Source organism: Sorex fumeus, unplaced genomic scaffold (assembly GCF_029834395.1).
Source record: "Sorex fumeus unplaced genomic scaffold, SorFum_2.1 ptg000026l, whole genome shotgun sequence".
Classification (NCBI taxonomy): Eukaryota; Metazoa; Chordata; class Mammalia; order Eulipotyphla; family Soricidae; genus Sorex; species Sorex fumeus.
The window spans coordinates 2,717,724-3,006,081 of NW_026606083.1; the positions used below are offsets into that span (position 1 = coordinate 2,717,724).

General features: G+C 41.0%; 3 protein-coding genes and 1 pseudogene across 5 annotated transcripts; 3 read left to right on the forward strand and 1 right to left on the reverse strand.

Annotated features, from left to right (window-relative positions):
* Window positions 1-77,628: 77,628 nt before the first annotated feature.
* On the forward strand, window positions 77,629-151,364 carry FOLH1 (folate hydrolase 1). Of its 3 annotated transcripts, none has more exons than XM_056114601.1 (19): window positions 77,629-77,725; window positions 81,291-81,399; window positions 82,604-82,790; window positions 83,782-83,883; window positions 91,054-91,179; window positions 92,259-92,445; window positions 95,184-95,277; window positions 99,162-99,260; window positions 100,017-100,102; window positions 101,801-101,920; window positions 116,769-116,851; window positions 136,084-136,147; window positions 143,062-143,129; window positions 145,298-145,389; window positions 146,557-146,647; window positions 146,885-147,149; window positions 147,403-147,484; window positions 150,085-150,177; window positions 151,168-151,364. In XM_056114601.1, the coding sequence occupies exons 1-19, from the start codon at window positions 77,629-77,631 to the stop codon at window positions 151,355-151,357; spliced, it is 2,235 nt and encodes a 744-aa protein (XP_055970576.1). In that variant the 3' UTR covers window positions 151,358-151,364. The 3 variants fall into 3 exon arrangements, with proteins under 3 accessions (XP_055970576.1, XP_055970577.1, XP_055970578.1); XM_056114602.1 differs by having other exon boundaries at window positions 146,996-147,149; XM_056114603.1 differs by lacking the exons at window positions 136,084-136,147; window positions 143,062-143,129.
* A 33,226-nt stretch (window positions 151,365-184,590) lies between these two features.
* On the forward strand, window positions 184,591-185,649 carry UBTFL1 (upstream binding transcription factor like 1). Its single transcript, XM_056114568.1, has one exon. The coding sequence runs from the start codon at window positions 184,591-184,593 to the stop codon at window positions 185,647-185,649; it is 1,059 nt and encodes a 352-aa protein (XP_055970543.1).
* A 21,855-nt stretch (window positions 185,650-207,504) lies between these two features.
* LOC130024061 (mitochondrial import receptor subunit TOM20 homolog) lies at window positions 207,505-207,988 on the reverse strand (annotated as a pseudogene).
* A 35,997-nt stretch (window positions 207,989-243,985) lies between these two features.
* TRIM77 (tripartite motif containing 77) lies at window positions 243,986-274,192 on the forward strand. Its single transcript, XM_056114570.1, has 6 exons — window positions 243,986-244,213; window positions 246,424-246,519; window positions 260,193-260,423; window positions 260,966-260,988; window positions 262,178-262,275; window positions 273,699-274,192. Exons 1-6 carry the CDS (start codon window positions 243,986-243,988, stop codon window positions 274,190-274,192), a joined length of 1,170 nt encoding a protein of 389 aa, XP_055970545.1.
* The last annotated feature ends 14,166 nt before the right edge of the window (window positions 274,193-288,358 follow it).

A 288,358-nucleotide genomic window follows, 5' to 3' on the forward strand; every position in this document is an offset into this window, starting at 1 on the left:
GGTCCATGTTAAAAAAAAAACACAAAAACAAGGGCTGGAGCAATAGTACAGTGATACAGCGGGGCAGGTAGGGTAATTGCCATGCATGTGGCTGACCTGAGTCTGATCCCTGGAAACATATATGCTCCCTAAGCCCTGCCAGGAGTGATCCCTAAGTGCAGAGCCGGGAGTAAGCCATGAACACCACTGGGTGTGGCCCTAAGACAAAACAAAACATCATAACTGACATTTTGTTTGTAAATTTGTGAAATGGAGTTCATATTTTACCAATTTAAAGTATCCCGTTGTATCACAGGTTGGAAAACGGATTCTAAGAAGCAGAAGAGTTTTCAAAATATTTACTAAGTATCCTTGAGAAGCATCTGGGAACTGAGAGCAAGAAGCAGGATGCCACCGCCAGATACTGGTCTGCAAGGGCAGGTCTGCAGTGATCTCAGCAACCCTGAGGGGAGCTCTGCAGTTAGAAGGGTGCTTTGGCGTTTCCTGACCTCAGCCAAGATGGCCAGGCCTCTATATAGTATAAGTGTTTGCTTCATTGAGCCATGCCAGGGCAATATGGTTGAATAGCTGTGACAATCTCTCAAGACACTGAAAGCTGTGCATTGACAGCAACTTCAGATATCTAGTCACTGAGTCCTTCCCTGAGAGAATATGCAAAACACATCAATCTGCAAACAACACCCCGAGAAGTGTGTGTGTCCAAGACACATGTGATCAAGGGGAGAAGGGATCTTTGAGAATATTTGAGACCAGGGTCCAGAGAGCTAGCTGAAACAGAAGAGAGTGCGCTCAGCCAAGTACTATCCCTGTGCACAGAGCAGGAAATAGACACTCAATAAGTAACATGTCACGAATCACCACCATCCTGTTATTCGTTGATTGCCTCGAGCAGGCCCCAGTAACATCTCCTTCATCCTAGCCCTGAGATTTTTAAGAAAGTGCTTTTTAAGAAAGTAACATGTAAATTATTTTAATTTTTAAAAGAATACTTGAGGTATAGTTCTCAAAATTAAGAGTTCATGGGATTAGAGTGATAGTGAACAGGTAAAGCTCTTGTCTGAATGCTACCAATTTGGATTTGATCCTGTACATCACATATGGTCTCCCATGTCTCGCCTGAGTGATCCTTGAACACTGAACCTGTAAGCACAGCAATTTAAAGCAACATAAACTGCTATCAGTTCTCTAGGCTCAAAACTCTGATGAGATTGGACGATTTCTACACTTCTGGTCTTACAGGCAGAAATCACTGTGTCAGAGAGCTTGTATTTTGTTCTGGAGATCCTAGGTAAGAATCCATTTGCTTGCTCATTCAAGCAAATTCAGGTTTCTGCAGATGCAATTGAGGTCTCCATTTCTTTGCAGATTGACAACAGAGGGCACTTCTTTTTTAAAATTTTTAAAATTTTTATTATTTATTTATTTATTTATTTATGTAGGAGTACTGCTATTTATTCAGCCACTGATTAGCTGATTGAACTGGGCATGAACTCCACCTTACTTTCTATTTTTTATAGTTTTATTTATTGAATCACCATGAGAGCAGTTACAAAGCTTTCTTTTTTTTAAGTCTCACTCATACAATGAAACACCCATACCTTCACCAAGTGTCCATTCTTCACCACCAAAAACCCCTGTACACCCCAATCCCACACCCTCCCCCTATCTGTGGGGAAAATGATTTCCACATTACTCTCTTTCTACTTTGATCACATTAAATATTTTGACACAAGACCCACCATTATTATTTGAGATTTTACCCCAACACTCAGATCTGCTGAAGAGGCAACAGTAGACAATTTGTTTCCTTTTGCTGGTTATGAATAACATATGATGTCGCGTGGCTTCAGTAGTGGCTGCACTATTTTGAAATTCCGAAATTTTAACACTTAAATCTGGAGGGATTTCTGACAGAACCTGCTAGATTCCAAGATTTGTTCCTGAGTATCTGGAATCATAGCCGTTAAGCAGCTTGATCAGGATCCAGAAAGGCCGTTCATGGGCAGAGACTTGGGGTCTCATTGGGACGAGGAGGAAAGGGCCGGCTCCACCCCCATCCCGTGAGGTCCTGTGTGTCTCATCACTGAAGGCCCAAACCTGACTGTCCAGTGGCCTCTGGAGGATGGCGGCCACCAAGCCACCTAGGGGGACCAGGTGGAAGGACAACACCCTTTCCCATCTGGGGTGGCTCGGTGACAGTGACCTAATGCAGGGTACAGACACATTTGTGCCAAAGCCACTGGGTTCTGAGATTTGTTTCTGAGTCTCTTGGATCATGGCCGTTAAGCAGCTTGATCAGGACCCAGAGAGGCCGTTTGTGGCTGATGACTTAGGGTCTCGTTGGGGTGGGAGGAAAGGGCCGGCTCCACCTACATCCCGTGAGGACCCATGTGTCTCGTCACTGAGTGCCCAAACCTGACTGTCCAATGGCCTCTGGAAGATGATGGCCACTGGGCCGCCAGGGGTAACAGGCCAAGGCACAAAACCTATTTCCACCTGGGTTGGCCCAGTGCCGGTAACCTATTGCGGGGGACCAGATGCATTTCTGCCAAAATCTGCTGAGTTTCGAGATTTGTTTCTGAGTCTCTGGGATCATGGCCGTTAAACAGCCTGATTAGGAGACAGAGAGGCTGTTCGTGGGCGACGACTTGGGGTCTCATTGGGGTGGGGAGGAAAGGGCCGGCTCTACCCCATCCCGTGAGGCCCCATGTGTCTCGTCACTGGGCCCAAACCTGACTGTCCAATGGCCTAACAGAGGGCACTTCTAAGAGGCCACATTTATTCTTTGACTTGTGAATCACTCCAATGATCTTCAAAGTGACAACAATTCATGTCCTTTCATGTGTTGGTTTTCTCCAGCAGTCTTCATCCCCACCCTGGAAGTTAGAAGGGATGGAGAATTGCCACACCCAACAGTGCTCCAGAGCTATTCCTAGCTCTGTGTACAAAAGTGATCACTGATGGTTCTGGGGGTAAATCTAGAGTTGGCCACATTATAAGACAAGTATCTTAAACGCTAAGAGAGAGACAAGATAGAGAATATATTATCTCTCTGGGTCTCCAGCATTTTCTTCTGTACCGTCTCTGACCAAGTTTTCTTTCTTCCTCTTCTGCTTTTAAGGCAAATGCGATTAGATCAGATCTACCTAAGCACTACAAAATAAATATCATATTTTAATTATTACCTGAACTTAATTTTTGAAATTTCCGTTTTCTAGCTTTTTAAAATATTCCTTGGAGTAGGGCCAGAGATGGTACATGGGATGAGGCTCCTGCTTGCCTGTGGCCAACCTCAGTTAATCTCCAGCACTGTCTATGGTCCCCTGATCACCAACAGGAGTGTCGCCTGATCACAGAGCAAAACTGGTAGATGTGCACTGCCAAAAGGTTCTTACTCTCAAAAAAAATCAAGAAATTAGAGTGTGTAAAGCTTCACATCACAATTCTGCCTATCACAACCATTTACTCTATCATGTGGGAAGATAATGTGACATGTCTGTACTTCTGACACAGAATAAATCCTTGATAAACAAAGTCCATGGCAAGAACGTGGGAAAGAGACTGATGACTCATTATCACTGTTCTCAGTAAAGGATCCAAAGAAAAGGATTGGAGCCAGAAGGATAGGAAGCGATAAAGGAGGCTTTCATGTCATGAGAATAGTTTAAAGGTAAATGCAGTAAGTTCTAATAGTGAGATGTATGTATTTGAAACAAACAAACCTGAATTTTAAACAATCTAATAAATATCTTAAGGCATTATTTCTCTTTTTATCTGTGTGGGTGATGTTGGGAATTGAATGAGATTATCATTCAGTTTCACTAAGTTTTGGTAAAACTACAATTGTTTTCCCAACCACATTTTTCAGCTATTTCAGGATTCTAGGGAAATCCATCTCTGATTTTCTTGTGTTACTTAAAAGCACCAACAACAATCATTCCTCGAGGTTGAAAAATATCAAAAGGACAGCGGTAATGTCCCTTCCAGACTTCTTTGATTCTTCAATCCATCTATGAAAATCTTATAAAATATACTTCCAAAAATGGAAAAGTAAATATATATGCATAGATGTTAGCCTACAAAAATTAATGTCAATTACCATAAATTAAAATTTAATTGTAAAGAAAATTATTAACAGGATCAGAAAGGTGTTCCTACTACCAATTATTAACAGGACCAGAAAGGTGTTCCTGCCACCAACCTGTCACGCCTTCCCCACTGTGAGTATTTCCAGATGCATCAAGCACTGCTATGGTGGTCCTCATAAAAATTATTATTAGGGTAGAAGATATTGTACAACAAGTATGACAGTTGCTTTGCTCTCAGACAAACTGAATTTGATTCCCAGAATCATATATGGAACCCAACCGTCGCTGGGATTGATTCTTGAGCACAGAGCCAGGACTAATCCCTGAGCCCAGTCAGTGTGGCCTCTTAGACAAATAAATAAATAAATAAAAAATAAAATTAAAAATAAATTAAAAATATTCTTATAAAAGTGTTAAAATATTTATTTTATATTAAAACTGATTTCATTACCTATTCCCTAAAGTGATTTATTTTGTATCAAGCTCTCCTTAGTTCAGAGACTATAATGTTCTCATTCTAAAACACCTGCCCCTGTGTCATCTGCAGTGCTCCTAGCCAGAGAAATCACCCTTTCTTTATGACTTGCTCAAAGAATTTGAGCCAATGTGTATGTTTGGTCTTACATCATAATGTTAGACTGAAATGCATGAAGTACATAGCTAAAAAGAACTTTTTCAAACAGTCGAAAACAAGGAAGAGTTCTGCGAAACATGTTCAGGAACCAAAAAAAAAAAAAAAACAAATGTAAAGTGCATAAGGGCAATCTTATCTGACTAAAGTGAGTGGTTCCCAGTCCCTGAAATTGCCAGTGGCCTGGCTACCACAGGAAAATGAGTCTTTGGGAACTCCTTTATTCTTGGGAGAATATTCTGGTACCTCAAGCGTGGTTTAAACAAAAAATACGATATTTTGTTTCCATTGCTTTGTATTCCTCTTTGGTGTCTCTCTGCCTCTAACTACTCAAAGGGTTAGATGCTTCTACATACATCCCTAAACAAGCCATTACCCTTCTCTAGTTTCAAAATTTCAAGTTGTCTTATTCATGTCTTCCCTCTCCAGGATAGTGCTAGTGTATATTATGAGATTTTGTTGAAAAACTGAGAGAAATTAGAGAAATTTAGAATCTTCTTTAATGGACCATTGAGGATCTTTTCCAGAAACTTCACAGGACTTTAGAGAGATGATCTTTTCCTGGTTTGAACAAATATACTCCCAAGTGGGAAGAATGAAAAGGACCCGTAGTCTTATTAACCTATAATACAGCCTTGGGATGAAGAGATACCCACATTATTTTCTCACATATCTTCATGTTTGGAACAACAACAAAAAAGTTGTAGCAGTGTACAATATTTACTTAACTTATTCACAAAGCACATTGAATGAACAAACTTGTAGGTGCTATTTTTAAATGGAAGATTGAGAATCAGATCATAAATATGTTCACTCGGAACTTTTTCTCTTGTAGGCTAAGATAGTTGATGACTTGCCGAGAATGCCTTGAGCGGAGGATGCCTGGAGAAGCCTCCAGGAGGGAGCTCCATGTACTACTAGGATCAGCTCCTAACACATTAAAAAAAAAAAAGCAAGACTCTCTTTTTTGTTATATAACTTACTTTGGGTACTAAAGCGGAGGAACGGTAAAATTAATTTTTTTTATGAATACATGACTCTTAAAGTAAGATGTGTAGGGAAAGGGGATTGTGTATGAAGTTGAAATAATTTGGATTCCAGAGACAGTGGAGAGGTTGGGTTCCCTAACCCTTGTCACTCCACACACCACACTGTCTCCCCAACATGGCCTGGTATGGCCCTTGAGGGCCCTGTAACCATGAGCCTAGTGGCCCATGGCACTCCAGAGCCCTAGCAAGCAATTGAATGGTCTGACTGGGCTCAAGAGCTGTCAGGAGTGACCCAGGCTCCCTGTGTGGCTCAAGAGGCCCCTCCCATCTCCCCCCATCCAGAACAGTAAGAAGAGGAAGACAGAAAAGGGATTTTAGTTTGTTTCTGGTGCAAAATTCCTGTGTGTTTTTTGGCAAGCACTTAGGTCTGGTATTTCCTTAGCTATAAAATAAAGGGATTAAGTAATAGAAACTCAGTATTTCTCTTGAGCTGGAATTCTTAGAAGTTTGAAGAAATTCCTTCTTTTTTTTCTCTTTACAAATCACTGTTTTTATATGTACTTGTGTTATTAATCAAGATAGGTTCATATTAATCTATTGTTATATGAGCTAATCTCAATCTTCTTCAGAGAAAACATATGTTCAAATTAGTTAAAATTAATTTGGTATAAAAAGATCAACATTGGATAATACACTTTATTTTTTCAAAAACACACAGTGAGTGCTGAGGAGACAGTATAGAGTAGATAGTACAGAGTACATAGAAGATAAATACCTACTGCCTTGCACTGCCTTTGGGTTATAGTTTCCAGTACTATAACCCAAAGCATCATCAGTGCATCACTGAAGATTCCCAGCACCTCAGTGAATGCACAGAATCATATTCTCCAGCCCAGGATTTAATTTTCCATTGGTGACTCAGCAGAGCACACATGGCTGGGAACACCCTGCCTCCTCTGCCCAGTCAAGAGTTTATTCAGAACTGCAGGGAATGGTCCAAGAGCTTCCTAAATTTTGCTGGGAACTTCCCACATCCGACATACCATAATGATTGAAATTAAGTGTTTCTCTGGAGTATGCCGTGAAATAAGAGAAATGAGAGATATGAAAACAAGGAAACCAAGTTTGCTGTCTTGTTTATACCTCAAGGAAGTTCCCGCATGTGACAAATAGAGAACTACTCCTTAACGTTCACTCTGATGGATAGAGGCAGCAGTACTGAAAATCTAAAAACAGTTATGTGAAATTACTCTAAACATACACCTGTTGCAGGAAGCTAACCTTGTCTTGTGTCCCATGCATTGACAATATAGCAAATTTTAAAACTAATTCAGGAGACACAGAAATTACCTAGTTTCATGTTTTAAGTACATCATAGTTATCATCATGACCCTAAACAGAGATAAAACTTGAAGCTGGAAAACTCATTTCTAGTAACCTGCTCTGAATTTTTCAAAACATAAAAAACCTTAAGACTCCAAACGAGCCTGACAGGTGTCCAGTTACACCTGCCGCTTTGGTTTATGTCCTCCAGAAATTCGCTAGACAGACACAGCTCCCTACACAAAGACCTGTAATGCTGTTTTCAGAACACTAAGATTATGCTAGTAGATAACTTCTGAGCTAGCTCAGGGGTCTGGAAACCTTGATATTTAAAATGGCACCTATTATAAAAATGAGATTGTTTAGTATTTTGTATAAAATGTCTAAAGCAATGGTGCCAAGTAAGTGCAATAGATGGAATTCTCTATTGTACGGACGAGAAATCAATAATAATTATCAATATTATTTATCAAACATTTTTCTAAGTCAAAGCATCTTACAGAACTCCTTCTATATTCCATTATGTTTAATCAATGCAATGTACCAGAAACAATGATATATCGAGCAAGAAAATGAAAGTTGGTGATGGATGAGATGCAGCTAGTCACGTAGGTGAGATGGTCACGTAGCTACCAAGCAGGGGAGCCAGAATCCACATTCATGTCTGCCTGACTTCAGTTTCTATGAATTTCTATTCTGTATAGTTTAGTGTTTCTGGCAGTTTCATTTTGGAAACTGCCTTCAAATGGTTTTTCTTGAGCCAAAACTCAGTTTAACTTAAACATTTCAAGGTGGCATATCAAAAGAACCTGCACTGTTGCTTTTCAGAGACCCTTTATATATGTAATATTAAAACATGATACTATATATTGTAAAGGTAAAGGTAAAGGCCCTCCCGTTGTTCATCGATTTGCTTGAGCGGGCCCAGTAACGTCCCCATTGGAGACTTTGTTGTTACTGTGTCTGGCATATCGAATACATCATGGGGAGCTTGCCAGGCTCTGCTGTGCGGACGAGATACTCTCGGTAGCTTGCCGGGCTCTCCGAGAGGGGCGGAGGAATCGAACTCGGGTCTGCCATGTTGGCTGCGTGCAAGGCAAACGCCCTACCGCTGGGCTGGAGTGATAGCACAGTGGTAGGGTGTTTGCCTTGCACTATATATTGTAATCTGTACTTTATAGTTTTTGATTGCATGCCATATTTGAAAAAGGACCATCAGTTTTCTTTTTTCTACCTTATAGAACACACTTCCTAGAAGCTATGCATTTTGTTTCAATTCTCAGGAGAATTTTTCCCTGTATTAAGGCAATTATTCTGTTTGTGCAACTCTCACTGCTCAGTAGTGCTGCTAATTATGAATTATTTCTTTCAGAACCTAGTATGCTCTTGAAGAATATTAACTCCAACTTTTACTGTCAAATTCGTTCTATCATTTCTTTTTCTCTCTGCCCTACTTCTTTTATTCTTCCCAATGTTTTCCTCTTTCCTTCCTTTCTTATTCATCTTTCTTTTATATTCAATTTTAAGTATGACCCTTGGAATTCACAGCCAATCTGACGCAACAGATATTTGTATTAAATCAACTAATATAAAAGTAAAGAACAATAATATGTCACAGATGATACATATGTATATTTTATGTAAATTATCAAAAATCATAATAATAGTTCCCTTTCTACATAATAATAGTTACCGTTCTACAAGGAAGTGATCATCCATGTCAAGAGGGGTTCAGCAGGGTGATATACCATTTCACTGAAACTCTTCAGTGCCACCCGCGAGAATGTCATGCAATGACTGGAATGGAAAAAAATGGGAGTGAAGATAGATGGTTGGCAACTACACCATCACCGCTTCACTGATGACATCATTCTCATAACACCAAACATTAGCCAAGCAGCACGAATACTGGCCGACTTCGACCGTGAGTGTGGAAAGGTCAGACTACAGCTGAATCTCACGAAGACAATGTTTATGAGAAATGGTCTTGTTTCTGACTTTCCATTTGCTCTCAAAGAAATGAACATCTCCAAGTGCAACAGTTATGTGTACCTAGGTTGAGAACTCAACATGATAAATGACCTGGCACCTGAGTTGTGCAGGAGGAAGAGAACAGAGTGGAACGCCTTCAAGAGTGTTGAAGAAGTTGTTAAGAGGATGAAGAGCCTCTGGCTCCGGGCACATCTCTTCGACTCCACCATTCTTCCTGCATTAACATGTGCCTCAGAGACCTGGGCCCTATGAAAACAGGATGAGAATGCTATTTGGGTCTCCCAGCGAGGAATAGAAACAGCTATGCTTGGAGTACCATGCTTCACTCAAGTGAGAGAAGAAATCTGGAGTTCTGACCTCCGTTGATGATTGAGAATCAGGGATGCTGTCTTGTTTGCCAAGGAGTCGAAAATCAGTTGGGCTGGACACATAATGTGATTAGGAGATGACCACTGGACTAGGGCCGTTACCGACTGGATTCCATGGGATGTCAAAAGATCATGTGGCTGCCCACCTACGAGACACTTCATCATCAGACTTCTTCATCAAGACCCTGAACAATCAATTTGAGGCTCTTCATGTTCCTGGAGCGAGCAGATGACAATGGGATACACTAGCATGTGACAGGGACAAATGGAGCCATCACTGGAGCCCACTCAAGCAAATCGATGAGTAAGGGGATGTCAATGATCAAGTGATCAAATGAATAGTTTACTAAGAAATACCTAAAAATTGCCATTGAATATCAGAACCAAATTAATTTTTTTAAAGGAAGATTATTTTGCTCAAAGAGAAATCAATAGGAAATTTAGGTTCGTCTCATATCTCTCACTCACTAACCTCTGAGTGCAGATGGTGTACAGACACTTTTCCAGTTGAAATAGAGTGTGATTTCTTTGCCTCTGCTGCCCCCTCTGCCTGGAATAGTCTCCCAATCTTCTTCCTCTGAAATCTCACTTTCCCTCAAAGTCAGCTCAAGGGTAAATCTGCAACCTCCTCTGCCAGGCCTTCTTCTGCTACAAACAAGATCAATGAGCCAGATTCCCAAATCATGTTGCACATAACTAAGTTAACACCTCTCACTTTGTTGTGTGAATTTCTGCTTATGCCATCTTTGTGCAAGCATTAAATGTTATCTACTTATTGTCTAAATCTCAAAACACTGACAAGGTACAGTCCAAAGGAAACACTCAAAATGTCCTCCAGGCCTTAACTATATTTTTTTAAAGGCGCTTGTTAACTTGGTCCTTAGAGTTTGTGAATTAAGGGCCTTTGAAGCTACGGGCTCTGTAAAATTCAGGTTAGTCTCAAAATTGCTGAATCTGTGGGTTGGCCATGAATTAAATAACAATATACATGAATTGTTTGATAATGTTAGAATTGTCTCAGAAAGAGATAAATGAAGCATTTATATAATTATAATATCTGAGTACACTACAAGTTTATGTTGCAGGTCACCAGGGACACCATGAGTAAAAAATATTAGCCTGCATATATTTTATAATATGAATGGGATATGCTGTGCCTAGAATTTGATAACAAAGGAAACCTCTCAGATTAGGTATTTAAAAAATACAGAAAAGTATCAAATCTGAAAGGGAAGACCCAAACATGAATTTTCCTGAAAACGGTATCACTGTATCACTGTGATCCTGTTGTTCATTGATTTCCTTGAGCAGGCACCAGTAACATCTCCTTCGTCATAGCCCTGAGATTTTAGACAGTGCTACATTCGAGGCTCTTTCAGGGTCAGGAGAATGAGATCCATTATTTTTCCTGTTTTTTTGGCATGTTGAATACACCACGGGGAGTTTGCCAGACTCTGCCATGTGGGCAGGATACTTTTGGTGGCCTGCCAATTTCTCCAGAGTAAGAATTAGATAATAAGATATCTGGGAACTGGGTTTTATAGTCTCTGGGTCTTAGCCATTGATGGGATTACATGGTGCCGGGGCAATTGGTGGGTGTAAGGCCTACACACTGGAAGATGGGGATCTGGGTGGATAAGGCCCCGTCCCAATCTGAGCAGGCTTGGAGATCTATGTCCTGGGTCCCACAGGCCTGGGTTCCTCTGCCGGTTCCTTCATGCGTGAGGCTTGTTGGAATGTGTGGAGAGTGGTCTTAAGCACGGCTGTGGCTGAAACCAGAGGTCTTCAGCTGCCGGGGTTCTGATCTGGGTGGGAAGGAAAACTCAACCCACCCTCTTCCAAGGGGCCCTGGTGAGGACAGCCAGGCGCAGAGGCAGGAGACTGCACTGTTCTCTTCCAGGAGCTGGGTTTTATAGTCTCTGGGTCTTGGCCATTGATGGGATTACACGGTGGACGAGCTTCACACATGAAGAAACTGGCAGAGGAACCCAGGTGTGCAGAACTCGGGGCGTAGATCTCCAAGCCTCGAAACCCAGCTCCCGGAAGAGAACAGTGCAGTCTCCTGCCTCTACATCTGGCTACCCTCACCGGGGCCCCTTGGAGGAGGGTGGGTTGAGTTTCCCTCCCCACCCTGAGCAGAGCCCTGGCTGAAGACCTTCGGTTCCAGCCACAGCCATGCTAAGACCACTCTCCACATGTTCCTAAAAACAGCAAAATATAAACAACTATGACCATGTGAAACTAAAAATCTTCACAGCAAAAGCAATTAAGAAAATAAAATTGAAACCTAAAAATGGAAAATCATTTTAAAGCATAATTTTTTAAACAAATGTCAGGTAATGTTAGCGTTATGAAAATGGAGTATCTCTAAAATGGAAAATAATGTCTCATAACATCAACCACTATCTATGAGACGGTCTGGAAGTTAAAAAGAGCTTATGGGCATTCCAGCTTGAAAGTAGGTTAAAATCCAGGGAACTCCATGTTTCAAGTGAAAGTGTGTGAAGTGTCCAGAATTGTCATGTGAGCTTATTTCCTATTCATTCCCCAGTGGAGGTGCATAGTCTCTTCTATTTAAGGAGTTAGCAAGGGGATAGAGGGAATTGGAATCACAGGCTTCAACCTTCTTCTGCAACCCTAATTTTCTGAAAAGGACCTCTTTTAAAGTACAGAAAGTGAAGAAATGGACCAGGAAAGTAAAAAGCCTAAAAATTTCCAAGTTGGATCTAAAATCTAAAATTTCTGATTCTCTAGTGCTTTTAGTTCTATTCTAAAAAAAAGTCAGTCATATTGAAATTAATTATTATAATTGATAAGCTTACCATTCTAAATAGTTTCTAATGGAACACAGAAATTTTGTTCCATGATTCAATGCAACTCTTTGTCTCTTTGTTTACAGAAAGAATAATATGGACCACAGTCTCCTAGTGACATCTAGTGTCTATATCAGAATGTACAAAATGTAAGAATAAAATTAAAAATAAATTACCTTTTCCTTTTATTTACACTTTTCCAAAATCTGAAGCATGGAGGGAATGCTCCAATTTTTAAAGATGTTGTATCATGGTTTTATACTGCTGTCTTAGTACGTTAAAAAATAGGAAATAACAAATAAAGAACAAAACCATAAATAAAGTGAAATTTATTTTGTCAGTAATTTTGAGCACCAGCCATCTTGAAAGTTCTAGTAATAGAGCTGACTAAAATGGAATCCCTGCCCTTAAAAAATTGGCACTCAGATCAGGGGAAACGGCTGTGGCATTACAAAATTACATGCTTTCAAGCCCAGTTTGTTGCTGGTTTTGCCCCCTGAATATCACAAAGTGAAGCCATGAAGACCCTCAGCCTTCACCATGATGTTCAGTACAGCAGGGGCAGGCAGTGTCTGGCCCAGCTGGCCACGAGTCACAGGGATGTACGGGGGCTTCTGGGCCCACCAAGTCTATTGTAGGAGACAACAGCCACAAAATCCTGACTTTCAAATAACACAACTGAAAAGATATCCCAGTGAAAATTTTATCAACAGCACTATATCAGAAAATTATGAGAACTATATGAAAATAAAAGAGTAAGAGGCATTGGAAACAAAGATGTTTATCATGGAAATATGGTAAAGAAAAGCTTTATTTAAAACAAACTATTGGTACTAACATTGTAAAAAACAGAATCTCAGTTTTTTAAATGAATAAAGGGATAGAACAAATAAGCATTTCTTTTTGTCCCAGTATTGCATATTAATGTATTCAACAAAAACTAATGAGAACCTACGATGTGACATAAAACATTCCAGTTACTGGCATCAGAAAACAGATTTTATTTATTATTTTTTCAAGCTTTTCCACATTTTTCAATAGTAAATTTATTGAGGTAAAAATTCAGCAAAGTAAAACAAATCCCTTTCTCTCATTTTTTAAAAATTAAATAACAGTGGTTTACAAAGTTATTGATATCTGAGTTTTAGGCATACAATATTTCAACATCAATCCCATTACCAGTGTCAACCAGTGTTCCCACATTCCCTCTCCACCCCAACCACCATGCAATTCCTGCCTAGCAACTTGAAAAGAACATTAAAATTTCAGTGGTTGCATCTTAGATCATATATTTTTAGTTTTGTTTAGTTTGTGTTTTGGATATATGGCTATAACACTCATATCAGCATATAACACTCGTATCATATAACACCCATATTAGTAGTATAACTGAAGCCTTGATGCCATTACTTCCAATCTTTCCCCATGTTGATTTCTTTCTGTCTCTGTCCTTCTCCTCACTAAACACTGGGGTTAAGGGTATCTAGGCATCCCTCTTTTACTACATTTCCTCATCCAGTATTCTAGATACCACAGGTACCTAAGACCATCCTATATTTATCTTTCTTCCTCTGGCTTACTTCACTCCATGTGTTATCTTCTAATTACAACCACATTGCAGCAAATTGCATGATTTCATTATTCCTTATAGCTTCATGTATTCCATTGTGAATAACAAACTCTGTCCTCCCATTGTTCATCGATTTGCTCGAGTGGGCCCAGTAACGTCTTCATTTTGAGACTTGTTGTTACTGTGTTTGGCATATTGAGTATGTCACGGGCAGCTTGTCAGGCTTTGCCGTGCAGGCGAGATACTCTCAGTAGCTTGCCTGGCTCTCTGAGAGGGGCAGAGGAATCAAACCCAACTCGACCAGGCTGGCTGCGATCAAGGCAAACGCCCTACCGCTGTGCTATCTTTATATACCACATATTCATAACTTATTCATCTGGTTTTGGACACCTATTTGACACCTTTTAATTTCATAGCTTAGATACTATACTGAGTACAACAATGAATAATCATGTACATATATCCTTTTGAGAGAATATTTTTATGTTCTGGGGGTATATGCCCAAAAGTCATATTGTGGCGTCATATGGTAGTTCAATTCTAAGTTTACTGAGAACTCTCCATATTGTTTTCCAGACAGCACTCCTACCAGGAGTGGATGAGAGTTCCTTTCTCACTATATCCCTGCCAACACAGATTATTTCTACTATTTTGGTATGTGCTATCCTCCCTGTTGTGAGAGGGCATCTCATCATCATCTTGAGATGGATATCTTGATTGATAAGCGCCTGCTGGTCATCTGCGTATCTTTCTCTAAGAAGAGTCTATTCATATTCTCTCCCCAATTTTAATCAGGTTTTTTTTATTGTTGTTGTTAATCTTTGTGAGTACTTTATATATCCTTGAGCTAATGCATTTTAGCCCATATTTCTTTTGCCATGCAGAAGCTATTGAATTTTATGTAGTTCTGTTTGTTTATTTTTTTATTGTGTTGCCTTTGCCAGTGATATCAAATCACTAAAAATCCTTTGAGATTCAAATATTAAAAGGTTCTGCCTGTATTTTACTCATTGTACTTCATAGTTTTTGGTCAAATCTCAAGAATTTTAATCCATTTTTGAATTGACTTGTATATTAGCTGTAAGATATGGGTCCAACTTAAATTTCTTACACGAGGAATTACATCCTACTTGCAAAGTGGATAAGGAGGACGGAATAGCTGATGAGACACAATGCCTTGTCTCTGCCCAGTCAAAGCCATCATTGTGAGAAGTTCCCAGAGCTGAAGAGCACGTGTACCAAGATCCAGGAGGCCTGAAGGGTACCAGATAAATAAAATCCAAATAAAACTACCCCAAGACACATCCTCATCAAAATGACAAAAAACATGGTGATAGAATACTGAAAGTAGCAAGATGGTAATTACACAAAGGAGTATCCTTAAGATTTGTAGCAGATTTATCAGATAAAACCCTCTGGGTCCAAAAGACAGTAGTAGGATACAGAAAAAAAAACTCAATGAAATGAATGCCACATCAAGAATACTTTACCCAGACAGACTCCAGACTCTCATTCAGATTTGAAGGAATTATACATAACTTCACAGAAAAACAACAACTTAGGAACTACATAGGCTGAAAACCATCGTTACAAGATAGATCTAATTTAAGATAAGACAAGCCCTACAAATACAGCTAACTCTTGTAGACAGATGGCACAAAACTCCATAACAATAATCTCTCTCAATATCAATGGGCTAAATGCACCAATCAAGAGATACAGAGTGGCAGGATGGATTAGAAAACTGTAACTAACACTCTGCTGCCCGTAAGAAACACTTTTGAACAGTTAGAGCAAACACAGATTCAAAACACAATTCTTCAAGTGAACAATTCCTTCAAAAATCCAGGGTGACCACACTAGTACCACATTACATCACATTCTTCAGGCTGAAGAAGGTTAAAAGAGACAGTGAAGGTCATTTCTTAATGATCAAGGCATTTGTACATTAGGAAGAACCCACACTTCTAAACACAAATGCACCTGAAGTACCAGCAAAATATTTAAACCAACTGCTAATATACTTGAAGAAAGAGATTGATAGTAATACATGATAGTCATAAACACAATATACAAAAGAAAAAATCAAAACCATATGTTCATATCTATAGATGCAGAGAAAGCACTTGAAAGAACCAGCACACATTCAGGATAAAAACTCTTAGCAAATTTGGAATTGAAGGAAATCTCCTCAATATAGTCAAAGCCATTTGCCATGCCCACAGCAAACTTTGTTATCACTGGGGTAAAACTAAAAGCCATCCCTCTAAGATCAGGCACAAGAAAAGGTTCCCTACTCTCACAACTTCTATTCAATATAGTAATGGAAGTATTTGCCATAGCAATTAGTCAAGAAAAATAAATCAAGGGCATCCAGCTAGGAAAGGAAGAATTCAAATTATTTTAATTTGCAGATGATCTGATACTATACTTAGAAAATCCTAGAGACTCTAAATCTTTTTCTAATGCTCCAAGAAACAAAAGATTGTATAGTAAATTGTCAGGCTCAAAATTAGTATGCAAAAGTCTATGGTTTTCCTATATTCAAATAATAAAATAGAAGAAAGAGATACTAAAAAAAAAACCTAGTTCACAATTGTGCCTCAGGAAATTGAGTATATCAAAATCAGCTAAACTAAAGAGGTGAAAGGCCTATACAAAAGAAAATTACAAAATTATACAAAGAAAATTACAAATACTACTTCAGAAAATGAAAGAGAACACGAGAAAATGGAAACATATCCACTGCTCATGAATTAGGTGGATTAATATCATCAAAATGCCAATACTCCCAAAAGCATTGTACGGATTCAATGTAAGCCCTATAAGGACACCCTTGTGATACTTTAATGAAATATATCAAACACTCCTGGAATTCATATGGAACAATAACCTCCCCACCAATAGCTAAAATATTTATTGGGGAAAAGTACATAGGAGGCATCACCTTCCCCAACTTCAATATGTACTACAAAGTCAGTCACGGTCAGTCACGGTCCTCTAGTTGTTCATCGATTTGCTAGAGCAGGCCCAGTAACGTCTCTTTCGTGATACTTGTGGTTACTGTGTTTGGCATATCGAATACGTCACGGGGAGCTTGCCAGGCTCTGCTGTGCGGGCGAGATACTCTCGGTAGCTTGCCAGGCTCTCTGAGAAGGGCGGAGGAATCGAACTCGGGTCAGCCATATTGGATGCGTGAAAGGCAAATGCCCTACCCGCTGTGCTATCGCTCCAGTACCACAAAGTAATAGTAGTTAAAGCAGTATGGTATTGGAATAAAGACAGATCATCAGATCAGTGGAATAGACTTGAATATCCTAAGACAGATCATCAGGTATTTGATAATATAATCCTCAGTAATGGAGCAAAAATATGATGTAGAGCAAGGGAAGTCTCATCACCAAGTGATGTTGGAAAAATGGTCAGCTACATGCACTTGATCACTTCATCACTTGACATCCCATTAATCATCGATTTTCTCAAGTGGGCATGAGTAACGTCTCCATCCCTGTCGGCTGCTAGTGTAGCCCAATGGCGTCTGCTCATTCTAGGAACACGAAGAGCCTCAAACTGATTGTTCAAGGTCTTGACGAAGAAGTCTCACCATCTCATGGGTGGACGGCTACGCGATCATTTGACATCCCATGGAATCCAGTCAGTAATGGCTCTAGTCCAGCAGTAGTCTCCAAATCTCATTACATGTCCAGCCCATCTGATTTTCGACGCCTTGGCAAACGAGACAGCATCCCTGATTCTTGACCATTGATGGAGGTCGGAACTCCGGATCCTTTCTCTCATTTGAGTGAAGCATGATACTCCAAGCATAGCTCTTTCGATTCCTCTTTGGGGGACCCGAATAGTGTTCTCATCCTGTTTTCATAGGGCCCAGGTCTCTAAGGCATATATTAATGGAGGAAGAACTGGGGAATCAAAGAGATGTGCCTAGAGCCCGGATGTTTTTCATCCTCTTAGCTATTTATTCGATGCTCTTGAAGGCATTCCAAGTCGCTTTCTTCCTCCTATGCATCTCAGGTGTCAGGTTGACCTCTCAACCTAAGTACACGTAACTGTTGCATTCGGAGATGTTCATTCAGTTGAGAGCGAATGGAATGTCAGAAATGAGACCGTTTCTCATAAACATTGTCTTTGTGAGATTCAACGGTAGTCCAACATTTCCATAGTCACGGTCGAAGTCAGCCAGCATTTGTGCTGCTTGGCTAATGTTTGATGTTATGACAACAATGTCATCAGCAAAGCGGTGGTGGTGTAGTTGCCTACTATCTATCTGTACTCCCATTCCTTCCTGTTCAAGTCATTGCATGATGTTCTCGAGGGTGGCAATGAAGAGTTTCAGTGTAATAGTATCACCTTGCCTAACCCCTCTCTTGACAAGGATGATCACTTCTTGTAGAATGGTGAGATCATTCAAACAGGAGTTTGAACGCCCTGTTAGGCTAGGGCTTCAATGACAGTTTCCATCTCAACAGAATTAAAGGCCTTCTTTAAATCAAAGAATATTAAACAGAGCTACATCTTGAACTCCCCGAAAAACTAAATGAGCTTGGTTATCGTGTGAATATGGTAGATCACGGTGAATCCTTTTCTGAACCTGGCTTGTTCATATGGTGGTCCTTCATCTAGTGTTCTGCCAATCCTATTCAGGATGACTCGAGTGAACAGCTTGTAGATGATAGACAATAGGCAGATTGGACAATAGCTGACAATGTCATGGATATCTCCCTTCTTGTACAGTAGTACAGTCCTGCTGGTTTTCCATTGGGATGGAAACTTACATTCAGACAGGTATCATGTGAACAGCTGAACCAGTGTATTGATGAGTACTGATGGCAGGTTCTTCAGGTGTTCAGGTCTGACCTTGTCTGGGCCAGTTGCTCTTCTCTTCTTTACCAATAAAATGGCATGTTGGACTTCAGAAAGGAAAATGTTGTGAACTACATATCCATCCTGCAGAATTTAGTATGTGGGAAGGTGGATGTGGCTATCAAAGAGATCTGAATAAAAGTCATGGATAATCGTCTCCATTGCCCTTCTGGAAGATGTGATAGATTCATCAGGATGTTGGAGGGTCTTATAGTTGGTGAAGGACAGGTGGGTGTTGCGACTGCTTTTCCTGGCGTCTGCCACATATGTGCTGCTCTTCTCTCTTTGAGGTCTTCCTTTATTGCTTCTTTGCACTGCTTTGCAAGCTCAGACATTTGCTTGAGGTTGCCTGAGGCTTGTGCCAAGCCATGTTGGCGAATAAGCTCAAGAGTTTTCAAAGACAGGTTTTTTTTTTTGTGACTGTCTCTCACTTGGCGTTCCTTGCACAATCATGGAAGTGCTGAACCAGTTGATCATATTCCTCGTCAATGTTGTCAATGATGGCATCTTCCCATGTTGCTGCAATAGTGCCAAAAAGCTCCCAGTTGTTGGTCATTCTGGGAGTTCTCTTCTTCAACTTTGCAGCCCTTTCTCCCCACTCTTTGAAGTAGAATTTTGCACAAAGGAGACGGTGGTCTGATCCTGTTTGGAATTTTGGGACAACAGTGACATTGGTCAGGCAAAACCATCGATTGAATATGATGTGGTCAATTTCATTGTGGAACTGTCCACCGGACGACTCCCATGTCCAACGTTTAGATTTGGCCTTCTGGAACTGTGAGTTTCCATGGATGGTCTTGGTTGACATGATGAACTCAGATAGTCTCTCACACTGTTTGTTCCATTCTAAGCCACTGGTCCTGATGTGAAGTTCTTTGGCTGATCTTCTTGGTCTTATCTTGGCATTAAAATCACTGACAATGATCTTGTAGAAGATGTGGTCTTCTTTATAGAACTTCTTCAGCTCCATGTAGAACTTCTCAATTTCTCCTTCATCATAATTGGATGATGGTGCGTAGACAACGAAGATAGAAACTGCCGGCAGTAAGCCACATCTATTCAAGTGTAATTGTCCGACTTGGATTGTTAGGCATTCAAATGAATCAATGCTCATGGCCAAGTTCATGTTGACAAGGACACAGACACCACTGATGCCTCTTTTGTCGAATGTTCCAAGGAACAGTTCTTCTTCAGTGTTGAAAACAGTGTGATGTGACCTTCACTACCTCCAGTACCCAGCCACTGCCATGCTCCAGGATGCTCTCCAAACATTTGGTCTGAGACTCATGCAGGTGTGAAGCCCCACAGAACCAAGTAAGTGGAACTCTGTGACTTTGGCAGGCTAAATGGAACCAGGAACAGAGATCCTCTGCCTGCTCCCACCAATCTCCAGTGACCAAGTGATTAAAGCCAGGAGCCCCACCCTACCCTGCCCTGTCTACTTCCACCAACTGCCGGTGACTCAAAGATTCCACACAGAACACCCACCCTACTGGTACCAGATAAATACCTCACTGGCAGACCTCCACTACCTCCACTATCTCGACTATCCAGCCGCCTCCACGCTCCTGGATGCTATCCGGACACGCAGGCCAAGACTCACACAGGAGTGAAGCCCCACAGAAGCAGGTAAGCAGAACTTGTGACCTTTGACTCCAGGCTTTTCAGCCGCGTACACATCATAAGACACTTAATACCCTTCTTGTGGATTGCCACACCATATTTGATGGAGTTCAAATATGGTTTGAACATGGGAACACCTGCAAGGGCGAATAAAGGCCGCTCTAAAAGCCTCTATCCCTCTCGGAGAGCCTGGCAAGTTACTGAGAATATCCTGCCCACACAGCAGAGCCTGGCAAGCTATCCGTGGCATATTCGATATGCCAAAACCAGTAAATACAATGGGTCTCATTTCCCTGACCCTGAAAGAGCCACCAATACAGCAGTGTTGAGAAGAATGAGGAAGAAGAAATCTCAAGGGCCGAACTGGGTTGCCCAAACGAAGAAAGACAAAAATAACTGTTTGCACTTTCAATGCACGTATGCTGGCATTGGATGCATCTATCGAGGACCTGATGGTACAAGCACAAAAGATCAAGTACGACATCATCGGTCTGACCAAGACAAGAAGTCAGCTACATGCAAAAATAAATAAATAAATAAATTCAAATCTCTTTCTAACACTACCACAAAAATCAAATCAAAATGAATTAAGACATTAATATTCGACCCGAATTCATAAGGTACACATAAGAAAGCATAGGCAGAACTCTCCATGATATTGAAACTAAAGGCATCATAAAGATAAAACACCACTGACCAAGCAAGTAGACCCAAAGATAAATAAATAAGATTATATTAAAGTAAGAACTTCTGCACTTCAAAGGAAATGATGACCAAGACCACCCAAAGAATGGAAAAAAGTTATTTACCCAACACTCATCTGATAAGGGGTTAATATCCAATATATGTAAGGTACTGGTAGAACTTTACAAGAGAAAATATACAACCCTATCAAAAAATGGGGAGCAGAGATTAACAAAAATTTTCTCAAAGAAGAAAAAGAAATGACAAAAAGGCGCATGATAAATTTCCTAATTATCAGAGAGATGCAAATCAAAATAACAATAAGACATTATCTCACACCATAGAGACTGGCACATATCAGAAAGAACAACCAGTGCTGACATGAATATGGAGAGAAAGGGCCTTTCATTCGCTGCTGGGTGGTATGCTGATTAGGCTAACCTCACTGGAAAACAATATGGACATTCCTCAAAACACTAGAAATTGAATTTCCATATGACCCAGCAATACAGCTCCTGGGAAAATACCAAAAAACACAATGCAGAAAAGCCATCTGCACTCCTATGTTCATTACAGAACTTGGGCACCTCGTGGATAAAGAAACTATGGTACATCTACACAGTGGAATAATACATGAATGTTAGAAAAAATGAAGTGATGAAATTTGCTTATACATGGATGGACATAGAGAGTATCATGCTGAGTGAAATTGTCAGAGGCAGACGGATAAAAATAAAATGATTTTACTTGTTTGCAGGATATGAAATGAAACTATAGTATGTGAATAACACCAAAAGGTAGTAGAAACAAGATCCATGATAGCAAGCTTGCCACCAATGGGCATGTAGAGGCAGTTAGGACAGAGGAGGAACCTCTTTGACAAGGAATATTGGAAATGGTCATTCTGGACACAGACTGCAGAAAGGAGGTAAAGTGAGTAACACCTCTTCAGTCACAGTATTGCAAACCATAGTGTCTAAAAGTAAAATAAAGGGAAGGGGAGAGAAGCGTCTGCCATAGAGACAGGCTGTGGGGCTGAGTCGGGGAGGTGGACTGTTTGGAAATTGGGGACATTGATTGTGGAAAATGTGCATTGGCGAAGGGACAGGTGTTGGAACATTGTGTGATTGAGACTCGATCACAAACAACTTTGCAACTGTGTATCTCACAGTGATTCAGTAAAATTAATAGCATACTGTATTTATTCAGTAGCTATATCATAGTTAACTGAAGAATTCTGAGCAGTGGGGGAAGCCTAAACAGATTATTTTTTATATATTGAAGAAATGATTAAAAGGAATTGTTGATTGGTCAAATATGAATAAGAGGAAAACAAGTCATTAAGAGGATGATTTCAATTTACTTGAAATATTTGAAAAAGATGAACTTTAATAAAATCAATAGGATGTTATGTTTGGAGGAGCTAAATAACAAGAATCCAACTTCAAATGTTTTAAATTTGAAATGTCTATTATCTGTGCAAATGAGAATTTCAATAGCAGTTGTATAGAATCTTAACTTCTAGGAAGTAATATTTGAACATTATCAACGTATAGATAGTACTTAAAGTCATATAGATAGTACTTAAAGTCATGAGATTGGGTAATACTACCAGTGTTATTACTATTTTATTGCATTATAATTATTAATATATTTAATTGTATATTAATATATTATTATTAACTCATGTCATTTTTAGCAGCATTTTTAGCAGCATTTTTTCGAGGCCCTTTTTTGTAAAGGATATGACTTTACCATCCCACCTTCATCCATTTTTTTATTAGGCAAAAAGCATTAAAAAATACTTTTCAGGGACTGTTAGTAGAGTGGACAGTGTGCTTTCCTTGCACTGGGCTGCTGGGGTTCAATCCCTAACACCCTGTGTGGTCTGAATCTTGCTAGGAGTGATTCTTGACTGCCTAGCCAGTAGTAACCTCTGAGAAATGTCGGGTATGACTCCAAAAACAAACAAATGAGAAAACCTTTTATAATCCTGGCTACTTCTCTCCTCCCCACCCCAAATTAAGCTGGGAAACTGAATAAAGTCTCCCCAGTTCACCCACATGACAAGATGCCTTGTCAAAGTCTTGTGTCAACCTCTGAACCTGCCCAATCTTGGAATTATGAAGTTAGCTGGAATTATGCATTTAGAAACCTGACACAATCTGAGTGAACTGTGGTCTTCGTTTCTCCACTTTGATATATTTTTTTCCTCTTGGCTTGAAGAAATGAAGCAAATCTAACAAGTTCAACTCTATCACATGTTTCTTAATTGTCACAGAACAAGAAACCATCAACCAAGGAGATTTCCCTGCTCACCATAGCACCTTACAAATGAAAATTGATGAAGAAGAGAAGCATCTAAAAATAAAATCAGTAATTCCTGAGTGCAGAGCTAGGAGTAACCCCTGTGCATCGCCGGGTGTGACCCAAAAAGAGAAAAAATAAAATAAACCTTAAAAAATAAATAAAATCATAGATAATCTTAGGGGTTACATTCACTTCAGTCCTTTATTTTTATGGTGAAAGTCTTTTGGAATAAATTCAAATGAGGATGGGTGGTGGAGAGAAAAAAAAGAATGCAAGAACTATATCAATGAAATATGTTTTGTCTGGGGAATACAACAAAAGTGCTCAGAGGCTGCTCCCAACTCTGTGCTCCTCAGTGTTCCCAGTGGACTTTGAGAGACCATGAGGTGCCAGCATCAGACCAGAGAGCCTCTGTGGGAACAGCATCCTGCTGAGCTTTTTCCAGTCAACTACGAATATGTTTGAAAGCACTCATGTCCCTGTGTCGAGCAAATTTCCAGCTTTTCTAAAGGCATATTGTTCTCACTACATAAGTTCCACTTATTTCAATGGAAAAAGTTAATTTCTCCTTTCCTTCTATGGCATTCAGTACGGAGCAGGACCTGAATGCTTCCAAATGTGAGATCTGATAAACAGTACTTTCTATTGTCTCATAATAGTGACTCAAGGGACTTAAAATTGCTTTGAGTAGAAACCAGTCATGCACCTCAGCATCAGAGCACCTAAATAAATTGGGAGATTTTTCTTTCTTTTTTGTTGGTTACATGTCACCATCCCTGTATGCCATGTTTCTCCTTCCCAGAATTACAATTTAAGGTTTGTCTCAAATTATCACATTAAACAATAAACTACGGTACTAGTTGAAACTGGAAATTTATCAAGCATCTCGGATAATTCTAATTCCATATCCCTCACCAAAATCAGCAACACTGGTTTCCTGGGTAGATTGATTCTCAAACCCGACCACGTTTGCACCCGGAGGGAGACTGGACTTACAGACCGACACTGGAGGGCACTCTTTGTGTGAGTTTCCCAGGTAGATCAACCCCCCCCCCCCCCCCACCACCACCAAGCTGAACTTCCCCAGAGAGGCTCCACTACCGTGCAATTCTTCACCACTCTGTTACTCATCCTAGACATACAAATATATCCTAATCTCGGTTTCTAACCACACAAAATACACAAAGGGAAAAGGTTACAATGGTAAAACAGCACAGAAACCCACCAGGCTTAATAAGTGAAGAAGTTAGCTTATTTGACCCAACCATTAATAATGAGCTATATAACCACACCGTAAAGCATTTAGAATGGAATTGTTAACAATGCATAAGGAGTTCAAAGAAACCATGGAATGCACCACTAATAAAATACAGGAGATATGAGAGCAGAGTTGAGGAAAATGCAAATGAAAATACAAGCAGAAATGACACCAGAAAACCATGGTAGGAGAAATGAAAAACTCAGTGGAAGGATATTCAGCAGAGTAACAGCTGCCAAGGACAGAATCAGTGAGCTCCAAGATGAGGTACAGAGAATCTCTAGACAACAGCAGTAGCTGGAAAAGACCCTCAAAAAAAAAAAAACCCAACAGATGACAAGAGAAAATCAGGACGAATGATTGGAGTACCAAAGGTGCAGGAAGAAAACCCTATGAAGAAGCAACTGTCAAAGCTTTCATTGCTGAAAAGCTCCCAAATCCAAGAGGCCCATAGGGTACCAGTTAAAAGAAATCTAATAGGAATACCTGCAGACATATCCTAATCAGAATGATAAAAAAACATAGGTAGAGAAGATACTGAAAACAGCAAGCTCAAAGAAGGAAATAGCTTATAATGGAGCATGCCTAAGATTCACTACAGACTTATCAGATGAAACTCTCTGGTCCCTAAGACAGTGGTGGGATATAGTGACAGAATCAATGAAATGAATATCACCAAGAATACATTACCTAACCAGACTCTCATTCAGATTTGAATGAACACTGGACAACTTTACAGATAAAGAACAATTCAGACACTTCGAAACAGAAACAATGTTCCCAGAATAACTAAATGGGCTACATTAAGGCAAGACAAGATAATACTCACAAGTACACCAAACTCCTTAATAAAGATGGCACAAATTCCCATCATAATAATCTCTCTCAGTGTCAGTGGACTTCATGCACCAATCAAGACACACAGGGTGGCAGGATGGATTAGAAAATTAAAACCAACATTTTGCTGCATGCAATAAACATATCTGAACAATCAAAGCAAACACATGCTCAATGTCAAAGGCTGGAAAACAATACTCCAAGCAAGCAGGGGTGGCCATACTAGTATCAGACCACATAGATTTTAGCCTGAAAAAAGTTATAAGACACAGTGAAGGTCATTTGTTCAAGATCAAGGGATTGGTATATCAGGAAGAACTCACAATCCTAATTGTATATGCACTAATCAGGGTCCAGCAAAATACTTGAAAAACCTGCTAACAGACTTGGAAAAAGACATTGATAGCAGTACAATAATAGTTGGAGACTTCAATACCACTCTGTCACCTCTTGACAGGTCAACTAGACTAAATCTCAGCAAGAAGATACTTTATTTGAGGGAAGAAATGGAAGAGAGGAGGTCAGTGCATATATATAGGACTTTTCATACCACAAAAGACTGAATCTAGATTCTTCTCCAGTGCACATGGAACAATCTTCAAGATAGACTAGATGCTGGGCCAAAAGCCATAAAATTAAGAGGCTAGAAATTATGTCAACTATCCTTTCAGATCACAATGCACTGAAAATAGAAATCAATCACACATAGAAACAGAGAATCAAATCAAATACCTGGAAATTAGGCAGCTCTCTACTGAAAACCTAGTGGGTTAGAGAGGAAATCAAAAGATTCCCGGGAACAAGTGAAAATGAAGACATGAGTCACCAGAACTTGTGGGATATAGCAAAGGCAGAACTTGTGGGATACAGCAAAGGCAGCGTTAAGAGGAAAAATTATAGCTCTGCGGCATTCATCAGGTAGGCCACATAAATAACTTAACCTCACAGCTTCAGATCTTGGAAAATGACCAATAAAAGCAGCCCAAACCAAGCATGAGGGAGGAAATAATAAAACTTAGAGCAGAAATCAATGATATGGAATCCCAGAAAACAATCCAAAAGATCAACAAAACCAAAGAGCTGGTTCTTTGATCAAATAAACAAGATCAATAAACTACTAACAAAACTCACAAAGAAACACAGAGAGAGAAAAACCTAATAAAGTGGATCAGAAATGCAAAGGGGGACATCACAATAGAAACTGAAAAAATCCATAGGAGCATCAGAAATTATTTTGAAAATCTATGGAATGAAACAAAAGAGCCTTGGAGAAATGGACAAATTTCTGGATTCTTATAACTTCCAAAGCTGAACCAAGAAGATTTAGAATACCTGAACAGACCTATTACCATCGAGGAAATTGAAATGGTAATCAAAAGTTTTACCAAAAACAAAAGTCCAGGCCCAAATGGTTTCCCTAGTAGATTATTTCATACCTTTAAAAAGGATCTATTGCAAATCCTTTTCAAGCCTTTCCAAGATACTGAAGAAACAGAAACACTCCCAAACAAATTTTATGAGGCAAATATCACTCTGATAGCCAAAGCAGAGATCGCACACACACACACACACACACACACACACACACACACACACACAAAGAAAGCAAAGAAAACTTCAGACCAATATCCCTGATGAACACAGATGAAAAGGTCCTCAACAAAATACTAGCAAATATGATTCAATGACTCATCAAAAAGATCCTACACCATAACCAAGTAGGATTCATCCTGAGATACAAGGATGATTTAACATTCGCAAATCAATCAATATAATACACCATACCAACAAAAGAAAAGATAAAAATCTCTATGATCATATCATATGCAGTAAAAGCTTTTGATAAGATCCAACACCCATTAATGTTAAAAACTCTCAACAAAACTGGATTCTAGAGGGGCAGGGGGGATGCAGTGGGAGGAAGAGGGCTATTGGGATCATTGATGGTGGAAAATGGGTACTGGTGGAAGGATTGGTACTTGATCATGATCATTGTATAACTAAAACCCAAGCATGGGAGTTTGTAAGTCTACAATCACACCTCATGGTGTTTCACTAATTAAAAAAGAAAGAAAGAAAGAAAAAGAAAAGAAAACGGCATTCTAGGGAACTTTCTTCAATATAGTCAAAGCCATCTACCAGAAATCCACAGCAAGCATTATTCTAAATGGAGAAAGACTAAAAAGCCTTTCCTTTGGGGTAGAGCAATAGCAAGTGGGTAGGGCATTTGCCTTGCACATGGCTGACCTGGGTTCAATTCCCAGCATCCCATATGGTCCCCTGAGCACCACCAGGAGCAATTTCTGAGTGCAGAGCCAGGAGTAACCCCTGTGCATAGCCAGTAATGACCCATAAAGCAAAAAATTAATAAATGAATTGGCTGGTCTTACGGTTGTGGGTTATCAGAACTTATTAATGCTAGGAAATAAATCACTGTCACTGTCCTTCCATTGTTCATTGATTTGCTCAAGCAGGCCCAGTAACTTTGTGAGACTTGTTACTGTGTTTGGCATATCGAATACATCATGGGTATCTTACCAGCTTTACCATGTGGGCCAGATACTCTCGGTAGCTTGCCGGGCTCTCTGAGAGGGGCAGAGGAATCGAACTCAGGTTGGCCATGCTGGCTGCATGCAAGGAAAATGCCCTACCCATTGTGCTATCGCTCCAGCCCAGGAAATAAATAAATAAATAAAAATAAATAAACAAAAAGCCTTCCCTCTAAGACTGGAGATTAGACAAGGTTGCCCACTTTCACCACTTATATTTAATATAGTACTAGAAGTACTCACCATAGCAATTAGGGAAGAGAAAGATATTAAGGGCATCCATATAGGAAAGGAAGAGGTCGAGCTCTCACTATTTGCTGATGGCATGATACTATACTTAGAGAACCCTAAAGTCTCTACCAAAAAAGTTCCTAGAAATAATATATTTGTATGACAAAGTGGCAGGTGAAAATATCAATGCCCCAAATCCCATGTCTTTCCTATATGCAAATATTAAAAAGAAGAAAGTGATGTTAATGAAACAATCCTGTTCACAATTGTGCCACAGATAATCAAGTACCTCAAAATAACCTTAACTAAAGAGGTAAAGGACCTATAAAGAAAACTACAAAATGCTACTTGATCACTTGATCACTTGACAACACATTACTCATCAACTTGCTTACTGAGCGGGTGTCAGTAACATCTCCATTCACCCCTGTTGCATGCTAGTGTACCTAATGGTGTCTGCTCATTCTAGGAACACGAAGAGCCTCAAACCGATCATTTAGGGTCTTGACGAAGAAGTCTGACCATCTCATTGGTGGGCGGCCATGTGATCTTTTGATGTCTGGTGGAATCCAGTAGGTAATGGCTCTAGTTCAGAGGTCTTCTCCAAAACTCATTACATGTCCAGCCCATCTGATTTTTGATGCCTTGGCAAACGAGATAGTGTCCCTGATTCTTAACTGTCGACGAAGGATGGAACTCCGGATTCTTTCTCTCACTTGAGTGAAGTGTGATATTCCAAGCATGGCTCTTTCTATTCCTCTTTGGGAGACCTGAATAGCATTCTCATCCTGTTTTCATAGGGCCCAGGTCTCTGAGGTGTATGGTAATGCAGGAAGAACAGTGGAATCAAAGAGATGTGCCTGGAGCCTGAGGTTCTTCGTCCTCTTAGCTATTTCTTTGACATTCTTGAAGGCGTTCCAAGCCACTTTCTTCCTCCTGCGCAACTCAGGTGCCAGGTCATGCATCATGTTGACTTCTTGACCTATGTACACATAACTTTTGCATTCGAAGATGGTCGTCCCGTTGAGAGTGAATGGAACGTCAGAAATGAGACCATTTCTCATAAACATTGTCTTTGTGAGATTCAGCTATAGTACGACCTTTCCACACTCACAGTTGAAGTTGACCACTTGACTGATGTTTGGTGTTAGAAGAACAATGTCATCAGTGAAGCGGAGGTGGTGCAGTTGCTGACCATCTATCTTCACTCCCATTCCTTTCCATTCCAGTCATCACATGACATTCTCGAGGGTGACACTGAAGAATTTCGGTGAAATGTTATCATCCTGCTGAACCCCTCTCTTGATGTTAATGATCATATTTCCTGTAGAATGGTAAGATTCTGGTAGTGAATCCACAATACAGCTCATGGAGGATCCAGATGTATTGCTTTTGAACACCCTGTTTGGGTAGGGCCTTGATGACCACTTCAGTCTCAACAGAATCAAAGGCCTTCTTTAAATCAAAGAACGTTAGACAGAGTGGCATCTTGAACTCCCAAGAAACCTCAATGAGCTTGTTTATTGTGTGAATATGGTCGATTGTGCTAAATCCTTTTTAGACACCAGATTTCTCACATGGTTGTCTGGGCTGCTGGGAGCAGGCAGAGTATTTCTATTCCTGGGTTCATTGAACCTGGAGTCCAAAGTCACAGAGCTCCGCTTCTCTCACTCTGTGGGGCTTCACTCATGCATGAGTCTCGGCCTGAGTGTCCAGAAAGCATCCTGGAGAATTTTGGCAGGTGGGTAGTAGAGGTAGTGGAGGTAATGGAGGTCTGCCGAGCTGCTGGGAGCAGGCAGAGGATCTCTGCTCCTGGGTCCGCTGAGCCTGGAGTCCAAGGCCACAGAGCTCCGCCTCCTCGGCCCTCCAGGGCCCCACTGTGCATGAGTTCTGGCCTGAGCATCTGGAAAGCATCCCAGAAGGTGTCCGTGGCTGGGCAGTGGAGGCAGTGGAGGCAATGGAGGTCTGCTGGGCTACCAGGAACAGGCAGAGGATCTCTGCTCCAGGGTCTGTTGATCCTGGAGTTCGAGGTCACAGAGTTCCGCATCCCTGGTATTCTGGGACCCCACCTGTGCACGAGTCCCAGCCTGAGTGTCCGGAAAGCATGCTGGAGTGTTTCGACGGCTGGATAGTGTAGGTAGTGGAGATAATGGAGGTCTGCTACAAAATGCTACATTAAGAAATAAAAGAAAGACTCTCCTTAGCCATACTGCCAGACCTCGTGCCAAGTTGTTTCATTTGGGGTACCCTAGAGAGTGGATATGTGAGGCCCTGCCCCATTCCAAGGGACTCAGCCCCAGCAGTTAAAAACCTCCAGAACTCAACCACCACCATGCTCATGGCTGCTCTCCATATGCTCGGGCTGAACCTCACCCATCAGTGAATCTACTGAAAACCCAGGTATGCAGGACTTATGATTGAAAACTCTAGGTTCAATGTAACTGGGAGTGGGTAACCTGCCCCCGACCTCCCCTGTTTCCAGCAACTCGGTAGTCACGCCCACAAGCCACCTCTGGCTGGTGCCAGATAATCTCATCCAAGTCCATGATCCAGAGAGTCCTCTGTGACTTCGGACTCTCAGAAAATAGCACAGAATTACATGCCATAGCCATGCCACCAGACCTGCACCAGGCTGTTTCATTTGGGGCACCCCAGAGAGGGTTGGATGAGGCCCCTCCCCAACCCAAGGGACCCAGCCCTGGCAGACAAAACCCTCCACAACTTAACCACCATCATTCTCATGACCGTTCTCCACACACTCAGGCCAAGCCTCGCTCATGGGTGAACTTATTCCTGGACCGTGTGACATCTTATACCTCACACTATTCATATTCCTAGAGTAGCGCACCATATTTGATGTGGTTTAAAATAGAAGGCAACCAATCTTAGAAGGAAATATATTTTTACAGATTTATATATGTATGTATGTATGTATGTACACAAGGCTCAACCTTTAACAACATGTTAGTGATCTCTTATAGAAGGGCTTAATGGTCCCTGGTGAAATACAACAATTTTCACACTCCTTCTTCTAAGTAAACATTTTTGAGCATTTTCAGTGTCTTATTCATAACAAAATACAAAATAAATTATCTTGGTTCTGCTTTGGGGCAAGAATTAGGGTTCAGAATGGAAATACCTGAAATATGGTGGTGAAAAGGTATAATGGTGGAGGATTTGAGTTTGAATATTAAATGTAATCAAATATTGTGAAGTACTTTAAAAAAATAAAATAAAATAATTTTTAAAAACAGAAACAAAAGAGGACACAAGGAAATGGAAACACATCCACTGGTCATGGATAGGGAGAATTAACATCATCATAATCAAAATCAAATTTGCAATACTTCCCAAAGCACTTCCCAAAGGTTCAATGCAGTCCCTATAAGGATACCTAGGGCATTTTTCAAAGAAACTGATCAAACACTCCTGAAATTCGTATGGAACAATAAACCACCAAGAGTAGTTAAAACAATTCTTGGGGAAAAAAAGAAGATAGATGGCATCACCTTCCCCAACTTCAAACTCTACCACAAAGTGATAGTAAATAAAACAGCATGGAATTGAGATAAAAACAGGCATGCAGACCAGTGGAATAGAGTTGAAATCATGGCACAGGCCTAAAATATATAATCACTTAATCTTTGATAAGGTAGCAAGAAATATGAAGTGGATCAAGAGAAGAGCAAGAGGTGCTGAGAAAACTAGACAGCTACTTATAAAAAAAAAAATCAACTCTGACCTCTACCTAATGCCATGCACAAAAGTCAGATAAAAATGGATTAAAGACCTCAACATCATCAGACTTGAATCCTTAAGATACATGAAAGAAAACATAGGCAAAACCCTCCATTACATTGAAGTTCAAGGTATCTTCAAAGCTGAAACCCTGCTTGCCAAGCAAGTGGAAGCTAAAATTAACAAATAGGACTAAATTAAACTAAGAAACTTCTGCACCTCACAATAAAACTGTGACCAAAAAACAAAGGCAGCTGATGGAAATGGAAAAACTATCTACCCAATACATACCTTATAAGGGATTAATATCAAAGATACACAAGACACGGTAGAACACTGGTAAAAAAAGCACCTAACCCAATCACAGCAGAGTCTGGCAAACTCCCCGTGGCATACCCAATATGCCAAATATCAGTAACAATGATGGGTCTCATTCTCCTAAAGAGCCTTTAATATAATCTCAGGACTAGGATGAAAGAGACGTTACTGGGGCCTGCTCGAGGCAATCGACGAATAACAGGATGATTTGTGATTTGTGTGATTTGTGAACCCAATAAAAAAAATGGGGAGAAGAAATGAACAGAAATTCAAAGAAGAAGAAATTCAAATGACTCAAAATGCACATAAAAAATGCTCTTCATCAATAATCATCAGAGAGATGCAGATTCAAACAACGAGATACTTTACACCACAGAGATTGGCATACATACAAATGAACAAGAACAACCAGTGCTGGTGCTGATGTGGGGAGAACAAGACCCTCATTCATTGCTGGTGGGAATGACGATTGGTCCAACCTTTTTGAAAAACAAAACAAAAAAAAACTCAAAAAAAAAAACTAGAAATTGAGCTCCCAATTGACCCAGCAATATCATTTCTGGGAATATACTCTGGGGTTTTAATGACATACAGCAAAAACACCATCTGCACTTCATGTTCATTGCAGCACCATTCACAATAGCTACAAGCTGGGAACAAACTGTATGCCCAAGAACAGACATATGGATAAAGAAACTATGGTACATCTACACAATGGAATACTATGAATCTGTTAGGAAAACTGAGGTCAGGAAATTTGCCTAGAAATGGATAGACTTAGAGAGAATCATGCTGAGTGAAATGAGTCAGAAGGAGAGGAACCAATATAGAATGACTGCTTTTACTTGTGGGATATTAAAAAAAATAGTATGAAACTAATACCCAAGGCCAGGGACAATGAGCTAGGAAGAGTGACAATTGGTTGGTCAATGGTGTGGGAGATGGAAGATAGTTAAGATAGAGGGTGACCCACTATCTTAACTAGACAATACAATTTGGAAATGATCACTTTGGACAAGAACTGATCCTTGAAATCAGGTACAAAGATATACATGTTAACCTTGCAGCATCTGTGTCACAATCCATAATTCCTAAAATGAGAGAGAGAAAGAGAAATAGTGATAGAAGAGAGGTGCCTGCCATAGAGGCAGACTAGGGTGGGGAGTGGTTTGAAGGGGTGGGAGGGAAACTGGAGACATTGGTGCTGGGAAATTACACTGGTGGAGTGATGGGTATTGGAACATTGTATGACTGAAATGAAATCATGAACAATTTTGTAATGCTCTACCTCATGGTGATTCAATTAAAAAAGTCAACGACCCTTTATAAATTGATCTGTAAGACCCAAAACTTTCAAAACTCTTCTCAGTCTCTCAAAGAATCTCCCTGATGAAATTGTTTAGTGCTTCTTTTATGCTTACGCACAGTTGATTCTTTCCTACTTGGCAACTACCACACATTTATATGCACTAAAATCACTATTACTAAAGAAGTTTGCCTTCCTGCATTGACCACAGTACAATTATTATCCTGACCAAGTCTCCAGTTAATATAGCTGACCTATCTAACACTGGTCTCCGCAAGGCCAGTAATGTAGGTCACTACAGAGCTTCACAGGAAAAGGAGAATGAGCTTATTTTGCTTTGTGGCTAAAGTTGAACTTTGTAAAATTCTCCTCCATGCCAATATTCTTGTTGGCAATTTTTTTCTCTATCCAATCAGCTAAACACGACCAGTTCACAATGATGGACTGGGACCCAGTACATGTCCTTTTCATATGCAGGAAATACCTTACCTGCAGAATCTATATTTTTGTTTATTAATATATTTTACTATAGTAAAACTTTTAAGAAATAATTATTAATTCATTCTAGTAGTGCATTTGATAAAGGTCAACACCAATTTGTGATTTAAATAATCAAAACAACTACCCATTGACCCTGCTCTTTGATTCTCTGTGTACATTGTACCGGTATATACAGATGTTGGTAGATCTGCATGGTGAGAAATAGTAAGCATACACTGTAAAAATGTTCCTTCCACCTTCCTTCTTCTCATGGTTTTATTTTATTGTTCCAAGGACTGAACCCAGAGAATCATGCAAATAAAACATATGCCCTATTTCTTTCTTTTAAATGCTAGAAAATATTATTGAAATGTTCATATGATCAAACATACATTAGATATATATGCATGTTCAATAATAAATAATTCATTATTGAAAACATAAAAACTATCTTACCAAGCTAGGAGACTTCTAAATCTAGTAGGAGAAAACCATAAGTATCATGAATGAATGCAATAGTCGATACTATATGCTGAGCTCCGCTTCCTTTAGAGGAGCTTCTTTAATGCTTCTTGAAAGACTAGTTTCAAGACTCCGGATTCAAAAACTGTTACCTGACCATGAATCTATATTGTTCCTTCAAACATGAGTGATAATATAGCTGGATAGAATATTCTTGGTGATGTTTTCATTTCACTGAGCTTTTGTACTATTACTTTCTGGCTCATAGAACTTCTCTTGATAAGACCTTTGTGAATAATATCTTAAGGACTTTTCTTTGTAAGTTTCTTGTTTGATTTTGTTGCTTTCAATGTTTTGTTTCTTCCTTGAACTTTGTCATTCTGACTACAAAATGCCTTAGAATTTTCCTGTTCGAGTCTATTTTCACTGAGACCCTTTGGACATTTTGGACCTGGGTGCCCGTATTCCTTAACTCTGAGGAATTCTTATCTATAATTTTAAAAATATTTGTTCTTCAATGAACTGCCTTCGTACTCTTCGGAAATTTCTGTCTTAGACTGTTTCTCTTGAGCTCATCCCATTGACCTCTGGTATGCTTTTTATTTATTTTCCAGCTCCCTCCACCCCCAGTGTTCGTTGCTTTATACAGTTTTTCTTCATTTCATCTTGGAATTCTTTGATTTTTTTCCCTGTTACTAATATTCTTCTGCCCCAAGCTTCTATTAAGTTTTTTTAATTATACATCGCCTTCCAACCATTTCAAAGCTGTCATTTCTGCTTGTACTTTTCTGATTTCAGCTCTCAAAGCTCTGCTGAATATCGGTGCCATCATTTATTTGAGCTCATTAAACAGTGACCTTGGTGTCACTAAAGTTATTCTCTGAGCATTTATATAGGTAGCTGGTGCTGGGTTGGTTTGAACTACCATGTAATTGCTTTTCACTCATTGCAGTTGGTGGTCTTCTATGTATATTCCTCACTGCATTTGCTGTGCTTCTTCCATGCTGAAAGTGAGTCTTTATAGTTATGCCCTCAAATCCCTGCCCATCTGAGAGTTTCTGAGGGATTTAAACTTTGAATTGCTCCTTTTCTTTCTCATTAGTCTTTACCCAGTGACAGTAAATATAAATGTGAGCAGTATGAAATTTGAATAGTGCTTAATAGAAGATCTGGAGTTGGTGCCATTGATAAGGTGGAGGTCGGTCTGGAGGCTGTCAGGAACTATCTGAATGGGAAAGGAATCCACCTCTAGTTCCAAAAGTCCTGGAAATGTCAGTCTGAAAATCAATCTCACCTGGAGGGTGGGGCACAAAAATATAATATATTTTAATCCAATTATTAAGATTTTAGAGTTTTTGCCACATTTCCTCACATATAAACACCCTAATAAGGCAAATTCCTGACATGCAGATGGCACTGATCACTGAGTCTTTATTAACGGAAAAAAATTATGAAAATTAATTATATCTATATATATTGACCTGATAGATATATAGAGATCTATATATAAATATATAATATATATATTTATAATATTATATTTATATATCACTGGGTCCGGACATGTGGAGAGAGGTCTCGGCATGGCTGTGGCTGGTTCTGGAGGTCTTTGGCTGCCGGGGCTCGTCTCGGGGCAGGGAGGGAAACTCAACCCGCCCCCCTCCAATGGGTCCGGTGAGGACAGCCAGGCATGGGGGCAGGAGACTCTGAACTGTTCTCTTCTGGAAGCTGAGTTTTATGGTCTTTGGGTCTTGGCTGTTGATGGGAACCACCTGGCGCCGGCAGCAGCTGGTGGGTCTAATGCCTACGTTATGGAAGATGGGAGATCTGGGTGGAGAAGGCCCAGTTACTATATGAACAGGCTTGGAGATCTCAGCCCCGGGACCCACATGCGGGGGTTCCTCTGCTGGTTCCTTGATGCCTGAGGCTTGTTTGGATGTGTGGAAAGTGGTATTGGCATGGCTGTGGCTGGTTCTGGGGATCTTCCGCTGCCGTGGCTCTGCTCAGGGCAGGGAGGGAAACTCAACTCGCCCCCCTCCAAGGGGCCCCGGTGAGGACAGCCAGGCTTGGGGGCAGGAGACTCTGCATGCATTAAGGAACTGGCAGAGGAACCTAGGCATGTGGATCCCGGGGCTGAGATCTCCAAGCCTGCTCGTATCGGAACTGGGCCTTCTCCATCTAGATCCCCCATCTTCCAGTAGGTAGGCGTTACACCCACAAGATGCTGCCAGTGCCAGGTGGTTTTCATCAATGGCCAAGACCCAGAGACTATAAAACCCAGCTCTGGGAAGCTCTGCATTTGTGGCCGTGTGACATCTTATCTCATTTTTACTTTGGAAAACCCAGCAGGCTACCGAAAGTATCCTGTCTGCACAGCAGAGTCTGGCAAACTTCCCCTGTCGTACTCAATATGCCAAATACCAATGACAATGATAAATGATAGGTCTCATTCTACTAGCCCTGAAAGAGCATCGAATATGACTCTTTTAAAATTTCAGGGCTAGGAAGAAGGAGACGTTACTGGTGCCTGCTCAAGGCAATCGACGAACAACAGGATGATCATGATCGTGATCGTGATCACTGGGTAAAGACTAGTGAGAAAGAAAAGGAGCAATTCAAAGTTTAAATCCCTCAGAGACTCTCAGATGGGCAGGGATTTGAGGGAATAACTATAAAGACTCGTTTTCGGCATGGAAGAAGCACAGCAAATGCAGTGGGGAATATACATAGAAGCCCACCAACTGCAATGAGTGAAAAGCAATTACATGGTAGTTCAAACCAGCCCAGCACCAGCTACCTATATAAATGCTCAGAGAATAACTTTAAATATATATATATTTAAAGTTATATATATCACCCACATGGCAAAGCCTGGCAAGCTGCCTGTGACATATTCAATATGCCAAACACAGTAACAAGTCTCACAATGGAGATGTTACTGGTGCCCGCTCGAGCAAATCAATAAACAATGGGAGGACAGTGCTTTTATCTGTCCAGTAAACTTTATCTGAAAATCAACATTACTGGGTAACACGTATGAAAGATGTCATCATGCTAACCAGAAACGCCTTATGTGACCATTTAATTTTTCTTGTATGGATGGCATGATAAGCTGTGATCAATTAAAGCGTGTAGAATTAAAAACATTATTCAAGTATCATTCTAAAGAACTTCTTGCTTTAAATTAAATCACAAAGTTTTAAGTAGCTTTGGTAATTACATTTAGTAATTATCACCTTGCCAAAATTACATTTTAAAAAATTCAGTTTAGTCACCAGAAATTACACTATTTTATTATGCATATGAAGAGCAAATAAAGAGTATGCATATTTGCAAATTAAGACAGAGATTTCTTAGAAATCCAATTAAAGGAATAATGTGATGACTATTTTGTAAAAATATCATGATTTATTCAATTTTCAAATAATCTTCTCTTCATTTCTGCTTATAAGATTCTTCTTAAATTCGCATTGACCCTTTTTGTCCTAAAAATGAGAGAAGTGTATGTATCAGAGTAGTAGAATCTCATATCTAATGAGGTCTCTAATTTTCCTATTTAATTGCAATAATATCTTGTAGAAAAATCTAGGTAATTCCAGGAGTTGGTAATGAGAATAGAAGAAAACTATCCAAGCAATGATTTTTCTTTTTTATTTCTTATTTGGCTTTTGGGTCAATCCAGGAAACTCAGGGAATGCTTCTGGCTCTGCATTCAGGAATTACTCTTGGTGGTGCTCAGGGAACCATCTGGGATGCTTGGGATTAAACCAGGTTGGCCGTTTGCAAGGCTAATGGCCTACCTGCTGTACTATCACTCTAGTCCAAACAATGATTTTTTTTTATCGTGGTTATCATAAAACATTTATAGTAATGGTGGGCAGAGGAAGGAGTCAAAAGAGGTATAGTTGTCTATCTCAAAGTGATTCAATAAAAAAGTTAAAAAATAATACTTTTTATTTTGGTGCATATTAAATTTTCTTTCTTGTAACAATAACACAAAGAAGTCCAGAAACTAAAAGGCTGAGTCAGCCTGAGAAAAAAAAAAAAAACATGCATTGGTGGAGGGATTGATGGAGGGATCATTGTATGACTGACACTCAAACATGAAAACTTTGTAACTATCTCTCACGACTGTATGCTCACACAGTAAACTGTGGGGGCTGCTACTGAGATGCACATTGTGTTCCGTGGCCCAGAGCCACCTCCCCGCTTCCCCACCTGCCCAGGGCTCCCAGAGAGACAGAGAGAAGGGAGATGGGGACCACAGTCTGATGGTGAAAACGGCCCATTTATTGCAGAGTTGCTAGCATACTTATACAGCACTTCAAATACAAACAGTGCAAGTTCAGAATTACCACAAAATTTTGGCTGACTTGGGGAACTGTGACAATGAGAGGGAAAGGTTAAAGAAAAACTTACAAGGGAAAGGTTAAAGAAAAACTTTAACTAAATTAGGGATGCTAGCAAGGGCATGTTAAACTTCTCTGAGAAAAAGAAAGGGGGCAATTCATTGATGGAGACTAAAGCACTTAGGGTCAATATCCAACACAAAGGAAAGGTTGAAGATAGACTTTAGTCAAATTAGGGATGTTAGCAAGGGATGGAGCAATAGCACAGTGGTAGGGCATTTGCCTTGCAAGCGGCCAGCCTGGGCGAACCAGGTTCGATTCCTCCACCCCTCTAGGAGAGCCTGGCAAGCTACCCATGACATATTCTATGTGCCAAACACAGTAACAACAAGTCTCACAATGGAGACGTTACTGGGCCTGCTCAAGCAAATCGATGAGCAACAGGAGGACAGTGCAGTGCAGTGCAGTGCAGTGTACTTGCAGTGCAGCAAGGGCATGGTAAACTTCTCTGGGAGGAGGAAAGGGGCAATTTACCAGTGAAGCCTTAAATGCTTAGGGTTGATATCCAACAATGGTGATTCAATTAAAAAAAAAAGAGAAAAAAGAAAGACGTATACTTTAGCACCTTGTGACAACTCTAGAATGTTGAAGTCAGCCTAGAACCTGAAGTGCAAATCACATTCATATATAGTTTAACAAGTTAAAAATAAGACTGGCTAAAGAAACTATGATACATTTACACAATGGAATATTACTCAGTCACCAGGGAAAATGAAGTCATAAAACTTGCTTATAAATGATGGACATGGAGATGCTGAATAAAATGAGTAAGAAGGAGAGGGACAGATATAGAATGATTTGATTCATTTGTTGAATATTAAAAAATAGTATATTTATGTACCCAAGGACAGTAATAATCATAATACCCAAGGACAGAAGAAACAAGGGCCAGGATGACTGGTTGGAAGCTTGCCACAAGTGTGAGGGGTAAGGCGGTGGTGGGGGAGGAGGGGAGGATGACAATTAGGATAGAGAAGGGACCACTATGACAATGATAGTCTGTTATGGTCACTCTGGCCAAGAACCGAGTGCTGAAAACTGGTAAAGCGACAAACATGATGACCTTCCAGTACCTGTATTGCAAACCATAATGCCCAAAATAAAAGAGAGAGCATAAGAGAGGGAGAGAGAAAGAGGCAGAGAGAAGGACAGAGAGAGAGAGAAGAAAACTGCCTGCCATAGAGGCAGGCTGGGGTGGGGGCAGTGACAGGAAGGAAAATGAGGGCATTTGTGGTTGGAAAGGCACAGTGGGGAAAAGGCGGGCATTGGAACATTATATGACTGAAACCCAATCATGAGCAACGACTTTGTAATTGTGTATCTCACAGTTATTCAATTTAAACTTTTTAATAAAACAAAAAACAAGACAGAGTGTCATTGCTGGACATCAGAACTATGCACAATCTAGTGATTTTAATTTTCTTTATATTTTTTAGGGCCACACCTAATAGTTTTCGGAGATCAGTCCTGGATCTGTGTTCAGGGGTCATCCCTAGACAGTGTTCCGGGGAATGTATTTGGTGCTGGGGATCCAGCCCTGCAGGTGCAAGGCAAGGGCCCTGCCTGCTCTCTCCTTTGGACTCCTAGAAGCTTCAGAGACATGCGGATCAGTGAGAAAAGTTTGAGTTTTCCTTCCTATCTCATTGTAAAGTGAACGTGAACTAGATTTGGGACTCCTGGGAAAGACATGTAAGATTAGTGCACACCAGCACTACAGGCATCTACAGCTCAAGCAGCAGCACGCACAGGAATCCCCCAGTGTGGGAGAGCAAGCTCAGCTGTCATGTATCGACCACCTCACGCCAGAAGTCTCTCTCTCTGTCTCCAGCCCCCCAAAGTAGTACGGACCAGCTGCAGTAGCCCCTTCTTTGCCACCCTCTTCTTTCATAAAGCCCGGAAGCCCCTGCTTACATAGGTTATCCTCCCCCCCCTCGCTCTTCAGTTGTTTTCCCCTTAAGCAGAAGAGGCACTTACAGAACTGATCAACCGAGGCATGATCTGGGGTTAAAAGCAGCCAACTGCGTAGCACATGTAAGGGCACAGAAACGAAGAACTGATGAGACCTTTACATGGCACCAGCACAGACCCAGGGAAAGTTGCACTTTCCCTCTGAGAGAAGCTCCAGCACCAGATGCTGAAAACTGGGGGTGGAAATATGTCACTTGGGGAAGGGCAAAGACCTTGACTAAGATGCAGAATCAAAATTCTTGAACTGCCAGTTTATTCTCTAATTTTTTCCTTCTTGTCAAGGATTTAGACGCAACTCCTTATTATAAACTCATCTATCTTCAGGCCTGAAATAATTGGATGGACCATCTCATGTTCCAAAGATGGAATTGTAAAGCACCAGACCTTTGTAGGAATATTTACTCACCAACTAAGTTTGTTTTACTTTATCCTTTTCCCTATGATTATCTTATCCTGTTTATTATAAAGTGGCTAGATCTGAGTTAGCATTACATTTATTTTGAACAATTGACAGAAGGGAAGAAAAGAACTAGCATAAAATGTAGATATAGAAAATGGATTTTTCTAGTGCTAAAGAGAGAGCAGTGGGTAGAGCATTTGCCTTGCCTGTGTCCAACCCAGGTTCGATTCCCAGCATCCCATGTGGCCCTCCAAGTAATGTCAGCGGTGACTCCTGAGTGCAGAGCCAGGAGTGACCCTGAGCATTGTTGGGTGTGACCCAAACCAAAGATAAATAAATAAATAAATAACAAATAAAACCACTGAATTATTTTCAAAAGAAAACAGATTTTTCTTTTGTTAGAATATCCAAGAAAAGTAATAAACTCTTTCTGCAAGAAACGGTTTTGACTTGCATGCTTTGACTTCTTCCTTAGGCATGTGAGGAAAAACTGATAGTGCGTATTGTAATTAGGAACAGCAAAGTTCTAGACAAAGACACTTATTCTTGTCTTACCTTCCTCTCCCCTCAAAAATCTAAGGATAGTGTTCATCATTTTGTTCTTCCATTTTAGGTTTGCAATAAAAATGAACTTTGCTTCAGGGGACCAATCCACAACAGGAATTTATTGTTAATTCTGGCACCCACTAGTCTGTCGTCCACTATTTATTTCCTGTTCTTTCCCCATAAAAATCCCTTCTTGAGCGATGCTAACAAATTGGTTACTTTGAGGACATGAACTTGTCTGCTAAAGTGTTGCCAAGAATTCCTTCTTGATCCATCACAATATTTCTTGTTAAAGTTTCCTTTGAATGATGATAGTATTAGAGTGAAAATTGGACTAGCCCCCCATAGATGTGGGTCCTTGAGAATTGTATGTAAGATTATAATAAAAAACTGAAGATATGTATGATGTCATTTATTTCACAAATCACAAATCATTCTGTTATTCATCGATTGCCTCGAGCAGGCCCTAGTAACATCTCCTTCATCCTAGCCCTGAGATTATATTCAAGGCTCTTTAGGAGAATGAGACCCATCATTGTTACTGGTATTTGGCATATTGGGTACGCCACGGGGAGTTTGCCAGGCTCTGCCGTGTGGGCAGGCTACATTCGGTAGCCTGCCAGTTTGTCCAAAGTAGGAATGAGATAATAAGATGTCATAATAAGATGTCGGTTCCTGGAGCTGGTTTTTATAGTCTCTGAGTCTTGGCCGCTGATGGGATTACATGGCGCCAGGGGGCCAGTTGGTGGGTGTGACCCCCGCCTACTGGAATTTGGAGGATCTGGGTGGAGGATGCTCAGCCCCGATCCGAGTAGGCTTGGAGATCTCGGCCCCGGAACCCGCATGGCTTTGTCCCTCTGCCAGTACCTTCATGTGTGCGGAGAGTGGTCTCAGCATGGTGGTGGCTGGTCCTGGAGGTCTTCGGCTGCCGGAGCCCTGTTCGGGGCGGGGAGGAAAGCTCAACCCGCTCCCCTCCAAAGGGCTCCGGCGAGGACAGCCAGGCGCGGGGGCAGGAGACTGCACTGTTCTCTTCCGGGAGCTGGTTTTTATAGTCTCTGAGTCATTTATTTAACAGTTTTAATAGCTTTAAGTTCATAGTTTTGGACACAGTGTCTTTTGTACAAAGTCCTGTCTAAGCACCCACATTGATACTTATGTCTGCTGAATTCAGTACTTCTTCCATGACAATATCCAAGCAACTGACTTTTCTACTTAGGGTATCCAAGGTAGGGAAGCTTGGAAATGGCTTATAAAACCAGTTTGGCAAAGGCAAGAAAAGTACATTCTATCCTGGGGTTGTACATGTTATGACAAAATTAGGGCAATGGGGTGTCAATACTCTGGTTATTTAATTAATCCTGTTAAAATTTGCCCTCTGAAGAAGTGAGAGATAATATAAATGGCTGGGGATGGAAAAAAGTAAAACGCAAAATGAGGCCCCTGCCAGGTGTTTTCATCTTCGATTCCATATTCACACCTGGACATCTGGGAGATTCCCTTTGATCCTTCACCTGTGCTAGAGTAGATGGCAGATCAACAGCACTTCTCATCCACGTGGTGGTGTTCAAAGGACTAAGGAGAGCAAAATGGACAACCACTCCCTGGTCTTCAGGCCTTCAAAGACCCAATGACAGACTACAAAGCATCAGTCACAGGTGTGAAATTAGAGAGAGAAAGAGCCAGTGAGAGACCAAGTGAAGTTCAGTGGAGAGAATCAGCAAGGTGCCAGCAAGGACAACAGACCTGGGAACCAGGAGGAAACCTGGAAGGACCAGGTGAGGCCTCAACAGAACGTCAGGTGTTCACAGTTACCTTCTTTAAGCTGTTATCAGAAAACTATTGGTTCATGAGTATCTGGAACTCTGTGTACAAATTTTATACTTGTCAAGGATCTGCATATTAAGAAAAAAAATAAGTTTTGTGGTGTTATCACAAACCCCTCTACTCTGGATCCTTTTTTATGGTTATATGGAATAAAACTTGAGCACATGAGTGAATTTTGAAGTGATCTCTTCAAGTCACCCTTTGTCAGCCTATAAAAATCCCAGCCAATCTCTAAGACAGTCCCTTGCTGAGGACGCATGTATAATAGGCCAAGTGTAGTAACTAACATAACATCAAACAGCCAAGTAAGCCAACCTTTTTCATTAATTTTACACCTTCAGACTTACACCTTAAGTGACTGTCATTCTTTTTCGCTTTCCACATATATGAGCAGTACTGTTGTTATAAGTCACTCTTCTGAAACACATATTCTGGGATAAGATGTTACCTTTTAGTTTGCATTTCCTAAAACAAAGAATGTTTCCTGCTTCAAGAAATGATCTAAAGTATCGAGAAACTTTTTTTTCTTGTTGGGATGTAAAAGCTTTTCCTCCCTTTAATTATGACTTTAATTTTAAATGTTCTTGTACTGAAATATCCCGCCTGTCCAAATGGTGGTATCTGGCCAGGTTTCACACTGGGAAATGCAGAAGCAGCTGGGCCTAACTTGATTAGTTTCGCTCTCCAAGCTACCCTAAACTTTAACCTCTAAAACATAGTTTTCTTTCCTTTCACTCAGTACTGGCATTTTATTTCAGTTAGTATAAGGATATAAGATAAAAGGTTCTGAAGGGAAACTTTTGGTTTCCATTTTATATTATTTCTTGTTACTAGTCTCTTCAAAGAGAGCCTCCCCATCATTTACCTCCTGAAGGAAAAACTATTTCCTTATTATTTTAGGAATGAGATATGAGAATAGTTCTTTTTCTTTTAATTAGTCCAGGATATGACTACATTTATCCATGAAATTTGAACTAAAAAATACTTATGGGGAAACTTTAAAGAATTGAAACAAAAAGTACCAGATAAAAATAATTATCTAAAATTATAGGCCCACAAACCTCTGCTGTCATGTAAACTTACCAACTGGCCTTGCTCCAGGGACTCTAAGTAAATCTCAAAAGAGATCCACAAGCCTCTAAATCTCTCAGACACCCGTTCCTGGCTTTGAATTCTGGGGCATACTGGAGAGGTTGGACCAGAGCCCATTCAGAATCCAGGCAGTCACTTGCTCCCACAATCCAAGGTTACCGCAAGGTCTCTGGCAGGACCTGGCCAGCTCAGGACTGAGCCGCAGAAGAAATCGCCTGCCCAGAGCACAGGTACCAGGTTTCCCAAGTCAAGACAGGCTATGCCCACCCCCTGACCCAAACCACCGCCACCACCTCCCTGTGATTCTGGAAGTCCTGAAAGTCACCTCCACACCCCAGGCTAAAATTTTAACTCCAGTTTGCAAAAGAGGCAATCACAAAAATTTGTAAGTCTACAACTGTACCTCATGATGTCTCACTAATACAAATTAAAAAAAAAATTTAACCCCAGTTGTACCACCCAGGTAAAGATTCTGGGTTTCCTGGAGCAAATTCTCGAAACTCTACAACACTGTAATCCAGTAGTAGCACTCCAGATTGGATGGCATGTAATATAGAAGCCAATTAATCTCAAATAACAAAAACATTAATACAGCAGATTAATTTGTAGCACCTTAGTAATCCTTCATACAAGGACTTAATATCTCCCTGGTGATAGCAATTTACGCTAGTTTTCTTCTAAGGAAATATTTTTTGATCATTCTATTAGGAATTCATTGGTAAGGAAAATATAAAATAAATTATTCTGGCATGCTTTGGGAATAGGTTGGAAGGGTGGTTGGAAAATTTTGAGACAATGGTGGAGGGAAGTTGAGGTGGTGGTGGGATTGGTGTTGGAATATTGAACACTGGAAACAAATAATCATGAACAACTTTATAAACCACTATTCAAATAAAGTGGAGGAGAAGGGCAAAAATTTTACATATGTAGGCCTTACCTATTTTATGTAAACTCCAAAGTATATTAGTAAAAATTTGTTTTTAAGTTTATTAATGTCAGGAAAGATATAATTATTATTATAATGAGATTCAAACATAAAATAAAATTTATATATTTTAAATTCCAGAGTTGAAAACTTACTTATATAAATGAGATTAAGCATTTTATTATATTGTATTAAATGGTTTTAATTTCCTTATTTATATAGGTGAAAATCTTACAGCAGTCACAAATTGGCTTTCACTGATTTATTTTCTGAGCATTCTAATTGCCATTTTTTTATTTTGTTCGGGTAAGCAATGTAAAGTAAATTTGTTGTGTGACTTAAGGTCAGGTTGGGATTGGTAAGGAAACTGAGGACATTGGTGGGGAAAGCCACGCTGGTGTGTTGGAATACTAAATGATTGGGACAACTGTATTATGAACAACTTTGTAAATCATGGCATTTTAATAAAGATAAAAATAAATAAAATTATATTAAATTGTACTTCATGGATCCAGAAAGACACAACAGCGAGTAAGGCACTGGCCTTGCATGCAGCCAACTTGGTTTGATCCCTGATACCAGATATGACCCCCAAGAATGACCAGAAATAATCCCTGAGCATAGAATCAGGAGTAAAAATCTGAGAACTGTCAGGTATGGCAAAAAAAAACACAAAACAACAATAGAAAAATGAGCTTTGGTTGACATAAGACTGCCAACCCCCACTTCATCCTTAATAAAAGGAATAAAAAGTAGAAGAACTAAAGCAGAAGTGATAAAGTTCTCAAAAAGAAGGTCAACAAATCTCAAAGGAATCTTCAGTGACATAATCCTGCTGGCAAAGAAAATAGAAACAGAAATAATAAAAAGGGATTATTATAAAACAAAAGGTTCTGAACTATAAAAGAAATGTGGCCTAAATAAAATTACAATACATTGATTGCAAGAGAACAGTTGAACGTCATATAGCAGAGGGATAGTATGTAAAATACGTAAAGAATTCCTGAAACTCAGCAACAACAAAGCCCAAAAAGCAACTTTACTTAAAAGATGGGAAGAGGAAATGCCTCAAAAATGCTGTAAATGGTTCTGTCGTCTCTCGCGGCCGCATCAGCAGTGCATCCCTTCGGTTGGTTCTCTTCCCGTTCCTCATACGAGGCAGCATTCCTGGCTGAGGGCTCTGAAGTTTTGAGAAGCAGAAGCAGATTCCCCTCCTCTTCCTTCCCAGTCAGCTCCGCATTCCACCATTTTCTCCTCAGGCCCACTTGCATACCTCAGACCCACAGCTTGCTCACTGTGAGGCTGGCATCCAAAATCCGTGCCAAGAACTTCACTCGTGGCTGTTTGTACCCTGACCTGTGTGGCCATGTGATGAGACATGGCCAGGCGCTGAGATGTTTCTCTTGTCTTTGAAAGATACTCCTTGGCACCGTCTGATAGATCTGTCCTGTAGATTCTACCCTGATCAGACAGTGAGAGCAGATCTCCTTCCCATATCAAACATTCGTGGTTCTCAGGGATAACGGAGTGATATGCCAAACTACAATAGCAATATCTTTGCTTTTTATTCCCCTAGTCATCACATTATAGGCAGGGTTTTGGGAAGATACAATATGTCAACTACTGGGCTGTAGTAATCTATATTGGGATGAGGATTAGCCCCACACAATAGAAACCCTGAAAATCTCAAATTCAGCACCAGGAAGTTAAATCTTGACTAGAGAGACAGCTATTTAGTCTACTTCATTAGAAACAAAAACAGTACACCAAACAATGAGGAGTTAGACGGATTGTCCATTGACATGACAGGATTTTTTGCTCTATGTGAGGAGCTCGGTTGCTTGTGCTATTCGATGTTTCCTCTCAATGTGTGACCTTTCAGTGTCTTGAACAGAGTTGTATTTGTTTCCAAATATGCGCTGAACTGTTGTTTGAGAATGTTTTTATCCCTCTTCCACTATGAGTGACAATTTTGCTGGCTTTTGTTGAGGGGGAGGCTCTTTTCATTCAATATTTTGTCCAAAAAATACTCACTGCTCTTTCATTCTTTTCTTGCTGGTAGAGTTTTTTAAGAACTCTGCTGTGAATCCATTGCTTCTTCCCTTATGCAAGGGATTTTGCTTCTGTTTTGTGGTAACTGTCTCTTTCTCTGGTCCTTGCCATTTTGACTACAGCATGTCTTTGTGTTGTTTGGGTTTCCTTTGGTTGGTACTCTTTGGATCTTTTGGATCAGTTCTCCTATCTCACTCTTTAGGTAAGGAAATTCTCAACATTTTTTCCTTCAATTAGTCTTCCTTTTCATTTTTCTCTTCTCCTTCTGAAACTCCTAGGATTCTGAAGCAGTTCCTCTTGGCATTGTCAATAATATTTCTCACATTCACTTTGTTTGCTCTGATTCCACCTTTTTTTTTCTTCCTTGCTGGAATTGTTAACGTATTGTAGTCAGAATGACAAAAACTAAAGAGACAAGAATACTGAAAACATCAAGCTCAAAGAAGGAAATTACATACAAAGAAGATTCCTTTAGAATCAAAGCAGAATTTTTACATAAAACTGTGTACAGGCCAGGGGCTGGAGAGATAGCACAGGGGGTATCTCTTGCACGCGGCCAACCCGGGTTTGATTCCCAGCATCCCATGTGGTCCCCTGAGCACCACAAGGAGTGACTCCTGAGAGAGCAGAGCCAGGACAGGAGTAACCCCTGTTCATCGCTGGGTGTGACCCAAAAAGCAAAAAAAAAAAAAAAAAAAAAAAAAAACAAAAACAAAAAACAAAACCAACACCTGTGTGGTTATAATATCAGTTTTTGAATGACTCTCAGAGGCCCAATGGTTTCCTACTTTGCAACGTAGGTACGGAGTGTTAGGAGGTGGATGCCCCGTGGAGCAATTCTGTGCAAAATGACCAGGTTGCCCGCATTTGAAGCAGGTTTTTTCTCTAGGGACGACATATTCCTTTAAGGCAGCCCCAATGATCATCCCAGTGGCATGAGAAGAGCCTAACCATGCCATAACCGAATGTAATCTGAAAGGTCGGCACCAACACGGTGGGGGAGGATGGCTGTGTGGCACGAAAGGTTAGCATTCTCAACTGCCAAGTGTTTGACAAAAGTACTTTCGTTTTTTCCGCTGCTGACCAAGCACTCAACCGCATATCAGTCAGGCGGCTGATGAAACTGCTATAGGGTTCATCTGCACCCTGCCGCAGCTTAGCAAGAGAGGTGGTCGCAGACCCCTTAGTGGGGAGGCGTTTTCATGCCTTGAGACCAGCATGCTGAATTTGGGCAAGTAGACCCGGTGGAAAACGGGCCTGGCAATCGTTAGTGTCATGTGGACTAAGGCCCAAGAGTTTATCTCTACTCCAGTTTTTAGAGGCTACATTATCCAGATTTCATTGGGCAGTTTCCCTGCAATTCTCAATGAACTCAGTCCTCCACAGGACATAGTCGCCTCTGGACAAGGTGGCCCGCACCAAAAAATACCAATCATTAGGTGTCAGCCAGCAGTCACTAAGATTATCAAGGAGTTCCAGAGTAAAGGTGATGTCGGTGGGCCCCACGGGTGACTTATATAAAGCGGGGAGGAGAAAGACGGTCACTTTCTCTCCAACCGCCCCTGCCACCAGGGACCCAGGGTTACTGGGTTCTTGTCTCACCTCACAGAAAGGAATTTCAGGAGTAGACTAGCAGTGAAATAAATAGATTATATTTGGAGGATTTTTAAGGTGTGGAGAGGAAGAGAGTGAGAGAGAAACTACTCAAGATAGAACATGGGCTTCTCCAAGGGCAGAGAGAGCCCCTACACACACCCTAGCATTAGACACAAAGCTTGAAAGTACACATCTCAAAAGGGGAGATGCGAGCAACACATGTGCTTGGACACCACATGTGGTCTGCCACATGGGCGCAAGCAGCACAAGGTCTCAGGCAGCATATGTGCACCCTTCTTTTATTCAAGGTGGCCTTTTATAGGATTTCTCCAACCTTCCCTCACGTGGGGCTTCTTCCTAGGTAAAAGTTCCTTTGCTAAAGAGGTTACCAGGGAGGTTGGGAGTGGTGATGGTCTTCCTTGGGCTGAATTACTAAAGTTAATCAGATTAAGGGAGAGGTCCTAAGGTTTGAGGAACTTCATGGGGAGGGGGCCTATATCCTCAGGGTCTGATGATGGTCTTATCAGGTCTTTGTTTTCTGTATCCACAAGGTGGATCAGTCCTTGAATTCTTCTTCCATGAAACTTTGTTAATCGAAGTTTCATTGCCAAGAGTCTTTCCCTCTCTATACCTGCCTACATCATATCGAGCTATGGGTCCATACTGGTGTTAGGGCGTGGATCGTGATCTCCCTTTAATGACAAAGAGACTCCAGAGACTGCAAACAGCAACCAAGGTTTATTGTAAGACTGGCTAGCCAGGGTCAAGCCGCCTACACAGACACGCAGGTCAGTTAGGTGAGGCAAGACCCCGAACTTCTTCAAAGGGGATCTTATATAGGCCTTCACTGGCCGTTACAGCAAAGCCCGCGCATTTCATAGCCAATAGATTTGTAACAACATATGCTTTCTTAACCAATCCAATTAAGGGTACATCACTTCTTAGCCTATAGTTTAAAGATCAGCATTTTGTGTCGGTGCTTAGGAACTGACAGGTTTTTAAGGCAGTCCTGGGTCTTGCAACATGGGTCTTATGAGAGACATCCGGTTATCTGGTCTGACCCCCACCCTTCGAGTACCTGTATCTGAATTCCTTGCTCAGGGGCAGAAAAAAAAGTTATTTTGCAGTGCAGGCTCCTATAAAGTGTATCTGAAAAAGCTTATCTAGACCTGTTCCTTTAAAAACAAGTTATTTTGCAATGCAGGTTCCTATTAAGCCAAGCTAAATTAATTCTGGTGGTAGTCCATTTTGGGCCTGTCCCTCACACTGGGTTACCACCGCTTTCAGTTCTTTAAGGTGTTTAATGCTGTGGTGATATTTTTGCCCAGGGACCTCATCCGGGTTGTACTGGTCTGGGTGATCAGAAGTTTCCTCCTTGTCAGAACCTGAGTTTTCTGAACCACCATCCTCATGCGGGTCTGGCACCTGAGCTCCAGGGCCAAATTATCCGGGGACAGGATCAGATCTCCCGGGGGTGTTAGCCTCCAAGGAGATCTTACTACGGGTGACGGAGAAGGCAAGGGCAGGTTTAGGCTTTTGGGGATGTTTTGATTGGGCTTCTTTAGGAAGGGAAAGTTTCACTAATTCTTCATCTAATGCATGAAGTTTCTTATCAAGCGGACATGCTCCTGTTTCTGTTGGAGAACAGCCCGAAGAGCGGCTGCCTCTGTACATAAATGGCTTTTAGCCCTCTGAAGTTTAGCAATCTCAGTTTTAAATCAAGAATCATCAGCGCACAAAAAGGGGAATTTTTAGCTAAAGGGGAGGGAGCAGAAGGCCTAATAGGAGCAAAATCAGGATAGGGAGGCAGGGGGAGGGAAGACCTCATCTTCTAACAATGCAAGGTCATGGGTGAAAGATCATCAGGAGGGAGAGTAAGGGAGGGATAAAGGTGATGTCGGTGGGCCCCACGGGTGACTTATGTGAAACGGGGAGGAGAAAGACAGTCACTTTCTCCCCACCCGCCTCTGCCACTTGGGACCCAGGGTTACTGGGTTCTTGTCTCGCCTCGCAGAAAGGAATTTCAGGAGTAGACAAGCAGTGAAACATATAGATTTTACTTGGAGGATTTTTAGGCATGGAGGGAGGTAGAGAGAGTGAGAGAGTAAAGTTAGACACGAAAGCATGAAAGTACACATCTCAAGAGGGGAGATGGGGGCGACACATGTGCTCGGGCACCACATGTGCTCGGCCACGTGGACACAAGCAGCACATGGGCTCAGGTAGCATATACGCGTCCTTCCTTTGTTCCAGGTGGCCTTTATAGGGTTTCTCCAACCTGCCCCCACGTGGGGCTTCTTTCCAGGTAAAAGTCTGTTGCTAAAGAGGTTACCAGGGAGGTCCAAAAAGAGGAATTTCATGGAGAGGCCTATATCCTGAGGGTCTGCGGATGGTCTTATCAGGCCTTTGTTTTCTGTATCCACAAGTTGGGTCATTCCTAGAATTCTTCTTCCATTGCAAAAGGCCTTTCCCTATCTACCTGCCTACATCAAAGGGACTTAACCTGAGGAGAATCTTTAGACTGATCATTACAAGAGGTGGATTCATTTGAATTCAAATGGGTCTTGGGCAACCTTTCACCTGAGCATTACCAGTAGCTGGGAGGCCATCTGGCATAGAAATGACAATAGAACCACAAGCTGAGGGGGAGCAGGAGAATCTCTGTAAAAGTTCTCTGCCCTGTTGAACAATGTCCCTTGCTTCAGGGGAATGATTATAAATTTTAAGGATATCATTAATGAGGTTACAGTAGGAAAAGGCTTGAACAGGGACCTTTTCAGGTCCAAAGGTGCAATAATAATCCATCAAACAGTTGCCCACTCTCCCCCAGCGTTTCTCATCAATAGTACCCTCTTGGGGGAACCAGAGGCAAACCTCAGTAATATAGATAAAAAAAATTATGCAAATCCTTTTTCTTTACCCTAATTCCTCGTTTTTTTTTCAAGGAGTCTTTAAGTCCTTTAAAAAGTAAGTCATGCTTACTCAATGTCTGCCTCATGTTAATAAAGAAGAAAACAAAAGATGCAGTTATCAACAATCTCACAGTAATCAGGGGCTAGTGGAGTGATTGAGATGAGTGCCTAATAGATGCACAGTTTTTTCTTCCGCAGGGGATGAGAATTTATCTGGGATTCGAGTGGCTCTGATCCCCTTATTCTATCACAGGAGTCTTCTATCGTGGGTGCCCTAATGGATCTTAAATGCCCAACCTGTGCCCGCGGGGGAGAGATTGTTGTTGTTTCAGGGAAAATAACACTCAAACAGACAAACAGAAACATAAATTAAGTAAACAATAAGAAATAGTATGAAAAAAGGAACTTCAAAAGAGTGCACACAAACTAAAAAAACAGATTGAAGACAGGTCATAAGTTAGTAAGTATCTCGGTCAGTGTGTCAACCTGATGCGCTGATGTTAAAACTGCTGGAGCGATAGCACAGCGGGTAGGGCGTTCGCCTTACAAGCGGCCAACATGGCCGACCCGAGTTCGATTCCTCCGCCCCTCTCGGAGAGCCCGGCAAGCTACCGAGAGTATTGGATATGCCAGACACAGTAACAACAAAGTCTCCAATGGAGACGTTACTGGGCCCGCTCGAGCAAATCGACGATCAACGGGAGGGCCTTTACCTTACCTTTACCTTACCTGTCTGAAGTCCCTGACTTCCTGTGAGCCACTTTCCAGTGGTGCTTGTTGCAGGGGTCCCTTGTGCCCCGGCCGGACGTTGGGCACTACCTGCCACGACCTGCAGGACTAGTCAATGTGGATAACCGGGAGAGGGTGTGTGAGTGGGAAAAAGAGAGAGACAGAAGAATGGGAGCAATTCAAGACTGACAAGCTCCAAATTTATTTCTCCCAAGCTAGTCTTTTGTAATTGATTACATGAGGAAGAGAGCAAAATGGGAAATTAACAAAGCATGCGGATTTTCAATAAATCATGGTGTAAGCCCTAATGGTGGGCTCATGGCAGTTATCCCGGGCACAGTTCAGAAACTTACACATGTATTTAACATTTTTCCAAGAAGAGATTAGTTCTAAAATAGCTGATCAGGCTGTACTGACATTTTGGCTCCCGGCACCTGTGTACAGGCTAGAAGAAGTAGTAGGGAAAAATTCAGTTGAATGAATACCTCAGCAAGAATACTCTATTGAAGTTATTATCATTAAAATTTGAACTATAATGAATAATAGCCCAGGAACTTTATAGCCTTGAAACTAATACTACATGAAGAATTAAAGAGATTTCTTAAAAAAATAAAACACACTCAATAAACATTTGTAATCTAAACAAAATGATGGAACAAATTCTGTCATATTAATAATATAAATTGGACTGAACTCACTAATAAAGAGACTCAGAAATACAAAATATCATGAGAAGTTACTACAAACAACTTTTTACATCACCAGTCTTGAGAAACTAAAGCTAACTGGATGAACTTTTAGAACATTACCATTCCCAAGATTGAGCAAATAGGAATTAGAAAACTTGAACAGAACAATCATGAGTAAACAAATTAAAATTGCAGCTTAAAATCTCCCCAAGAACAAAATTCCAGATCCAGATGGGTTCACTAATGAGTTCTACCAAAACTGCAAAGATTTATTTAATCCTCCCTTGTCATTCCTTGAATACTTCCTTCAAGTCCAGAAACACTTGTTTGGCATGCAAATGCTTCCTACTGCTGAATGGCTGAAAACCTGGGTGACTCTCTACTCACTTGGTATCTCCCTCCAAGAGGAGCAGGCATGTCCAGAGAACACGGGGATACGCCCCCTCTGAAGAGTAACTGCTTTTTCCGGGATATTTGGGGTTTGGAGGAGGATCCTGTGCTTCACAAAAGGGACCTTAAAAATAGCGAGCACAATGGTATCTTCAAAGATGCCATGCCACCGGCCGAGCAAGTGAAAACAGAGATAGATAAATGGGACTATCTTAAACTAAGAAGCTTCTGCACCTCCAAAGAAACAGTGACCAAAATACAAAGACAGCCTACAGAATGGGAAAGGATATTCGCCGAATACACATCTGACAAGGGGTTGATATCCAGGATATACAAAATACTGGTTAAACTCCACAAGAAGAAAACATCTAACCCCATCCAAAAATGGGGCAATGAAATGAACAGAAACTTTCACAAAGAAGAAATCCGAATAGCAAAAAAGCACATAAGAAAATGCTCTACATCATTAATCATCAGGGAGATGCAGATCAAAACCACAATGAGATACCATCTCACACCTCAGAGACTGGCCCACATTCAAAAGAACAAAAGCAACCAATGCTGGCGTGGATGTGGCGAGAAAGGGACACTCCTTCACTGTTGGTGGGAATGTCGACTGGTTCAGCCCTTTTGGAAAACAGTATGGACGACTCTCAAAAAATTAGAAATTGAGCTCCCATTTGACCCAGCAATACCACTCCTGGTAATATATCCCAGAGAGGCAAAAAAGTATCTGCACTTGTTTGTTCATTGCAGCACTCTTTACAATAGCCAGAAACTGGAAGAAACCTGAATGCCCAAGAACAGATGACTGGTTAAAGAAACTTTGGTACATCTACACAATGGAGTACTATGTAGCTGTTAGAAAGGATGAGGTCATGAAATTTACATACAAGTGGTACAACATGGAAAGTATCATGCTAAGCGAAATGAGTCAGAAAGAGAGGGATAGAAATAGAAAGATTGCATTCATCTGGGGGATATAAAGTAACAAAGAATGAGATTAATACCCAAGAATAGCTGAGATCAGCACCAGGAGAATTACTCCATAGCTTAGTGGCCAGCCGGGCATTCTAGAGGAAAGGGCAACTCAGATAGAGAAGGGAGCATCAAATAAAGGGTGTTTGGAGGATCCTCCCAGGAGGGGAGATGCATGTCGAAAGTAGACTATGGACTGAACATGTTTGCCACTCAATGCCTCTTTTGCAGACCACAACACCCAAAAGGAGAGACAGAACACAGGGGATTGCCCTGCCACAGAGACGGGGGGGATAGGGGGATGGGGGTGGGGGGATATTATCCATGGTGGTGGAAAATGGGCACTGGTGGAGGGATGGGTATCTGATCATTGTATAATCAAAACCCAAGCACAAAAATTGTAAATCTACAACTGTACCTCATGGTGTTTCACTAATAAAAAAAAAAATAGCGAGCACTAAAGTGAGAGAGAGAAAGAAAGGGAGAGAGAGGAGAGAGTGCCTGCCATAGTGGCAGGCTGGGGTGGGGTGACTTGAATGGGTGGGAGGGACACTGGTGCTAGAAAATTACACTGATGAAAGAATGGATGTTGGAACATTGCATGACTGAAACGCAATTGATGTAGGCAGGTAGATAGGGTAAGGCCCTGGACAATAAAACAGGTCAGCAAAACTTCTGGGAGAAAAATTCCAAGACTGATCCACTTTGTGGATACGGATACAGACCTCCCTCAATCTGATTAACTTTAGTGATTCGGCCCAAAGAAGATCATAACCAGTCCCAACCTCCCTGGTAACCTCCTTAGCAATGGACTTTTACATAGAAAGAAGCCCCACATGGGGGCAAGTTGGAGAAACCCTCAAAAGGCCACCTAGAACAAAGGAAAAGCATGCATATGCTGCTCGAATCCATGTGCTGCTTGTGCCCACATGACCGAGCACATGTGGCACCTGAGCACATGCGCTACCCGCATCTCCCCTCTTGAGATGTATACTTTCATCTCTCCTGTCTAATGCTAGGACGTGTGTGAGGGCTCTCTCCACCTTTGAAGAAGCCTGTGTTCTCTCTTGAGTGGTTACTCTCTCTCTCTCTCTCTCTCTCTCTCTCTCTCTCTCTCTCTCTCTCTCTCTCTCTCAAACTCTCTTCCCCTCCACACTTTAAAAACCCTCCAAGTAAAATCTATTTACTTCACTGCTTGTCTACTTCTGAAATTTCTTTCTGAAAGTGAGACAAGAATCCAGTAATCCTGGGTCCTGGGTGGCAGAGGCGGTTGGAAAAAAATTGGCCATCTTCTCCCCACTTCACATATCACCTGTGGGAGCCACCGACATCACAGTTATGAACAATTTTATAATGCTCTATTTCATGGTTATTCAATAAAAACATTATTTAAAGGTTATTTTCAAAATGACCTTTCTATCTGAATTGCATTTTGCAATTCAATAGTTCTCATACTCCTCAAACTCTTCCAAAGTATCATTGAAACAGGAACCTTCCCTAATAGCATCTATGAAGCCATTAAATTACCTTTGTACCAAAATAAATAAATAAATAAATAAATCTACTAAAAAGAAAACTATGCATTAATATTCATGATGAACAATGATGTAAAGATGCCCAGCAAAATCCTAGTGAACTTAATTCATCAATATATCAAAAGGTTTATCTGCCATAATCAAGTAGGTTTTTCTAGGAAGATAAGGATGGCACTTCAATTGGGGAAGGCATGGCAGTGTTTGCAATCTGAAGTCCAGACCCCAAGCTGAACAAACTTGGCCCACAGCTATCTCTAAGAAATTGCAAGCTGAACTCCCTGGTCATAGCTGACTAGATCATGTGAAGAGACACGAAGTTATACCCAGACACTCGAAATCTAGATCCATAGACAACCAAACCTCTAACCATAAGCTTTATTCAGTAGGTTATCAGTCAGATTTTAAAAGAAAAAAATTGAAAAAATCTTTCAGACAAATAACGCTAAAGGAATTAGTTGCCCTAAACTGACTCTGTAAGAAACACTACGTGGTTTTATAAAAGCAAAGAAAACTGCAATTGAAAGTAGTAGGATTCTTTAAACACACACACACACACACACACACACACACACACACACACACGGAAAGAAGAGTGAAAACTGGGTTCGGTTTTCCATAATGAACCTAAGACTTGTTTTAAATTTAAAAATGGAGTAAGGGGATCGGTGCTGCCAGAAGATCAACCTGTACCTGAGGGGCGAGTGCATCAGCAACCTGATGGCGCATTCAGGTTTCCTGATACCCAAAACTGCTGCTGTGCCTCTGGCCACACGCCAAAAACTTGGTACCAAGTTTCCCAAGAAATTAAATGACCAAAATTAGGCATGTGGGAGCCACACCCACAAACCACCTCCAGCTCAGCTATTCAAGCTAATTTATCAGCCTTGCTTCAGAGAGTCATAAATAAATTTCAAAAGAGGTCAAAAGACACAGTTAATCTCAGACCTGAGCGTGGCTGAACATCAGATGACACATAAGAAGGGGGCTGGCTAGCCTGGTGCCTACCCAAGGAGAAACCCTGGCAGCCACTTGCTCCCACAATCTAAAATCGACACTATGCCTCCCACTGGACTCTACCATCTCAGGATGGACCTTCCTGAGACAAAATCTGTTGAAAATTCAGGTATGCAGGTTTTGTGACAGATATTTCCAGGCTTTCTTGGGGTCAGGATGGGTTACTTCCCCCCACTTCTCTGTATTTCCTGAATCCTCAGCAGTTATGGCCACAAAACTGCCACCCAGTTTAAAAAACTACTGAAGCCTTACCTTCCTGTTAAAAAGACTGAACCCCCTGAACAAACACAACAACTTCTTAGTACCTGCATTGCAAACCATAATGCACAAAAGGAAAAAGAGAAAGAAGGAAAATGACTGCCACAGAGGAATGCCAGTAGAGGTGTGTTTTGGGGATTGGTGGGAGGAAAGTGGAGACATTGGTGGTGGGAAACTACACTGGTGGAGGGAATGCATTTTGGGTCATTGTATAATCAATCATGAACAGCTTTGTAGTGGTCTATTTCACAGATATTCAGTAAAAAATTAAAAATAAAATAAAATTAGAGTGACTAGAAAGTTTGCTCAAGGGGCTTTGATGAAGGCACAATATGGGGCCACAAACACTGCTAGAATGATCCCCTAAGTACAGAGTGAGGAATAGTACCCTGGCAAAGCCTGAGGTTAAAACTGAAAAAAAAAGTTTTTAATAGACATACTCTTAGAATTACTTATCTGAACAACATAGTAATTGCAAGGCAAACATACTTAAAAGAAACAACCGAAAAGAGTCAAATAGAAACAGATTACTATACAGAAGCTGAAATATAGTTAGAAAAAATAATAAGGCAATAGAAAGAAAGGTAAACCGCTAAATACTTCAAATCTATATTTAAAAGGCAATCAGTGGGGATGGAACTGGGCACAGCTGGTAGGGCATTTGCCTTGCGTGTGACCGACCCAGGCTCGATTCCCAGCATCCTCTATGGTCCCCTGAGCACTGCTAGTACTAATTCCTGAGTGCAAAGCCAAAAGTAACCTCTGATCATCGCTGGGTGTGACACAAAAAGAAAAAAAAAAGGAAATCAGTCCATGTATGGCAATAATTTCTCCAATTATCAATGTATTGGAAGTAGTGTCGAGAGTGGAAGTCTGCCAGTGGGGTATTTATCTGGGTAGGGTGGGTCTCCTGTGCACAATTCGATCCCTGGGTGGTTGATGGAAGCAGACAGGGCAGGGTAGGGTGGGGCTCCTGATTAGAATCCCTTTGTCACCTGTGGTGGTGGGAGCGAGCAGAGAAGCTCTGTCCCTGGGTCCGCCGAGCCTGGAGTCCAAGGTCTCAGAGAGTTCCGCTTATCTTGTTCTGTGGGTCTTCAGTTGTGCGTGGGTCTCGGCCGGAGCTGCCGCGCGGGTCCGGAAAGCGTCCTGGAGTGTGGCAACGGCTGGGTAGTGGAAGTAGTGTCGGCGGACCCAGGGACAGAGCTTCTCTGCTCGCTCCCACCACCACAGGTGACAAAGGGATTCTAATCAGGAGCCCCACCCTACCCTGCCCTGTCTGCTTCCATCAACCACCCAGGGATCGAATTGTGCACAGGAGACCCACCCTACCCAGATAAATACCCCACTGGCAGACTTCCACTCTCGACACTACTTCCACTACCCAGCCGTTGCCACACTCCAGGATGCTTTCCGGACCTGCGCGGCCGCAAGCGGCCGCGCGACACATCATAAGACACTAAATACCCATCTTCTGGAATTGTCGTACCATATTTGATAGGGTTCAAATATGGTAACACCTACAAGGGAAATTAGAGGTCACCCCAAAAGCCTCTATCCCTCTCGGAAAGACTGGCAAGCTACTGAGAGTATTCCGCCCGCACGGAAGAGCCTGGCAAGCTATCCGCTGTGTATTCGATATGCCAAAACCAGTAACTACAACTGGTCTCATTCACCTGACCCTGAAGGCTTCACCGACATGGCAGCACTGAGAAGGATGAGAAAGGAGAGGCCGACAAAATCTCAAGGCCGACCTAGGCTGCCACAACGAAGGAAGACAAAAATGATCGTCTGTACTTTCAATGCACGTACGCTAGCATCAGATGCATCCATCGAGGACCTGATGGTACAAGCGCGAATGATCAAGTACGACATCATTGGTCTGACCGAGACAAGAAGGCACGAATCTCACCATGCCGTTTTTGACACTGGAGAAGAATTGTTCCTCGGAACATGCGATAAAAGAGGTGTTGGAGGCGTCGGTGTCCTTGTCAACACAAACTTGGCCAAGAGCATTGATTCATTCGAATGCCTAACAACCCGAATCGGACGTTTACATTTGAATAGATGTGGCTCACTGCCTGCAGTTTCTATCTTCGTTGTCTACGCACCAACATCTCATTATGATGAAAGAGAAATCGAGAAGTTCTACATGGAGCTAGAGAAGTTCTATAAAGAAGACCACACCTTCTACAAGATCATTGTGGGTGACTTTAATGCCAAGATAGGACCGAGAAGATCAGCTGAAGAACTTCACATCGGGACCCATGGCCTAGAATGGAACGAACAGGGTGAGAGACTGTCAGAGTTCATCATATCGACCAAGACCATCCATGGTAACTCACAGTTCCAGAAGGCAGAATCTAAACGATGGACATGGGAGTCTCCCGGTGGACGATTCCACAACGAAATAGACCACATCATATTCAATCGACGGTTTTGCCTGACTGATGTCGCTGTTGTCCCAAAATTTCGAACGGGATCAGACCACCGTCTCCTTCGTGCAAAATTCTACTTCACAGAGCGGGGAGAAAGGGCTGCAAAGTTCAAAAAGAGAACTCCCAGAATGACCACCAACTGGGAACTCTTTGGTACTATTGCGGCAACATGGGAAGATGCCATTGTTGACAACATTGACGAGGAATACGATCGACTGGTTCAGCACCTCCATGAATGTGCGAGGAACGCCAAGAGAGAGATAGCCACAAAAAGTCGCCTATCTTCAAAAACTCTTGAGCTAATTCGCCAGCGTGGTTTGGCGCATGCCTCAGGCAACCGCAAGCTAACGTCCGAGCTTGCAAAGCAGTGCAGAGATGCGATCAAGGAAGACCTCAAAGAGAGAAGAGCAGAAGTACTGGTAGATGCGGCAGAAGCCGGGAAAGGTATTCGTAAGGCCCGCCTGTCCTTCGCCAACTATAAGAGCAAGATGACTGCCCTCCGACGTCCTGATGGATCCATCACATCCTCCAGAACGGCAATGGAGAAGATTATCCATGACTTCTACTCAAATCTCTTCGATAGCCATGTCCACTTGCCAACATACCAAATTCCACAGGATGGGTATGTTGTTCCCAACGTTCTCCCCTCCGAAATCCGACACGCCATTTCGTTGGTAAAGAAACAAACAGCACCTGGCCCAGACAAGGTCAGACCTGAACACCTGAAGAACCTGCCGTCAGTACTCATCAATACACTGGCTCGGCTCTTCACTCGCTACCTGTCTGAATGCAAGGTTCCGTCCCAATGGAAAACCAGCAGGACCGTACTACTGTTCAAGAAGGGAGACATCCATGACATTGGCAACTATCGCCCGATCTGCCTATTGTCTGTCATCTACAAGTTTTTCACTCGAGTCATCCTGAATAGGATTGGCAGAACATTAGATGAAGGACAACCATGCGAGCAAGCAGGGTTCCGCAAAGGATTCAGCACCATCGACCATATCCACACGATAACCAAGCTCATTGAGGTTTCTCGGGAGTTCAAGATGCCGCTCTGCTTAACGTTCATTGATTTAAAGAAGGCCTTTGATTCTGTTGAGACGGAAGCGGTCATTGAAGCCCTAGCCAATCAGGGCATTCAAGCCCAATACATCAGGATCCTCCGTGAGCTGTATTGCGGATTCACTACCAGGATCTCACCATTCTACAAAGAAGTGATCGTTGATGTCAAGAGAGGGGTGCGGCAGGGTGATACCATTTCACCGAAACTCTTCAGTGCCACCCTCGAGAACATCATGCGACGACTGGAATGGGAAGGAATGGGAGTGAAGATAGATGGTCGGCAATTACACCACCTCCGCTTTGCTGATGACATTGTTTTAATAACACCAAACATCAGCCAAGCGGCACAAATGCTGGCCGACTTTGACCGTGAGTGTGGAAAGGTAGGACTACAGCTGAATCTTATGAAGACAATGTTTATGAGAAACAGCCTTGTTCCTGACGCCCCATTCGCTCTCAATGGAACGACCATCTCCGAATGCAACAGCTATGTGTACCTAGGTCGAGAGGTCAACATGACAAATGACCTGGCACCCGAGCTGCGCAGGAGGAAGAGAGTGGCTTGGAACGCCTTCAAGAACGTCGAAGAAATAGCTAAGAGGACGAAGAACCTCCGGCTCCGGGCACATCTCTTTGATTCCACTGTTCTTCCTGCATTAACATATGCCTCAGAGACCTGGGCCCTACGCAAACAAGATGAGAACGCTATTCAGGTCTCCCAAAGAAGAATAGAAAGAGCTATGCTTGGAATATCACGTTTCACTCAAATGAGAGAACGAATCCGGAGTTCTGACATCCGTCGACGATCAAGGATCAGGGACGCTGTCTCATTTGCCAAGGTGTCGAAAATCAGATGGGCTGGTCACATAATGAGATTTAAAGACGACCGTTGGACTAGAGCTGTTACTGACTGGATTCCACGGGATGTCAAAAGACCGCGTGGCCGCCCACGTACCAGATGGTCAGACTTCTTCGTTAAGATCATGAACGATCGGTTTGAGGCCCTTCATGTTCCCGGAGCGAACAGATGCCATTGGGCTACACTAGCACGCGACAGGGACAAATGGAGACGTTACTGGCGCCCACTCGAGCAAATCGACGACTAACGGGAAGTTAAGTGATTTAAGTGATTAAGTGATCAATGTATTGAGATTTCCAATCAAAAAGCAGAAATTGAACAAAAGAATCAGAAAACACAGTACAACCTCCTGTTACCTACAGGAGATTACCTACATGAGATTCTGGGGTCCCAACTATATTTGGTCACTTTAGTGGGTTGTGACGGTTATTATAAACAATTATAGCACTGAGGGCATGATTTTGGCATATTCAAGTAATACAAATGATGATATAATGAGCTAGCGTTTGCTCAGAAGTGAAATCAGAACTACATTAAACTAAGATGCTTCTGAACCTCAAAAGAAACAATGACCAAGATACAAAGACAGCCCAAGGAGTGTGAAAACCTATTTATCCAATACTCATCTAATAAGGGGTTGATGACAGATATGTAAGACACTGGTAGGACTCTAAAAGAATAAAACACCCAACCCCATCAACAACTATGATGTATTATCTCACACCACAGAGACTGGTAAAGAACAAAAAGAAGAAAACAACCAGACCTGGTGTGGATATAGGAAGAAAGGGAGAAAGGGAAGTACGGGGATATGGGGATGGCGGGGGGGGGGGGGAGGGATAAAGGGTCTCTTCTTCGTTGTTGGTGGGAATGCTGACTGGTTTGGCCATTTTGGAAAACAATATGAGCATTGTTCAGAAAACTAGAAATTGAATGCTCATAGGATCCAGCAATACTATTTCTGGGAATATGCCTTAGGGGTGCAAAAACACACTCAGGAACGCCATCTGCACTCCTATGTTCACTGCAGTACAGTTCACAATGGCCAGAATCTGGAAATAAATGAGTGCCTGAGAACAGATGAATGAATAAAGAAACTATGGCAAGTCTACACAATGGAATACTGTGCAGCCAATAGGAAAAACAAAGTCATGAAATTAGCTTATAAATTGATGGACTTGGTGAGTGTCAGGCTGAGTGAAATGAGTCAGAGAAAGAGAGAAAGAGAAAGGAAGAGAAACACACAGAAAGACAGACAGACATAGAATTATTTTGCTTATTTGTGGGATATTAAAAAACACAATATGAGGCAAATGCCCAAGGTCAATTGAAACAACCAAGAGGAACTGCTCCACAGTTGGAAGCTTGCCACCAGTGGTGGGGGGTGGAAGGAAGGTAAGATGGAGAATGGACCACTGCAACAAGGATAGTTGAAAATGGTCACTCTGAACAAAAACTAAGTGCTGAAAGAAGGTAAAGGGACAAACATGATAACCTTTCATTAAACCCTAATGCCAAAAGGAAAGAGAAATTGAGAGGGTATACACATAAGAGAAAGTATGTGTGTGTGAGAGAGAGAGAGAGAAAGAGAGAGAGCAAAGAGGCATAGAAGCAGGCTGCGTTGGAGGGGTGGGAGTAGGAGGGAAACTAGGAACATCAATGCTGTGAAATGTATACTGGTGGAAGGACAGGCGTTGAAATCCAATCATGAACAACTTTGTGACTGTATATTTCATGGTGATCCACTAAAAAAATCCATTTTTTTAAAAAGAAGGCCAAGAATTAACTATATTGCTTACAAGGATCACTTCATCGCTTGATATCCTGTTACTCATCAATTTGCTCGCGCTGGCACCAGTAACGTCTCCATTCATCCCTGTTGCATGTTAGCTTAGCCCAATGGCATCTGCTCGTTCTAGGAACACAAAGAGCCTCAAACCAATCGTTCAGTGTCTTGACGAAGACATCTGACCATCTCATAGGTGGGCAGCCATGTGATCTTTTGACGTCCAGTGAAATCCAGTCAGTAATGGCTCTAGTCCAGCGGTCATCTCTAAATCTCATTACATGTTGAGCCAATCTGATTTTCGATACCTTGGCAAACGAGACAGTGTTCCTGGTTCTACAGCGTTGATGGAGGTTGGAACTCCAGATTCTTTCTCTCATTTGAGTGAAGCATGATACTCCAAGCATAGCTCTTTTGATTCCTCTTTGAGAGACCCGAATAGCGTTCTCATCCTGTTTTTGTAGGGCCCAGGTCTTTGAGGCCTATGTTAATACAGGAAGAACAGTGGAATCAAAGAGATGTGCTCCGGAGCTGGAGATTCTTCATCCTCTTAGTTATTTCTTCGAAGCTCTTGAAGGCATTCTAAGCCACTCTCTTCCTCCTGTGGAACTCAGGTGCCAGGTCATTCATCATATGGACTTCTCGAGCTAGTTATACATAACTGTTGCATTCAGAGATGGTTGTTCTGTTGAGAGTGAATGGAATGTCAGGAATAATGTTTCTGTTTCTCATGAACATTGTCTTTGTGAGATTCAGCTGTAATCTGACCTTTCCACACTCATGATCGAAGTCAGTTGTTTGTGTCGCTTGGCTGATGTTTGGTGTTATTTGGTGGTATAGTTGCCGACCATCTATCTTCACTCCCATTCTTTCCCATTCCAGTCATCACATGACGTTCTCGAGGGTGGCACTGAAGAGTTTTGGTGAAATAGTATCAACCTGCCGAAAAGATTTGGGGGCCAGGGAATCTATGCAAAATGATGAAAGAATCTTGATGCAATTTTGTTGGTAGTGGTGTGGTAACATTGTGTCCTAAACCATAAATATATACACACCATTGAAAATCACTATTTCCTAATCACTTGATCAATTGACATCCTGTTACTCATTGATTTGCTCTGGTGGGCGCCAGTCTCCATTTGTCCCTGTCGCAGGCTAGTGTAGCCCAATGGTGTCTACTCACTCCAGGAACATGAAGAGCCTCAAATCATTCGTTCAGGGACTTGACGAAGAAGTCTGACCATCTTGTAGGTGGGCGGCCACAAGTTCTTTTGATGTCTCGTGGAATGCAGTCGGTAATAACTCTAGTCCAGCAGTCATCTTCAAATCACTTTACGTGTCCAATCCATCTGATTTTCGATGGCTTGACAAATGAGACAGCATCCCTGATTCTCGATCATCAATGGAAGTCAGAACTCTGCATTTCTTCTCTCACTTGAGTGAAGCGTGGTATTCCAAGCATAGCTCTTTCAATTCTTCTTTGGGTAACCTGAATAACATTCTCATCCTGATTTAGTAGGGCACAGGTCTCTGAGGTGTATGTTTATAGGATAGCAATCCCTTTTCTCACAGAAACCTGACTGGTCTTTGACATGCAGATCTCAGGTGCTAGCCAGGCCTGATCTGAGATGTAGATTCCAAACTCTAGCAGACTAGTTTTTTTTTTTTAATTTTATTAGTGAAACGCCATGAGGTACAGTTGTAAGACTTATTTTTTTTGTTTCGGTTTCAATTATACAATGATCGAGTAGCCATCCCTCCACCAGTGCCCACTTTCCACCACCAAAGATCCCAGTATCCCTCCCAGCCCCCAGAACCGCACCCCCCCCCCGCCATCCCAGGCTGTCTCTGTGGCAGGGCATTCTCTTTTGTTCTCTCTCTCTCCTTTTGGGTGCTGTGGTTTGCATTGAGTGGCAATTTTGTACGGTGTATATTTTGCTTTCAGCATGCCTCTTCCATCCTTGAGGATCCTCCCAAGACCTTTATTTGGTGCTCCCTTCTCTATCTGAGCTGCCTTTTCCCCTAGCATGTGTGACTGGCCTCCGAGCCATGAAGTGAACCTGTTGGTACTTATCTCGGCTATTTTTGGGTGTTAGTCACCTATTTTGTTACTTTATGTTCCCCAGATGAATGCAATCTTTCTATGTCTGTCCCTCTCTTTCTGATTCATTTCACTTAGCATGATACTTTCCATGTAGTACCACTTGTATGTAAATTTCATGACTTCATCTTTTCTAACAGCTACATAGTACTCCATTGTGTAGATGTACTAAAGTTTCTTTAACCAGTCATCTCTTTTCAGGCACTCAGATTTTTTCCAGATTCTGTCTATTGTAAACAGTGCAACAATGAACAAACAAGTGCAGATACTTTTGTGCCTCTCTGGGATATATTACCAGGAGTGGTATTGCTGGGTCAAATCGTAGCTCAATTTCTAATTTTTTGAGAATCGTCCATACTGTTTTCCAAAAGGGCTGAACCAGTCGGCATTCCCACCAGCAGTGAATGAAATGAACAGAAACTTTTTCAAAGAAGAAATCCAAATGGCAAACAGGCACATGAGAAAATGCTCTATATCATTAATCATCAGAGAGATGAAGATCAAAACAACAATGAGGTATCATCTCACACCAGAGACTGGCCCACATCCAAAAGAATAAAAGCAACCAGTTTTGGCATGTGGAGAGAAAGGGACCCTCCATAGCAGACTAGTCTTTGGGATGCAAATCCAAGTGCTTTTAGCTGAAAAAAGGTTTCCATTTTGTTTTTTTATCTTCTTTCCAGAGGCCAAAATTACTGGCCTGCAGATGTAAAGAAACAATGTATGTTTTGCTGCCTCAGTGTTCTTTCTGTAACTCCTTTTGATGACATCATTGCATTGAGCCCTTTAGAGGAACCATGATCAATAAAAGGAGAATTCGGGGCTCTCTAGAGGGAACACAGGCTGAGAGAACCTGGGAGTCACAGGTCTGAAAGAACCTGGGCCCTCCATGACATAAATTTCTTTTATGGGATATAATGAGGCTGTAAGAGGGGGCTGGGGGAGGCAGAGGAGAGACAGGAGTGCAAGGAGAGAGGATTGGAATAAACTTAAACTAAGACCATCCAGCCTGGCCCTCATTTCCTTCCTTCACCCGCCCATCACCATCGACCTCCCTGGAGTCGGGGAAATGGCCTGAGACTACCGAACGCAGGTGGCAGGAGAGATAGACCACTGCGTCCTTTTTTTGTTTACACATATGTTAGTGCAGGAAGAAAGTGGAGTCTAAGAGACATGCCCGGAGCTGTAGGTTCTTTGTCCCTTTAGCTATTTCTTTGATGCCCTTGAAGGTGTTCCACGATGTTCTCTTCCTCCTGCACAGCTCAGGTGCCAAGTTGTTCATCATGTTGAGTTCTCAACCCAGGTACACATAGCTGCTGCATTCAGAGATGCTCAATCCATTGAGAGCAAATGGAGTATCAGGAACTAGTCCAACTTTCATGAACATAGTCTTCTTGAGATTCAGCTGCAGTCCGACCTTTCCACGTTCATGGTCGAAGTTGGCCAGCATTCGTGCTGCTTGGCTAATGTTTGATGTTATTAGAACGATGTCATCAGCAAAGCAGAGGTGGTGTAGTTGCCGACTGTCTATCTTCACTCCCATTCCTTCCCATTCCAGTCGTCATGTGACATTCATGAGGGAGGCACTGAAGAGTTTCAGTGAAATGGTATCGCCCTGCTGAACCCCTCTCTTAAGGTCAATGATTACTTCCTTGTAGAATGGTGAGATCTTGGTAGTGAATCCGTAATACAGCTCACGGAGGATCCTGATGTACTGAGTTTGAATGTCCTGTTTGGCTAGGGCTTCGATTACTGCTGCAGTCTCAACAGAATCAAAGGCCTTTTTAATTTATTTTTTTAAAATCAATGAATGTTAGACAGATCGGCATCTTGAACTCTAAGAAACCTCAATGAGCTTGGTCACCATGTGGATATGGTCAATCATGGTGAATCCTTTTCTGAACCTGGCTTGTTCACATGGTGGTCCTTCATCTAGTGTTCTGCCAATCCTATTCAGGATGACTTGAGTGAACAGCTTGTAGACGACAGAAAACAGGCAGATTGGGTGATAGTTGCCAATGTTGTGGATGTCTCCCTTCTAGTACAGTAGTATGGTCCTGCTGGATTTCCATTTGGACAAAACCTTGCATTTAGACAGGTAGCGTGTGAAGAGCCGAGCCAGTGTGTTGATGAGCACTAATGGCAGATTCTTCAGGTGTTCAGGTCTGACCTTGTCTGGGCCGGGTGCTGTTTGCTTCTTTACTGACAAGATGGTGTGCCACATTTCCAAGATAACCAGCACCTTCTTTCATGTAAGTTAATACATAAATTCTATGTGCTAATAAGGTTACAATAAAAAGAAGAGAAGATTAGAGGTTGAAAAATATTAGGCGATAAGTCATAGTCAAGTCTAGCAGCCCAGCATATGTCCACTACATCCACTATCTCCACTACCCAGCTGACGCCATGCTCGAGGATGCATTCTGGACCCTCTGGCCTGAGATTCATGCATGGGTGAAGCCCTACAGACCGGGAAAGCGGAACACTCTGATCTTGGACTCCAGGCTCAGTGGACCCGGGAGCAGAGATCCTCTGCCTGCTTCCAGCAGCCTGGCAGACCTCCACTATCTCCACTACATTCACTACCCAGCTGACGCCACGCTCCAGGATGCTTTCTGATCTGCACAGCCGCACATCATAAGACACTTAATACAAGTTTACTTCACCATATTTAATGGGGTTCCAATATGGTTTGAACCATGGGAACACCTGCAAGAATGATTAGAAGCCACCATAAAAGCCTCTATTCCTCTCAGAGAGCCTGGCAAGCTATCGAGAGTGTTCCACCCACATGACAGAGCCTGGCAAGCTGTCAGTGGCATATTCAGTATGCCAAAACTAGTAAATAAATTGGTCTCATTCCCCTGACCCTGAAAGAGCCACCAATACAGCAGTATTAAAAAGAATGAGGAAGGAGAGGCTGATAAAATCTCAGGGCCGAACTAGGCTGCCCAAACGAAGAAAGACAAAAATGACTGCCTGTACATTTAATGCACGTATGCTAGCATCGGATGCATCCATCGAGGAATTGATGGTGCAAGCACAAAAGATCAAGTACGACATTATTGGTCTGACCAAGAAGAGAAGGCATTAATTACATCATGCCGTTTTCAACACTGGAGAACTATTCCTCGGAACACGTAACAAAAGAGGCATCGGTGGTGTTGGTCCTTGTCAACACGAAGATGGCCATAAACATTAATTCATTAGAATGCCTAATAAACCGAATTAAGACGATTACACTTGCATAGATGTGGCTCACTGCCGGCAGTTTCTATCTTCGTTGTCTATGCACCAACATCTAATTATGATGAAGGAGAAATTGAGAAGTTCTACATGGAGCTGGAGAAGTTCTATAAAGAAGACCACACCATCTGCAAGATCACTGTCGGTGATTTTAATACCAAAATAAGACCAAGAAGATCAGCCAAAGAACTCCACATTTGGACCCACGGCCTAGAAAGGAAAGAACAAGATGACAGACTGTCTGACTTCATCATGTTGACCAAGACCATTCATGGTAACTCACAGTTCCAGAAGGCTGAATCTAGACATTGGGCATGGGAGTCTCCCGGCGGATGGTTCCACAATGAAATTGACCACATCATATTCAATAGACGATTTTCCTGACCGATGTTGCTGTTGTCCCAAAATTCCAAATGGGATTGGACAACTATCTCCTTCATGCAAAATTCTACTTTACGGAGCGGGGAGAAAGGGCTGCAAAGTTTAAGACAAGAACTCCCAGAATAACCACCAACTGGGAGCTCTTTGGCACTATTGCAGCAACGTGGGAAGATGTCATCATTAACAACATTGATGAGGAATACAATCCAATGGTTCAGGACCCTCATGATTGTGCAAAGAACTCGGAGAGAGATAGCCACAAAAAGAAGCATGTCTTCGAAAACTCTCAAGCTCATTCACCAACGTGGCTTGGTGCAGCCTCAGACAACTGCAAGCGAATGTCTGAGCTCCCAAAGCAGTGCAGAGAAGCGACCAAAAAAGATATCAAAGAGAGAAGAGAAGCTGAAAAAAGCATTCACAGTGCCCGCCTGTCCTCCAACTACAAGATCAAGATGACTGCCCTCCGATGTCCTGTTGGATCTATCACATCTTCCAAAAAGGCAATGGAGAAGATTATCCATGACTTCTACTCAGATCTCTTTGATAGCCACATCCACCTGCCCACATACCAAATTCTGCAGGATGGATGTCATTCCCAACATTCTCCCTTCCGAAATCCGACACGCCATTTCATCGTTAAAGAAATGAACAGCACCTGACCCAGACAAGGTCAGACCTGAACACCTGAAGAATCTGCCGTCAGTACTCATCAATACACTGGCTCATCTCTTCACACACTACCTGTCTGAATGCAAGGTTTTGTCCAAATGGAAATTCAGCAGGACCGTACTACTGTACTAGAAGCGAGACATCCACGACATTGGCAACTATCACCCAATCTGCCTGTTGTCTGTCATCTACAAACTGTTCACTCGAGTCATCCTGAATAGGATTGGCAGAACACTAGATGAAGGACCACCATGAGAACAAGCCAGGTTCAGAAAAGGATTGACCATGATTGACCATATCCACATAGTGACCAAGCTCATTGAGGTTTCTCAGAGTTCAAGGAGCCGCTCTGTCTAAGTTCATTGATTTAAAGAAGGTCTTTGATTCTGTTGAGACTGAAGTGGTCCTTGAAACTCTAGGCAAACAGGGCATTCAACTCTACATCAGGATCCTCCGTGAGGTGTATTGTGGATTCACTACCAGGATCTCACCATTCTACATGGAGGTGATCATTGAGAGAGTCAAGAGAGGGGTTCGGCAGGGTGATACCATTTCACCAAAACTCTTCAGTGCCTCCCTTGAGAATGTCATGTGACGACTAGAATGGGAAGGAATGGGAGTGAAGATAGACGGTCAGCAACTTCACCACCTCTGTTTTGCTGGTGGCATCATTCTAATAACAGCAAACATCAGCCAAGTGGCACCAATGCTGGCCGCCTTCGACTGTGAGTGTGGAAAGGTCAAACTACAGCTGAATCTCATGAAGACAATTTTTATGAGAAATGGTCTCATTTCTGATGTTCCATTCGCTCTCAACGGAATGAACATCTCCGAATGCATATCTTCAATTCCACTGTTCTTCTTGTATTAAAATACTCCTCAGAGACCTTGGCCCTATGAAAACAGGATGAGAACACTATTCGTGTCTCCCAAAGAGGAATCGAAAGAGCTATGCTTGGAGTATCATGCTTCACTCAAATGAGAGAAAGAATCCGGAGTTCTGACCTCCATTGATGATCAAGAATCAAGGACGCTGTCTCATTTGCCAAGGCGTCAATAATTAGATGGGCTGGACATGTAATGAGATTTGGAGATGACAGTTGGACTAGAGCCATAACCGACTGTATTTGATGGGACATCTAAAGATTGCGTGGCTGCCCACCTATGAGATGGTCAGACTTCTTCATCAAGACCCTGAATGATCGGTTTCAGGCTGTTTATGTTCCTAGAACAAGCAGATGCCATTGTGCTACACTAGCACGCGACAGGAATGAATGAAGATGTTGCTGACGCCAGCTTGAGCAGGTTAATGAGTAATGGGATGTCCAGTGATCAAGTAATAGAATCAAGAAGTTATCGAAGAAGTGTCTAAAGATCTATCTGACTTTCCTGTACCTTTTTCCTAATCACATGAAGTTTTAAAAGTCAATAGTTTCATTTCCCTTTGAATAATATAATTTTAATTATCATAATACCTCTATAAAACACATTGAATTTGCATATGCAAAAGTTAGCTTTCAAATGAGCACATACTTTATTATTAGACATTGTGCTAAATATTTTATAATATGTCATATTTTAAATGCACACAAGATTTAAAATGTGTATTATTTATCTCAAAATAAAATAAAGAAGCTGAAACTGAAAATGATTTCATGATGCTGTGATGGCTACCTACCCAATCAGGAAATGGTGACAGTGAGGTTAATTGATTTGGTAAGTGGGCCTCTGAAATGATAAAGAACACAGAGACAAACCCTGGTGACTTTCAGCCTTCAATTTAATGCTTAGGGCCAGAGGATGATGCTCAGGTCCTCAGGAGGCCATGCAATTCTGGGGATAAAATCCTGGTATAATTCATGCCTTTCATGCACCTCACCCAGGTCCTTTGGGTGAGGATTTGGGGAGTGGGTGAAGGTTGGGCCATACTTTGAATGCCTGGACTACTCCTGACTCTTTGATTTACCAATTGAATATAAGGAAAATTCTGACTATAAAATAATTGTAAATCGATATAAAATTGGTTTTATTTGCTGTTTGTTGCATGGTGTTATACTCTACATCATATACTGTCATACTATTTATTTAATTAGTAAAATATCAGAAATCCAAAATTGCACAGCCGAGATAGTCTTCATAACTAGTAATAGAAAACAAATTATTTCATGATGCCTTTTCAGCAGGTTTGATTGTTGGGGGGAAATTACAAATAATAATGGTGCATCTTTTGTCAAAATAATGAATGTAATCAAGCTAGAGAGAGAGAGTTAAGTGGGAATCATCTACCTCACAGGCATGGGGAGGGGTGGGATGGGGTATATTGGGGTTCTTGGTAGTGGAAAATATGCACTGGTGAAGGGATGGGTGTTTGATCATTGTATGACCGAGATTTACACCTGAAAGCCTTGTAACTGTTCTCACAGTGATTCAATAAAACAAATTTTTTAAAAAGCTGTTAAAATATTTTAAAAGATCCTTAGTTTTTGTTCTTTCCTGTTATTTCTGCATAATTACAATACTTCCCCTGGTTTATTCCTTTTCCTTAATTTGTCTTATGTTTACTATGGTTAGCTCATTTTCAAATGAATTCTAATGCAGCATGAATATTTTGTTTTATTGTTAACTAACATTACTGTATTAGCAAGAATTAAACATAAAAAAACAGAAAAAAATAAAAAAGAAAGAAAGAAAGAGAAGGAATAAAGGAAGATAAAGAAGAAAGAAAGAAAGAAAGGAAGGAAGAGAAAGAAAAATGAAAGAAAGAAAAGAAGGGAAAGAAAAATTAAAGGAAGAAAAAAAGGAAGGTAGGAAGGTAGGAAGGAAGGAAGGAAGGAAGGAAGGAAGGAAGGAAGGAAGGAAGGAATACTTTTCCTCCCTTGCCCCACTGAGACCCCAAGTTCCCGCCCACTAATGACCCCTCTGGCTACTGATCAAGTTGCTTATTGGCCATGATCCCAGAGACTCAGAAACAAAACTCGGAACCCAGTGATTTTTGGCAGAAATGCGTCTGGATTTTGCATTAGGTTTCTGGCACTGGACCACCCAGATGGGAAAAGGTGCCATTCCTTCTCCTGTTCCCCCTGGCAGCTCGGTTGCTGTCATCTTCCAGAGGCCAATGGACAGTCAGGTAGGGGCCCACAGTGATGAGACATGCGGGGCCTCACAGGATGGGGATGGAGCCAGTCCTTTCCACCCCCGCCCCAATGAGACCCTGAGTCAATGCCCATGGACAACCCTTTTGGCTACTGATCAAGCTGCTTAACGGCCATGATCCCAGAAACTCAAAAACAAATCTCAGAACCCAGAGGCTTTTGAAAGAATTCCCTCCAGATTTAATTATTAAAATTTCAGAATTCCAAAATCCTGCAGCAGCTACTGCAGCCATGTGACATCATATGCTATTCATAATCAGCAATAGAAAACAAATTATCTAATGTTGGCTTTTCAGAAGATCTGAGTGTTGGGGTAAAATCCCAAATAATAATGGTGGGTCTGGTGTCAAAATATTGAATGCAATCAAAGTAGAGCAAGAGTAATGTGGAAACCATCTGTCATACATGTAGGGGGAGGGTGTGGAATGGGGGTTATACTGGGGGTTTTGGTGATGGAAAATGTGCACTGGTGAAGGAATGGGTGTTTAATCATTGTATGACTGAGATTTAAACCCAAAAGCTTTGTAACTGCTCTCACGGTGATTCAATAAATAAATTTATTCAAAAAAAGAAAGAAAGAAAATGAATAAAGGAATAGAAAGGAAAATTAAAAAAGAAGAAAGAAAGAAAGAAAGAAAGAAAGAAAGAAAGAAAGAAGAGAAGGTGAGCAGGAGGGAGGGAGGAAGGAAGGATGGAGAAAGAGGGAGTGAGGGAAGGGGATGGAAGGAAGGAGGGAATAAAGAACAAGAAAGAGAAAGGGAGAAAGGGAAAGAAAGAAGGAAGGAAATTAAGTGAGAGAGAATTTAAAGCAGAAAGGAAAGAAAAGAAAGAGAAAGAAAGAAAGAGAAAGATGGAAGAAAGGAAGGAAATAGAAGGAGGGAGAAAGGAGGGAAGAGGAAAAGAGAAAGGGGATGAAAGGGAGGAAGGAAATAGAACAGTCTCTACCATGTAGGACCTACTCATAATGTTAATTAGGTTTTAATTACCTTAAAGTTTATGTCTTCCTTAATTGTTGCTTCTGTAGCCTTCGCCAATGACATCACATCATTAAAGACATCTTTGAGAATAAACAAATGGGTCTTCATTAAATTAAAGTTTCTGCATGGTAAAAGAAAAGAGGGCTAAACCTGAGAGATAACTGAATGGGGTAAAATATTTGCATTCAACACATCAGGTAAAGGGATAAAGTATTGATATCCGGAATACATAAAGTGCCCACAAAGATCAAGAAAAACAATCCAGAAATTCCGTCAAAAGATTGAGAAAGAAAATGCTCAGGGAATTCACTGAGGAAGACCAAGTAAAGAGCAAAAGGCACATAAAAAAATGCTCATCATAACTTATTAGAGAATTCCAAATCAAGACAACAATGAGATAGCATCTTATACCAGTGAGAATGGCACATATCTAAAATCACTATCACTATTACTATCATCCTGTTGTTCATCGATTTGTTCAAGTGGGTGCCAGTAACATCTCCATTCGTTCCTGGCACGTGCCAGTGTAGCCCGATGGCATATTGGGGGCTCTTTCAGGGTCAGGGGAATGAGGACTTATTATTACTTTTTTTGGCATACTAGTACTCCACGGGTAGATTGCTAGGCTCTGTCGTGCACGCAGGAATATCTAAGATACTGAGAGCAAATTGTGTTGACAGGGATATGGTGAAAAAGGAACTCTTATCCACTGCTGTTAGAAATATTGCCTGGTTCCACCCCCATGTAAAATAATATATAGGGTTCTCAGTAAACTTAGAATTGAGCTGCTATATGACCCAACAATTCTTCTTTGTGTTATCTACCCTTTCAACAGAATAAACATTTCTTCAAAAGGACATATGTACACCATTATTCATAGCAGCACTCAATACAAATAACTAAGATATGGAATTAACCTAGATGTCCAACAATAGATAAGTGAGTTATAAAAATGTGGCATATATGCACAGTGGAATACTGCTCACCTATAAAGAACAATGAAATTGTGCAAATCACATCAACATGGATAGTTGAAGATGGAAGATGTCTTGTTCCCTGAAGTAAGCCAGAAGAATACAGACAAATACAGGATGATCTCATTTGTATGTGGTATTTAGAATAACTGGATGATGGAATGCATTGTTTTAAAGGGGAAATATTTACATCACTCTTGACCACAGAATATATAGAGAGGAGTACAGAGAAGGAAAGAATTCCAGAACCAAGGGGAAGAGACCACAATGGGACCAGGGTAGGGAGCTGGAGTTCATGTGTATCAGTGATGTAAAGGAATGGTATAGGTAAGTACTCAAACCACAGAGTGAACAGTATTGAAACTATGAGACCCCAAACTGTAACAACCACTCTTACAAAGGTACCTGTCAAAAATCAGGCTGGGGGGGGAGTAGGGGAGGGACCCTGGGACCCTGATGGAGGAAAGGTGACACTTGGTGAGAACACTGCATATCTACAGCCAGCTATGAATCACTTCATAAATTATGGGGCTTTAATATTTTTTAAGTATGTCTTCTTTTTAAAGTGTAAGCTTCATGTGTGCAGGAGACATCCTTTTATTAAGATCTGAGAGTCACTCTTTCACTCTCTAATTTTTAAAAATTTATTCCAACTTGCTGTATAGGACATGAATTAATTTGTTATAAAGTTCTACTATTTTCAAAAAAATAAAAACCTATTCTCACGTTGAACAAAGTGTGACTGCTTCATTTATGGTCACATCTGAAATTCCAAACACTTTCATTTTATATCAACTCTTCCTCCATAAAAATAAAATCTTCATTATGTTATTGGATGATCACACATTTCACAAGTAAAGCATGTATTCAAGTAAGCCAATTGCTGAAGTTTAGTTCTTGTATTCTGCTCTGAGAACAGTATTCCTTTGCAAAACTCTTGGCAAGTGTACTTTTTCTAAATCAAAAAGTGGAGACTTTTTTTTTTGCTGTTTTTCTTTATGCTTTTTGAGCAACATTGGACAGTACTCAGGGATTATGCCTGGCTTTGAGCTCAAGCAGTGCTCAGGGGACCATAGGGATGCCAGGGATCCAATTTGGGTCAACCAGTGCACTGTGAGTGCCGGACCGTCTGTCTGTACTATCTCTCTGGTCTCAGGAACTGGAGTGTTTTAGAGAAGGGCAGACATTGAATTACTTTTTGGTTTTGTGTCTGGGTGATTTTCTTCATCTAATTAAATTATGATTTTTATATGTGCTAAATAAAAGGGCAATGGTACCAAGCTTTAAGAGTTGTAATGATAACTATGAGTTAATTTATAAAAGAGAGATTTTTCTTGTTTGTTTATATCACATGCTCATCAAATAACCTTCTGCAAGAGTCTGGAGAGAGAGCGCAGCAGGGAAGGTGTTGTCTTTCACAAGTGACTCGGGTGTGATTCCCAGCATCTCGAATGTTGGAACATTGTATGCATGAAAATACATCATTAACATTAATATAAATCACAGGGTCTTAAAGTTTTTTTAAAGAAACTTAAAATTTATAACAGTGATAGAAGTATGTGCAATCGCCTTTTAGGTTAATTCAAACAAAAACTTATTTTATAGCTATTTATAAAACAGCAACAAGTGCCGCTGGATTATGAAAGCGGCATTTCTCTGACTTCAGAAAATTTCAATATTATTTCTTTTAAATGGCGTTGTTCTGTAAATTAATGAATAACTTCCCCAGAAGCTTGTTAATATCAGCGCCTTTCACCAGAAGCAGCACCGCGGGAGCTCACACTGGCACCAGGGCACCCTTGACGCCCCCCACCACTGCCAGACCCAACCGGCTTGTCCTGCTTGCTCCTTAGCGTGTCTCCACAGGACCTCTGCGCCGGCAAAAGGTCTTGCGAGATCTTCTGACAGTCCGGCCTGACAGCCCACCTGGACCCGGGAGATGCCCAGTACCGCCAGCCCACCTGGACCCGGGGGATCCCCGTCCCGGGCCCAGCTCCCTCCCTTCCCTCTGCACAGTGAAGCAAGGACAGCTGGACAGCTGCAGGATAGACCCGGCTGTGGTCAGTCTGGACCTTCCCGCAGGACCGCCCCGAGTCCGCCTCCGTGCCGGGATTGGCCGGGCGGGCTGCGGCAGGCGGCGGCGCGGGCAGCGCGGGCAGCGGCGGGCAGCGGCGGGCAGCGGAGCAGCGGGACAGTACCCAGCGGCCGCGGCTCCATGTGGACCCTCCGGAGCGCGGGCCGGTGTCCCCGCGGGCCGTGTGCATCTGCCCTGGGGCTGGCCTCTGGGCTGCTGGGCCTGGGCTTCCTGCTTGGTAGGTGGACCGCGGGGCGGGCAGGCTAGCGGGGGTCCCAGGGTCCGCCTTCGCGGGGACCCCTGAGCCCTGCTGGGGGACTGGCAGCCCCTCCAGGGCCATGCGTTTCCGTTTGCACTGCTCAGAACTTTTTTAGTTTGAGGTGGACCCGTTTCTTTATCTTATCTATATTTTTCTTGATGTTGACAAGAATAATAACGAACTATGAAGAGAAAAATAAAGAAAATAATGACTGGGGTAGAGGCTAAGGACCTAACTACGTTTCCAAAACGTTTTGTATTTAGATCTGCTAAGTCCTATTCACAGATTCTGTTCGAGTCATTATGCATTTTGAATGAATTTTCCACGTATGCTCTGTTTCCTTTACTAGCATACTGCCCAGCAACCCTGACCCCTTTCACCCCATTCCTTTCATCTTCCCTTGCTTGTCCTTTATTTTTGGTTTGGGGGTCACCCAGCACGCTGCTGGGGATGCCAGGCCTGTGCTAGGTCACTGAGACTCCTGCCTGCGGACTTCCCTCTGGCCCCTCATCTGAGTTTTGTGAATTGATCTCCGTATCTGTTAGTGTTCAAATACCACATGTTTTGAGTACTATGGATTTGTAAAATAGTTTACAGTGAGACAACACTCACTGTTGTTGTTCTACATCTTGATCTTGGACTTTTCAAGGTCTATTTTGGTCCCATGAGATTTTAGGATTTTTGAATTCTATTTCTGTGGAGAATGTCATTCGGATTTTAATAAGGTTTTAATGAATCTGTAAATATTACTATAGGTTAAATGGCTATTTTAGCGGTTTCTTCTTTAGACACATAAAGCATGGAACACCTCATTTTAACTTTTTTTTTTTAATGCATATAGTAGCGTAGCGGATTTTTCAAGTGGATGGAGGCCTCCCAAACAGTGCCTGGAAGGTTCGAGGGGTCACTGCAGACAGTATTCACCCAATCAAGATGCAGCCTTGGGCCCCATGGCGCCAGGGGCCATCATTGCCAAAATGGCCACACTCAGGGACTTCCAGGGCTATACCCAGTGGTGCTGAGGGTGGTGTGAAGGACATGGAGTTTCAAAGTCAGATCCCCCTCTGTAAAACAGTGCCTGTGCCCACTGAGCTCTTCTTAGGCCCAGTTTTTTTTGTCTTTTTGTTCTTTTCCTGCCGCTAATGTCCCCAGTTTACCTCCTACATTAGTCCAGCCTGCTTCTATGACAGACCTCTCTCTCTCTCTCTCTCTCTCTCTCTCTCTCTCTCTAGCACTGTGCTTTGCAATACTGTTATTGAAAGATTATCACATATATCAATTTACTTCCTCAGTTCTTGTCCAGAGTGACCATTTCCAATCATCATTGTCACACCCTTCTCTATCCTAACTGTACTCCCCCACACATTGGGGCAAGCTTCCGCTTCCTACCATGGACTGGTCTTCTGGCCTCGTTTCTATAGGCTTTGGGTATTATTCTCATGTTATGCTTTCATATATAGTGTTTGAAGAAGGCTTCAGAAAGCTACAGTGAAACTATAATTCACCCAACATCTCTGTGACTATCCAGTGCCCGCAGGGGATCATGTTCAACCAGATTATATTATCACCTTTAACACTGGGAAGTTGGCTCTAAATGGACATCATACCCCACAAATGAGTGTGATCAATCTATATCCCACACCTTCTGACTCATTTGACTCAGTTTATGACTCTCCATGTCCATCCAAGTATAAGCAAATTTTGTGACTTCATTTTCCCTAACAGCTGCATATTCCATTGTTTAGGTATACCATAGTTTCTTTGTCCACTTATCTGTTCTGGGCATTCAGGTTCTTTCCATATTCTGGCAATTGTGAATAGTGCCACAATGAACAAAGACATGCAGATGGTTTTTCGGTATTGTATTTTTGGGCTTCTAGGGTATATTCCTAGGTTCGGTATTGCTGGGTCTTACAGAAGCTCAGTTTCTTATTCTTTGAGGAATATCCATAGTGTTTTCCAAACCAAGCTGGGCAAGGCTGACATTTCCAGCAACATTGAGTGTCCTTTCTCTGGGCATATGTGCCAGCACTGGTTGTTCTTGTTTTTCTTGATGTGTGTCAGGTCCAGATTTTTATATATTGATTTTATACATTTTTTGTTTTTGCTTTTCCCTTCTCCTCCCTCCCTTCCCCTGCTCTTGTGCTCTGCCACTGGGCTGCATCTCTAGCTGTATATTCTGGTTTTGTTATTATTTCTAATAGCTTTTTCCCCTTTTTAGTGGAGTACCAGAAGAGGTTCCCTATTATTAGATGCTTCTTTTCCCCCAAGGATTCATTGTTCTCCCTTACCCCAAAGGCTCCCTCTTCTTCATTCTGCTTATTTTTAGATCACAATTGAAATATTTAAGCCTCGATGTTTTTGGAAACCTCCAGAAAAGCTAGCTGAGTGATTTGGGAAACCATTTTATGTTCAGATTAAGTAGTTTTTTTCTAAATAAATCTTTTCAGATGTCCATTTCCCTCAGATTTAGAGCCAACTTCCCAGTATTAACAGTGATTTTGCTGGACACGATCACCCTGCACACTGAAGTCACAGAGATATTGGGTGAAGAGTCACAGAGATATTGGGTGAATTGTTTCACTGTAGTTTTCTGAGGCCTTCTTCAACCAGAAACACAAAACCTTAAGAGTATTTTGTTGTAGCTTTAGAAACAGGAAAAGTCCGAGTTTTTACTGGTTCAATGGTTTAGGGTAAAATATGTATTAGGAATACTATAATCAATGCATTAAAACATTATAATGTTTATTCTGTCAGCAGGACAAATACTGAGTATGAAACTTGAAAGAACAAGCACACTTCCTTTGCCTTCATACTCAGGACATCCTGTTGACCCCCATTAAAACATTTTGGTGCTGATTTTTTCCATAAACCATATCTTAGGATAGTAAAAATATTATTGAAATTTGATCTTTTAAATATGTTAAGATTGATTTGAATTTAAAAATCTACTTGAACCCCCCCCCCAGTGGAATTAGAATGAAATGTCAGAAAATCTGTTAAATGTCAGACCATGATAATTTATGTTTTACATATGATCGCTGAATCACTGTATTGTTGTCATCCCATTGATCTTCGATTTACTTGAGTGGGTGCCAGTAACATCTCTATTCCTCCCAGCCCTGAGATTTTAGCAGCCTCTTCCTACTCATCTTTTCCCAATGATTGGAGGCTCTTTCAGGGTCAGGAAAATGAGACCTATTGTCGTTACTTAATTTGGCATATCAAATATGCCATGGAGGGCTTGCCGGGCTCTGCCCGTGTGGGTGGGATACTCTCGGTAGCTTGCTGGGCTCTGTGAGAGGCATCAATGGGTAGGAAGTGTCTTATAATGTGTCATGCAGCTGCAATGTGGCTGCGTGGTCCAGAAAGCATCCTGGAGTGTGGTGGTGGTTGGGCAGAGGCGGTCAGCTGCTGGGGCTGGATCCCTTGGAGTGGGGAGGGCTCTCACCTGCCTCACAGCCTGGCACGGATGATGCAGTAGTAAAAGTATATCTTGTCTATTAGTGCATATCTCATTATAATATTCATATATATTTTATAGGATGGTTTATGAAGTCATCCCATGAAGCTACTAAAACTGATTTACAACATAATATGAAGATGGCCTTTTTTGAAGAATTGAATGCTGAGAATATCAAGAAATTCTTATAGTAAGCATTTACCAGAAATTTATTGTTGGAAAATTTTGTTATTCTATTTTGAAATGTTGATGCAATATGAAGTTTTGATGCAATATTTAGTAACTAGATTTTCTTTAAGTTTTTAATCTCCTGAGCACTGCTAGGAGTGATTCCTGAGTGCAGAGACAAGAGTAGTAACCCCTGAGTATCAGTAGGTGTGTTCCCAAAATAAAAACAAAGTTACCTAAAAGGACAGGAGTGTGTTGATTTTAGAAAAACCTATTTATTTTGAATTAAGAACTCATGCAGTTCATGGAGTCTGTGACTTTGAAATAGATGTGTTTCTATTACACATGATGATTTGTTGGATGTTTTTCCATATAGAAATTAAAAAGATAATAAAATAACAATGAGCTAGTATTCATGAAGTTTAAAATTTGTTTCTATGAAATAGGAGAAATTTATTGTATTTATTTTCTAGTTGTTTATTAACTAAGATAACATTTTAGTTTATTTAATTGTATATGTTTTAGGGGTAAAAATAAATGCACTGATATCTAAGTACATTAATTAAGAAATTAGTCTACCCATGAAAATATTTCTGCTAGACAAAATTTTGGTCACATGATTTATTTGTTAAAGTCATTTCTGGTATTACTAGTTTTTATCATGTATTTTCAGTATATTACATTGCACGATTGATGGAGTACAAGACATTTATTCTACTCATGTTGAGAAATTTCTCAACGAAGATACTTTATAAATGGTTACAAACAGAAAGGTTTCTTACTTGATTTTTGTTTTCAGTATTTAAAAATAAATACTGGGTTGGAAAGATAGTACAGGCCGTAAGGTGATTACAACTGACCTGGGTTCAATCTCAGGCATCCCCTATGGTCTCCAGAGCGTTGCCAGGAGTAATTCCTGAGTGCACAGCATGAGTACCTCCTGAGCATCACTGGATGTGACCCAAAAACTTAAAAAAAATTCAAAATACTTCAAAAATACTATTTGGGATCATGAGCTGAGCTTGGGTAGAGCACTTGCCTTGAATGTACAAAGTCCTAGACTTGAGCCCCACCATACAAATAAAATCTATTTGATGCATTAATAATATTATTTTGTTTTTTAATGTATTACATTTCAATGAATTTTTATGTAAATCTATCTTATCTGGCAACTGATTTTGGATAAACTGACTAAATATTTCTAATTACTTTCAATTTTTTAACAGTAATTTTACAAGAATACCACATTTAGCAGGAACAAAACAAAACTTTCATCTTGCAAAGCAAATTCAATCCCAGTGGAAAGAATTTGGCCTGGATTCTGTTGAGTTGGTCCATTATGACGTCCTGTTATCTTATCCAAATAAAACTCATCCCAACTACATCTCAATAATAGATGGAAATGGAAATGAGGTAAGGAAAGGAAAGAGGAAAGGGCATCAGACAAAGAAAAGAAAGGAAAGGAAAGGTGAGAAAGAAAAGAAAAACTTTCCCACTGGTTATGCTCCTTTCCAGTTGCTAACCTTATGGAAGAATGCTATACAATTTCCAGATAATGTTATGAATTGACATAATTGAAACTTGTGAATGATGCCTTTTCCTATCTCCTTACTACTGTGAACTACTTTCTTATGAATTGTGAATGTAATATATGTTTTGAAAAACCGTGAAAACTAATGCATGGTGTTGTTGCTATCTTTATTTTTAATATTTACATTTTAGTGGTCATGGCAGAGCCTGGCAAGCTCCCCGTGGTGTATTTGATATGCTAAAAACAGTAACAACAAGTCTCACAATAAGGATGTTACTGGTACCTGCTCAAGCAAATCGATGAACAATGGGAGGACAGTGCTACGGTTCTACATTTTAGTTGTGCTATTATTTTGTTAATACTTAACATATTGGCAAACTTCTAAGCAACCGAGTTAAATGCATTTTTGTAGGTTCACGCTATAAAAAATACTGCACAAGTCGTTAAGAAACCTAGAGACTCAGGTGCAAGATTGCTAAACAGTGTTGTTCTATTAGGCTTTTAAACTATTATTATCAAATCATAAATTGGTGCTTAGGGATTCAGCAGGATTTGTAAGTTCATTTGCCTAAAAAATCTTCACCTTTTCCAGCAAAGTATTGAGTATTTGATATGTATTTTCCAAATACTGAAAGGGACCAGAGATATAGTACAGGGCTTAAGGCACTTGTTTCGAAGGCAACCAACCCTCTTTGAGCTGTTAGCAGCACCAGCAACAGCAGGAATGAGCCCTGAACACAGAGACAGGGATAGCCCTTGAGCATCTTCATGTGGTCCAAACCCCTCTCCTTCTAAAGACTGAGTGATGAACTATCTGCTGATGTGAAATCATGCATATTTTCCCATTTACTTATTATTATTGTATTCCTTTAGATTTTCAACACATCCTTATATGAACCACCTTGTCCAGGATATGAAAATGTTTCAGATGTTGTTCCACCGTTTAGTGCTTTCTCTCCAAAAGGAACACCTCAGGTAACCACACAACACACATAGGTGGGACGTCGCTGAGGGGGTAATGTATGCCTTGCATGGATTAAGCCCTGGTGTTAGAAATCCCTCACAGGCAAGAATTAAACAGAAAATTTGATATAATTATGTATTTACTGCTTTTCCACAATTAAGATACTAGAATGTCTCAATAAAAAAGGAATATTTATTATTTCTTGTTCATAATGTTTAGCGTGATGTGTTGCACAAATTCAGAATGTACATGTGTTTGAGAAATAATAAGAGCCTTAAGGTAAACTTGAGACAATAGAGACATTACTAGTGCCCACTTGAGCAAATGATGAACAACGGGAGTACAGTGCTACTTTTGATTGGGGTACCATGACAAAAGAACCTTTAATTATTTGGTAAAGCATCTTTTACAGACAAACTCTGAGATTCACAAGTGTTAGAATTTAGAAAATATTTATTCTTTTTATTGTCAGATGGGGCTGGAGTGATAGTACAGCAGGTAGGGCATTTGCCTTGCATGTGGCCGACCTGGCCGACCCAGGTTCGATTCATTTGCCCCTCTCTGAGAGCCAGCCCTGCAAGCTACTGAGAGTATCTCGCCCTCATGGAAAAGCCTGCCAAGCTCCTGTGGTGTATTTGATATGCTAAACACAGTAACAATAAGTCTCTCAATGGAGATATTACTGGGCCCACTCTAACAAATCATGAACAACAACGGGAGGACAGTGCAGTGCAAGGCTATTGTCAAATAATTTATATGTAAGAAAATGCTGTATAGTTTACTACTGTTTAATTTTTAAATAATTTGGTGGTCCTGTCATATCCTCCCGTTGTTCATCGATTTGCTCGAGCAGGCCCAGTAATGTCTCCATTGGAGACTTTGTTGTTACTGTGTTTTGTCATTTTCAAATATATGAAAACAGTTTATATATTTTCTATTCAGAGTATTAGTATGATTTATTAAGCTAAAATACTATAATATGAAATTATACAATCATCTTTATAGTCCTAAAGGAATAAATTCCTGATATTTCTGCATAGTAATTTGTATTTTTGTAAGATGGTTAAACTTTAGAATTCAATTAACTTATAAAAATCTATCATCACTAATCAATTAGGATTTGTTACACAAACTAGAAATTGGTTATTATTAGGCATTGCTGTATGTTTGATACAGCATTCTGTGAGATAACCCATTTCTATGAGAGAAATCATGCACCAATATATTTTATAGATTAACTTATTTATAATTTCAAAACTCTCCCTAATTCAGAATAGAATACTTTTTTATTGTATGAAATATATTTTAACTAAGTAGTTAACTTTGTATTTAATGATATAAAAAAGTTCTTCCTTAAAAACTAACATGTTAAAAGAATACTTATAATAATAAATAAATAATAAAATTAAGTAAAAATTAGGGATATAAGAAATGGAAATGATGGATGTGTAATATTGGGTCACTGGTAATCTAACCAAAAAAGAATTTTTTTCTTTTTTATTTGTGTAAGTTTTTATGTGAACTTAACAAAGTCTGTGAGGCTACAGCTGATTACTCTGAAATGTGAAATATTGGGTTCTTCCTAGAACTTTGAATTTACAAGTTTGATGGTATGCTCTAAAATAGTCTCATCAGACGTTTCTTAAACTTCAACAATTATCACAATCATCCAGGAGGGGTTATAAATCCCCACTAAATTTCAGTAAACCGTAGATAAGGTTTGAAAATTTGTGTTTCTAAAAAGGTTCTAAGATGATGGTGGTTATAATGGTTGAAGAACTGTGCCTTGGGGAGTGGAACTGTAAATGGCTAAGACCCATGCTTTGCGTGCTGCCGACTCAGATGCAGTTTCGGGCACCACATGTGCCCCTGAGCTGTCCTGGAGTGGCACCACAGGGCCTGAGCGCTTATGTATCTTGAAGCTGTTGCTTTATACTGCACGCCCAATAGGCTGAGCATCACTGAGAATCACCCAAGGCTGCCCTCTAAGTCTGTTTCTTTTAACAGAAGCAGGAAGATGAAAGCTGGAGGAAAGTAATCCTAGCCTAACAATACCAATCTGTGCTTATTCCAACCCATATAACAATGGCACAGTATAAGTTTTACAGAGCTCATTGTATGGAAGCAAAGCTCTTTTGTTTTTAAGCTGACAATGACAATTCACATTTGAGAAGTACTAGGAGGCACCTTACCGAATTTGTTTTTATTTTAAAGTCTGCTTTCACTTTAAAAACTAATGTCTCCAAGCCATGGAGCAAAATTCCTCGTACTAATCTCGGCCATTCTTGGGTGTTAGTCTCCTATTTTGTTACTTTATATTCCCCAGATGAATGCAATCTTTCTATGTCTCTCCCTCTCTTTCTGACTCATTTCGCTTAACATGATACTTTCCATGTAGCACCACTTGTATGTAAAATTCATGACTTCATCTTTTCTAACCACTACATAGTGGGAGAAGCATGCTGAAAGTAGACTATAGACCAAACATGATTGCCACTCAATGTCTCTTTTGCAAACCACAACACCCAAAAGGAGAGAGATAACAAAGGGGAATGCCCTACCACAGAGGCAGGGTGGGACGGGGGAGATGGGGGGTGGGAGGAATACTGAGATCCGTGGTGGTGGGAAATGGGCACTGGTGGAGGGATGGGTATTTGATCAATGTGTAATTGAAACCCAAGCACAAAATTTGTGAGTCTACAACTGTACCTCATGGTGTCTCACTAATAAAAATTAAAAAAATAAAAATAAAAACTAATGTCTTCACTAATCTTTTCTCCATCATTATTTTGTGAGGAGTGCTGTTTCATTGAAAGGTAAGCACATCTGCAGACATTTTAAGCACTGTTTTCAAAATTGGTGATATTAAATAGAGATAGATTTCAAGTAAAGCATTATATAAAAAACAAATATTCACTGAAATATAGATTCATAAGGTGAATGAATAGTGTGTTATTAGTGCATGCTTTTAAGAAGAAATGTAAGCAGGAATTTTAGTGGGAATCCTTTCACTGAAGCAAAGATTCCATTACTACCTCAATAAGCATATCTGTTTTTAATTAAGATGGCATATACTTTAGTACTAGTTCAGTTTGTCTACTCTGCTTAAACATTTGCAAAATTTCTTTAGTACTTTTCACCTTTTTTGATTTGTTTTTTTGGCCATATTCGATGGTATTGAGGACTTACTCCTGACTGTGCTCAGAGATCACTCCTGGAAGTGCTCAGAGGACCGTATGAGGTACAGAGGATTAAAACTAGGACAGTTGTGTGTAAGGCCAATGCCCTGGCCACTCTATTTCTCTGGCTTCAAGTACTTGGTCACCTTTTAATATACTATATAATTTGTTTAGTTATTAATTTTACTATATATCATATTACATTATCTCTATATGCTCCACATAATTATAAGTTCCTTTGAGAATATAAAACAATATTCAGTAACAATATTGCAAACCACAGTGTCTAAAAGGAAGAGAGAGACAGAAGAGAATTGTCTGCCATAGAGGTAGGCTCTGGGAGCAGAGCAGGGGGTATGGGCAGGAGGGAAACGAGAGACATTGGTGGCTTGAAATGTATGTGGGATGTGATGGGTGATGGAATATTGTAGGACTGAAACTCAATCATGAATGACTTTGAAACTTGTATCTCATGGTGATTCGATTAAAAATATATTTAAAATAAAATTGGAAATACTTCTAATAGAGAGACAATTATATTCATATTCATCTACACATTATATTCAGCACAAAGGTAGTGAAAGGTTGTGATGATTTGGCTAGTCAAAAGATTGTGATGGTTTTGCTATACTGAGGCAAAAGTTTTGCTAAATCAACCATATTGAGTTTCCAGCCAATATCATTATATTTTATTTGGATAAATCAGTCAGTGTATATTTTTGGGGATATTAATGGAATTTAAATAGTTTAATGATAATTCCATTACAAAACTCCTTTCATTTCCATTTTTGATATTTCTCAAAAGATGTACAATATAAGAAATATGAATGTAGGGACTGGAAAGATAGTACAGCAAATAGTGTGCTTGCTTTGCATGTGGTCACCCCAGGCTTGATTCCAGTGCTCACAGGGTCTCTAAGCCCCACCAGGAGTGATTCTGGATGAGAGCAGGAGTAAATTCTGAGAACTGATGGGTGTGGCCCAAGAACAACAGCAAAAACAAAATAAACAAAAAAATAAATATGAAGTTTAGTCTTATCATCTCAGCAATAACTTATTTAGTCCCTAATGTAACTAATAGTCCATTTATAACATGACTGCATATATAACATTAGTGCATGCAAGATATATTTCAACTTAAATTTTATGCTTAGATATTTATTACTCATTAAAGTGTAATGATTTGCTCGAGCGGGCCCAGTAACGTCTCCATTGGAGACTTTGTTGTTACTGTGTCTGGCATATTGAATACTCTCGGTAGCTTGCCGGGCTCTCCGAGAGGGGCAGAGGAATCGAACTCGGGTCGGCCATGTTGGCCGCGTGTAAGGCGAACGCCCTACCCACTGTGCTATCGCTCGATAGCACAGCGGGTAGGGCGTTTGCCTTGCATGCAGCCAACATGGCCGACCCGAGTTCAATTCCTCCGTCCCTCTCGGAGAGCCCGGCAAGCTACCGAGAGTATCTCGCCTGCACAGCTGAGCCTGGCAAGCTCCCCATGACGTATCCGATATGCCAAACACAGTAACAACACAGTCTCCAATGGAGACGTTACTGGGCCCGCTCGAGCAAATCGATGAACAATGGGAGGACAGTGTCCTCCTCCAGTAAAGGGTTGGAGAGATAGCACAGCGGGTAGGGCGTCTGCCTTGCATGCGGCCAACATGGCCGACCCGAGTTCGATTCCTCCGCCCCTCTCGGAGAGCCCGGCAAGCTACCGAGAGTATTGGATATGCCAGACACAGTAACAACAAAGTCTCCAATGGAGACGTTACTGGGCCCGCTAGAGCAAATCGATGATCAATGGGAGGGCCTTTACTTTACTTTACTAAAGTGTAATGATATACTCTATTATACCAATAATAATTTTGATAATATACACATGGTGATTTTTTAATGTAGGAGTACTGCTATTTATTCAGCCACTGATTAGCTGATTGAATTGGGCATGAACTCCACCTTATTTTTGTTTTTTTCATGATTTTATTTATTTATATATATTTTTTTCTACTTATATTTATTTATTGAATCACTGTGGAAAAAGTTTCAAAGCTTTCGGGTTTAAGTCTCGGTCATACAATGATCAAACACCTATCACTTCACCAGTACTCATTTTTCACCACCAAGAACCCCAATATATCCCCCCCAAACCCTCCCAATACCTGTGAGGAAGATGATTTCTACTTAACTCTTCTCTACATTGATTACATTCATTATTTCAACAAAAGATGCACCATTATTGTTTAGAATTTCTACCCCAACAATCAGAATTGCTGAAAAGGCATTGTGAAATATTTTGTTTTCTATAGCGGTTATGAGAATCATGTAATGTCATGCAGCCGAGATAGCGGCCTCACGATTTTGGATTTCTGCAGAGAGCCAGATAATTACGAGATTGGTTTCTGTGCATCTGGTGTTATGGCCGTGCCAGAGAGTTGCTAGTGGGGGGCAGCTTGTGACGTCGGGAGGGCGTGAAGGACGAGCCTGTACTGCCCCTTTTCCCTGAGACTGCAGTTGCCCCGTCACTGCCGGCTCATACCTGAACTTTCTATAAGCTCTGAGGCTGCGGCCACCTTAAGCATGGCGATTTTTAAGAACAAAATTAATTTTCAAAAATACTAATATTATAGGTAAGAGAAACTGAAATAGTCTTTAACATGCTAGATGTCATTTGGAAATTTATAGGCTCAGAGAAATGGCGCTGCAGAACCTGGTGGGGTCAGCCTCCATTGATAGCTCGGCAGTCAGAGCCCTTCCGTGTTGTTCTCTACTGAATCCAGATGTCCAAGTCTGTATTCTCCCACGCAGCTCAGAATGGATGGCACCCAGTAAGGGGTGTGATGTGATCGGACGCTGTCGAACACTGACAGCTGAGAGCTGCCGACTGGCCAGAGAGAATCCTTGCAGTCAAGGAGGTCTGGGTAGCACATCCCGTGTACCAATCAAGTATGTTTTACTGTAAAGTGCTATTGAAGGAGGAGTGAAATACAGACACAAGAAAGGAATGATGGATTCTAAATGAGGAATGAATGATCTCTTCTGAAAAATAGTGTTATTTTTCAAATAATGTTCAAGAGTAAGGCATGTATCTCTAAAACTCTTGTAAGACATATATAGTTGTCAAAATTGCTTATACAATTAAAATATGTATAACATGCTATAAACTGCACTCTGTGTAACTTAAAATCTGATAAACAATTTTCAGTGCCAATATAAAAATGAAGGTATGTATTTGTTTTAAAAATTAATTTAGAGGGCTAGAGCAATAGTACAGGAGGTAGGACATTTGCCTTGCATGTGGCTGACCTGGGTTCGGTCCTCAGCATCCCATATGGTGCCCCATGCACCTCTAAGAGTAATTCCTAAGGGCAGAGCCAGGAGTAACTCCTGAGCATTGGCCCAAATAACAAAAATGAAAACAAAATTAATGTAAAAAGCAGGTGGGCAAGGGACATTTGGAGAATACTTATGAGTCTAGATTGAGATATTATAAAATTATGCATAGATACAGTAGTCATATGAACCTGATCCCTGACACAGTATAATACCTGACCCTTCTTTCTTACCTGCTGCTTATGAATACCCCTCTAGCTACTCTGTGATGGTACCTCAATGAGAGTATGTTTTTCTGCTGAACCACATCCCAAGCCCTCATCAAGGAAGGACCTCTTGTCTTATAATGCCTGAACTCTTTCAAATCATTTACTATTGTATGCGATGTGTATAGTAAATGATTTTCTGGAGAACATTTCTATAGTTTCATGCCACTATAAAATAGAAAATTATTTTTAAAGTTGCTATTCAGATCATGTGTCTGTAACCCATCTAATTGCCTCCTAAATTCAAGTTTATTTCTCCCTTAAATCTCTTATCTGAGAATCATGCTATTGGCACCTTTGAGTTCTCTTGCCTCTGTCTTTCAAAGATCTGAAGAAATCCTCATACAGAGAAAATTCCACCTTCCTGAATTTAAGTTTTGTATTAAATCATTCATGATCTCTACAGGGTGATCTAGTGTATGTTAATTATGCACGAACTGAAGACTTCTTTAAACTTGAGCGGGACATGAAAATCAGTTGCTCTGGGAAGATTGTGATTGCCAGATATGGAAAAATTTTCAGAGGAAATAAGGTAAAACTCATGTTGTTTTCTATTTCCCCAAATATAAAAAGTCATATTGAATCTCACATATGTATCCTTAAAATTTTCAGAGGGACCAGGATTCTCTCATATGCTCTTATATGTAACCTTTTAAAGAAGACACATATACTTGAATGTAGCGAGGAGCATTAAATTGGGTCACTGTATTTAGGTCAAAGTAGAAATTCTGGAAGATGAGCAGAGTTTTCAGTGCCTGAAAATTATATCTGGGGTCTTCAAAAACAAATGCGCTGGATTTGTTGTCAATCTTTAATATCTTTGTTTAAAATACTATCTTTGAAACGTTTTACTAACTCAACATTCAGGGTTTGCTTCTGACTTTATACTCCAGGATACTCCTGGCAGTGCTTAGGGCGGTCTATGCAGAACCACAAAGCAATCTGGGTGTAGCTGCAGGCAGCACAAGTGCCTTCAACTCTGTACTAGCTTCTCCAGTGCTAAATTAATTTTAATATGTATTGATAGAAAATTATTATTTCACAGTTTTAAATACTACTATTACTTGCTAATTTTCAAAATTTTGTGGGAAATTAAACACACACACACACACACACACACACACACACACGACATTGCTTTTTAGCTATGGAAGGCAGATACCTGGCTTGTGGAGCCTGTTGCTTATTGTGCTTCTAAACTGGTCTGTTGTTCATCTAGATCAGTGGAAGAAACAAGGAAACTCATTACCACTAAAATGGAAAATTTTCAAATTTCCCTCAGAGCTACCCAAACCCTAGAAACTCATTTTTAGGACACAATAAAAACTAAACAGCTGAAAATTAATTAAATAAACCTGTCTCTCTATGAGACATCCTTTGTTCTAGGGCTAATGATTAAATATTGAAGGCAACAGACCTGGGAAACGGTGTGAGAGTAAGGCACGTGCCACCCCGTCTCCTGAGCATGGCTAATGCAGCCAAGGAGACCCAGAGCTGGACTCCCCAGAAGGCGTTCTTGGACCCACTGAGCACTGCTTGGGAGCTCTCCCCTCTCCCGAAATTACCAAATTAAGAACAACTAACTTGGAATAAGAAAGACATGTTTTTCAGGTTAAAAATGCTGAGTTGGCAGGGGCCAAAGGAATCATTTTGTACTCAGACCCTGCTGATTCCTCTGCTCCCGGAGTGCCCTCCTACCCAGAAGGGTGGAGTCTTCCTGGAGGTGGTGTTCAGCGTGGAAATGTCTTGACCCTTGATGGTGCAGGGGATCCTCTTACGCCTGGTTACCCAGCAAATGGTGAGTGCTAGGCTTCAATCATTGTACAACCTAATGCCATTTTAAGTTAGTTTGTTGAAAGATTTCCTTGAACATACCAAAAGTATCTTTTTAAAATTCTTTTTGCACCTACAAATTAAATATAGATAGATAGGTAGATGAAATAAACATATGCATATTTTACAGCAAAGTATATGAATTGTACTAATTTGGGATAAGTAAATAAAAGAGCCTCATGTCTGCTAAATTAAAATTTTTCTTTTCAAATAAGTTAAAAGTGGGTTTATATGTCAGAGCAGGTTTTATTACTGAGGAATGCCCATCCACACAATTTAATTGTTTCACAGTGTTAACTTTTAATGAGTGTTCCTTAAATCTCAGTTCTTCACATGCATTGAGAATCCTATAAACTTCATGGCATTATCATTACTACTCTCAAATGCGGAAAGTTAAAAGTAGCAATCTGCTCCAGATCTGAATAACATGAAATGAGGAGCTGAACTTCACCCTCAGGCAGTCAGTTCCAGAGTTCAGGAGTATCTGACTGCTCAAGTGTTTCTACTGGGAGTACATCATTAACAGCGGGAGGTCATTTATTTATAACATACTTACAGTTTTAATGCTGCATGCAAAAATATGTGCTCACTTTTAAAAAACTAATTAAGACTTAATATGTGCATAAAATAGGTTGCCAAAGCATTTCTGCCATTTTATATTTGTTCACCTGTTTGTTTCTATCACATTATAAATTCCTTTAAAACTTAAGGTATTTTAGATTTTTAAATCTTTTTAGAACATAGTACACTGTCATAGATGAGATTTTTGGGTTTTTGTAAGCAGCCTAAACATAAATTGCATTTTACTTATTTTTCTTTTTTATTCCAGAATGTAAAAATGCAAATATATTAGCTGTGTTAGTTAAACAAAGCATAAATTATGAATATAAAATGAGATTAACTTAAATGTTTCAGTGGACTGTCAAATATAAATGATGGTATTTTATGAGCGACCATATTATTCTTAGGAGACTAAGGTCCATTAAATTTTCTTTTGCATATGATTTTTTGCTTTTTTATTATCGAATACTTCTAACATATGAAAATAGAGATACGGGGGCTGTAGCAATAGTACAGAGGATAGGATATTTGCCTTTTATGCAACTAACCCTGGTTCAATCCCAGGCATCCCAAATGGTTCCCCCCACTGACCAGGAGTGATTCCTGAGTGTAGGGCCAGGGATAACCCCTGAGCATTACCAGATATGTCCAAAAACAATAAGAAATTGAGATAAGTAACCCACTTTGTCAAATTTTGTTTATTTATTCACTGTCTTTTTTTTATTTATCTAGAAAAGTTTATAGCAAATCACACCTAAAATATCTACATAAGCAGAATAAGATTTCACAAATTGCCTACAGTTTCATTAGAAGCTTTAAAATATTTATGAAGTTAGATAAATAGCTCTTACTTTTCTTAAATCTTAAGGATTGGTAGAATATATATACATAATTTCATGGTGGAATTTTCAAGCAATAAAATGCCAGATTTTCAAAACAGAACTTTTTTGTTTACTTTTTTTTTAATTTTAATTTTTTTTTTTTTGGATTTTTGGTTCACACCTGGAGATGGTCAGGTGTTATTCCTGGTTCTGCCTTCAGGAATTCCTCCTAGTGGTGGTTGGGGATGATATGGGGTCCTGGGGATGGAACCCAGGTGTGCTGTGTGCAAGGCTAGCACCATCCACTGCATTCTTGCTCTGGCCCAAGGAGAAGACAGTTTTCCAACAGCATACCTCTAAGACTGGGAACATTGCTCACCAGCAAAGCTCTTGCCTTACTTCTGTGAAGTCAATCCCCAACACAGCAAAAGTAGATAAATAAACAAATAACTGAATACCTCTGTAGCACTGTAGGACTGTCTTCCTGTTGTTCATCCATTTGCTCGAGTGAGCACCAGTAGTGTCTCTATCATGAGACTTGTTGTTTTTGGCATATCGAATACACCAGGCTCTGCCCCGAGGGCGGGATACTCCCGGTAGCTTGCCAGGCTCTCCGAGAGGGACAAAGGAATCGAACCCGGTTCGCCTGCTTGCAAGGCAAATGCCCTACCCGCTGTGCCCTCTAGGTCACTTAATATTAAGTAACTCCAGAAGTTTCTTTAATGTTCTTATCCGGTTGATTTCTAATGCATTCCTGAAAGGTACCTTTTCTGATATGTCGACATAAATTCATTTTCCTAGTTTTGATTATTTAAGAGATGGTATCAGTGAATTCTTGTGTGCTTTGCTTCTTTAATTCAGCATAATAATTTGAGATTTATACTGATCATTTGTGGCTTTTTCCTTTTAACTGTGAAAATTTACTACAAAAATTACTTATTCATTTTCCTGGTTGCATATTCCAGGCAATATTCAGTGTGAGCAATTTTGAGCAGGTCTTTTTGTAGTCTTATGTACTTATCTTCCTTGAGTATATGACTATAAATGTAGTTGCTGTGCTGTAGTGCATATTCCTGTTTACTTTTCAAGAGAGTCAAATAAAATAACCATAATTTTCCAGAAATGTAAGATAATGTTGTTTGCTCCACATTTTATTAACATCTAATTATGTTTTTCTTTTTATTAACTTATTATTTACTGTATTTATTACTGTATTAATTCCAACATATGAAACAAGAGAATGTGTTTAATGTAAATTACAAAGAACCTTTTAAAAAGTATTGAATCTCTATTATACATTTGTTCATTTTTTTTTTTTCAGAATATGCTTATAGGCGTGGAATCGCAGAAGCTGTTGGTCTCCCAAGGATTCCTGTCCACCCAATTGGCTACCACGACGCACATAAGCTGCTAGAGTGAGTTTGTGAAAAACAGATGACTCTGTAGGTAATTCTCCTTATTGCAGCGTGTCACATTGATGTTTCTCTGTCCACTGTTCATTAGTGACATGCTTTGAGATGGACGAGCAATTTTTCCACCACTTTATGGAATAATGACTCTATTCTGGAATTTACTTTCTATATTAGTATTCAGCGTGTGACAGCCATGGGAAAGAGACTTTAGATATCCTGCAGGGAGATAGTTGATGGGTCGCTCTAAGCATCATCGTGCCTTGAGACTCCACCTGTGTTCACAGCAGGGACATGCAAACCGCCTTCCAGAGGGCGCAGGCTCCCTCCGGGTGATGGCCCCGGACTTTGGCGACTCCCCACCACCCTCCCTGAACTCCTCCTTCCCTTTCTCCCTTACCCTGTTTAGTTAGTTCTCTGATAATATTTGGTCCAACACTGATGAGAACATGAATGGGTTCCCAACTGGGTGCACTATCTGTACGGAGTTTGTGTGGTTTCCCCTAGTTCTCAGGTGCCCTCCTGGAAGTGCAGGGTTTATCCCAGGTCTGGACTCATAGAGCTCACCGGTGTATCTCCACTGTCTACGGCGAATGAGTGAGCCCAGTTGTGTACGTGTGCATGAAGGGATTTCTGTGAAGGCTTGGTTTTAGTCTCCGACCCTGACATGCGGGAATAGACCCTGGTCACTTGAGCTCTGAACTGAACCAAAAGGTAGGAAAGGAAGGAAAGAATCAATGCAAATTAAAGTGTTTGGAAGTCTTTTTTATTTTGTAAAATTTGGTTAGCTTTTGGTGACCATAAGAATTTGTTGTACCAGTTTGTGGAGCAGCCTGCATTGAGTGGGCAGGACTGCACTGAGCTCTTTTTGCCACCTCACTCCCTCACTATGACCACCAGAGGCCTTTTCCTTAAAAAAAATATGTTCTTCTGATCCTCTTGTCTATATCTTGAAGGACCTGAAATAACACATTGAGTGCAACATCTGTTTTGTCTTCATCTCTTTTTTACTTTTCCTTCTCTTACTCATTGTTGAAATCTCTTCAAGTGTCTTGATACTAGAACTGTTTCTTCTTTCCTGCCTACCATCACCCATCCACACGTTTCAGTTAGTCCTTTTCCTCTGTAGAGTTCAGGGAGTTCTTAGTCATGTTATTGCATTCCTAAGAAAACTATGACCTAGTGAAATGCCACGTTTTTGCAGGAAAGAGATTGACGTCAGATAATTGGAGGCATCTTTTTATATACAGGGTCCCCATTTTTGAGACTGTTACCTGCGGGTTCTGATTCAGGGTCAGTCACAGATTTTGCAAGTATCATGGGGTATGCTTAAGTATCAACCTTATCAGTTGCTATAGATTTTCATGTGCAGTGAATCCTAGTTCAAGTAAAGCTATTTACAGGGCTTCAATTAGGTAGGAAAGGAAGGGGACTTGTACATAAACACAGAATAATGATAAGCCATAAAACAGGACCCGTTGCAAAGCCTCGGCCACACAGGATAAGAGCAGACTCACAGAAAGAAACTGAAAGGTGATGATTTCCACTCTAAATTTACCTTGAACCACTTTCTCCTCTCTGCTACTGTTTAGCAAAAGTACATCCATTTACATATCCAAATTAAGAAGTCAACACATGCTTTTAATGTTGAATGGCAGGTATATTTAAGTAGGACCATAAGAACTCTGCTATCCCATAAACATTACCACATCTTTCTCCGTCTGCTCCTAAGATATAACTCTGGATAATGGCATGTACCAGTTAGTCCATCTACATTTTTAATGAAGAAAATAACATGAAACTTTTAGATAAATTCTTTTCTTTGCTCTTTCTTATTCAGTAATACATGAGAGTGAAAAAGTTCTTTGCAAAAGGATTCTCATATACATATTTGAGATAAATTTATCAATGAGAGAAATAATAGAAACTCCAATGAGTTTAACATCAACAGTTTGTTTCTCAAAGCAGGCTCTGGAGAACATGTTTTTTTCTTCTTTTTTTTTTTTTTGTAGGAGTACTGCTATTTATTCAGCCACTGATTAGCTGATTGAATTGGGCATGAACTCCACCTTAATTTTTTTCTTTTTTTTTTCTTTTTATATTTATTTATTGAATCACTGTGGGAAAAGTTACTAAGCTTTCAGGTTTAAGTCTCAGTCATACAATGATCAAATACCTTTCCTTTCACCAATACTCATTTTTCACCACCAAGAACCCCAGTATACCCCCCCTCCTAGCCCTCCAAATGCCTGTGTGGCAGATGATTTCTAATTAACTCTTCTCTACATTGATTACATTCATTATTTCGACAAAAGATGCATCATTATTGTTCAGAATTTCCCCCCAAACAGAATTGCTGAAAAGGCATTGTGAAATATTTTGTTTTCTATAGCTGGTTATGAGAATCATATAATGTCACACGGCCACCGCTTTGGATTTCTGCAAAGAGCCAGATAATTATGAGATTGGTTTCTGTGTGTCTGGTGTTATGGCCATGCCGGAGAGCCGCTCGTAGGGGGTAACTCGTGACCTCGGTAGGGCGTGAAGGGTGTGCTGGTACTGCCCCCCTTCCCATGAGACTGCAGTTGCCCTGTCACCGCAGGCTCGTACCTGGCTTTCCTATAAGCTCTGAGGCGGTGGCCACCTTGCTGCCAGGGAGGGAAAAGGCGGAAGGGAGCAACACCCTTTCCCTCCTGGGGAGGCATGGAGCCATAGTTTAACGCATGGTCCATTCACTTTTCTGCCGCAAGCTTCCGGGCTCTGGATTAAGTTCTTTTGCCTCTGGAGCCATGGCCGTGCCAGAGAACCGCTTTTGGGGGGCAACTCGTGACCTCGGTAGGGCGTGAAGGACAAGCTGGTACCACCCCCCCTTTCCATGAGACTGCAGTTGCCCCGTCACCGCCAGCTCATACCTGGCTTTCCAATAAGCTCTGAGCCGGCAACCACCTTGTATGCAGTCCAGATGCATTTCTGCCAAAGCCGCTGGGTTTCAAGAATTGTTTCTGAGTCTCCGGTATCATGGCTATTAATCAGCTTGATCAGAAGCCAGAGAGGCTGTTTGTAGGCGGCGACTCAGGGTCTCATTGGGATGGGGAGAAAGAGTCGGCTGCACCCCCATGTGGTGAGGCCCCGTGTGTCTCGTCACTGCAGGCCCAAGCCTGACTGTCCAGTGGCCTCTGGAGGATGGTGGTCACCAGGCCGCCAGGGGGAACAGGCCAAGGCACGAAACCTATTCCCACCTGGAGTGGCCCAGCGCCAGTAACCTACTGCAGGAACAAGACACATCTCTGCCAAAAGCCTTTGGGTTCCGAGATTCGTTTCTGAGACTCTGGGATCATGGCCATTAAGCAGTTCGATCAGGAACCAGAGAGGCCATGCCTCCAACTATATAGCTGAGCTGAAGGTGGTTTGTGGGTGTGTCTCCCACATACCTAACTTTTGGCTGTTTACTTTCTTGGTAAACTTTGCCCCAAGGTTTTAGGGTCTGGCCAGAGGCACAGCAGCAATTTTGGGGTATCTGAAAGTCTGACGTTGCCATCAGGCTGTTGATGCACTCACCTTACAGGTACAGATTGACCTGCTGGCAGCACCATACCCCCGAGAACATGTTTAACACTATTTACTCTAAGAAATTGCTCACAGCATAAATTCTTTTCAAATATATGATTCTAAGTTACATTGCTTATCAGCAGCATGAGTTTAAGCATGCTATCAATGCTACTTGTTTGTGAAGTGGGGTAAGTAGTAGAACCTTCCTTTTAAGACAGATACCGATAACTAGCATCATTGTAGTAAAGATTAACTGATCACATGCAAAGTCCAATTTAGTCTTCCTGACTCTATAACTTTAGCTTTCCAATTCCAATGATGATGTTTTTCATGTTCAACAGGAAAATGGGTGGTCCAGCAGCGCCAGAGCACAGTTGGAAAGGAAGTCTTCCTGTGCCTTACAATGTTGGACCAGGCTTCATAGGAAACTTTTCTACTCAGTTAAGAAATCTTTTAAAATAATTTTTATTGAATATCCATGAGATAGCCCATTACAAAGCTGTTCATGATTAGATTTCAGTCATACAATGATCCAACACCCATCTCTCCACCAGTGTATGTTTCCCACCACCAATGTCTTCCACTTCGCTGCCACCATCCCCCAACACCCCCCAAGCCTGGGGATTTCAGTCACAAAATCCATATATCCAAATTTTCAGCAGATTATGTTCAGTGAAAGTCCTTCCTGAGATGGTGTAGTCAGGCCGGGGGCATGGAGGTGATTTTGGACTGTGGAAGCAAGGGGCTGCTGGGGGCTCTGCTTAGGAGGGACATCAGGCCAACCGACCAAACTCTGATTTATCCCAGTCTGTTCAGCCATGTGTGTGTCTGAGATTAACTGTGGCTTTTGATCTCTTTCGAGGTTTATTTATGGGTCTCTGAAGCAAGGTCAGTAGAAGACCTTCTATGGAAGGCACCATTTATGTTAACTCTTTATAAGTAGAGAAAACATCAAAAAAAACTGTCTCATGTGACTAAATAAGCAAAATATATCTGATACCTATATGATACAAAACCACAGGTTAAAGATGGGAGTCCAGTGACACCATTAAATTGAATAATTGACCAGTATAATTCCTGCCTGCATACACTATGCATTTAGAAATGTTTTAAACCATAATATAAGTGTTGAGGATGGTGAGTGGTAAACTGATAATCAGTATTTTTAAAGCGTGTCTTTTATCATTTTGCATTAGAAAAGTCAAGATGCACATCCATTCCAACAATAAGGTAACAAGAATTTATAATGTCATAGGAACACTCAGAGGAGCTGTGGAACCAGGTAAATTAATCATTTACTTATAAAGCATCAGCTTAATAACTCTTCTGAGTCACATGATTCTCTGAGCACTGGGAATATAAAGCAAACCAAGCAGAGGAGCTCTGCTTAATGGGATCTACTTAAACAAAAAATGTTGAAATATGAGACAAGTTTGTTCTCTGTTACATGTTTTGAAGCAAACCATATATTTAGGCAAGATAACCACAGTCAGCAAAGAACTACTTCACAGGCTTCAGTTAAAGACTCAGGGAGGAGAGGCAAGGAGATACCTTTGGAAAGTGTGTTCCAGATTTTTATAGATTATATTTTGCACAGATAATCATTTTAATAACTATGTAAAAGATGGCACACAAAAAGTTTGGATAACTTTGAATTAATGTACCCTTTACATACTTTTGATTTCCACTGAGCTATATAGTTCATTGAAAAACTATATGGAAATGCAATTTCTGACAATCTGTCATTAATGCATTTAATAAATAAATATGATTTGTCACTGTCACTGTCACAGTCCTCCCGTTGTTCATCAATTTGCTTAAGCGGACCCAGTAACGTCTCCATTGTGACACTTGTTACTGTGTTTGGCATATCAAATGCGTCATGGGTAGCTTGCCAGGCTATGCCATGTGGGTAGCTTGCCGGGCTCCCCGAAAGGGGTGGAGGAATCGAACCTGGGTTGGCTGGGTCGGCCCTTTGCAAGGCAGATGCCCTATCCTCTATGCTATCGCTACGGCCTAAATATGATTTGACATTTAATTTATATTTATGTGGATGTAAATTAGTACTTCATTATGTTCTAGTTCTGTTGTATGTTTCTCAACAAAATAAATCTGATTAAATTGTACTTTTTTGCTTATAGAGAGCCAAGCAAAAAAAATTCTTTAGGGCTTAAGAATATTGACATTGTTCCAATGAGAACTAAACAATTATTTGTTGAATTTTATCTAGTTTCTGCCAGCTCTCTGCTTACATTTGGGAAGGGGTGAACACAAGAAAAGACACTGTCAAACAAATGCACAATTTGAGAGTAATCCTGTGCATTTCAACGTGGCAAATGCTTCATTAGATATCGGTTCTAGGCAGGGACAGAAATTCCCTCTCCCTGTAGAAAATAGGAACAACTCACGATGCAGGTAAATATCTTTAACTAGAAGCATCTGTGAAGGGAGCAGGATGGGAAGGTTAGTATGTGTCCATGGGGTCACCAAACTAGCAGCCCTGGGAGTAACATGATGAGTAGCATGAGGGGAGTGATAATGGATCACATAGTGATGTGGGTAAGGCGCGTTCCATAATCATCATTACTTCAACAGTTATACTTTCTATAATATGCTGAAATACACTTTTATAACATCCATATCTTCTTCATATGTTAAAATCAGATGATAGTGTATTTGTGAAATTTATACACAAATAAATCTGTCTTTTAAAAAAGTTCTTCATGCTTGTTCACGTATGGGCAACATCCAGAGGTGCTCAGGGTATCCCCTCAGCATTCTACTCAATGATTACTTTGGACAGCACTTGGGGGACCACATGGTACCCAGGATTATACGCAGGCCTCCCACACATAAGCCGTGAGTAAAGCCTGTTATCTTTCCAGCCCACAAGTGGCCTGATTTTATATGCTATGAAAATCATTTGATGTTTGCTGTATTCTTTACCTCAAGTATGTAATTTTGCACTGATGCTTTCTAGACAGGTATGTCATTCTTGGAGGTCACCGAGATTCGTGGGTATTTGGTGGCATCGACCCTCAAAGTGGAGCAGCTGTTGTTCAAGAAATCGTAAGGAGTTTTGGGACACTGAAAAGAAAAGGTAAGTAAATGAGGTAATGGAGTGATCTCTCTGAGTTAAAGTTAAGTCCCGAAGGGGTATGGGTTGGGCCCTTGTATTCATGGGTTCAGTCCCTAGCATGCCATCTGATCCCCTTAAAATCACCAAGAGTAATTCCTGGTGTAGAACCAGGAGTAAGTCCTGAGCACCACTACCTATGGCCCCAAAACAAAACAAACAGACAAAAAAATCCCATATAAAGTGAATACTAACATATCGTCAGAGAGCTGAAGCAATAGTGCATGTGGGTAGGGCACTTGCGTTTCTTGCGGCCAAGTTGGGCTTGATCCCTGGCACCCATATGGCCCCCTGAGCCTGCCAGGAGTGATGCCTTACCAAAGAGCTAGGAGTAAGCACTGAGCATCATTGGATATGCCCCCCTAAAATATAATGCCATTGGATAAAGTCATCCTGATCAGGGAATTGTGGGCAGAAGTTATTTGTGTTCCTCCAGTCTCATAACTCAGATGAAGAGGACCAAATCATTGAGATAGAAGTTTACTCAATAGATGCTTATTCTTATTCAATAGACGCTTACCTTACTGCCTAGTAGAAGTTTCTCAAAAATTTAACATCAGGATTCTCACACTCCCAGCCAAAGCTTCCTCTCCAGAATTCACATTTATTCTCTTAATACTATTACTTCATTTGTGTAAAAACCTAAATAAAATTTAGCTCAAATGTTTAGTGTTAAAAATAATCCCTGCACATCAAGAGAAGAAAGCGCACACTACTTACTGCCACAGCTGATAAAGTGCCTGGTGCTCTACATGCAAAATGGATTTTCAGCAACAGTGGAAGGACCACAAGGGCAGTGAGATTGTAAAGGGGGAAAGCCGACTGGCATGTGGCCAACCCTTACTCAGTCCCCAGCACTGCATGGTCCTTTGAGCACAGACCCAGGAATATCTGCTGGGCTCTGTTGGATGTGACACAAACCAACTCCCTCCAAAAAAAGCAATAAAGCCCTTTGGTCCGGCCGCCCATCAGAGCTGCTTCCTTGTCCCCCATCCCCCAGGTTGGTCTTTGCGCCTCCCCTCTGACCTGGGACTGGAACCCCATCGCGCAAGTGTCTGCAGGCGCCCCCCCCCCCCCCACGCTGGGAGGAAAAGGGGATCTGCGTCTCTCTGCCTGTCCCTTTGGTCCGGCCACCCATCAGAGCTGCTTCCTTGTCCCCCACCCAGTCTTTACTTCCTGGACAAAAACCAGGTATCCGTGGAGGCGTGGCCACTTCAGAGGTGGGCATAGCTTTAAAAAGTGGGCATGGCCTAATTTTTGGTGGGACAAAGCTCACGCGGCCACAGGTAGTTCACTCAAACCAACAAATATTACCCCTCCACATACACAACAACATGAGGAAACAACGCAAATCCCCACCACAGGGAGACCATGAGGAAATACGTCTAGAAGCCTCAGTAGGTGCTAACCACCTTAGGGACCTCTCTGACAAGGAATTCAGATATGAAGTCATCAAGATGTTCAATCAACTCGATGAAACAGTCACACACATATCCGCTAAACTGAAAGAGAATATGAAAGAAACAATCGATCGCACAATTGACAAAATACAGCAAGAAATGAGAGCCGAAATTGGAAAGCTCCGCACAGAAATGGCACGCATCACAGATTCCATAGATGAAGTCAAAACCTCACTCACTGCCCTCAAAAATAGAACAACCACAGCTGAGGAAAGAATCAGTGACTTGGAACATCAGCTGCACCAAGCCAACAGACAACAGCAAACAATGGCAAGAGACCTCAAAATAGCTCAAGAGCGAATCAGAGTCCTACGAGATGATTCCAGAAGAAACAACATTAGAATCATTGGACTACCAGAAGCTCAAGGAAACAATCCCAATGAAAAAACCATGCTGAAACAAATTATTGCCGAAAAATTCCCAGAGCTCCATAATACAACCATCCAGATTCAAGAAGCCCGAAGGGTGCCAACTAAAAGAGACCCCAACAGAAACACCCCAAGACATATTATAGTTAGAATGATCGATGCTGCCGATAGAGACACAATACTGCAAACAGCAAGGGCAAAAAAGGAAATCACATACAAAGGAGCACCCCTGAGATTCACAGCAGACCTCTCAGAGGAAACCCTACAAGCCCGAAGACAGTGGCGAGATATAGTCAAAAAACTCACTGAAATGAATGCTTCACCAAGAATACTCTATCCGGCTAAACTCTCACTCCAAATAGATGGAAAGCTACACTATTTTCTAGATAAACAGCAGCTCAGGAACTTCATAGACTCAAAACCAAACCTAAAACAAGGACTAAATGGGCTACTATAAGACAAGACAAACCCTACAACCACAACACACACGCACAGAAACATGACACAAAACCCCATAACCATACTCTCTCTCAATGTCAACGGTCTCAATTCACCATTGAAGAGACACAGAGTGGTAAAATGGATACAGAGACAGAACCCAACATTCTGCTGCCTACAAGAAACTCATCTCAACACTCAGAGCAAACACAGACTCAAAGTCAAAGGATGGAAAACAATCCTGCAAGCAAACAGCTCCTGTAAAAAAGCTGGGGTGGCCATACTAGTATCTGACAACATTAATGTCACCCTGAAAAAGGCTAGAAGGGACAGTGAAGGTCATTTTCTATTCATCAAGAGATACGTAAAAGAGGAAGAAATCACACTCTTAAATGTATACGCACCTAATGAGGGAACAGACAAATATTTAAAACAACTGCTAACTGACTTTAAGGAGGGCATTGCAAGCAGCACAATAGTACTTGGAGACTTCAACATTGCCCTATCACCTCTGGACAGATCAACAAGAACAAAACCCAGCAAGGAATCATTGGCTTTGAAAGAAGAAATAGAAGAGAGAGGGCTTATAGACTTATACAGGGCTTTACACCCCAAAAAGAAAGAATACACATTCTTCTCCAGTGCACACGGAACATTTTCCAAAATAGACCATGTGCTAGGACACAAAACATACCTCAACAAAATAAGGAAGATAGAAATAGTATCAGCCATCTTTTCAGATCATGATGCATTGAGGATAGAAGTGAATCACACACAGAAACGGAGAACCAAATCAAACACCTGGAAATTAAACAACTCGATGCTGAACAATGAATGGGTCAGGAACGAAGTCAAGGACGAAATCAAAAGATACCTGGAAACAAATGACAAGGAAGACACGAGCTACCAGAACCTATGGGATGCAGCGAAAGTTGTATTAAGGGGAAAATTTATAGCTCTGCGAGCATACCTTAGGTCTGTAGAAATGGTGCACATAAGCAACTTGACCTCACAGCTCAAGTCCTTAGAAAAGGATCAACAGAAAGAACCCAAATCAGGCAGAAGGAAAGAGATCATAAAACTTAGAGCAGAAATCAATGACATGGAAACCAAAGAAACAATCCAAAAGATCAATGAAACCAAGAGCTGGTTCTTCGAGAGAATAAACAAGATGGATAAACCACTCGCAACACTCACAAAGAAACAGAGAGAGAGAACCCTAATAAACCGAATCAGAAATGAGAAGGAGGATATCACAACAGAAACCAAAGAAATCCAAAAGATCATCAGAGACTACTTTGAAAGTCTGTATGCCACGAAACAAGAGAACCTAGAAGAAATGGGCAAATTCCTGGACTTCTATAATCTCCCCAAGCTGAATCAAGAAGACCTGGAGTATCTGAATAGACCTATTAACATCAACGAAATAGAAACTGCAATCAAAAGCCTTCCCAAAAACAAAAGCCCGGGCCCAGATGGATTCACTAGCGAATTTTTCCAAACATTTAAAGAGGACCTGCTGCCAGTCCTTCTCAAGCTCTTTCAGGAAATTGAAAAAACGGAAACTCTCCCAAACAGTTTCTATGAAGCCCATATCTCTTTAATACCAAAAGGAAACAAAGATACCACGAGAAAAGAAAACTACAGGCCGATATCCCTGATGAACACGAATGCGAAGATTCTCAACAAAATACTAGCAAATAGAATTCAACTACTCATCAAAAAGATCATACACCATGACCAAGTAGGATTCATCCCGGGGATGCAAGGCTGGTTTAACACTAGGAAATCAATCAACATAATCCACCACATCAACAAAAAAAAAGATAAAAATCATATGATCATATCAATAGATGCAGAGAAAGCATTTGACAAGATCCAGCACCCATTTATGATGAAAACCCTAGCCAAAATGGGGATAGAGGGGACTTTCCTCAATATAGTTAAATCCATCTACCACAAGCCTACAGCAAGCATCGTCCTCAATGGCGAAAAACTGAGAGCCTTCCCTCTAAGATCAGGGACGAGACAAGGATGCCCACTCTCTCCACTGCTGTTCAATATAGTATTGGAAGTACTTGCAATAGCGATTAGGCAAGAAAAGGATATTAGGGGCATCCAGGTAGGAAAGGAAGAAATCAAGCTCTCACTATTCGCAGATGATATGATACTATACTTAGAAAACCCTAAAACCTCTATCAAGAAACTTCTAGAAACAATAGGCTTGTATAGTAAAGTGGCAGGTTATAAAAATCAATGCCCAAAAGTCCATGGCTTTCCTATATGCAAATAGTGAAAGAGAAGAAAAAGACATGAAGAAAACAATCCCATTCACAATTGTGCCCCAGAAAATCAAGAACCTAGGAATCACCTTAATTAAGGAAGTAAAGGACCTGTACAAAGAAAACTACAAAACTCTACTTCAGGAAATAAAACAGGATACGAGGAAATGGAAAAATATCCCCTGTTCATGGATCGGGAGAATTAACATTGTCAAAATGGCAATACTTCCCAAAGCACTGTATAAATTCAACGCAATCCCTATTAGGATACCCATGACATTCTTCAAAGAATTGGAGCAAACACTCCTGAAATTCATATGGAACAATAAGCCCCCACGAATAGCTAAAGCAATTCTTGGGAAAAAGAAAATGGGAGGAATCAACCTCCCTAACTACAAACTCTACTACAAGGCAGTAATAATTAAAACAGCATGGTACTGGAGCAAAGGCAGAGCTGTAGACCAATGGAACAGGGTTGAATACACTGACGTCCCCCCCCAAGTATTCGAGCATCTAATCTTCGATAAGGGGGCAAGAAAAGTGAAGTGGAGCAGGGAAAGCCTCTTTAACAAATTATGCTGGCAAAACTGGATGGCTATATGCAAAAAAATGGCCTCAGATCTCTGCCTAACTCCATGTACAAAAGTAAGATCTAAGTGGATTAAAGACCTCAACATCAGACCAGAATCTATAAGATACATTGAGGAAAATGTTGGCAAAACCCTTTATGACATAGAAGCTAATAGTGTCCTCAAAGCTGTCACACTGCTGGCCAAGCAAGTGAAAACAGAGATAGATAAATGGGACTATCTTAAACTAAGAAGCTTCTGCACCTCAAAAGAAACAGTGACCAAAATACAAAGACAGTGAACTGAATGGGAAAGGATATTCGCCAACTACACATCTGATAAGAGGTTAATTTCAAGGATATACAAAATACTGGTTCAACTCCACAAAAAGAAAACTTTCAACCCCATCAAAAAATGGGGAGATGAAATGAATAGAAACTTTGACAAAGAAGAAATCCGAATGGCTAAAAGACACATGAGAAAATGTTCTACATCATTAATCATCAGGGAGATGCAGATCAAAACCACAATGAGATACCATCTCACACCACAGAGACTGGCCCCTATCCACAAGAACAAAAGCAACCGGTGCTGTCGCGGATGTGGTGAGAAAGGGACACTCCTTCACTGTTGGTGGGAATGTCGACTGGTTCAGCCCTTCTGGAAAACAGTATGGATGATTCTCAAAAAACTAGAAATTGAGCTCCCATTTGACCCAGCAATACCACTCCTGGGAATATATCCCAGAGAGGCAAAAAAGTATAGCCGAAGTGACATCTGCAATTGTCTGTTTATTGCAGCACTCTTTACAATAGCCAGAATCTGGAAAAAACCTGAGTGCCCGAGAACAGATGACTGGTTGAAGAAACTCTGGCACATTTACACAATGGAGTACTATGTAGCTGTTAGAAAAGATGAAGTCATGAAGTTTACATACAAGTGATACTACATGGAAAGTATCATGTTAAGCGAAATGACTCAGAAAGAAAGGGATAGACATAGAAAGATTGCATTCATCTGGAGAACATAAAGTAACAAAATAGGAAACTAACACCCAAGTATGGCAGAGATTAGTACCAGGAATTTTACTCAATGACCCGGAGGACAACCACACATGTTTGGGGAAGGGGGAGCTCAGAAAGAGAAGGGAACACCAAATAAAGGGTGTTGGGAGGATCCGCCCATGATGGGAGAGCATGCTGAGGGTAGACTGTCGACCAAGCATGATTGCCACTCAATGACTCTTTTGCCGACCATGGCACTCAAAAGGAGAGAGAGGGAAATGCCCTGCCACAGAGGCAGGGTGGGATAGGGGCTGGGGGGGAGGGGATGCTGGGATCCGTGGTGGTGGGAAATGTGCACTGGTGGAGGGATGGGTATTTGATCATTGTATAATCGAAACCCAAGCACAAAAATGTGTAAGTCTACAACTGTACCTCATGGTGCCTCACTATTAAAAAATAAATAAATATAAAAAAGCAATAAAATGATCATGTAAGAATGTGTTAAATTTGGTTGGTACTTATTTTCTCAGAGAAACAGTGTTTTTATGTGTGTTATCCAATGCCTTTTGTTTTTGTTACCATAACCCAAATAACAACCTTACAATTAATTTGAAAGTTTTGCATATTTTATAAAACAATGTTTTGTTACAGAAATTGTTTTTGATGCCATTGTAGACATTATGTTGAAGATTTTCTTGATATTTCCCGGTAGAATAAATTACTTTTAAAAATTAATTTACTTTTATGATGTTACAAGTATTATTATTTATCCTTGTACTGCTGCTGGACCATGTTCTCTACCAGCATGCCAGAATCCCTCCACGGTGATCGAGGTCCTTCCCTCAGATCACGGTTCTGTTGCTCATATCTCAAGCATTGTTTTCTTGGGGATCCCGTATTCCCCTGTAATATTTTCTTTTTTTTTGTATGTAGAAACTGCTGTTTCTTTATTATATCTCCTTTTTGTATGTTTTCTTTTTAATATAATTTATTTATTTATTGAATCACTGTGGGAAAAGTTACAGAGCTTTCAGGTTTAGGTCTCAGTCATGTAAATATCAAACACATTTCCCTTTACCAATACTTATTTTTAACTGCGAACCCCAATAGAACCCCACTTCCCACCCCTCCCAATTCCTGTGAGGCAGATGAGTTCTAGTTAACACTCTATCTACTTTGACTAGATTCATTGTTTCGATAAAAGATGCACCATTATTATTTAGAGTTTACGACTCCTCCCCAATCAGACATGCTGAAAAAGCATTGTGAAATGATTTGCTTTCTACAGCTGGGTTTTAAGAATTAAATGATGTCGCGCAGCCACTGCGGCTGTGCGGTTTTGGATTTCTGCTATTTTACTTATTAACCCTGGAAGTATTTATATTAAAAGTTAGATAGTTAAGAGATTGGTTTCTGTGCTCTGGAGTCGTGGCCATGCCGGAGAGCCGCTCATGGGGGGCAACTGTTGGCCTCGGTAGGGCGCGAAGGGCGGACCAAAACGCCCCCCTTCCCATGAGGTTTTAGTCGCCCCCACACCCCCGGCTCATACCTGCTGTCCACAAGGCTCCCATGCAGCCGCCATTTTTCTTTCCAGAGAGGAGAGGGCGAATGGGGCAACACCCTTTCCCCTCCGGGCAGGCATGCTGGCGCGGTTTAACACATAGTCCATTTGCTTTTCTGCTCCAAAGGGTTCTCTGCATTAAGTCCTTGTGCTTCTGGGGCCGTGGCTGTGCCAGAGAGCCGCTCGTGGGGGGCAGCTGGTGACCTTGGTAGGGCGTGAAGGACAGACCGGAATGCCCCCCTTCCCATGAGGTCCCTGCCCCCCCACCCCTGGCTCAAACCTGCTGTCCACAAGGCTCCCGTGTGGCCGCCATCTTTCTTTCCAGAGCGTAATATTTTCTTTATACTCTACATACAAGTGAAGTAATCTGATGATTCTCTTTTTTTTCTGATTCATTTCACTTACCATAAATACCTCCAATTCCATTCAAATTGTAGTAAACTACAGTATTTTATCTGCTCTCTTAACTGCAGTGTCCCATTATGTAAATTTCTTGTAGACTATAAATGCACAACAAAAAATGAAACTCAGTTTCTTTATCCATTCATTTGCTTTGGGACACTTGGGTTATTTCCAGATCTTGGTTATTGCAAATAATACTGCAATGAGCTGAGTTGTGCATTTTAACTTTCAATGAATGTGTTTGTGATAGAATAATAGATACCCTATAGATTTCAGAAATGGAATGAGAGGATCATATGGAAACTTAATTTTTTGAGGAAACTTCAAGATGTTTTCCAAAGGCTGAACCAAGCAACACTCCCGCCAGCAGTGAATAAGAGTTCCTTTAGTGCGGCCTCTCCAGCTCTTTCTGTTTCTGGCCTTTTTTATCTGATCGTTCTTGCTGATGTAAGCTGATCATATCTCCTAGTAATCAGTGATGGTGTGCGTTGCTTTATACGTCTGCTGGCTGTTTTTAGGGCATCTCTGAGGAAGTGTCTATTCATCTCTTTTCCCCTTTTTCTGATGGGTTGCTCAGTTGTTTTAAGCTTTTTTAGTATTTTGCACATGTTGGGTATTATCATTTTGTCTGATGTGTGGATATTTTCTCCCTAAAGGTAATGGTATCATTTATTTTAAGCCTCATATCTTTCACGGTGCAGAAGCTTTGAAGTTGCATGTAGATCTTTGACATAGTGTTATATCATTGAAGTTTCCTCTGAGTTCAAAATCTTAGGGAATCCTATCTATGTTCTCCTCCACTTGTTTTATAAAAACAGATCCTGCATTCATTTTCAATAAATCTTTGTGTATAGTGTGAGTTAGGGGCCAAAATTCATAAGTGTCATTTATTCCAGTGTCATAAAGAACTGTTCATACATCTGAAAATTTATACCAGCCTGTCAAGTCTACTTCGTTAATCTTAGTGTTTATTTTTATTTAGTTCCATGCAGTTATAATTAATAGTTTTATAATATAGATTAAAATCCCATATCATCTTTTTTCTCAGAATTTCTTGGGCTATTTTGGGTATTTTCTGATTTTACACAAATTTTAGAAATATTTGTTCAGTTTCCTTGAAAAATGCCATGGAAATTTTGATGGGGATCATATTGCATCTATAAATTATTCTGAATAAAATGGGTCATTTTATTTTATTCTATTTTTTAATTAATTTTTTTATTAGTGAAACACCATGAGGTACAGTTGTAGATTTACAATTTTTGTGCTTGGGTTTCGATTATACAATGATCAGATACCCATCCCTCCACCAGTGCCCATTTTCCACCACCATGGATAATATCCCCCCACCTCCATCCCCCCATCCCCCCCTGCCTCTGTGGCAGGGCAATCCCCTGTGTTCTCTCTCTCCTTTTGGGTGTTGTGGTCTGCAAAAGAGGCATTGAGTGGCAAACATGTTCAGTCCATAGTCTACTTTCGACATGCATCTCCCCTCCTGGGAGGATCCTCCAAACACCCTTTATTTGGTGCTCCCTTCTCTATCTGAGCTGCCCTTTCCTCTAGAATGCCCGGCTGGCCACTAAGTTATGGAGTAATCCTCCTGGTGCTGATCTCAGCTATTCTTGGGTATTAATCTCATATTTTGTTACTTTATGTCCCCCAGATGAATGCAATCTTTCTATGTCTATCCCTCTCTTTCTGACTCATTTCGCTTAGCATGATACTTTCCATGTTGTACCACTTGTATGTAAATTTCATGACCTCATTCTTTCTAAGAGCTACATAGTATTCCATTGTGTAGATGTACCAAAGTTTCTTTAACCAGTCATCTGTTCTTGGGCATTCAGGTTTCTTCCAGTTACTGGCTATTGTAAAGAGTGCTGCAATGAACAAACAAGTGCAGATGTCACTTCGACTATACATTTTTGCCTCTCTGGGATATATTCCCAGGAGTGGTATTGCTGGGTCAAATGGGAGCTCAATTTCTAATTTTTTGAGAATCGTCCATACTGTTTTCCAGAAGGGCTGAACCAGTCGACATTCCCACCAACAGTGAAGGAGTGTCCCTTTCTCGCCACATCTGCGCCAGCATCCGTTGCTTTTGTTCTTTTGGATGTGGGCCAGTCTCTGAGGTGTGAGATGGTATCTCATTGTGGTTTTGATCTGCATCTCCCTGATGATTAATGATGTAGAGCATTTTCTCATGTGCTTTTTTGCCATTCGGATTTCTTCTTTGAGAAAGTTTCTGTTCATTTCATTGCCCCATTTTTGGATGGGGTTGGATGTTTTCTTCTTGTGGAGTTTAACCAGTATTTTGTATATCCTGGATATCAACCCCTTGTCAGATGTGTATTTGGCGAATATCCTTTCCCATTCTGTAGGCTGTCTTTGTATTTTGGTCACTGTTTCTTTGGAGGTGCAGAAGCTTCTTAGTTTAAGATAGTCCCATTTATCTATCTCTGTTTTCACTTGCTCGGCCAGTGGCATGGCATCTTTGAAGATACCATTAGCTTCAATGTCATGGAGGGTTTTGCCAACTTTGTCTTCAATGTACCTTATGGTTTCTGGTCTGATGTTGAGGTCTTTAATCTATTGATCTTACTTTTGTACATGGTGTTAGGCAGAGTTCTGAGCCCATTTTTTGCATGTAGCCGTCCAGTGATGCCAGCACAATTTGTTAAAGAGGCTTTCCTTGTTCCACTTCACATTACTTGCACCCTTTATCAAAGATTAGATGATCATATGATTGAGGGGAGATGTCAGTATATTCAACCCTGTTCCATTGGTCTGCAGTTCTGCCTTTGTTCCAGTACCATGCTGTTTTAATTATTACTGTTTTGTAGTACAGTTTGAAGTTTGGGAGGTTGATTCCTCCCATTTTCTTTTTCCCAAGAATTGCTTTAGCTATTCGTGGAGGCTTATTGTTCCATATAAATTTCAGGAGTGTTTTCTCCATTTGTTTGAAGAATGTCATGGGTATCTTTATAGGGATTGCATTGAATTTTTACAATGCTTTCGGTAGTATTGCCATTTTGACAATGTTAAGTCTACCGACCCTAGATGGGTCATTTTAGAAATGTTAATTCTTCAGTCCGTTATATAAAAGATTGTTTCCATTTTTTGCCTTTTCTTTAATCTCTTTCAGGAGTAATTTATAATTTCTATTAAATAGGTCTTTAACTTCCTTTGTTAAATTTATTCCTAGATATTTGAGTTTTTTGACATAACTGTAAATGGGATAGTTTCTTTTTAAAATTTCTCTTCTACATCATTCTTTACATATTAGAATACATAGTAGGTTTATGTGCTTTGAGTTTGTAGCCTGTTAAAACTTCCTTGCATCCCTGGAATGAATCTCACCTAATATATAATGTATTTAATCTTCATTTGTATTCGGTGTGCAAAGCTTTGATTGAGGATCTTTGCATCCATGTTCACTAAGGATATTGACCTAATATCTTTGTCAGCTTTAGTATCAGGCAGTCTGGGCCTCATCAAAACTGTTCAGGAGGATTACCACTTTGCTTCCTGGAGGAGCATGATAAAGATGAATAGTCGTTTCTCTTTGAATGCTTGGAAAAACTCACTGGATCTGCAGGATCTGAATAACCAAAGATGGACCTCTAATTTCTGTTCCCCAAAGCATGATCACTCTCTAAAATAAAATATACATATATTTTATTACTTTTTCTACATAGCTATTAATGCTTTAGGGTATCTTGTACTTTAGGAAGACAGAACTAAACACAAATAGAGGTATGAAGCTAAACCTTTGAAATTTCATGGTATTAAAAACCAATAAAAATTAAAATGAAAGAGAACCCTGCCTTGCATGCAACTGAGCTGAGTTTGATCTCTGGCAACACCATATGAGCCTCACCAGGAGAGATCCTGAATGCACTGCCAGGAATAAGCCCTGAGCACAGCCGGCTCTGCCTCAAAAACAAAAAAAAATACATTTCAAAAGTACTGTAGACACTTAAATTTGTTTGCATAGTTCATAAGTGAAGCAATGTAAAATATTATTCTAAAATTTTTAATGGTTTTGCAAGAAGATTCCCTGTGAGAAGTACAAAATCTTATTGATAATCATAGAAAATGCAAAAAAAGAATATAATGAGGACTAGTTAATGAATATTTTAATAATAGAGGATGGAGAGAGAGAGAGTACAGCAGATAAGACACTTGCCATGCAAACCTGAGTTTGATCCCCAGCATTCCTTATGGTTCCCCAAGGCCCTCAGGAGTGATTCTTTTTTTTTATTTTATCCTTATTTGTATTTTTTTAATAGTGAGACATCATGAGGTACAGTTGCAGACTTACACATTTTTGTGCTTGGGTTTCAATTATACAATGATCAAACACCCATCCCTCCACCAGTGCGCATTTCCCACCACCACGGATCCCAGTATCCCTCCCACCCCCCAGCCCCCACCCCACCCTGCCTCTGTGGCAGGGCATTTCCCTCTCTCTCCTTTGGGTTGCTGTGGTTTGCAAAAGAGGCATTGAGTGACAATCATGTTTGGTCGATAGTCTACTTTCAGCATGCTTCTCCCATCCTGGGAGGATCCTCCCAACACCCTTTTTTTGGTGTTCCCTTCTCTTTCTGAGCTCTCAGGAGTGATTCTTGAGTGTAGAGCTAGGAGCATCAAAAACCAAAAGAGAAAAGAATTTTAACGACTTTAAGAAATTTGACAAAGACTGAGTACTGAATTCAACAGCTAAAAGACTACACAACCTTAGGCAGTGATGAAGTATTTACTAAAATTGTGATGACTTTTAGTTTGGGTGCACTTTGCTAGAATGTCTCATTTATAAGCATTCTATTTAATCATTCCAACAATAGGCATCATTTTAGTCATGTCAACAACCAGGATGGAGTCTTTATCTTCACTGTTTTTTTTCCTGCCCTCAGATGCAAACATTGAGGTTTAATTTGAGTACATAGCTTTTCCACCATTATGCTTAGAGCAAGTGAAAGAAGTGGGGGCTAAAATTGGATCTCATTAACTCTCTAGCTTCAAGCTGGACGACTTTTCAGCCTAACTGTGTAGCTTTTAATAGCACAAGACTTTACTGTAGCTAACTGAGCCTCAGATGACTATTTCTGGCAGAGAATGGAGTGAAATTGTACAACCTACTAACATTATACAATTGACCATGTGATTCTAAGACAGCACAAAGGGGTCAGAAGGATTTTCTCCCAGTTTTATTTTCTCTAACAGCACATTTTTGAAGTAATGTGCTTAAAAATAAATTGTACAACTGCATGTTTGGGGGATACAATTTCATACCTCTTCAAAATATATGTTACCACATAACAGCCATACCGAACTACTAATTTCCCATCCTGACAGTCTACTGGACTCCTGCTCTCCTTGACCACTCCTCCCTGCTCCCCTAGTACATCTGCTCTGCAGACCCACCCAGCAGCTTCTTTCCAGAGCCCATCTGTGGGCTAGCTCTGCAGGCGAAAGGCCTGGGTAAATTCCTTGTATCACATGCTCCTGGGACCCCTGAGAACTGAACAGATCATGAACACTTCTCAGTATAGTTCAAAAATAAACAAAGAAGAGTTTTCCTGGTTTTGTCTGTTTCCTTGCTTTGCGTTCTGTACATCTGAGTATGAGTAAGATCATCCCACACTCATCTTTTTCCTTCTGGCTAACTTTGTTTACCATTACCTAATTCTGTTTGCTCTATGTGGTCAAAGGTTAGATTTCATTTTTTATCACCAAGTAGAATTTCATTGCGGTATATGTGTGTCATATATATATACATATAACACATGCATATATTTGCATTTCCACCAACAGTAAATAGGAACTCCTATTTTCTCCACATATCTACATGTGTGTGTATGAATATGTATATATGTATATATGTCATATATAATATGACATCTTTGGGCACTTGGATTATTTCCAGATCAGATCTTGGTTGTTGAAAATATAACTGCAGTGAACTTGAGTTTGAATTTGCCTTTCCAGGTGTTACATTTGTTTGATTTTTGTGTTTCACTGTGAAATGAGATATCTGGGTTATAGTTAAATCTATTTTTTTATATGTTGAGAAATCTCCATCCTATTTTCCATAAAGGCTGAACCAATTTAAATTTCCACCAACAGTAAATAAGAACTTGTTTTTTATCCACACTTCTACAAACACTTGTTAATTTTGTCCTTTTGAGTGTAGACTGTTTGTACTGGTGTGATGTGATTTCTTACCGTCATTTTGATTTGTATTTCCTATAATGAGCATTTTTCATGTGCCTATTGACCATATGTATATGTATTTTTTCTACTTGACAGCTGTAAACCCGTGGTGTCTTCTATGAATAGCATTCATTATAAACCCAATAAAAGATTACTCACAAGTTTTTTACTATGTCTACATCTTCCTTTCTTCCTTCCCACCCTCCCTCCCTCCTGGTGGTCAAACTGGGGTTATTCACATGCAAGGTAAGTGCCTTAACTCATGTAATGTTTCTCTGGCCCTTTTCCTCTTTTCAAAAAAAAATACTGTTTAATATTTAAGAAACTACCTTTAAAATCCTTATGAAGAAATTGTATGAGTAAATATTTTACCATCGTTCACTTCCAAATCACTGTTGTTTACATTTTTGGTCAGTTTTGTTTTGTGTCTTGTTGGGCTTATCTTGACATTTGTGTTTATAAATTCTTGACATTAATTATATAGATTTTATATGTGTATAAATATATTTTAGGTTGGAGACCTAGAAGAACAATTTTGTTTGCAAGTTGGGATGCAGAAGAATTTGGTCTTCTTGGTTCTACTGAGTGGGCAGAGGTTAGTTGATAATTTGCTACAATATATATTTTCATGATAAAATTGTTGAACTTAATTCTCAAGAACATAAAAATGCCATAACTTTTCCAAGAAAAATACTGAAAAGTCTTTTTTTGCAGAAAATCTAAAGCAGCGTATTCTTCTTTTAAAATTCAACAAAATTATCCTTTTTACTATATAATTATTATTTTCTTTGAGCTTTTAAAGACATTGAATGCCCATTGCCAAATTCATTCATTTTTTGAAATTGTTTAAAATAGTAAATTCACTAGAAAAAAGCATAGAAATAATATATGAGGTTTTGTAGTCTTCCCAATTATCTCTTAAGACTGTAGCACTGTAGCACTGTCCTCCCATTGTTCATTGATTTGCTCAAGCGGGGCCCAATAACGTCTCCATTGTGAGACTTGTTGTTACTGTGTTTGGAATATCCAACATGTCACGGGTAGCTTGCCAGGTTTTGCTGTGGAGCGAGATACTCTTGGTAGCTTGTCGAGCTCTCCGAGGGGGCAGAGGAATCGAACCCTGATCGACTGGGTTGGCTGCATGCAAGGCAAATGCCCTACCCGCTGTGTTATCGCTACAACACTTAAGACTAACCATATTCAAATACTTCCATAATCTTATACAGAGTTATACTCTTCACATTGGTCTTCTTGATATCATATCTTATTCTAAATTAAATCATACCAAAACTGAGGCAGAATCATCACAGAATATACAACAGGTTCCTAGAAAAGTTTCCCCAAATATATTGTTTACTTTGAGTCATAGAAGTGTCATAAGTGGGGAAACTGGCTTCCACAAAAAGAAGTAGGTATCCCTGAGGGCAGGTTACCTAGTTCTTGCTATCTTACTGAGTGATGCAGGTGAATTGGGTCAAGCGGGGAGCAAAGGTGGTAACCCTTAGAAAAGAATACTATCCCCCTCTCCCAACACACACACCCCACTCCTAGGGACATACCTAGGAGGGCTGGATTAGGGTGGTTAAAGCTGGCCACAAGCTCCATCTCCTTGGCAAGTACACTAGCAACCCGCCTGCCCCTGGAGCAACTGGCAGCCATGCCCGAAGTCCACATAGTTCTGCAGAGTGCAGGATTGGTCCCCAGCAACCAACGCCATTGGGCTGGAGAGAGGAATTGCCCTTTAAATATGAAAAGAAAATTCAGTCCCAACCAGGTTTCCCAGGAAATTCCTTGCAGAAAAAAATTTCAGGAGACCAATAGTGAATTAAAATTTTTTTTTTGAGAAATGGGGAGAGGGAGGCAGAAGAAGGGTGAAAGAAAGAATATAGAAAACCACACATGATAAGCTGAGGGGAGGTGGCTCCTGAGATGGAGGATGGCACCCACCGCTTGCCTTCACAGATTGAGTTTCACGTTGGGCTTTCCTATCGAGTCTCTCTGTGTAGACTAGGGCTCTGTCAGTGTCAAGACCTGTGGACTCTTGCTGGTCTTTTTTAATATCCGTACTGTGACTCTTACTTTCTCTTGAAGCTCCTCCTTTTCTGAGAGGGGTGGGACCACCCTTCTCTTGGTGGTGCCTCAGTTTCGCCATCCCCAAAGAGCTCAGTATTTTCATCTCAAAGAAGTCCTGCTTTCCTGCTTCAGGGAAGCTTCAAGGCAAAGGAAGGACTACGGAATTTATTCTTGTTTTATTATTTCCTGAAAATAATCATTACCAGTACACACACACCCACCTGCCTGCAATAGAATAAAGCTTTAGTTATAAAGTAAATAATGCAAAGTTAACATTAATTTGATTTGTGTCAAACTGAAAATATTTTGTGCCATCTTTGTACCCAAAGAGACAATTAGAGATTTATAAATTTTAATCTTTTTAAAAATTAGTGCTTTTGTAAACAAGCTAGATTTTGACTAAAATACAGAATAACTTATTTTAAGGCTATGATTTATGTTGTCTAAATCATTTGCAAAATCCAGGCGAAATATTTTTCCATTTTATTTCTTATAGTCAGCATGTATAGAAAATTGGGAAAAAAGAAAAACAAAGTAAACAAAAAACACCTGGAGATTCAGAATCTTCATTTCTTTTATTATAAAACTATGTGATGAACAATATTCACCAGTAGATGGAGCTATGATATAGGAAAACTTAATTGTATTTCCAGCTGTATTTTAAATGGACCTATTTTTTTTTAAATTTTATTGAATCACCGTGAGATAATTACAAGATTTCATGTTTGAGTTACAATCACACAATGATCAAACACCCATCCCTCCACCAGTGCACATTCCCCACCACCAATATCCCCTGTATATCACCACTTTCCCACCCCGCCCCACCCGCCTCCATGGCAGAAATGATTCCCCATAATCTCTTTCTACTTTTGGGCATTATGGTTTGCAATACAGACCCTCAGAGGTTATTATATTTTGTCCTTTATCTATTTTCTGCACACATCTCCCATCCCAATCAATTCCTCCAGCCATCTTTTTCTTTTTCTTAGTGATCCCTTCTCTATTCCAGCTACCTTCTCCCCTTTACTCATGAGGCAGGCTTCCAGCTGTGGAGCAATCTTCCTGTCCCATGTATCTACTATCCCTAAGTATAAGCCTCATGTTATGTTGTTTTATACTCCACAAATGAGTGCAGTCCTTCTATGTCTGTCCCTCTCTTTCTGGCTCATTTCACTTAGCATGATACTCTCTATCGAATGTAGCCTGCCCACAGGGCAGAGTCTGGCAAACTCCCCGTGGCGTAACAAATATGCCAAATACCAGTAACAATGATGGGTCTCATTCTCCTAAAGAGCCTTGAATATAATCTCAGGGCTAGGATGAAAGAGACGTTACTGGGGCCTGCTCGAGGCAATCGACGAATAACAGGATGATGAATGAATGAATGAATGAATGAATGATACTCTCCATGTCTATCCATTTATAAGCAAAGTTCATGACTTCATCTCTCCTGACAGCTGCATAGTATTCCATTGTGTAGATGCACCAAAGTTTCTTTTTTTTCCCTTTATTTTATTTTATTTTTTTTTACAGTTGTAGATTTACAATTTTTTGTGCTTTGGTTTCAATTATACAATGATCAGATACCCATCCCTCCACCAGTGCCCATTTTCCACCACCATGGATAATATCCCTCCCACCCCCATGCCCCCATCCCCCCGTCTCTGTGGCAGGGCAATCCCCTGTGTTCTCTCTCTCCTTTTGGGTGTTGTGGTCTGCAAAAGAGGCATTGAGTGGCAAACATGGTCAGTCCATAGTCTACTTTCGACATGCATCTCCCCTCCTGGGAGGATCCTCCAAACATCCTTTATTTGGTGCTCCTTCTCTGTCTGAACTGCCCTTTCCTCTAGGATACCCGGCTGGCCTCTAAGTTATGGAGTAATCCTGCTGGTGCTGATCTCAGCTATTCTTGGGTATTAATCTCATACTTTGTTACTTTATATCCCCCAGATGAATGCAATCTTTCTATGTCTATCCCTCTCTTTCTGACTCATTTCGCTTAGCATGATACTTTCCATATTGTACCACTTGTATGTAAATTTCATGACTTCATCTTTTCTAAGAGCTACATAGTACTCCATTGTGTAGATGTACCAAAGTTTCTTTAACCAGTCATCTGTTCTTGGGCATTCAGGTTTCTTCCAGTTTCTGGCTATTGTAAAGAGTGCTGCAATGAACAAACAAGTGCAGATGTCACTTCGACTATACATTTTTGCCTCTCTGGGATATATTCCCAGGAGTGGTATTGCTGGGTCAAATGGGAGCTCAATTTCTAATTTTTTGAGAATAGTCCATACTGTTTTCCAGAAGGGCTGAACCAGTGGACATTCCCACCAACAGTGAAGGAGTGTCCCTTTCTCGCCACATCCACGCCAGCATCGGTTGCTTTTGTTCTTTTGAATGTGGGCCAGTCTCTGAGGTGTGAGATGGTATCTCATTGTGGTTTTGATCTGCATCTCCCTGATGATTAATGATGTAGAGCATTTTCTCATGTGCTTTTTTGCCATTCGGATTTCTTCTTTGAGAAAGTTTCTGTTCATTTCATTGCCCCATTTTTGGATGGGGTTGGATGTTTTCTTCTTGTGGAGTTTAACCAGTATTTTGTATATCCTGGATATCAACCCCTTGTCAGATGTGTATTTGGCGAATATCCTTTCCCATTCTGTAGACTGTCTTTGTATTTTGGTCACTGTTTCTTTGGAGGTGCAGAAGCTTCTTAGTTTAAGATAGTCCCATTTATCTATCTCTGTTTTCACTTGCTCGGCCAGTTGCGTGGCATCTTTGAAGATACCATTAGCTTCAATGTCATGGAGGGTTTTGCCAACTTTATCTTCAATGTACCTTATGGTTTCTGGTCTGATGTTGAGGTCTTTAATCCATTTTGATCTTACTTTTGTACATGGTGTTAGGCAGAGTTCTGAGCCTATTTTTTTGCATGTAGCCGTCCAGCGATGCCAACACAATTTATTAAAGAGGCTTTCCTTACTCCACTTCACATTTCTTGCACCTTTATCAAAGATTAGATGAGCATATGATTGAGGGGAGATGTCAGTGTATTCAACCCTGTTCCATTGGTCTGCAGTTCTGCCTTTGTTCCAGTACCATGCTGTTTTAATTATTACTGCTTTGAAGTACAGTTTGAAGTTCGGGAGGTTGATTCCTCCCATTTTCTTTTTCCCAAGAATTGCTTTAGCTATTCGTGGGGGCTTATTGTTCCATATAAATTTCAGGAGTGTTTGCTCCATTTCTTTGAAGAATGTCATGGGTATCCTTATAGGGATTGCATTGAATTTATACAATGCTTTCGGTAGTATTGCCATTTTGACAATGTTAAGTCTCCCGACCCATGAGCAGGGGATATCTTTCCATTTCCTCATGTCCTCTATTATTTCCTGAAGTAGCGTTTTGTAGTTTTCTTTGTACAGGTCCTTTACTTCCTTAGTTAAGCTGATTCCTAGGTACTTGATTTTCTGGGGCATAATTGTGAACGGGATTGTTTTTTTCATGTTGCTTTCTTCATTCTCACTGTTTGCGTATAGGAAAGCCATGGACTTTTGGGTATTGATTTTATAACCTGCAACTTTACTATACGAGTCTATTGTTTCTAGGAGTTTTTTCGTGGAAGTTATTGGGTTCTCTATGTAGAGTATCATATCATCTGCGAATAGTGAGAGCTTGATTTCTTCCTTTCCTACCTGAATGCCCTTAATATCTTTTTCTTGCCTAATCGCTATTGCAAGTACTTCCAGTACTATATTGAACAGCAGTGGAGAGAGTGGGCATCCCTGTCTCGTCCCTGATCTTAGAGGGAAGGCTCTCAGTTTTTCCCCATTGAGGATGATGCTTGCTGTAGGCTTGTGGTAGATGGCTTTAATTATGTTGAGGAAGGTCCCCTCTATACCCATTTTGGCTAGGGTTTTCATCATAAAGGGGTGCTGGATCTTAGCAAATGCTTTCTCTGCATCTATTGATATGATCATATGCTTTTTATCTTTTCTTTTGTTGATATGGTGGATTATGTTGATTGATTTCCGAATGTTAAACCATCCTTGCATCCCTGGGATGAATCATGGTGTATAATCTTTTTGATGAGTAGTTGGATTCTATTTGCTAGTAGTTTGTTGAGGATATTTGCATCTGTGTTCATCAGGGATATCGGCCTGTAATTCTCTTTCTTTGTGGTATGTCTGTCTGCTTTTGGTATCAGTGTGATATTTGCTTCGTAGAAACTGTTCGGAAGTGTTTTTGATATTTCAATTTCGTGGAAAAGCTTAAAGAGCATCGGGAGTAAGTCCTCTTTAAAGATTTGGAAGAATTCACTAGTGAATCCATCCAGGCCAGGACTTTTGTGCTTGGGGAGACTTTTTATTACCATTTCAATTTCCTTGATGGTGATAGGTCTGTTCAGGTATTCCAGGTCTTCTTGGTTCAGCCTTGGGAGTCTGTAGGAGTCTAGGAATTTATCCATTTCCTCGAGGTTTTGATGTTCCGTGGCATAAAGCTTCTCAAAGTACTCCCTGAGGATCCTCTGAATTTCTGTGGTTTCTGTTGTAATGACCCCCTTTTCATTTCTGATTCGGTTTATTAGGGTTTTCTCTCTCCCTTTCTTTGTGAGTTTTGCTAGAGGCTTATTGATCTTGTTAATTTTCTCAAAGAAACAGCTTTTGGTTTCATTGATCTTTCATATTGTTTTTTGGGTTTCCATCTCGTTAATCTCTGCTCTGAGTTTTATTATTTCCTTTCTCCTGTTCGGGTTGTGCTCCTTTTTTTGGTCCTTCTCCAAGCTCTTAAGCTGTGAGGTTAGGTTACTTATGTGTGCTCGCTCCTCCTTCCTGAGGAATGCTTGTAGAGCTATAAACTTTCCTCTTAACACAGCCTTTGCTGTGTCCCATAAGTTTTGGTAACTCGTGTTCTCATTTTCATTCATTTCTAGGAATCTTTTGATTTCTTCTTTGATTTCCTGTCCAATCCACTCGTTGTTCAATAGTGCACTGTTTAATTTCCAGGTGTTTGATTTAGTTTTCTGTTTTTGTGTGTGATTTACTTCTAATTTCAGCGCATTATGGTCTGAGAAGATTGTTGATACAATCTCTACCTTCTTAATTTTATGGAGGCATGTTTTGTGGCTCAGCATGTGGTCTATCTTGGAGAATGTTCCATGTACGCTTGAGAAGAATGTGTATTCAGCTTTTTGTGGATGAAGTGTCCTGTATATATCTACTAAGTCCCTTTCTTCCATTGTTTCCCTCAAATGAAGTATGTCCTTGCTAAGCTTGAGTCTGGTTGATCTATCAAGAGGTGACAAAGCAGTGTTGAAGTCTCCCACTAGTATTGTGTTGCTATTGATGTCTTTTTCCAAATCTATGAGTAGTTGTTTTAAGTACTTTGCTGGTCTCTCATTAGGTGCATATACATTTATTATTGTAAGTTCTTCCTGTTGTACAGATCCTCTGATCAATAAGAAATGGCCTTCACTGTCTCTTATGACCTTCCTCACTCTGAAATCGATGTGGTCTGATATAAGGATGGCTACCCCAGCTTTTTTATGGGAGCTGTTTGCCTGTAGGATTGTTTTCCAGCCTTTGACTCTGAGTCTGTGTTTGCTTTGACTATTGAGATGCGTTTCTTGCAGGCAGCAGAATGTTGGGTTCAATTTTCTAATCCATCCTGCCACTCTATGTCTTTTAATTGGTGCGTTTAGCCCATTGACATTCAGAGAGACTATTGTTATGGGATTTTGTCCCATTGTTCTGTTAAAATTTGGTGTATTTGAGGGGCCTTTCTTGCCTTAAAGTATCCCATTTAGTTGTTCTTGGAACCATGGTTTTGAGTCTATGAAGTTCCTGAGCTGTTGTTTGTCTGTGAAACTGTGTGTTGTTCCTTCTATTATGAATGAGAGTCTTGCTGGGAAAAGTATTTTTGGGGAGGCATTTATTTCATTGAGTTTTTTTACTATGTCCCACCACTGTTTTCGGGCCATGAGGGTTTCATCAGAAAAATCAGCTGTGAATTTTAAGGATGCTCCTTTGTAAGAGATTTCTTTCTTCGATCTTGCTGCTTTCAGAATTTTGTCTCTGTCTAAGGTTTTGGTCATTTTGATCAGAATGTGTCTTGGGGTATTTTTATTCGGATTTCTTCTAGCTGGTACCCTTCGGGCCTCCTGAATGTGGATACAAGTTTTCTTCAGCTCTGGAAATGTTGTAGCAATGATTTCTTTGACAGTTTCTTCTTCATCGAGGTTTTCTTCCTGTCCCTCTGGGACTCCAATAATTCTTATGTTACCCCTCTTGGCTTCATCACGATCTTCTCTTGCCATCTGTTCCCGAATTGTGAGTCTCTTTTCCATTTTCTGCTCTTTTCTGGAGAGTCTCTGAACTTCATCTTCGAGCTCACCGATTCTGTTCTCACCCGCTCTTACTCTGCTGCTGAGGCCTTCCACTGAGCTTTTCAATTCGCCTACGAGATTTTTCAGGTCTGACATTTCTGATTGCATTTCTGATTGCATTTCTGCCTTCAGATCCTCTTGTCTTCTATTGGCATTGCTTTCCATTGTTTCTTTTTTTTTTCCCCTTTATTTTATTTTATTTTTTTTAAAGTTGTAGATTTACAATTTTTTGTGCTTTGGTTTCAATTATACAATGATCAGATACCCATCCCTCCACCAGTGCCCATTTTCCACCACCATGGATAATATCCCTCCCACCCCCATCCCCCCATCCCCCCGTCTCTGTGGCAGGGCAATCCCCTGTGTTCTCTCTCTCCTTTTGGGTGTTGTGGTCTGCAAAAGAGGCATTGAGTGGCAAACATGTTCAGTCCATAGTCTACTTTCGACATGCATCCCCCCTCCTGGGAGGATCCTCCAAACATCCTTTGTTTCTTTTAATTCCCTAAGCATCCTAAGTAGCTCCCTTCTGAGTTCCTTGTCAGAAAGGTTGTCTAACACTACAGTACTGTTGGTGTCATCTGGGCTAGACTCTTCAATATGAAAATTTGGTGGGATTTTGCGTTGCTTTACCATTGTGAGAGGTGTGGTTTAGTCCTTCACGTTCACTGTTACTATTCTGCTTGATATGCAGTGTGAGTTAAGATAGGCTTATGAGTTATTGGCAACTGTGTTTCTAGTGGCTGAGCTAAAATAGAGAAGTTTCCATCTAAGAAGGTAGCTTATGGTTCCTATGGCATATGTAGTGGGAAAATATTTCGCGGCCGCTGACGCGGCCGCGGCTCCGGAATGAGTCCCTGGCACTGGGAGAGGAGTTGGGAATGTCTCCTGTTTGGAATTGGAGCTGTTCAGCTTTGTTGCCCAGAGCTGGGCCTCTGTGCCCGTCCCACACAGATCAGGGGTTGAAAACCGGCTTTCTAGGGGCTGTTTCTAGCTGCGCGTGCCCAGAGAGGGACCCAGGCCCTTGGGGGCGGGCTGTACCTGTTGGAATTGGAGCCGTTCAGCTTTGTTGCCCAGAGCTGGGCCTCTGTGCCCGTCCCACGCAGATCAGGGGTTGAAAACCGGCTTTCTAGGGGCTGGTTCTAGCTGCGCATGCCCAGAGAGGGACCCAGGCCCTTGGGGGCGGGCTGTACCTGTTGGAATTGGAGCCGTTCAGCTTGTACCAAAGTTTCTTTAACCAGTCATCTGTTCTAGGACACTTGGGTTGTTTCCCGATTTTGGCTGTTGTGAACAGTGCTGCAGTGAACATCTAGGTACAGATGTCATTTCTACTGTGCTTTTTTGCATCCCTAAGATATATTCTCAGAAATTGTATTGCAGAGTCATATTGAACCTCAATTTCTAGTTTTTGAAGGACTGTCCATATTGTTTTCCAGAAAGGTGGTCTAGTGGGCATTCCCACCAACAGTGAAAGAGTGCCCCCATTCCCCCCGCATCCACGCCAGCACTTGTTGCTTTTGTTCTTTTGAATGTGTGCCAAACTCTGTATTGTGAGATGATATCTCATCGTTGTTATGATTTGCATCTCCCTGATGACTAATGATGTGGAGCATTTTTCATCTGCCTTCTGGCCATGTGTATTTATTTTTTGAGGAAACTTCTGTTCATTTCTTCTCCCCATTTTTTGATGGGGTTGGAGGTTTTTTTCTTATACAACTCTACTAGTGTCTTGTATATCCTGGATATTAAACCCTTATCAGATGGGTATTGGGTAAATATTCTTTGCCATTCTGTAGGCTCTTTTTGTATTTTGGTCACTGTTTCTTTTGAAGTGCAAAAACTTCTTAGTTTGATGTAGTCCCAGTTGTTTTTGTTTGCTTCCACTTGCATGGTCAATGCTGTTTCGTCCTTAAAGATGCTTTTAGCTTCAATGTTGTGGAGAAATCTGCCTACATTTTCCTCTATGTACCTTATGGATTCATGTCTGATATTGAGGTCTTTAATCTACTTAGATCTGACTTTTGTGCCTGGCATTAGACAGAGATCAGAGTTCATTTTTTTTTTGCAGGTAGCCTTCCAGTTTTCCCAGCACCACTTATTGAAGAGGCTTTCTTTGTTTCACTTCACATTTATTGCCTCTTAGTCAAACATTAAGTGGCCATATATTTGGAGGTCTGTGACAGAATATTCAATTCTGTTCCAATGGTCTGCAGGCCTGTTTCTAGCCCAGTACCATGGTGTTTTAATTACTACTGCTTTGTAGTACAGTTTGAAGTTGAGGAGGGTAATGCCACCACTCTCTTTTTCCCAAGGATTGTTTTAGCTATTCATGAGGGTTTATTGTTCAATATAAATTTCAGGAGTGGTTTGTCTGTTTCTTTGAAAAATGTCATGGGTATCCTGTTAGGGACCACATTAAATTTGTGTAGTGCTTTGGGCAGTATTGCCATTTTGATAATGTTAATCCTTCCTATCCATGAGCAGGGGATGTGTCTCCATTTCCTAGTGTTCTCTTTTATTTCTTGAAGTAGTGTTTTGTAATTTTCCTTGTATAGGTCCTTTGTCTCTTTGATTAAGCTGATTCCGAGGTACTTGATTTTCTGAGTACTATTGTGAATGGTATTTTTTAATATCTCTTTCTTCTCTTTCATTATTTTTATATAAGAAAGACATCGATTGCCTCGAGCAAGCCCCAGTAACGTCTCCTTTGTCCTAGCCCTGAGATTTTTTTAAAAAGTGCCATATTCAAGGCTCTTTCAGGGTTAGGAGAATGAGACCCATCATTGTTACTGGTATTTGGCATATTGGGTATGCCACGGGGAGTTTGCCAGACTCTGCCGTGTGGGCAGGTTACACTTGGTAGCCTGTCAGGTTGTCCAAAGTAGGAATGAGATAATAAGATGTTGCGTGGCCACGAATGCAGCTGTGCAGTTCCGGGAGCTTGGTTTTATAGTTTCTGAGTCTGGGCTGTTGATGGGATTACATGGCGCCAGGGGGCCAGTTGGTGGGTGTGACCCCTGCCTACTGGAATATGGAGGATCTGGGTGGAGGATGCTCATCCCCGATCCGAGCAGGCTTGGAGATCTCAGCCCTGGGACCCGCATGCCTTTGTGTATTGATTTTGTAGCCTGCCACTTTACTAAACCGACCTATTGTTTCTAGGAATTTTTCTGTAGAGTCTTTAGGGTTTTCTAAGTAGGTATCATATTGTCTACATATAGTGATAGCTTTACCTCTTCCTTTCCTATCTGTATGTCTTTTATACCTTTCTCTTGCCTAACTGCAATGTCTAGGACTTCCAGTACTATATTGAATAGTAGTGGCAAAAGTGGGCAAACTTGTCTTGTGCCCGATCTTGGATGGAAGACTTTTAGTTTTTCCCCATTGAGAATAATACTTGCCATGGGCCTGTGGTAGATGGCTTTGACTATATTGAGGAAAGTTCCTTCGATGCCTAATTTGCTGAGAGTTTTAATCATAAATGGGTGCTGGATCTTGTCAAATGCTTTCTCAGCATCTATTAATATGATCGTATGGTTTTTATGTTTTCTTTTGTTGATATGATGGATAATGTTGATCGATTTCCAAATGTTAAACTATCCTTGCATCCCTGATATGAATCATACTTGGTCATGATGTATGATATTTTTGTTGGGTCATTGGATTCTATTTGCTAATAATTTGTTGAGGATCTTTGCACCTGAGTTCATCACAAATATTGGTCTGTAATTCTCTTTCTTTGTGATATCTCTGTCTGCTTTTAGTATGAGGGTGATATTTGCTTCATATAAACTGTTCAGAAGTGTTTTTGATACTTCAATTTCCTGGAAAATCTTAAAGAGGATAGGGAGTAAGTCCTCTTTAATGATTTGGAAGAATTCACTAGTGAATCCATCTGGGCCAGGACTTTTGTGCTTGGGGATACTTTTTATTACTGATTCAATTTCCTTGATGGTGATACATCTGTTCAGTTACACCAGGTCTTCTTGGCTCAGCCTTGGGAGGCTTTAGGAATCTAGGAATTTATCCATTTCCACGAGGTTTTTGTATTTCGTGGCATAAAGCTTCTCAAAGTACTATCTGGGGATCCTTTGAATTTCTGTAGTTTCTGTTGTAATGTCTCCCTTTTCATTTCTGATTCGGTTTTTTAGGGTTTTCACTCTCCCTTTCTTCGTGAGTCTTGCTAGAGGCTTATTTTTCTTATTTATTTTCTCAAATACCAGTTCTTGGTTTCATTGATCTTGCAGATTGGTTTTTTGGTTTTCATGTCATTAATTTCTGCTCACACTACCTGTCTGAATGCAAGGTTTTGTCCCAAAGGAAAACCAGCAGAAATGTTCGACTGTACAAGAAGGGGGACATCCACGACATTGGCAACTATTGCCTGATCTGCCTATTGTCTGACATCTACAAGCTGTTCCCTGGAGTCATCCTGAATAGGATTGGCAGAACACTAGATGAAGGACAACCAAGCGAGCAAGCTGGATTCCGCAAAGGATTCAGCACAAACGACCATGTCCACACAATAACCAAGCTCATTGAGGTTTCTTGGGAGTTTAAGACGTCACTCTGTCTAACATTCATTGATTTAAAGAAGGCCTTTTATTCTGTTGAGACTGAAGCAGTCATCAAACCCCTAGCCAAACAGGGTGTTCAAATTCAATATTTCAGGATCTTCCGTGAGAAGTATTACGGATTCACCACCAGGATCTCACCATTCTACAAGGAAGTGATCATCAATGTCAAGAGAGGGGTTCGGTAGAATGATACTGTTTCACCGAAACTCTACAGTGCTACCCTTGAGAACATCATGCGAAGACTGGAATGGGAAGGAATGGGAGTGAAGTTAGATGGTCAGCAACTACACCACCTCTACCTCGCTGATGACATCGTTCTTTTTTCCTTTTTTTTGATGTACAATTTGTTGGTTTCTTTATTTTTTTTATATTTATTTATTGAATCACTGTGGGAAAAGTTACAAAGCTTTCAGGTTTAAGTCTTAGTCATGCAATGATTAAACACCTTTCCTTTCACCAGTACTTATTTTTCACCACCAAGAACCCCAATATACCCCCTCCCACCACTTCGAATGCCTGTGAGGCAGATGATTTCTACTTAACTCTCTATCTACTTTGATTATGTTCATTATTTCGACAAAAGATGCACCATTATTATTTAGAGTATACACCCAACAATCAGAACTGCTGAAAAGGAATTGTGAAATAATTTGTTTTCTATAGCTTGTTATGAGAACCATATGATGTCGTGAGGCTGCAATAGTGGCCACATGGTTTTGGATTTCTGATATTTTATTTATTAAGCCTGGAGGGATTTCTGCCGAGATTCAGGTAATTACAAGATTGGTTTCTGTGGCTCTGGAGCCATGGTCGTGCCAGAGAGCCCCTCATGGGGGACAACTTGTGACCTCAGTAGGGGGTGAAGGACGAGCCAGGAATGCCCCCTTCCCATGAGGTTGCAGTTTCCCCGTCACCCCTGGCTCATACCTGGATTTCCAAAAAGCTCTGAAGCGGTCGCCATCTTGCTGCCCAGGGAGAAAAATGGTGGAAGGGAGTGACACCCCTTCCCTCTGGGGCAGGCATGGTACCGTGGATTAACACATAATCCATTCATTTTTCTACCACAACCTGCCAGGCTCTGCATTATGTTCTTGTGCCTCTGGATCCATGGCCATGCTGGAGAGCCGCTCATGGGGGTCAACTCGTGACCTTGGTAGGGTGTAAAGGACGAGCTGGGAACGCCCCCCTTCCGATATCATTCTAATGAAACCGAACATCAGTCAAGCGGCACAAATGCTGGCCGACTTTGACTGTGAGCGTGGAAAGGTTGGACTGCAACTCAATCTCACGAAGACAATGTTTATGAGAAATGGACTCGTTTTCTGACATTCTCTCTCAATGGAATGAACATCTCCGAATGCAGCAGTTATATGTACCTATGTTGAGAACACAACATGATGAATGACCTGGCACCTGAGTTGAGCAGGAGGAAGAGAGCAGGTTGGAACACCTTCAAAAGCATCAAAGAAATAGCTAAGTGAATGAAGAAACTTCGGCTCCGGGCAAATCTCTTCGATTCCACTGTTCTTCCTGCATTATTATACACCTCAGAGACCTGGACCCTACAAAAACAGGAAGAGAATGCTATTCAAGTCTCCCAAAGAGGAATCGAAAGAGCTATACTTGGAGTATCATGCTTCACTCAAGTGAGAGAAAGAATCCTGAGTTCTGACCTCTATTGATGATCCAGAATCAGAGATGCTGTCTTGTTTTCCAAAGCATTGAAAATCAGATGGGCTGCACATGTAATACGATTTGGAGATGACCGCTGTACTAGGGCCATTACCAACTGTATTCCACGGGACATCAAAAGGTCCTGTGGCCGCCCACCTACGAGATAGTCAGACTTCTTCATCAAAACACTGAGCAATCATTTTGAGGCTCTTAGTGTTCCTTGAGTGAACAGATGCTATTTTGACACACTAGCACGTGACAGGGACGAATGGAGACGTTACTGCACCTGCTCGAGAAAATCAACGAGTAATGGGATGTCAAGTGATCAAGTAAATTTCTGCTCTACGTTTTATTATTTCCTTCCTCCTGTTCGGATTGGAATACTTTTGTTGATCATTGTCCAAGCTGTGAGGTTAGGTGACTTATGTGGGCTCACTCTTCCTTCCTGAGGAATGCTTGTAGAGCTATAAAATTTTCCCTTAACACAGCTTTTGCTGTGTCCCATAAGTTTTGGTATCTCCTATCCTCATTTTTGTTGTTTCCAGGAATCTTTTGATTTCCTCTTTATTTCTTTCTAAGCCAGTTGTTGTCCAATAGTGAACTGTTTAAATTCCAGGTGTTTAGTTTTCTGTGTGTGTGTGTGTGTGTGTGTGTGTGTGTGTGTGATTTACTTCTAATATCAGCGTATTGTGGTCTGAGAATATTGTTGATACAATCTCTATCTTCTTAATTTTATGGAGGAATGTTTTGTGGCTCAGCATGTGGTCTATCTTGGAGAATGTTACATGCACACTTGAGAAGAATGTGTATTCAGTTTTTTTAGAATGAAGTGTCCTGTATATATCTACTAAGTCCCTTTCTTCCATTTTTTTCCTCAGATGAAGTATGCCCTTGCTAAACTTGAGTCTGATTGTTCTATCAAGAGGTGATAAAATGGTGTTGTAGTCTCCCACTAGTTGTGTTGCTATCAATGTCTTTCTCCAAGTCTATGAGTAGTTGCTTTAAGTACTTTGCTGGTCCCTCATTAGGTGCATATACATTTATTATTGTAAGTTCTTCCTGTTGTACAGATCCCTTGATCAATAAGCAATGGCCTTCACTGTCTCTTGTGACCTTCTTCAGTCTGAAATCGATGTGGTCTGATAAATAGGATGGCTATCCCAGCATTTTTATGGAAGTTATTTGCCTGTAGGATTGTTTTCCAGCCTTTAACTTTGATCCTATATTTGCTCTGACTATTGATATGTGTTTCTTGTAGGCAGAAGAATGTTGGGTTCAATTTTCTAATCCATCCTGCCACTCTGTGTCTTTTAATTGGTGCGTTTAGCTCATTGGTGTTGAGAGAGATTATTGTTATGGGGTTTTGTTCCATTTTTCTGTTGAAATTTGGTGTATTTGAGGGGGCTATCTTGTCTTAAAGTAGCCCAGTTAGTTGTTCTTGTAGCCATGATTTTGAGTCTATGAAGTTCCTGCGCTGTTTTTTGTCTGTGAAACTGTATATTGTTCCTCCTGTTATGAATGAAAGTCTCGCTGGGAAAAGTATTTTTGGTGAGGCATTTATTTCATTGAGTTTTTTCACTATATCCCACCACTGTTTTCGGGTCATGAGGGTTTCATCAGAAATATTGGCTGTGAATCTTAAGGATGCTCCTTTATAGAGAATTTCTTTCTTTGATCTTTCTGCTTTCAGAATTTTTTCTCTATCGAAGGTTTTGGACATTTTGATCAGGATGTGTCTTGGGGTCTTTTTATTTGGATTTCTTCTAGCTGGTAAACTTTGGGACTCCTGAATGTGGTCCCATGTTTTCCTCAGCTCTGGGAACGTCGTAGCAATGATGTCTTTGACAGTTTCTTTTCCATCAGGGTTTTCTTCCTGTCCCTTGAGTCTGATTGATCTATCAAGAGGTGATAAAATGGTGTTGTAGTCTCCCACTAGTTGTGTTGCTATCAATGTCTTTCTCCAAGTCTATGAGTAGTTGTTTTAAGTACTTTGCTGGTCCCTCATTAGGTGCATATACATTTATTATTATCCTGTCCCTCTGGGACTCCAATAATTTTTGTTACTCCTCTTGGCTTCATCATGATCTCCTCTTGCCATCTGTTCCTGGATTGTGAGTCTCTTTTCCATTTTCTGCTCTTTTCTAGAGAGTCTCTGCACTTCATCTGTGAGCTCACTGATTCTGTCCTTGGCAGCTGTTAGTCTGCTGCGGAGGCCTTCCACTGAGTTTTTCAATTTGCCTACCAGGTTTTTCAGGTCTGACATTTCCGTTTGTAAATTTGTTTGCATTTTCCTCATTTTTACCTTCAAATCCTCTTGTACTTTATTGGCATTGCTTTCCATTGTTTCCTTTAGCTCCCTGAGCATCCTCAGTAGCTCCCTTCTAAATTCCTTGTCAGAGAGGTTGTCTAGCACTTCATTATTGTTGGGGTCTTCTGGGCTAGCCTCTTCAATAAGTAAGCTTGGTGGGCTTTTGTGTTGCTTTATCATTGTGACCTGTGTGGTTTAGACCTTCATGCTCACTGTGACTGTTCTGCTTATGATACAGTATTAATCAAGGTAGGCTTAACGAATTATTGGCTAATGTGTTTCTGGTTGTTAAGCTAACCTAGTGAAAGTTTCATCTAAGAGGGTAACTTAAAGTTCCTTTGGGATATGTAGAGAGAGAATAACATGCGGACACATTAGCGACTGTGGCTCTGGGAAGGAGCCCTGCCGCCAGGTGGGTACCTGGGTAAGATGAGCAGAGGGTGCCCGAAACGGTTCAGCTTTGGTTGCACGTGGTGTGCCTCAGTTCCCATCCCCACAGATCAAGGATGAAAACCGGCCGCCCTCTGGGGATCTAGTTAGATATGTAGACTGAGAAAGGAGCCCTGCCACTGAGCAAGTACCTGAGTGAGATGAGAGGAGGATGCCCAGAATGGTTCAGCTTTGGTTGCAGGCGGTGTGCCTCAATGCCCGTCCCCCACAGATCAAGGATGAAAACTGGCCAATCTCTGTGGATGTGGGTAAAAAGCGATACTCTTTGACTGTTGGTGGGAATGCCCACTAGTCCACCTTTCTGGAAAACAATATGGACAGTCCTTCAAAAACTAGAAATTGAGCTTCTATCTGACTCTGCAATACAACTTCTGAGAATATATCCCGAGGATGCAAAAAATGGTAGAAATGACATCTGGTAGAAATGATATCTGTAGAAATGACATCTGTACCTATGAAATGACATCTGGTAGAAATGACATCTGTACCTATATGTTCATTGCAGCACTGTACACAATAGCCAAAATCTGAAAAAAACCCAAGTGTCCTAGAACAGATGACTGTTTAAAGAAACTTTGGTATATCTACACAATGGAATACTATGCAACTCTCAGGAGAGATGAAGTCATGAACTTTGCTTATAAATGGATAGACATGGAGAGTATCATGCTAAGTGAAATGAGCCAGAAAGAGAGGGACAGATATAGAAGAACTGCACTCATTTGTGGAGTATAAAACAACATAATATGAGGCTTATACTTAGGGATAGTAGATACATGGGACAGGAAGATTGCTCCATAGCTGGAAGCCTGCCTCATGAGCAAAGGGGAGAAGGCAGCTGGAATAGAGAAGGGATCACTAAGAAAAAGAAAAAGATGGCTGGAGGAATTGGTTGGGATGGGAGATGTGTGCAGAAAATAGATAAAGGACAAAACATAATAACCTCTGAGGGTCTGTATTGCAAACCATAATGCCCAAAAGTAGAAAGAGATTGTGGGGAATCATTTCTGCCATGGAGGCAGGGGAAGGGTGGGAAAGGGGGGTTATACCGGGGATATTGATGATGGGGAATGTGCACTGGTGGAGGGATGGGTGTTTGATCATTGTGTGATTGTAACCCAAACATGAACGCTTATAACTATCTCACAGTGATTCAATAAAATTAGTAAAAAAAGAAAAGAAAAGAAAATTGGCCACTCTCTGGGGATCCTGTTAGATGCACAGCCCTGGGAAGGAGCCCTGCAGCCAAACAGGTACCTGGGTGAGATCAACTGGACCTATTTTTAATTGTTATGAATAGTTCATCTCCTGCAAGCTACTGGGAGTATTCATGCCAGACACAGTAACAACAAAGTCTCCAATGGAGACGTTACTGGGCCCGCTCGAGTAAATCAGATAATATTCTTTAAAGAATGACATATCTGTGGAAGAAATCTTCTAAGATTTTTTTTGGGAGGTCATTGATGTTTGGTGAAGTAATTGCTTTTCTTGATCACTTGATCACTTGACATCCCATTACTCATCAATTTGCACGAGCGGGCACCAGTAACGTCTCTGTTTCCAGTCCCCTTGATCCTGGAGTAAAAGGTTACAAAGTTCTGCTTACCTGGTTCTGTGGGGTTTCACTCATGCATAAGGCTCAGCTCAAGCATCCGGAAACCAGCCTGGAATGAGGTGATGGCTGGGTAGTGGAGGTAGTGGATAATTTCTAGAAGGATGAATTATAATATTATTAAGAAATGACAGCGATCGAGCATCTTGGGCATTTGCTGATGATGTAGTTTTGGTAACTACATCAAAACCATATATATTAATATTATTAAAACCACATTACCAAAAAAACTGTAGCACTATAGCACTGTCCTCCCGTTGTTCATCGATTTGCTTGAGGGGGCACCAGTAATGTCTCCATTGTGAGACCTGTTGTTACTGTTTTTGGCATATCGAATACGCCACCGGGAGCTTGCCAGGCTCTGCTATGTGGGTGGGTTACTCTCGATAGCTTGCCAGACTCTCCAAGAGGGACAGAGGAATCAAACCCGGGCGGGCCACTTGCAAGACAAACACCCTACCCGCTGTGCTAAAAAACAGTGTTAAAGAAAAGTTAGCTTTTTCTCATTTGCCATATGAAGAATCTAGTTTCATCTTAAATTTTAGTCTTAAAATATTTTTGTTTCATTTTTACCAGTAAACTTTACTGTAAGTCTTTTATATAGAAACTCGACTTTGACAATCTCACATATCAAATTTGTGGCTAACTTCAGTCAACCTAATCCATATAGCTTTATATACTAATGTCAATATGCATTTTTCAGGGGGAGAGTATAATTATATGTTTATGTATTTCTTTCTTGTTTAAGGATAATTCTAGACTCCTTCAAGAACGTGGTGTGGCCTACATTAATGCAGATTCTTCAATAGAAGGTGAATATTTTGAATAAAGGTGAATAAAATACAAAAATATTATGCTTAGAAGCAGCAATATGGGTTGTAAATTATACTCTACCAGGAAAGAAAAATTTTCAGCTGTAGTTAGGGACACTGAGCAGCTGTAGTTAGGAACATTGAGCAGCTGTAGTTAGGACACTGAGCATCTGTAGTTAGAGACACTGAGCAGCTGTAGTTAGGGTCATACTGCAGATGTAGTTAGGACATGAACAGGTGTAGTTAGGGACACTGAGCAGCTGTAGTTAGGGACACTGAGCAGCTGCATTTAGGAACACTGTATCTGTAGTTAGGACACTGAGTAGGTGTAGTTAGGAACATGATGGAGCTGTAGTTAGGGACACTGAGCAGCTGTAGTTGGGGACACTGATAAGCTGTAGTTAGGGACACTGAGCAGCGGTAGTTATGGACATTGATCACTTGATCACATGACTTCCCATTAATCATCGATTTGCTCGAGCAGGCACCAGTAATGTCTCCATTTGTCCCTGTCCCGTGCTAGTGTAGCCCAATGGCGTCTGTTCATTCTAGGAACATGAAGAGCCTCAAACCGATCGTTCAGAGTCTTGATGAAGAAGTCTGACCATCTCGTAGGTGGGAGGCCAGGCGGTCTTTTGACATCCCTGGAATCCAGTGGGTTACGGCTCTAGTCCAGCAGTCATCTTCGAATTTCATTACATATCAAGCCCATCTAATTTTTGACACCTTGGCAAATGAGACAGCGTCCCTGATTCTTGACCATCGACAGAGGTTGGAACTCCAATTCTTTCTCTCATTGAGTGAAACATGATACTCCAAGCAGAGCTCTTTTGATTCCTATTTGGGAGACCCAATAGAGTTCTCATCCTGTTTTCCTAGGGCCCAGGTCTCTGAGGCATATGTTAATGCAGGAAGAACAGTGGAATCAAAGAGATGTGTCTGGAGCCGGAGGTACTTCGTCATCTTAGCTATTTCTTCGATGCTCTTGAAGGCGTTCCAAGCCACTCTCTTCCTCCTGTGCAACTCAGGTGCCAGGTCATTCGTCATGTTGACTTCTTGACCTAGGGACACATAACTGTTGCATTCGGAGATGGTCATTCCGTTGAGAGTGAATGGAACGTCAGGAACGAGACTGTTTCTCATAAACATTGTCTTCGTGAGATTCAGCTGTAGTCCGACCTTTCCACACTCATGGTTGAAGTCGGCCAGCATTTGTGCTGCTTGGCTAATGTTTGGTGTTATTAGAATGATGTCATCAGCAAAGCGGAGGTGGTATAGTTGCCGACCATCTATCTTCACTCCCATTCCTTCCCATTCCAGTCGTCGTATGATATTCCCAAGGGTGTCACTGAAGAGTTTTGGTGAAGTCGTGTCACCCTGCTGAACTCCTCTCTTGACATTGATGATCACTTCTTTGTAGAATGGTGAGATACTGGTAGTGAATCCATAATGCAGCTGATGGAGTATCCTGATGTATTGAGTATGAATGCCCTGATTGGCTAGGGCTTCAATGACTGCTTCCATCTCAACAGAATCAAAGGCCTTCTTTAAATCAATGAATGTTAGGCAGAGTGGCATCTTGAACTCCCGAGAAACCTCAATGAGCTTGATTTTTGTGTGGATATGGTTGATCATGCTGAATCCTTTGCAGAACTCGGCTTGCTCACATGGTTGTCCTTCATCTAGTGTTCTGCCAATCCTGTTCAGGATGACTAGAGTGAACAGCTTGTATATGACAGACAGTAAGCAGATCGGGTGATAGTCGCCAATGTCATGGATGTCTTCCTTTTTGTCCAGTAGTACAGTCCTGCTGGTTTTCCATTGGGACGGAACCTTGCATTCAGACAGGTAGCATGTGAAGAGCAAGCCAGTGTATTGATGAGTGTTGATGGCAGGTTCTTCAGATGTTCAGGTCTGACCTTGTCTGGGCCAGGTGCTGTTCGTTTCTTTACTGACGAAATGGCATGTTGGATTTCAGAAGGGAGAATATCGGGAACAACATAACCATCCTGTGGAATTTTGTATGTGAGCAGGTGGACGTGGCTATCCAAGAGATCTGAGTAGAAGTCATGAATAATCTTCTCCATTGCCCTTCTGGAAGATGTGATAGATCCATCAGGGCATTGGAGGGCAGTCATCTTGGTCTTGTAGTTGGCAAAGGACAGGCAGGCATTACAAATGCTTTTTCTAGCTTCTGCCACATCTACCTGCACTTCTGCTCTTCTCTCCTTGAGGTCTTCCTTTATCGCATCTCTGCACTCCTTTGCGAGCTCAGACATTCACTTGTGGTTGCCTGAGGCATGGGCCAAACCACGTTGGTAAATAAGCTCAAGAGTTTTTGAAGACAGGCATTTTTTTGTGTGGCTCTCTCTCTCTTGGAGTTCCTCGCTCAATCATGGAGGTGCTGAACCCGTTGATCGTATTCCTTGTCAATGTTGTCAACGATGGCATCTTCCCATGTTGCAGCAATAGTGCCAAAGAGCTCCAAGTTGGTGGTTGTTCTGGGAGTTCTCTTCTTAGACTTTGCAGCCCCTTCTCCCCACTCTGTGAAGTAGAATTTTGCATGAAGGAGACGGTGATCTGATCCCATTTGGAATTTTGGAACAACAGTGACATTGGTCAGGCAAAACTGTCGATTGAATATGATGTGGTCAATTTCATTGTGGAACTGTCCAAGGGATGACTCCCATGTCCAGCGTTTAGAGTCGGTCTTCTGGAACTGTGAGTTACCATGGATGGTCTCGGGCGACATGATGAACTCAGACAGTCTATCACCCTGTTTGTTCCATTCTAGGCTATGGGTCCTGAAGTGGAGTTCTTCGGCTGACCTTCTCGGTCCTATCTTGGCATTAAAATCACCCACAATAATCTTGTAGAAGTTGTGGTTTTCTTTATAGAACTTCTCCATTTCCATGTAGAACTTCTCAATTTCTTCTTCATTATAATTGGATGTTGGTGCATAGACAACAAAGATAGAAACTGCCGGCAGTGAGCCACATTTATTCAAGTGTAATTGTCCTATTCAGGTTGTTAGGCATTGGAATGAATCAATGCTCATGGCCAAGTTCGTGTTGACAAGGACACTGACGCCTCTCATGCCTCTTTTGTCGCATGTTCCGAGGAACAGTTCTTCTCCAGTGTTGAAAACGGCATGATGTGATTGATGCCTTCTTGTCTCAGTCAAAACAATAATGTCGTGCTTGATCTTTCACTCTTGTACCATCATATCCTCGATCGATGCATTGATGCTAGCGTATGTGCATTGAAAATACAGACAATCATTTTTGTCTTTCTTCATTTTGGCAGCCTAGTTCGGCCTTGAGATTTCATCAGCCTCTCCTTCCTCATCCTTCTCAATGTTGCCATATTGGTGACTCCTTCAGGATCATGGGAATGAGACCCATTGTAATTATTGGTTTGGGCATACCAAACACACATAGGGACATTAAACAACTTTATTTAGGGACAGGCTTCAGCTTTAGTTATGGACATGCTTCAGCTATCCTAGAGCTCCTTTCACCGACAGAGCAGCTGTTAGACCTGGCAGCCTCTTCAGGCCATCGGCATTCTGATGAGTGACATTTGCCAAATGACTTATTTTGTGGTATTTACATAAATAACTGTAAAATGAATAAACAAATCATGGATCTAAGGATCCTATGCTTCTAAAATGGAGTAGAAAAATGCTTTTTAAATTTAATTACAATATATGCATTCAAATTTGGGAAAATGCCTCATACGTTCAATGTGGTGTATAAGAGGAAATAGATTCAAAAGAATTAACTTCCCAAGACCACACAGCAAGTGAAAACTTGTACCAAGATTCAAGTCAACCTCATCTCCTTCAACCTCATCCTTCTGTCAACTGCATTATATTTCACATTCTGCTCTGGGCTTTTGATGTCATATTAGAGCTAACTTGTTCTATAAGTTGCCTCTTTAATTGTCCCCTTTAATTTTTCCCTATTAGTGCATATAAATCTTATTAACAATTAAACTTCTACAGTTAATTCAATAGAGTTGTTTGTGTATCAGTTCTCTGCCATCTATTAATTCTCAGACTTCTCAGTTTTTATCCTTTATCTTCCAGTAACCATCCTTTTATCCCAAGTTTTTCTGTGTCTGAGTCTACTGTATAGTGATGCAAGTATCTTTGCTTGATCATTGTATCTGTGCCTTTACATAACCCTGCCCTGCTCTGGTCCCACCCACTTCCACTGCTCTATCTTTGTGCTGTGAGAGATCAGACCCAGAGGCCTTACACACAAGGCACGTGTTCCCCCACCAGAACACATAGTTGCACATAGTTGTTCCAGCTCACACTTTTATCGGCACACTTTCTGTTTTCAGAAATTAACTGACTAACAGAACTGAGTTTGTGGGAGTGTGGTATAGATGAAAAGAGGGCCTACAGGACCCCCTGAGAGAAAAGCAGGCTGGTACTCTGGTGATAAATGTGCTGTTGAATTAAGCACATATAAAACCACCATCAACAGTATAGTAAATCATGGTACTCCAATCAATATAGATTGAAATTTTAATAAATAATTACCTGGCTATGCATATTAATTTATCTATGTGGATTTTTAGAATCAAATTTTCCAATTCTATGAAAAATTAACCTGGGATGTCTATTATTTTTAAAGCTTCAATAAATGATTTTGTCAGACATGAATCTTAAAGTTTTGCAGTCAGATTTGCTTACAATATCTGAGGACACTGTTTTGCTTATTTGAAATTTCTTTTGGGGGAGGTTTTGGGTAACATCAAGCTGTGCTCAGGGGTACTCCTGGCTCTGCACTCAGGAGTTACTCCTGGCGGTGGTTGGGGGACCATCTGGGATGCCGGGGATGGACTCTGGGTCAGTCATGTGCAAAACAAACACCTTATTTGTGTGTATGTGTGGTGTGGGGGTAGCCCTTTTAAGGATAGTTTTTAGGGTAATTTTTAAGAATGCACAACAGACATAGGAGTAAGTGAGAAAGGAAGCACATGATGCACTTAAAAATTAGAACATTATTCCATAATGAGGACACAGCATAAGTAGACCTCAAAGCTTCTTTTTTATTTTATTTTATTTTTTTGTTTTAAATATTTTGTTTGTGGCTGGAGCAATATCACAGTGGGTAGGGCCTTTGCCTTGTACGCAGCTGACCCGGGTTGAATTCCCAGCATCCCATATGGTCCATGAGCACCGCCAGGGGTAATTCCTGAGTGTATAGCATTGCCAAGTGTGACTCAAAAAGAAATTTTTTTAACTTTATAAAGTAGTTCACAATATTTGAGTACATTTAATATTCAAACACTAATTCCACCACAATATTTTGAATATTTTCATCCTGAACCCCAATTCCTGCCCCAAAACAGAACTGAAATAGTATATTTTGTATTTTTTGTTATGAAAAGCTGCTGAAAACGCTACAAAAAAAGTATCCTTAGAGGAAAGCATGTGAAGATTGTTGTATATCTCCCAGGGGCCATTAAGTCCTTCTAAAAAAGATCACTAATGTCTTGTTAAAGGTTAAGTCTTTTGTGTGTATGTATATACATACATATATGTATATATGTATATATGTGTGTGTTTATATATGTTTATGTATATATACATACATATATATGTGTGTGTATACAAACAAACACTGTCCTCCCATTGTTCATCGATTTTCCCGAGTGGGCCCAGAAACGTCTCCATTTTGAGACTTGTTGTTACTGTGTATAGCATATTGAATCCAGGCTTTGCCGTGGGGGCAAAATACTCTCGGTAGCTTGCCGGACTATATATCTATATCTATATCTATATCTATATCTATATCTATATCTATATCTATACACACACATAAGCCTCAGAGACCTGGGCCCTATGAAAACAGGATGAGAATGCGATTTGGGTCTCCAAAAGAGGAATCGAAAGAGCTATGCTTGGAGTATCACGCTTCACTCAAGTGAATCCGGAGTTCCAACTTCTGTCGACAATCGAAGATCAGGGATGCTGCCTCGTTTGCCAAGGTGTCAAAAATCAGATGGGCCAGACATGTAATGCAATTTGGAGACGACTGCTGGACTAGAGCTGTCATTGACTGGATTCCATGGACGCCAAAAGAACACCTGGCCACCCACCTACAAGATGGTCTGACTTCTTCGTCAAGACCCTGAATGAACGGTTTGAGACTCTTCCTGTTCCTCAAGTGAGCAGATGCCATTGGGCTACTAGCACACAACAGGAACGAATGGAGACATTACTGGAAACCGCTTGAGCAAATTGATGAGCAATGGGATGACAAGTGATACAAGTGATATATGCATATATACATATATATATGTTCATACATATATTAGAAGAAAAAGAATGTTTCCCTCTCAGATTGGTTGTCTCCTACTTTGAACCCCATCAAGTTGGTGTGGTACTCTAGGAGTATGGGTAGGGTGTGTCCTATGAAGTGTCCAGGAATAGGTTCACTTGTGGGTGAGGCTCGGCCCAGGCATGTGGAGAGCGACCGTGAGTGTGGCAGTAGTTGAGTTCTGGAGGTTTTCGGCTGCTTGGGCTGGGTCCCTTGAGAAGGGAGGGCTCTCACCCTCCCCTCTCTGGGGAACCCCGAGCGAAACAGCCTGGTGACGGCATGGTTACAACGAACATCATATTATGCTCCTTCCGGGAGAGAAGGACATGCGATCTGAATGGTGGCCAATGGCGAGATTATCCCCTCAAAGATTCTTATGGAGAATGAAATGAAGATTCTTTTTGAGGTAACCAGCAATTGTTTCCTGTATGTCAGAACTATGGATTTTATTGAGTGATGAGATGGATAGTTTTTATCAGATTTATATTTTAAGAAGAACACCTAAGGAGTTAGGAGTTGTCTTTGAATAAAAGAATTAAATAATAAAATAAAAGTCAACCTCTCCTTATCTTTCAGGTAATTACACTCTGAGAGTTGAGTGTTCACCACTCATGTATAGTTTGGTATACAATCTGACAAAAGAGGTAAAGTAACTATATATGATAACTTGTTTTTTCCATACAGCAAATATCTATTCCATAATATATTGCAACTGATAAACTATACAGACAACCTCATTTGCTTTCACACTAAGGTAGACTTGAGGAAGAATCGGGTCTACCACTTCTAATTTTTTAATTGCTTTGTTTGTTTCTTTGGGTCACACCAAGTGGAGGCTATTCTTTTTTCTGTGACCAGAGAATACTTGCAGAGGTGCACTAGGTGCCATGCAGTGCCAGAGATTGAAGCATACACTCGGGCTATTGAGTGCTACCTCAGGACCTCAAGCTTATGTTTGAATGTTTGGATTAGTTGATTATTTACTGCTTTGGCTTATCTGTCTATTACATATGAGTGTATATTTAGGTATCTTCATTTTATTTCATTTTATTTCAAGGTATCTTCATTTTATTTCATCGAATTTCAAACATCTCAGATGTTTTATCTTATTCATAGCTGAATAGTATTTTGTAAATAGATTACATCCTTATCCAATTCCTCTGCATTTATAAAAAAAAAAGAGAGAGAGAAAACACCAAACTCAAAAAGCACAAACTACCAAAGCACACATTGTATAGAGTAATTGAACCAGGATGTGGTCATTTGGTTTAACAATTATTTTTATTTTTAAACTTTAATTCACATTTTTATTATTGCTTTTTATCATTGCTGTACGTACACAATAAGAGGTACAGTTTCTTACCATATATATGTATATATATGCACATATATGTTTTTAAACTGGTTTCTTCTATAGTGATCTCAATTAATTCAAGACACTGCATGTTAAAGTACTAACAGGTTGAAAAGGAATATGTATAAAAACTCTTAAGTATTACTCCCAGGAGCAAATCACTCTGGAGCAGAGTCCCCCTGAGGCCATGAACTTGCTTCCTAACTTTGTGCCACAGAGCACAATTCACTGAGCCCCCTAACCTGACAGCTAAAATTATCTAAGTTCTTCCTGGTGGGGGCTGTGGAGGCACAGTGCTCAGGGCTTGCTCCTGGTTCTGCATTCAGGGACTGTTGCTGGCAGTGCTCAGATGAACCGTCTGAGATGCCAGGGATGCAAACCTGGCTGGGTGCCTGCAAGGCTAGCGTCTTAGGTGCTGTGCTGTCTCCAGCTCTGTGAGGTCATCTGAGGCTCTGACTACCGCACAAGACACATTGGAAGTTTCTTCTCTTGAAATTTCCAAGCCTATGAATCCACTGGTTCTAGAGTTAGATACAACAAAAGAGTTCTGGAACCAATTTTTGTTACGAGAGATTAAAAAAAATTAGAATAACTTGCCCACTTAATAGAATTATCAATTGAAAGGTAGTTACCAAAATAAGCACAATTGCTTTCTCCAAATAGATATCTTATTATTTCACTTTTAAGTAAATCTTTCCATCTTTTTCATTTATTATTGGTTGACAATGTTTCCCAAAGTGTGTAGTACAGGTACTCTGGAATGGTGTTGGGGGCTGTAATAGCTGCAGGTACAGTTTCAGGGGGGAGGGGCAGGGAGCAGCCATGCTTTCTGTTGCTTAAAGAAGGTGGATTTTCAGGGGAGCATTAAACTGATTTTTTTTTCTGAAAGGCCATAAGATTGCCAAATAAATTTGAAATCCCTGGTTTTCAACATTGTAAAAATTTATTAGTATAGCATAAGCTGTACATATGTCAGATAGGTTTTAAAAATAAAACCTAGATATCATTAAATTTCAAAGCATGGGGCTGGAGTGCAGCTGACTTGGGTCCATCCCCCGCAGCCTGTCTGGTCCCCAAGCCTGCCAGGAGTGTCCCAAGCACAGAGCCAGAGTGAGCCTGAGCAGGCCATGACCCAACACCCCCCAAACTTGTTTTCAGAATAGTGGCCTTTATTTTAGAATAGACACGAAAATATAATATGAGCAGCCATCAGAAGACAGTGGCTTGGTAAAAATTTTGTTTAATCTTTTCTGTACACTCTATGCAATTTTATAATATAATTGCTTTTACACATTAAAATGTGAGCATTTTTATACTGTCAGAAACTTTCCAAAAATTTTAATGACCGTGTATAAATTTTAACCCTTTTTAACATAATTAATTCCTCCCATGGCTAATGAATATGTAGATTTTAAAACATGATTCTTAAATGTTCTCTTTCTTATCTTTTACCTGTAGCTTCAAAGTCCTGACGAAGGCTTTGAGGGCAAATCCCTTTATGAAAGCTGGAATGAGAAGAGCCCCTCCTCCGAGGTGACTGGCAAACCCAGGTACAGGAACTCTACATACATTTATAATAAGAAATTCTTTGTTTCACAAAGAAAATATGTATTTTGATGTTAATCCACAAATCATTTAAAAGCACGTAATATTACTCTTAAATGGTGATATGGATGAGGCATATAGATCAAAGGTCTGAATTGATATAATGGTAAAAATTAATACCCCCTGACTTTTTTTGTCTTCTAATAACTCTATAAATTTCTTTTTTGCACATTATATAGTTAATGTATATTTCAGTTACTCTAGAATAATATAGCCTTCAGTATGGGGGTAAGGCCCTTGCTGTGCCTATGACAAACCCCAGTTCCACCCCCAGACTGAGCACCTCTTGGTGTGGCTCACCCTCCCTGGATAATAATAAAAATAAAAAGATAATTTAAAAATATTGAGATATGTGATGTGTAATTTTGTTATTGGTTTTTATCTGGGGGTAGTGTGGGGGCTATTCCGGCTTTAGGTCACCCAAGAGGCATGCCGTGTCAGGGATCTAACCCACACGCACAACTGTCTCTTTGAACCATTTTCACACTAATTTTTATCTTTGCAAGCAAGGTAAGAAAAATAAATATTGTAATAGTTGAAGGTAGTAGGTATTAAAAGCAAAAATATTTTAAATTCTTGGGGGCCATACAGATAGTACAGCAGGTTAGGTATGACCAACCTGGGCTCAATCTCTGGCACCCATATGGTCCCACAAGCCCCCAGACGTGCTCCCTGAGTGTAGAACCAATAGTGATCCTACACACTGCTGAGTCTTGCCTCAAAATAAGAAAACTAAGTTCTTAAGAGTAGGAACTTACATGATCATCTGAAAATTTTATCTTAACTTTTTATATATTTGAGTGTATATGATAAAATAGTCATAAAACCAAAATAATTTTCAACTTTCTGAATCTTTAAAAGTGAGGTGACATATGGCCTCTCCAACCCAAAATAGTCTATAAAAGTAGGTGTTGGTAATCAGCATTGTTATCATTTTCATAAATTTTTCCTACTAAAATAAAACATCTAAAATTACATTTAAAATAAAGTAGATATAATTTCAAAATGTTATTAAATTAATTAAATTTATTTTTTTAATTAATTTTATCTACTTAAATTACTCTGAAATAATCATATGTACTTTGAAATAATTATACTTTTATCTCTGGAAGGATTGGCAAGTTAGGATCTGGTAATGATTTTGAGGTGTTCTTCCAAAGACTTGGAATTGCTTCAGGCAGAGCAAGATACACTAAAAATTGGGTAAGTCTATACTTTTGAGTTCTTTAAGAGTAATTATAAAGCTCTGCCACTTGAGCTACATCCACAGTTCTGTATTGTGTTTTAATATATTAATATTATAGAATTTGTTTTTCTAAGTAGCTTATTGTAGCACTTAAGTGTTTTCCTTCAGTACCGACCAAAGAAATCTTAAGATTCTTATGTGTAGCTCTACGCATTTTATCTTAAGCTGTATTATAAGGGATGTTTGTTTTGCAGGCAACAAGCAAATTCAGCAGCTATCCATTGTATCACAGTGTCTATGACACATATGAGCTTGTGGAAAAATTTTATGATCCAACTTTTAAGAATCACCTTGCTGTGGCCCAGATTCGAGGAGGGATGGTATTTGAAGTAGCCAGTTCCGTGGTTCTCCCTTTTGACTGTCAAGATTATGCTGTAGTTTTAAAAAAGTATGCTGACAAAATCTACAACATTTCCATGAAACATGAACAAGAAATGCAAAAATACAGAGTATCATTTGGTATGCTATATTTCATCTTTCAACATTATCTGTATTTCTAATAATCTGTAAATGTAGTAACCTACTTTAGGTTCATTGATCTTTTGCCCTTGATCAAATTTTCTCTTTGCGTTAATAAATATACTTTTAATTTCACTGATTCACTTATAATGTAAAACTATAAATGCCTTGTTAAATAAGAGATGATACAGCTGCCTATATTGTTTATTTTGTTTAAATTATAGAATAATACATTAAATTGACTTTTTTTCAGATTCACTTTATTCTGCAGTGAAAAATTTTACAGAAATTGCTTCTAAGTTTAATGAGAGACTTCATGATTTGGACAAAAATAAGTAGGTTCTACTTACAAAATTTCTTCAATAGTAGATATTTATAGTTAAAAAGATATTGGCATTTTTGTTGTTGAAATATTTTTGAAAAGTTTTTAATGCTTTCTATTCATATTGATTAATAACAGAATTCCCATTTTAGAATGAATAATTATTCTCTATGATTGGGCCCAGTTTTTTTCAGCTTTCTGTTTGTCCTTTTATTATCTAAAGATAATAGTTCAATAAAATCTGCTACTCCCAGAACAAACTCATTCTTCTCCCTCTTATTAGTGTCATTTCTTCCGAAGAGCTCATTGTTCTTATTTCCACCAGATAGTTATATTTATTCAAAATGTAAAATATTGTAGGACCACTGTTTTTTCAAATGCTCAAAAGCAGTTAATGTTAATTATATGTAAATCACAAAGTCAAAGCATAATTTGACACCATTTTAAGATGGAAGAAAAGTACTGTGAGAATATTAAGAAGATTTTTATAAAGTAGAATTTTTTAAGTGCATGCCTCCTATATATGAAACACATTATTATTAGCCCTTCAGTATTTTTTAAAAAATTTAATCAAAGTGTATGCTTAGGCTGCCCATAATAGATTATTAAATATATGGTTTTATAATTAGGAATATGAAACTTCATAAGAAAAACATTTCTATGTTTAATAATATTTTACAGGTCTCTTAACAAGTGATAAAAACATGACTTTAGAATTTTACTTCACGTTTTATGCAAACATGACAACAGCATGTAAGAATTCTTTACTAGCAATTAAAATTTTTATCATTTTATTATTAGTAATAGTGTTGCTATTGTTGAGGTAACATGATTTACAACAGTGTTGATTTTTTTGCTTTGAGCACAAAGATATTGAAAAAAACACGTGCACTCACACACACACACACACACACACATACACATACACACATTGTCCTGTCACTTCTAATCTACCACTACTTCCCCACTCCCTCCTGCTGACTTGGTAACCTCAATTCTATTGTCAGAATCAAAGGGTAGATCATTCATCTTTGTTTTCTACCTTTCTTTGTTACTTCTTTTTAACCAAATATAAGTAAAAATATCAGGTATTTCGTCTTCTCTCTGATGTACTTCACTTAACATGACACCTAGTTCCATCCACTGTCTTCACTGTAGCACTGTCCTCCCTTGTTCATCTATTTGCTCAAGCGGGCACCAGTAACGTCTCCATTGTGAGATTTGTTGGTACTGTCTTTGGCATATTGAATACACCACAGGGAGCTTGCCAGGCTCTGCCATGTGGGCGGAATACTCTTAGTAGTTTGTGGGCTCTCCGAGAGGGATGTAGGAATCAAACTCGGGTCGGCAGCATGTAAGGTATACACCCTACACTCCATCTGCATAGTTCCATCCACATAGTAGAAAAATATAGGGTTTTGGTTTTCCCTATAGTTGAGAAGTATTCCGTTGTGTGTTTCAATACCACAATTTCCTTATCTACTCATTTGTTGTTAGGTTTTTGGATTGTGTCCAAATCTTGGCCAAATAATCCTGTGATGAAAGTTGTTTGCATATGTCCTGTTGGCTATTTTTGTATTCTTAGAGTAGTTACCAGTAGTAGAATTGCATAGTCATCTGGAAACTGTTTTAATCTTTTGAGACGTCTCCAAATCATTTTCCAAAGAGGCTGAATCAAGCAACAGTCTCAGTAATTGTGAGAGTTCCTTTTTTTCCTTTTTATGTGGTAAAAAAGGAACTCATTTTCTCTAGTACTTAATGTTTTGTGACTTTTTCACATAGACTCCTTGCTTATGTATGATGACAGCTCATGGTCATTTTGATTTTCATTTCCCTGAAAAAATCATTGATAAGGAACACTTTTCATATGCCTCATGGCCATTTGTATGCCTTCTTTGAAAAAGTTTCTGTTCAGTTCTTCTACCCACAATTCAGTGTTGCCACATTTGTTTGTTCTTGTTTCTGTTTTCATTGCTACTAACATTGAAGACATCTCTGAGGGCAATATGGGGCATTCTATCAAAGGTTTTCTCAATATCTTTTAATGAATATCGAAATTTTATGCATTTTACTAATGTCAAGATTTAAAATCTGTTTTGAAAAACCTCTTCAACAAATGATGTTGGAAAAATTTGAGAACTACGGTAAAGAAAATAAAATACTGCGTACAGTGTGAAATAGGAGTCCAATTTTATTTTCATATCTGTAGTTCTCAAATTTTTCCAACATCATTTGTTGAAGAGATTTTTCTCCTTTCACTAAATTCAACTAATTCTTTTTATCATTAATCAACTTTCCATACAGCTAGCTTATAGTGTAACTTAAATCAGGAATGAAATATCTCCCATCTTCTTTTCTCTCAGAATTGCTTTGGCTATTCAGGAAGTTTCGTACAAATTTTTAAAAACATTTTTTTATGTTCTTGAAGAATGTCATTGGAATTTTGATAGGGATTGCATTGTAAAGGTTTCTGTGGGCTTATAAACACACCATAGTATTTCATAGACTTAAAATTTTGAATTATACTAACTCCACTTTTCTTATGAATTTTTAGATCATTGGGATATACATGATTTTCATGAAGTTAAAACAGTATTTATTTATTTTATTTAGTCCAATATTGTTGAGAATTATGAATGATCAGCTGATGTTTCTTGAACGAGCATTTATTGATCCTTTAGGATTACCAAATAGACCTTTTTATAGGTAAGGGAAAGATAACTCTTTATTTTAATGCCTTTTTTCTTTATTTTAATTACTGTTGGAAAATATAGTCGGTTTCTGGCAAGCAAATAGAAAATTTCAAAAAATATATAGTAAATTTATATTACTTTTTCCTTGTAATGTGATTGCCAGATAGCCTTTTTAGTATTGTATTGTTTCTGGTAATACATTTATTAGAGAAAATTTAGAGAATTCAAAAAGTCACAAGTAAAATGTAAAATCTTCACAGTTCTGTCAAATAAAAATTCATGGTATGTTTTGATATACATAATTTTAGATCCTCTCTCATTTTAGATATGTATCATATGTCTTATGTATACACATAATATATAACAAATGTTTATATAAAATACATATTTATTAAAATGCAGGGTTTTCACCCTAACTTTTAATCAGGATGGCCGAGTGGTCTAAGGCGCCAGACTCAAACTTTTAATAATTATGATTTTTTTAAAATTCTGGGCAACACCCAGTGGTGTCCCAGGCACCTCCCAGCTCAGTGCTCGTCGCTCCTGGTGGTGCTTGGGGGCTTCCCTGAGGACACACCATGCTGGTTACCTAATCCAGGCCCCCTACATAGAAAGCATGCGCCCTGGCCCTCTTGGCTACCTTCTTGTCCTATATGGTTACTTTTAAGGATTATAAAAACATAGAGGCAAATTTTATAGTAACAAGCATAACTCACAGTAAGGAATAAGATGTTTTTTCTTGTTTTTGTTGCTCCAAGTCAATTTCTCATCTGTATAAAGTAAAAATATTAGTTTATATGTATTATATAGACCAATATTAAAATAATTGAGTGTAAAAGTTTATTTATCAAGTGTTTTATACATTTTTTTAAGTATTTACGTGCAATCCTAGAATTGTGGAGGGTTGTGTTTTTGTTTTTGTGTTTAGAAAAAAAAAACTTGTATTTTTCACTCTACATGTTACATGAGCAACTAATCAACAGAAAATTATTTTTGTCAACAGGCATGTCATCTATGCTCCAAGCAGCCACAACAAGTATGCAGGGGAGTCATTCCCAGGAATTTATGATGCTCTGTTTGATATCAAAAGCTCAGTAGAGCCTTCCAAGGCCTGGAGAGAAGTGAAGAGACAGATTTCTATCGCAGCCTTTACAGTGCAGGCAGCAGCGGGGACACTGAGAGAAGTCGCCTGAGAAGCAGCTTCAGCATGTGTGAAGTTGGGACAGTAGCAGGATAGATGTATTGAGAAACTGAAAAATTAAGTCCACTCATATCTAGGCAGACATTTTATTCCCTTCCCATGGACCAAAATAAAAGATGGGTGACTTGATTCTGTAATCATTGACAGCACTGCTGCAGTAGAAGTGTGTTAGAACAAAGGGAAGCAGCCTGATACATTAAAGCTCATATGTGAGTAAGGAATCACGTTTAATCTGGCACTCCAGCCACGCTTTTGTTGTGGCATGCTCTGAAAACATCAACATGTTAGAAAGTTTGTGAGAAAATGCGCAGGACACTGCCTCCGATGCCCCACGCTGGAGGTATTGTCAGGAGACTACTTGTGTAAATTCAGTCTGAGCTTACTGAAGACCAATGTAGATTTCCCATACCACAGCATAAATACTTAAAATTTTATTTTTAATATTTTTATTTTTCATAATTTTTGCTAAAGTATAATTCCATGCATAATATAGAATGTAAGGAAACATTTCATGTATGCATTGATATGTATACATTTATACAGGGCAGTGTTTTCTCTTGGAGAGCCCGGCAAGCTATGGAGAGTTATCCTGCCTGCACAGTAGAGCCTGGCAAACTACCTGTGGTGTATTTGATATGCCAAAACCAGTAAAAATAATGGGCCTCATTCCCATGACCCTGAAAGAGCCTCCAATATGACATTGTTGAGAAGGACGAGTAAGGAGAGGTTGCTAAAATCTCAGGACTGAGATGAATAAAGAGTTACTGTCGACTGCTCAAGCAAATTGATGAACAACGAGATAATAGTGATACAGTGATACAAGGATATATGTAACATATGTATAATGAAAAATGATTTTAAAATAAAAAATTAAAACATTTGAAACTCACTCCCAAGAACTAGATTAAAGGTCTACAGAGATAAAACAGTGTGTAATGTGCTTGCTTTGTATGCAGTCAACCCAGGTTCAGTCCCCAAGCACCTCCAGGAATAATTCCTGAGTGCAGAGCCAGGAGTAACCCCTAAGTGTGACCCCAAAATAAAACAAAAAGCAAAAGAAGAGAAAAAGGAACTTGATTAAGAAGAGAGATGTTTGGGTTTCCCATGTGCTTCAGAGGTGCTCACGTTTTAAATTTTTTTAATATTTCCTATTATTTCCAATTTCACCACATATGGCTATATTCCACACAATATTTTGGCTTTGTATACTCTTTGAAAACTATATAAGTAAAATCCATAGCACAGCAGTAGGGCGTTTGCCTTGCGTGCAGCCGGCCTGGCCAACCTGGGTTCGATTCCTCTGCCCCTCTTGGAGAGCCCGGCAAGCTTATTCAATATGCGAAATAGAGTAACAAGTCTCACGATGGAGATGTTACTGGACCCGCTGGAGCAAATCGATGAATAATGAGAGGACAGTGACAGTGACAGTGACCATGCTATATGTATTTTTCTAGGTGTGACTTTTTAAATCACCTTTAGGTTTATCCATGTAGCACTATGAATGGTGCTCACCGGGTTTCACTGGGACAGTTTCTGTGGGAGTGGCATTGCCCCTGCCCTTTTATTTTCTAACCGAGGAGTCTTAGTGTTGTGGGTGGACTGCCTTTCTGAGGAGTTTTCTAGCGACTGAATATGTCACTTTGCTGGATCTGTCTCATCTGGCTGGGGGCCAGGGGTGCCAACTCAGGGTCTGGCACAAGACCTTAATACTGCAATAAAAAAAATCAGCGTTCTTGTTTATGTGGGAATCCAGCTTTTAATGATATTCCAACGTTCCAGGTTTATGAAATTGAGGTCATTCTACCAAATCCAAGGAGTGCTTCACTCTTTCATTTCTTGTTGATAACTAATCATTTGATGATGTAATAAAACATCAAAACTGTTAATCAATTATGGAAAAGTTCGGGCAGAAAAGCATGCATAAGAATTCTACTTCACTCCAGCATATTGGCAGATTACAAGGGAATGCAATCATACACAAATTCATTAAAACAGGGCCACAGAGAAGTCTAAATTGAGATATCAGCAAAACATACATTTAAACACACAGTGAAGTCTTTGGTTACTACTAAATTTTTAGACACCAGTATAAGAGAATATTTCAAAAATTACACATACGTAAAACACACGAAAACCTTCTTTAATATTTTACACCTCTGCTTTTTGTAAAAGAGCATAATTTCTAATTGAGATTGGCTTAGGCCAGTGAGAAGGTTCTGCTATTTTCTCATTCTCTGTAGTTTTAGACTATAATCTGGTTGCATTAACACTTTCTACAATAAATTTAGAATTAAAGCTCCTATTTTACTCGACACCTATATTCAGTTTCAGGATATCCTAACGTACTAATACAATAAATCAAACGTTTATTTTTGTTGTCCATAAGGCTCAATTTGGGCTGGAGCGATAGCACAGCGGGTAGGGCATTTGCCTTGCACGCAGCCAACATGGCCGACCTGAGTTTAATTCCTCTGCCCCTCTCGGAGAGCCTGGCAAGCTACCGAGAGTATCTCGCCCTCACGGCAAAGCCTGGCAAGCTACCCGTGATGTATTCAATATGCCAAACACAGTAATAACAAGTCTCTGATAGAGACGTTACTGGGTCCACTCAAGCAAATCGATGAACAATGGGAGGACCGTGAACCGTGAACTGTGAAGGCTCAATTTGCTCTCCCATTGGATAGAACAAAAGAAAGCAATTCACATTTTTGATAATGCTAGCTAGCCTTGTTATTTCTTGGATCTGAGAATTATTAGGTCTAGGATATTATCTTTTTAATATGCTTGGTGCTCAAACAAAAAACCTGAGAAAAATTAACCCATTTTCCAAGACTCAAAGTATGAAGAATTTTTACATGAAGATACATATGAAATTCTTTTTACTTCTGATCCTATTGAAGCAAACAGGCTGATAGGGAAAGGAACACCACCCCACCCAACTCATCCCCCTGCTGCCGTGCAATGAGTTCTTTTTTTTTTTATTTGAGTTATTTATTTGTTTGTTTGTTTGTTTTAATTTTATTTTTTTAAATAATTTTATTGAATCACCAAGAGATAGTTACAAGCTTTCATGTTTGGGTTACAATCATACAATAATCAAACACCCATCCCTCCACCAGTACACATTTTCCACCACCAGTATCATTGTAGACTGTTCACAATAGCCAAAATCTGGAAACAACCCAAGTTCCCTAGAATAATTTGAGTTCTTCTTTTCCAATTTGGATTATTTTTATTTGGTTTTGTTGATAGTTGCTGTAGCCAGAACTTCTAAAACTGTATTGAATAGAAATGGAGAGAGTGAACATCTTTGCCTAAAGTCACTAGCCCTCGGGCTGCCAGAACCCTCATTGCAGATAGGAACTAAGGCATGCTTTAGACCTTTAACGGGCCAGAACTGATCCAGAGAAGGTTGGATCAAGCTCTAAGAGAAGTTTCAGACAGGAAAGGAATATCAAAGACTATCAACTGCTCCCAACTCTTCCCCTTTGCAACCACCCTAGCAAGAGACTCTTACCTAGGTAGAACACTCCCTCCCCCCCCCCCCCCCCCAGCGGGCAGATGGGGAACCTAAAAGACAATTTAACAATTTGGAACAAAGGAGCTGAGTGCCTGCTTACCTCCCTCTATAGCAGGTACTTTGCATCTCTCTGTCTCTTTGTCTTTCTGTCTCTATCTCTCCCTGTCTCTCTCTCTCTCTCTCCCTCTCTCTCTCTCTCTCTGGACTTTCAGTTGGATGGTGAGCCTGAAAGCCCAGTCATTTGCATGATGTCTCTCACTGTCCTCATGTGCTGCCCAGACTCAAACCATACTGGCCTATTGGCCACAAAGTTTTATTACTATGGACCACAATTTTATCATTTCAGGGGGAGCTTATTCCATTTGGATATGTCTAAACCTATTTTTTCCCAGATCTGTAAATCAGAGCCACTAAACCTGTGGACAAAGGGGGCTGCTGCTCTAATAAGCCTGGTCTAGGTGTCACCACCAATAGCAAGGTCAAGGGCTGGATAATTGAGTTTCCATTTCTTGCTACTCCTTTCTTTAATTCTCCCATGGCTATGGATCCTGGAGTACACTTCTGCTTTCTCACCGCGAGACGAATCCTATGAGCTGCTAATCTTTCTATGAACTACACCCTTTTCTGAAGCCTTGTGGATCTGATCTTTGTGAAGCTTTCTTTCTGTCTCTGGATCACAACCACGACACCCCTAGTCAAAAGCTAGTCGGATGGGCACCTTCCACCCTTGTCCAGCAGGGGTCAGTCTCAGAGAATGAGACAAGCAAACACATGAAGAGACAAACACACACGGACTGTCGAGTTTTGGGTGACCTGGGTAGCCACCAGAGGTCTCACAAGCCGGCCAGTGTTCAGTACAACCGTCTGCCTACTCCAACCGTCTCCCACAGGTGAGCCACCATTGGCACCATTGGTGAGCACATCAAAACTCAGCGGGTCGTGAATATTAGAGGCTGTCAGAAGGCACCCTTAAAGATAAAGTCCTGATTGTTTCCTATTTTATATTTTTCTATTGTCTATTCTGTATTTTTCTAGTAGGTAGAGTATTTGCCTTGCACGCAGCTGACCTGGTTCTATTCCTCTGGCCCTCTCAGAGAGCCCGGCAAATGACCGAGAGTATTCTGCCCACTGAGACCACTCTCCACACACATGAAGGTACCGGCAGAGGAACAAAGGCATGTGAGTCCCAGGGCTGAGATCTCCAAGCCTGCTCAGATTGGGGATGAGCATCCTCCACCCAGATCCTCCATCTTCCAGGAGGCAGGGGTCACACCCACCAATTGCCCCCACCCCCCGCGCTGTGTAATCCCATCAAGGGTCAAGACCAAGAGACGATAAAACCCAGCTTCTGACATCTTATTATCTCATTCATACTTAGGACAACCTGGCAGGCTACCAAGTGTGACCTGCCCACACGGCATAGTCTGGCAAACTCCCCGTGGTGTACCCAATATGCCAAATACCAGTAACAATGATGGGCCTCATTCTCCTAACCCTGAAAGAGCCTTGAATATGGAACTTTTTAAAATCTCAGGGCTAGGGCGAAGGAGACATTACTGGTGCCTGCTCGAGGCAATCAACAAACAACAAGATGATCGTGATAGTGATCGTGATTCTGCCCACAGGGCAAAGCCTGGCAAGCTACCCATGACATATTCAATATGCCAAAAACAGTACCAACAAGTCTCACAATGGAGATATTACTGGTGCCCAATCAAGCAAACGATGAACAACAGGAGGACAATACTACAATGCTACAATGCTACAATCCTATTCTATTCTATTCTATTCTATTCTATTCTATTCTATTTATATAGTCCTTATATCTAAGAGACCTACATCTAACATTCTAATCCTATACTTGCCTGGCAAGTTCTAGCAGATGGGAGATATTTGTTATCTATTCTTTTCCTTCCTGCTACATTATTCTTTCCTGGGTGCATTTTTGCAAACATGAAGCCAATAAGCCCCCATGGGTGGCTTATGTGACTTGGAGAGGAGAGAGATGGTCTCTTTCTCCCCATCCACCTCTCCCACCCCAGCACTGCTGTGAAGGCGAGGACTGATAAAGTCTGTGATGAGCCCCACTGTGCAGCGCTAAGCAGAGCCCCATCAGCCCCACCAGGTGGCCATCAAACCACTCCTGACATCTACTTCATCTTCTCAGCCTGGGATTTGATCCCCACCATCTGATCTCTCAAAAAACCATGGACTCAGGCTGGGGTGAGGAATTGTTCTTTGAAGAAAGGAAAGTCAGTCCCAGGTCTTACCCAGGGTTTCCAGGTTTTTGTCCTATCTTACAGAAAAGAATTTCAGGAGGAGACTGAACCCAACATTCTGGTGCCTGCAAGAAACACATCTGAACAGTAGCACAAACACAGACTCAAAGGATGGCAAACAATCCTGCAAGCAAACACCTCCCTCAAAAAACCAGTGTGGCCAAACTAGTATCTATAGCAAATCTATGACAACATGTATTTCAGGTTGAAAAATATTAGAAGGGACAGTAAAGGCTATTTTTTACTAATCAAGGGATATGTACAATAAGAAAAAATCACATCCTAAACGTATACGCATCTAATGTGGAATCAGCAAAATACTTAAAACAACTGCTAACATATTTTAACAAGAACATTGCTAGCAATACAATAGTAGTTGAAGACTTCAACACTACTCTATCACTTCTAGATAGTTCAACATATAAAAACTCAGCAAGGAAACACTGGCTTTGAAGGAAGAGACAGAAGAGAGAGGACTAATAGATCCATACAGGGCTTTGCATCCCCAAAAGGAAAAATACACATTCTTTTCCACTGCACATGTAACATCTTCCAAAATAGACCACGTGCTGAATCACAAAACATACCTCAATAGAATCAGAAAGACAGAAATTATATCAACTATATTTTCATACTTGATCCTCTGTGCTTGCACTATCAGGTTCTCAACGTATGCTTCCGATGGCAACATATGTGCATTGAAAGTACAGACAGTCATTTTAGTCCTTCTTCGTTTTGGCAACCTAGTTCAGCCCTGAGATTTTATCAGTCTCTCCTTGCTCATCCTTTTTAATGCTGCCGTATTGGGGGCTCTTTCAGGGTCAGGTGAATGAGGCCCATTGTTTTTACTGTTTTTGGCATATTGAATATGCCACAGGTAGCTTGCCATGCTCTGCCATGCTAGTGGGATACTCTTGAAAGCTTGCCAGGCTCTCCAAGAGGGATGGAGATTCTTAGGGCCGCCTCTAATCACCCTTACAAGTGTTCCCATGGTTCACCCAATATTTGAACCCCATCAATATGGTGCAGTAACTATGGAAAATGGGTATTAAGTGTCTTACGATGTGTCCGGAAAGGGGCCTGGAGATGGTGGCAGCTAGGTAGTGGAAGTAGTGGTAACATCTACCGAGACAAGAAGGCATCGATCACAGCACACCATTTTTGACACTGGAGAAGAACTGTTCCTTGGAACATGCAAAAATAGAGGTATCTGTGGTATCAGTGCCCTTGAAAATATGAATTTGGCCATGAGCATTGATTCATTTGAATGCCTAACAACCCAAATTGGATGATTACACTTGAATAGATGAGGCTCACTGCCAGCAGTTTCTATCTTTGTTGTCTACACATCAACATCCAATTATAATGAAGGAGAAATTGAGAACTTCTACATGGAGCTGGAGAAGTTCTACAAAGAAGACCACATCTTCTACAAGATCATTGTCGATGATTGTAATGCCAAGATAGGACCAAGAAGATCGCCTGAAGAACTCCACATCAGGACCCAAGGCCTAGAATGGAACAAACAGGGTGAGAGACTGTCTGAGTTCTTAATGTCGACAAAGACCATCATGGTAACACACAGTTCCAGAAGGCTGAATCTAAACGTTGGACAAAGGAGTCCCTTGGTGGACAGTTCCACAAGAAATTTGCCACAACATATTCAATCAGCAGTTTTGCCTGATGGATGTCGCTGTTGTCCCAAAATTCCAAATGGGATCAGTCCTTCGTCTCCTTCATGCAAAATTCTACTTCACGGAGCAGGGAGAAAGGGCTGTAAAGTTTAAGAAGAGAACTCCCAGAATGACCACAAACGGGGATCTTTTTGGCACTATTGCTGCAATGTAGGAAGATGCCATCATTGACATTGATGAGAAATATGATTGACTGGTTCAGGAGCTCCATGACTGCACAATGAATTCTGAGAGTGGGAAAGCCACAAACAGAAGCCTGTCTTCAGACACTCTGAAGCTCATTCACCAACGTGGTTTGGAGTAAGCTTCAGGCAATCACAAGCTAATGTCCGAGCTCGCAAATCTGTGCAGAGAAGAAATAAAGGAAAACCTCAAGAGAGAAGAGCAGTGGTGTTGGATGATGAGGCAGGCCCTCCCGTTGATCGTCGATTTGCTCGAGCGGGCCCAGTAACGTCTCCATTGGAGACTTTGTTGTTACTGTGTCTGGCATATCGAATACTCTTGGTAGCTTGCCGGGCTCTCCGAGAGGGGCGGAGGAATCGAAGTCGGGTCGGCCATGTTGGCCGCTTATAAGGCGAACGCCCTACCCGCTGTGCTATCGCTCCAGCCCTATGATGAGGCAGAAGCTGGGAAAAGTATTCACAATGCCCGTCTGTCCTTTGCCAACTGTAAGACTGAGATGACAGCCATCTAACGTCCTGGATGAATCTATTACATCTTCCCAAAGGACAATGGAGAAGATTATCCACAACTTCTACTCGATCTCTTTGATAGCCACATTCACTGCCCACATACCAAATTCCCCAGGATGCAAATGTCATTCCCAATATTCTCCCTCCCAAAATCCAACACACCATTTTACAGTAAAGAAGCATACAGGACCCAGTCCAGACAAGGTCAGACCCTAAAACCTAAAAAATCTGCAGCCAGTACTCATCAATACACTGACTCGGTTCTTTACATGCTACATGTCCCATTGGATGGGATATGCAATATTCCGTCCCATTGGAAAATCAGCAGGACCATTCTATTGTACAAGAAGGGAGACATCCACGACATCAGCAACTATTGCCCGATCTGCCTTTTGTCCACCGTCTACAAATTGTTCACTCAGTCATCCTGAATAGAATAGGCAGAACACTAGACAAAGGACAACCATGCAAGCAAGCTGGGTTCTGAAAAGGATTCATCATGATAGACCATATCTACACGGTGACCAAGCTCAGTGAGGTTTCGCAAGAGTTCAAGATGCCACTCTGTCTAACATTCATTGATTTAAAGAAGGCCTTTAATTCTGTTGAGACTGAAGAGGTCATCGAAGCCCTAGTCATACAGGGCATTCAAACTCAGTACATCAGGATCCTCCACGAGCTGTATTATGGATTCACCACCAGGATCTCACCATTCTACAAGGAAGTGATCATTGGCGTCAAGAGAGGGGTTCGTCAGGGTGATACTATTTCACTATTTAAAGATCCCTTTAATTCAATGTCGTGGAAGGTTTGACAACCTTGTCTTCAATGCAACTAATGGATTCTGGTCTGATGTTGTGGTCTTTAATCCATTTGGATCTGACTTTCGTGCATGGTGTTAGGTAGAAGTCTGAGCCCCCCCCCCCCCTTTTATTGCATGAAGCTATCCAATTTTGCTAAAGAGGCTATCCAATTTTATCCATTTGCTAAAGAGGCTTTTCTTGCTCCACTTCACACTTCTTGCTCCGTTTTCAAAGATTAGATGATCATATATTTGAGTGTGTGTGTCAGGATATTCCATACTGTTCCATTGGTCTGCGGTTCTTCCTTTGTTCCAGCACCATGCTATTTTAATTATTACTCCTTTGTAGTAAAGTTTGATGTTGGGGACGGTGAGCCTCCCATCTTCTTATTCCCAAGAATTGCTTTAGCTATTGGGGGGGGGGGCTTATTATTTCATATGCATTTCAGGAGTGTTTGATCCATTTCTTTGAAGAATGTCATGGGTATCCTTATAGGGATTGCATTGAATTTGTACAATGTAATGCCATTTTGACAATATTAATTCTCCCAATCCATCAGCAGGAGATATGTTTCCATTTCCTTTTTTTCAAGAAATTTATTTTATTTTTTAAATTTTTTTCATTTTTTATAATTTTATTTATTGAGTCACTATTAGAGCAATTACAAAGCTTTTGGGTTTAAGTCTTGGTCATAGAATGAAACACCTGTACCTTCACCAGTGACCATTTTCCACCACCAAAAACCCCAGTATATCCCCCACCCCACACCCTTCCCCTACCTGTGGGACATATTATTTTCCACATTACTCTCTCTCTCATTTGATTACATTCAATATTTTGACACGTGACCCAACATTATTATTTGGGATTTTACCCCAACACTCGGATCTGCCAAAAGATAACAACAGTAGACAATTTGTTTTCTATTGCTGGTTATGAATAACATATGATGTCGCGCGGCTGCAGTAGTAGCCACGCAATTTTGAAATTCCAAAATTTTAACAATTAAATCTGTAGGGATTTCTACCAAAAATGGTGGATTCTGAGATTTGTTCCTGAGTCTCGTATCATGGCCATTTAGCAGCTTGATCAGCTTGTTTTGCATTATTCTCAATGGGGAAAACCAAAAAGCCTTCCCTCTAAGATCAGGGACAAGACAAGGAAGCCCACTCTCACCACTTCTCTTCAATATAGTACTGAAATTACTTGCCATAGCAATTAGGAAAGAAAAATATATTAAGGGTATCCAGATACAAAAGGAAGAAATCAAATTCTCATTATTTGCAGAAGACTTGGTACTATATCTAGAGAACCCTCAAGTCTCTACCAAGTAGCTCCTAGAAAGAATAGACTCATAATTAAAGTCGTAGGCTATAAAATCAGTACCCCAAAGTCCATGGCTTTTCCATATAAAAATAATGAGAGAAAAGAAAGTGATATGATGAAAACTATCCCATTCACAATCATGCCTCAAAAAGACCAAGGACCTCGAAACAGCTTAACAAAGAAAACTACAAAACGCTATTTCCCAAAATAAAAGAGCGTACAAGGAAATGGAAACACATCCCCTGCTCATGAATTGGAATTAACATTGTCAAAATGGTAATACTCCCCAAAGCATTATGCAGATTCAATGCGATATCTATAAGGAAACTCTTGACATTCTTCAAAGAAATTGATCAAAGACTCCTGAAATTCATGTGGAGCAACAAGCCCCCACAAATAGCTAAAACAATTCTTGGGGGAAAAAAGATGGGAGGCATCACCTTCCCCAACCCCAAAATGTACTACAAAGCAGTAATAATTAAAACAGCATGGTGCTGGAACAAAGACAGATCCACAGATCAATGGAACATGGCTGAATATCCTTATAAACACCCTCAAATATATTATCATGTAATCCTTGATAAGGAAGCAAGAAATATAATGTGGAGCAAGGAAAACCTCTTTAGCAAATGGTGATGGCAAAACTGGACAGTTACATGCAATAATAATAGTAATAATAATAATAATAATGGGCTCAGACCTCTACCTAACACCATACATAAAAGTCTGATCCAAATGGATTAAAGACCTCAATATCAGACCAGATTGTCCAAAGTAGGAATATCTCATTCCTACTTTGGACAATCTTGCAGGCTATCGAATGTAGCCTGCCCACAGGGCAGAGTCTGGCAAACTCCCCGTGGCGTACCAAATATGCCAAATACCAGTAACAATGATGGGTCTCATTCTCCTAAACAGCCTTGAATATAATCTCAGGGCTAGGATGAAAGAGACATTACTGGGGCCTGCTCGAGACAATCGACGAATAACAGGATGATGAAATGAAATGAAATCAGACCAGAATCCATAAGGCACATTGAAGAAAAGGTTGGCAAAACCCTCCACAACATTGAAGCTAAAGGTATCTTCAAAGATGAAATGTCACTGACCAAACAAGTGGAAGCAGAGATAAACAAATAGAACTATCTTAAGCGAAGAAGCTTCTGCACCTCAAAAGAAACAGTTACCAGGATACAAATACAGTCTACAGAATGGGAAAAAATATTCACCCAATACCCTTCTGATAAGGTGTTAATATAAAGGACATACAAGGCACTTATAGAGGGTTAATATCAAGGATATACAAGGTTGAACTCTACAAGAAGAAAACATCCAATCCCATAATAAAATGAGGCTATAAAATGAACAGAAACTTTCTCAAAGAAGAAACCCAAGTGACCAAAACGCACATAAAAATGCCTTTCATCACTAATCATGAGGGAGATGCAGATCAAAAAAACAATGAGATATTATCTCATACCACAGAGTCTGGAACACATTTAAAAGAACAAAAACAACTGGTGTTGGCATAGATGTGGGGAGAAAGAGATTCTCTTTCACTGTTGGTAGGAATGCCAACTGGTTCAGCCTTTTTGGAAAAGAATATGAATGTTTCTCAAAAAACTATAAATTGAGTTCCCATTTGGCCTAGCAATACTACTTCTGGGAATATATCCTGAAGGTGCAAAAAAGCACAGTAGAAATGACATCTGAACATGTATGTTCATTGCAGAACTGTTCACAATAGCCAGATTCTGTAAACAACCCGAGTGCCTGAGAACAGATGACTGGTTAAAGAAACTTGGTAAGTCTATACAATGGGATACTATGCAGCTGTTAGGAAAGATGGTAAAGGTAAAGGTAAAGGCCCTCCCGTTGATCGTCGATTTGCTCGAGCGGGCCCAGTAACGTCTCCATTGGAGACTTTGTTGTTACTGTGTCTGGCATATCGAATACTCTCGGTAGCTTGCCGGGCTCTCCGAGAGGGGCGGAGGAATCGAACTCGGGTCGGCCATGTTGGCCGCTTGTAAGGCGAACGCCCTACCCGCTGTGCTATCGCTCCAGCCCTAGGAAAGATGAAGTCATGAAATTTTCTTATAAGTGTATGGTCATAGAGAGCATCATGCTAAGTGAAATGAGTCAGAAATAGAGGGACAGATATAGAAGGACTGCACTCATTTGTGGAATATAAAATATAATTATATGTGACTAACACCCAAGGACAGTAGAAACAAGGGCCAGGAAGCTTATGAGCTGGAGGAGAAGACAGTTGGGATACAGAAGGGATCCCTATGATGGTTGGAGGGATCGCTTGGGATGGGAGGTGTATGCTGAAAGTAGATAAAGGACCAAAAATGATGGCCTCTCATTCTCTGTATTGCAACCCATAATGCTCATAAGTAGAGAGAGAGTAAGAGAGTAGGAGGGAAACTTTCTGCCATAGTGGCAGGGGAAGGGATGGGACAGGGCGGGGAGGGATACTGGGGACATTGGTGTAGTGGATAATGTACACTGGTGGAGGAATGGGTATTGGATCATTGTGGATTGAAACTCAAATGTTTTGTATAGTTTTGTAAATGTAGCTCACAGTGATTCAATAAAAATAAAGTAAAATAAAAAATAAAATGGTTAAGTATTTGGCAAAGAAATAAAACATTTTACATTTATGGTAATAAAATATTACAAACAACTATAAATTAGACAATTTATATAAAACATAATATCCTATAAACTTCTGCCAAAGACCACCAGGACCACTCTATAATCACCAGATGGGGTTTAAACTCATTTCTATAAGCATAAACACGTTCCATGGGGATCCATGAGAATAAGGTTACAAAATAGAAGGACAATTTTGTTGTTGTTGTTCTATTTTTTAGTTTAACATTTATTTTTTATTTTTTAATTTTTTATTGAATATCTGTGAGGTAAAGCTGCACATGATGGGGTTTCAGTCATACAATGATTCAGCACCCATCCCTCCATCAATGTACATTTCCCACCATCAATGTCCCGGTTTCCCTCACACCATACCCCAACACCCACTCCCCACCATGGCAGGCACTTTTCTTCTTTCTCTCTCTTTTTTCACGCATTATGGTTTGCAATACAGGTACTACAAGATCATTGTGTTTGTTCAGGGTATGCATTGCTTTTATTGGGAAAGTAAGGTTAGAACTCCAGCTTTTTTTTTTTTACCTTGGTGGCAGGTTTGGGGTGTGGACATGACTACTGAGCTTTCCCGAAGCACAGAGAGGTGGGAGAGGTAGCCCATCCTGACTCCTGAGAAAGCCTAGAGATTTCAGTCACAATATCTGCATGTCTGAATTTTCAGCAGATTGTATCTTGGTGAGGTTCGTCCCAAGATTATGGAGTCCGGCTGGGGGCAAGGTGAAGATTTTGAATTGTGGAAGCAAGAGGCTGCCAGGAGCTCTACATGGAAGACCACCAGACTGACCTGCCATCTTCCGATTTACCCCAGTCTGTTCAGCCTTGTGCGAATCTGAGATTAACTGCAGCTTTTGATCTCTTTTGAGATTTATGTATGGGTCTCTGAGCAAGGCTTATAAATGAGCTTGTATAGCTGAGCCAAAGGTGGTTTGTGGGTGTATCTCCCTCATACCTAATTTTTGGCTATTTAATCTCTTAGAAAACTTGGTGCTGAGTTGTTGGGGTCCGGCCAGAGGCACAGCAGCAGTTTTGGGGTATCAGAAAACCTGAAAACCATCACATTGCTGATGCACTCACCCCACAGTTACAGACTGACCTACTGGCTGGAATGAACCCCCAAAGAAAACTATATAAAACGATCTTCATACCTTCACTGTGGTGATATAATTTCTTCAGTGAAATGCTGTTGTATCTTCCTCTATTAAAATGTTGTAAAGCACAAAGATACAAATAGGAGGAAGACTATATCTGTTAAATAACAATTAGAATTGATGTCGGTGGGCGCCACGGGTGACTTATGGGAAGTGGGGAGGAGAAAGAAGGTCACTTTCTCCCCAACCACCTCTGCTACCTGGGACCCAGGGTCTTTGAGTTCTTGTCTCACCTTGCAGAAAGGAATTTCAGGAATAGGCAGTGAAATAAATAGATTTTATTTGGAGAGTTTTTAAGGTGTGGAGGGGAGAGTGAGTGAAAAGAGAGAGTAATGTACTCAAGAGAGAACGTGGGCTTCTCCAAGGGCGGAGAGAGCCTCTAAACACATTCCAGCATTAGATGCAAAAGCATGAAAGTACACATCTCAAGAGGGAAGATGCAGGCGACACATGTGATCAGCCTCCACATGTGCTCAGCTGCGTGGGCGCAAGCAGCAACACGGGCTCAGGCAGCATATGTGAGCCCTTCCTTTGTTCAAGGTGTCTTTTATAGGCTCTTCTCAGGGCTGGATCACATTTTAATCAGATTAAGGGAGAGGTCCGAGGGTTTGAGGAACTTCATGGGGAGGGCTCCAACCTCCTCAGAGTCTGCTGGAGGTCTTATCAGGTCTGTTTTCTGTATCCACAGGATGGATCAGTCTTAGGATTTTCCTCCCAGAAGTTCTGTTAGCCTAAGTTTCATTGCGGAGGGCCTATTCCTATTTACCTGCCTACATCAGATTGACAAGGTCAAATCCTATACAGATTAAATATTTAATTATAGGACTTCTATGTCAAATGTTAGAAGCAGCAGCATGGTTTAATATTTATGTACCAATCACATAGTCCAACAAAGCAAATCAGATAACAAGGTAGTATCATGACAAAATGTAATAGTTTCCTCTTAAATTCTTAATTGAACAAGGTTACCTAAAAGAGCAAAACTCAGGAGAATCACCAGGAGGTGATTTGGGGACCATATAGAGTGTCAGGAATTTAACTGGATTGGCCATGTCAAGGTGAGAAGAATCTTAACACCTATATCTCCGTTCCCTGCTGATTTTTCTGATCCTTGAACATATCTTTCGATTTCTTCATGTAATCCATTTCTTTTAATAATGTCTTAGTTTTCAGTATATAAGTCACATTTCTTGTTATGATTACTCCCAAATGTTTATTTAAAATTTTTTTGAATGCAATTTTAAATAGGGTTGTTGTTGTTGTTTTTGTTGTTTGGTGGGGGGGGGGGGCACTCAGGGATTACCTCTGACTCTATCCTCAGGAATTATTGCTGGAGATGGGTGGTGGACTATTTGGGATGACAGGGATCTCGATCATGTATAAGACAAACACTACTCACTGTACTGTTGCTCCAGCCCCAAGTAAAGTTGTTTTAATAATGCCTCTTTCATCTAACTCATTGTAGTTTGCAGAAATGTAACAGATTTATTTATATAATTCTATTGATTTTGTATTCTGGTATGTTAATGAACGTGTCAGGTTTTTTGGTGTAAAATCAGGATTTTCTAAGCGGGTAGGGCGTTCGCCTTACAAGCGGCCAACATGGCCGACCCAAGTTCGATTCCTCCGCCCCTCTCAGAGAGCCCGGCAAGCTACAGAGAGTATTCGATATGCCAGACACAGTAACAACAAAGTCTCCAATGGAGACGTTACTGGGCCCGCTTGAGCAAATCGACGATCAACGGGAGGGCCTTTACCTTTTACCTTATTATCATGTCATTTGCAAATACATCAGATAGTTTTACTTTTTTCCAGTTTCTATTCCTTTTATTTCCCATTTGCTCTGGACTTAACATTTTAACACAATGCTGAAAAATAATGTTGAAAGTGGATATCCTTGACTTGTTCCAGGTCCCATGGGGAAAACTTTGTAGTTTTCAGTATTTAGTATGTTGTTTATCATACATGTCATTATGTTGAGTTATGTTTCATTTATTTATAAGTTTTTGGTTATTTTTAATTCTAAACTATATTAAATATTGTCAAGAAATTTATCATCTATAATATGATCCTGTTATTTTAATCTTGCATTTAAGGTGCTTATTGCATGAATTAATCTTCGTGAATATATATATATATATATATATATATATGATAAACCATCCTTGAGTTCCAGAGACACTGTCCGCTTGATCATGATGGATGATTCTCGTGGTATGCTATTGAATTTGATTTGCCAAGTCTTTGTTGAGGACGTGCTTCTGTGTTTTTCAGAGATAGCCATCTGTCGTTCCTTTTTCTTTCCCTTCTTTTTTTGAGAGGGTGGTCATACCTAACAGCAGTACTCCAGCAATGTATTGCCAAAACGACCTATGCAGTGAAATGACTTATCTTCTCTCTCTCTCTCTCTCTCTCTCTCTCTCTCTCTCTCTCTCTCTCTCATCTAGCTTGTAGTTTGAAGTTCAAAGTAATGCTGGTCTAATAGAATGTGAGTGGGATGCCTCCACCCCCTTTTTTGGAAAGAGTTGGAGAAATATGGATATTATTTATTCTTTTTTTTTCTTTTTGGGTCACACCCAGCCAATGCTCAGGGGTTACTCCTGGCTCTGCACTCAGGAATCACTCCTGGCGGTGCTTGGGGGACCATATGGGATGCTGGGAATCGAACCCAGGTCGTCCGCATGCAAGGCAAATGCCTTACCCCCGGCGCTATTGCTCCAGCCCAATTATTTATTCTTTTAAAATTTATCTATTTTGAGTTCTTTTGGTTTGTTTGCTTTTGTTTTAGTCTCTTCTCCCCCTCTTCCCCATTGTGTTGGTGTTGGACAAGATGACTGTGAGCTGTGCAAGTCAGGTTCTGTAGCTGTTTGCAGTACGTAGATGCAAGGTTTCTACTCCTTTCACTGGGGGGCCTGATCAGTGCTCAGTGGGAGTCCTATGGAGCTTGCACAGTGCTTTCCATGGATCCCACTTCCTGACCATGATGCTTACACATCTGTTTGTAATTTTGTTGCTCATTGGGAGCTCACACATTCGCAGTCCTTGTATTCAACTCAATGCAGCACAATCAGAAATCTCTTATGGCAGCAATGATCCAGATTGTGGTTCTGCCACACTGAAGCAGCTGAACTATCAGTGCTGTGCTTGGAACATGTGGTGGTGTGGGACTGCGCTCACGTCCATGTGGGAGTGCTCTAAGCCTCTGTGCTATTCCCCCCCATGAAACCATATTGCCTGGGCTTTAGTTCTCTCTTTTTTTTTCTTTTAAAATTTTATTGAATCACCATGAGATGGTTACAAGCTTTTATGTTTGGGCTACATTCACACAATGATCAAATACCCATCCCTCCACCAGTGCACATTTCACCACCAATCTCCCCAGTATACCCCTCCTTCCCCACCCTCCCCCTGCCTCTGTGGCAGACAATATTCCCCATACTTTCTCTCTACTCTTGGGCATTATGATTTGTAGTACAGGCACTGAGAGGTCATAATGTTTGGTTCATTAACTACTTTCAGCACACATCTTCCATCCCGAATGATTCCTCCAGCCATCAGTTTCTTAGTGATCCCTTCACTATCCCAGCTGTCTTATAGCCTCCGCTCATGAGGCAAGCTTCCAGCTAAGCAACAATCCTCCTGGCCTTTGTATCTACTGTCCTTGGGTGTTATGTTCGAAAAGAAGAAATTAAGATCTCATGTTATGTTCGAAAAGAAGAAATTAAGATCTCATTATTTGCAGATGAGGTATTTATCTGGTACCAGTAGGGTGGATCTTCTGTGTGTAATCCCTGGGTCACTGGAAGTTGGTGGAAGCAGACAGGGCAGGGTAAGGTGGGGCTTCTTGCTTTAATTCCTTGGTCGCCAGAGATTGGTGGGAGCAGGCAGAGGATCTCTTTTTTTTTAAATTTTTATTAGTGAAACACCATGAGGTACAGTTGTAGACTTACAAATTTTTGTGCTTGGGTTTCAGTTATATAGTGATCGAGTACCCATCCCTCCACCAGTGCCACACTGAAGATCCCAGTATCCCCTCCCAACCCCTCATCCTCCCCATCCCACCCCACCTCATTCCCTTTTGTTCTCTCTCTCCTTTTGGATGCTGTGGTTTGCAAAAAAGGCATTGAGTGGCAATCATGTTCAGTCTAGAGTCTACTTTCAGCATGCATCTCCCATCCTGGGAGAATCTTCTCAACACCCTTTACTTGGTGTTCCTTTCTCTATCTGAGCTCCCTTTTCCCCTAGTATGTGTGGCTGGCCTCCAAGTGAATCTCCTGGTACTTATCTTGGCTATTCTTGGGTGTTAGTCTCCTATTTTGTTACTTTATATTCCCCAGATGAATGCAATCTTTCTATGTCTGTCCCTCTCTTTCTGACTCATTTCACTTAGCATGATACTTTCCATGCAGTACCACTTGTATGTAAATTTTATGACTTCATCTTTTCTAACAGCTGCATAGTACTCCCTTGTGTAAATGTACCAAAGTTTCTTTAACCAGTCATCTGTTCGCAGGCAGTTGGGTTTTTTCCAGATTTTGGCTATTGTGAACAGTGCAGCAATGAACATAGAAGTGCAGATGTCATTTCTTTTTTTTTTTTTTAGAATACAAATACAGGTTTATTGTATAAAACTAAGGCCTTACACATCTTCAACCTCAAAAGACTAGGCAGCAGATGTCATTTCGACTGTACTTTTTTTTTGCCTCTCTGGGATGTATTCCCAGGAGTAGTATTGCTGGGTCAAATGGGAGGTCAATTTCTAATTTTTTGAAAATCGTCCACACTGTTTTCCAAAATGGCTGAACCACCAGCAGTGAAAGAGAGTCCCTTTCTTGCCACATCCGCACCAACACCGGTTGCTTTTGTTCTTTTGGATGTGGGCCAGTCTATGTGGTGTGAGATGATATCTCATTGCTGTTTTGATCTGCATCTCCCTGATGATTAGTGATGTAGAGCATTTTCTCATATGCCTTTTGACCATTCAGATTTCTTCTTTGAGAAAGTTTCTGTTCATCACCCCATTTTTTGATGGGGATGATATCAAGAATAAACAAAGCACTGGTTGAAACTTTTTTTGCTTTTGGTGTCATACCCAGTGGTGCTCAGAGGTTATTCTTCGCAGTGTTGGGGGAGACCATATTGGATGCTGAGGATTGAACCCTGGTCTGCCGTGTGCAAGGCAAACACCTTCCTGACTGTGCTATGGCTCTGTCCTTCTGGGCTTTAGTTCTTAAGGAAAGTTTTTACTTTTGGTTTTGGGGTCTGCACTTGTTGGTGCTCATAGTGCTGTCAACCGTGTGCTCAGGAGTTGGTTCTGGCTGTGCTCAGGGATCTACCCGGATCTCCAACACACAGAGCCATGACTCCACCCTTTGAGCGATGTAATGACTCTTTAGGAACATTTATAATTCTATTGACTGCTGTGCTTGCAATTGTCTGTTTAAGCTTCTATTTCTTTGAGAAAGGTTGTATTTCTAAATTGATATTGCTATTACCGTTGTTCAGTTTGTTTGCATATAGATATGAATAGTGGTGTCCTAAAATACCATCTATTTCTGCAGCATCCATTTCAGCCCACTATTTTCATTTTTTACTTTGTTTCATCAGGATTTTCTCTTTTGTTACTAGTGGCCCTAGTGTCGGGATTGCTCATATATTTCCTCTCAGTGCTTGAAGGACTGCTAGCATGAAAATGAATTTTCCTGAGCTGGTGGCTTTTTGATAATTTTATGAAAGATTTGCATATAAAACTCAGAAGAGTAAAAGTTAGAGTTCATGGTACATTTTAAGTATATGGGTCCAGCTCCCACCCGAAATGACCAGGACTCTCTATTATCCTTGTACAATGTCAGTCCATTGCCTGACCTCTGGAATCTCGTCTCTGGGCCTCAGGTGGACGGTGCCCAAGGCCTTCTGATGTTTCTGCCTTCCTTAGTCCCTGGCCTTGGCCATGGGCACATGTATGAGACTCCCGTGCTCAGCCCCTTGTCACTGCCTGAGAATCAGAGCTCTGCCTGAGCCTGTGCTTTCCTGTGCGGGTTCTGTCCAAGCCTGTGCTCCTCATCTGTGCGGGCACTCAGGCCCTGTCCGTCCTGTGTCCATCTGAATGCATGCAGGAATGCGAAGAATGCTCCCAGCAGGAGGAGCAAGACACAGGGGCTAGCATGGGGGGAGCTGAGAGAGAGAGAGAGACGAAGAGACTGGCTGGAGCAATCTGTGGCCCTTAAACACAGCCCATGTGGCCCAAAATACAAACAAAATAAAATAGAACAAATGTCCATGTATCCAAGTGGTAGGGCACGACTATCCTGTGTGTCACCCCGAATTCCACCCCTTAATCAATTTAAAAGCAGAAAAAAGTGCCTCCCATCTGGCAGGACTGTGGGGACAGCTGAGTTCTGGCCATGGGGCCTGTGGGACTCTCCGGGTTTTCCCAACTGGGTGCTGGCAGTTCTGTTGGTGCTTCGGGCCATGCTCACCACCCCCCCACCCCACCCCACCCATCCGGTCACCTGTTCATGCCGTTTAGCGGATGAGACTAAACTGACAGACTAGATTCACCCACGCCCCAGGCTCACTCCTGCTTGGGGTCATCTCTGGGCGCCAGTGCCTGGAGGGTGTGTTTTGGGCCTGGCTGATGGTGCAGCTGCTCTTCAATGCGGACCCAGGAAGAAGCTTCCCGGTGCTGTTTACTGAGGTCTGAGACTGCTTGCACCCAGGTGTTCATCTTTGCCTCACATCCCGGGGTCCTCCCTTCCCAGGGAAGCAGTGTGCTGGAGTTAGAGAGACCATCACTTTCCCAAATGCCCAGGCAGCTTTCCAAGTCACTCATCAGGTGTTCTCTCTGCTGGAGGGAGACTGGGAGCCCTGGCTGGAGCTGACAAAGAGTCTGATGAAAGGTGAGCACAGCCTCAGCACTGTACTGACTAAACTACCAGCACCCAGCTTGTGAAACCCAGCGGGCCCATGGGCCCTGGGACTCTGGGCGCTCCCACCACCCTCCCCTGCCCCTGCTGTGTCTGCAATCCCCCAGGGGAGAGGCAGACTTATCTCCTAGGTCCACACGGCTAAGAAGGTCTCTCCAGAAAGTTTCCTGAGAGGCTCGAGTCTCTCTCTCTCTCTGTCAACTCTGGATCCTAGCCACCCACCTTAAAGAAACGCAGTGCTTGGATTGATCAGGATTCCTATGGTGATAAACTAATACAAATGTCATGAACTATAGAGTATGTTTTACTATTTGTTTCTATGTTGATTTTTCCATGTCTAAGTCTGTTTCTCAAGGTCTGTGGTTGTGACTGAAAAAGGTTCTGAGGCACTTTTATTTATTTATTTATTTTTTAAATTGAGCCAGGCATGGAATTCTGGGTCACCCGCTGGGTTTGCAAGTGTCCTAGTACTGTAGGCAGTTAGATAGGGAAAGGCCCTCAGCAATGAAACTTAGGTCAACAGAACTTCTGGGGGGTAAATCCTAAGACTGATCCATCCTGTAGATACAGAAAACAGACCTGATAAGACCCTGAGGAAGTTGGACCCCTCCCCATGAAATTCCTCAAACCCTTCGACCTCACCATTAATCTGATTAAAATGTGATCCAGCCCCAAGAAGACTCCAGAACTTCCAGGTCAGGACAACCCAAGAAGAACTTATAAAGGCCACCTTAAACAAAGGAATGGCATGCATATGCTGCCCGAGCTTATGTGCTGCTTGTACCTTCATGGCCAAGCACATGCTGTGCCTGAGCACATGTGTCTCCCGCATCTCCCCTCTTTAATGTGTACTTTTATGCTTTCCTAGCTAATGCCAAGATGTCTGTAGGGGCTCTCTCTACTCTTGGAGAAGCCCACGTTCTCACTTGAGCACATCACTCTGTCTCTCTTACTCTCCATTCTCTCCTACTTTCTCTCCCTCCTTCCCTTCAAAAATCCTCCAAATAAAATTTGTTTTAGTTCACTGCTTGTCTACTCCTGAAATTCTTTTCTGTGATCGAGGTAAGAACCCAGTACTCTGGGTCCCGGGTGGTAGAGCGGATTGGGAGAAAGTGACTGTCTTTCTCCTCCCAACTCATGTGAGCCACCCGTGGGGTCCACCAACATCAGTACCACCAGACTCCATGTACATTCATTTTCTTTTATTTGGATTTGGGGCCACATTAGCTGTGTTCAAGGACTACTCCTGGCTGTACCAGGAGCTGGACCCAGGTAGTATGTGAGGGAAATTCTGTGCTGGGCATGGGATTGAGGCTTCCCGAATGCAGAGTAAGTACCTTTGAGCTCTCTCTGGACTCCCAGGAGGTACACTTAAATGAAGCCCAAGGATTCTCAGGAACCCCTTGGTAATATCAGAAGTCTTGCTTCTCCACACCATCTTCTTGATAAGCATGTCTGATAATTTTATTATTACAACCCTGAGAATAGGGATCAATCATTCCCTGAGAGTATTAGAGAATTTGCATCAGAAATATTATCATATGCTAGACTGTATCTGTGTAAAGAATCTCTCTGTTCTTTTACCTATGTCTGTAGAATATAGAATCTGGAATTTATAGTCCCGTGGGTGCAGGTGAGTGAGAAATTTCAAATTCAATTCAAATTTCAATTTCAAATTTCAAAAAAATAAAAATGTTTTTAAGAAGATTAAAAAAGAGAAAATCCAGCAAAATTAACAAAGTCTGAAATGACCCCAAACTTAACACAACTAAATAATGTTACTATTTTTTGTAAAACAGCATGTATTCCATATTTACTATATAAACTTTAAATCAACAAGCATTTCAATTATGCATATGTACTGCTAATATGGATTGGAATGATAGCAGAGTCTGGCAAGCACCCTGTGGTATATTCAATATGCCAAAAACAGTAACAACAAGTTTCACAATAGAGACATTACTGGTGCCCACTTGAGCAAATCGATGAATAATGGGATGACAGTGCTACAGTGCTATTGCTAATACAATGTAAGGATATGAGACAATAGAGTAATAAGATAAGAAATAGAGTGCAACCAAATAAAGGGTGTTGGGAGGATCCTCCCAGGATGGGAGAAGCATGCTGAAAGTAGACTATAGACCAAACATGATTGCAACTCAATGCCTCTTTTTCAAACCACAACACCCCAAAGGAGAAAGAGAACAAAAGGGAATGCCCTGCCACAGAGGCAGGGTGGGATGGGGCGTAGGGGAGGTGGGAGGGATACTGGGATCGTGGTGGTGGGAAATGGGCACTGGTGGAGGGATGGGTATTTGATCATTGTATAATTGAAACCCAAGCACAAAATTTGTAAGTCTACAACTGTACCTCATGGTGTCTCACTGATAAAAATTTAAAAAATAATAATAATAACAACAAAAAAAAAGAAATAGAGTGCAAGAGAAAATAAGAAAAAATCTATTATGTTCATTTCTTAAGAAGAAAAAGGAAAATTAGAGGGCTGAGTTCCAGTGGGGGAACTGATTGAAAACAATATCAAATGTCAGAGAAGTTTAGTTCCTAAGACATTGATAAGATATGTAACGTGAAAACAGATTCTGCCAGAGCAAGTCAGGGCACTGATTATATTGTGTTAATCAATAGATTGTGAGTGTTTTATGTTCCAATAAGCGCTCAAGAAAGTAATGTAGGCAGGTAGATTAGGAAAGGGCCCGCCCCTCCCCTCCCATCAGGGCAATGAAATTCCTAGTAAAGCCACTAGTCCTAAAGCTGACCCACCTTGGGACATAGAAAGGCCTGCTAAGACCTTCCACAGCAGCAGACCCTGAGGAAACTAGACCCCTCCCTACAGAAAGGGCTGGAAGGAGAACCCTCAATTTAATCTGATTAACCCTGGAGGCTCAACTGGCCCAGGCCAGAGAATGCTGGAGCGAGCCTCCAAGAGAAGATCCAGCAGAAACAAAGGAAGTGCACATATGCCGTCCTGGCCAATGTGCTGCTTGTGCCCACATGGCCGAGCACATGTGGTGCCCTCATCTCCCGTCTTGAGATATGTGCTTTCATGCTTCCATATCCTATGCTGGGGTGTGTGTAGGGGTCTCTCCACCTTTAGAGAAGCCCGGGTTCTCACTTGAGCACTTTACTCTCTCTCTCACTTTCTCTCCCTCCTTCCCCTTCCTTAAAACCCTCCAAATAAAATCTGTTTTACCTCACTGCTCATCTATCCCTGAAATTGTATTCTGGTGGACAGAACAAGAACCTGGTAACCCTGGGTAAGGCCTGGGACTGGCTTTCCTTTCCTGCAAAGAGCAATTCCTTGCTCAAGCCTGAGTCCATGATGCCCTGAAAAATCAGGTGATGGGGATCAACTCCAACTCCTGTGCAGAGATGACCAAGTAGATGTCAGGTGTGGCTTGACAGCTACCTGCTGGGGCTGTTAGGGGGTGGGGGTTGGCCAGTGCTGCGCAGGGACACAGGGACTTATGGCAGACTTTATCAATCCTAGGCTTCCTGGTGGGTCCCAGAGTGGCAGAGGTGGACAGGGAGAAAGTGATCACCTCCCTCCTCTCCACCCTGAGGGCTACCTACTTCAAAAGGAATGCACCCAGATTGCAGATAAGCAAATATTGTGAGTGGAGGTAATTATGAAAAAGAATATACTTTTAAAAGTAGTTCATCTTTTGAAGAATTTATTTTAAAACAATAAACAATAAATCAGAGGCCAGAGTATAGGAAGTACAGCAAATTCGGGTTGCCTTGCACACAAACAACCCAAATTTGATCCCAGGTAGCCCACATCGTCCCCTGTGCCCTGCCAGAAGTGATCCAGAGCCAGGAGTAAGCCCTTAGCACTGCCAGATGTGGCACAAACACAGAAACTAAAAAACAAAAGAAAACAAAACTATTGAGTCGTGGTTTGGACAGGTAATATAATGGTTAAAGTTCTTGCCTTATATGCAGCTGGCCTGCGTTCAGTTCCCAGCACTGAATGGTCCCCCAAGAACTGCTGGGTCCTTTAAGAACAGCCCTAGTGGCTTCTGAAGCTCTGCAGAACTTCCACCCTGTCTTCTGAACATGCCAAGAGGCCCCTCAAACAAGTGAGCAAAGAAGCAAATTTTAAAAAGCAATAATTCCTTGTATTATGTAGATTTTCTCAAGGTGTGGCTCCTAGGTAAAGATTGGATAATGTAAATTTGGTTAGGTAAATTTTAATCCAAGGGTGGGTATTTGGGTGGGGTTTCTTACCTGCAAAATTCTAATCCTATATACCTTTTGCAAAGGATGTGGTGTTTAGAGAATCTCTAAATACTATGCAAAGAAACAAGTTTCTTTTTCCTCAGATGTTTCTACTTGACTCAACTATGGCAATGATTCCTAAAATTTACTGCTAGTAAAAGTGAGGACCTAATCAATGAGCTGAATTTACAGAAACAACTCATTGAACAAGAATGAAAAAAATCATTTTTTAGTGCTCACAGGTAAGTACTTTCTATATATGAAAAATCAATGTTTTCTCTACTTAAAGTAGGTATTTTAACATTATTTAGTTGACTCCAAAGAAAAATCAAAAACATTAAAAATATTAGTAAAAACGATCATATTACTTTTTGTGAAGGGGGTGGTTTGGGCTGCAACTCCAGGTCTTCTGTGCTAAGGAATTACTACATGCAGAGCTCCAGCCCGGTAAATAATAAATAATTATATTTATTATAGAATATAAAAATATAAATTATAAATGAAAATGATAAGGAGGTGATGTAATAGAGAAAATTTACAATTTACAAACTTTTGTTCATTCCTGATGCCCATTGCGCAGCGGCCGCACAGTACTAAACTGAACCCAAGACTTCTGCTGAAAGGCATGCTCTCCAGTCATTTTTCTGGCTCAGAGGGGAAAGAAGAGTAACATAGAATCTCTCTCTCTTCTGGATACAACGCAAAAATTACTCAGTGATGAACAGTGCCAGGCTAGCCAACTACAGTTTTTCTTAATATTGGAAATTATTTTATAGTACAGAACCATGGGTAAATAAAAGCCTCTGGATAAGACTATAAAAAATCTCTACAATATTTTATTTGCAACATGTATATAATTTAAGTGACTTATGTGTTATATGGATGCATGATAGTATGCATATATGCATTTATATATGACTTTAAATAACTGTCACTGTCCTCCCATTGTTCATCGATTTGCTTGAGTGGGCCCAGTAACGTCTACATTATGAGACTTGTTACTGTTTTTGGCATATCGGATACGTCAGGGGTAGTTTGCCAGGCTTTGCCATGCGGGTGAGATACTCTCGGTAGCTTTCTGGGCTCTTCCAGAGGGGCTGAGGAATTGAACCCGAGTCGGTCGGGTCAGCCACGTGCAAGGCAAACGCCCTACCGCTGTGTTATGTATTCATATTAATTTATATATTGCATGGGCTGGAGCAATAGCACAGGACCGACCCAGGTTCAATTCCTCTACCCCTCTTGGAGAGCCCAGCAAGCTACCGAGAGTATCTCGCCCACATGGCAAAGCCTGGTAAGCTACCCTTGACATATTGGATATGCCAAACACAGTAACAACAAGTCTCACAGTGGAGACGTTACTGGGCCCTCTCAAGCAAATCCATGAACAACGGGAGGACAGTGGACAGTGGAATATATTGCATAATGTGGCATCTCAGAGAATACAAACCTTAAGAAAGTGTTTAATCTATAAAAATGTCAGAATTATTATAAGGCTAGGATCTATTTATATTTTTCAGAATCCCTACTAGCAGAATTTCTGATAAAATAACACTGAGCTGAGTCTCCGGAATTCAAATTTTCCAACATATTCCTTGTTCCAGAGTTGAAAATTCAAAACCTTTTTTTTTTAAAGAAATTTCTTTACAAAACATCTAGACAAACTTCTGTAAGTAATATAAACTGAATTCAGCTGTGAAACCCTATCATAGTACTGAATATTTCTACCTTGCTATGAATTTTTCTATGCATTTTTCCTGTCTCTTTGGATGTTTTAAGTGTTGGGTTTCTCTGCTGCTTCTATTACTGTGCTCCAGATTTTTTCTCTTTGGTCTTTAGGAGGATACTGGTCAAACATTCCATATGTAAGAGAGTTGCTAATTTTCTGGGACTGTTTGGTATTCATCCACAGAGATTCCTTTGTCCCCTTGCAATGCTTCTTTGTTGTCTCTTGTTTGCTTACTAATACTGCAGACTCAGTGTTTTCTTTGTTGTTTATTTATTTGTTTTTCTTGACACCTAAGAGCTTCTTTCATCATTTCTTGAAAGGCAGGTATATTGGCAGCAAGCTTCATTAGCTTTTGTTTCTCTGCAAAAGTCTGTATTTCTTGATTATATTTGAATGATAATTCTGTGCAGAGTACTCTTGTTTGTTCTAGTTTGCCTCTTCTCAGAGCGAACATGCCTTCAATCCTTCCATTGTGTTTCCCGAGAAGACTGATGATAGCCAGACGTCTCCTGCCCTCTTCTATTTCTTGGAGTAGCGTTTTTTCATTTTCTTTGTACAGGCCCTTCACCTCTTTAGTTAAGCTGATTCTGAGATACTTGATTTTCTGAGGGACATTTGTGAATGGGATTGTTTTTCATATTTATTTCTTCTCTTTCATTCCTTATGTATAGGAAAGCATACTGATTTTGTAACTTGACACATTACTATACAAGTATACAAATGAATTGTTTCTAGGAGTTTTATTGTAGTCTTTAGGATTTTCAAAATATAGTTTCTGCAAATAGTGAAAGTCTGATTTCTTCTTTTCCTATCTGAATGCCTTGACATCTTTATCTTGCCTAACTGCTATGGCAAATATTTCCAGTACTACATTGAATAGGAGTTACAAGGTGGGCAAATTTGTCTTGTGCCTGATCTTTGAAGGAAGACTTTAGTTTCTCCCCATTGAGAATAATGTTTGCTATGGACTTATAGATGACTTTGACTATACTGAGGAAAGTTTCTTCAACTCCCATTTTGTTGAGAGTTTCTACCATGATTGGGTGTGGATATTGTCAAAAGCTTTCTCTGCATCTATTTTATTTTTTCATTTATTGATATGGTGTATTGAGTCTGGTGCCTTAGACACACACACAGACACACACACACACACACACACACACTCTATTGGAGACCCTGGCAAGCTACGAAGAGTATCTCGCCTGCACGGCAAATTCTGGCAAGCTCCCCGTGATGTATTCGATATGACAAACACAGTAACAAGTCTCACAATGGAGCAATGGAGACGTTACTGGGCCCGCTCGAGCAAATCGATGAACAATGGGAGTACAGTGCTACAGGACAGATATGGTGTATTATGTTGATTGACTTGTGAATGTTAAATCATCCTTGCATCCCTGTGATGAATCCTACTTGATCATGGTGTGTGATCTTTTTGATGAGTCATTGGATTCTATTTATATGCTAGTAGTTGGAAGGTCTTTGCATCTGTGTTCATCAGGGTTATTGGCCTATAATTCTCTCTCTCTCTCTCTCTCTCTCTCTCTCTCTGTATCTCTGATTGGTTGTCATTGGGATTTATATATTCTCAAATGTGAAATTTTAAAAAATAAGGGCTGGAGTGATAGTACAGCAGGTAGGCATTTGCCTTGTACACGGCCGACCCAGGTTTGATTCCCAGCATCTCATATGGTCCCCCAAGCACTGTCAGGAGTAATTCCTGAGTGAAGAGCAAGGAGTAACCCCTGTGCATCGCTGGGTGTGACCCCAAAAAAGCAAAATAAAAAAAATAATAATATGTTAGTCTTATATGGTTATCAGTCTTATATGGTTATTACAATACACTGATCTTAGTAGATATTTCAATATTAAGATCACTATAAATCAGTAGCACTGTAGCACTGTCCTCCCATTGTTCATTGATTTGCCTGAGTGGGCACCAGTAATGTCTTACAAGAAGTTGTTAGACTTGTTGTTACTGTTCTTGGCATATCGAATATGTTACGGGGAGCTTGCCAGGCTCTGCTATGTGGGCAAGATACTCTCAGCAGCTTGCTGGGCTCTCCGAGATGGGCAGAGAAATTGAACCCGGGTCAGCTGCGTGCAAGGCAAATGCCCTACCTGCTGTGCTATCGCTCCAGCCCCATAAATCAGTACAAGATGAATTAATAGTATTAACATTTTTAATTCTTAGAACTAAAGACTGTATTTAAACTAAGATTAATGTGATGCTAATTAATTATGTCTCAGGGAGAGATGAGAATAGAATTTCTTACTAAATATTGTAGAACACTGTGTGTGTGTGTGTGTGTGTGTGCGCGCGCGCGCGTGAGATCATTTTCGCCCAGGTTTTTCTATCAATGGAAAGTGAGAAAATCTGTATGAATCTGGATATGGCTCATATCTGAGTGCAGAGAACAAATAAAGAGCAGTATTTCTTCCAGCCATTTCCTAAATTTCCTCCACATTTATCATAAATATTTTCTGCTGATACATTTCATTCATATCTGTAGGTTTCTGATGATAAAATATTTAGCAATTTTGGGGTCCGAGGCCGAGACTCTCTCTTTCGAACCACACAAAGAGTCCAGCCGGTAATGCAAAACACAAGTGGAGTTTATTCAAGCAAGTTAGCTGGGGCCAAGCTCTCAGGCTTGCAGGCCAGAGCAAGACTCCGAGCAAGGGAGATGCTTCAGGTTTTATAGTTAGTGCTTATGTCATTGCCTGCGCTTATAAATTCAAACAAAAACATACGTGAAAAACGCAAGTTTCATAATTCAAAAGGAAACACAATTTCAGACAGTACAAACAGTTACGGATGGGTCATCTGAACATGTTCCAGGATGTTCCGACATTCCGGTGACTACCGCCTCCTGCCAGCATGGCTTCTGATGTTTGGGTTATGAATCTATTTGTCAAGGCCGAGTATTCAGCCCAGATGTCCTTCCCTTTCAGAGGGTCAGGAAGGGGGAAGAGTGGGGTTTTAAGTAAATAAGACGTAGATCAGGGGCAAGGAGAATGGAGTTGTTCTTAGCCTGATCCGTGTCCAACAGCACTTTAATTTATTGATCCTATCTTATACATATATATGTATATACTTCTATTTCTTTTGTCTTTGCATCATATTTATATTTAGATGTCTTTTTATACCTTAATAAAAAGGGAAATTGTAACTGGTTCATGATGCATGCCAATTATGTTTATTTCTCTTAACGTTTCCTTATTATGTAGTTATGTTTCTTTTCTTAGCTTTCTCTAATGCTTTCACACATTTATTCTGACTTTAAAACTCTTCCCCAGACATACAAACTTTTCAATAAACCCTCTATTTTCTCTTCAGACTGCTTACTTCAGGTTAGCTTTCCATACTTTCTAGATGTTCAGTAGCCAAACTCCTAGACAGATATCTTCATATTGATGATACTGTTGTTTAGCAGCCTTCCCTTAATATAGCTCCAACTATCTGTGTTAGGTGGTTTTCTGATATCCCAGAATGATTGCATATATATTGCTCGAGGCCCTCCCGTTGATCATCGATTTGCTCGAGCGGGCCCAGTAACGTCTCCATTGGAGACTTTGTTGTTACTGTGTCTGGCATATCGAATACGTCACGGGGAGCTTGCCAGGCTCTGCCGTGTGGGCGAGATACTCTCGGTAGCTTGCCAGGCTCTCCGAGAGGGGCGGAGGAATCGAACTTGGGTCAGCCATGTTGGCTGTGTGCAAGGCAAACGCTCTAGAGGTATCACAGAATGGGATATCATGTTTTGCATGCGGGGGGGGGGGGGCTGAATTTAATCCCAGGAACCAAATGCTACCCTGAGCAAAACCAGGAACAATCACCCAAGTACCATCCACTGTCTTGGATGTCGATTTTACATTAATTTTTTAATCAATTAGTTATTTTTTTTTTTAAATTTATTAGTGAAACACCATGAGGTACAGTTGTAGACTTATAAATTTTTGTGCTTGGGTGGCAGTTATACAATGATCAAGTACCCATCCTTCCACCAGTGCCCATTCTCCCCACCAAAGATCCTAGTATCTCTCCCACACCCATCCCCCCTGTCACACCCTGCCTCTGTGGCAGGGCGTTCCCTTTTGTTCTCTCTTTCCTTTTGGGTGCTGTGGTTTGCAAAAGAGGCAATGAGTGGCAATCATGTTCGGTCTATAGTCTACTTTCAACATGCATCTCCCATCCTGGGAGGATCCTCCCAACACCCTTTATTTGGTGCTCCCTTCTCTATCTGAGCTACCTTTTCCCCTAGCAAGTACAGCTGGCCTCCAAGCCATTGAGTAAACCTCCTGATACTTATCTTGACTATTCTTGGGTGTTAGTCTCCTATTTCGTTACTTTATATTCCCCAGATGAATGCAATCTTTCTATGTCTCTCCCTCTCTTTCTGACTCATTTCACTTAGCATAATACTTTCCATGTAGTACCACTTGTATGTAAATTTCATGACTTCATCTTTTCTAACAGCTACTAGTACTCCATTGTGTAGATGTACCAAAGTTTCTTTAACCAGTCATCTGTTCTTGGGCACTCAGGTTTTTTTCGAGATTCTGGCTATTGTAAACAGTGCAGTAATGAACATAGAAGTGCAGATGTCACTTTGACTATACTTTTTTGCCTCTCTGGGATATATTCCCAGGAGTGGTATTGCTGGGTCAAATGGGAGCTCAATTTCTAATTTTTTGAGAATCATCCAAACTGTTTTCCAAAAGGGCTGAACCAGTCGGCATTCCCACCAGCAGTGAATAAGGGTCCCTTTCTCGCCACATCTGCACCAACACCAATTGCTTTTGTTCTTTTGGATGTGGGCCAGTCTCTGTGGTATGAAATGATATCTTATTGTTGTTTTGATTTGCATCTCCCTGATGATTAATGATGTAGAGCATTTTCTCATGTGCCTTTTAGCCATTCAGATTTCTTCTTTGAGAAAGTTTCTGTTCATTTTATCGCCCCATTTTTTGATGGGGTCAGATGTGCTTTCTTCTTGTGGAGTTCAACCAGTACTTTGTATATCCTTGATATCAACCCCTTGTCGGATGTGTATTGGGAGAATATCCTTTCCCATTCTGTAGACTTCTTTTGTATTTTGGTTACTGTTTCTTTTGAGGTGCAGTAACTTCTTAGTTTAAGATATCCCATTTGTCTATCTCTGTTTTCACTTGCTTCAATTTTACATTTAAATTATAGAATTTGCATGATAGCCCCTTGAATGAATCTGACTTGATCATTGTCTATGATGTTCTGCATGTTTTATTTGTTCAATTAGAAAAGTGTGATAATAAAATCTGCCATAACTATTGTGCTGATATTGATATATCTCCCTAAGTCTAGCAGCTGTTTTATAGAATTTACTTTACCTTCATTTAGTACATATTATTTTGATGAGTTCAAAGTAATTGAACTCTTGATCTATTGATCCCTTGACCAATATTTAATGACCATCCCTATCTCTTGTTTAGTTTGAATACTATTTGGTCTGATCCAAGTCTGACTCTCCCTGCCCTTTTTAAAACCTATCATTAACCTGTATTATTGTTTTCCATCCTTAATGCTTATCATGAAAGTTCAAGTATGTCTCCAGTAGCAAAAGTTTGGAATTTTTTTCCAGATTTATCCCACCCTCCACCCTGTGGCTTTTGATAGGAAAAATCAGTTCATTAAAATAAGGTGAATTACTGATAAAGTTTTCTGTTGCCATTTTTCTATAATTTTTTTCATGTATCTGTTTTTTAATGTGGGCCATTCAGTATTCTGTGAAGTACTGCTTGGATTCAACAAATGTCTTTAGTAAAGCAATTGAACTTTTATGAAAATGTTTATCACTTCTTCAAATCTAAATGATAATCTTTCAGGGTAGAGGATTCTTGGTAGAATGTTATTTTATTCATTATTTTGAATTTGAATATGTCAATATATTCTTATTCTTGACTAAAATTTGAGAAATTTGAAGTCTTTGTAAGTAATATTTTCTATTAGGTATATTAAATTGTGGATGGGACATTTTGAATGTGACTGTTATTTATTGTATAAAAGTCTTTTTCTTTCTTTTCAGAAACAAAATTTCACATGAAGTATTTTCAGAAATAAAAAAAACTTCTGAGGCTTAAGAACAAGAGTAACTTGATCAATCTAGATAGAAGTCTGATTAACTGGGATCTTATAAGTGGTCCAAAACCAAAAAAAATGGCACTACCTCAAGGCCAAGTTGACTGGTGTGAAGAAGACTCTATCCAGCTCTTGGAACGCATGGAAGATAACCTATCTGATGATGATAACACATTCAAAACAACCCAGTCAAAACTGGACTGGGATAAAATTGCTTTTAAAGACTTTTCTGGAGAGACATGCAAACTGAAATGGTTACAGATTTCTAACAATTTGAGAAAATTTCATACATTGAAAGAATTGGTCTTGGATGCCAAGGAATGTGTTGGAGAACCTTACAAAAGGAAAAGTTGCAAAAGACATCCTGGCCTACCCAAGAAGCCTTTGACTGCTTACCTCAGATTCTTCAAGGAGCAGAGACTCTGGTATTCACAGATGCACCCCACTCTGAGCAATCAGGAACTGACCAAGGTGCTGTCTAAGAAATACAAGGAACTTCCAAAGCAGGAAAAAAAGAAATACATTCAAGATTTCCGGAGGGAGAAACAAGAGTTTGAGCAGAAATTGACTCAGTTCAGAGAAGAGTATCCTGATCTAGCCCCAAACGGCGAGAGGAGGAGACGAGTCAAAGGCCAAAAGAAGGTTGAAGAAAATGTACAAGATATGAATTCTTTTCCTAAAAGTGGTTTGCCCCATAAGGTAATATTTCATGGAGAGCCCCCAAAACTCCCCATGTATGGATATTATAAATTCCATCAGGATTTGTGGTCAAGCGAGGAGTTACAAGAAGTGCCCCTGAGACAGCGCAGTGTGGAGATCTGCAGGCGGTGGCAGAGAGTTCCCCAGAGCCAGAAGGAGCTCTATGAGCAGGAAGCCAAGAACCTTCAGGCACAGTATAGGATAGATCTGGATCGCTGGCTTAGGACTCTTTCCCCTCAGGAATATGCCGCATACAAAGAGATATCCTATGCTAAACCTAAGTCCATGACCATGAAGGGAGACCAAAACACCAGCATCAGTCTTCAATCCCCATCTGTAAGGGACAGAGTTGGAGAAGAGTTGGGACTGCAAGCTCCAGAGATAGAAGAATCATCAGAAAACAGTGATGATGATGATTCGAATGTCTGTGTGGATTAGCAGAAAATAAGGAAGATTGGAAAGATGAGGGAAGCAGCCAGTCCTCATACTCCAGTGGAGACAAGGAGGGACACAGGGAGGCAGAGGACCTACCTCTTGGAGACTGTTTTAACACAAACAGACTGTATTGACAGAACTTGGAACAAAAGTCTGAGAGCTTCACGAGATAGGGGTGGAGCCGGTCTTGTCCTCCCCACCCCAACAAGACCCCAAGTCATTGCCCACGAACAGTCTCTATGGCTTCTGATCAAGCTGCTTAACGGCCATGATCCCAGATACTCAGAAACAAATCTCGGAACCTATTGGCTTTTGGCAGAAATGTGTCCGGACCCTGCAGTAGGTTACTGTCGCCGGGCCACCCCGGGCGAAAGGGTGCTGTTCCTCAGCCTGCTCCCCCTTGGTGGCTCGGTGGCCAAAATCTGCCAGAGGCCATTGGACAGTCAGGTATGGACCTTCAGTGATGAAACAGGTGGGGCCTCAAGGGATGGGGTGGAGCTGGCCCTTTCTTCCTCATCCCGAGACCCCAAGTCATCACCCACGAATGGTCTCTATGACTCCTGGTCAAGCTGCTTAACGGCCGTGATCCCAGAGACTCAGGAACAAATCTCGGAACCCAGCATTTTTGGGCAGAAATCCCTCCAGATTTAAGTGTTAAAGTTTCAGAATTTCAAAATTGTGCAGCCACTACTGTAGCCACACGACATCATATGTTATTCTTAACCAGCAATAGAAAACAAATTGTCTACTGTTGCCTTTTCAGCAGATCTGAGTGTTGGGGTAAAATCCCAAATAGTAATGGTGGGTTTGATGTCAAAATATTGAATGTGATCAAAGTAGAGATAGAGTAATGTGGAAATCATCTACCCCACAGGTAGGGGGAGGGTGTGGGATGGGGGCATACTGGGTTTTTGGGGGGTGGAGAATGGATACTGGTGAAGGGATGGGTGTTTCATTGTATGACTGAGACTTAAAGCAAAAGCTTTGTAACTGCTCTCATGGTGATTCAATAAATAAAATTATAAAAAATGGGGGAAAAAAGTAAGGTGCAGTTCATGCCCAATTCAATCAGCTAATCAGTTGCTGAATGAATAGCAGTACCATACATAAAAAAAAAGTCTGAGAGCCTCATATTGAAGAACTCCTCTCTCTAGCCCTTTATTTCTTCTCTCCTTCCTTCTTTCCTTCCTTCCTTCCTTCCTTCCTTCCTTCCTTCCTTCCTTCCTTCTTTCCTTCCTGTAAATTTTAAACCTGATTGACAAAGAAGAATATGGGGCAGTACTTCTGGTCCCCTGTGCTTTAGTACCTTTGCCACACAAGGAGATGCGCCATGCAATCACAATGTTGGAATAAACGTTGAAAGCTGGGGCGAGGCCCTGGATCACACTTGATCAGACTGTGAGAAACCGTTTTCAAGTCTTCCAGAGATAGGCCCAGGAGTCCTACCTGATCTGGAATTTTTCCTCAGGATTCATGCACTCTAACTAAGGCAGATTTGGTTATATGGAGGTAGGCCTTTGAGAAACTTGTCAACGTCCTCATATTTCTCTCTGTGTTCTGAAGTAAGGAGTGACCATTATCTGTTTTGTTTGTGAGCACATGCATTTTTGTATGTGTATATATATATATATACACACATATATATATTTATTTTATATGTCAGTGAAATTTTTCCAATTTATATTTAAAAAATAAAATTACTTTTCTTGTGTAGTTCTCAGGATCAACCCAGGACCTCTAATCCTTGACAAATAAATATTTTAAAAACTTAGCTTTGGGGAGGCTGGAGAGAGAGCTCAGAAGAATATATACTCCACATATAGGAGCAACAAGTTTGAATCCCAGCGCCTCATAGTCCCCTAGCACAGCAGAAATGATCCCAAGACCACTGGGCATGGCTGAAAAAACAAACATAGAATTTTCACTTTTAAATGTTGACTTAGCTGTTCTAATTCTAATTCTAGTTCCTTAGAATTAGTCATCCTTGACATTCATGGCCTTTTTTTTTTTCAAAATCATAGAATGGTTTCAATTTATTGTTGAATGATTCTATTTGGGGATTTTTGTGTGTTTTGATCTCAGTATATTTTTTTCTGTTTTATTTATTTATTTATTTAATTTTATGGAATCACCGTGAGAAAGTTATAAGCTTTCATGTTTGGGTTACAATCACACAATGATCAAACACCTATCCATCAACAAGTGCACATTCCCAACACCAATATTCCTAGTATAACCCCCCTTACCCACCCTCCCTGTGTCTCCATGGCAGACAATATTGCCCATAATCTCTCTCTATTTTGGGGCTTTATGGTTTGCGATACAGACACTGAGAGGTTATCACGTTTGGTCCTTTATCTACTTTCTGCACACATCTCCAATCCCATCTGGTTCCTCAAGCCATCATTATCTTAGTGACCCCTTCTCTATTCTAGCTACCTTCTCCCCTTTGCTCATGAGGCAGGCTTCCAGCTATGGACAAATCTTCCTGTCCCATGTATCTACTATACTTGGGTGTCAGTCTCATGTTATGTTGTTCTATACTCCACAAATGAGTGCAGTCCTTTGTCTGTCCCCCTTTTTCTGACTCATTTCACTTAGCATGATACTCTTCGTGTCTATCCATTTATAAGAAAAGTTCATGACTACATCTCTCCTGACAGCTGCATAGTATTCCATTGTATAGATGTACCAAAGTTTCTTTAACCCGTCATCGTTCTAGGGCACTTGGGTTGTTTCCAGATTTTGGCTATATTGTGAACAGTGCTGCAAAGAATATGTCGATACAGATGTCATTTCTACTGTGCTTCTTTGCATCCTTAGGATATATTCTCAGAAGTGGTATTACCGGGTCATATGGAAGCTCAATTTCTAGTTTTTGAAGGACTGTACATATTGTTTTCCAGAAAGGCTGGATTAGTGGGAATTCCCACCAACAGTGAAAGAGTGTCCCTTTTTCCCCACATCCACGCCAGCACTGGTTGCTTTTGTTCTTTTGAATGTGTGCCAGTCTCTGTGGTGTGAAATCATATCTCATTTTTGTTTCGATTTGTATCTCCCTGATGGCTAGTGATGCAGAGCATTTTTTCATGTGCCTTTTGGCCATGTGTATTTCTTTGTTGAGAAAAATTCTGTTTATTTGTTCTCCCCATTTTTTGATGGGGTTGGAGGTTTTTTTCTTGTACAATTCTACTAGTGTCTTGTATATCCTGAATGTTAATTCCTTATCAGATGGGTATTGGGTAAATATTCTTTCCCATTCTGTGGGCTCTTTCTGTATTTTGGTCACTGTTTCTTTTGAAGTGCAGAAGCTTCTTAGTTTGATGTTCCAGTTGTTTATGTTTGCTTCCACTTGCATGATCAGTGCTGTTTCATCCTTAAAGATGCTTTTATCTTCAATTCCGTGGAGAGTTCTGCCTACATTTTCCTCTATGTACCTTTTGGATTCACGTCTGATATTAAGGTCTTTAATCCACTTAGATCTGACTTTTGTGCCTGGCATTAGACAGAGGTCAGAGTTCATTTTTTTTTTTTTTTTTGCAGATGGCTATCCAGTTTTCCTAGCACTTTTTAAATAGGCTTTCCTTGTTGCACTTCACATTTCTTGCCCCTTAGGCAAAGATTAAGTGGTCATATATTTAGGGGTCTGTGACAGAATATTCAACTCTGTTCCATTGATCTGCAGGTCTGTTTCTAGCCCAGTACCATGGTGTCTTAATTACCAGTGCTTTGAAGTACAATTTGGAGTTGGGGAGGAGGATGCCACCCATCTTCTTTATCCCAAGGATTGTTTTAGTTGTTCATGGGGTTTATTGTTCCATATAAATTGGGTGTAAGTCCTTTTTAAAAATTTGGAAGAATTCACTAGTGAATCCATATGGCCAGAACTTCTGTGCTTGGGGAGACTTTTTATTACCGTTTCAATTTCCTTGATGGTGGTAGGTCTGTTCAGGTTTTCCAGTTCTTCTTGGTTCAGCCTTGGAAGGCTATAGGAACCTAGGAATTTATCCATTTCCTCGAGGTTTTCATGTTTTGTGGCATAAAGCTTCTCAAAGTAATCTCTGAGGATCCTTTGGATTTCTATAGTTTCAGTTGTAATGTCCCCCTTTTCTTTTCTGAATTGGTTTATTAGGTTTTTCTCTCTCCCTTTTTTTGGGTAAGTCTTGCTAGAGTTTTATAGATCTTGTTTATTTTCTCAAAGAACCAGTTCTTGCTTTCTTTGATCTTTCGAATTGGTTTTTTTTTTTTCTGTCTCATCTATTTCTGCTCTAAGTTTTATTATTTCCTTCCTCCTGCCTGGGTTGGGCTCCTTTTGTTAATCCTTCTCTGAGCTCTTGAACGGTGAGGTTAGGTTATTTATGTGGGCTCACTCTTCCTTCCTGAGGAATGCTTGTAGAGCTATAAATTTTCCTCTTAACACAGCTTTTGCTGTGTCCCATAAGTTTTGGTAAATCATGTCCTCATTTTTGTTCATTTCCATGAATCTTTTGATTTCCTCTTTGATTTCCTTTCTAAGCCACTCGTTGTTCAATAGTGAGCTGTTTAATTTCCAGGTGTTTAATGTGATTTTCTGTTTTTGTGTGTGATTATTTCTATTTTCAGTGCATCATCTGCGAAGATCATTGATACAATCTCTATCTTCTTAATTTTATGGACGTATGTTTTATGGCTCAGCATGTGGTCTATCTTAGAGAATGTCCCATGCACACTTGAGAAGAATGTATACTCAGCTTTTTGAGGATGGAGTGTCCTGTATATATCTACTAAGCCCCTTTCTTCCATTTCTTCTTTCAGATAAAGTATACCCTTGCTAAGTTTGAGTCTGGTTGATCTATCAAGAGGTTATAAAGTGGTGTTGAAATCTCCCACTAATATTTTGTTGCTATCAATGTCTTCCTTCAAGTCTATGAGTAGTTGCTTTAAGTACTTTGCTGGTCCCTCATTAGGTGCATATATATTTAGATATTTAGGAGTGTAAGTTCTTCCTGTACAGTTCCCTTGATCAATAAGAAATGATCTTCACTGTCTTTTGTGACCTGCTTCAGTCTGAAATCAATGTGGTCTGATATCAGAATGGCCACTCCAGCATCTTTATTGGGGTTGTTTACCTGTAGAATTGTTTTCCAGCCTTTGACTCTGAGTCTGTGTTTGCTCTGACTGTTCAGGTGTGTTTCTTGCAGGCAGCAGAATGTTGGGTTCAATTTTCTCATCCATCCTGCCATTCTGTCTCTTTTAATTGATGTGTTTAGCCCTTTGGTGTTGAGATTATTGTTATAGGGTATTGTCCCATCTTTCTGCCAAAGTTTGGTATATTTGAGAGGCATATCTTGTCTTAAATTAATCCATTTAGTTCTTCTTGTAGCCATGATTTTGAGTCTATGAAGTCCCTGAGGTGTTCTTTGTGGAACTGTGTGTTGCTCCTTCTGTTATGAATGAGAGTCTCGCTGAAAAAAGTATTTTTGGTGAGGCATTTATCTTGTTGAGTTTTTTTCACTATATTCCACTGTTTTCAGGCCCTGAAGGTTTCATCAGACAAGTCATCTATGAATCTTAAGGATTCTCCTTTATAGGCAATTTCTTTCTTTGATCTTGCTGCTTTCAGAATTTTGTCTCTCCCTTAGGTTTTTGTCATTTTGATCAGAATGTGCCTTGGGGTATTTTTATTTGGGTTTATTCTAGCTGGTACCCTTTGGGCATTCTGAATGTGGTCGCATGTCTTCTTTAGCTCTGGGAATGTTGTAGCAATGATCTCTTTGACAGTTTCCTCTTTGTCAGGGATTTCTTCTTGTCCTTCTGGGACTCCAATAATTCTTATGTTATTCTTCTTGGCTTCATCCCTATCTTCTCTTGACATCTGTTCTCTGTTTGTGATTGTAACTGGTGACTGGTACTTTAACTATAGCAAATAAATGTTGTCATTTTTAAATTCTACTGTTCTTCAAAATTTAGATACTTTTACAGATGATAAAATGAAAGTAAATATTAGATAGATTACCTAAAACTATATTTTTTTGAAGAGCTACACCAGAAGAACTTTTTAACCACACTACTTTGCATCATGTTCCATTTCTTTCTCACATTCTAGACATCAAGATAAGACTTTTGAAAGTTTTCTGTGTTGGACATCACGGATTAGTTTTTGGCTTTCTTTCAGTCAAAACACATTTCAGATAGATTCAGGCATCTACTTTCTCTTCTCTTAATTCAAGGTCAAAATTTTTCTAATACTGCTTTTTTCCCCTCTGGAAAGCAATATGGCAGCCGCCTCAAAGACTTTTGGAAAGCCAGGTATGAGCCAGTCGTGACAGGGCGACTGAAACCTCATGGGAAGAGGGGCATTCGCGGCTCGTTCTTCATGCCCTACTGAGATCATGAGTTGACCCCATGAGCGGCTCTCTGGCACGGCCATGGCTTCAGAGGCACAAGGACTTAGAGCAGAGCTCGACAGCTTGTGGCAGAAAAGTGAATGGACTATGCATTAATCCATGACACCATGCCTGCCCGGAAGGGAAAGGGTGTTGCTCCCTTCTGCCTTTTCCCCTCTGGAAAGCAAGATGGTGGCCGCCTCAGAGCCTCTTGGATAGACAGGTATGAACCAGTCCTGACGGGGCAACTGAAACTTCATGGGAAGGGGGACGTTCCCCGTTCGTTCTTCACGCCCTACTGAGGTCACGAGTTGACCCCCATGAGCGGCTCTCTGGCATGGCTATGGCTCTAGAGCGACAGAAACTAATCTTATAATTATGTGTCTCTCGGCAGAAATACTTCCACGCGTAATAAGTAAAATACCAGAAATCCAAAATCATTCGCTTTTTGTAAACAGCTGGAGAAAACAAATGATTTCACAATGCCTTTTCAGCAGGTCTGATTTAGGGGTGTAAACTCTAAATAATAATGGTGCATCTTCGCGCAGCTAGAAACAGCCCCTAGACAGCCGGTTTTCAACCCCTGATCTGCGTGGGACGGGCACAGAGGCCCAGCTCTGGGCAACAAAGCTGAACGGCTCCAATTCCAACAGGTACAGCCCGCCCCCAAGGGCCTGGGTTCCTCTCTGGGCACGCGCAGCTAGAAACAGCCCCTAGACAGCCGGTTTTCAACCCCTGATCTGCGTGGGACGGGCACAGAGGCCCAGCTCTGGGCAACAAAGCTGAACGGCTCCAATTCCAAACAGGAGACATTCCCAACTCCTCTCCCAGTGCCAGGGACTCTTTCCAGAGCCGCGGCCGCTAATGCGGCCGCGAAATATTTTCCCACTACATATGCCATAGGAACCATAAGCTAACTTCTTAGATGGAAACTTCTCTATTTTAGCTCAGCCACTAGAAACACAGTTGCCAATAACTCATAAGCCTATCTTAACTCACACTGCATATCAAGCAGAATAGTAACACTGAACGTGAAGGACTAAACCACACCTCTCACAATGGTAAAGCAACGCAAAAGCCCACCAAACATTCATATTGAAGAGTCTAGCCCAGATGACACCAACAGCACTGTAGTGTTAGACAACCTCTCTGACAAGAAATTCAGAAGGGAGCTACTTAGGATGCTTAGGGAATTAAAAGAAACAATGGAAAGCAATGCCAATAGAAGACAAGAGGATCTGAAGGCAGAAATGAGGAAAATGCAATCAGAAATGTCAGACCTGAAAAATCTCGTAGGCGAATTGAAAAGCTCAGTGGAAGGCCTCAGCAGCAGAGTAAGAGCGGCTGAGAACAGAATCAGTGAGCTCGAAGATGAAGTTCAGAGATTCTCCAGAAAAGAGCAGAAAATGGAAAAGAGACTCACAATTCGGGAACAGATGGCAAGAGAAGATCGTGATGAAGCCAAGAGGGGTAACATAAGAATTATTGGAGTCCCAGAGGGACAGGAAGAAAACCTCGATGAAGAAGAAACTGTCAAAGACATCATTGCTACAACATTTCCAGAGCTGAAGAAAACATGTGAGCACATTCAGGAGGCCCGAAGGGTACCAGCTAGAAGAAATCCGAATAAAAATACCCCAAGACACATTCTGATCAAAATGACCAAAACCTTAGACAGAGACAAAATTCTGAAAGCAGCAAGATCGAAGAAAGAAATCTCTTACAAAGGAGCATCCTTAAAATTCACAGCTGATTTTTCTGATGAAACCCTCATGGCCCGAAAACAGTGGTGGGACATAATAAAAAAAACTCAATGAAATAAATTCCTCCCCAAAAATACTTTTCCCAGCAAGACTCTCATTCATAATAGAAGGAACAACACACAGTTTCACAGACAAACAACAGCTCAGGAACTTCATAGACTCAAAACCATGGTTACAAGAACAACTAAATGGGCTACTTTAAGGCAAGAAAGGCCCCTCAAATACACCAAATTCTAACAGAACAATGGGACAAAATCCCATAACAATAGTCTCTCTGAATGTCAATGGGCTAAACGCACCAATTAAAAGACATAGAGTGGCAGGATGGATTAGAAAATTGAACCCAACATTCTGCTGCCTGCAAGAAACGCATCTCAATAGTCAAAGCAAACACAGACTCAGAGTCAAAGGCTGGAAAACAATCCTACAGGCAAACAGCTCCCATAAAAAAGCTGGGGTAGCCATCCTTATATCAGACCACATCGATTTCAGAGTGAGGAAGGTCATAAGAGACAGTGAAGGCCATTTCTTAGTGATCAAAGGATCTGTACAACAGGAAGAACTTACAATAATAAATGTATATGCACCTAATGAGAGACCAGCAAAGTACTTAAAACAACTACTCATAGATTTGGAAAAAGACATCAATAGCAACACAATACTAGTGGGAGACTTCAACACTGCTTTGTCACCTCTTGATAGATCAACCAGACTCAAGCTTAGCAAGGACATACTTCATTTGAGGGAAACAATGGAAGAAAGGGACTTAGTAGATATATACAGGACACTTCATCCACAAAAAGCTGAATACACATTCTTCTCAAGCGTACATGGAACATTCTCCAAGATAGACCACATGCTGAGCCACAAAACATGCCTCCATAAAATTAAGAAGGTAGAGATTGTATCAACAATCTTCTCAGACCATAATGCGCTGAAATTAGAAGTAAACCACACACAAAAACAGAAAACTAAATGAAACACCTGGAAATTAAACAGTGCACTATTGAACAACGAGTGGATTAGACAGGAAATCAAAGAGGAAATCAAAAGATTCCTAGAAACGAATGAAAATGAGAACACGAGTTACCAAAACTTATGGGACACAGCAAAGGCTGTGTTAAGAGGAAAGTTTATAGCTCTACAAGCATTCCTCAGGAAGGAGGAGCGAGCACACATAAGTAACCTAACCTCACAGCTTAAGAGCTTGGAGAAGGACCAAAAAAAGGAGCACAACCCGAACAGGAGAAAGGAAATAATAAAACTCAGAGCAGAGATTAACGAGATGGAAACCCAAAAAACAATCCGAAAGATCAATGAAACCAAGAGCTGGTTCTTTGAGAAAATTAACAAGATCGATAAGCCTCTAGCAAAACTCATAAAGAAAGGGAGAGAGAAAACCCTAATAAACCCAATCAGAAATGAAAAGGGGGTCATTACAACAGAAACCACAGAAATTCAGAGGATCCTCAGGGAGTACTTTGAGAAGCTTTATGCCACGGAACATCAAAACCTCGAGGAAATGGATAAATTCCTAGACTCCTACAGACTCCCAAGGCTGAACCAAGAAGACCTGGAATACCTGAACAGACCTATCACCATCAAGGAAATTGAAATGGTAATAAAAAGTCTCCCCAAGCACAAAAGTCCTGGCCCGGATGGATTCACTAGTGAATTCTTCCAAATCTTTAAAGAGGACTTACTCCCAATGCTCTTTAAGCTTTTCCACGAAATTGAAATATCAAAAACACTTCCAAACAGTTTCTACGAAGCAAATATCACACTGATACCAAAAGCAGACAGAGATACCACAAAGAAAGAGAATTACAGGCCGATATCCCTGACGAACACAGATGCAAAGATCCTCAACAAACTACTAGCAAATAGAATCCAACTACTCATTAAAAAGATCATACACCATGACCAAGTAGGATTCATCCCAGGGATGCAAGGATGGTTCAACATTCGAAATCAATCAACATAATCCACCATATCAACAAAAGAAAAGATAAAAAGCATATGATCATATCAATAGATGCAGAGAAAGCATTTGATAAGATCCAGCACCCCTTTATGATGAAAACCCTAGCCAAAATGGGTATAGAGGGGACCTTCCTCAACATAATTAAAGCCATCTACCACAAGCCTACAGCAAGCATCATCCTCAATGGGGAAAAACTGAGAGCCTTCCCTCTAAGATCAGGGACGAGACAGGGATGCCCACTCTCTCCACTGCTGTTCAATATAGTACTGGAAGTACTTGCAATAGCGATTAGGCAGGAAAAAGATATTAAGGGCATTCAGGTAGGAAAGGTAGAAATCAAGCTCTCACTATTCGCAGATGATATGATACTCTACTTAGAGAACCCAATAACGTCCACCAAAAAACTCCTAGAAACAATAGACTCGTATAGTAAAGTTGCAGGTTATAAAATGAATACCCAAAAGTCCATGGCTTTCCTATACGCAAACAGTGAGAGAGAAGAAAGCAACATGAAAAAAACAATCCCATTCACAATTGTGCCCCAGAAAATCAAGTACCTAGGAATCAGCTTAACTAAGGAAGTAATGGACCTGTACAAAGAAAACTACAAAACGCTACTTCAGGAAATAAAAGAGGACATGAGGAAATGGAAAGATATCCCCTGCTCATGGGTCGGGAGACTTAACATTGTCAAAATGGCAATACTACCGAAAGCATTGTATAAATTCAATGCAATCCCTATAAGGATACCCATGACATTCTTCAAAGAAATGGAGCAAACACTCCTGAAATTTATATGGAACAATAAGCCCCCACGAATAGCTAAAGCAATTCTTGGGAAAAAGAAAATGGGAGGAATCAACCTCCCGAACTTCAAACTGTACTACAAAGCAGTAATAATTAAAACAGCATGGTACTGGAACAAAGGCAGAACTGCAGACCAATGGAACAGGGTTGAATACACTGACATCTCTCCTCAATCATATGCTCATCTAATCTTTGATAAAGGTGCAAGTAATGTGAAGTGGAGTAAGGAAAGCCTCTTTAATAAATTGTGTTGGCATCACTGGACGGCTACATGCAAAAAAATAGGCTCAGAACTCTGCCTAACACCATGTACAAAAGTAAGATCAAAATGGATTAAAGACCTCAACATCAGACCAGAAACCATAAGGTACATTGAAGATAAAGTTGGCAAAACCCTCCATGACATTGAAGCTAATGGTATCTTCAAAGATGCCACGCCACTGGCTGAGCAAGTGAAAACAGAGATAGATAAATGGGACTATCTTAAACTAAGGAGCTTCTGCACCTCCAAAGAAACAGTGACCAAAATACAAAGACAGTCTACAGAATGGGAAAGGATATTCACCGAATACACATCTGACAAGGGGTTGATATCCAGGATATACAAAATACTGGTTAAACTCCACAAGAAGAAAACATCCAACCCCATCCAAAAATGGGGCAATGAAATGAACAGAAACTTTCTCAAAGATGAAATCCGAAAAAAAAAAAAGCACATGAGAAAATGCTCTACATCATTAATCATCAGGGAGATGCAGATCAAAACCACAATGAGATACCATCTCACACCTCAGAGACTGGCCCACATTCAAAAGAGCAAAAGCAACCGATGCTGGCGTGGATGTGGCGAGAAAGGGACACTCCTTCACTGTTGGTGGGAATGTCCACTGGTTCAGCCCTTCTGGAAAACAGTATGGACGATTCTCAAAAAATTAGAAATTGAGCTCCCATTTGACCCAGCAATACCACTCCTGGGAATATATCCCAGAGAGGCAAAAATGTATAGTCGAAGTGACATCTGCACTTGTTTGTTCATTGCAGCACTCTTTACAATAGCCAGAAACTGGAAGAAACCTGAATGCCCAAGAACAGATGACTGGTTAAAGAAACTTTGGTACATCTACACAATGGAGTACTATGTAGCTCTTAGAAAAGATGAAGTCATGAAATTTACATACAAGTGGTACAATATGGAAAGTATCATGCTAAGCGAAATGAGTCAGAAAGAGAGGGATAGACATAGAAAGATTGCATTCATCTGGGGGATATAAAGTAACAAAGTATGAGATTAATACCCAAGAATAGCTGAGATCAGCACCAGGAGGATTACTCCATAACTTAGAGGCCAGCCGGGTATCCTAGAGGAAAGGGCTGTTCAGATAGAGAAGGGAGCACCAAATAAAGGATGTTTGGAGGATCCTCCCAGGAGGGGAGATGCATGTCGAAAGTAGACTATGGACTGACCATGTTTGCCACTCAATGCCTCTTTTGCAGACCACAACACCCAAAAGGAGAGAGAGAACACAGGGGATTGCCCTGCCACAGAGACAGGGGGGATGGGGGGATGGGGGTGGGGGATGGGTATCTGATCATTGTATAATTGAAACCAAAGCACAAAAAATTGTAAATCTACAACTTTAAAAAAAATAAAATAAAATTAAGGGAAAAAAAAATAATGGTGCATCTTTTGTTGAAACAGTGAATCTAATCAAATTTGATAGAGTATTAACTAGAATTCATCTGCCTCACAGGCATTGGGAGGGTTGGGGGGGTATGGTGGGGTTCTTGGTGGTGAAAAATAAGTACTGGCGAAGGAAAATGTGTTTGATGATTGCATGAACCAGACTTAAACCTGAAAGCTTTGTAATTTTTCCCACAGTGATTCAATAAATAAATTAAAAAATAAATTTTCTAATACAGGTATAACTGCCTCCTAAACCATTAATTCACAACGACATACCTAGTTAAAAGGCAAAGTTAAGAGAACTTTATTTTCACAGGCTTTTAGTCTGGCAGAGAGATCTGTAGAGACAATGGAGAAATGCCAGGTTTAATTACTATTTAAACAGATAACCACTTTTTGTATTGTTTAATTAAATCTCTAATGATTTTCCAGTGTGATTACGGTAGAAATTCTTCTGGAGAACTTCATTTATCAAGACTTCTGAACTTAGCTTTTTGGTGCAATAAACAAAGTAGAAATGGGGACAGGGAGATAGCTCAAATGACAGAGTCTATCATTTCACGCAGGAAGCCCAGGTTCAATCTCTGGCACCAAAACGTCCCCTGGGCATCAGATAGTGTGGCCCCAACTCCCCCTCCCACCAAAAAGAGAAAATATCATGTATCATTTTTATTTTATTATACTAGTTATGATCACGGTCACGGTCCTCCCGTTCTTCATCGATTTGCTCCAGCGGCCCCAATAACGTCTCCATCGTGAGACTTGTTACCGTGTTTGGCATATTGAATACGTCATGGGTAGCTTGCCAGGCTTTGCCATGAGGGCGAGATACTCTCAGTAGCTTGCTGGGCTCTCCGAGAAGGGCGGAGGAATCAAACTCGGATTGGCCATGTTGGCTGCGCGCAAGGCAAACGCCCTACCCGCTGTGCTATAGCTCCAGTCCTACTAGTTATGATATTATTACTAATACATTTTTGCTTGTTTTGTTTTTGGACTACACCCAGTCATGTCCAGGCGTTGTGAATACGGAAGCATAAAGACAATTTTTATCTTTGTTTGAATAGTGGTGTTGAACTATTGAGGATACTTCTAGATGGAAACTTCTGCCTATGTTTTCCGCTATATAGTTCATGAAATCAGATCTGAAAGCAGGGTTTTTAATCTTTTTTGTGCATGGTGTGAGGTAAGGGTCTGAACTGGGCTTTTTTTGTTTTGAATCAAACTAGGCTGTGTGCAGGGTTTACACCTGGCTCCACACTCAGGAATCACTCATGGAAAATTCAGGGACCCACCATATGGGAAACAGAAGATCAAACCCAGGTTTGCTGTGTGCAAGGCAAGTGCCTTACACACTGTACTGTCGCTTCAGTTGTAGCATCTTTTTTGTTTGTTTAACATTTTTATTTTCTCTATTCTGATGCAGCACAGCTTATGAATTGAAAGCCCAGAGACAGATCTTTAGTTATATTGTTAAGTAATCCTTGACAAAGGAGTTAAGAGCATGAGATGTAGAAATGAAAGTCTCTTCAAAAATGGTGTTGGAAAAACTGGTTAATCACATGCCAAAAAATTTGGTTAAGTACCAGAGAGATAATAGAGTAGGTTAGGTGCTTGTCTTGAACATCTTGGCTTGTCTTCAAACTCTTCGGGAAACAATTTTTTTTATCATTTTTTTATTAGTGAAACACCATGAGGTACAGTTATAGACTTATAAATTTTTGTGCTTGGGTTTCAGTTATACAATGATCAAGTACCCATCCCTCCACCAGTGCCCATCTTCCCCCACCACGGGTCCTAGCATCCCTCCCACCCCACATCACCCCTGTACCACCCTGCTGCTGTGGCAGGGCATTCCCCCTTGAACAATTTTGACATTTTAAAAAAGAATTGAGTTTCTAGCAATCACACTTCTGAACATCTACCCAAACAATAAAAACCCTACTCAGAAAAGACATTTGTGCTCCCTTGTTTATTGTAGCACTATTTATAATAGACACAATTTGGAAAAACCTGTTGAATAACATTGGTTTGTCCTTGCTCTTCCAGCAGGGAGCTTAATTTTATTGAGTTACTCCCACCACAGTGGTTCTGAGGCATACTAAATTCCATCAGGCACTCCTAGTCCTATATTGCTTCTCTCTTTCCTTTATGTCCTTTGCATGGTTTAGCAATGTCATTTTTGTATAGACACAGGAAAACAGTTGATACTATACTCTCCTATCCCTGCTAGGGTTAGGAAAGATTAACCTGGACTGAGAATTGTAGTCTGGGATATATAGCAAAATGTCACCAGGAGGAGCCACTCTTTAAACTTAATTATATTTAAGCTTGCTGTGTTCATATAAAACGACTAGAAATATTAGAAAGAAGTAAATTTAATATGATTGTTTAAATGGATTACTAGCTAAGTGAAGGAGGAAGCAATACACCTTAAATGGAATCCCATGCTTGAGCAGATCTCCTAGTAATCTAGAGTGCTGAATCCGGAGATGAGATTTTTGTCTTTGAGTTAATCTCCTAGAAGAACTTTCCCTGAAGACAGGGCTTTACATCTGTCTATTGTTATGATAATGTTGGACCACACCTATGTGTATCCCTTCAGGATATCTGTAGCATTGTCCTGTCCTCCCATTATTCATTGATTTGCTGGAGCAGGCACCAATAACGTCTCCATTGTGAGACTTGTTGTTACTATTTTTGGCATATTGAATATGCCATGGGGAGCTTGCCAGGCTCTGCCATGCGGGCGGGATAATCTCAATAGTTTGCCAGGCTCTCCGAAAGGAACAGAGAAATCGAACCCGGTTCTGCTGCATGCAAGGAAAACGCCCTATCCACGATGATATAGCTCTGGCCTATTTCTGTATAACTAAAAACTAACACTGCACGACTGGAATAAATGATCACTGATTTTCAACCAGCATTTGGCCATCCCTGTCAGTCAGCTATGGAGTTGGGGGCCATGGTTCTAGCCATGGAATCCACCCACATTTGTGGGGTGATTCAGCAATGTATATCCTGTGTTTAATATATATGGGGAGTCAGGGATAAAGGAGAAACTTTCACATGACAAGAAGGGAATAATTTCATCCTCTATCACAAGATAAAATGATGTTTCTTAGTTACCAATAAATCTGCAGCAGGTCAGTAGTCCCCAAGCTTCATTCTTCTAAGTAATTATAGAAAATAAAGGTAAAAGTAAAGGTAAAGGCCCTCCCGTTGATCGTCGATTTGCTCGAGCGGGCCCAGTAACGTCTCCATTGGAGACTTTGTTGTTACTGTGTCTGGCATATCGAATACTCTCGGTAGCTTGCTGGGCTCTCTGAGAGGGGCGGAGGAATCGAACTCGGGTCGGCCATGTTGGCCGCTTGTAAGGCGAACGCCCTACCCGCTGTGCTATCGCTCCGGCCCCATAAAGAAAATAAAAGATTAGGGTAAAAGCAACAGCTACTACTTAGCCTACAGGATTTCAGTTGAGCTTAGTTTTACCTACTATGTGCATTGGAAAAGCCAAATCTAGACATTGTGAAGAAAGGTCATCTAGGGGCTAGAGAGAAAGCTTGTAGACAGCAGCAGGCGTGGTGAGCAGTTTTCAATCCCCAGGGCCACACAACTCTAGGAGTGCTCTGAGCACAGATCCTGGAGGATACTCTGACCATATTGGATGTGGAGAAAACACAAAACAAAACAAATTTTAAACGACCATCAAGCCCTCTTGAGAAAACTTCTTATACTAGACATAAGAAGTCACCTGCCACGTCAATCTGCTTTTGAATTGCAAAATTCTTTCTGAAGGTATTTGCCTACCAATCATGGAAAAAGACCTTGCAACCAACGATAGCATCAGATTTCATGCTTTAAACCATCTCTCTTGCTTAGCCTTTAATGTGAATCTGCCCCTTAGCCATGTACCCAAACTATGATTCTTATTTTTTAATAAATCCGTACTAATTAAAGAAGAGCCTGACTGCTTCTTTAATGTAAATAATAGGAAAATATGGGTCAGTAAACACGGAACTCTAATTTTTTTTAAATTTTATTTATTCATTTTTATTAGTGAAACACCATGAGGTACATTTGTAGACTTACAAACTTTCATGCGTGGGTTTCAGTTGTACAATGATCGAGTACCCATCCCTTCACGAGTGCCCATTCTCTACCACCAATGATCCTAGTAGCCCTCCCACCCCCATATCCCTTCCTCCCACCCCAACCCGCTTCTGTGGCAGGGCATTCCATTTTGCTCACTCTTTCTTTTAGGGTGTTGTAGTTTGCAATAGAGGTATTGAGTAGCCATCATGTTTGGTCTATAGTCTACTTTCAGCATGCATCTTGCATCCCAAGCAAGTCCTCCAAACATCCTTTACTTGGTGTTCTCTTCTCTAACTGAGCTGCCTTTTCCCCCAGCATGTAAGGCCGGCTTCCAAGCCCTGGAGCAGACCTGCTGATACTTATCTCAATTATACTTGGGTGTTCAACTCCCATTCTGTTACTTTATATTCCCCAGGTGAATGCAATCTTTCTATGTCTGTCCCTCTCTTTCTGACTCATTTCATTTAGCATGATACTTTCCATGAAGTACCACTTGTATGTAAATTTCATGACTTCATCTTTTTCTAACAGCTGCATAGTACTCCCTTGTGTAGATGTAACAAAGTTTCTTTATTTTTTTTACTTTGATTAAATTCATTATTTCGACAAAAGAGCCCTATTGTTGTTTAGAGTTTACACCCAACAATCAGAACTGCTGAAAAGGCATTGTGAAATCATTTGTTTTCTACAGTTAGTTATGAGAACCATATGATGTAGTGCGGTCGCTTACTTATTAAGCCTGAAGGTATTTCTGCCAAGAGCCAGATAATAATTATGAGATTGGTTTCTGTGGCTTTGGAGCCATGGCTCTGCCAGAAAGCCGTTCGTGGGAGGCAACTCATGACCTTGGTAGGGCCTGAAGGACGAGCCGGGAACGCCCCCCATCCCATGAGGTTTCAGTTAGCAAAGTTTCTTTAACTAGTCATCTGTTCTTGGGCGCTCGGGTTTTTTCCAGATTTTGGCTATTGTGAACAGTGCAGCAATCAACATAGAAGTGCAGATGTCATTTTGACTGTACTTTTTTTTGACTCTCTGGAATATATTCCCAGGAGTGGTGTTGCTGGGTCAAATGGAAGCTCAATTTCCAATTTTTTGAGAATCATCCATATTGTTTTCCAAAAGGGCTAAACCACCACTGGTTGGCATTCCCATCACCAGTGAAGGAGGGTCCCTTTCTTGCCACATCCACGCCAACACCAGTTGCTTTTGTTCTTTTGGATATGGGTCAGTCTCTGTGGTGTGAGATGATATCTCATTGTTGTTTTGATCTGCATCTCCCTGATGATTAGTGATGTAGAACATTTTCTCATGTGCTTTTTTGCCATTTGAATTTCTTCTTTAAGAAATTTTCTGTTCATTTTGTCACTCCATTTTTTCATGAGGTTGGATGTTTTCTTCTTGTGGAGAACTCTAATTTTTTATAGCTTTTTTTTATTGAACCACTGTGAGCTAATAATTCAAATTTAAAAAAATATTTATTCTGGCAGGAACTTCATTTACAGTTGCACACAGATGCATTAAGGAATTTGAGAGGTGCATTCATAAAAGAATTTAGCCTTAGCAAGATATTTTGGCAAGATCAAATCAAGCAGTTTATTAAAGGATACACAGGTCAAACTGACAGAGCAAACTTTCTTGGGACAGAACTCCACCTAGCATTGCTCCTGGGAGCCTTGTCCCGTGCATCTCCACCACAGCTATGCAGGAAATTTATGTAAATGAGCTATTATTTTTATAGACCTTTAACTTTATAAGAATTTGTGGTAGAGCTAGGTGAGGAATGAGTAAATGTGGGAGGGGAGTAGAAAGTACAGTGATCGGGGCTGGAGCAATAGCACAGCGAGTAGGGCGTTTGCTTTGAATGTGGCCAACCCGTGTTCAATTCCCAGCATCTCATATGGTCCCCCAAACACCGCCAGGAGTAATTCCTGAGTGCAGAGCCAGGAGTAACCCCTGAGCATCTCCGATTGTGACCCAAAAAGTTTAAAAAAAAAAAGTACAGTGAGCTTTTCTGGTTATTCCTGAGACCTTTCACAAGCAAATAGGGGCAAACAGATTCACACACACACACACACACACACACACACACACACACACACACAGAGGAGACACATCTGATGTGGTTGAAATTTACTGCTTGAGTGAATCTTTTGAAGCAATATGTCCGAGTAGTTGATAATTGGAAAGTTTATTCCCAAGAGGGGAGTCCATTATCCACAACTTTCTCACAAAATTACCTCAACTTGCTGAGGTGAAAATTATCGTATTTCTTAAAATTTTGATATATTAAAATGTCAAAGACTTCTCTGGTCTGTTCTACTGCAGAAGATCCCTGAAGTGACAATAATTAGACATGACAGATCACATGAGATTGTCATTATTGGGGCTGACGTGGTACTACTGAAGTGTGTAGGGCATTGGCCTTCATGTGATCAACCAGGCTTCAGTCCCAGGCATCCAATATGGTTGGTCTCTTGAGTACCTCTAGTAATTTCTGAGAGTAGAGCCAGGTGTAGCCCTGAAACAAAACTAAACAAATAAACAAAACAAAAAAAACCCCCCAAAATCCTGTCATTGTTGTTATCTGCTGATTTAGAAAGAGAGGATCAGAGCATTCTCATGGTAACACCTCAAACTGCCTTCAATTCCCTCTAATTAGCCAGTCAAAAAGAAGGAGAACAAAGACATAATTTTGCTCTGGTCCTTCTGGCTCTGTGGGTAGGACACTTAAGGTTGTTCTAGTCTCACATGCATTTACCACAGAATGTCTCTAGAAGAGCCCCTATTCATTTATATTTCAAATTGCATACTTACATCCTGGAAACAGGCTAATCTCTTTAAGAGATTTTAATTTATACTTAGTGTTATGGGTCATCAGGTTGATAGGACAGTTATGCTTTACAAAGTGTTAGCTTGAAACTGAGATGAGGCTGGAATTAAATGTTTGTGTTAATGCGATTTTTTTGCCCCCACCTTTAAGAACTATTCTTTGGGGGAGATCTCATCCAATATTACTGTGAGGCAATATCTGGCTCTGTGCTCAGAAATGACCCTTGTCAGGTCTTAGGGGACCTTTTGCCATGCTGGGGACTGAAATGGGATCATTCCCATGTCAAAGATCTATTCTTCAAAATGTAAGTTTAAGGATTATTTCTTAAAGCAAAAGTAATTAGAAAATTAAAAAATACAAATTTTTGTACTTTCTTAACATTTGTTGTGAGTGGAATAATGGTCTCTCACCAAAAAAAGTGGGTTCTCCAGGTGACTGACAAATTATGTTGTAGGTCTGATGATTCCTGCTTATGTTGCCAACTGTGGCAGGTAACTTGGGCAAATTGAGGAACAAGAAAAAAATGCTGTGAAAAAAGAATTCTTCCACTTTCTTCTTGTTCACCTCGGCCACCCAGGGAAGCACCTGGACTGACTCAGGACTAATAGAGTTGGCTACAGGCTCCTGCACAGCATTGACACTAGTGTCCCTCCAGCCCCATGAGACACCTGTGAGGCTGCACCTGGAATCCACTGAGAGACACAACATAGAAACTGGTCTTTACAATTCAAAAGAATTTCAGGAGGATACAAATAGCAAAGGAAAATAGCTTTATTTAGAAAAGTATAAGAGAAATCAGAGTGAAGAATGTGTAGGACGGGTATGAAGGGAGGGGAAAGAAGAGGAAGTTGGAGGAGAGGTTGTGATTTGGGCAGCAAAAGCTCTTTCCCAGAAAATGCGCATGGCTGGCTTTCACAGACCATACAAAGGGCTTTAGAGTATGTTTAGAGTATGCATTTCTCATTTTGTCCTACCTGGGTCTTTGTAGTTAGAATATGATCAAAGCCTTGAGTCTGTGATGCTCTTTTCCAAAATCTGAAGAGGACTGTTCTTGGAATGTTTTTTTTCTTTTTTCTTTTGGTTTTTGTGCCACACCTCGTTGTGTTCAAGACTTATTCTTGGCTTTTCAATAAACTCAGAGACCACTGGAGGTGTTTTTTTTTTTTTCCTGAGAGGATTCGCACTCCTTAGCTGGTACCTCAATTTCTGCATGTTGGTGATGCTTTCATGCCTTCATGCTTTCCATTTTAGGACTGGTGACTTGACAACTTCAAATGTCATCTTGCTATGACCTCTTCCTAAAATCTCATCACCATGAACACCTTCTTGTCTATCTACCTACAGTATATTGGCAGTCCAAACATATTGGGGTGAGGGGAAGTTCACAACACCCAGAAGTGCTCAGGAGCTGTTCTGGCTCAGTGCTCAGGAGTCACTTTTGGCAGTGCTCAGGAAACCTTGTGCTGGGGATTAATCCTGGACTTCTGTTGTGAAAAGATTATCCACGGGCCCTTTCAACTATTCTCCTCATCACCATAGGTTCTAGTTTTAAAGAAAGAAGGGTTGGGGAGTTAGCTCAAAGGACTGAAACACATGTTTTACTCACCAGAGACTTGGGTTTAACCCGTACCTGTTGATCTTCACACCGTGTCTTTCCCCGCCAGAAGAAGTACTAACCACAAAAATCAAGCACACAAATTAGTACATGTGGCTAAAATTTAATGAGAACTAAGAGATCTGTTTGTATTTGTTTACATGTTTCTGTGCTCCATCTTTTGTGTTTAATTAGGCCTCCAGATGGTTTAATTAGAATTAATTTTTTGCTTTAATAAAATTTATTTTATTTTTAAGATTTTATTGAATCTCTATGAGAAGATCTTTACAAAGCTGTTTATAATTTGTTTTAGTGATACAGTGTTCCAACACCCATTCCTCTACCAGTATACATTTCCCAGCACCAATGTCCCCATTTTCCCTCCCATCACCCTCCCCAAGCCTGACTCTATGGCAGAATTAATTTTAATATCACTGTCACTGTCACTGTCCTCCCGCTGGTCATCGATTTGCTCAAGCGGGCCCAGTAATGTCTCCATTGGAGACTTTGTTGTTACTGTGTTTGGCATATCGAATACATCACAGGTAGCTTGCCAGGCTCTGCTGTGCGGGCGAGATACTCTCAGTAGCTTGCCGGGCTCTCCGAGAGGGGCAGAGGAATCAAACTCGGGTCGGCCATGTTGGCTGCGTGCAAGGCAAATGCCCTACCCTGTGCTATCGCTCCAACCTAAAGTCTAATAGAAACTAACCCAATTTTTTTTCGAGTTAACAGTTTAAAATATTGTTTAATTGAGATTATTAAGTTGACATTTGTTTCTCATTCCACACATCATCTTCAGCCAAGCTCTGAGCGCTGACAAGTCTCTGACTAATTGTTGGAAACTTGGTCAGAAGCATCTGGAACACTGGTGGTGGAAGAGTTTGCTGTAGCACTTGCAACAACTGCTGTGGGTGCGCACACACAGCAGTGGCATTTGTCAGGTGGTCTACACCCTTCTCATATTCACCTTGTGCTAGTAACTCTTCAGCAAGCTGTATTTCTTCAAGGAAGAATTTTTGAACAGCCTCAGCATCTTTAAGGTCAGGTAACTTGGAAAGCCCAGCTCTCTTCTTAGCAAGCTTTTGTTTGTTTTTTTTTTTTTGTTCTCGCAGTCCATTCTTAAAGTTGGGGTCACTCTGTCTCTTGTGGTCGAAGTAAATGCAGTAGCTGATGAAAAGGGCGCCTCAGACGCCGGTGGCGATGGTGCTGTTCCAGCCGACCATCTTCCAATCCCAGAGTGGGCCTGTGGCGGCCGTGGACCCGCTGAGATGCTCTTGGCCGTTTACCAGCAGAGCAGACGGAGCCGCCCAGACCCGACGCTCACCGCAAGGGACGCGGAAAGAAACCCAAATTTTTAAAAACATATCTGGGAAATTAGAGTAAATGAAAATTAAAATTAATGGTTTAGTTTGTCTAAAGACAAACTAAATGTTCTAATCTTTTCGTGTTTTAGTCTAAAGAAGAACAAAAGCCAAATAAATAGTATACCAATCAGGGTACTTGCCTTGCAAGCTGGCAATTCATTTTTGATCCCTGGTCCTCTATGTGATTTCTGAAGCTTCCCAGGAGTGATCCCTGAGCACTGAGTCATGAGTAAGTCCTAAGTACCACCAGGTGTGTCCCCAAGACAAAAACAACCAAAAGTTTCTTTTTTTTTTTTTTATAACATTGAGTACAATATTCTTATTCTGTCTGTGCTTATTAGTCATAATTAGCTCATGCTATCAGATCAAGGAGGCTAACTTATTTGGTCTCTTAAGGTCTTAGTGTTTATAATAGAGGTACAATTCAGACACGCACTCATTGTCTCATGCCACTTCATTCAAGATCAGCGGGTCTAGAACTTCTGAGTCAGGCAAATGTGCCTAAGCAGTAAAGGATTCAAACAGATGAGGGCCAGAGAGTTAGTCTAGGGAATCAAGTGGTTGACTTGCATTGTTGCCACAACTTGATCCTAATGCAGGCTGTGGCCTAGAGCCCTCATTGCCTGCATCCCAGACCCCATGACAAACACAACACTTCAACAATGACAGAAATCACTACTAAGTATCTCAGATATTTAGTAACTTGAAACTTTAGAGCTAAATTAAATTAGCACTATAGAACATAGCACTGTCCTCCCATTGTTCATCAATTTGCTCAAGCGGGCACCAGTAGGGTCTCCATTGTGAGACTTGTTACTTTTTTGGCATATCGAATATGCCACAAGGAGCTTTCCAGGGTCTGGACTGTGGGCGAGATACTTTCGGTAACTTGCCGTTCTCTCTGAGAGGGATGGAGGAATTGAACCCGGATTAGCTACATGTAAGGCAAACGCTCTACCCACTGTGCTATCACTCCAGCCAAGTTAAATTAAATAATAAATAACAATCCTGTAAGCATAGGATTATTTTAAGGAAGTTTTACTAGCTACTTTATAGATTTATTTGATTGCAATTCCACACTACACCCAGCATGATCCCTAAAATTTAAAACTGCAATATTAAAAATAAATAAATTAATTAATAAATAAAATTGCAATATTCAGTATTTATGGAAGTTTTTTCATAAGAACTCCATTTTAAATATGTTCCCCCCAATTTTATTTTATTAAGCACAATGAATTACAAAGTCATTTATACTTAGATTTTTTGACATATAATATTTCATCACCAGTCCCACCACTAGTGTTAAGTTCCCTCCACTAGTGTTCCCAGATTTCCTCTCCTACATGCCCCACACCCACCCCAGATGCCATCTTTTTTTTTTTTTATTTTATTTTATTTTATTTTATTTTTTAAGTTGTAGATTTACAATTTTTTGTGCTTTGGTTTCAATTATACAATGATCAGATACCCATCCCTCCACCAGTGCCCATTTTCCACCACCATGGATAATATTCCTCCCACCCCCATCCCCCCATCCCCCCTGTCTCTGTGGCAGGGCAATCCCCTGTGTTCTCTCTCTCCGTTTGGGTGTTGTGGTCTGCAAAAGAGGCATTGAGTGGCAAACATGTTCAGTCCATAGTCTACTTTCCACATGCATCTCCCCTCCTGGGAGGATCCTCCAAACATCCTTTATTTGGTGCTCCCTTCTCTATCTGAACAGCCCTTTCCTCTAGGATACCCGGCTGGCCTCTAAGTTATGGAGTAATCCTCCTGGTGCTGATCTCAGCTATTCTTGGGTATTAATCTCATACTTTGTTACTTTATATCCCCCAGATGAATGCAATCTTTCTATGTCTATCCCTCTCTTTCTGACTCATTTCGCTTAGCATGATACTTTCCATATTGTACCACTTGTATGTAAATTTCATGACTTCATCTTTTCTAAGAGCTACATAGTACTCCATTGTGTAGATGTACCAAAGTTTCTTTAACCAGTCATCTGTTCTTGGGCATTCAGGTTTCTTCCAGTTTCTGGCTATTGTAAAGAGTGCTGCAATGAACAAACAAGTGCAGATGTCACTTCGACTATACATTTTTGCCTCTCTGGGATATATTCCCAGGAGTGGTATTGCTGGGTCAAATGGGAGCTCAATTTCTAATTTTTTGAGAATCGTCCATACTGTTTTCCAGAAGGGCTGAACCAGTGGACATTCCCACCAACAGTGAAGGAGTGTCCCTTTCTCGCCACATCCACGCCAGCATCGGTTGCTTTTGCTCTTTTGAATGTGGGCCAGTCTCTGAGGTGTGAGATGGTATCTCATTGTGGTTTTGATCTGCACCAGATGCCATCTTGACAGGCACCTTTTATATTTGGTCATTATAGTTTGTGTAATGTGTGTACAGAAAACATGAATGGAGACATTACTGGCACCCACTTGAGATAATCGATGAGTAAGGAGATGTCAAGTGATCAAGTGATTATAGTTTGGGTTTTGTAATTCAGTGTTATTGATTTTATGGCTTGGATATTTAGCTCTATCACTCTTTTTAAAAAGTTTTTCATTTTAATTTCAACTTTTAAGATTTTTAATATTTTATTAAAGAATAAAAAAAAAGTCGAGCGTTCAGCATAAGAGAAGGAACACATGGAGGGTGCGGGATCCCGGAGGAAAAAAAAAAAGAAAAAACAGGTTCCAAAAAGAGCCGAGAGCACCGGCAAGTTCCAGATGGAGTAGGTGCCGCATCCCGCCTCCCCCAGATGGAACCCCGGTGACCAGAAGCCTCCACAAACACAGCTCGAGTATGCGGGAACGAGGACTTTTTCTCAAATCTGCCGGACTACACCTCCCAGGTAACCTCTGATTCCGGAAGTCACGCCCACAGCCCGCCCCCCAGCGCCATCTTTGTAGCGTTCAGCATAAGAGAAGGAACGCATGGAGGGTGCGGGATCCCGGAGGAAAAAAAAAAGAAAAAGCAGGTTCCAAAAAGAGCCGAGAGCACCGGCAAGTTCCAGATGGAGTAGGTGCCACATCCCGCCTCCCCCAGATGGAACCCCGGTGACCAGAAGCCTCCACAAACACAGCTCGAGTATGCGGGAACAAGGACTTTTTCTCAAAACCACACGGCCACTTACGCGGCCCCGCAACATCTCTCTATATACAAAGTGATCAATGAGAAGTAAACGACCCAATCTTTCTCCCTGAAAATCAGAGTTAAGTTTGGAGCACGGCCACAGCCCCAGAAACACAAGGACTTAATGCAGAACCCAGCAGCTTAGAGCAGAAAAGTGAACGGACGATGAGTTAACCCAGGCCATCATTTCTGCCCAGAGGGGAAAGGGTGTTGCCCCATTCGCCCTCTCTTCTCTGGAAAGAAGGATGGCGGCCGCATGGGAGCCTTGTGGACAGCAGGTATGAGCCGGGGGTGTGGGGGCGACTAAAACCTCATGGGAAGGGGGGCGTTCTGGTCCGTCCTTCACGCCCTACCGAGGTCACCAGTTGCCCCCCACGAGCGGCTCTCCAGCACGGCCACAGCCCCAGAAGCACAAGGGCTTAATGCAGAACCCAGCAGCTTGGAGCAGAAAAGTGAACGGACTATGCGTTAATCCAGGCCATCATGTCTGCCCAGAGGGGAAAGGGTGTTGCTCCCTTCCGCCCTCCTCCCTCTGGAAAGAAAGATGGCGGCCACATGGGAGCCTTGTGGACAGCAGGTATGAGCCGGGGGTGTGGGGGCGACTAAAACCTCATGGGAAGGGGGGCGTTCCGGTCCGTCCTTCACGCCCTACCGAGGTCACCAGTTGCCCCCCACGAGCGGCTCTCCAGCACAGCCACGGCCCCAGAAGCACAAGGACTTAATGCAGAACCCAGCAGCTTGGAGCAGAAAAGTTAACGGACTATGCATTGATCCAGGCCATCAAGTCTGCCGGAGGGGAAAGGGTGTTGCCCCATTCGCCCTCTCCTCTCTGGAAAGAAAGATGGCGGCCACATGGGAGCCTTGTGGACAGCAGGTATGAGCCGGGAGTGTGGGGGCGACTAAAACCTCATGGGAAGGGGGGCGTTTCGCTCCGCCCTTCACGCCCTACCGAGGCCACCGGTTGCCCCCCGCGAGCGGCTCTCCAGCACGGCCACGACTCCAGAACACAGAAACCAATTTCTTAACTATCTGACTTTCAGTAGAAATACTTCCAGGGTCAATAGGTAAAATAGCAGAAATCCAAAACCAACATTTAATTCTTGAACCCAGCTGTAGAAAGCAAATCACTTCACAATGCTTTTTCAGCATGTCTGATTTGGGGGGGGGAGTAAACTCTAAATAATAGTGGTGAATCTTTTATTGAAACAATGAATCTAATCAAAGCAGATAGAGTGTTAACTAGAATTCATCTGCCTCACAGGGACTGGGAAGGGTGGGGGGTGGGGTTTTATTGGGGTTCTTCATGGTAAAAATTAAGTATTGGTAAAGGGAAATGTGTTTGATATTTGCATGACTGAGACATAAACCTGAAAGCTTTGTAACCTTTCCCACAGTGATTCAATAAATAAATAAAAACAAACAAACAAAAAAAAAATAAAAAAAAGTCAGTCAGGGTCCAGGTTCATCAATTTGCTCGAGCGGGCCCAGTAACGTCTCCATCATGAGACTTGTTGTTACTGTGTTTTGGCATATCAAATACATCACGGGTAGCTTGCCAGGCTCTGCCGTGCGGGCGAGATACTCTCGGTAGCTTTCCAGGCTGTCCGAGAGGGGCGGAGGAATCGAACTCGGGTTGGCCAACCCAAGTTCGATTAAAGAATAGTGATCTATAAAGTTAATGATAGTTTAGCTTTAGACATATAATATTTCAACATCAATCTCACCCCAGTGTCAATTGCCATTAACTAATGTTTGCATTAATGTTGTGCAAAGAAATTCATCTATTTCCTATATAAGCGATACCAGTGAACCCAGGCCTCACATTTCTTCACCTTTCCATAGCTCACTGTAAACATACAAAGATGCACTATCTGTAGGTTCCTAACCCCAAAACAACACAGAAGAAAAAACTCCAAACTGCAAAGTGTGCAATGGTAAAGCAAGGCAGACACCCACCAGGCTTAGAGAGTGAAGTCACTTGCCCAGATGACCCAACAAGTAATAAAGAGCTACATAACCTCTGTGATAAAAAAATTGTTATCATTATTTCTCTAATAATGGAAATGTTAAGGATGCATAAGGAGCTCAAAGAAACAATAGGACACACTGCCAATAAAATACAAGAGGATATGAAAGCAGAAATGAGAAAAACACAAATGAAAATACAAGCAGAAAACCTGGTAGGTGAAATGCAAACTCCACTGTAAGGTCTCAGAGTAATAGCTGCTGGGGATAGAATCAGTGAGCTCCAAATTGAGGAGCAGAAAATCTCCAGACAAGTGCTGAAGATGGAAAAGACCTTCAAAATAAACAAACAGATGACAAGAATATAAGGATGAATTCAAGAGGAACAACATAAGAATCACTGTGGTGCCAGAGGGGCAGGAAGACAACCCTGATGAAGTAGCAACCTTCAAAGCCATCTTTGCTGAGAAGTTCCTGGAGCTGAAGAGTGTACACACCCAAATTCAGGAGGCCCAAAGGGTATCAGCTAAAAGAAATCCAAATACTCCACAGCACATCCTAATCAGAATGATGAAAACCATAGAGATAGAATACTGAAAGCAGCAAGATCAAAGAATGAAGTTTTATACAAAGGAGCATCCTTAAGATTCACTGCAGACTTATCAGATAAAACCCTCCAGGCATGAAGACAGTGGTGGGATATAGTGAAAACACTCAATGAAATAAATGCCTCACAGAGAATACTTTATTCAGCCATACTTATTCAGATTTGAAGGAACAATACACAACACACAATATACACAACAACCACTTAGGAATTCATAGTCTCAAAACCATTGTTTTAAGAAGAACTAAACAAGCTTCTTTAAGATAAGACAAGCACTATAAATACATCAAACTCTTGCAGAGAGATGGCACAAAACCCCATAATAACAATCTCTCTTGATGTCAATGAGCTAAATCCACCAATTAAGAGACACAGAGGGGTAGGATGGATTAGATAGTTGAATCCAACACCCTGCGGCCTGCAAGAAACACATTTGAACAACCAGAGCAAACACAGATTCAAAGTCAAAGGAAGGAAAACAATTCTTCAAATTAATCCCCCTCCAAAAGGCTGGACCAAACTAGTATCAGACTACATAGACTTCAGGCTGCAGCAGGTTATAAGAGAAAATGAAAGTGATTTACTAATGATCAAGAATCAGCTTAACTAAAGAGGTGAAGGACCTGCACAAAGAAAACTACAAAACACTACTTCAAGAAATAAAAGAGCACTGTAGCACTGTCCTCCTATTGTTCATTGATTTGCTTGAGCAGGCCCAGTAACGTGCTTTGCTCTGCAGGCGAAATACTCTCAGTAGCTTGCCAGGCTCTCCTGGAGGGACAGAGAAATCAAACTCTGGTCAGCCTGGTCGGCCTATGCAAGGCAAACAGCCTACCCGCTGTGCTATTGCTTCAGCTAGAGTGATAGCATACTGGGTAAGATGTTTGCCTTAAATGAGGCCGACATGGGTTCGATTCCTCCATTCCTTTCGGAGAGCCAGCAAGCAACCAAGAGTATCTCGCTCGCATGGCAAAGCCTGGCAAGCTACCCTTGATGTATTCAATATGCCAAAACAAAACAAAACAAAAACAAAAACAAAAACCCAGTAACAACAAGAAATAAAAGAGAACACGAGAAAATGAAGACATATCCCTTGCTCATGGATCAGGAACATTAACATTGTCAACATGACAATACTCCCCAAAGCATTATACAGATGATTCAATTCAGTCCCTTAGAAGGATAACCATGACATTTTTCAAAGAAACAGATACAACGCTCCTGAAATTCATGTGGTACAATAACCCCCAATGAATAGCTAAAGCAATCTTTGGGAAAGAAAAGATGGGAGGGATCACCTTCCCCAACTTCAAACTGTGTTACGAAGTGGTAGCAATTAAAACAGCATGGCAAATTTAGACCATTGACATTGACAGAAATTATTGTCATGGAGTTTTGTGTCATCTTTCTGTAAGGGTTTGTTGTGTTTATAGGGGATTGTCTTGTCTTACATTAGCCCCTTTAGCCCTTCTTTTAGGTTTGGTTCTGAGTCCATGAAGTTCCTGAGCTGTTGCTTATCCACAAAATAGTGTACCATTCCTTCGAGTTTTACTGAGAGCTTAGCCAGATAAAGTATTCTTGGTGAAGCATTCATTTCAGTGAGTTTTTTCACTATATCCCACCACTGCCTTCGGGCTTGGAGGGTTTCCTCTGATAGGTCTGCTGTGAATCTAAGGGGTGCTCCTTTGTATGTGATTTTCTTCTTTGACCTTGCTGCTTGCAGTATTGTGTCTCTATCCATGGCATCCATCATTTTGAATATGATATGTCTTGGAGTGTTTTTGTTAGGGTCTCTTTTAGATGGCACCCTTCGGGCTCCTTGAATCTAGATATCTGCATTCTCCAGCTCTGAGAACTTCTCAGCAATGATTTATTTTACTGTGGCTTTTTCACTGGGATTGCTTCCCTGACCTTCTGGTACTCCAATGATTCTAATGTTGTTCCTATTGAAATCATCCCCTAGGACTCTGATTCACTCTAGAGCTACTTTGAGGTCTCTTCCTATTGATTGTTGTTGCCTGTAGGCTTCCTGCAGCTCATCTTCAAGCTGACTGATTCTGTCTTCAGTTGTAGCCATTCTACTGTTGAGGGCACACACTGAGTTATTTCATCTTCTGAATCATTCATTTGTGACACTTCTGTGTGTAGCTTTTCAATTTCTGCTCTCATTTCTTCCTGTAATTTCTCGATTGTCTGATCCATTGTTTCTTTCATGTCCTCCTTTAATTTACTGGATATCTGTCCTACTGTTTCTTTGAGTTCATTGAACATCTTCAATAGTTCATCTCTGAATTCTTTATCAGAGAGCTCACATTTGTGAATACGCCTATTGAGGCTTCTGGACTCTTTTCATCCTCTTGAAAGCCAGAAACACATGCTGGGGGAAAAGGCAGCTCAGATAAAGAAGGGAACACCAAGCAAATGATGTTTGGAGGACTCGCTCAGGATGCGAGGTGCATGCTGAAAGTAGACTATAGACTGAACACGATGGCCACTCAATACCTCTATTGCAAACCACAACACCCTAAAGGAAAGAGAGAGCAAAAGGGAATGCCCTACCACAAAGGTGGGGTGGGGTGGGGGGGTTGGGGGAGAGGGCTACTGGGATCATTGGTGGTGGAGAATGGGCACTGGTGGAGGGATGGGTACTTGATCATTGTATAACTGAAACCCAAGCACAAAAGTTTGTAAGTCTACAACTGTACCTCATGGTGTTTCACTAAAAAACAAAACAACACAAAAAAACAGCACGGCACTGAAATAAAGACAGACCCGCAGACCAATGGAATAGAGTTTAGTATTCTGGCAAAGACCCTCAAATATATGACCACTTAATCTTTGATAAGGGAACAGGAAATGTGAAATGGAGCAAGGAAAGCCTCTTCAACAAGTGGTGGTTGGAAAAATGGACAGTTACATGCAAAAAGAATGCACTCAGATCTCTATGTCAGAAAGAAAAGTCAGATCAAAATGGAATAAAGACCTCAATATCAGACCTAAATCCATAAGATCCGTGGAGGAAAACATACACAGAACACTCCATGACAATGTAGGTAAAGGCATCTTTAAAAATGCCCTTTAATAGAGATTAGTCCTTTCAGTCATTCTTGCAGGATCGATTTTATTGTCACAAATTCTTCTAGGTATTGTTTGTCTAAAAAGATTTTTTTCCCCTCCCTCCAAGTCTAAATGATAGATTTTTCAGAGTAGTTTAGGCTGAAATTTTTTTTGTTCATTATCTTGAATATGTTATTTCTCTGTTTCCTGACCTATAAAATGCAACATAGAAGGTCTATTGTGATTACTCTTATACTTGAGATTTTTCTTCTCTCTATCTGACTTAGGTCATCTATCCTTGTCTTTTAATTTAACAGTTTGATTATTATGTGTTTTGGCATTCTTTGTGTCTACTTTTGTATACTTTGGGTCTCTTTAATCTGTGTAGGAGCTTCTCTTAAGATATCAGGAAAGTTTTTAGTTAATGTTTCTTCCACCAGCTGCTCTTTCCTCTCCTTCTGGTATTCCTATAGGTTAAAGATTATATTTCTTGCTACTATCTATCAAGAATCTTACTTTCTATATATACCATTTATTTTCTTTTTCTTTTTTTTTCATTTTGTTATTGGCGATGGCTAGTATTTTGTCTTCAGTGTCACTGACATGGTCCTCTTTGGTTGAGTTTGGTTGCTGTGACTTGCTATTGTATTTTTTAACTCCTTTTTTAAATTCCATTTGTATGGATTCTTTGATCCCCTGATCTGTTAATCTTTAAGTTGGTTGAATTTTTATTCCAGTGATTTTTTTGGTTTCCAAGGTCATTTTATGGAGCTTTGACTTGAATTCCTTCTAATGATATTTGAGGGTTATATGGGCTGGAGTGATAGCACAGTGGTAGGGCGTTTGCCTTGCACGCAGCCAACATGGCCAACCCGAGTTTGATTCCTCCGCAGAGAGCCCGGCAAGCTACTGAGAGTATTTCGCCCGCATGGCAGAGCCTGGCAAGCTACCCGTGATGTATTCAATATGCCAAATACAGTAACAAAAAAGTCTCCAATGGAGACGCTACTGGGCCCGCTCGAGCAAATCGATGAACAACGGGAGGACAGTGACAGTGACAGTGACAGAGATTTGAGGGTTTATCTGAGCTTGATGATTTTCCAGGACTTTTATTCCTGTCTACTTGAAGAGGTGAAATTGCTTGTTTCACCATTGTTTTTAAAGATTTGTCAGTGCTTTGAATTGTGCTTCAGATTCCCAGATTCTGACATCTTATCTAATTATTTTTCATCAATCAGTACACTTTATTATCTAATATCTAAGTGTCTGGGTCCTAATGATGTTATTTCACTGGTGAGGCAAGTCAGTGTCTAATATTTGTGTGTGGACAGAAGGATTAGAAGAAAAAATTTAAAAATTATGAATCACCCAAGAACACTTGGAATTGGTTAAGGGGTGGTACTGTCATGAGGATGCATTAGCATCTGTGCGGTTGTAGGTTAATAGGGCTTTGAGAGGGGCTTCCTTAGTCCAGAGAACTCAGGAAGATGTCACAGACAGTGCAGGACTCGGGGGGTGGTGTGGGTGGTGGAGCCCCTCATGCACCTACATGACAAAAGAGGCCAGCATCAGCTTTCTCGATCCTTGGGGTCATGTCTTGGGTTTGAGAGGAGTTCAGGAGGGGCTTCATCTGTGTGGGGGACCCAGGAAAAGATAGCAAACAGTGCACATGCCACAGAAAGTGGCAGGAGTATTTTTCTTCATGCAATCACCTTTTTGTGTGTGTGAGGGGTGTTCACACCAAGCAATGCTCAATGGTTTCTCCTGGCTCTGTGTTCAGTAATCACTCCTGCTGGTGCTTGGGGGACCATTTGGGAGGCTGGGGATCAAACCTCAGTTGGCAGAGTGCAAGAAAAGTGCCTTACTTGCTGTACTATTTCTCCAGCCCCATAAATTCTTAATTTTTGTTTTTGTTTTCCTACAGTTGTAGTCAAATCACTGATACTTCTGAAGCCAATACCATGCCTTTATTTCCTGCAAGGTATTTTATATTTCCATGTATAACACCTAAATCTTTCTCTTTTTTGATACTAGCTGTGCACTCTGTGAAATATTAATCCAATTCCATTGTATTACCTTTGCCAATCCAATTTTCTTTTCACTATTTACAAGACTTAACTCCTTTTTCTGCTCTTGACTTTTTGTCATAAATTGTCACAATAAATTATCATGTAATAAACTTTTAGCTCATTTACTTTGAACTAAAATGAAAACTTTTTATCCAGAACAAATCATTTCACTCATATTTTATACATAAGTAATCCCTCAATTATTTTAACTCAAAAGACCAATCTAGGACACATTGTAATAAAAATGGCAAGAACCAGAGAGACACAGAATACTTAGAGTGGCAAGAGAACCAAATTCCAATTACAAATGAAATTACATGAAATTTGTACTGTATTTCTCCAATTAAACTTTCTAAGCACGAACAGAATGAAATTACATGTTTGATTACTTAATAAAAAGAAACTTCAATCAACAGCCCTCTACTATGGAAGGCTATTACTTGGATTTGAGGGAGGATAAAAAAAGGGTTTGTCCAAATATGTAAAGTCATTTGAGAAAAAAAAATTTTTTTTAAGGAAGACTGAAATGCGTCCTATAAAAAGTAAATGTTGAATGGAAAAACAAACCTAAATGTTGAGATAAAATGGCAACAAACTCCTTCATATTAATAATATCCCAAATCTCAATGAACTGAACATCTCTATCAAAAATCATAGAGTGGTTTTGGCATGTAGATTAGGAAGGAAAATCCAAGTTTCTACTACTTCCAAAAGCAGCACGTAGCAATCTCTCAATAAAAATGGGCTTGTAGCTGTCCAGTTTTCCCAGCAGCACTTCTTGAAGAGACTTTCCTTGCTCCACTTCACATTTCTTGCTCTTTATCAAAGATTAAGTGATCACATACTTGATAGACTGTTACAGAATATTTAACTTTGTTCCATTGATCTGCACGTATGTTGGAACAGAATTGGAATAGAATTTCAATACCATGCTGTTTTAATTACTACTGCACTGCTTTGGAGTACAGTTTGAAATTGGGGAAGGTGATGCCACCCATTTTCTTTTTCCCAAGGATTGCTTTAGGTATTCGTGATCTATATGAATTTCAGGAGTGTTTTGTCTATTTCTTTGAAAAATGTCATGGGTATCCTTATAAGGACTGCATTGAATCTGTACAATGCTTTGGGGCGTATTGCCAATTTGATCCTCCCGATCCATGAGCAAATGTTTTTCCATTTCCTAGTGTCCTCTTTTATGTCTTGAAGTAGTGTTTTGTAGTTTCCTTTGTGTAGATCCTTCACCTCTTCAGTTAAGCTGATTCCAAGGTACCTGATTTTCTGAGGTACTATAGTGAGAGGGATTTTAATTTTAAAATCTCTTTCTTCTACAGAGGCCCAGCTCTGGGCAACAAAGCTGAACGGCTCCAATTCCAACAGGTACAGCCCGCCCCCAAGGGCCTGGGTCCCTCTATGGGCACGCGCAGCTAGAAACAGCCCCTAGAAAGCCGGTTTTCAACCCCTGATCTGCGTGGGACGGGCACAGAGGCCCAGCTCTGGGCAACAAAGCTGAACGGCTCCAATTCCAAAAGGTACAGCCCACCCCCAAGGGCCTGGGTCCCTCTCTGGGCACGCGCAGCTAGAAATAGCCCCTAGAAAGCCGGTTTTCAACCCCTGATCTGCGTGGGACGGGCACAGAGGCCCAGCTCTGGGCAACAAAGCTGAACGGCTCCAATTCCAAACAGGAGACGTTCCCAACTCCTCGCCCAGTGCCAGGGACTCTTTCCGGAGCCACGGCCGCTAATGCGGCCGCGAAATATTTTCCCACTATATATGTCATAGGAACCATAAGCTAACTTCTTAGATGGAAACCTCTCTATTTTACTCAGCCACTAGAAACACAGTAGCCAATAACTCATAAGCCTATCTTAACTCACACTGCATATCAAGCAGAATAGTAACGGTGAACGTGAAGGACTAAACCACACCTCTCACAATGGTAAAGCAACGCAAAAGCCCACCAAACTTTCATATTGAAGAGTCTAGCCCAGATGACACCAACAGCACTGTAGTGTTAGACAACCTCTCTGACAAGGAATTCAGAAGGGAGCTACTTAGGATGCTTAGGGAATTAAAAGAAACAATGGAAAGCAATGCCAATAGAAGACAAGAGGACCTGAAGGCAGAAATGAGGAAAATGCAATCAGAAATGTCAGACCTGAAAAATCTCGTAGGCGAATTGAAAAGCTCAGTGGAAGGCCTCAGCAGCAGAGTAACAGCGGCTGAGAACAGAATCAGTGAGCTCGAAGATGAAGTTCAGAGACTCTCCAGAAAAGAGCAGAAAATGGAAAAGAGACTCACAATTCGGGAACAGATGGCAAGAGAAGATCGTGATGAAGCCAAGAGGGGTAACATAAGAATTATTGGAGTCCCAGAGGGACAGGAAGAAAACCTCGATGAAGAAGAAACTGTCAAAGACATCATTGCTACAACATTTCCAGAGCTGAAGAAAACTTGTGAGCACATTCAGGAGGCCCGAAGGGTACCAGCTAGAAGAAATCCGAATAAAAATACCCCAAGACACATTCTGATCAAAATGACCAAAACCTTAGACAGAGACAAAATTCTGAAAGCAGCAAGATCGAAGAAAGAAATCTCTTACAAAGGAGCATCCTTAAAATTCACAGCTGATTTTTCTGATGAAACCCTCATGGCCCGAAAACAGTGGTGGGACATAATAAAAAAAACTCAATGAAATAAATTCCTCCCCAAAAATACTTTTCCCAGCAAGACTCTCATTCATAATAGAAGGAACAACACACAGTTTCACAGACAAACAACAGCTCAGGAACTTCATAGACTCAAAACCATGGTTACAAGAACAACTAAATGGGCTACTTTAAGGCAAGAAAGGCCCCTCAAATACACCAAATTCTAACAGAACAATGGGACAAAATCCCATAACAATAGTCTCTCTGAATGTCAATGGGCTAAACGCACCAATTAAAAGACATAGAGTGGCAGGATGGATTAGAAAATTGAACCCAACATTCTGCTGCCTGCAAGAAACGCATCTCAATAGTCAAAGCAAACACAGACTCAGAGTCAAAGGCTGGAAAACAATCCTACAGGCAAACAGCTCCCATAAAAAAGCTGGGGTAGCCATCCTTATATCAGACCACATCGATTTCAGAGTGAGGAAGGTCATAAGAGACAGTGAAGGCCATTACTTATTGATCAGAGGATCTGTACAACAGGAAGAACTTACAATAATAAATGTATATGCACCTAATGAGAGACCAGCAAAGTACTTAAAACAACTACTCATAGATTTGGAAAAAGACATCAATAGCAACACAATACTAGTGGGAGACTTCAACACTGCTTTGTCACCTCTTGATAGATCAACCAGACTCAAGCTTAGCAAGGACATACTTCATTTGAGGGAAACAATGGAAGAAAGGGACTTAGTAGATATATACAGGACACTTCATCCACAAAAAGCTGAATACACATTCTTCTCAAGCGTACATGGAACATTCTCCAAGATAGACCACATGCTGAGCCACAAAACATGCCTCCATAAAATTAAGAAGGTAGAGATTGTATCAACAATCTTCTCAGACCATAATGCGCTGAAATTAGAAGTAAACCACACACAAAAACAGAAAACTAAATGAAACACCTGGAAATTAAACAGTGCACTATTGAACAACGAGTGGATTAGACAGGAAATCAAAGAGGAAATCAAAAGATTCCTAGAAACGAATGAAAATGAGAACACGAGTTACCAAAACTTATGGGACACAGCAAAGGCTGTGTTAAGAGGAAAGTTTATAGCTCTACAAGCATTCCTCAGGAAGGAGGAGCGAGCACACATAAGTAACCTAACCTCACAGCTTAAGAGCTTGGAGAAGGACCAAAAAAAGGAGCACAACCCGAACAGGAGAAAGGAAATAATAAAACTCAGAGCAGAGATTAACGAGATGGAAACCCAAAAAACAATCCGAAAGATCAATGAAACCAAAAGCTGGTTCTTTGAGAAAATTAACAAGATCGATAAGCCTCTAGCAAAACTCACAAAGAAAGGGAGAGAGAAAACCCTAATAAACCGAATAAGAAATGAAAAGGGGGTCATTACAACAGAAACCACAGAAATTCAGAGGATCCTCAGGGAGTACTTTGAGAAGCTTTATGCCACGGAACATCAAAACCTCGAGGAAATGGATAAATTCCTAGACTCCTACAGACTCCCAAGGCTGAACCAAGAAGACCTGGAATACCTGAACAGACCTATCACCATCAAGGAAATTGAAATGGTAATAAAAAGTCTCCCCAAGCACAAAAGTCCTGGCCCGGATGGATTCACTAGTGAATTCTTCCAAATCTTTAAAGAGGACTTACTCCCGATGCTCTTTAAGCTTTTCCACGAAATTGAAATATCAAAAACACTTCAGAACAGTTTCTACGAAGCAAATATCACACTGATACCAAAAGCAGACAGAGATACCACAAAGAAAGAGAATTACAGGCCGATATCCCTGACGAACACAGATGCAAAGATCCTCAACAAACTACTAGCAAATAGAATCCAACTACTCATCAAAAAGATCATACACCATGACCAAGTAGGATTCATCCCAGGGATGCAAGGATGGTTTAACATTCGGAAATCAATCAACATAATCCACCATATCAACAAAAGAAAAGATAAAAAGCATATGATCATATCAATAGATGCAGAGAAAGCATTTGATAAGATCCAGCACCCCTTTATGATGAAAACCCTAGCCAAAATGGGTATAGAGGGGACCTTCCTCAACATAATTAAAGCCATCTACCACAAGCCTACAGCAAGCATCATCCTCAATCGGGAAAAAAATGAGAGCCTTCCCTCTAAGATCAGGGACGAGACAGGGATGCCCACTCTCTCCACTGCTGTTCAATATAGTACTGGAAGTACTTGCAATAGCGATTAGGCAGGAAAAAGATATTAAGGGCATTCAGGTAGGAAAGGAAGAAATCAAGTTCTCACTATTCGCAGATGATATGATACTCTACTTAGAGAACCCAATAACTTCCACCAAAAAACTACTAGAAACAATAGACTCGTATATTGATTGAGGAGAGATGTCAGTGTATTCAACCCTGTTCCATTGGTCTGCAGTTCTGCCTTTGTTCCAGTACCATGCTGCTTTAAAACCAACGTTATAAAATCAATACCCAAAAGTCCATGGCTTTCCTATATGCAAACAGTGAGAGAGAAGAAAGCAACATGAAAAAAACAATCCCATTCACAATTGTGCCCCAGAAAATCAAGTACCTAGGAATCAGCTTATCTAAGGAAGTAAAGGACCTGTACAAAGAAAACTACAAAACGCTACTTCAGGAAATAAAAGAGGACATGAGGAAATGGAAAGATATCCCCTGCTCATGGGTCGGGAGACTTAACATTGTCAAAATGGCAATACTACCGAAAGCATTGTATAAATTCAATGCAATCCCTATAAGGATACCCATGACATTCTTCAAAGAAATGGAGCAAACACTCCTGAAATTTATATGGAACAATAAGCCCCCACGAATAGCTAAAGCAATTCTTGGGAAAAAGAAAATGGGAGGAATCAACCTCCCGAACTTCAAACTGTACTACAAAGCAGTAATAATTAATACAGCATGGTACTGGAACAAAGGCAGAACTTCAGACCAATGGAACAGGGTTGAATACACTGACATCTCTCCTCAATCATATGCTCATCTAATCTTTGATAAAGGTGCAAGTAATGTGAAGTGGAGTAAGGAAAGTCTCTTTAATAAATTCTGTTGGCATCACTGGACGGCTACATGCAAAAAAATAGGCTCAGAACTCTGCCTAACACCATGTACAAAAGTAAGATCAAAATGGATTAAAGACCTCAACATCAGACCAGAAACCATAAGGTACATTGAAGATAAAGTTGGCAAAACCCTCCATGACATTGAAGCTAATGGTATCTTCAAAGATGCCACGCCACTGTCCAAGCAAGTGAAAACAGAGATAGATAAATGGGACTATCTTAAACTAAGAAGCTTCTGCACCTCCAAAGAAACAGTGACCAAAATACAAAGACAGTCTACAGAATGGGAAAGGATATTCACCGAATACACATCTGACAAGGGGTTGATATCCAGGATATACAAAATACTGGTTAAACTCCACAAGAAGAAAACATCCAACCCCATCCAAAAATGGGGCAATGAAATGAACAGAAACTTTCTCAAAGAAGAAATCCGAATGGCAAAAAAGCACATGAGAAAATGCTCTACATCATTAATCATCAGGGAGATGCAGATCAAAACCACAATGAGATACCATCTCACACCTCAGAGACTGGCCCACATTCAAAAGAACAAAAGCAACTGATGCTGGCATGGATGTGGCGAGAAAGGGATCCTCCTTCACTGTTGGTGGGAATGTCCACTGGTTCAGCCCTTCTGGAAAACAGTATGGACGATTCTCAAAAAATTAGAAATTGAGCTCCCATTTGACCCAGCAATACCACTCCTGGGAATATATCCCAGAGAGGCAAAAATGTATAGTCGAAGTGACATCTGCACTTGTTTGTTCATTGCAGCACTCTACAATAGCCAGAAACTGGAAGAAACCTGAATGCCCAAGAACAGATGACTGGTTAAAGAAACTTTGGTACATCTACACAATGGAGTACTATGTAGCTCTTAGAAAAGATGAAGTCATGAAATTTACATACAAGTGGTACAATATGGAAAGTATCATGCTAAGCGAAATGAGTCAGAAAGAGAGGGATAGACATAGAAAGATTGCATTCATCTGGGGGATATAAAGTAACAAAGTATGAGATTAATACCCAAGAATAGCTGAGATCAGCACCAGGAGGATTACTCCATAACTTAGAGGCCAGCCGGGTATCCTAGAGGAAAGGGCAGTTCAGATAGAGAAGGGAGCACCAAATAAAGGATGTTTGGAGGATCCTCCCAGGAGGGGAGATGCATGTCGAAAGTAGACTATGGACTGAACATGTTGCCACTCAATGCCTCTTTTGCAGAGCACAACACCCAAAAGGAGAGAGAGAACACAGGGGATTGCCCTTCCACAGAGACAGGGGGGATGGGGGGATGGGGGTGGGAGGGATATTATCCATGGTGGTGGAAAATGGGCACTGGTGGAGGGATGGGTATCTGATCATTGTATAATTGAAACCAAAGCACAAAAATTTGTAAATCTACAACTTTAAAAAAAATAAAATAAAATAAAGGGAAAAAAATAAAAAAAAATCTCTTTCTTCTCTTTCATTATTTGTATATAGGAAATCCATGAATTTTTGGGTATTGATTTTGCACCTGGGTGTTCCTTCCCAGACCCCCTTGGAGGGGAGCGGGTTGAGCTTTCCTCCTCGCCCTGACCAGGGCTCCGGCAGCCGAAGACCTCCAGGACCAGCCACCACCATGCTGAGACCACTCTCCGCACACATGAAGGTACTGGCAGAGGGACAAAGGCATGCGGGTTCCGGGGCCGAGACCTCCAAGCCTACTCAAATTGGAGTCGAGCATCTTCCACCCAGATCCTCCAAATTCCAGTAGGTGGGGGTCACACCCACCACCTGGCCCCCTGGCGCCGTGTAATCCCATCAGCGGCCAAGACTCAGAGACTATAAAATCCAGATCCCCGAATCGCGCGGCCGCAAATGCGGCCGTGCAACATCTTATCAGAACTTTTTTTTATGACATCTTATCGTCTCATTCCTACTTTGGGCAAACTTGCAGGCTATCGAATGTAGCCTGCCCACAGGGCAGAGTCTGGCAAACTCCCCGTGGCGTACCAAATATGCCAAATACCAGTAACAATGATGGGTCTCATTCTCCTAAATAGCCTTGAATATAATCTCAGGGTTAGCATGAAAGAGACGTTACTGGGGCCTGCTTCAGGCAATCGACGAATAACAGGATGATGAAATGAAAAAAAAATGATTTTGCAATCTGCCACTTTATATCAAACCTATTGTTTCTAGGAGCATTTCTGTAGAGCCTTTATAGTTTTCTAAGTATAGTATCATGTCATCTGCAAATAGTGATAACTTGACTTCTTCCTTTCCTATCTGGATGCCCTTGATATCTTTTTCTTGCCTAAGTGCTATACTTTCAGTACTATATTGAATAAAAGTAGTGAAAGTTGGCAACCTTGTCTTGTTCCTGATCTTAGAGGGAAGCCACTTAGTTTTTCCCCATCGAGAAAAATGCTTGCTGTAGGCTTGTGATAGATAGCTTTCACTATATTGAGGAAAGTTCCTTCAACTCCCATTTTGCTGAGAGTTCATAAATAGTGAAATGCCTTCATCTTATAAAATGCCTTCTTTGCATCTATTGATATAATCATATGGTTTTTATCTTTCCTTTGATTGATAAGGTATATTATCTTGATTGACTTGTGAATGCTAAACCACCCTTGCATTCCTGGGATGAATCCTACTTGGTTGTGGTGTATGATCTTTTGATGAGTTGTTAAATTCTATTTGCTAGTATTTTGTTGAATATCTTTGTATCTGTATTCATCAGGGATATTGGCCTGCAATGCTTTCTCTCTTCTTTTTATGTGTTTCTGTCTGCTTTTGGTATGATGGTGATATTTGCCTCATAGAAACTGTTTGTAAGGGTTTCTGTTTCTTCAGTTTCTTGGAAAATCTTGAACAGGATTGGGAGTAGTTTCTCTTTGAAGGTTTGGAAGAATTCACTAGTGAATCCATCTGGGCAAGGGTTTTTGTTTTTCAAGAGATTTTTAATTACTATTTTAATTTCCTTGATAGTGGTAGGTCTGTTCAGGTATTTCAAGTCTTGTTGGATCAGCTTTGGGAGATTATAGGAGTCCAGGAAGTTATCCAATTCTTTGAGTTTGTCTTGTTTCATAGCATAAAACATCTCAAAGTAATCCCTGATTTAAATTGTGTGGTTTCTGTTGTGATGTCCCCCTTTTTGTTTCTGATTTTCCTTATTAGGGGTGTCTGTATTCCTTGCAAATGTTGCTAACGGTTTACCAATCTTGTTCATTTTCTCAAAGAACCAGCTCTTGGTTTCATTGATCTTTCAGATTGGTTTATTTGTCTTTTTTTTTGGTTACAATGTCGTTAATTTCTGCTCTAAGTTTTATGATTTCTTTCCTCCTGCCTGGTTTGAGCTCCTATTGTTGACCTACTGTTGGTGATTCTCCAGGATCTTAAGCTGTAAGGTTAAGTGGGCTCACTCTTCCTTCCTGAGGAATGTTTGTAGAGCTATAAACTTTTCTCTTAACACTGATTTTGCTGTATCCCATAGGTTATGGTAACTTGTGCCTTCATTCTTGTTCGTTTCCAGGAATCTTTTGATTTCCTCTTTGATTTCCTTTCTAAGCCACTTGTTATTTAGTAGTGAGCTGTTTAGTTACCATGTATTGTATTTGCATTTCTGTTTCTGTGTGTGATTCTTTTTATATTCCCCCATATTTTGTTGTTTTGAGAGTCATCTTACATCTCATGTTGGAGCCCACTGATATTTTTTCCTCTGCTACTGTTATTTATGGCTGGCGTGATAGCACAGTAGGTAGGGCATTTGCCTTGCACCCGGCCCACACAGCTGACCTGAGTTCAATTCCTCTGCCCCTCTCGGAGAGCCCGGAAAGCTACCGAGAGTATCTTGCCCACACGGCAAAGCCTGGCAAGCTACAGGTGACGTATTCAAATGCCAAACACAGTAACAACAAGTCTCATGATGGAGACGTTACTGGACCCACTCAACAAAATCGATGAACAACGGGAGGACAGTGCTACAGTGCAACTGTTATTTATTGAGTTTTTATTCTTAATTTAATCCCCATACTCTCCATTTCTATCTCTTGTGATTGTAGTTTTCTCATTTATTGTGCCTTGTTGACTAGTACAATCATTTCTTTGAGCATTGTCAATATGTTGTGTCTAAAGTTAGTATTTAAGAATTTAAAGAGCTGGTTGTTAATAATAATGTGCTACTATTTTCACTTACTTATGGGTTTCTCCATGCTTCCCCATTTGGGTTTGCATGCTCCTGCTCTGCTGATGAAGTGTGCAGCTGCATTAGCTCAACATAGCCCACCTCACATTTGCACACTTCTGCCTACTTTCACCTGTGAGAAAGGAAAAGAACAACACCAACATGATCCCTCAGAGACTTGTAATGGGGATAACTACAAAGATACACCATCAGCAGAGCAGGAGCATTCACCTTGCTTGAGACCAACCCGGATTCCATCCCTGGCATCCCATATGGTCCCCTGTGCATCACCGGGAGTAATTCCTGAATGAAGAACCTGAAGTAACCCTTGAGTAATGGTAGGATGGGCCAAAAACTTAAAAAAAATAAAGATACATAATTTTCCACTCTATCTTAAATTTTTATTTTTATCTTCTTTTAAATTTGTACTGTTGATGAAATTTTTATATATTTCTTTCAGCATCAACTCCTTTGAATTTTTTTAAATTTTTTGATTTCTCTATAATTTAAATTGTACCAAACTTTTAATTTTCTTTGTTTTTTCATCTGTGACATGGAGTTACAAATATTACTGATTTGAAAAAAAATTAGTATCATAAAAGTGTGTATATAATAATGCAGCTGCATTTCACTTCCTTGCTTTAAATGCATCATCATATCTGTTGGAATAATTTGAAAGATATTAATTCTTCTGTCGGATATTTAGAGATTTTGCTTGTCTTGAGCAATACTTAGCATTGCTGAGATTACTCCCAACTTGATTCTCAGGGATTTTAAGTTTTTTCAAGGAGAACCTTTAAAGAAAGGTTTATGATTCCCTGAGTAAAATTACAAATAGCAGGGGGTCTTCTTGCTCCGAGATGCTCCTATCTCTCTGCCTATAGACAATGTTCTCCTGTGACTCTGTCACAGCTAGATTCCAGAATGGTCTTGTTTTTCCTCCTTGGACCTTACTGCTCTCAGCTCGCTAGATTAGTTTCCATAACCCAGATAACTCTTTTTCAGTCTGTCTATCTCTGTCTCTCTCTCCTCTTCTCCTAAACTCCTCTTCAGTTGTGCTTTAATTGAATCCTGATTGATTTAAGTCTAATAGAATATTAGACTTAAATCCTGATTGATTTAATTCTAATAGATTGATTCACTACTAGGATAATTTTAACAGTATAAACAATAAATCACTTGTTAATATTTTCTAAAAAATTCATAAGCATGTCAAAATTATTTTCTTCCCATTTCATTTTCTTACAACAACACAAATTTTTAGTAAGCAAAGTGAAATATCTTAATATACATGGGTTTTAAAATAATGTGGGGATAGGGAGGCAGCTTAGAGTTGAGCATGCACTTTTCTAGAGAGAGGCCTGGATTTAGTACCCAGCACTGCATGGTCCCTAGAGAACCACAAGAAGTGACCTCTGAGTGTCATTCTTGAAGTAGCCCCTGAGCACCATGATGTATGATAAAAAGTTAAATAATAAAGTAATAAAGATGAAAACTTGGCTAAAACTAGTTATAAATAAAAATAGGTAGTTTCTTATTAGAAAGGGGAACATTGATTTGTGAGTTTTGAGAATTAGCAGCACTGAGCCTCATGAGACAAAAAAGAATCAGTGAAAGTTAATAAAAGATGGATAATTGAGTTTATATTCTAACCCCACATCATGACAAAATCATGTGAACATAGAGATAAAGAGATGCAGCCATCATTGTGCATGCCGGCATGTACCTTCATTTATAGAAACTTAAACATATCTAAGGAAATACAATCATTTCCTCTGAAGAATTTCTGAAGAAAATATACCATAAACCAGATTTGGAACTCCTTCCAAAACTGAAAAAGAAAATAAATGTGTCAGGGCAATGAACGTTCCCTTGAAATGTCTCACTAGAAAATAGAAAAATGAACTCATTTTCCTGAAATACCTTCTCGCTTTTTATCTCTCCCTCTCAGGCTTATCTTACATTTTACTCACTTCTGGCCTCGAGCAGATCAATAATCAACAGCAGGCCCTCTGAAAAAAGAACTGTCGGGGATTATCACACAGACCCTGGAAAGGATCTTGCATGACTAGGAAGGGGAAAGTGCCAGCCTCCCAGGACCTATCAACCACTGAAATGATAACCAGAAATTCTTTTAAACTTTTCCCCAACCCCTCCTACATAAACCCTTAGGTGCTGGCATAGCTGGACAACCAGTTGAAAAAAAAATGGGCTTAGACATTGACCTAACACCATGCACAAAAGTCAGATCAAAATGGATCAAAGACCTCAACATCAGACCAGAATCCATAAGGTACATTGAATACAAGATTGGCAAAACTCTCCACATCATTGAAGCCAGCGCTATCTTCAAAGATGACACACTGCTGGTCAAGTAAGTGGAAACAGAGATAAACAAATGGGACTATCTTAAACTAAGAAGCTTCTGCACTCCAAAAGAAATAGTAAACACGGGGCTGGAGCGAAAGCACAGTGGGTAGGGCGTTTGCCTTGGACACAGCTGACCCGGGTTTGATTCCCATATGGTCCCCCAAGCACCGCCAGGAGTAATTCCTGAGTGCATGAGCCAGGAGTACCCCCCCCCCCCCCCGTGCATTGCCAGGTGTGACCCAAAAAGCAAAAAAAAAAAATAGTGAACAAAATACAAAGAATGGGAAGTCTACAGAATGGGAAAGGATATTCATTCAATATCCATTGGAAAAAGGGTTGATATCGAGGATATACGAGGCTCTGGCTGAACTTTACAAGAAGAAAACATCCACCCCATCAGAAAATGGGGGCAATGAAATGAACACAGACTTTCTCAAAGAAGAAATCTGAATGGCTAAAAGGCACATGAGAAAATGCTCTACATCACTAATTATCAGGGAGATGAAGATCAAAACAACATGATATTATCTCACACCACAAAGATTGGCCCACATCCAAAATATCAAAAGCAACAGGTGCTGGCATGGATGTGGGGAGAAAGGGACTCTCCTTCACTGCTGGTGGAAATGCTGACTGTTTCAGCCTTTTTGGAAAACAGTATGAACGATTCTCAAAATATTAGAAATTGAGCTCCCATTTGACTCAGCAATACCACTCCTGGGAATATATCTTGAAGAGGCAAAAAAGTACAGTTGAAATGACATCTGCACTTGAATGTTCATTGCTTCACTGTTTACAATAGCCAAAACCTGGAAAAAACCTGAGTGCCTGAGAACAAATGACTGGTGAAAGAAACCTTGGTACATCTACACAATAGAATACTACACAGCTGTTAGAAAAGATGAAGCCATGAAATTTGCATACAAGTGGATCTACATGGAAAGCATCATGCTAAGTGAAATGTGTAAGAAAGAGAGGGACATACCTAGAAAGACTACACTCGTTTATGGAATAAAAAGTAACAGAATGGGAGACTAACACCCAAGAACAGTTGAAATAAGTACCATGAGGTTTTCTCCATGGCTTGGAAGCAGGCAGCACATGCTGGGGGAAAAGGCAGCTCAGATAGAGAAGGGAACACCAAGTAAATGTGTTTGGAGGATCCACTGGGATGGGAGATGCATGCTGAAAGTAGACTATAGACTGAACATGTTAGCCACTCAATATCTCTATTGCAAACCACAACACCCCAAAGGATAGAGAGAACAAAAGGGAATGCCCTGCCACAGAGGTGGGATAGGATGGGGAGGGTGAGAGGGGTGGGAGTGTTACTGGGATCATTGGTGGTGGAGAATGGGCACTGGTGGAGGGATGGGTACTGGATAATTGTATAACTGAAACCCAAGCATGAAAGTGTGTAAGTCTACAACCTTACCTCATGGCATTTCATTAATAAAAACTTTGAAAGAACAAAACCCAAAAAACCTGGGTGTTCTGCAGGGACATGACTCTTCAATCTTCTGAGGTGGTTGTCCCATGAATGAACTCCTTTTAATCTGTACTCTTGTCTCCCAAGTCATTGGCCTTGGAGTGTTAAGCACCCAAATTCAGGTTCAGTAACGTGACAATTTAAAAAATACATGAACATGTATAGTTAATTTATTCCTTTTGTAGCACTTGTCAACCATAGAATAAAGTAAGGTTTCTGGTTGTGCTTTATTTCTGAATACCTGTAAGTAAAAGGATAGATGCTGCAGTGTCTGAATAACGTCAATGCTCACGAGTCGCAGTGGCGGAAGCTCTTGGTCAGGCGGTCTCGCAGGTGGTTTTAATACCTCTCTCGGTTCAGGCCCCAAGTAGGGCTCAGCTGAGCGGCTGCTCAGCTCTTGAGTGTCTCCTCCCCCTCTTAAACTGAGCGGCCATGTGAGGGAGGGTCCGCTTCTGCGGCGGGCAGCCAGGAACTGAGAGGGAAGGGTCCTAGTGAACATCAGCAGAAGATAAGACAAGTAAGCTGTCGGAGCAAGAGCATCATACGTTGTCTGTGGTTACTGTCCCCGCCCCCCAGTTCCTACACTTTAGTAAATATTTAATGTATTTGTAGTCTCATCTCTATTCCCTGTTTGGAAAAGTAGAGCCAGAGTTCAAGACGCATGTTAAGAGGAACAGCCAAAGTCTTCAAAGATGTAAAACTGCAATGACAGCCATTCTCTGCCCCTGGTGGCGCAGCCTCCTGAGCACCTTCACAGGTACTAAGTCTTACTCCATGTAAGGAAATATTGCATTATTGTTCAGGCAATAGAAGGTCTCTGGCCACCAGGGGAACAGTCTATGCCTACTTTTCTAATACAACTGTGTGCACATACTTTTGCTATGTGGGAAAGATGCAAAATACAAGCTTACAAAAATAAATCACATTAAATTACTTTAACGTAAATGATCATTGCTAACCATTTTGTTAATATTTTTTAAAAATTTGTGTTCTAGGGGCTGGAGAAGTTAGTTTGGTGGGTAGAGTGCTTGCATTGCGAGGGTCAACCCGGGTTGGATCCTCGGCATCCCATATGGTCCCCTGAGCACTTCCAGGAGTAATTTCTGAGTGCAGAGTCCAGAGTTAGCTTTGAGCATCACTGGTTGTTCCCCAAAACCAAAAACAACTTTACATTCTAATGGAGGAAACACTATCATAAATATTAACTAAAAAATTGACTAGGACTGACAAGATTGTTTTCATGTATAATGAGAAGGGAGATTAAAGAAATGGGAGAGCGAAGATTCCCATGGTTGTAATTCTAATCTACTTGGAAAAATTTAAGAATGAGTAAAATTTATGACAATAATTATATTTTATAATGTATTTCACTAACTACTAAAACAACAATTTCACTATTTTGAAAATCTTTGAATATGCGTGCGTGAGCTTGCACGCTCATGTGCAAGGAATAACAAGATGTAATTCAGGTGTTCCCAGTCTACACAGACTAATCTCAGAGGATCTTTGAGAAAAGAGTAGGGAAAGAAGAGTATGATTTTCAAAGATGAATGAGATTGAGAATTTTTTTAAAATAATGATCTTATTTTTCATCTTGTTAGTGTGAGAAGTTGACTTGAGATAGAATCTAGGCAAGGCAGATATGAATATTGAAGATTTCACTTCATGACTTCAAGAGGAATGGAACATTTGCTGGTTTTGACAACTGTTTTTCACTGAATTTATATGTAACAGAGGTTATTCATCTGTTATTGTGGTACTAGATCAAATAAAGCATGTTCCCACTCTGTTGAGTTAGCATTCTGCTTCCTCAGTCTACTAATCATTCTACTCTATACTTCAATGAATACCTGATTTTACGCTGAGGAATTCCAAGACTCTGAGAAACACAAAAGACACAGCAAAATTGAAGAGTATTCTTAATCTATGTATGGTTTCGTTTGGGGGATTTGGGGACTCACACCATAACACTTCAAATTAAAACCCAAACCTGGAAAGGACCAACTGGCTCAGGACTATCTCCTAGATAAATAATATGATTTATTTGGGGGGTGACACCAGCAGTGCTCATGAATTTCTCCCGACTCTGTGTTTAGGAATCACTCTTAGTGGTACTATGGGGACCACATATGTTGCTGCGAACCAAATCCTGGTTGACTATGGGAAAGATGCCCTCGCTGTTGTCTTATCACTAGAGCACTATATTATACATTTCTTTGCTGAGACTTTTGGTCATTTCCTGCTGTGTTTCCTGAACCATGTTGGGAAACTTCAAGTAGTAATACTTGAAAATCTCTTGAACTATCTTTGCTTTTAAAGAGATCATGCTTCCTCTCCTTTTTATTGCCAGGTTTTTGTTTTAGGCAGTGTAAAGAATTGAGCCCATATGCAGGATGAGGGACTGAGCTGGGAATGGCCACACTCAAGGTATGTACCCTCATTCCTACACCATCTGCCCAGTCGGTCAGCGTGTCTTGGGCAGTCTCTGATATGATGAAAATGGGGTTATTTTAGTAAGTTTGATGGCATTTTGTGATATGTTAATTATATTTCAATTGGTTAAACCTCTTTACACTCTTGGGATAAAGAAATTTTCTCATGAGTTTTTTGTTTGGTAGTACTGGAAATTAGGGCAAGACAAGCACTCTGCTTCTGTGCCATCACTCCAGTCCCTAGAAGCTTTGTTATGATGTATATATTATTTTACATATTTCTGAATTTTTTTGCTAATATTTATTGAGGGCTTTTTATCTGTATTTAATGGATAAGGAAGAGTATAATAATACCCTTCCTCCCCCTCCCCCTCCCCCTCCCCTCCCCTCCCCTCCCCTTCCCTTCCCTTTCTTTCCTTCCTTCCTGTTCTTCTGCCACACCTGGTGGTGCTCAGGGGCATTTCCTGACTCAGAGCTCAGAGGCCACTCTCAACTACACTCAGGTGAACATGTGGTGCTAGCAATCAAACCCAAACTTACCGCTGGCAAAGTATGTGCTCAACCTGTTGAGCTTTTTATCTTGCCCTTTACTTCAGCGTCATCAATTTGACACAACTGAAATTAGTTCATCACCTTGGACTGTTTTAAGTATATGCTGATTTACTTTCTTGGTGTGAAATTTTACCTTCCTATTTGTATACTCTTTCTTATTATGTCTATTAAATGCTATCTTTTGCCTCTAAGAATTGATTTAGCTATATCCCCAAATTTTGATATTTCATTAGGGTTTTCATTACATTGATACAATGTCTTAATTAAATTTTGGGTTTCTTTTATAAGACACTGTGATTTACAAAGTTATTTATAGTCGAGTTTTAGGCATACTATGTTCCAGCATCAGTTCCACTGCCAGCATCAACTTTCCTTCACCAATGTCTTGAGGTTCCCACTTGCCCCATCCCAACACCCCAGTCTGCTTCCTTGACAGGCATATTTTTAAGGCTTGTTGTTGTGATTTGTATCCTACTTTCAGATATATAGCTTAATCTGTAGATATATAGCTGTACTCCCCTCCACCACCAGGGACCCAAGGGGCTTGACCCCTGCTCCCCATTACTGCCCATCTGCTTCTCCTTGCTAACCTCCTCAATTTCTTTTTTCTCTCTATTCTTATCCTTATATTCTGAGTTCAAGAGTGATCCAGTAATCACCCTATTTAATATTCTTCATTTCCTCATCCAATTATTCTATATTCCACAGATAAATGAGGCCAACCTGTATTTGTCCTTCATCTTCTGGATCACTTCACTTAACACTTAACATGATCTTCCTATTTCACTCAAGTTGCAGAAAATTGCATGATTTCATCAATCTTTGCAACTGCATAGTAGTCCTTTTTATGTATATAGCACATATTCATAATCCACTCATCTGTCATCTGATGCTTCGGTTTATTCCATATCTTAGCTATTTGATTCCGTATGTGAGCATTATTCAAGTGCTTCAATAAATAATGGTGTGCATATGTACTGTTTAATTGAATCACCATGAAGACATAGAGTTACAAAGTTGTTCATGATTGAATTTCAGTCACAGAGTGTTCAGTGCCCATCCCTTCATAAGTACACATTTCCCATCATCAATGTCCCCAGTTTCCCTCCTACTGACCCCGCTGCCCAGCTCTCCCAGCCTGCCTCTATGGCAGACACTTTCTCTCTCTCTCTCTCCCTTTTACCCTCTCACCCTCTCTCCCTCTCTCTCTCTCAGAATTATTATGGTTTGATGGTTTGCAATAGATACTGAAAGGTTATCATGTTACCTGATTTCACTGATTGTTCTTTTTGTTGTGCTCTAGAGTCTCTGGTGTGAGATGATGCCACATTGTTATTTTGATTTGTATATCCCTGATAATTAGTGATGTAGAGCATTTTTTCATGTCATTTGCATTTTTGAGGAAATTTCTGTTCATTATTTTCCTCATTTTTTAATGGGGTTGGAGGTTTTTCTTGTAAAGCTCTACCAGTGCCTTATATATCTCAGATATTGATTCCTTTATTAGATGAATGTTGACTAAATAATTTTTTCCCATTCTGTGGTCCATTTTTGTATTCTGTTCATTATTTCCTTTGAAGTTCAGAAGGGTCTTAGTTTAATGTAGTCCCACTTGTTTAGATGCTTCTACTTGCTTGGTTGGTGGTGGTTCATCTTTGAACATGACTCTAAGTGTCATTGAGAGTTCTGCCTACATTTTCCTTTAGGTATCTGATGGACTAAGAACTGATTTCAAGATCTTTACTATATTTTTATTTGATTTCTGTGTATGGTGTTAGAAAAAGTTCTGAGTTTATTTCTTTATTTTTGCATGTAGCTCTCTAGTTTTCCTTAGCACCACTTGTTGAGGAGGCTTTCCTTGCTCCACTTCATATTTTTCCCCCTTTGTCAAAGATTAAGTGATAATATGCCTGCAGGTCTTTGTCAGGATATTCAACTCCATTCCATTGATCTGAAGATCTGTCTTTATTCCACTATCATGCTGTTTCAATAACTACCATTTTGTAATACAGTTTGAAGTTGGGAAAAGTGTTGCCTCCCATCTTCTTTTTCCCAAGGACTGCTTTAGCTATTTGAGCAAGGAGGGAGATGGTGGCGGCGGCGGTGGGGGAGGTGGTGGTACTGTTTTATATGAACTTCAAAAGTGTTTGATCTATCTGTTTTTAATGACATGGATCTCTTTATAGTATCTGCATTGAACCCCAATGATTTGGGAAATATTGCCATGTTGTTAATATTAATCCTCCCAATCTGTGAGCAGGAAATGTGTTTCCATTTCCTCATGTCTTCTTTTATTACTGATGTAATGTTTTGTAATTTTCTTTGTACTCTCAGAGTATTCTCTGATGATATGTTGAATTTTATTGGTTTCTGTTGTGATATCCCCTTTTTCATTTCTGATTCAGTTTAGCAGGGTTTTCTCTTTCTCTTTCTTTGTGAGTCTTGCTAGTGGTTTATCAATCTTGTTTATTTTCTCAAAGAACCAGTTCTTGCTTTCATTGACCTTTTGGATTGTTTTTTGGGTTTCCATGTCGTTAATTTCTGCTATAAGTTTTATTATTTCTTTCCTTCAGCCTGGTTTGGGTTCCTTTTGTCGGTCTTTTTCTAAGATCTTGAGCTGTGAAGTCAAGTTCTCTAATGTAGGTATTTTCTTCCTTCCTGAGGAATGCTTGCAAGGCTGTAAATTTTCCTCTTAACACAGCTTTAGCTGTGTCCCATAGCTTCTGTTAGCGCGTGTCTTCATTCTCATTTGTTTCCAGGTATCTTTTGATTTCTTCCTTGACTTCCTTCCTGACCCACTCATTGTTCAACATTGAGTTGTTTAATTTCCAGGTGTTTGATTTGGTTCTCCGCGTCTGTGTGTGATTTGCTTCTATCTTCAGTGCATTGTGGTCTAAAAGATAGTTGATACAATTTCTATCTTCAACTCTGTGGTGAAGTCAATTTCAAGGTACTTGATTTTTTGAGGCAGAATTGTGAATAGGATTGCTTTTTAAATATCTCTTACATCTATTTCTTTTACTGTATATAGAAAAGCCATGAACTTTTGCATATTAATTTGCTATCTTAAGTACTTTCAGTACTATATTGAAATGGTAAAAGTGAGCAACCTTGTCTTTTGTCTGATCTTAGAGAGAAGGCTTTTAGTTTTTTCTTATTGATAATGATGCTTGCTGTGGTCTTGTTGTAAATGGTTATGACTATATTGAGGAAAGTTTCTTTAACTCCCATTTTGTTGAGAGTTTTTATCATGAATGGGTGCTGGATTTTGTCAGTGCTGGCTCTTGTCAAATGCTTTCTCTGCTTCTATTGATATGACTATGTCATGGTCTTCCCGTTATTCATCGATTTGCTCGAGCAGGCCCAGTAATGTCTCCATGTGATACTTGTTACTGTGTTTGGCATATATAATACGTCATGGGTAGCTTGCCAGGCTTTGCTGTGTGGGTGAGATACTCTTGGTAGCTTGCCAGTCTCTCCAAGAGGGGTGGAGGAATCGAACCCGGCTAGCTGAGCTGGCTGCATGCAAGGCAAACACCCTACCACTGTGCTAATGCTCCTGCCCCCATGGCCATATGGTTTTTATTTTTTTCTTATATTTATATGGTATATTATGTTGATTGACTTGTAAATGTTAAACTATCCTTGCATTTCCCCAGGATGAATCCTATTTGGTTATGGTACATGATCTTTTTGATAAGTTGTTGGATTCTATTTGCTAGGATTTTTCTGAGGATCTTTGCATCTGTTCATAAAGGTATTGACTTGCAATTCTCTGTCTCTGCCTCTCTGTCTCTCTCTCTCTTTCTCTGTTTTGTTTTGTGGTATCTCCATATGCTTTTGTTATCCAGGTGATGTTTGCTTTATAGAAACTGAAATTGGAAAAGTTTCGGTTTCACCAGTCAATTTCCTATAAAATCTTGAAAAGAATTGGCAATAGGTCCACTTTTGAAGTTTCAAAGAATTCGCTAGTGAAATAACCTGGGCCTGGGGTTTTTTATTTCTGACAAGACTTTTGGTTACCACATTCCCCCTGGCAGAGGATGAAAGTTCCTCCCTGCGTCTCTGGCTTTAATGCTGATTGTCCCAAGTATTTTTGATTTGTGCTATTCTCGCTCCCATGAGATGTTATTTCATTGTCTTCTTAATTTGGATTTTCTTGGTAATAATTGATGTTAAATTGTTTTTTATGTGCCTGTTGGCCATTCTTCTGTCTTCTTTAGAGAAGTCCCTGTTCATTTCTTTTCCTCAATTTCTCTCACTGTTCAGGATAAAATTTTTCTTTCTCTTTTATATGCCTCCTAATTATTCACACCTGACATACATGTCATGCTTCATATCTGACATGTATGGCAGTAGAAACAGTAACAAGTCATTTTTCTGTTTGGAGATTAGTACATTGTTCCTTCTGCTAGGCTGTATGTATGGTGTATGGTGTTTGTTTTAATATAATAAACAGTTCATAAGCTTTTCACATTTGTTATTACTTTTACTAAAATGTTAAGAGTGACTTTTACCATAGACACAAAGGTTATGATGCATCTAGCAAGGTTTTCTCAAGCTCAATAGAGTTAGCATCTGGCATTCAAGACTCTTTGTGGTGGATTCTTTCTTTTATGGTGGAATACTTAAGGGGGTTTCATGCCTCACTCACTAGATATCAAGAATATTCCTCAAATATGATTCATAAGAATGTGGCCTATTTGAGAGAGGTAGCCTCTAGCTGAATGAGCAAATATAAAGTCTAGATGCTTGAACTATAAATCACATAGCTTAATGCTGGGGCGGGGGGAGTGTCAAAAAATTTAGCAATAGTGAAAGGTTTCTAAGAGTACAAAGAAAAAAATCAACTACATAATGTTGTATTTCTGGCTTTGCTTTCCCAAGTTGGGTGAAAAGATTTTTTGTGGTTTTTTTCTTTTCTTTTTTGTGATGCCAGAGAAATGGTATTGAGGTTAAGGAGCTAAATATATGTAACCAATCCCAGTTCTATTGCTCATACTACATATTTTCCCTTGAACACTACCAGTTGTGAACCCTGAGCCCAGAGCCAGGAGTAAGCCCTGAGGACCAGCATATGTGGACCCAAAACCAATATAAAGGTAGGGGCTCTTATGAGGGAAAATGTTTAAGAAGTCACTTTAGAGGTAGTTAATTTTTGTTCCTTATTTGATTTGAGTGCTCTCATTGTGTTGCTTCCTTGAAACTCAATATTTTTCTTCTCTCCAACTGGATTATCTTTGTCTGTCATCCTAAAGATAATTATGGGTTTGTTCTAAACTTACATTTGCTTTATTGCAGTTAGTTAAAAATATTTTATCTTCACACCTGATGACATGTATGACCTCTGATGCAGTTTGTCCCAGAAATGCCCCAAATAAGCATATACACAAGGCCTGCTCTTCTTTGTGCCAATGTGTGTATCCAGAATCTGGCTTGTCACTTTTCACAGCATCCAGAATCTGGAAACAACCTGAGTGCCCGAGAACAGAGGACGGGTTAAAGAAACTTTTGAACATCTACATAATGGAATACTATGCAGCTGTTAGGAAAGATGAAGTCATGAAATTTGCTTATAAGTGGATGGTCAGGAGAGTATCATGCTAAATGAAATGAGTCAGAAAGAGAGGGACCGACATAGAATGACTGCACTCATTGTGGAATATAGCACTGTCCTCCCATTGTTCATTGACTTGCTTGAGCGGGGCCAGTAACATTGTGAGACTTGTTACTATGTTTGGTATATTGAATATGCCATGGGTAGCTTGCCAGGCTTTGCCATGCGGGCGAGATACTCTTGGTAGCTTGCCAGGCTCTCCGAGAGGGGCGGCGGAATCGAACTTGGGTCAGCCATGTTGGCTGCATGCAAGGCAAACGCCCTACCCACTGTGCTATTGCTCCAGCCCCTTCGATAATTTCTTTAATTTTTCTTGTCAACTCTTTTAATTTTATATTTCAATATAGTTTATTAAAACTATGTTTAATTTTATATTTTTTATTTTAAAATACAGTTTATATTTTTATATTTTAAAAATATACATGAAAGTTTTCAAATATTCCCCCCAATAATAGTCATTCAAACAGTCTATGCATGTTGTTGTTTCGCACAATGTCCTACAAATGTGTCTGTGTAACTTTCCCCTGTGGTTGTTTGCAGGTTTAGCTTCTGGTGAGACTGCTACAGAAGTAACATGTATTCTTTTTCTGGCCCACATCTGTGATTGCATGAGACCTGTGAGCAGAGTTTGTACTCTTGTTAATTGTGTACTAAGTCTATACCTTGGAAAGGTACTTTTTCCTTTTTCTGTTCTAAGAATGTGTGGGGCCAGAGCCATAGTCTAGTGGGTAGGACACTTACCTTGTGCACAGCTGGCCTGGGTACAGCTCATCAAGCATCCCAGATGGTCTCCCAAGCCTTGCCAGGAGTGATTCTCAAGAGCAGAGCCAGGAATAGGTCCTAAGCACTGCTGAGTATAACCTCCCACACATCCCACCCCTACAAAATAACATGTGCTGGGCCAAGAAATAATACAGTATTCACTTCCCAACACTACACGATTTCCAGAGCATCACAGTGTACAGCCCTGGAGGCCCTGAGCAATGCAGAGTGTGACCCTGGAGGTCTCTCACACCACCACGGTGGACCCAGGCACCAGAAGCCCCTCATGGCCCCAGAAGCCTAGGAATTTTGCATTGGCTGCTGGCTCAGCAGGCTAAGAAGACCGGGGGACCCTCAGATTCCAGAGCACTGTTTGGCAGCCCTAATCTCCTACCTGTTCCCCACCCCAAATAAAGGAATACTTATCTTAGAACTTTGATGATATATTGACCCCTCTTCTCTACTTATTTTAGCATCATTAATGATTCGCCTTGTTGAATTATTGTGATAGTGTTTATATAATGATTTCTCTCCACTCCTCTTACTGTTCTAAGTCAGCATTTCTAGGTTGCCATTGATTAATGGCATTAAGAGCCCAGGTTCTTTCTATCTTTCTTTATCCTTATTCTAATAATTTTGTCTTTAGATGAATTCATGTTAAGACTACAAAATCAATATATAAATGGCATTTGTGACCAAAGAATATCCAGAAACAAGAAAAGAATAAAATTTCCATGTGTCCCTTCTGTAGTAAGAAATCTTTATTTCTTGGCTATAATTACAACACATACTTTGTGAAGAAAAAAAAGCATATAAATTTGAATTGGAACTCTGCGCCAGGCTGTTTTCACTCAGAGTACCCCAGAGTGGGGTGGGTGAGAGCCCTCCCGCCCCAAAGGACCCAGCCCTGGCAGCCAATCTCCACTACCCAACCAGCCCCACATTCCAGGATGCTCTCTGGACCACTGTGCTCATATTATAAGACACTTCCTACCCATTTTCCATAACTACCACACCATATTTGATGGAGTTCAGACAGTAAGCAACAAATCAGAGAGAGAAATACATAAATATATGCCTCTCAGAGATCCCAGCAAGCTACCAAGAGTATCCCACCTGCAGGGGCAGAGTCTGGCAAGTTCCCTGTGGAGTATTCGATATGCCAAAACTAGTAATGACAACAGGTCTCATTCCCCTGACCCTGAAAGAGCCTCCAATCATTGGTAAAAGACGAGTAAAAAGAGGCTGCTAAAATTTCAGGTCTGGGAGGAAGAGAGATGTTACTGGCACCCACTTGAGTAAATCGAAGAACAATGGGATGACAGTGATGACTGAGATGATGATAAATTTAAAAATTGTTCCAGTTTTAGAGAAAATATGGGCCCTGTATTCCACTAACTTTAGGAAGATAGGGTCTCTTATTTATTTATAAAACCAGATCATATATTTATCTAAAAAAATTATTGAATTTATAATAGGAAGCTTAGAAGTAGAGCTGATGGCTAAGACTGAAAGAGTGATTATCAGTTTGTAGGACTTTCATACCTAACCATCTCAGTAAAACCATTGCCTGTCCTGCTGTAGAGTATACATTAATGAATGAAGGTTCATCCCAAAGCATATACACAGGATGAAGAGTGTCCTTTGCTTTTATTTTTTTCAGCAACATGAGCTCTGTCCTCAGGAAAGGCTTCCCTGGAAACCAGGCCTGCTCCATCTGCAAGAACACCCCCACAGACCCCATCTCCATTTCCTGTGGGCACAGCTTCTGTGCTCCCTGCCTCTGCTTCCTCTGGACTGAGATTCCGGCTTGCACTCATTGTGTTATGTGCAGAGCAGCATCCCTGCAAATGCACTTCCAAGGCACTGCTTTGGCTAAGGCAAGGCTCTTTCCTGCCAGAGGATCTGTTGCCCACTGGTTACCAAATGCTGGCAACCTGATCTGCGCTATACACCGAGCACGAAAGGACCTATTCTGTGAAGTTGACCGTATCTTGCTATGCTTCCTTTGTTCTCTGTCTCCAAGGCATGCCACTCATGGACACTACACACTGAGTGGGGCTGCTGTGAGCTACAGGGTAAGCTGTGTCTCTGAAGGCAAGTCACAAGGTGAAGGACTCCATATCTAGGGGGAAATTAGAAAAAAAATCAAACAGTATTATTTTATGCATCAACAGTTTCTCTATACCATGTGCCAAATGCTTTCTAAACAGCAGGGATAAAGGAGTGAAAAACTAAAAACTCTTTTCTCTTTGCATTGGGCTGAAGGAGAGGGCTGGTCACAAAACAATGAGGTTCAGTGCATTTGGTATTTTGGGGCCATAACTAACAGATGGACTGGAGCAATAGCACAGCGGTAAGGCGTTTACCTTGCCCGCAGCCGATATGGCCGACCCGAGTTCGATTCCCCCACCCCTCTTGGAGAGCCCGGCAAGCTACCGAGAGTATCTCGCCCCCACGGCAGAGCCTGGAAGGCTACCCGTGGCGTATTCTATATGCCAAACACAGTAACAACAAAGTGTCCAATGGAGACGTTACTGGGCCTGCTCGAGCAAATCGATGAACAACTAACAGATGATCTTCTACTTGCAGGAGTATCATCACTTTTATATTTATGATTAAAATGAGCTTGTTTTATGTGAACACATTTAGAAATATTGGCTAATATAATCTTAAAAGTGCCATAGAAAATCTAAGGGCTAATTTCTTTTTTAATTGTATTTATTTATTTATTTAAAAATTTTTTTTTAATTTTTTGTGCTTGGGTTTCGATTATATAATGATCAGATACCCATCCCTCCACCAGTGCCCATTTTCCACCACCATGGATAATATCCCCCCACCCCCATCCCCCTATCCCCCCCGTCTCTGTGGCAGGGCAATCTCCTGTGTTCTCTCTCTCCTTTTGGGTGTTGTGGTCTGCAAAAGAGGCATTGAGTGGCAAACATGTTCAGTCCATAGTCTACTTTCGACATGCATCTCCCCTCCTGGGAGGATCCTCCAAACACCCTTTATTTGGTGCTTCCTTCTCTATCTGAACTGCCCTTTCCTCTAGGATACCCGGCTGGCCTCTAAGTTATGGAGTAATCCTCCTGGTGCTGATCTCAGCTATTCTTGGGTATTAATCTCATACTTTGTTACTTTATATCCCCCAGATGAATGCAATCTTTCTATGTCTATCCCTCTCTTTCTGACTCATTTCACTTAGCATGATACTTTCCATATTGTACCACTTGTATGTAAATTTCATGACTTCATCTTTTCTAAGAGCTACATAGTACTCCATTGTGTAGATGTACCAAAGTTTCTTTAACCAGTCATCTGTTCGTGGGCATTCAGGTTTCTTCCAGTTTCTGGCTATTGTAAAGAGTGCTGCAATGAACAAACAAGTGCAGATGTCACTTCGACTATACATTTTTGCCTCTCTGAGATATATTCCCAGGAGTGGTATTGCTGGGTCAAATGGGAGCTCAATTTCTAATTTTTTGAGAATCGTCCATACTGTTTTCCAGAAGGGCTGAACCAGTGGACATTCCCACCAACAGTGAAGGAGTGTCCCTTTCTCGCCACATCCATGCCAGCATCGGTTGCTTTTGTTCTTTTGAATGTGGGCCAGTCTCTGAGGTGTGAGATGGTATCTCATTGTGGTTTTGATCTGCATCTCCTTGATGATTAATGATGTAGAGCATTTTCTCATGTGCTTTTTTGCCATTCGGATTTCTTCTTTGAGAAAGTTTCTGTTCATTTCATTGCCCCATTTTTGGATGGGGTTGGATGTTTTCTTCTTGTGGAGTTTAACCAGTATTTTGTATATCCTGGATATCAACCCCTTGTCAGATGTGTATTCGGTGAATATCCTTTCCCGTTCTGTAGACTGTCTTTGTATTTTGGTCACTGTTTCTTTGGAGGTGCAGAAGCTTCTTAGTTTAAGATAGTCCCATTTATCTATCTCTGTTTTCACTTGCTTGGCCAGTGGCGTGGCATCTTTGAAGATACCATTAGCTTCAATGTCATGGAGGGTTTTGCCAACTTTATCTTCAATGTACTAATTTTTCAAAACTAAATGTGGAGCAAATTCACTTCTGAAAATTGAGTCAGTCACATGCTGTCTCAGTGCCAGGTTCCTCAGATAGTGGACACATTCTACAAATTTACTGACTCCTTTTTGTTTACCCTAATTTAATACTATTTCCAAAGAAAATCACTCATGACTTTGCTCTATCTACCATTATCACATGTGTGTACCTTATCTTTACTGACATGCTCATATTTTTGTACTCTTTTGCAGGAGTATTTCCTGATGCGAATGAAAGTCATTTGGGAAAAGAAACATCAAAATCAGAAAAGTGTAAGAAGAGCAAGAAACATTATCAGATCATGGGAGGTAAGCAGTAGGTTTTGTTAAACCCGGAACCAATTTGGACTAGATATCATGGTGACTTAGAGCAGGGAAAAATTTATTGAAGTCATAATGCCCTCTGTGTGGGTGATTAGCATAACAGTCACATATGTTATTCTAGAGTGTAGCATGATCTTCAGTGTAGTGTTTTATATTAACCTACTATATAACCTGAAGCTTTGTCCTGATATTGTCATGGAATGGGAAGAATATGGCCATGTTTATATACTCAGGGATCACCCCTGGTGGTGCTTGGCGAATCATATGCAGTGCTGGTGATTAAACCAGGATTGACCATGTGACAGATCCTTTTCTTTAGCCCCTATACTAACTTTCCAGCCCCTGTCCTTACTTCCTTGAGTAAGCAATATCTACCTGTAATACATCAGGAGGAACAAGCAAATGTAGCACTACAAAACATAATGGAGAGACGAAAATAGAGATTAATAGGATTCAGTCAATGTTTGAGTCACAGAAGTAGTTACTCAAACAGTAAATATTGATGGGCTGGAGTGATAGTACAGTGGGTAAGGTATTTGCCTTGCACACAGTCGACCCAGGTTCCACCACTGACATCCCATATGGTTTCCTGAGCATCGTTAAAAGTAATGCCTGGGGGCTGGAGTGATAGCAGAGAGGGTAGGGTGTTTGCCTTGCACATGGCCAACCCGGGTTCAATTCCCAGCATTCCATATGGTCCCCTGAGCACCGCCAGCAGTAATTCCTGAGTGCAAAGCCAGGAGTAACCCCTGTACATCGCTGGGTGTTGCCCAAAAAGAAAAAAAAAGAGTAATGCCTGAATACAGAGCCAGGAGTATCAATGGAGTACAGAACCCCTAAGCATCGCCAGGTATGACCAATAAATAAATAAATAAACATTGATCTTATGATAGTGTTAGTAGACCTTGTAACTTCATGAATATCAGAGGTCTTCATGAACAGAAACATCTGAGATGAGAAAGTGAAAAATTAGACAAATCAAGGAAACTTTTTGACTTGTAAATTTTTCTATTTCTTAACACATAGGCTATGAGACAAGGAGGGATGAGAGATATGATTAGAAATGTAATACAGTAAGACCATTATTGTGAATGCCTCACTAACAGTTTATATAACACATTGATCCACAAATCGGAACTGAGAACCTGAAACTGAAGGAAAAATAAACTGTTTCTTTTTATTTTCAAAAAAAGTCTCCATTGTGAGATTTGTTGTTACTGCTTTTGGCATATCAAATACGCCACAGGGAGCTTAAAAAGAAAATAACAATTCCTTAAATTGGCTTGCAGTTCTAGAAGAATGCTGTTAAGTAATAAAAAAGTTATTTTGGTTATTGGGGAACTATGGGCTATTTATTTACTTAAGGGTTTATAATGTATTTCTCACTGTCCTAGGTCAACAAATTGATAGAGAATTGGACAAAACAAATAATTGATCAAGCACAGAATAATGATATTAATTCTGTGAATATTAATCAGCAGAAAAAAATATAATTAATAATATCACAGTTGCTAAGTCCTTTGGAGAATAGTAAAGTATACAGATACTTGGTGTAAAGAGTAAAACTGGGGGAATTGATGCTGGTTGGGGAAGACACAATCACATCGTGAAGGTTTCATCTGGAAAGGATTTACTGGCGCTGGGGGAGGGGCCAGAAGTTATCTGTAGGCACATCTTTCTGAAGCAGAGAAAGCAAAGTAAGACACATTTGGTCACAGTGCTTTAATAAAATTAAATTTTGGGGAAAAGCCATATTTGGAAAGACAATGAAGTCACATTAGAGCAAGTCATGATTTTATTTAGGAGAAGAAAGTTCTTTATGAATTGAAATGTGTAGTGCAGGAAAAAAATGGGGCATAGAAGGGAGAAATATTGCACGACATCGAAAATGTACACATGGCAAAGAACTTTAACTGTGCTTAATCAAGAATTCTATATTTTCTGGAGATGAAGGTACATAACACAGTAACAAGAGTCACAATGGAGATGTTACTGGGCCCGCTCAAGCAAATCGATGAACAACGGGAGAACAGTGACAGTGACAGTGAAGGTATAGAAAATAGTGTCACTAGGATAAGGTTGTTTTGTGTTGGTTTTTGACAAATCTGCATATAATTAAGAAGTGTATTTGAGAAAAGTGATTGAAAGAAAAGAAGTGATTGAAAAAAAGTATTGAAAGAAAAGGAATAGAGCAGAGACACATAAAGAGTGAGACAAAGATAAATACAATGATAAAACCAGAAGGAGGGTAAAAGGTAAAGGTAAAGGCCCTCCCGTTGATCATCGATTTGCTCGAGTGGGCCCAGTAACGTCTCCATTGGACACTTTGTTGTTGCTGTGTTTGGCATATCGAATACGTCACGGGGAGCTTGCCAGGCTCTGCCGTGCAGGCGAGATACTCTCGGTAGCTTGCCGGGCTCTCCGAGAGGGGCGAAGGAATCAAACTCGGGTCAGCCATGTTGGCTGCATGCAAGGCAAACACCCTACTGCTATGCTATCGCTCCAGCCCTAAATACAGGCAAAGGAAACAATGAGAATTGTGGAATAGTAATCTAGAGATTAATATCTCAAGAACAAAATAGTTTCTAAAGAGGAGGATGCATGGCCCTGGAAAGCAAGAAGCAGTAAGAGCAAGTAGTGGTGAAACTGTTTTGGAAATGGAGATAATTTAGAAAGACAATATCTGAAGTCTTTCCTTTTCCTAAAGTACTGAATAGTCAAGTTGATAGTTTATGAGTAGGATTGTCAGGGAGAACTTATCATGATTTAAATTTATAAATAGCATCTAGAACATTACAGAAAACTATATCAAAATATAGTCTTAAATTTTTATTTTTTTACATAGACATTTTAAGGAAATTCACACTTAGTTAAATAGACTTTCCTTGTGGAAACTTGAAGTAAAACAGATTCAGTGTCGTAAGGGAATACATGAAATGGTAAGCATGGAAGAAGAAATGAAATAATGTGCATAATTTCTTAGATACCAAAGAGCATAAAACTATGCATATTTAAAAGTGCATATGGTAGAATTGGAGAGAAATTTCAGCAGGTATGGCATCTGCCTTGCATAGAACAGCAGGTGGGAACACAGATTCATTCCCTAGCACCCCACCTGGTCCCCTGAAATCCACCAGGAGTGATCCCTTAGCACAGAGCCAGGAATAAGTCCTGAGCACAGTTGGACCTACTGCCCCCAAATATGCCTATGCTGATAATATTGTAAAGCACAGACCCTCGATAAAATCTTTTAAAGTAAGTAGATAAAATAGAAAAATTGAAAAATGTATATTCTGAAATCCTTTCCCCCCCAAATATTATTTTCTTAAAGTACCATGAGTTGCAAAGTTACTCATAATTAGGTTTTTTTTTTTTTGGTTTTTGGGTCAAACCCGGTGATGCACAGGGGTTACTCCTGGCTCTGCACTAAGGAGTCACTCCTGGCGATGCTCAGGAGACCATATGGGATGCTCGGAATCGAACCCTGGTTGACTGCGTGCAGGGCAATGCCCCGCCCGCTATGCTATCGTTCCAGCCCCATTACTCATAATTAGGTTTTTGACATATAATGTTCCAACGCCCATTCAGCCACCAGTGTCAACTTCCCTCCACAGGTATTCCCAGGTTCCTTCTCCGACCCCCGATCCCAGCCCCAGCCTGCCATTATGATGGGCACTTTTTTGAGTATGGATATTGTGATTTCATTATTATTGACTCTGTGTTTTGGATCTTTAGCTCTGCCATTGCTAACACCACAGATATATCTGAGTTCCCTTGACCCCTGTTGCTTCTCATTTATCACTTCTCCCTTTTGCCTTCATTCTATTTCTTTCATTCTGCTTATATATTCTGGGCCCAAGAGTGATCCAGGGACCCCCCTCTCCTTTAAACCAACACATTTCCTTATCCAGTTAACTCTAAATACCACATATCAGTGCTATCATCCTGTGTTCGTCCTTCTTCTTCTGGCTTATATAACATAAAATCTCTCATTTCCATTCATGTTTCAGCAAATTGCATTATTTCATCATTCCTTATAGCTATGTACTATTCCATTGTGTTTATGCACCAAATCTTCATGATCCCACTGATATGTTTTTGGACATTGTGTAAACTCAAAAAAACTGCAGCAGTCTATCTCTCCCACCACCTGTGTTCGGTAGTCTCATGTCGGTTCCCCCACCCCAGAGAGGTCAATGGCGATGAGCAGGTGAAGGAAGAAAATGAGGGCCAGGCTGGTTGGTGTCAGTTGCAGTTTATTCCAATCCTCTCTTCATCCACTCCTGTCTCTCCTCTGCCTCCTTGCCCATTCTTACAGTCTCATTATAGCCCCAGCATAAGGGGTTGGGGTAACAATTACACATAGGTGTGGTCACAATCAATAGGGGTAGAGTTCTTTCCCTTGGGTAAAGCCGCTTCTAGGACAGATTCTCATTATCAGATTGATCCACCCTAGAGCGGAATCCCCTGGGTGTGTTTCTTCTCTCCTTGTTCAACAAACATATAAGCAAACATAATATAAATCATTTTGTATGGATACAGTAAGAAATACCTTAAACTTATAGAATTGTTCTCCTAGGGCCATCTCAATCTCAAACTACTGTGCTCAGGCCAGATAGTCTTTCCTATCCCTAGCAGGGTCCTAGTGTCGTCATTACTTTTGGATCATGACAGCATTTGTCTATGATCAAACTCTTAACTTGTAGTTAAGAATCGTGGCACTTTGGCCTGGCCCATTTCGATGCCAAGGGTAGCTCACTGCTTGCCTTGGGTCCATTCAGTCCCTCATCAGGACCCTGCTTTGGGGGTGTTAGTAACCAAGGGCAACTGAGGCTTAAGTCGAGAAAGCAGATGCCTGGGAGTGAATAATATTCAAAGCCAATTAAATCCTAAATTACAAAGCATAATATTAATGGTCTTCCTGTATCTACACAAAAAGGACATTGCTTTAAAGTAAGCTATTCAAAAGATATAAAGGAGAGGAGAAAGGCAATATTAACTTACAATACAATTTCAGTGCCCTAGAAGGATCTGACCTTACAAATGAACAGATACTAATTAGGGGAACAGTTGATTAACTGGGTGGGGAGGAGAGCATAGGGAAGAGTTTACAGATAAACACAATGAAATGTAAGTGCCTCAGGAGCACTGTAATAAACTCGAGTTCCTCAGGGGGCAAGGGCAAGGGGGAAAGGGCAAATCAATGTTAAGCTTAAAATATTTGTTGCTCTATTCCAACAGGACATCTAGGTTGATGCCAAATTTTAGTTACTATACTGAGTACTGCAATTAATAATAGTGTATATATGTATTTTGAATGAATGTACTTTATACTAATGAATTTTTTAATGAATTTACTAAATTTTAATGATGTTACTGTCCCGGGGAAAGATACCCAAAAATGAAAATTATAGATCTTATGGTAGCTCAATTTTAGGTTTACTGAAAAACGTCCATATTGTTTTCCAAAGGGGTTGAACCAGAGTTCCTGTATTACAACATCCCCAGCAACACAGATTGTTTCCATTGTTTTTGATATGTGCCATTCTCACAAAATGTGAGATTGTATCACATTATTTTCTTGATTTGGATTTCCCTAAGTATAAGTAGTGATGAGCATTTTTTCATTTGCCCATTGGCCATCTGTTGGTCTTTCTCAGAGAAATCCCTGTACATTTCCTCTCCCCGTTTTCAGTAGAATTTAGTTTTCTTATTGTTGATCATTGTGATTACTTTTTAATATATCCTGAATTTAAACCCTCTATCTGATGTGTTGACTATCAATCTTTATTCCCATTAAATTATCTGTCTTTTATTTTTCAGCTCATTTTCTTTTGCTATGCAGAATCTCTTTAATTTTTTAAAAATTTTTATTAGTGAGACATCATGAGGTACAGTTATAGACTTACAAATTTTTGTGCTTGGGTTTCAATTATACAATGATCAAATACCCATCCCACCACCAGTGCCCATTTCCGACCACCATGGACCCCAGTATCCCTCCCACACCCCATTGCCCATATCCCACCCTGCCTCTGTGTCAGGGCATACCCTTCTGTTCTCTCTCTCTCTTATTGGGTATTGTGGTTTGCAAGAGAGGCAATGAGTGGCAATCATGTTTGGTCTATACTCTACTTTCAGCATGCTTCTCCCATCCTGGGAGGATCCTCCAAACACCCTTTATTTGGTGTTCCCTTCTCTATCTGAGCTCCCTTTTCTCCTAGCATGTGTGGCTTGCCTCCAAGCCATGGAGTAAAATTCCTGGTACTAATCTCGGCCATCCTTGGGTGTTAGTCTCCTATTTTGTTACTTTATGTTCCCCAGATGAATACAATCTTTCTACGTCTATCCCTTTCTTTCTGAGTCATTTTACTTAACATACTTTCCATGTAGTACCACTTGTATATAAATTTCATGACTTCATCTTTTCTAACAGTTACATAGTACTCCATTGTGTAAATGTACCAAAGTTTCTTTAACCAGTCATCTGTTCTCCGGCACTCAGGTTTTTTCTAGATTCTGGCTATTGTAAAGAGTGCTGCAATGAACAAACAAGTGCAGATGTCACTTCGACTATACTTTTTTGCCTCTCTGGGATATATTCCCAGGAGTGGTATTGCTGGGTCAAATGGGAGCTCAATTTATAACTTTTTGAGAATCGTCCATACTATTTTCCAAAATGGCTGAACCAGTCAGGATTCCCACCAGCAGTGAAGGAGGGTCCCTTTCTCGCCACATCTGTGCCAGCACCAGTTGCTTTTGTTCTTGTGGATGTGGGCCAGTCTCTGTGGTGTGAAATGATATCTCATTGTGGTTTTGATCTGCATCTCCCTGATGATTAATCATGTGGAACATCTTTTCATGTGCCTTTTAGCCCCAACATGGCCGACCCGAGTTCGATTCCTCTGCCCCTCTCGGAGAGCCCGGCAAGCTACCGAGAGTATTCGATATGCCAAACACAGTAACAACAAAGTCTCCAATGGAGACGTTACTGGGCCCGCTCGAGCCTTTTAGCCATTCGGATTTTTTCTTTGAGAAAGTTTCTATTTATTTCATCGCCTCATTTTTTGAAGGGGTTGGATGCTTTCTTCTTGTTGAGTTCAACCATTACTTTGTATATCCTTGATATCAACCCCTTGTCGGATGTGTATTTGGCAAATATCCTTTCCCATTCTGTAGACTGTCTTTGTATTTTGGTCATTGTTTCTTTGGAGGTGCAGAAGCCTCTTAGTTTTAAGATAGTCCCATTTGTCTATCTGTGTTTTCACTTGCTTGGCCAGCTGAGTGACGTTTTTGAAGATACCATTAGCTTCAATTTCATGGAGGGTTTTGCCAACTTTTTCTTCAATGTGTCTTATGGACTCCAGTCTGATGTTGAGGTCTTTCGTACATGGCGTTAGGCAGAGATATGAGCTCACTTTTCTGCATGTAGCCATCCAGTTTTGCCAGCACAATTTGTTAAAGAGGTTTTCCTTGCTCCACTTCACTTTTCTTGCCCCCTTATCGAAGATTAGATGGTCGTATGCTTGGAGGGAGATCTCAGTATATTCAACCCTGTTCCATTGGTCTACAGCTCTGCCTTTGTTCCAGAACCATGCTTATTTAATTATCACTGCTTTGTAGTAGAGTTTGCAGTTAGGATGGTTGATTCCTCCCATTTTTTTTTCACCAAGAATTGCTTGAGCTATTCGTGGGGGCTTATTGTTCCATAAAAAGTTCAGGAGTGTTTGCTCCATTTCTTTGAAGAATGCCATGGGTATCCTAATAGGGATCGCATTGAATTTGTACAGTATTTGGGAAGTATTGCCATTTTGACAATGTTAATTCTCCCGATCCATGAACAGGCGATATTTATCTATTTCCTCGTGTCCTCTTGTATTTCCTGAAGTAGCGTTTTGTAGTTTTCTTTGTACAGGTCCTTTACTTCCTTAGTTAAGCTGATTCCTAGGTACTTGATTTTCTGGGACACAATTGTGAACAGAATTATTGTCTTTATGTCACTCTCTTCTCTTTCACTATTTGCATATAGAAAAGCCATGGACTTTTGGGTATTGATTTTATAGCCTGCCACTTTACTATACAAGTCTATTGTTTCTAAGAGTTTCTTGGTAGAGTTTTTAGGGTTCTCTAAGTATAGTATCATATCATCTGCGAATAGTGAGAGCTTGATTTCTTCCTTTCCTACCTGGATGCCCCTAATATCTTTTTCTTGCCTAATCGCTATTGCAAGTACTTCCAGTACTATATTTAACAGCAGTGGAGAGAGTGGACATCCTTTTCTCGTCCCTGATCTTAGAGGGAAGGCTCTCAGTTTTTCCCCATTGAGGACGATGCTTGCTGTAGGCTTGTGGTAGATAGCTTTAACTATATTGAGGAAAGTCCCCTCTATCCCCATTTTGGCTAGGGTTTTCATTATAAACGGGTGCTGGATCTTGTCAAATGCTTTCTCTGCATCTGTTGATATGGTCATATGATTTTTTCTTTTTTGTTGATATGATGGATTATGTTGATTGATTTCCGAGTGGTAAACCAGCCTTGCATCCATGGGATGAATCCTACTTGGTCATGGTTTATGATCTTTTTGATGAGTAGTTGAATTCTATTTGCTAGTATTTTGTTGAGAATCTTCGCATCCATGTTCATCAGGAATATCAGCCTGTAGTTTTCTTTTCTTGTGGTGTCTTTGTTTCCTTTTGGTATTAGATATGGGCTTCATAGAAACTGTTTGGGAGAGTTTCCGTTTTTTCAATTTCCTGGAAAAGCTTGAGAAGGACTGGCAGTAGGTCCTCTTTAAAAAATATTTGAAAAAATTTGCCAGTTAATCCATCTGGACCTGGCTTTTGTTTTGGGGAAGACTTTTGATTACAGTTTCAATTTCCTTGATGTTAATAGGTCTATAGTCTCCTGCCCCCGCGCCTGACTGCCCTCGCCACCAGGGCCCCTTGGAGGGGGAGCGGGTTGAGCTTTCCTCCCTGCCCCGACCAGGGCTCCGGCAGCCAAAGACCTCCAGGACCAGGTCTCTTCTGATACTCCAGATCTTCTTGATTCAGCTTTGGGAGATTATAGGAGTCCAGAAATTTATCCATTTCTTCTAGGTTCTCTTGTTTTGTGGCATACAGACATTCAAAACAGTCTCTGCAGATCCTTCGGATCTCTTTGGTTTCTGTTGTAATATCCCCCTTCTCATTTCTGATTCGGTTTATTAGGGTTATCTCTCTCTGTTTCATTGTGAGTGTTGCTAGTGGTTTATCTATCTTGTTTATTTTCTCGAAGAACCAGCTCTTGGTTTCGTTGATCTTTTGAATTGTATCTTTGGTTTTCATGTCATTGATTTCTTCTCTAAGTTTTATGATCTCTTTCTTTCTGCCTGATTTAGGCACTTTTTGTTGATCCTTTTCTAAGGTCTTGATCTGTGAGGTCAATTGTTTCTTTGCATCCTTTCTACAGTCCTAAGATATGCTTGCAGAGCTATAAATTTTCCCCTTAATAATGCTTTCGCTGCATCCCATAAGTTCTGGTAGCTCGTGTCTTCATTCTTATTTGTTTCCAGGTTTCTTTTGATTTCGTCCTTGACTTCGTTCCTGACCCACTCGTTGTTCAGCATTGAGTTGTTTAATTTCCAGGTGTTTGATTTGGTGCTCCGTGTCTGTGTGTGATTCACTTCTATCCTCAGTGCATCGTGGTCTGAAAAGATGGTTGATACTATTTCTATTTTCCTGATTCTGTTGAGGTATGTTTTGTGGCCTAGCACATGGTCTATTTTGGAAAATGTTCCATGCACACTGGAGAAGAATATGTATTCTTTCTTTTTGGGGTGTAAAGCCCTGTATAGGTCTATAATCCCTTTCTCTTCTATTTGTTCTTTCAAAGCCAATGATTCCTTGCTGAGTTTTGTTCTTGTTGATCTATCCAGAGGTGATAAGGCTATGTTGAAGTCTCCAAGTACTATTGTGTTGCTAGCAATGTCCTCCTTAAAATCTGTTAGCAGTTGTTTTAAATATTTTCCTGTTCCCTCATTAGGTGTGTATACATTTAAGAGTATGATTTCTTCCTGTTGCGCGCATCCCTTGATGGAGAAAATAGCCTTCTAATCTTTTTCAACGTGAAATTAATGTTGTCGGATACTAGTATGGCCACCCCAGCTTTTTTGAAGGAGCTGTTTGCTTGCAGGATTGTTTTCCATCCTTTGACTGTGAGTCTGTGTTTGCTCTGACTGTTGAGATGAGTTTCTTGTAGGCAGCAGAACGTTGGGTTCTATCTCTGGATCCATTTTTCCACTCTGTGTCTCTTAAATGGTGAACTTAGACCATTGACTTTGAGAGAGATTACTCTTATGGGGGTTTGTGTCATCTTTTTGTAAGGGTCTGCTGTGGTTGTAGGGTTTGTCTTGTCTTATAGTAGCCTCTTTAGCCCTTGTTTAAGGTTTGATTTTGAATCTATGAACTTCCTGAGCTGTTGTTTTTCTAGAAAATTGTGCACTGTTCCTTCAATTTTGAGTGAGAGTTTAGCCGGATAGAGTATTCTTGGTGAAGCACTCATTTCAGTGAGTTTTTTCACTATATCTCGCCACTGCCTTTGGGTTTGGAGGGTTTCCTTTGATTGATCTGCTGTGAATCTAAGGGGTGCTCCTTTGTATGTGATTTCCTTCTTTGCCATTGCTTCTTGCACTATTGTGTCTCTATTGGCAGCATCAATCATTCTAACTATCATATGTCTTGGAGTGTTTTTGTTAGGGTCTCTTTTAGCTGGCACCCTTCGGGCTCCTTGAATCTGAGTGGCTGCATTGTTGAGCTCTGGGAAGTTTTCGGCGATGATTTGTTTAACCATGGCTTTTTCACTGGGATTGTTTCCCTGAGCTTCTGGTAGTCCAATGATTCTAATATTGTTTCTCTTGGAATCCTCTCTTAGGACTCTAATTCTCTGTAGAGCTATTTTGAGGTCCCTTGCCACTGTTTGTTGTTGCCTGTTGACTTGGTGCAGCTGATCTTCCAGCTCACTAATTCTTTCCTCAGCTGTGGTCATTCTATTTTTGAGGGCACAGACTGAGTTTTTTATTTCATCTATGGAATCTTTGATTCATGACATTTCTGTGCATAGCTTTCCAATTTCTGCTCTTATTTCTTCCTGTATTTTCTCGATTGTGCGATCCATTGTTTCTTTCATGTCCTCTTTCAATTTACTGGATATCTGTCTGTTTCATTGAGTTGATTGAACATCTTCATGACTTCATATCTGAATTCTTTGTCAGAGAGGTCCCTTAGGTGAAGAGCAACTACTGAGGCTTCTGAACTCGTTTCATCTTCCTCTCCCTGTGTTGGGGATTTGCGTTGTTTCTTCATGTTGGTGTGTAGATGTAGGGAGTAGATTTCTTTGTATGAGTAAACTACCTGCCACTGCCTAAGCCTCGGCCAGCTGAAAATTAGGCCACACCCACTTCTAAATAAGCCATGCCCACTTCTAAAGCGGGCACACCCCCACGGGGACTTGCTGTGTGTGGCGGGAGTAAAGACTGGATGGGAGAGAAGCCCAGCTCAGCTTGCGGGCAGAGAGTCTCAGAGCTGCTTTGTCTCCCAAGGTCCGGAGGATGCCTTGGGGGCTTGCAGGGTGAAATCCAAGTCCTGGGTTTGAGAAGCGACGGATGAACTAACCTGGGTGGGGAGAAGAGATCAGCTCAGCTTGGGGGACGAAAAGGAAGGAGCAGAGAGGCTCAGAGCTCAGAATCTCTTTAATTTGAAGTAGTCCTATTTGGTTTTTATTCTGTTGCCCTTGTATATTTGTATTCTGTTGAACTTGCTTATTTTTTTATTGTTGTTGCTCACTTTACATTTTTGAGATCCAGATCTTGAAGTGCTCTACCTATATTTTCTCAATGTATTTTATAGATTATAGTGTGATATTAGGGTCACACCTAAGCCTCATGGTCTTTTTATCTCAAGATCTTTGTGGTCTAGTGTGATCTCAAGGTATTTGGTCAAATTTGAATGGACTTTTAGGTAAAGAAAGAATGTCCACTGTCTCCTCTTTTACAATATTGTATTAGAAGCCCTAGCAACAGCAATTAGGCAATAAAATTAAACAGTGTTGTCAAATGGTGTTGGTAAAACTGAATGATCACGTGTTGAAGATTAAAACTGGAACTTTATCTCACAACTTACACACAAGTCAATTTAAAAAATGCTCAAATTCTAAATTTGGTAATTCTAAAATGGTAATAAGCAATGGGGCCTTTGGGAGATGATAGATCATAAAGGCAGAGACCTCATGAATGGGGTTGGCACAATGTTAAATGAGGGCCCATAAGGGTCCCTTCCCTTTTCTGCCTTTAAGGATACATCATAACAGATGCCTCTATAGTGGGATTTTCCCAGGCATCAAATATGCCAGCATCAATCTGGGATTCCCAGCTGTGAGAAGTACACTTTCACCAATTTGTGTATATAATTTATTTTACTGTCATTTATATAACATGATTATGAAGTGTTAGCATTTACGGTATCGATACACAAAGTTACTTCACATTACCACCACCAAAGTGCCCACATTTTTCCACCACAAGCAGTTCACCTCTTCTTTCTTAGTACTGCTCCTCTTCATTCCCCCATAATTCATACTGCTTAATAATTTGAGTTCTATAGTCCAAGGCCAAGCGATTTTCATTGTTCAATACTGTATATTAATTCTTGATTTATAATATATATACCATAAGTGAGATCAGCTGGTACTTGTCCTTTTCCCTCTGATTTATTTAATTTAACATGATAAACCCCATTTTAATCCACATCGCAGCAAACTACAATATTTTTTCTTTTATCATATTATCTTTCCAATATGTGATACAGCTTATATATTAGTCTTTCATTGGGTATCTTATTATCTCCAGATCTTGTCTATTCTACTACATACTGCAATAGGTATAGGTGTGCTTATGTTTGAATTAATGTTTTTGTCTTTGAGGGTAGACACCTAGAAGTGAGATCTCAAGGTCATATGGAAGTCTTATTCTTATTTTTCTGAGAAATCTTCATACATTTTTACTATAGTGGCTGAATGAGGCAACATTCCCATCACCAGTGAATGAGAGTTTGATTTTCACCACATCCCTGCTTACATCACTGGTAGTTTCCAGTCTTTATCATATATGCCATTCCCATGGGTGTGAAACGATTGTGGGTTTGACTTACTTTTCCCAGATAAGTGATAATAAACACGTTTTTATATGCCTACTTGTCACCTATATGTCTTATTCAGGGAAGTGTTCATCTCTCCTCATTTTAAATGGAATTATGATTTTATTCTTTTTATCTATGTGAGTACATTACACTTCTTGGATATTAATACTTTTGTCCAATGTATTGTATGCGAATATTTTCCACCATGAAATAACATAACTATTTTATTTTGAGGTTATTATGTCATAAGGCTTATAATTTCTTTTGAGGAGTTTGGCATATACTGAGCAGTGATCAGAAGTTACTCCTAGCTCCATTCTGAGGTAGCACTCCTGGAAGTGCTTAGCAGGCATTTCTGTTATTAATAAGTTGCCAAGTCCTTGGTGTTAAGTTACAGTTGGCCAAACAAACTATGGCCACTGTACAATAGATTATTGTACAATAATAAAGCATCTATACATATTTTTCATTAATCCAATATTATTATAGCGTTTTATCAATCTGCGGAAGACAATGATTCAAGCTGAATATCCTAAGTTGTGTCAATATCTCCTTGAAGAAAAACAGAAACATTTAGAACTGCTGGAAATTGAAGGGAAGAAAATACTACAGGGTCTTAAGAAAAATGTATCTGAAATGACTAATCTTGGGAGACTACTGTGGGACCTGTATGATGAACTGAAGAACATGTGTCAGAAAACGGATGAACACATGCTCTTGGTAAGAACTAAAGCAGGTCTTGTCTGGGCTAAATTATACTATATCCACTAAATTTTCTCTTATAAATTCTACTATATCTACTAAATTGTACTATATCTAATATATTCTAGCCACCTGTGTAGAGAACTTCTTAATATTTCAGCTTGAACTTGATGATATGCAGGATGGTGAAATATTCTCTAATTTTAAAGAAAGAATTCTTCAATTTGCAGCATACAAATCTCTATAATAACTTTGTGGAAACCTATGAATCTTGTAGATTACAACAAAATACAGTATCTATTTTTTCTTTCATATTTTGTTCAACTTAAGAACTTTTCCTTAAACTTTTATCAAGAACACTATTCTATCAGTTATATAAACTATGAGATTTTATTTTATAAAAATAAAACTTTTTATAATAGCAAAGGAAACAACAGATATTTTACCCAAATAGTAAAACAAGATATTGAATGCTCCTTTCTAGTCTCCTATCTTCAAACTAGAATAAACAGGAGAGTCATCTTGTACTATAAACAAAATCTGTGTCTTTCTCTTCACAGGGGTTGAGACAGATAGTGGCAAAGTAAGTTTACTCCTTTTTTTCAAGTCATGCTAATTATTGTGGTGACTACTTATGCTGAGATGTACCAATACTTTTTAGTAAGAAGTGTCTTTAAATCTGTATTTAGTCCTTCATTATCCAAAGACTTTCAAGCTCTATATTTGGTACATAAAAGAAGGGATTTGATAGGGATATTTACAATGGCAGGGATTATGCAAAATTTGCAAAAAGACCATGCTTTTCTATTTTTTAAGTTTAAAACTCCTAAATTTTGAGGATTATTCCAAATTCTTTATGGTAAAAGGTTAATAATAAGTTCAAATAAAGAGGCAAGTGGTGAAAAGAGGGTGAGGAAAAGTGAAACGGAGAATCATTAAGAAGAAGTGTACTATGGAGCTAAAGTTTCATATGTAGCATGTGACAAATTACAAAAATTCTAGACACAAGATACTTGTAGTGGGTTCCCTGGAGAAACTGGAAGGGAGAAAAAGAAATTATCAATGAGGTGACGTTTTCTACTGGGACTGAAATTTAAGAGCATAAGAGCAGGATAGCAAATACAATCACAAAGCCAGTCTATCTCAGTTCATGGGATTTGCAACCTTTAAAACTTAGTATCATCATGAGTGAAATGAGTCAGAAAGAGAGGTACAGACATAGAAGGACTGCACTCATTTGTGGAGTCATAGAATAACATAACATGAGGCTGACACCCAAGGATAGTAGATACAAGGGTCGAGAGGATTGCCCCATAGCTAGAAGCCTGCCTCATGAGCGGAGGGGAGAAGGCAGATGGAATAGAGAAGGAATCACTAAGAAAATGATGGCTGGAGGAATCGGTCGGGATGGGAGATCTGTGCCGAAAGTAGATAATGAACCAAACATGATGACCTCTCAGTGTCTGTATTGCAAACCATAATACCCCAAAGTGGAGAGAAAGTATGGGGAATATTGTCTGCCATGGAGGTGGGGGGAGGGTGGGAGGGGGGTTATACTGGAGAGATTGGTGGTGGGGAATGTGCACTGGTGAAGGGATGGGTGTTTGATCATTGTGTGATTGTAACCCAAACATGAAAGCTTGTAACTTTCTCACGATGATTCAATAAAATTAAAAAAAAAAACTTAGTGAAGATTCTGAGAGCAGCCTCAATAAGTGGGTCCATCATTGAGACTTTTGGGTCTGTCAGTATGCAGCTCTTTGTTTTGGCAGGTGTGAGTCAGTGACACTGAACATACCCAAGCCTTTGGAGCCATTGTTGAGTGAAAAGCCCATCTCTGGGTTTCTGGAAAGACTTCACAGCTTTCAAGGTGAGAGACAACACCACTGTGACATGTCAGTATAAGAAACAGTACATGTCAATGACCATTCATCATTGCTCTAGCACTATTTTCAGAGAATGGAGATTGAAGTAAATATGCAAATATTATCATTAATTATTAATATGCTGCCCCCAAGAAGCTAACTCAAGTATGGCAAAATCAAACCAATGTGACATATAGTATATTATATAACTCCTTGCAGTGAATTTTTTTAGCACTGTCATATAGCCTGCCCATTCATTCAATGAATTTTAGTCCTTAGCTATGAATTTTAATAATAGGTAGCTCTTCTTCAGGTTCTTAGGAGCACCTTAATCTTATTATTTAAATATTTATCTGAATAATACATTTAAATAATGTATTTTAAAATGCAATATTAAATAAACATAAAATTATATTAATAAGCAATCACAAAACAAACTGATTACATGACTTGCTATGTATTGAACTACTTAGACATGTGGAACCAGAGGTTGGCCTGGCAGAGGAAGGAGAAGCAGGCTAGGAAAGAAAGAAGTGCATTCTTATATATTTATAAATTCTAAGGCTAGAAATTCTGGGATAAAAATATTTTAAGAATCCTTTTAAATCAAGACACATTTGGGTTTTCAGTTTATTTTACCTTTGCAATTTTTAGTGATAAGCTTCCATACCTTTAGGCAAAAGTCAATTATTTAAGAGTGATAAAAATAGTTTCCTATTTTAAATATAATTTGTGTCATATTACTATTTCAGTTGTTCTGTTTTTTGAAAGTTGACTTGCAAGTTAGGTGACAGCCTCAAGTAGTTAAGGACCATTTTGTTCTGAATGTTTTACACCCATTAACAGGCTCCAAGCTTTTTAATGAATAGATATAAAACAAAAGACTGAGGGGGCTGAAGCAATAGCACTGTGGGTAGGGCGTTTGCCTTGAACGCCGCCAACCTGGGTTCGATTCCCGGCATCCTATAGGGTTTCCTGAGTACTGCCAGGGGTAATTCCTTAGTACAGAGCCAGGAGTTACCCCAGTGAGTCACCGGGTGTGACCAAAAAAGCAAATATATATATATATATATATATATATATATATATATCACTTAATCACTTAATCCCCGTTATTCATCGATTTATTCGAGCGGGTGCCAGTAACGTCTCCATTCATCCCGGTTGCGTGCTAGCGTAGCCCAATGGTATCTGTTCGTTTTAGGAACATGTAGAGCCTCAAACCGATCATTTAGGGTCTTGACGAAGAAGTCTGACCATCTTATAGGTGGGCGTCCACGTGATCTTTTGATGTCTCGTGGAATCCAATCAGTAATGGCTCTAGTCCAGCGGTTGTCTGTAAACCTCATTACATGTCCAGCCCATCTGATTTTTGATGTCTTGGCAAATGAGACAGCGTCTCTGATTCTTGAGCGTTGACGAAGATCAGAACTCCGGATTCTATCTCTCATTTGAGTGAATCGTGATATTCCAAGCATAGTTCTTTCGATTCCTCTTTGAGAGACCCGAATAGTGTTCTCATCCTGTTTTCGTAGGGTCCAGGTCTCTGAGGCATATGTTAATGCAGGAAGAATAGTGGAATCAAAGAGATGTGCTCGTAGTTGGAGGTTCTTTGTCCTTTTAGTTATTTCTTCAATGCTCTTGAAGGCATTCCAAGCCGCTCTCTTCCTCCTGCGTAACTCAGGTGCCAGGTCATTCATCATGTTGATTTCTCGACCTAAGTATATATAACTGTTGCATTCGGAGATGGTGGTTCCGTTGAGAGCGAATGGAGCGTCAGGAACAAGGCTGTTTCTCATAAACATTGTCTTCGTAAGATTCAGCTGTAGTCCAACCTTTCCACACTCACGGTCAAAGTCCGCAAGCATTTGTGCCGCTTGGCTGATGTTTGGTGTTATTAGAACGATGTCATCAGCAAAGCGGAGGTGGTGTAGTTGCCGACCATCTATCTTCACTCCCATGTTTTCCCATTCTAGTCGTCGCATGATGTTCTCGAGGGTGGCACTGAAGAGTTTTGGTGAAATGGTATCACCCTGCCAAACCCCTCTCTTGATATGGATGATTACTTCTTTGTAGAATGGTGAGATCTTGGTAGTGAATCCGCAATAGAGCTCACGAAGGATCCTGATGTATTGAGTTTGTACGCCCTGATTGGCTAGGGCTTCCATGACCGCTTCCGTCTCAACAGAATCAAAGGCCTTCTTTAAATCAATGAACGTTAGACAGAGCGGCATCTTGAACTCCCGAGATACCTCAATGAGCTTGGTTATTGTGTGGATATGGTCGATGGTACTGAATCCTTTTCGGAATCCAGCTTGTTCACATGGTTGTCCTTCATCTAGTGTTCTGCTAATCCTATTCAGGATGACTCGAGTGAATAGTTTGTAGATGACAGACAATAGGCAGATTGGGCGATAGTTGCCAATGTCGTGGATGTCTCCTTTCTTGTATAGTAGTACAGTCTTGCTGGTTTTCCATTGGGATGGAACCTTGCATTCAGACAGGTAGCGTGTGAAGAGTCGAGCTAATGTATTGATGAGTACTGATGGTAAGTTCTTCAGGTGTTCAGGTCTGATCTTGTCTGGGCCAGGTGCTTTTTGTTTCTTTACCGACGAGATGGCATGTTGGATTTCGGAAGGGAGAACATTGGGAACGACATATCCATCATGTGGTATGTGGTATGTGGGCAAGTGGATGTGGCTATTAAAGAGATCTGAGTAGAATTCATGAATAATCTTCTCCATTGCCCTTCTGGAAGATGTGATAGATCCATCATGATGTCGGAGGGCAGTCATCTTGGTTTTGTAGTTGGTGAAGGACAGGCGGGCATTACGAATGTTTTTCCCAGCTTCTGCTGCATCTACCAGTACTGCTGCTCTCCTGTTTTTGAGGTCATCCTTGATGGCTTTTCTGCACTGTTTTGCCAGTTCGGACGTTTGCTTGTGGTTGCCTGAGGCATGTGCCACGCCACGTTGGCGAATAAGTTCAAGAGTGTTCGAAGAAAGACGGTTTTTTGTGGTTATCTCTCTCTTGGCATTCCTTGCACAATCATGGAGGTGCTGAATCATTCAATCGTATTCCTCATCAATGTTGTCAATGACGGCATCTTCCCATGTTGCTGCAACAGAGCCAAAGAGTTCCCAGTTGGTGGTTGTTCTGGGAGTCTTCTTCTTAAACCTTGCATTCTTTTCTCCTCGTTCTGTGAGGTAGAATTTTGCACGAAGAAGACGGTGGTCTGATCCCGTTTGGAATTTTGGGACAACAGCAACATCGGTTAGGCAAAACCGCCGATTGAATATGATGTGGTCTATTTCATTGTGGAACCGTCCATCGGGAGACTCCCATGTCCAACGTTTAGATTCAGCCTTTTGGAATTGTGAGTTACCATGGAAGGTTTTGGTTGACATGATGAACTCAGACAGTCTGTCACCTTGTTCGTTCCATTCCAGGCCATGGGTTCCGATGTGGAGTTCATCGACTGATCTTCTTGGTCCTATCTTGGCATTAAAATCACCGACAATGATCTTGTAGAAGGTGTGATCTTCTTTATAGAATTTCTCCAGCTCCATGTAGAATTTCTCAGTTTCTTTTTCACAATAACTGGATGTTGGTGCGTAGACAACAAAGATAGAAACTGCCGGTAGTGAGCCACATTTATTCAAGTGTAATCGTCCGATTCGGGTTGTTAGGCATTCAAATGAATCAATGCTTGTGACTAAGTTTGTGTTGACAAGGATACCGACACCACCGACGCCTCTTTTATCACATTTTCCAAGGAACAGTTCTTCTCCAGTGTCGAAAACAGCATGATGGGATTGATGTCTTCTCGTTTCAGTCAGACCAATGATGTCGTACTTGATCTTTCGTGCTTGTACCATAAGGTCTTCAATGGATGCAGCAGATGCCAGCGTACGAGCATTAAAAGTACAGACAATAATTTTTGTTTTTCTGCGTTTTGGCAGCCCATGTCTGCCTTGGTGTTTTATCAGCTTCTCCTTCCATATCCTTCTTGACTCTGCATAATCAGGGCTAGGGGAATGAGATCCATTTATTACTGGATTTGGCATATCAATTTGGTCTATTTGGCATAGATCACGGATAGCTTGCCAGGCTCTGCCGTGTGGGTTGGATATTTAAGGATATTTAAGGTATCCTAAAAATTATTAAATAAATAGTCGCGCGGCCGCGAATGCGGCCGCGCGCTCCCAGGAGCTTGTTGTGATAATCTTTGGATCCTGGCCTTTGTTGGGGTTACACGGCAGTTGGAGGGTGTAACTGTTTAGCTACTGACAGGTCCAGTCCCAAACCGTGCAGGCTTAGAGATCTCAGTCCCGGGTCCCACACACCTGGGTTCCTCTGCCAGTTCGGTTATGTCTGAGGCTTATCCAAGTGTGTGGAGAGTGGCTCCAGTAAGGCCTTGGTTGGGGCCTGGAAGTCTTCAGCTGTTGGGCCCTGGCGAGGATAGTCAGACACAGGGTAGGAGACTCTGTCTTGTGCTCTCCCGGGAGCTTCTTGTGATAATCTTTGGATCCTGGCCTTTGTTGGGGTTACACGGCAGTTGGAGGGTGTAACTGTTTAGCTACTGACAGGTCCAGTCCCAAACCGTGCAGGCTTAGAGATCTCAGTCCCGGGTCCCACACACCTGGGTTCCTCTGCCAGTTCGGTTATGTCTGAGGCTTATCCAAGTGTGTGGAGAGTGGCTCCAGTAAGGCCTTGGTTGGGGCCTGGAAGTCTTCAGCTGTTGGGCCCTGGCGAGGATAGTCAGACACAGGGTAGGAGACTCTGTCTTGTGCTCTCCCGGGAGCTTGTTGTGATAATCTTTGGATCCTGGCCTTTGTTGGGGTTACACGGCAGTTGGAGGGTGTAACTGTTTAGCTACTGACAGGTCCAGTCCCAAACCGTGCAGGCTTAGAGATCTCAGTCCCGGGTCCCACACACCTGGGTTCCTCTGCCAGTTCGGTTATGTCTGAGGCTTATCCAAGTGTGTGGAGAGTGGCTCCAGTAAGGCCTTGGTTGGGGCCTGGAAGTCTTCAGCTGTTGGGCCCTGGCGAGGATAGTCAGACACAGGGTAGGAGACTCTGTCTTGTGCTCTCCCGGGAGCTTGTTGTGATAATCTTTGGATCCTGGCCTTTGTTGGGGTTACACGGCAGTTGGAGGGTGTAACTGTTTAGCTACTGACAGGTCCAGTCCCAAACCGTGCAGGCTTAGAGATCTCAGTCCCGGGTCCCACACACCTGGGTTCCTCTGCCAGTTCGGTTATGTCTGAGGCTTATCCAAGTGTGTGGAGAGTGGCTCCAGTAAGGCCTTGGTTGGGGCCTGGAAGTCTTCAGCTGTTGGGCCCTGGCGAGGATAGTCAGACACAGGGTAGGAGACTCTGTCTTGTGCTCTCCCGGGAGCTTGTTGTGATAATCTTTGGATCCTGGCCTTTGTTGGGGTTACACGGCAGTTGGAGGGTGTAACTGTTTAGCTACTGACAGGTCCAGTCCCAAACCGTGCAGGCTTAGAGATCTCAGTCCCGGGTCCCACACACCTGGGTTCCTCTGCCAGTTCGGTTATGTCTGAGGCTTATCCAAGTGTGTGGAGAGTGGCTCCAGTAAGGCCTTGGTTGGGGCCTGGAAGTCTTCAGCTGTTGGGCCCTGGCGAGGATAGTCAGACACAGGGTAGGAGACTCTGTCTTGTGCTCTCCCGGGAGCTTGTTGTGATAATCTTTGGATCCTGGCCTTTGTTGGGGTTACACGGCAGTTGGAGGGTGTAACTGTTTAGCTACTGACAGGTCCAGTCCCAAACCGTGCAGGCTTAGAGATCTCAGTCCCGGGTCCCACACACCTGGGTTCCTCTGCCAGTTCGGTTATGTCTGAGGCTTATCCAAGTGTGTGGAGAGTGGCTCCAGTAAGGCCTTGGTTGGGGCCTGGAAGTCTTCAGCTGTTGGGCCCTGGCGAGGATAGTCAGACACAGGGTAGGAGACTCTGTCTTGTGCTCTCCCGGGAGCTTGTTGTGATAATCTTTGGATCCTGGCCTTTGTTGGGGTTACACGGCAGTTGGAGGGTGTAACTGTTTAGCTACTGACAGGTCCAGTCCCAAACCGTGCAGGCTTAGAGATCTCAGTCCCGGGTCCCACACACCTGGGTTCCTCTGCCAGTTCGGTTATGTCTGAGGCTTATCCAAGTGTGTGGAGAGTGGCTCCAGTAAGGCCTTGGTTGGGGCCTGGAAGTCTTCAGCTGTTGGGCCCTGGCGAGGATAGTCAGACACAGGGTAGGAGACTCTGTCTTGTGCTCTCCCGGGAGCTTGTTGTGATAATCTTTGGATCCTGGCCTTTGTTGGGGTTACACGGCAGTTGGAGGGTGTAACTGTTTAGCTACTGACAGGTCCAGTCCCAAACCGTGCAGGCTTAGAGATCTCAGTCCCGGGTCCCACACACCTGGGTTCCTCTGCCAGTTCGGTTATGTCTGAGGCTTATCCAAGTGTGTGGAGAGTGGCTCCAGTAAGGCCTTGGTTGGGGCCTGGAAGTCTTCAGCTGTTGGGCCCTGGCGAGGATAGTCAGACACAGGGTAGGAGACTCTGTCTTGTGCTCTCCCGGGAGCTTGTTGTGATAATCTTTGGATCCTGGCCTTTGTTGGGGTTACACGGCAGTTGGAGGGTGTAACTGTTTAGCTACTGACAGGTCCAGTCCCAAACCGTGCAGGCTTAGAGATCTCAGTCCCGGGTCCCACACACCTGGGTTCCTCTGCCAGTTCGGTTATGTCTGAGGCTTATCCAAGTGTGTGGAGAGTGGCTCCAGTAAGGCCTTGGTTGGGGCCTGGAAGTCTTCAGCTGTTGGGCCCTGGCGAGGATAGTCAGACACAGGGTAGGAGACTCTGTCTTGTGCTCTCCCGGGAGCTTGTTGTGATAATCTTTGGATCCTGGCCTTTGTTGGGGTTACACGGCAGTTGGAGGGTGTAACTGTTTAGCTACTGACAGGTCCAGTCCCAAACCGTGCAGGCTTAGAGATCTCAGTCCCGGGTCCCACACACCTGGGTTCCTCTGCCAGTTCGGTTATGTCTGAGGCTTATCCAAGTGTGTGGAGAGTGGCTCCAGTAAGGCCTTGGTTGGGGCCTGGAAGTCTTCAGCTGTTGGGCCCTGGCGAGGATAGTCAGACACAGGGTAGGAGACTCTGTCTTGTGCTCTCCCGGGAGCTTGTTGTGATAATCTTTGGATCCTGGCCTTTGTTGGGGTTACACGGCAGTTGGAGGGTGTAACTGTTTAGCTACTGACAGGTCCAGTCCCAAACCGTGCAGGCTTAGAGATCTCAGTCCCGGGTCCCACACACCTGGGTTCCTCTGCCAGTTCGGTTATGTCTGAGGCTTATCCAAGTGTGTGGAGAGTGGCTCCAGTAAGGCCTTGGTTGGGGCCTGGAAGTCTTCAGCTGTTGGGCCCTGGCGAGGATAGTCAGACACAGGGTAGGAGACTCTGTCTTGTGCTCTCCCGGGAGCTTGTTGTGATAATCTTTGGATCCTGGCCTTTGTTGGGGTTACACGGCAGTTGGAGGGTGTAACTGTTTAGCTACTGACAGGTCCAGTCCCAAACCGTGCAGGCTTAGAGATCTCAGTCCCGGGTCCCACACACCTGGGTTCCTCTGCCAGTTCGGTTATGTCTGAGGCTTATCCAAGTGTGTGGAGAGTGGCTCCAGTAAGGCCTTGGTTGGGGCCTGGAAGTCTTCAGCTGTTGGGCCCTGGCGAGGATAGTCAGACACAGGGTAGGAGACTCTGTCTTGTGCTCTCCCGGGAGCTTGTTGTGATAATCTTTGGATCCTGGCCTTTGTTGGGGTTACACGGCAGTTGGAGGGTGTAACTGTTTAGCTACTGACAGGTCCAGTCCCAAACCGTGCAGGCTTAGAGATCTCAGTCCCGGGTCCCACACACCTGGGTTCCTCTGCCAGTTCGGTTATGTCTGAGGCTTATCCAAGTGTGTGGAGAGTGGCTCCAGTAAGGCCTTGGTTGGGGCCTGGAAGTCTTCAGCTGTTGGGCCCTGGCGAGGATAGTCAGACACAGGGTAGGAGACTCTGTCTTGTGCTCTCCCGGGAGCTTGTTGTGATAATCTTTGGATCCTGGCCTTTGTTGGGGTTACACGGCAGTTGGAGGGTGTAACTGTTTAGCTACTGACAGGTCCAGTCCCAAACCGTGCAGGCTTAGAGATCTCAGTCCCGGGTCCCACACACCTGGGTTCCTCTGCCAGTTCGGTTATGTCTGAGGCTTATCCAAGTGTGTGGAGAGTGGCTCCAGTAAGGCCTTGGTTGGGGCCTGGAAGTCTTCAGCTGTTGGGCCCTGGCGAGGATAGTCAGACACAGGGTAGGAGACTCTGTCTTGTGCTCTCCCGGGAGCTTGTTGTGATAATCTTTGGATCCTGGCCTTTGTTGGGGTTACACGGCAGTTGGAGGGTGTAACTGTTTAGCTACTGACAGGTCCAGTCCCAAACCGTGCAGGCTTAGAGATCTCAGTCCCGGGTCCCACACACCTGGGTTCCTCTGCCAGTTCGGTTATGTCTGAGGCTTATCCAAGTGTGTGGAGAGTGGCTCCAGTAAGGCCTTGGTTGGGGCCTGGAAGTCTTCAGCTGTTGGGCCCTGGCGAGGATAGTCAGACACAGGGTAGGAGACTCTGTCTTGTGCTCTCCCGGGAGCTTGTTGTGATAATCTTTGGATCCTGGCCTTTGTTGGGGTTACACGGCAGTTGGAGGGTGTAACTGTTTAGCTACTGACAGGTCCAGTCCCAAACCGTGCAGGCTTAGAGATCTCAGTCCCGGGTCCCACACACCTGGGTTCCTCTGCCAGTTCGGTTATGTCTGAGGCTTATCCAAGTGTGTGGAGAGTGGCTCCAGTAAGGCCTTGGTTGGGGCCTGGAAGTCTTCAGCTGTTGGGCCCTGGCGAGGATAGTCAGACACAGGGTAGGAGACTCTGTCTTGTGCTCTCCCGGGAGCTTGTTGTGATAATCTTTGGATCCTGGCCTTTGTTGGGGCTACACGGCAGTTGGAGGGTGTAACTGTTTAGCTACTGACAGGTCCAGTCCCAAACCGTGCAGGCTTAGAGATCTCAGTCCCGGGTCCCACACACCTGGGTTCCTCTGCCAGTTCGGTTATGTCTGAGGCTTATCCAAGTGTGTGGAGAGTGGCTCCAGTAAGGCCTTGGTTGGGGCCTGGAAGTCTTCAGCTGTTGGGCCCTGGCGAGGATAGTCAGACACAGGGTAGGAGACTCTGTCTTGTGCTCTCCCGGGAGCTTGTTGTGATAATCTTTGGATCCTGGCCTTTGTTGGGGTTACACGGCAGTTGGAGGGTGTAACTGTTTAGCTACTGACAGGTCCAGTCCCAAACCGTGCAGGCTTAGAGATCTCAGTCCCGGGTCCCACACACCTGGGTTCCTCTGCCAGTTCGGTTATGTCTGAGGCTTATCCAAGTGTGTGGAGAGTGGCTCCAGTAAGGCCTTGGTTGGGGCCTGGAAGTCTTCAGCTGTTGGGCCCTGGCGAGGATAGTCAGACACAGGGTAGGAGACTCTGTCTTGTGCTCTCCCGGGAGCTTGTTGTGATAATCTTTGGATCCTGGCCTTTGTTGGGGCTACACGGCAGTTGGAGGGTGTAACTGTTTAGCTACTGACAGGTCCAGTCCCAAACCGTGCAGGCTTAGAGATCTCAGTCCCGGGTCCCACACACCTGGGTTCCTCTGCCAGTTCGGTTATGTCTGAGGCTTATCCAAGTGTGTGGAGAGTGGCTCCAGTAAGGCCTTGGTTGGGGCCTGGAAGTCTTCAGCTGTTGGGCCCTGGCGAGGATAGTCAGACACAGGGTAGGAGACTCTGTCTTGTGCTCTCCCGGGAGCTTGTTGTGATAATCTTTGGATCCTGGCCTTTGTTGGGGTTACACGGCAGTTGGAGGGTGTAACTGTTTAGCTACTGACAGGTCCAGTCCCAAACCGTGCAGGCTTAGAGATCTCAGTCCCGGGTCCCACACACCTGGGTTCCTCTGCCAGTTCGGTTATGTCTGAGGCTTATCCAAGTGTGTGGAGAGTGGCTCCAGTAAGGCCTTGGTTGGGGCCTGGAAGTCTTCAGCTGTTGGGCCCTGGCGAGGATAGTCAGACACAGGGTAGGAGACTCTGTCTTGTGCTCTCCCGGGAGCTTGTTGTGATAATCTTTGGATCCTGGCCTTTGTTGGGGTTACACGGCAGTTGGAGGGTGTAACTGTTTAGCTACTGACAGGTCCAGTCCCAAACCGTGCAGGCTTAGAGATCTCAGTCCCGGGTCCCACACACCTGGGTTCCTCTGCCAGTTCGGTTATGTCTGAGGCTTATCCAAGTGTGTGGAGAGTGGCTCCAGTAAGGCCTTGGTTGGGGCCTGGAAGTCTTCAGCTGTTGGGCCCTGGCGAGGATAGTCAGACACAGGGTAGGAGACTCTGTCTTGTGCTCTCCCGGGAGCTTGTTGTGATAATCTTTGGATCCTGGCCTTTGTTGGGGCTACACGGCAGTTGGAGGGTGTAACTGTTTAGCTACTGACAGGTCCAGTCCCAAACCGTGCAGGCTTAGAGATCTCAGTCCCGGGTCCCACACACCTGGGTTCCTCTGCCAGTTCGGTTATGTCTGAGGCTTATCCAAGTGTGTGGAGAGTGGCTCCAGTAAGGCCTTGGTTGGGGCCTGGAAGTCTTCAGCTGTTGGGCCCTGGCGAGGATAGTCAGACACAGGGTAGGAGACTCTGTCTTGTGCTCTCCCGGGAGCTTGTTGTGATAATCTTTGGATCCTGGCCTTTGTTGGGGCTACACGGCAGTTGGAGGGTGTAACTGTTTAGCTACTGACAGGTCCAGTCCCAAACCGTGCAGGCTTAGAGATCTCAGTCCCGGGTCCCACACACCTGGGTTCCTCTGCCAGTTCGGTTATGTCTGAGGCTTATCCAAGTGTGTGGAGAGTGGCTCCAGTAAGGCCTTGGTTGGGGCCTGGAAGTCTTCAGCTGTTGGGCCCTGGCGAGGATAGTCAGACACAGGGTAGGAGACTCTGCCTTGTGCTCTCCCGGGAGCTTGTTTATATATATATATTTAAATAAAACAAGAGACTGATATCCTGCATTTTCTATATTATAATCTTTTCTTCCTCTAGCTGTATTGTTAAATATTACTTGTTCTAAAGATAGACAAGAAGCCCTTGCTGATATGTCCAAGTTTCCTGTTGCCCCAATCTATAAACTCACTGGTGATAAGATGTTATGGTAGCAGCTAGGACTGTCTCACTCATAAAAGCTAATTGTATTGTGCACAACAATTTTATGAGCAACTAATAAATGGTTGGTGCCTTAATATTGACAATGGTAGAAGTAGAGAACCGTTTTGTTTCAGAAGTTTGGTAGTTAAACATTAGCCAGAATACTTTGGCATTGCCCTTTAGAACTATTAAACTTTGCTTTCATTGTCTTATTTTTTTCCTGCAGTGTATATTACCCTGGACCCTATTATAAACAATTATCGTGTGCCTCTATTAGAAGAGCTTAGACAATTGCAATACAACCTTAACCATCAAGACACGCCCGACAATCTAGACAGTTTAAGGTATATTCATTCGTGGGGAACTCATAGCTTCCTCTCTGGCAAGCATTACTGGGAGGTGAATGTGAGGAACTATTGTAATTGGATTGTAGGGGTTTGTTCAGAATCCTGGAAAGAGAGGGATGATATGGGACTGAATTCTAAGGATGTCTTTCTACTTCTGAGTGTCAAAGTGAATAATAATTGCAGTCTGTTCTCTACCTCCCCACTATTACCTCAGTATATTCAAAGGCCAGATGGCTTGGTGGGGATCTTCCTAGATTATGATTTTGGTGTTATAAGCTTTGTTAATGTGGCTAAGTGTTCACTCATTTGTAATTTCCTCCCAGGCTTCTTCTCCTTTCCTCTTAGACCTTTTATTTGCTATAGTTCCATGTAATCAAGATTCTCGAGGCTATCCAAGGTGCTGGAAGGTCTAAGACAGCCCTTATTTTGATGACATGATGATGAATGTGGAGAATGAGTGTTACCTCATTGTTTTTAACTTCACTGACTGCCTAAACTATATTTGTAGCACAGTTTTTAGAGTGGTGATAATATTATAGTCATATTTTAAATTTTATTTCAATAAAAGTAGTCTGTTCTCATATATAACATTGTTGTTTTGGTTTGGGGGTCATACATGAAGTTGCTTAAAAGCTACTCCCAACTCGGGCTTCCTCCTGCTATGCTTGAAGAAACATGTTGGCCAGAAGCTGGCTTTCTGCATGCATGGCAAGGCATACACTCTACCTCATTGAGATATCTCTTTTACCCTTATTTTACAAGATTTTTTCTTCTGCTGTCTGAGCTTTCTAGAGGTGAAAGATTCTATGGGTAAAGAAATCCATACATGTATAAATTAATGAAACAAATCAAAGAGGAAAAATTATTAAAACAGACTAAAGAACTGACAAAAGTACTATAAGGTATAACAGTAAGTGGTACAGAAAGTATAAGAAATAGTATAAAGAAGTAAATTCTTTTGTTCAGATTTTTGGCTCTGAGAGTCCTTTCAACTAACAGGAAAATAGTTTGTTGCAGATTTGACTTCAGTGTTACTGTGAGTAGTTATAAATAAATAGAATATTCTAGTAATTGATACATATTTTCTAAGAATACATATTTTCTTAAAGAAATACTTTCACCTATGCATTTTTGAGGAAAATAAGCCACACTTTTTCAAACTTACAAAGTATAATACCGCTAACAGATTGTACTGTATATATTTTATAATTTTTTATTTTATTGAATCAGATTGTACTATTAAATGTTAGCTCTTAGAAGTTTGTAGGCACTTTTTCTCTTCTCTTATCTTAATTCCTTGTAGAAAATATTCCTTATTAATTCCTTGTATAAGATGTTGTTACAGGTTAAACCTGCTGTGTTTATATTTTGTTAAATGGTTGATTATTCAGAGTTGTAGAGTTTGAGATGTCACATGACTTCAGTTGAAAATGTGATTGCATGCTTCAGGAAGTTCAAAATTTATTTCAGTTATGCTTTGAGGAAGGGGTTGGGCTTGGGGATGGAAACATCCAAAATATGGTGGTGGGAAGGTGTAAGGGTGGTGGAATTGGTGTTGAAATATGAAATGTAATCAAATATTGTGAATTACTTTATAAAAATAAAATTTTAAAAAACCCACATATCACATTTGTTTTGCAATGGGTTCCCTGCGATACTCCAAAGACAAAGGCCAGAGTAACTCCAGTAAACCAAGCTATCTGGGAAGCAGAATGGGATCTATGGACAGTGGTTAAACCTCATGCGTGAGCTACAGTGCCCCCTTCTGGAAGACAAGAGAGGCTCTAACACTGATCAGGGCTAGGATAAGACACAAAAGGCTTCAGAATTTTGCCACAAGAGAGAGTCATAAATATGGAATAAGTATTCCTATACATAGGAGAATAAAGCAAGGCACAAAGTAAAAGTACAACAAAAAGTACTCGTCAGTCAAATTTGAAAGTACTATTTCAAATTTGAAAATAGGCTGTTCTGCAAGGAAAGTGAAATACTGGGTCAGATGAGCCCACAGACTTACTCCACACACACTGTGCCTCATAAAGGTGTGAATAGGTTCTCAGAGGAAGGCCCTCCAGACAATGCAGGGAGCCTGGGGCTGCACAGGAAGCTTGTGAAAAGGCTGTATCACTGTCATCCCATTGTTCATTGATTTACTCGAGCAGGCGCCAGTAACGTCTCCATTAGTTCCAGCCCTGAGATTTTAGCAGCCTCTCCTTACTTGTCTTTCCCAATGAAACTGCCATATTGGAGGCTCTTTCAGGGTCAGGGGAAAGAGACCCATTATTTTTACTTGTTGTTACTGTTTTTGGAATATCAAATATGCCGAGGTAGCTTGCCAGGTTGTGCCGTGTGGGCAGGATACTCTCAGTAGCTTGCCAGGCTCTCCGAGAGGAAATATATATATATATATATATATATATATTGTTTCCTATCACAATACATTCCCAGTTTTTCCAGAATTATTGTAAATTTTGTTTGACTTCTAGGAACCTTATAAAAGTTTCCATATGACTTCCGAATATTGATCCATCTTTTAGCAAAAGATGAATATTTGAGCCTGCTTAGCTGGCACTCAACATTCAGAAACTTACTCATATCCCATGAACCATCTGTTAAGATGCAACATTTATATTTTGTTCCTCTTTTAATTTCATCCAATCAATAACTTTTTTTTTTACCTGAGGGAAAATATTAGCCCTGTCCACCTGATCCTGAGTAATTCCAGTGAGACTGATGCAGAAATCTGAAATCTGTGTGTGTTCATTTCTGGCCTCACATACTGTTGAAATGTATCTTTAATCTCTAAGGTATAGGTATTCAGTAAAATGACAGGAAATTCAATGATTTAAGGGTGGAGCGATAACACAGCGGGTAGGGCATTTGCCTTGCACACGGCCAACCTGGGTTTGATTCCTCCAGCCCTCTTGGAGAGCCTGGCAAGCTACCAAGAGTATCCTGCCCACACACCAGAGCCTGGCAAGCTCCCCATGGCATATTCAATATGCAAAAACAGTAACAAGTCTCACAAGGGAGACGTTACTGGTGCCCACTTGAGCAAATCGATGAACAACATAAGGACAGTGCTACAGTGCTACAGATTTGTTGCCTACTGTCTGAACCCCATCAATATGGTGTGGTAATTATGGAAAATGGGTAGGGAGTGTCATATGAGGTAGTTTTCATACTGGTGCTGTATAAGCCATCAAGGTAGTTCACCGAATTAAAAGCATTTTTGTTTACATTACCCCATTACCCTGATGTAGGCTTAATAACAGACATATCTTTCACTACTTACCAGTAATTCAATACATCTAATGGAGCTCATTGTAAACTAGCAAGTAAAGAAAACAGTACGTGCCAGGCAAATGTGACCAAGTCCCTGATTCAGGTGACCCCCAGGTAATCTGATGAGTCAAGATTCAAATTGGTTACAATTTTAATATATTATGTGCAAAAATCCCTTACAGTGTACAAGGTCACGTTCTGGAGCTGCCTCAGTGCTGCAGAGGCCATGAGCTGGACATAATTTTAGAACCCCACTCCTGGGACACATATTCCAGAACTTCTGTAGGCAAAGAAAACTTAGGCCTCAGGCCTGGGCCTTCATCATTCCAATTTTTACAGGAGAAAGATAAAAACTAATGTCATGGAATATCATGAATCCTAAAACACCATTTTACAGATTTTTTTAAAATGCTGATTTATCAATTATAAATCATGATGAACATTTTTAACCTCAATTTGTGTTTCATTTTAACACCAAATCCTGGATTTTTTGCTTTTTGGGTCACACCCGGCCATGCTCAGGGGTTACTCCTGGCTTTGCACTCAGGAATCACTCCTGGCACTGCTCGGGGGACCATATGGGATGTTCCACCACTGCATGACCTCAAACATCATCAGATATATCCCTGGAGGCCCCATAGTACCACCAAGTATGTCCCTGCTGGTGCCTGGCAGTCCTGGATATCTGCTGGACTTATCCTGGTAGCCCTCAGCACTGTGTCACCTCCCCCTAGCCATTCAGTTGGAGAAGGGCTGCCAGAAGTGCCCAAACGCCATTAGCAATTCTTGAGAGACATCCCCAAGCATAAATAGATTTTTTTTTAAGTCAAGGACCTTAATTCCATAACTAATGATGTTGAGGCTGATAGCTTTTATAGGCTGATAGCTTTTCTAGTATCTTCCCTGTGCTAGGAAAGGCTCCAAGCATGCCTCATGCATAAATCTTTGTAACAATCTAATAGGGTAACTAGGGGTATTATTTCAGCTGTGTAGATAAGGAATTCAAAGCAGAGCATGGTTAAATAAACAGAGCATGGTTAAATAAACAATAAAAAGAGTGAGGAAGAGGATTATAAAATCTAGGCCTGTTGCTCCCAAGTACAAGTATTATTTATCCTGACTTCATTTTCCTTTTCACATTTGATAGCAATGTTCCACCTCCCTTTCCTCCCAACAGGGTTTCACCAAATACCTAGTAAGATGCTTAGGTTATCATTTTTCATATTACTCTGCATTCTATTAGAAAAACCTAAGCTAATTAGCCATTTCAACTCAAAAGTAAAAACTTTTGAAATGATAATAGAATTTTTATTGACCAGAATTAAAATTATATATGCAAAATTATCCTATTTATAAAGTCCCAACATATCAAGCATCTTCACTTTTTCTTTAAATTGTTTAAACAATTTTGGGGTTAATTCAATTTGCTTAAACAAATCTGAATTTTCTAATTATTTTGTTTATAATGATTGCTTTATTCTGGTTTTAAATTGGCTTTTAAGAATTTTTAAACTTGGCTGGAGAGATAATTCTGTGAGTCGGGGGCTTAGTTTGCACACAGACGACCCAAATTTGATTCCTGGCATCCCACATGGTCCTCCAAGTCCACTAGGTATGATTTCTGAGTGCAGAGCCAGGAGTAACCCCTGAGTAAAGCAGGGTGTTACCCCAAAACAAACACAAAATAATTTTGAAACCATTATCCTTTAGGATAGAAGAAAATAATTTTAATGTACATGCACATATATGTACATAATATTGATTACAGTTTAAGTATCATCATTTTCTATGTGCCTTGTAATGTAGAAATAAAAGGAAAATATCATATCTCACCCCAGTTTCTATATCTTTCTCTACCACAGAAGGTGAGTTCACATGCGTGCTTATTTCCACGATTTTTTTTAACCACAGCAGGGTCTAGCAATGTATTAATGAAATTAATGCTTCTACCCCATAGAAGCATTAATTTCTGGGTGTAATCCCTGGGTCACTGGAGATTGGTGGAAGCAGGCAGGGCAGGGTAGGGTGGTGCTTCTGGGTTTAATCCCTGGGTCACCAGAGATTGGTGGGAGCAGGCAGAGGATCTTTGTTCTTGGGTCCCATTGAACCTGGAGTCCAAGGTCGCAGAGTTCCACTTACCTGGTTCTGTGGGGCTTCACTCGTATGTGAGTCTCAGCCCGAGCGTCTGGAAAGTGGCCTGAGCGTGGCGGCGACTGGGTAGTGGAGGTAGTGTTACCCTACCAGTACCAGATAAATAACTCATTGCACTGCCTCCAATACCCAGCCACCGCCACACTCCAGGATGCTTTCCAGAATCTTGGGCTGAGACTCATGCATGAGTGAAGCCCCAAAGAATCAGGTAAGTGGAACTCTGTGACCTTGGACTCCAGGATCAATGGGACCCGGGAACAGAGACCCTCTGCGTGCTCCCAGCAATCTCCGGTGACCCAGGGATTAAACCCAGAAGCACCACCCTACCCTGCCCTGCATGCTTCCACCAATCTCCAGCGACCCAGGGATTACACCCTGAATCCCCACCCTACTGCTACCAGATAAATACCTCATTGGCAGACCTCCACTACCTCCACTACCCAGCTGCTGCCATGCTTCAGGCTGCTTTGCGGACCATGAGACCGCTTCAATTCATGGCCACGTGAGACATCAAAAGACACTTAATACCCATCTTTCAAGATTACTGCACCATATTTGATGAGGTTAAAATAGAGTTTGAACCATGGAAACACCTGCAAGGGTGATTAGAGGCTGCCATAAAAGCGTCTATCCCTCTCGGAGAGCCTAGCAAGCTACCGAGAGTATCCCACCGGAATGGCAGAGCCTGGCAAGCTATCTGTGGTGTATTCGATATGCCAAAACCGGTAAATACAATGGGTCTTATTGCTCAACCCTGAAAGAGCTACCAATATGGCAGCAATAAGAAGGATGAAGGAGAGGATGATAAAATCAAGGCCGAACTAGGCTGTCAAAATGAAGAAGGACAAAAATGTCTGTGTGTACTCAATGCACATATGCTGGCATTGGATGCATCCATAGAGGACCAGATGGTGCAAGCACAAAAGATCAAGTACATTATCATTGGTATGACCTAAATAAGAAGGCATCAATCACATCATACTATTTTCGAAACTGGAAAAGAACTGTTCCTCGTAACATGTGACAAAAGAGGCAACAGTGGGGTCGGTGTCCTTGTCAACACAAACTTGGCCATGAGCATTGATTCATTCAAATGCCTAACAACCCAAATCAGACAATTGCACTTGAATAGATGTGGTTCACTGCTGACAATTTTTATCTTCATTGTCTACTCACCAACATCCAATTATGATGAAGAGGAAATTGAGAAGTTCTATATGGAGCTGGAGAATTTCTATAAAGGAGACCACACCTTCTACAAGACCACTGTCGGTGGTTTTAATACCAAGATAGGACCGAGAAGATCAGCCAAAGAACTCCACATCGGGACCCATGAAATGAATGAAACGAACAGGGTGAGAGACTATCTGAGTTCATCATGTCGACCAAGACCATCCATGGTAATTCACAGTTCCAGAAGACCGAATCTAAATGTTGGACAAGGGAGTCTCCCGGTGGACTTTTCCACAACAAAATTGACCATCTCATATTCAATCAACAGTTTTGCCTGACTGATGTTGCTGGTGTCCCAAAATTCCAAACAGGATCGGACCACCGTCTCCTTCATGCAAATTCTACTTCACAGAGCAGGGAAAAAGGGCTGCAAAGATTAAGAAGAGAACTCCCAGAATGACCACCAACTGGGAGCTCTTTGGCACTATTGCAGCAACATGGGAAGATGCCGTCTTGACAACATTGATGAGGAATATAATTGACGGTTCAGCACCTCCATGATAGTGCAAAGAACACTGAGAGAAAGAAAGCCACAAAAAGACACCTGTCTTCAAAAACTCTTAAGCTCATTCGCCAACGTGGCTTGGCGCAAGCCTCAGGCACAAGCCTCAGGCAACTGCAAGCAAATATCCGAGCTTGCAAAGCAGTGCAGAGAAGCAATAAACAAAGACCTCAAAGAGAGAAGAGCAGCATTGCTGGCAGATGCAGCAGAAGCCTGGAAAAGCATTCGCAAGGCCTGTCTGTCATTCACCAACTACAAGACCAAGATGACTGTCCTCCAACATCCTGAGAGATCTATCACATCTTCCAGAAGAGCAATGGAGATTATCCCTGACTTCTACTCGGATCTCTTCAATAGCCATGTCCACCTGCCCACATAACAAATTCCACAGGATATGTCGTTCCCAACGTTCTCCCTTTCGAAATCCAACACGCCATTTCATCAGTAAAGAAGTGAATAGTACCCGGCCCAGACAAGGTCAGACCCAAACACTTGAAGAACCTGCCATCAGTACTCATCAAGACACTGGCTCGGCTCTTCACACACTACCTGTCTCAATGCAAGGTTCTGTCCCAGTGGAAAACCAGCAGGACTGTAGTACTGTACTAGAAGGGAGACATCTACGACATTGGCAACGATCGCTCGATCTACCTGTTGTCTGTCATCTACAAGCTGTTCACTCGAGTCATCCTGAATAGAATTAGCAGAACAGTAGATGAAGGACAACCATGCTTGCAAGCCAGGTTCCGAAAAGGATTCAGCACGTTCAACCATATCCACATGGTAACCAACTCATTGAGGCTTCTTGGGAGTTCAAGATGCTCCTTTGTCTAATGTTCATCAATTTAAAAAATAAAGGCCTTTGATTCTGTTGAGACTGAAGCAGTCATCAAAGCCCTAGCCAAACAGGGCATTCAAACTCAATACATCAGGGTCCTCCATGAGCTCTATTACAGATTCACTACCAGGATCTCACCATTCTACAAGGAAGTGATCATCCATGTCGAGAGGGGTTCAGCAGGGTGATACCAATTCACCGAAACTCTTCAGTGCCACCCTCGAGAATGTCATGCGATGACTGGAATGGGAAGGAATTGGAGTGACGATAAAAGGTCGGCAACTACACCACCTCCACTTTGCTGATGACATCGTTCTAATAACAACAAGCATTAGCCAAGCGGAGCAAATACTGGCCGACTTCGACCATGAGTGTGGAAAGGTCAGACTACAGCTGAATCTCACGAAGACAATGTTTATGAGAAATTGACTCGTTCCTGACATTCTATTGACTCTCAATGGAATGAACATCTCCAAATGCAACAGTTATGTGTACCTAGGTCGAGAAGTCAACATGACAAATGACCTGGCACCTGAGTTGCAAAGGAGGAAAAGAGGGACTTGGAATACTTTCAAGAGCATCAAAGAAATAGCTAAGATGCTGAAGAACCTCCGGTTCCGGGCACATCTCTTCGATTCCACCATTCTTCCTGCATTAACATATGACTCAGAGACCTGGGCCCCACAAAAATAGGATGACAACTCTATTCAGGTCTCCCAAAGAGGAATCAAATTTCTATGCTTGGAGTATCACACTTTACTCAAGTCTAAGAAAGAATCTGGAGTTCCAACCTCCATTGATGATCAAGAACCAGGGACACTGTCTCATTTGCCAAGACGTCAAAAATCAGATGGGCTGGACACGTAATGCAAATTGGAGACGACTGCCTGTCTAGAGCCATTATTGATGTCAAAAGATCGCGTGGCCACACACCTACAAGATGGTCAGACTTCTTCTTCAAGACCTTGAACAATCGGTTTGAGGCTCTTCGTGTTCCTGGAGCAAGCAGACGCCATTGGGCTACACTAGCATGTGACAGGGACTAATGGAGTCGTTACTGGCACCCGCTCAAGCAAATGAATGAGTAATGGGATGTCAAATGATCAAGTGACCCCATAACTTTGCAAATAGTGCTTGAGAATATCTGTATAACTGACATAACAAAATTTGCCTGAATAAATAGTAATATAGACTATTTAAATCTCCCCAATTTGCCCAACCCATCAGGGTGTTCTTAATCAGTTTGACTTTAAGGCCTCCATGGATGGAGGGTCCATGTTCAATGGAGGGAAAGACGGAAACCAGAGGTCAATAAAAGAAATCTATTCTCATCCCATAAGGCAGGAATCATGCACAGAGGTTCCATCCTGAAAGTTAAGAGATCTTCCTGTGCAGGGAAGGCGGGAGGTTGGGAACCCTGGGGAGGGCCAGGAAAGCAGCTGAGATGTGGATGGGATCTGGGGGCAGGTGAGGACACCTTCCTGCATGTCTGTCAGCGCGACTCTTCTCATGGCTCCTTGGGAGGCTTCAGTAGAAGCTAGTGCCATGTAAACTTTTATAGAGTTAGCTCATTTCCTCTATCAGACTCCCTCTCAGCCAGTTGCCAAGGCTGGTCAGAAGATGAACCTGTTATTCCATTTTCAGTTATTTCACTTAAGGTCCTAAATTGCTATGGGAATGGAAATCTTTACAAACCAAAATGCCGGGAAAGGAACAGTTGTGGTGAGTCATGGGCACTTTGGTGATAGTGAGGTCCAATACTTTACACATCAATACCCTAAATTTCAGCACTACTATAACCACATCATAATGAAAAACAACAGTAAAAAGATGTAAAGTATCCAAAAAGTTCTTCAAGTTCAGTAAACAGTGGCAGACAATCAAGTCCTTGAGTCTCCTGAACACAGAATTGACAGCAGTTTCCTCTACATGTGACACAAAACTCACAATCCAACTGTCCTTGGGTCATTCCATTATATACTCTTCACTAGCTGAACAGGATATAGAAGGCAATAAATAAACAAATCAGCATATTAATAAAGCAACAAACTTCAGGAATTGGAAAGGTGCCAGCCACTAACATGTAACAGTTATGTAAGGTGTCTTGTTTCATTTCTTGCCATTCATGGGAGAATTGGTTTCAGAACCCTAATAGCACTCAAATCTGGGTATTTGGCCACTCCTGGGAATATATCCCAGAGAGGCAAAAATGTATAGTCGAAGTGACATCTGCACTTGTTTGTTCATTGCAGCCCTCTTTACAATAGCCAGAAACTGGAAGAAACCTGAATGCCCAAGAACAGATGACTGGTTAAAGAAACTTTGGTACATCTACACAATGGAGTACTATGTAGCTCTTAGAAAAGATGAAGTCATGAAATTTACATACAAGTGGTACAATATGGAAAGTATCATGCTAAGCGAAATGAGTCAGAAAGAGAGGGATAGACATAGAAAGATTGCATTCATCTGGGGGATATAAAGTAACAAAGTATGAGATTAATACCCAAGAATAGCTGAGATCAGCACCAGGAGGATTACTCCATAACTTAGAGGCCAGCCGGGTATCCTAGAGGAAAGGGCTATTCAGATAGAGAAGGGAGCACCAAATAAAGGATGTTTGGAGGATCCTCCCAGGAGGGGAGATGCATGTCGAAAGTAGACTATGGACTGAACATGTTTGCCACTCAATGCCTCTTTTGCAGACCACAACACCCGAAAGGAGAGAGAGAACACAGGGGATTGCCCTGCCACAGAGACGGGGGGATGGGGGGATGGGGGTGGAAAAAAAAAAAAAAATCTGGGTATTTGGATATTCAAGTTTCATATAAAATGACATAGCAGGGGGATATGGTGTCGCCAGCAGGTCAACCTATACCTGTGGGGAGAGTGCATCAGCAGCATGATGGTGCCTTCAGACTTCCAGATACCCCAAAATTTGTGCTGTGCCTTTGGCCAGATCCCAACAACTTGGGGCCAAATTTATCAAGAAATTAAACTGCCAAAAGTTCGGTATGTGGGAGCTATACACACAAACCACATCCAGCTCAGCTACATAAGCTCACTTATTGGCCTTATTTCAGAAACCCCTTAAATCTCGAAAGAGATCAAAAGACACAGGGTCTGTAGCACAGAAGTAGGTGTGAACGCATGACTAAGATCTCCAGGCCTGCTTGGATCGGGACTGGGCCTCCTTCCCACAGGTACCCAGTTTTCCAGTAGCTTGGCAGTCACACCGACAGACTGGCCCTATATCAAGCAATCTCATCAATGGCCAAGAACCAGGAACTATAAACTAAAGCTCCCGAAAGAGAGTGCTGCAGAATGTCCTGACCCCATGCCAGGCTGTCTTCACCAGGCCACCTTGGAGGAGGGCGGGTTGAGTCGCCCTCCCTGCCCCAAGAAGAGCCCCGGGCAGCTGAAAACCTCCGGAACCCAACCACCGGCCATTCTCAAGGTCACTCCTCATGTGCTTGGACAACCTCCCCCAAGAAGGGACGGGCCTCACTCAAGATGGGATGAACCTCAATGGAAAGCAGACCGGCAGGAAAACCCAGGTATGGAGGAACCTGTGACTGAGATCTTCACGCCCACTCAGATCGGAACTGCGCCTCCTCCCCCAGGTCCCCAGTTTTCCAATAGCTTGGGAGTCACACCCACAAACCACCCCCGGCGCCATGTAATCTCATCAACAGCCAAGACCCAGAGATTATAAACTAAAGCTCCTGGAAGAGAACAACACATAATTTCCTGGACATTATACTCTATCCATAGCAAGCAACACAAAACAAATCCTCTAGCATTTCCTGTTCAGCAGGTTTGAGTGGTGATGAGACTGGTGTCAAAATAACAAATGTAACCAAAATAGAGAGAGAGTCACTGGGTCACTATCCTCCCATTGTTCATCGATTTTCTCAAGTGGGCCCAGTAATGTCTCCATCGTGAGACTTTGTTGTTACCATGTTTGGCATATTGAATACATCACGGGTAGCTTGCCAGGCTTTGCTGTGCAGGCGAGATACTCTTGGTAGCTTGCCGGGCTCTCCAAGAGGGGCGGAGGAATCAAACTCAGGTCGGGCCATGTTGGCTGCATGCAAGACAAACGCCTTACCCGCTATACTATCGCTCCAGCCCAGAGAGAGAGTATGGGGGAAATTGTCTGCCACACATACAGGGTAAGGGTTGGAACAGTGGTGGGGGTGGGGGAATACTTGAGATATTGGTGGTGGAAAGTGTGCACTGATGAAGGGATGGGTGTTTGATGATTGTATGACCGAAGTTCAAACATGAAAGCTTTGTAACTGTATCTCACAGTGAATCAATAATAATAAATAATAATAAAATACAAATAACAAAATAAAATTAACATTCTGAATTTAAAAAGTAAAAGTAATGTGAAGTTCATGTCCAATTCAATCAGCTTAATCAATGACTGAATAAGTAGAAGTACCCCTACATTATATAAAAAAAATGACATAGCAGGGCTAGAGAGATTGTGTAGTGGGTTGCCTTGTCCACAGCCAACCTGGGTTTGATCTTCAGGACCCCATATGGCTCTCTGAGCTCACTAGCTCCAAGACTGATTCCTAATTGCAGAGCCATCAGTAAATCCTGAGCACTGCTGGATATGAACCCTCACAAAAGTAATAAAATGAATAGTAATAGTTGTATGTAAGTATCCAAGTATCTTGATCTCACTTATTTCCTCCCATATACTTTGAATCATCTCTCGATTGCATTTAATACCTAATATAGAATAAATACTACATCACTGTTATAGTTTTAGGAAACAGGAGGAAAAAAAATACATACCCCTTAGTACAGATACAATATTCCTAAACTTAATTACACAGTATCTACTTTTTATTCATAATTGATTAAATATGCAAAAGACCATTTAAGTATGTGTGGAACTAACTAGACAATGCACAAAAAAAACCCAAGGTTTATGTAAGGTTTGTCAAACGGTTTAATAACTAACTCATAGGGTGGTCAATAGATTATGACATGGTAGAATAACAGGTGGCATTGATATGTTTTCTGTGGATACTTAATTGACAGAAATTTTCATAATGAAGTCAGAATAAGAGATTGTAAATTGTTACTCAATGTTATTCTTTTTAGTATTAAATTTTATATTATTTTATTTATTGAATCACCATGAGATACAATTACAAAGCTTTCATGTTTGAGTTTCAGTCATACAATGATCGAACACCCATTCCTCCACTAGTGCACATTCTCCACCACCAATGTCCCCAGTATTCCACACCCAAGGAGAGAGGGGCAGGACCCCAGCCTCTACCTCTATGGCAGGCATTTTCCTTCTTACTCTCTAATTTGGGGCATTATGTTTTCCAATACAGATACTGAGAGGCCATCATGTTTGATTCTTTGTCCACTCTCAGCACACATCTCCCATCCTTCCAGCCATTTCAATGTTGTTCTTGAAATAAAACTCATGGCTATGATGTAGCTCTGCTCTGGTGCTGAGTGAGATTTTGACTCACTCTCCAGCATATGCCCCCAGAGCGTCTCCAGGCCTCCAACACCTCGGCCAGTGTCCACTACAGTAAAATAGAAGTGAAAATAGAGCTTAGGAGATTGTTCCCCAATCAGGGCACATAGCCAGCATCTGCATGACTCAGATCTGATCTCCACAAGCATCACCAGGTGACTCAGCCATCCTGAGCACTGCATGTTCCGAGTAGTAATGCCCTTGCCCTGAATTGCTGTCCCTGGGGGCTGGGAGCACTACTTGGCCTCTCTGGCTTCCTGAGCACCACAAAGGAGGACTCAGAATAGATACATAGACTGATATGTTATGAACTGGTCACAAAATTATGAAAATATATCTGAATTTTATTTGAGATGTGTAAGTGTTATATCTGACTATTGATCCAGACAAATAATTCCAGATTTTGTTTTGAATTTGTTAAAACATGAAATAAATGTTTAAAAGAATAGTATAAAGGGACCAGGTGAACTTCTGTTCAATAAAGTACTGGAAGTATTTGCATTAGCGATTAGGAAAGAAAGACATTAAAGGCATCCAGATAGGAAAGAAAGAAATCAAGCTCTCACTATTTGCAAATGATATGATACTACATCTCAAGAACCCCAAATCCTCTACCAAGAAACTCCTAAAAACAATAGACTTGTACAGTAAAGTTGCAGGCTATAAAATTAATGCCCCAAAATCCATGGCCTTCCTATGTGCCAAAAATGAGAGAGGAAAGCGACATGAAAAAATAATTCCATTCACAATCGTGCCCCAGAAAATAAAATACCTCGGAATCAGCCTAACTAAATAGGTAAAGGACTTCTACAATGAAAACTACAAAACGCTACTCCATGGAATAAAAGAGGACATCCTCATGGAATGGAAACATATCCCCTGCACGTGGATAGGAAGAATTAACACTGTCAAAATAGCAATACTACCCAAAGCATTATACAGATTCAATGCAATCCCTATAAGGATACCCATGAAATTCTTCAATGAAATAGATCGAGCACTCCTGAAATTC

Bases quoted from the DNA above. Each gene is read 5' to 3' on its own strand.
- UBTFL1 (XM_056114568.1), top strand. From the start codon at position 184,591: ATGGCACTACCTCAAGGCCAAGTTGACTGGTGTGAAGAAGACTCTATC.
- TRIM77 (XM_056114570.1), top strand. From the start codon at position 243,986: ATGCACTTCCAAGGCACTGCTTTGGCTAAGGCAAGGCTCTTTCCTGCC. The intron at 246,520-260,192 runs GTAAGCAGTAGG...ATATTATTATAG, and splicing joins ACATTATCAGATCATGGGAG to CGTTTTATCAATCTGCGGAA. The intron at 262,276-273,698 runs GTGAGAGACAAC...TTTTTCCTGCAG, and splicing joins AAGACTTCACAGCTTTCAAG to TGTATATTACCCTGGACCCT.
- FOLH1 (XM_056114601.1), top strand. From the start codon at position 77,629: ATGTGGACCCTCCGGAGCGCGGGCCGGTGTCCCCGCGGGCCGTGTGCA. The intron at 99,261-100,016 runs GTTAAGAAATCT...ATTTTGCATTAG, and splicing joins ATAGGAAACTTTTCTACTCA to AAAAGTCAAGATGCACATCC. The intron at 116,852-136,083 runs GTTAGTTGATAA...TTCTTGTTTAAG, and splicing joins GTTCTACTGAGTGGGCAGAG to GATAATTCTAGACTCCTTCA.